General features: G+C 46.5%; 4 protein-coding genes, 2 long non-coding RNA genes and 1 other non-coding gene across 14 annotated transcripts in view; 6 read left to right on the forward strand and 1 right to left on the reverse strand.

Moving 5' to 3' along the window:
• Positions 1-5,069, forward strand: part of LOC131274702 (uncharacterized) — a 7,857-nt gene extending 2,788 nt beyond the window's left edge. Inside the window, exon 2 of the long non-coding RNA XR_009181991.1 lies at positions 4,497-5,069. This is a non-coding gene — a long non-coding RNA (uncharacterized lncRNA). The remainder of the gene's footprint in view (positions 1-4,496) is intronic.
• A 32,510-nt stretch (positions 5,070-37,579) lies between these two features.
• Positions 37,580-148,683, forward strand: ERGIC1 (endoplasmic reticulum-golgi intermediate compartment 1). The gene is made up of 10 exons (XM_058282315.2): positions 37,580-37,707; positions 93,511-93,572; positions 101,414-101,486; positions 111,121-111,215; positions 115,385-115,509; positions 123,669-123,773; positions 128,295-128,355; positions 133,336-133,436; positions 135,104-135,226; positions 146,765-148,683. The coding sequence occupies exons 1-10, from the start codon at positions 37,688-37,690 to the stop codon at positions 146,870-146,872; spliced, it is 873 nt and encodes a 290-aa protein (XP_058138298.1). The 5' UTR covers positions 37,580-37,687; the 3' UTR covers positions 146,873-148,683.
• LOC111765657 (U6 spliceosomal RNA) lies at positions 118,009-118,115 on the forward strand. Its single transcript, XR_002797950.1, has one exon. It is a non-coding gene; the product is annotated as a U6 spliceosomal RNA (small nuclear RNA).
• A 4,392-nt stretch (positions 148,684-153,075) lies between the features above and the next one.
• On the forward strand, positions 153,076-159,398 carry RPL26L1 (ribosomal protein L26 like 1). 2 transcript variants are annotated; one of them, XM_004464763.5, is made up of 4 exons: positions 153,076-153,556; positions 153,924-154,100; positions 157,863-158,003; positions 159,086-159,398. In XM_004464763.5, exons 1-4 carry the CDS (start codon positions 153,467-153,469, stop codon positions 159,212-159,214), a joined length of 537 nt encoding a protein of 178 aa, XP_004464820.1. In that variant the 5' UTR covers positions 153,076-153,466; the 3' UTR covers positions 159,215-159,398. The 2 variants fall into 2 exon arrangements, with proteins under 2 accessions (XP_004464820.1, XP_012383096.1); XM_012527642.2 differs by having other exon boundaries at positions 153,496-153,560.
• On the reverse strand, positions 155,276-169,586 carry LOC131274712 (uncharacterized). The gene is made up of 3 exons (XR_009181997.2): positions 169,450-169,586; positions 167,792-167,897; positions 155,276-156,489 (listed from the first exon to the last, which is right to left on the reverse strand). It is a non-coding gene; the product is annotated as an uncharacterized lncRNA (long non-coding RNA).
• Positions 168,812-205,037, forward strand: ATP6V0E1 (ATPase H+ transporting V0 subunit e1). The gene is made up of 4 exons (XM_071211056.1): positions 168,812-169,015; positions 174,938-174,985; positions 196,753-196,883; positions 204,530-205,037. Exons 1-3 carry the CDS (start codon positions 168,912-168,914, stop codon positions 196,844-196,846), a joined length of 246 nt encoding a protein of 81 aa, XP_071067157.1. The 5' UTR covers positions 168,812-168,911; the 3' UTR covers positions 196,847-196,883; positions 204,530-205,037.
• Positions 205,038-220,182: 15,145 nt separating this feature from the next.
• The window catches only part of CREBRF (CREB3 regulatory factor), a 66,841-nt gene continuing 914 nt past the window's right edge, over positions 220,183-286,109 (forward strand). Inside the window, exons 1-11 of one of the 7 annotated variants that reach the window (XM_058282323.2) lie at positions 221,737-222,381; positions 224,254-224,321; positions 247,614-247,692; positions 254,216-254,397; positions 256,077-256,202; positions 257,688-258,774; positions 264,086-264,280; positions 265,671-265,860; positions 266,946-267,019; positions 275,104-275,226; positions 281,404-286,109. The exon at positions 281,404-286,109 is cut by the window's right edge and continues 914 nt beyond it. In XM_058282323.2, the coding sequence (XP_058138306.1) occupies positions 254,389-254,397; positions 256,077-256,202; positions 257,688-258,774; positions 264,086-264,280; positions 265,671-265,860; positions 266,946-267,019; positions 275,104-275,226; positions 281,404-281,519 (1,920 nt within the window). In that variant the 5' untranslated portion in view covers positions 221,737-222,381; positions 224,254-224,321; positions 247,614-247,692; positions 254,216-254,388 and the 3' untranslated portion in view covers positions 281,520-286,109. Of the gene's footprint in view, positions 220,875-221,736; positions 222,382-224,253; positions 224,322-247,613; positions 247,693-254,194; positions 254,398-256,076; positions 256,203-257,687; positions 258,775-264,085; positions 264,281-265,670; positions 265,861-266,945; positions 267,020-275,103; positions 275,227-281,403 lie in introns of those variants that run through there. The other 6 variants (XM_058282318.2, XM_058282326.2, XM_058282322.2 and 3 more) reach the window with 6 other exon arrangements.

The following is a 286,109-nucleotide window of genomic DNA, read 5'->3' on the forward strand; positions in this document are numbered from 1 at the left end:
CCAGAATCGAAAACGAAGCGGGCAGGCCCCGGCGCGTGGGCACAGACGAGGGCAGGAGGACCCAACGGCCCCCTCGCCCTTCACCCTGACCTTGGGGCTGGGAAGGGGACAGGACAGAACCTCGTTCTCCTTGGAGCAAGGTGGAATCGAAAAGGAAGATCAGGCGCGAGGCTGGCGGCGGCCCCCCGCGGCGGGGCTTGTGCTCTTTGGGAACCTCGCACCCGGGCCCCGCCTCCGCTCGCTGATTCAGCCGGCGTGGCCTGGACGGCCACTGGGCAGGGCACGGTCATGCCAGCTGCTCTCCAGACCCCGCAAGGGAGGGACACAGTCCCCAGTGCACAGGAACCGACCCGACTCCGAAGCCCTGGGGTTTCTCGTTGTTGCTTTGTTCTGTTTGTGCTTTGTCTTCACCGGTGGGCACTGAACGCCCGTTTCACGTGGCACCACCCGGGGTATCCAGGAAAGCCTAGAAGGTCCAGAGGTTTTCTCAGGAAAGCAGCCTGGGTGTTTCAGGGGAGGAGCCTGGCCCAAGGAGAGGCAGAACTCGAGGGCCTGTCCCCTGGGGCCTCAGCATTCCAGAGGCCAGATGTGCGCCTGACGTCACTCCCCAAGCCAGGGCCCCGTTCCAGGCTGCGCTCCGCTGGCCCGTGGCTCCTGGTCCCCTGCATTCTCCACCTCCCTCTCCTCAGCATGAAAAAGATGGAGTGGTGCTGGCAGGCGGGCCTCGGCGGCTGGCGGAACATTCTGCCCCATACCTCAGCTCCTCTCACTCCCCAGTCATCTCTGGGGATGGCCAGTGACTCAGATTTCCCTTTTCAATGCAGAGCCAGGCTCCAGATCTTTCCATGACTGTCAGGACTGGCCATATGACATTGGGATTAAACACATGGGCTGTGGCTTCAGGCAGGCCCGAGTTCAAGTCCCCCTTCTGCTGCTTGTGGCTGTGTAATTTCAGGCAACTTGGTTACCCTCTCTGAGCCTTGGTTTCCGTAATTGGGATGGAGGCCATAGCTATCAACTCTTATGTCTTCTTTATTAAAAAGGTCTCTTTCTTTTTGCTGGCAACTCTGAAAAAAAAAAATGAATGGTTCCCTCCTGTTAGCATTCTCTTTTATATACTCACCTTGTATCTTATCATTTTTTTAAAAAGAGGAGGCTGAGATTAGATTTTTTTTAAATGGACTAGAAATTTTTACATAACATTTACCAGTGCTAGGGACCAGCTATTAGGTGCTATTATCAGTCCCATTTTATAAGTGAGGAAACTGAGGCCCAGAAAAGTAAGTTGCTTGCCCAAGGTGGCACAGCCAATATCTACACTAATCGTTTTGCTGAGAAGCATGAATAAGACGAAACACTCAAAGCACACAGTACGGTGCAGGGCAGTAGTGAGCTGGAATCGGTGTTCACTACTGCATTACTACGGCTCTTATTATTGCTTTGCGGTGGTTGTATCTCAGTCTTACTCTTATCTGTGAAAAGAAGCTAGGCGTGATTCCCTGCCCTTCCAGCAAAGTCCAAGAGTCCAGGAGCTCTAGAGTTAAAAAGGGCCAGTTGGCTCATCCCGGGCATGCGAGTCCCTTGGCCAGCAATCGAATGTTCTCCACCCGAGACCTCGAACAACGGACTCCATGACTCCAGGCCTCGGTTTCCCCATTTGTCAAGCTGGAGACCAGGAGAGGAAGTGCTAGGTGTAGACCGAGCGCTCTGCCGACGCTGGCAGGTGTCGGCAGGTCCTCCAGCCTGGGAGCCTGGCTCCAGGGCCCAGGGTTAACCACTGGGCTCCACCACTTTCCAGAATGTCACCCCCCCCGCCCCCCGCCAAAGGTGGAAGCTCGCCATTGTGGCCCCAAACCCCCAAATCAAAAAGCCAAGGAGACACTGGTAACAGAAGAGTCACCCGCGGCCAAGCGGCCCTCTGAGTTACAAGCAAAAAGCTAGGAGAGGGACTATCAGGAAGAGACAAGGGGAAAGAAGGCGCGGCTGGCAATAGTGATACCGAGGAAACAGCATCCAACCGAATAGACCTTTAACTCTGTCGGCCTCCGTGTGCCACCCCAGCTGGCTGCCTGTTTTTGTGATCTTTTCCCAGACCTTTTCCACCTCCTCTAATTCTTCCAGGGTCACTTCATGGTGCAAAGGCCTGTCCTCTTCCCTTTCCTTGAGTGACGAGCCCTCCCTTCTCCAGGCTGTCCTCAGCTGCTCGTGTTCATTGCTAGAAGGCCCTCGAGCTCCTGCCTGCCTGGGCCTCTTGCCTCCTCCTCCTGTTCCTGAGCCTCTTGCTTGCCTGCTCCCAAGGCACTAGGGGTTTTGTCTCCCAGAAGCAGTGGGAGGGAGGGTGGACATTCAAAGAACCTTTACCCGGTTTGTTGCTCAGGTGCCTGCAAGTATAGAGCTGGCCCGTCAGTACTCATTAAGCAAAGTGTTTTGTAAACTTAAATTAAGATTTGGTCAGGGAAATGGATGTGGCTGAAGTAACTGAGCTCCTGCCTACCACATGGGAGATTCAGGTTCAGTTCCTGGTGCCTCCTAAAGAAGATGAGCAAGACAGTGAGCTGACATGATGGACTGGCACAACGAGCTGATGCAGCAAAAAAAGAGACATACAGAGGAAAACATAGTGAGAGATACAACAAAGCAGGGAGCGGAGGTGGCTCAAGCTAATAGGCACCTCCCTCCCACATGAGAGGTCGCAGGTTCAGTTCCTGGTGCCTCCTAGGAAGAAGAGCAGCACACGACAAACAGACACAACAATTGCAAACAACGAGGCGATGGGGAGAAATAAATAAATTAAATTAATCTTAAAAAAAAAGATTTGGTCAGTGCTGCCCGAAAAAAGTGACAGAGCAGTCTTGCCTGACATCATTCATCCTGAGATAGAGAGAATTTTTGTTCTAACTTTCCTCTTGAAGATTTCTACCTAGGAAAGATGTCCCCTGGAATCCTCCAAGCCCATGCCTTCATTCAGCGTGCATTGATTGAGAGTGCTACCGAGTGCTCGCTGTTCTAAGAAATACAAAACGGTGTAAACACAAGGAAAAAGAAAAGGAAAAACTTAAAAAGCAAAAGAAAACAAAACAAAAATGAAAAAAGATTAAAAAACAAGAAAGAAAAAGAATAATTTTTTTTAATTAAAAAATTACCAAAGTGTGTAAAGCTTCAAGGAATTAACACTAGAGAAGGGATAGGAAGCCCAGCCATAAGTCACCATCTAGGGAACATCAGCTGTTTGTTCCCAGACACTGGGGTACAGTACAGGGAACAAAGTATGGCCTGGAGCTGACATTCTAGGCCGGTGAGAACCATCACGTCCCTCATCCCAAGAGGCAAGTGCGGTGCAGGGCAAATAGCCGGTTTTCAAGACAGTTGCTTTGGAGCTCTGTTGGGACTCATCACTTCCCTTGTATGGCCTTGAGCAAGAGGCTTAAGTGCCGTAAGCCTCAGTTTCATTATCCATACCATGGAAATAATAATTACTCTCTTCTTAGGTTTATTGTGAGAATTATAAGAAACAGTCCAAACGACTGTCCTGTTGCTTAGGATGATCATCGGGGTAATGATGACGCTAACAGAATAAATACCAGCTGAGTGGTGCCAGGTGGCCGCGGTGGAGGTGGGCACTTCTTCCTGGGGAGGGGGCGGGTGGACGAGGAGAGTTTTCTGGAGAAGGTGGTGGTTGGCGCTGAGCCTTAAAGGAAGGGTTGGATTTCTATACAAGGAAGTGGCAAGGAGTGAATCAGTTCAAAAGCAGAAAAATGAATGATTCAGAAGGTCATTAAAATGAAACAAATAAAGAAGCTAAACCCAATGACTGGATTCCTTAAAAATAGGCCATTGCACGGCCAAGCTGAGAAGCGTTACTCAGGCGGAGGAGGTGGTTACTGGGAAATTTCACCCTGTTCAGCATTATTGAGAAGTTACGGGTTCCTGGAGCCTCCGATGGGTGTTGCACAACCCGCTAGGGTCGTGGTTACCCAAACGCTAGCCCAGGCAGTGAAAGGGGACAGGGTAGACAGGGTTGACGTCTGAGAAAAGAAAGGGGCTCCCTGAGAAGCAGCGGCCTCGCGATGGGAGGCAGGAGGTTGGAGGAGTTTAGGGTGGAGCCACCGGCCAGCAAGCATCTGTCCCAGGGAAACATGACGTAGGACACCCCGAAGGCAGGGCTCTGGGCCCAAACTCAGGAGAAGACAGACCCACTCCTCCTCCACCGTGTCAGGCCATCCCTGCTGGCTTCTCGCCACGTCCTCACACCACAGGGCCCACTCCAGCCTGCTCTGGCACGGTGGACCCTCAAATCCCAGCTCTGCCACTGCCCAGCTGTGTAATCTTGGGCAAGTCGCTTCACCTCTCTGTGCCTTCTCTTTCCTCTATAAAAGGGGGATCATAATACCACAATATGTGGAGTAAACGAAGCACCGTGCCCGGAACATCTCAGGGGCCCGCCCCCTTCTTCCTCTCTCTCCCATCTTCTGACCTCATGCTCTCTTTCCCTACAGGTCCCGAGGATTTCTTCTGGGGGGCAACCATGGCCTGCCGCTCAGGTCATTGACTCATTGTCACTCAACTTAAATTAATAAATACCTAGCGTGTGAAGAGCAATGTTCTTGGCATGAAGACAACCTAAAGACGAAAGGGATGAGGGGCTTGCCAGAGCCCAAGGTGAAGTGCCAGGGGACTGAGAAGGGCACCCCAGCATTTGCAGCACCCCTCCGACGCGTGGGCACCGAGGCAGGCGTGCAGAATGAGACGGTGACGTGGGGGAAGGAGACACAAACCCAAGCGACAGCTCCGAGGGCCCGCGGGAGGCGGTGACCTACTGCCTCGACCAGGCTGGGGAAGTGTGCCAGCAAGTGGCAGAGGCGCTGGGTGCTGCAGGATGAGCAGTTGGCCGGGTGATAAAACCAGAAAGGGCATTCGAAATGGAGGAGCAGCTCATGCCGAGGCCCAGCCACGTCGAGACACAGTGTGTTCAGGACACAGGCAGGCAACTCTTCGGAATAACTGAAATACAGTTGTTTTCGTTTTTCAGCACGGGACCTGAGTACGTGCTCAATAAAAGTTGGCCATTAGTGCTGTCGGGTGGTCCGTGAACTTGACTCCCAGGGGTGGGGTGGTTTTTCTAAGACTCTCCATGGAAGCTCAGGGTCAGAGGGGGCAGAGAAGTGGGCTTTAGAGGACGAGAGGCCCTGGCACAGGCCAGGGCTCAGTTCCTGCTCGCCGGGGCCTGGGCAGTGTCCCTGCTCCTGGGGACGGCACTTTCTGTTCCCGTCCCCAAGCAGAACCTCCTGGTCGGCCGGGCCTGCTGACCAGGGCTCTGCTAACGGGAAGGCGGGCCACCCCGGGCCCCAAGTCATCCGCGCGCCCCGACGAGCCGGGCGCCCGGGGATTCCGGCCGCCCCGGGGCGCGTTTAGAGAAGTGCTCCACCGAGTCATCGGCCGAGTGTGGTCACTGCCTGTCAGGGCTGCGCGGGGCGGGCGGGGAAATGGGCAGATTGCGGCACCGGGCAGTGGGAACCAGGCGCTTGGGGCCGGGAGCTGTCTTCCTGGCGCCGTTACCAGCAGGTGCTTACGTAACCCGCCAGCGCAGGGAGAGTGCCGGGATCCTAAGTTTCCTCATGCATTCAGTAAGCATATATTGAGCGCCCACTGTGTGCCAGGCACTGCTTCTAGGCTTGGGGATGCGATGGGGACCAGCACAGGGTCCCTGTTTCTGGAGCTGACTTTCTGGGGGATCAATACACACTAGCGGTGTCCCCCTACATTTGTTGAGCGCCTACTGTATGCCGAGTCCCATACCAAGCACCGCGCCAGGACTGTCGTTTAAGTCCTCTCAATCCCTTGATGAGGCGAATCTTATGGGGAGCCCCACGTTGGAGCAGCTTGCCCTTCCCTCCACAGGAACCCCAATTCCCCACGTCTTCCCGCGGTCCTTCTCGTCTTCAGAATCCATTGCCTCACAAGAGGGGGGTCCTTTTCTGAGCCGTGGTGGGGCTCAAACAAGGACACCTCGCCCTGCTCCCCGCTCCCGGTGACCTCACGGGGCAGGAATGACGGGCCTGGCACCTCCACACTCTCTGATAACCCTCAGGCCGCCCCACCCGCCCCAACCACTCTCCCCAACTCTGACAGCTTTCAGATGCTTTCAGAGCCTTGTAATAAGGTCCTTTCCCAGCATTCTTTAATCATCATTACTCTGGACTCAGGCATTCGATTGCTCATCTGGGTCTCCATTCTTTCGCTATCGGGTCAAGGCAAGAGGAGCCTTTGGCCACATCGGGTTCACCCACTCAGCACCCGAATGTGAGCCCTGCCCCGTGCCGGGGGCTTGGGTTGGGCACCCGCAGGGGGGCAGAGGAGGAAGCGGCCTCTGTGAGGAGGGGTGGGGGACAGGGGCTGGTGGCACAGGAGGTTGGGGGAGCCCCGGGCTCAGGCGACCTGGCGAGGGCGAGAGGAGCACTGCCTGCAGGGGTCAGCACGTAGGGCTGGGCCCGGAGGGCTAGCAGGAGTCAGCCGGGGCAGGGGCCCTCTGGGCCGAGGGCCATGAGAGGGCACGTGGCCTTGGGGACCTGGACATTACTAGGGGTGCACATCCAGCGGCCACGGGGTGAAGGGGTCAGCGATGCCATTAGGGCGATCAAAAGGGCCAGCTCATGAAAGGGCTTCAGAGCTGGGTTAAAGAGTGGAGTCCTTCGACAAATGGTGGTCAGTAACAGTTCTGCGATAGGAACTGTTGTAGACACTGGAGCTATTGCTGAAAGAAGTAAAACCCCGCCCCTGCCCTCAGCGGGGCTGAGATGCTAGTGGAAGGAGCTGGAGCCGGCTTCCACCGGCTTGCGAGAGCAGAGGTAAGATTTCTCGGGAATTCTGCGCGCTGTTGCTGATGTCATGTTGGCAGCTTGAAATCTGCCTTGGGGGGTGTGTTGGCGTAGATTCATCCCAGAAATCTGCCGCCTCCCTACCCACACAAAGCCAGGTATTAAATATTTACCGGCATGCAGCAGGGGGAGACGGTCAATAATCAAGTAAGTAGTTAAAGGAAAATATGGGGGGGGGAGCACTATGACAGAGAGGGACTGGTGGTGGAGGGTGGTGGGTGGTCAGGGATGGCCTCTAGGAGGTGGTGACACCCGAGCTGAGACCTAAAGGATGAGAAGAGCCAGGGACAGTGTTCCAGGTAGAGCATACAGCAAGTGCCAAGCCCTGGGGCCAGGGAAGGAAGTATGGTGGAGCACTGTTGAGGAGGAGGGGGTGGCCCAAAGAGGCAGGCAGGCCTTGGTAGGGACCTGGTTTTTATTCTGAAGTGCATTAGAGCCACTGGAGGGTTTTCTGCGGGGATGACAATACCGAATTGACAATACTAATTTCTTCCTTTACCATGTTGTTTGGGGGATCCAATGAGATGATGTACACTCTCACTGTAAACTGCTCTAAATATTACGGAAGGCGAGAGAGTCTTGGGAAAGTAGTGATCAGGGAGAACAATTCAACACAGAACAAGGAAACATAGACCAAGGCAGATGGTTCAATGATTGAAGTGCTTCTCCCTCTGCAAAATGCAAAGACAAAACCACACCTACGGGAATCAGCTTCTATATTCAATTTGTTTCAACAACTATTTCGTGAGCGTCCCCAATGTTTCAGGACTTGTTCCAGGTTTCCAAATGACAGAGCAGACAAAATCCCTGCCCTCGTGAAGCTGGCATTCTAGTGGGGTTGGGGAGATAGATGATAAACAGCTGAAGAAGTTATAGGCATGGGGTGTCAGATGGTGATAAGTACTGCGGGGCACACAAAGCAGGGGAGGGAGCTGGAGAACACTTGGGGTGGAGAGAGGTGGCAATTTTAAAAGGATAGCCAGGGAAGAGCTAGAGGAGAGCATGACATTGGAGTGAAGACCCCAAGAATAGGAGGGAGTGGCCAAGCACAAGGAACAGGCTGTGAGGTGGGAGTGGACCTGGTGTAAGAACAGCAAAGAGGGGAGCGGCTGTAGCTCGGTTGGTTGAGCACCTGCTTCCCACACACCAGGTCCCGAAATCAGCCGCGGTGAGCGTGGTAGCATAGTTCCACCACGGAAATCAGCCCTCCCCATGCCCACCCACTCAAAGCCAGTTATTAAAAACATTTACCAGCACTTTGCAGAGGAAGACAGACAATAAACAAATAAGCCCCAGAAAGAAGGTCAAATTAGGACTCTGTTGTCTGCTGGACCTTCCTCAGCATCTTGCTCAACCCAGAGAGGAGCCAAGAGAAACTCTCTAGAGTGGTTTTCTCTGGGGGGGGCCTGGGGAGGCTTGGGCTTGCCATCTTCCTCCCTTCTAAGCAATGAATGTCTTCTAGTGACCCACATTTATTTTGTATTTTACAAACAATCATATATATTTATATGCCTGTTTGTATATATGTATACATAGGCGTGTATGTATATATATGTGTGTGTGTGTATATCCATCTAGATCTGTCCCTCACACTGCAAGATCCAGAGAAAGTGAGCAAAAGAAGGACCCCTGAACCAAGGCCAGGGCCCGACCCAGGCTTTGGGCAGCTGTGTGGGGGACCCCCAGCTCACACCTCCAAGCTCTGTCCGCTCCCCAGCACCCAAATGTCGCCTCGTGGTCATCCCTTGGACCTAGGCCTGTCCTCGAGAGGCTGGACTGGGTCAGAGGCCCGCCAGGCTCTGGAAGTGGACTCTGGGCCTGTGGGCAGCCAGGACTAAGTGGGGAGGGGGAGGAAGGAGGGCTAGTGCTGCACGACCCAGGGCTAGGATCGCCAGTCTTTCTCTTCCAGATTCTTCCGTATGGTTGGAATATGAACAACTGGCAGAGCTAGAACACTTTCAGTCGCTTCGTGTCCTACCCCAGCCCCTGCTTCCCCGTTACGCAGCCCCACTTGGGCCACTGTGGGATTGCACACAGTGGAGCATACGCAGGGAACAGAGGACTTGGGCCTCAGCCAGCGCCGAAGCGCATTTTGGATTTTGTTCCTTGAGCGGAGGGCCCTTGAGGACGTCAACTTCACACTCCTGCCCTCCATTTCCTTCTCTATAAAACAGGAACAATAGAAACCACTTTTCAGGGTTATTGGAATGACTGAACAGTCAGGCAAAGGAGTGGTATCATTTTTTCAATGGAATTATTCTTTTGTTTAATGCTAACAATGCTGGGAATACTCTGCCCGTCCCCTGGGGTGATTTCAGCACGCTTACTTCCTGGTTCTGAACACTTCCTCCACCCCCACCACCTTGCGTCATTACGTCATTCTCGTCATCCTCCTCCTCCGTCACCCTCAGCCCTTGCTTCACCACCACCCTCCCTGTCCTGCCTCGCCCAAGAGCCACATCACCCTTTCCTGCTCTCCCCTGCCTGGCTCAGCCTCCGCTCCAGGGCTCAGCCCCCATCCCCGGGCCTCGGTCTTGGGTGCCAAAGGCTAGTCCCCATGCTTTCTCTTTTACCTCCACTGCCCTTTTGACCTTGGCCAACTCTCTGACCCTTTCCAGACCCTCTTACTCACCGCCACTCCCAGCTAAGGAGTCCAGAGTCGACTGAGCTCAAACCACTGGGCTACATTCCCCTGGGCCATGCGCATGTTACACTGGCTGGAGCTAAAGAGAGGGAAGCTTTATCCTTAGGTGAGAGAACCAGGGTACAGGGGGAAATGAAGCTGGCCTGGGAGCCAGAGTCTTGGGTTCAAATCCTACACCTGTACTTTCTAGTTTTAGGGTTTTTGATGATCCATTTCACCTCCCTGACCTCAGTGTCCGCATCTATGAAATGAAAGAATGATTCCTACCCCGGAATTTAGTATCGCTGAGCACCAGTAACGTGCGAAAGACAAAGATAGGAGTTTAGTCGGGGATGGCAGTCAGGTGGAGGCTAGATCACGCAGGACTTTGAAACACAGGCTGAAGAGCTTCACTGCGCGGGCAGTGGGGAGCCACGGAGGCTCTATGCAGAGGCGTGGCCCCAGCAGGCAGTGGGGTTTAGATGCGGGGAGGTTTGCTCGGATGGCAAGGTGGGGAGAGGCAGGAGGCAGGGAGCCCCTATGAGACCTGGACTCAGGCAGGGGCCGGGGAACGGGGGCAGGGGACAGCCTCAAGGGTCGGCGGAGGTGACATCTGTGGTCCATCAAGCCCACGCTCCTCCGGGCGTCTCAAAGCCCGTGAGCGAAGCCTGCGTGTGTGTTCACACTGTGGTCCATTTTAACATCCTCAGGGAGTCTCTACTCCCCCCCCCCCCCCCCCCCCAGCTGGCCTTGGAGGGTCTGGGAACCCTCTCGGCCAAAAAACCCCCGTGGCTTTAACTCTGAGGGCCTGGTCAGGAACGGGAGTGGGAAGTGTAGTGTGTGAGGAGAGAAAGGAGACAGAAATCCTGATTTTTCTCTCCCAATTTTTCAAACACTGATTTCAGTTGGAACAATCAATATCTTGAAAAAACAGGAGAGGAAAGCGGACTTTGCCCAGTGATTAGGGTGTCCGCCTAGCACATGGGAGGTCCAAGGTTCAAACCCTGGGCCTCCTTGACCCGTGTTGAGCTGGCCCTTGCGCAGTGCTGATGCACACAATGAGTACCCTGCCATGCAGGGGTGTCCCCCATGTAGGGGAGCCCCACGCACACAAGGAGTGCACCCCGTCAGGACAGCTCCCCAGAGTGAAACAAAGTGCAGCCTGCCCAGGAATGGTGCCACACACACGGAGAGCTGACGCAACAAGATGACACAACAAAGAGAAACACAGATTCCTGTGCCGCTGATGAGGATGGAAACAGTCACAGAAGAACACACAGTGAATGGACACAGAGAGCAGACAAGGTGGGGGGAGGGGGGAAGGAAGAGAAATAAATAAAAGATAAATCTTTAAAAAAAAAAGGGTCAGAGAGTTGGCCAAGGTCAAAAGGGCAGTGGAGATAAAAGAGAAAGTATCCGGGACTAGCCTTTGGCACCCAAGGCTGAGGCCTGGGGATGGGGGTTGAGTGGAGTGGAGGCATCCCATAATAGCAGAATAACCAATCCTCTCTCCAAATATTCTGTAACCCCTAGAAAAGGATTATATTATGGATCGAAATGAAAAAAAAAAAAAGCACACTGTATACAGCGTGACTACAAGTACAGTTTTAGAAAACCTATGCATGGACACAAGATACCAAAAATAGGTTACAAAAGCAAATACAAAATATAGGGTATTTAGGATAAGTTATCATGGCCTTTTGAAGAAAATTACAAAATTTTATCGAATGACATTAAAGAAAACCTAAGTACATGAAGAAGCATAACATGTTCATGGATAGAAAGGCAGTTTTCCTCAGATTGCTCTTAAGATTCAACGGTATTCTAATCAAAAGCCCAGCACAGGATTTACATTTTACATGGAAGCACAAAGGGCCAAGAATGGCATGAAACTCCCAAAGCAGAATCCTGGGCAGGCAGTGGACCTGCGAGATAGCCATATTTGTCATAAAGCAGTCACAACTAAGACAATATGAAAATGGTACAGGCCCTGACAGAGAGATGAATCAAACAGAATAACTGGTCCTCCAAATGAATCCACAAGTGTTAGAAAACCTGATTTCTGACAGAGGATGCCCCAAAGACCAATGGAGAGAGGACCAATGATTTTATAAATAAAGCTGGGACAACTGGTTATTCAAATGGAAAAACATTACCATTAGCATAGAAAATCAATTCCATCTGGATCAGGCTTTAAATATGAAAGGAAAACCTTAAAACTCTTAGAAGAAAAGATAGAAGAATATCTCCTTGACTTCAGATAGAGACAGATATCTTAAGCAAGATACAGAAAGCACAATCGCAAAGAAAACAACTGATAAACTTGACTGTATTAAAATAATTTATATTCATCAAAAGATGTCATAAGAGGCAAAATGACAAGACATAAATTTGGAGAAGACATCTGCAATACATAATCAATAAATGATTAGCATCCAGAATAAAGTCTTATAAATCCATAAAACCAAGATAAACAATCAATAAAAAAAATGGGCAAAAGACTTAGGAAGATAGTTTACATAAAAGGAAACAAATATGACCAAGGGACATGACAAGATGATCCGTCATGTTATTATTCATGGAAATGCAAAATAAAACCACACTGAAATATCATTTCACAATCACCAAATTGGCAAAAGTCTGACAATAGTAAGTATCAGTTATGGTGTGAAACAATTAGAATGTTCAACTACTCTTGATGATAGTGTGCATTTTACACTGCTTTGGAAAATAATATACACGTACCTTATGGCCCAGCAATTCCATCCCATTCCTATTTATACAATCAGAAAAACTCTTCCATATGTGCACCTGTATATATATGCAAGGATGGTCATAGCTGTTTTGTTTATTTAAAATTCTAGAAACCACCCACCTGTCCATTAGCAAAACAGAGAAATAAATTAGAATACAATGCCTACATATAGAGTACTACTGTACAGCAATGAAAATGGATGGCCATATCAACATGGATAAATTTAACAAGCATAGTAAATGAAAAGGGCTAATTACAAAATAATATATTCCAGTTATATAAAGCTCAAAAACAGTATATTGTTTTGGGAAGGAATACTTATACAGTACAACTATAAAGAAAAGCAAAGGAGTGATCCATAAAAAATTCAAGATTGTGGTTACGTCTGGGTGGATTGTGAGGGAAAGGTGCATGACCCAGGATAGATGCATGGGAGCTTCTAAGGTAGTGGTGACAGTGTTTTTAAAAAAACTTTTAAGAGGTACTAGGGATTGTACCCAGGATCTAGAACATACAAAGCAGACACTCAACCACTGAGCTACACCCATTCCACCAAGGGTCAGTTTCTTAGCTGGGTGATACATCCATGGATATTCCTTCTATTATGATTCTTTATCTTATACATATGTGTCATATGCACCTTTTTGTATATATGACATTAAATAATAAAAAAATACTTATTGGGACATGTGATAAAATGAAATGTAGATTGTAAGCTGTATATCAATGCCAAATTTCTTGAACTTGATAACTGCCCTTAAGGTGGTTGCATAAGTGGATATCCTTGTACATGGCAGTACTATGTGTTCAAGGTTCATGATGTATACCACCTACTCTCAGAGGTTTAGAAAATAGTGATTGGATAGATACATAGATGATAGATAGATAGATAGATAGATAGATAGATAGATAGATAGATAGATAGATAGATGATAGAATGATACAGCATAGCAAATTCAGATTGGTGCGTTTGAGTATTGGGGGTATGTTGGAGTTCTCTGGCATTTGTATTATTTATGCAACCGCCTTATAAGTTTGAAATTATTTCAAAATAAAAAGTTTAATGAAGAAAAGAAAGAAAGGAAGAAAGAGAGAGAGAGAGAAAGAGAGAAAGAAGAGAGAGAGAAAGAGAGAGAGAAAGAGAGAGAGAAAAGAAAGAAAGAAAGAAAGAAAGAAAGAAAGAAAGAAAGAAAGAAAGAAAGAAAGAAAGAAAGAAAGAAAGAAAGAAAGAAAGAAAGAAGAAGGAAGGAAGGAAGGAAGGAAGGAAGGAAGGAAGGAAGGAAGGAAGGAAGGAAGGAAGGAAGGAAGGAAGGAAGGAAGGAAGAAAGAAAGAGAGGGAGCTTTTCCCTCCAATTTGTTCTGAGAAAAGGGAAGTGAAAGGAAATGGGTGAAAGCTTTGGGCTTCCCCTAATTCTGCTAATGGCAGAGGGTGAAATTGGAATTTTGAGGCAAAACGCTATTAAAGAGATAATGACTTAGAACCGTTATTTTGAGGAAGGGAACCATCCTCCAAAAAGTAAACTCCCCAGTGCCTCTTCTCAGGAAATCCTTGCCAGTTTCACGTGTGGGCAGAGGATTCTGATGCTCTTTTGAAACAAAGAGATGCAACCAGGGAGATGAAGCCCCAGGGTTCAGCCAGCCTGCCTTCATTTGCTTGGGCTTCCATAACAAATTACCACAGATGAGGTTGCTCGAAACAACAGAAATTTATCATGTCACAGGTGTGGAGTCTAGAAGACCAAAATCAAGGTATCGGCAGGGCCAAGCTTCTGCTGAAATCTGTAGGGAAGAATCGGTTCCAAGGTCTCTTCTAGCTTCTGGGAGTTTGCCAGCCAACCAAGCTTTTCTCTCCTTTGATCCTATATGTGCCCAAATGTCCTCTTCTTAGAAGGACACCGGGCATATTGGATTAGGGCCACTCTAACGCAGTTTGGCCCCATCTTAACAAATCATATCTTCAAAGATCCTATTTCCAGACAGGGTCATATTGATGAAACCAGAGGTTAGGACTTGAACCTATCTTTTGCGGGGACACAGTTTGATCTAGCACACAGCCAGTGGTGGGAATGCTTTCTTATGAAATCTCTGGCAGATAGTTCCTTTCACCAGCCTTAAAGACCAGAGGAAAGGAATGAAAAAGAGGAACAAAAGAGAGGTAAGCGAAATAGCTGAGCTGGGAGATGGTTTGAGAAAATGTGGCCCAACACAGCTGCCATGCTTCTGGATAGTACGAGTGCCACTGGGCACATTTCATTCAACAGTACTTGGGTTTCTCCTCCAAGTACGCAGATCTTGCACTCAGTCATTCAGCTCCTTGAGGCATTCATGTACTCCATAACATACGGAGATTGGAGCTAGAGATCAAAGACGGATTTAGCCGTATCTGTAAAATTTTCATTGTTTACAAGGAAAACGTATTTCTACATTACTTGCGTATTTAAATTTTATATTCAGATTGCCTAATAAAACTCTTGTGCCTCGTAAATTTCATCTCCCTTCCTTTCCTCCACAAGTAAGGTTTGGTGTCTTTCCAGTTCCATTTCCTAATTCACCCTAATTCCAACCCCTGTCTGAGGCCAGAGTTAATTCTGGCCTGCCATAGTCATTCAATACATATTTGTAGAAGACCTTTCCTAACAGGGTTGGTTCATTTCTCAGAAGTAGGTTAAAGGTCTTTCTTGGGGGACCCCTGACCCTAAGGCTTTGGTGCCCTGGAGATGGCCCGAGGGACTGAAATACGTCCTCAGAAGGGTTTCTAAGGGAATTACCCTCCTTCCAGCCTTCTGATGGATCCTCAGCTCCTTGGAAAGCACGACTTTCTCTTCCAGCTTCAGAGCTCCTGCCAGGGAAAGCAGAGCCACGCCTGTCTTTATCAACTTCCCAAAGAAATTCCCAGGTCACCCTGGCACATCAAAAAGCCACTAGATGTGGGGAGCAGGAGTATAGTGCCTACTTTACATGTACGAGGTCCTGGGTTCGATCCCTGGTACCTCTTAAAAATTTTTTTTATGTTATTTTAAATGCTCAGTAGAATGAAGGAAACCATCAGGAGTGGTTGCCCTTGGCATGGGTGGCAAGAGAGACTTCCCTTTCCAACAGCCCATTTCCCTGTTTGAATATCTTTTTTTAATTTTTATTTATTTATTTAGATTTATTTCTTTCCCCTTCCTCCCCCGCCAGCCTTCTGCTCTCTGTGTCCACCCACTGCATGATCCTTCGAGTCCGCCTGCATTCCCGTCAGCAGCACCCAGAATCTGTGTCTCTTTTTGTTGCGTCATCTTGCTGTGTCAGCTCTCCGTGTGTGCAGAGCCATTCCTGGGCAGCCTGTACCTTCTTTGCGCTGGGCTACTTACCCCACAGGGCGCACTCCCTGAGTGTGGGGCTCCCGTATGCGGGGGACACCCCTGCGTGGCAGGGCACTCCTTGCGCGCATCAGCACTGCACATGGGCCAGCTGCACACGGGTCAAGGAGGCCCGGGGTTTGAACCGCAGACCTCCCATGTGGTAGGCGGACGCCCTAACCACTGGGCCAAGTCCGCTTCCATAATACATTACTTTTTTCCCTCTTTTTTTATTTTAATATGTTACTTTGAAAATTAAAGAATCATATTCTTTTTTTTTCTTTAAGGAGGTACTGGGAATTGAACCTAGGACCTCATATATGTGAAGCAAGAGCTCAACCCAGATCAATATTTTTTTAATTAATTAAATAATTAGTTGATACAAACAAATAAATTTCACAAAAATGAATTCTCTTTTGTGGAGGCAGAGGGAAAAACATGTAACATGAGGCATTTTGGGGACATTGCAATCATTCTGCATGACATTGCAATGACAGATACAGGCTATTATACATTTTGTCAAAACTTATAAAATTGTGCCATGCAAAGTGTCAACCATAATGTAAACTATAGATCATGCTTAGCAAAGCTTTAATATTTGTTCAACAATTGTAACAAATGTACCACACTAAAGAAAGATGTTAAAGGGGGAAAGTGTGGGAGGGGAAGGGGTTGGCGTATATGGGAATCCCCTATATTTTCGATGTAATATTTATGTAATCTAAAGCTCCTTTAAAAATAAAGAGGGGAGGGAAGTGGATGTAGCGTAAGTGACTGGGCTCCCATCTACCACACAGGAGGTCCAGGGTTCGGTTCCCAGGGCCTCCTGGTGAAGGCACACTGGCCCACACAGAAAGTTGACCCACATGGCGAGCTGGCCGGCCAAGAGTGCTGGCCCTCATGGGGGGCTAGCTCATGTGGAAAACTGGCTCAGCAAGACGATGCAACAAAAAAAGATGCAGAGGAGAGACAATGAGACACAGCCGGGAACTGAGGTGGTGCAAGAGATGGAGCACCTCTTTCCCACTCTGAGAGGCCCCAGGATCCACCTAAAGAGAAGACAAGAAGACACAGAAGAACACACAGTAAATGGACACAGAAAGCAGACAGCGAGGGCAAAGCAATGGGGGGGGGGGGGGGGAATAAATAAATCTTTAAAAATAAATAAATAAAGAAGGGCAGAAAATGTAGCTCAAGTGATTGAGAGCCTGCTTCCCATGTACAAAATCCTGGGTTCAATCCCCGGTACCTCCTAAAAAATTTTTTTTTTAATTAAAATAAAGAAAGAAAAAAGCAAAAAAAAAAAAAAGAGAAAGAAACAATAAAGAAAAGATAAAAACTAATGCATTTTCTTTTGATAAAACTGATTTAGGCCAGATTAGAGTTTTTGATGAATATATGACTTTTGGAGAAGAGTGGAAAGATCAATGACCTTTTCTTTTTCAGTAATTTTTATGTGGTAACATACATACAACATAAAAATTTCCTGCTTTAACCACTTTCAAGTACACAATTCAGTGGCTTTAATCAGGTTCACAAGGCTGTGCTACCATCACCACCATCCATCACCAAAACTATTCCATCACCCCAAACAGAAACTCTGTGCTAATTAAACATTAACTCCCCATTTCCTACCCTCCCCCTGCCCCTGGTAACCTGTAATCTAATTTCTGACTCTGAATTTGCATATTCTAGTTACTTCGTATCAATGAGATCATACACTTTTGTCCTTTCGTGTTTGGCTTGTTTCACTAACATGATGTCTTCACCCATTCGCTGCATGCATCGGAGTCATGATCTTTTGATGAACCTATAGTTTGCACTGGAGTTGGTAGGTATATGTCTAAGAGACTTGAATCTCTGGGCTGTCCATGTGCCAGCTGGGTCCTGAGCCTCAGTGGAGTTGCAACATCTGCTCTCCAGTTCGTTGGACTCACCCAGGCCAGGTAACAAGGAGATGAGAGTGGACACCACCACACAAGGAACCAAGAGAGTCTACAACAGCAAGCAGGAGAGTCCCATCCATCAGCGGTAGGCGATCAAAGCCCCTTCTCAATTAGAGGTGGACTGGGCATCACCATCCCAGAATCCTCAGGATTGGGGAATAAAATATGGACTAGAGTAGACTTACTGGTATTCTACTATAGACTTATTGTGATTCTAGCAATGGAAGAAATTATATCATTGATGTGGAGACACTGGAGATGCTAAAGGCAGGGAGAGGAAAAAAGAGGTGTAACATGGGGGGCATTTTTTGGACTTGGAATGCGAGAGCAAAGACAGATACAGGCCATTATATATCCTGCCATAACCTACAGAATAGAGTGGGAGAGAGTGTAAACTACAATGTAAACTATAATCCATGCTGTGTGGCAGTGCTCCAAGATGGGTTCATCAAATGCCATGAATGTACCACACTAAAGAAAGAAGTTGTTCATGTGGGAAAAGTGGAAGGTGTGGGAAGTAGGGCATATGGGAATCCCCTACATATTTTTAATGTAACATTTTATGTTACATTAAAACAAATAAAAACAAATTAAAAAAACAAATTAAAAATATTTAAAACAAATGAAAAATATTTTTAAAAAAGAAGTACTACAAATGATGACTGGAGTTAGTCTTCTGGAAAGGAGGATACGACTGATGGCTGTGTGCATACCACCTAAACACTTCTTGAGGCTTGATTGAGAATTTCTTGGATTTAATTGACAAAGGCAGCCAAATTTAGGATCTGCTAAAAAATGTAGTTGTTTTGTAAAAAAGGGGAAAAAAATGTAAATGATATGAATTGGATTCACAGAACTAGGAGGGTCCTTGGTTATGTTTCATCCAATTCCTTCACTTTACCAAAAAGGCCATGAGACCCAAAAAGGGGACTTTGACTTGAAATCCAGCTAGAGCTAGATCCAAAGTAGGGGGGGATCCCCAGAAGAAACACTTGAGCCTCCCAGTTGCCTTGTGAGGTTGTCACCGTCTCCACTTTGCAGAGGAGGAAACTGAGGCTGGCGTGGGGAATGGTGACCCAGACAGGAATTGACCCCAAAACATTCTCTTGCACCCTGATCCCACCGCTAAACGTGCTGCTTTTTGTGTTACAAGGAGCCAGTTTTTCATTTGACCTTTCTCCGCTGGAGGCACCTTGGAAAATGTGGATCTGGCTGAGACAGCCGGAATGTATTGTTACTGGTTTAGTCATACAGGCATATCTCAGAGATATTGTGAGTTTGGTTCCAGACCACCACAATAAGGCAATATCACAAGAAAGTAAATGGCACAATTTTTTTTTGGTTTTCCAATGCATATAAAAGTTATGTTTACATTGTAATGTAGTCTATTAATGTACAATAGCACTATGTCTTTAAAAAATGCACATACCTTAATTAAAATAGGATACATTTTATGTGACCTAAAACTTCTTTAAAAATAGACTGAAAAAAATTAAAGAGGGAATGGATGTAGCCCAAGTGGTTGAGCACCTGCTTCCCATGTACAAAGTCCTGGGTTCGATCCCCAGTACCTCCTGAAAACAAACAAGCAAACAAATGAAAAAACCAATTCTCATTGGGGAGTGGATATAGCTCAGTGGTTGAGCACCTGCTTCCCATGTATGAGGTCCTGGGTTTGATCCCTGGTACCCCCTAAAAAAAAACCAGAAATTAAAAATATATGTGGTACAGAGACACAAAGTGATCACATTATGTTGGAAAAATGACACTGATAGAATGACGCAACGTGGGGTTACCACACACCTTCAGTTCATAAAAAACAGTATCTGCAAAGTCCAATAAAGTGAAGCACAATAAAATGATGTATGCCTGTACTTAATTATCATTTATGGAGTACTAAGCAACTGTGTGTGAAGGGAAAGAGTTTCTGTCCTGTTCACAGTTGTATCATCAACTTGTGAACGGATAAATGAATGACCTCAGTTTTAGTTTCCCAGCTGCTAGAACAAATACTATGCAATGCGTTGGCTTAAACAATGGTAATTTATTGGCTCATGGGTTTGAGTCTAGAAGTCCAAAATTGAGGCACTAGCAAGTCAATGATTTCTCTCCAAAGACTGGCGTTCTGGGGCTGGACACCTGCAATCCTCGGTCCTTGACTTTTCCATCACGAGGCAGTGCACATGGCAGCTTCTTCTTCCATCTCTCTCTCTTTTTTTTTAAGATTTTTAAAAAATTTATTGCCCCCCCTCCCCAGTTGTCTGTTCTCTGTGACCATTCACTGCATGTTCTTCTGTGACCGCTTCTATCCTTATCAGTGGCACTGGGAATCTGCATCTCTTTTTGTTGTGTCATCTTGCTGTGTCAGCTCTCCGTGTGGGCGGCGCCATTCCTGGGCAGGCTGCACTTTCTTTCGCGCTGGGCGGCTCTCCTTACGGTGCGCACTCCTTGCACGTGGGGCTCCCCTACGCAGGGGACACCCCTGTGTGGCAGGGCAATCCTTGCACGCATCAGCACTGCACATGGGCCAGCTCCACACGGGTCAAGGAGGCCTGGGGTTTGAACTGCGGACCTCCCATGTGGTAGACGGATGCCCTAACCACTGGGCCAAGTCCGCTTCCCTCTTCTGTCTCTTTTGGGTTCTGATGACTGCCAGTTTCTGGCCGTTCCCCGGGGCTTCTTTTTGTGTATGTTCAAATTCCTTTGCTTATAAGGACTTCAGTAAGATTGGAGAAAGGCCCATCCTTATTCATTTTTGTGTTTTTTTTTTAAGATTTATTTATTTATTTTATTTATTTCTCTCCCCCACCCAACCCCAGTTGTCTGCTCTCTGTGTCCATTCGCTGCATGTTCCTCTGTGACCCATTCTATCCTTATCAATGGCACCAGGAATCTGTTTCTTTTTGTTGCATCATCTTGCTGCGTCAGCTCTCTGTGGTGTTGCACCACTCCTGGGCAGGCTGCGTTTTTTTTTGCGCAGGGCGGTTCTCCTTGCAGGGGCGCACTCCTTGCACATGGGGCTCCCCTATAGAGGGGACACCCCTGTGTGGCACGGCACTCCTTGCGCGCATCAGCACTGTGCATGGGCCAGCTCCACACGGGTCAGGAGGCCCTGGGTCTGAACCCTGCACCTCCCATGTGGTAGGCGGACGCCCTATCAGTTGAGTCAGATCTGCTTCCCCCGTTCGGTCGGGGCACACCTTAACTAATCACCTTCAAAGTTCCTGTTTACAGATGGGCTCCCTCCCACAGGATCAGGGGTTGAGACCCAAACGTGCTTTTAGTGGGGGCATGATTCAGCCCCCAACGACCTCTGTGGCATATTAAATCATGTCCCCCACGAAGGGGGGACCTCCTGCCCGGTGGGTGTAAGCTAATTTGCAAATAGAATCTTTGAAGATTCTGTTAAGAGGAGGCCAAACTGGGTCAGGCCTTAATCTGGTATGACAGGAGTCCTTAGAAGCAAAGGCTATTTGGACACAGGAGACAGAACGCCATGTGACAGGGGCAGAGGTGGATTGCCAGCAAGCCACCACCAGAACCCCACAGGCTTGGGAGAAGACGCCGTCTCCAATACCTCGCTTTTAGACTTCTCGGCCCCAAACCGTGAGCTACCAAGTTCCTGTTGCTGAAGCCAAACACCCCGCTGTGTTTGTCATAGCAGCCCTGGAAAGCCAAGACGGTCCCGAATCCTTGCAGATTCCCATGAGAAGACATCTGTATCCCCATTTTACAAATGAGGAAGCTGAGGCCCAGGGAGGTAAGTGACCAACTTCAGTGACGTGGGAATTGTACCCACAGTCGCCCAGGTCCGGGGCCAGAGTCTCCCTTTTCTCTCAGAGAAAGCCCTTCTCTGTTTCCTCCTCAGAGTCACACTCGGTTTGACACGAAGCTGTCGCTGGCCCACCCGGAGGGGGCACGGCACAGTCATCGGCCAGCAGGTCAGAGACACCTGCCCCTGGACGTCAGCAGTGTCAACAGTGACACCCACGCGCCGTGACACACACTCACACTTGGGCCACACACGCTCTCAGGCCCAGCTGAGAAGTGGAATGGAGGTGTACCTGCCAGGGATGGGGCGACAGCCAAACCCCTTTCTGGAATGGAGGTGGAACCAGCCGTGCAGGGCCCCCGCCCGCCCCATGGACAAGGGAGTAAAGGGTTCAGGTGAACTCCAGGTCGGGAAAAGATGAAAAAGGCAGGTGGCGGTGAGTCACCTCAGCCTGCGTGAGCCGACTTCTAGATGCAGAAGCTGACACTCTCTGGGTGAGAGATCACAAACTTGTGAGCTTCAAAGCTCTTGAAATGCGTGCATGAAAAGCCCACATCCGGTCGGACCAGATGTCCACTATCTATTTGAACCAAATCTCCACTACCCGTGTGGACCAAATGCTACTACATTTGCATACCTTCTCCCCAGAGCTCCTCTCAGAGTAGGAGGGGGTGGGCAAACCGCCATTTTATTGAGCATATACCATGGGCCATATGCTAAGTCCTGGACCCCACATCAAGTCATTTGACATTTTGACATGGACATCACTAACTTCCTTTTACCAATGAGCAAACCAAGGCACAGAGTGGCTTAGTAACTTGCCAGGAATCTGGGGAAGCCAGATCAAAAGGCAGGGCCAGCAAAGTCCAGAGCCTGTGTTCTCACCATTACATACCATGGCCTCACAGAGCAGGCGCCCAGGGTACGGTTAAGGTGTCAAGGCGGAAAAGTGGGTCTCGAGCAAGAGCCCAGACTGAATTGTGTTCTTCAAGGCAAATTAGATGTTCCGGGGTTTATCTGGATTCAGAATCAGAGGGATTCACTTTACATAAAATGGGAACATCGAGTATACATGCACACTCACATGTACACACACACAATCCTTTCACAAATGCACACCTGTGGGGAGTTCAGAGGCTGGTGATGAGGCCACAGGGATGGGACACACAACCCCCTCCACATATGTGCTTATGTGTTCAACTAACACTACCTGAGCACCCTGCCAGGCATGGGCGGTGCAGAGGGAGCCACCGTGACTTCAGTCCTGAGGCAGGCAAGGTTTACAGGATTTCTAATTAGCCCTTAAAGCTCTAACATGGGGATAACGCTTTTTAAAAAAAATTTATTCCCCCCCCCCCGTCACCACCACCCCGCCCCAGTTGTCTGTGTCCATTCGCTGTGTTCTTCTGTGACTGCCTCTAACCTTATCAGCGGGATGGGAATCTGTGTTTCTTTTTGTTGCGTCATCCTGTGTCAGCTCTCTGTGTGTGCAGCGCCATTCCTGGGCAGGCTGCACTTTCTTTGGCGCTGGGTGGCTCTCCTTACGGGGTGCACTCCTTGCACGTGGGGCTCCCCTACGCGGGGGACACCCCTGCGTGGCAGGGCACTCCTTGTGCGCATCAGCACTGCGCATGGGCCAGCTCCACACGGGTCAAGGAGGCCCGGGGTTTGAACCGCGGACCTCCCATGTGGTAGACGGACGCCCTATCTGTTGGGCCAAGTCCGCCTCCCGGATAATGCTTTTTAACTATCAAAGCACCTCTGTCTATATTATGTCCCAGTGAGAGGAAGAGTCCAGCACAGGTGAGTGCGGGAGAAAACATGAAGGGTGTTTTCAGAACAGCACCTGGCACTTAGAAGGTGGCGGGGGTTGGAGTGAGCAGAAGGCATGTGAGGCCGTGTAAAAACTCGTCTGCCCATTCTTTGATGCTCCTCCCATAGGGAGGTGGAGCCTGGTCACTTGAACTAAAAACTGGGTGGACTTTGTGACTATTTAGACCCATGGAGCATGGTGAGGTGACGTGATGTGATTTCTAAGACTGGTCATAGAAGGCAATGCAGTTTCCACCGTGTTTTCCGGAACACCTGAAGCCTCCTGCCACTGCATCAGTAGTCTCACCACCCTGAGACTGGCCGGAGGCTGCAGTATCACGAGGAAACCCAGATTAGCTCATTAGCCCACGTGAGGAGGCTCGAGACTCCGTGTAGGGAGGGAGCTGCCTGGCCACCCCTACTTGTTCCTGCAACCACAGTTTCAGCTCTCACTACCATCTGATGGCAACCATATGAGAGACCATCAGTCACAACCACCCAGCTGAGCCCTTCCACATTCCTGACCCACGGAATTCTAAGAACCAATCAATGATTGTTCTGGGGAGATCTGTTGCTCAGTGTGATAGTTCCAGGCTTTTATGGACCCGTTAGAGCTAATCCATTCCTGAGGTTGTGAACATATTGTAGGTGGGAACCTTGGATTAGATTCAGTTAAGGGCCATTTGATTAGATCACTTTAGTCAGGCATGATCCAGGGTGAGTCTTAATCCTCTTACTGGAGTCCTTTATAAATGGGATGAATACAGTAAGAAAGACAGAGGGAAACCCCCAGAGGCTGAGAGAGAAAGTCCCAGAAACCAGAAGCTGAACTCAACAGAACACAGAAGGAGGGAGAAAGCCACAAAGCAAGAAGCTGTGGGCAACGGAGCCTGGAGGAGAAGACAGAGACTAGCAGCTGCTGCCAGGTGCCTTGCCATGTGACAGAGGAGTCCAGGCTCACCAGCAGCCAGGTGTCAGGGAGAAAAGCATCACCTGATGAAGTCTTGATTTCGACATTTTCACAGCCTCAGAATTAAGCTTGTAAGTTAATAAACCCCCATTGTAAAAGCCAACCCATTTCTGTTATATTGCAGTTTGGCAGCTTCTAGCCAACTGAAGCATTCAGTCACCAACAACTTGAACAGCCTACACATGCCCCTGAGGTCACACTCAGACACCCAATTCAATACAAAGCACATGTTTTGTTCGGGTTGCATGCACACTATTTGAATATTAGTTGTTAACTTTGAAAAATCCAGGAAGTTCACATAAAAATCCTGGTTTCTGGCTTTGGAAAGAAATGGAAGCTCAGGCAAACCAGGACCCATGTTCCCAAACGGCAGAGCGGGTCCCAGACCTCCAGGTTGTCACTGTCCTCCCCCTGCCCACCTCGATTTGATAATTTTTTTTTGTCTTTTCATTTTTTTATTTTTTAAAAGATACTTAGATTACACAAATGTTACAGAGACTCTATTTTTACACTTTAGTTTGAAGAAATTGCAGACTTTAGAACTTCTGCATATCCTTCACCCAGGTTCCTCAAATATTATTTTATCTTATTTGCAGACATTGTACCCTTTTACCCCTAAATATTTCAGTGTGTATTTTCTACGAACAGGGATCTTCTCTTCCATAGTCATAGTACACTTGCCCGGGTCAGGAAATATCACTGATACAATACTACCATCAAATCCATGCAGCCCATTCAACCTCCCAGAGGGTCCCTTAATCAAGACAATACATTTCTTCTCTTTCTCTCTCTTCCCTTTAGGGACCAGGATCCAATCAAGGATCATGCGTTGCATTTCCTTGGTCTCCTTTACTGTGGAAAACTTCCTCAGCCTTTTCAGGTCTTTCACGATCTTGACTCTTTTTTTCTTTTAGGAGGTACCAGGGATTGAACCCAGAACCTCGTATGTGTGAAGCAGGTGCACAACCACTGAGCCCCACGATCTTGACATACTTGAATGTCAGGCCAGTTCATAGAATACCCCTCAATTTCAGGTGATCCAATGTTTCCCTGGGGGCAGGAATACCATGGAAGCGAGCTGTGTCTTTGCCATGCATCATAGCGGAAGGCACGTGATGCTGATTGGTTCCGTTGTTGGTGATGTTAGATTTTTATCATTGGGTTGTGGTGGTGTCTGCCAGATCACTCCAGTATAAAGTCAACTAAGAAGTATTTTGTGGAGAGCAGGGCTTCACCTAGGAAGTGCAAACCCCCATGCAAATATTTTTGAGGGATTTCTGCTCATGTAGGCAATTTACGTCACTGCAAATCAGCATGGCAGCATTATTTTGGCAACCTAATACTATGAAATTCTGCAAAATAAATTCTGTATTTGCCAGTGGGAGCAGTCTACTTGCCAGGCCACCTTCCTGGGACAGGGACCAACCCCAGCCTGTCCCTCTCATGGATGCAAGTCCTCACTCCTTGGGATATCTGGTCAACCCCACGTGTGTAAGGGAAATGGGGTAGGGTCTGAAAGTACCCTGAGAAAGATAACTGGTGGGAAACGGACTTTGGCCCAGTGGTTAGGGCGTCCGTCTACCATATGGGAGGTCCGCGGTTCAAACCCCGGGCCTCCTTGACCCGTGTGGAGCTGGCCCATGCGCAGTGCTGATGCGCGCAAGGAGTGCCGTGCCACGCAAGGGTGTCCCCCGCGTGGGGGAGCCCCACACGCAAGGAGTGCGCCCGTGAGGAAAGCCGCCCAGCGTGAAAAGAAAGAGCAGCCTGCCCAGGATGGCGCCGCCCACACTTCCCGTGCCGCTGACGACAACAGAAGCGGAAAAAGAAACAAGACGCAGCAAATAGACACCAAGAACAGACAACCAGGGGAGGGGGGGAAATTAAATAAATAAACCTTTAAAAAAAAAAAAAAAAAGAAAAGAAAGATAACTGGTGATTAGGGTCCCTGTCTGGATGACGTGGATGATCTCAGCCAGTCCTGGGCAACAGAGGAGGGCTTAGGAAGTTTCACAGAAGGCATTGTAAAGGGCAAGAGCCCCTGAGATGCAGGCTGCTCAGGTGCCCCACTTGCCTGGGTTTAAGGGCGGAACAGATGGGGAAGTCCTTTGAGACTACATAAATTCCCTATTCTTTACCAGATTTTTACCTACTCATTTAAGCAACCATTGGTGTTCTTGCCTGAATCCCTGATTCACTGACCAGTGATGGTTGTCAAATAGTGATTTTCTAATCCCTCTCCATTTAGTAGTTGGCATCTTATTGTGAAGAAGAGCTGTCCCTTTTACCTCATTTATTTGATTGATTGTTTTGTTTATATCAGTATAGACTCATAGATTTTTATCTTATTCAGCATGTAAAAATCCATTATAATCATCAATTTTGATGTTTGAATTGTCCCATATTTGGCCAATGGAAGGCCTTTCAGGCTGGCACTTGTGAGCTTTTGATATGTCCTGACTTCATTCTTTGAGCATGTCTTTAATTTCCAACCCCAAAAGATGTTCCAGACTCATCTTGTACTTTCTCTAGCCCTAGAATCAACTATTTCCCCCAAAAAGCCTTGGTTCCATTAAATGAAGAATGATATTTAGAATTCAAGTTCTGGACACTAGCCGTGTCACTCCTTCCCCAATGACAGAGCTAGGAAAAAAGGTATGTGCATATTCATATATACACTTAAATTTCTATGTATATCTTTACATGCATATATGTGAAATCCATATGTTCACACCTTTCCTCCAATTCCAAAACTACAGGGATTATTTTAGCCTTCCCCTTTCCATATTTATACCTCTCTTCTCCAACAGTGAGAACCTAACTCCCATTTTCCTCTCTCTCTCATACATATATATTTGCCCAATCCCGGTATGAAACAATCTCCCATCAAGCAAGCCTCTGCCTTGTCCAGCCCTCCTACTCAAGCCTTGCTGACTTTTTTTTTGAGCAAAGACTTGAAGATGAGTGTGGAATTTCATCTGGAACCTGTGACTATATTAACTTACATGGTAAAAGAGACTTTCACAGATGTGGTAGGTTGGATTATGTATTCCATAGATGTGACTCCATTGTATCTAGGACCTTCTGAAGACATTCTTTTTAGTTAAGATGTGGGCAACTCCATCAGGATGGGTCTTTTTTAAAAAAAAAGGTTTATTTATTTTTTATTTATTTCTCTCCCCTCTCTCCCCCCCAGTTGTCTGCTCTCTGTGTCCATTCACTGTATGTTCTTCTGTGTCCACTTGCATTCTTGTCAGCGGCACCAGGAATCTGTGTCTCTTTTTGTTGCGTCATCTTGCTGCGTCAGCTCTCCGTGTGTGCGGAGCCACTCCTGGGCAGGCTGTGCTTTTTTCATGTGGGGTGGCCCTCCTTATGGGGTGCACTCCTTGCGCATGGGTTTCCCCTACACAGGAGGCACCCCTCCGTGGCACGACACTCCTTGCACACATCAGCACTGTGCGTGGGCCAGCTCACACATGGGTCAGGAGGCCCTGGGTTTGAAACCTGGACCTCCCATCTGGTAGGTGGATGCTTTATCAGTTGAACCAAATCCTCTTCCCAGGACAGGTCTTAATCACATTCCTGGAGGACTTCTGGAGAAGGCTGCAGAGAGAAAGGCCACTGTAAAGAGCCAGAAGCTGGGAGTCAACGGAACCCAGAAGGAAAGGAGAGGGTATCGCCATATTATGGAGAAGCCAAGGATCCCCAAGGATAGCCAGAGAGCCAGAAGATACCAACCACGGGAGAAAGCAAGCTTTCTAGCCTCTGAAACCGTGAGCCAATACATTTCTGTCATTAAATCAGCCCATTGTGTGATATTTATTTTAGCAGCCGGGAAACTAAGACAGCAAATGTGATTAACTTAAGGATCTTGAGGTGAGGGAGATTATCCTGTATTATCTGGATGGGCCCAATGTGATCACCAGGGTCCTGGTAAGAGAAAGGAGGGCGAGATCAGTGAAAGAGATGTGATGACTCTGTGCTGCTGGCTTTGAAGATGGAGGAAGAGACCACGAGCCAAGGAGTGCTGGTGGCCTCTGGAAGCGGGAAAAGAGGAGGACACAGATTTCCCCCAGAGCCGCCAGAAGGAATGCAGCCCTGCCGACACCTGATGTTAGCCCAGTGAGACTGATTTTGGGCGTCTAATATCCAGAACCGTAAGCTAATAAATTTGTGTCGTTTATGTGTATGTGGTATTTTGTTACGGAAGTAATGGGAAACTGCTAGTGAGGGAGCTGACCAATCAGGCATCTGGGGAGGGCAATATTTACAGAGGGCCAACAGTGCAAAGACTCCAGAGGGACACATTCCTGCTGTGTTCAGGGTAGAGCAAAAATCCACAGAGGCTGGGGCAGGGTCAGCAAGGGATGGAGATTAGCAGAGGAGGTCAGAAATGTAGCGGGGCAAACTCATAGACCATTGTAGGGACTCTGCCTTTTACTGAGCGAGACGGGAGCATTTGGAGTGTTCTGACCAGATAAGGGACACGGTCTGACTTAGGATTTCAAAGGTTTTTGCTGGCTGCTGTGTTGGAAAAAGGCTGAAAGACTGAAAGCAGGAAGCCAGTTGAGTAGCAATGCTTGATCCAGGTAAGAAATTATGGTGGTTTAGGTGAAGATAGAGTTGCATGAAGTGGTTAACAATACTCAGATTCTGGATTTATCTTGAAGGCCAGGGAGACTCATACCAGAGTTCAAGGTCTTCCAAAGCTGGTGACCCTGACAAATCTTCCTCCAGCTTGGGCTGTGACCCTGACGGGCTGCACCTTAGAATTGGGGTGAAATGAAATAAACTAGCTCTTGAACAGACTGAGCCTGGCTTCAAATCATTTGGGTGGCCTAGTGACTCCCAAGTTCTGAACTTGAATTAAGGTAATCCCAGAATGCTGTTTTACCCCAGGTCCCAGGCAAAAGCAATACAAAATCATCCTGGGTCTAAAATTATTTTTATAAATATTTATTTCAAACACAATTTTTCAGCACAAAGACAGCCAGACTCATGAGGAGACAAGGATAGCACGAGAGAACAAGCAGAAAGAAGAAATGGACGTCAGGGATTCCAGACATGGAGATTATTAGACACTGACTATAGTAAAACTGTGCTTCCTAAATTCAAGAAGATAAAAGCCATGCCTGAAAATTCTGTAAGGAAACTGGGAAGTATACAAAGTAACTTTATCAGCCATTGTCTTGGAAGGATACTGATGGCACAATCTAAGTGGATACAGAAAAGTTTAATAAAGGGACACTTTTAACAGTGTAGGCAGAAAGCAGGGTAAAAGGTCTACTCTGGAGCTAGGAACAGTGGAGTGCCATTACTGCTCCTATGCCTGAAAGGGCAAGGAGAGGGAGTAGAGACTGGATCTTGGAAAGGGGTGCAGGGGCTAATAAAGGGGCTCCCCAGTGCCTGAAACCAAGAGGAAGCTAGAGGATAAGGGGGCTATCAGTGCAGGTCAACCTCCCAGTGCTCAGAGAGGGGTGGAGGTGAGTGCAGAGTTGTTCTGGAGGGACAAAAGGAGGCATTCAACACCATGACATAGCATATCTGAAAAAGAACCAAACGTAAATTCCAGAACTGAAAAATACAATAATTAAAATTAATAATTCAGTGGATGGGTTTAATAGCAGATTAAACACAGCTAAGAAAGAATTAGTGAACTGAAACTAGGTCAGAAGATACTACCCAGAATGAACAGAGAGACTAAAAGCAAGGGGAAAGAAGAAAGAGAACAGGACAGAGGTTAATACTTGGAAATACAATAATTGGCAATTTTCTAGAACTTTGGAAAGACATCATTTCACACATTCAGTAAGATCAATGATTCAAACTTAAAGCCATGCAGAGAGACAGAGAGAAGTCAATGGTAATGGCAAGGTTTTGGGGCTAGGCAACTGGGAGGATACAGTTTCTGCCAACAGAGATGGAGAGAATGAGAGAAGGCAATTGCCACGTGGGCCCAGTAGGCCTCTGTGTTGGAGTCTTGACCTCTGGAGCTCTTCTGAGTAGGTTGAGAGGAGGTCCCTAACTACCCCCAGACCCTCCTCCCATTCCCACAGTCTTGGGTCCACTCCCTGTGTCTTGCTTGAAGATTACAACAGGGGCCTCCCACTGTCCTCACTGGCCACCAGAGTGATTCTTCTAAAAATTGCAAATTGTTGGTGGAGGATGTGCTTCCCCACTTCTCTGGTTTCCATAAGGATGGATTTCCTGTCAATATTCCTGGGCTCCACTCACTAGGGGAGATGAGTGAATTCTCTTTTTAAAAAACAGCTTTAGGGAAGTGGATTGGGCCCAATGGATAGGGGGCCTGCCTACCACATGGGAGGTCCAGGGTTCAAATCCAGAACTTCCTGACCATGTGATGAGCTGGCCCACGCACAGTGCCGGTGCACACAAGGAGTGCCGTGCCACGCAGGGGTGTCCCCCACGTAGGGGAGCAAGGACTGTGCCCCGTAAGGAGAGCCAGCCAGCGCAAAAAAAAGTGCAACCTGCCCAGGAATGGCGCCGCACACACGGAGAACTCATGCAGCAAGATGACACAACAAAAAGAGACCCAGGGGGCGGACTTGGCCCAGTGGTTAGGGCATTCATCTATCATATGGGAGGTCCGTGGTTCAAATCCCTGGCCTCCTTGACCCATGTGGAGCTGGCCCATGTGCAGTGCTGATGCGCACAAGGAGTGCCCTGCCATGCAGGGGTGTCCCCTGTGCAGGGGAGCCCCATGTGCAAGGAGTGTGCCCCATAAGGAGAGCCACCCAGCGCGAAAGAAAGTGCAGCCTGCCCAGGAATGGTGCTGCACACACGGAGAGCTGACACAGCAAGATGACACAACAAAAAGAAACACAGATTCCTGTGCTGCTGACAACAGAAGCAGACAAAGAAGAAGACGCAGCAAATAGACACAGAGAACAGACAACCGGGGTGGGGAGGGATGGGGAAATAAATAAATAAATAAATAAATCTTAAAAAAAAGAGAGAGAGAGACCCAGATTCCGGGTGCTGCTGACAGGAACGCAAGCAGACATAGAAGAACACACAGAGAATGGACACAGAGAGCAGACAACTGGTGGGGGAGGGTGCTGGGAAGTGTAGAGGAATAAAAAGAAAATAAATAAATCTTTAAAAAACAAAAACATCTTTATCGAGATATAATTCACATACCATATAATTCATCCATTTAAAGTGTGTAATTCAATGTTTTTTAGACTATTCACAGATACACACAATTACCACCCCAGTCAATTTTAAATAATGTTCATTACCTCAAAAAGAAACCCTATACCCTTTAACTGTCATTCTCTAAAATCTCTGTCATCGCCACCCCACCGGAGGCCTAGGCCACCCGGTCTACTCCCTGTCTCCCTAGTTTTCCCTGTTCTGGACTTGATGTGGATGGAATCATAGATTACATGGTCTTGTGTCACTGGTTTCTTTTGCTAGCTTAATGATTTCAAGGATCATCCATGTTGTATCAGTACTTAATTTTATGGTTGAATAATATTTCCTTGTACAGCTATTCCACATTTTGTTTTCCATTTTGATGGGTATTTGAGTTGTTTTTACTTTTTGGCTATTATGAATAAAGCTTCCTATGAACACTCACCTACAAGTTTTTTGTATGAACATGTTATCATTCCTCTTAGGTACATACCCAGGAATGGAATTGCTGGGTCACATGGCAACGTTGAACAACTGCCAGACTGTTTTCCAAGACAGCTGTACTCTTTTACATTCCCACCAGCAGAGTAGGAGAGTTCCGATTTTCCCACATCCTCACCAACACCTGTTATATCTGACTTTTTGATTCTTGGCCATCCTAATGGGTCTGGAGTGGTTTGTCACTGCGGTTTTAATGTACATTTCCTTGATGACTAATGTGCTTGCTCTGGCCATTTTTCCTTTTCCTTGGAGAAAAGTCTATTCAGATCCTTTCCCCATTTTTAAATTGGGTTATTTGCCTTTTTATTATTGAGTTGTTTGAGTTCTTTATATATTCTAGATATGAGTCCCTTATCCGGTATATGATTTGCAAATATTCTCTCCCACTTTGTGGGCTGTCTTTTCATGCACGCCGCCGTTGTGCTCCCCTCCCTTTGAATGGAGGCTGGACTTAGCAATTCATCTCTAATGAATAGAGTAAGGCGGAAGTGATTGTGTGTGCATTGGGAACTACTTCAATAAAGGGCGACTCCCTCTGGGGAAAGCCATGTTGTGAGCAGGTCTGCCGTGTGGTAGAAAGGTCTGCGTAGAGGGGAACGAGGCCTCCTGCCCACAGCCGTGTGAGTGACCTTGAAAGTAGATTCTCCAGCTTCAGGCAAGTCTTTGGAGACTGCAGCCCCAGCTGGGAGCTTGGCTGCCACCTCATAAGACGCTGAGCCAGAATCACCCAGCTAAGTGGTTCCTGGGTTCCTGACCCTCAGAAACATCAAGATGAGAAATGCAGCAGATGTAGCTCAAGTGGTTGAGCACCTGCTTCCCGCCAATGCAGTCCCAGGTTCAATACCCGGTACCGCCTAAAACAAACAAAAAGATAAATGATGATAATGTCTAATGTTTTAAAGTTCTGAGTTTTGGGTAACATGATGCATAGCAAAAGATAATTAACATACTCATCATGCATTTCTCCTCCTGAGTAATTCCTACTTGTTCTTCAGGTCTCAGCTCAGACTCTTCCTCCTCCAGGAAGCCTTCCCTGACTCCCTGCAGATGTTATCTGATGGCCTAGCCTTCCAACAGCCTCTCCATCTTCTTTGGGCAACACTGCCCTGGCTTTTCTTTAGGGAACCACTCTTCTCCCCTCTGAGTCTGTGTGGGTAGGATGTGGCTGACTCCACCCATGGCTCCAAGGGCTGGCGTTCAGCCTAGGCCCGGCAGATTAGAATGCGCCCCTCCCGAGGCCGCAGTTCAGGCCTGTGACCTCATCAGGCCCTCGGGGTCAGCCCAGAGGCTTGAGATGGAGGTACCTGGAAAGAGGCGCTTTCTACCTGGGCAGTTGCTAAATAGGAAAACAGCAGCCTGGGGCTACTGGCAACAATTTTCGTCATCCCAAGGGGGAAAGAAGCCAGAAGGAAGATGTTCCCAGCGACAAGAAGAGGCAGATTCCTGGTGTGATTGTTTAAGCATCTGGATGCAACTGTGCCTGAAACCAATCCACCTCTGGAATTTTTTTTTTTTTTTTTTTTTTTTTTTTTTGTGGAAGCCAGTTTGAGTTGATTTCTTTTATCTTCAACCAAAAAAATTCAGACCAATTCATCCCCATGGGTGGAATTAGGGCACCCCTCTCCTGGGCCCCCAGAACCTCCGCTGTTGCCTTTATTTGCTCTTGCTAACCACGTCAAGCTGCAGCAGCACAAGAAATTGGTGCTCCTCTCCCCGGCTTTGTATAACGGTGCCACATTTTTGCTTACCCCCTGCCCACTACTTCCTGAAAGCAGGGACATGTCGTGGTCATTTGTCCTTCAGAGTGCTTGTCATAAAGAGATGCTCAGTGAGTATTTGCAGAATGAATGTCTGTTGGGAGAGCAGGGGACTTTGTAGAGTCAGAAAGGAGAGTTGTTTGTTAGCCTTTATCACGCCCAAGTCCCCTGAGCTGACAGAGGATTATTGTTTTTCAATCTCTCTTCATCCAAACCTTGGCTGAATCAGCCACACCCATGGAACCCATTACAGAAAAACAAATCTGACCTCGCCATTCCCCAGCTTAAAACAACTTTCAGTGACGCGTTTGGCAAGAGGGGTTGGGAAGGAGTGAGTGTCTGGGTTCATGGAACATTCTCCATTATAGAACAATCATTTGTTTATTGATAGATTCATACAACGAGCATTTAATTAGCACCTGCTATGTGCCACAAACCATATATGTTCCCTCATCCTCACAGCATGCATTTAGGGTATTGTATTAGTTATCTGTTGCTGCATAACAAATGACCCTAAACTTAGTGGCTTAAAACAACCTACATTTAGGATCTCACGGGAATCTAGGTGCTGCTTACCCGGATGCCGCTGGCTCAAGGGCTCTCCTGAGGTTATGGTCAAGCTGTCACCCAGAGCTGGGGTTGTCTCAAGGCTCCACCAGGGCTGAAGGATGTTTCCAAGCTCATTCACACGGTTGTTGTCAGGTCTCAGAAGAGTCACTTGCAAGCTCATGTACTCATCCGGGCTTCTCCGCAGGCCTGCCTCACAGCATAGCAGCTGGCTTCTCCAGGGCACTCGATCCAAAGGACAGCGAGAGTGTCCAAGAGAGAAGACACAACCTTTTTATAACCTAACCTCACAAGTGATGCCTCATCACTCTTGCCCTATCCTGCTCATTAGAAGCGAGTCCAGAAGTCTAGCTACACTCAAAGGAGATGTATGAGGGTCTGAATACCAGGAGGCTGCCTGCCATATGTAAGAAATATTATCATCCATTCCCTATGCAGACAGACACTCTGCTAGTTAAGAAACTGGTTCCAGGTCACTCGGCTAGAAAAGTGTCTGACTCTGCAGTGGTTTTCTGTTTCCCCAGACCAGTGGGGGGGAGGTGGAGGAAGGCAGAGAGAAGATGCTGGGAGAAACAAAAATGGGGGTAGGGTCTGTATCAGTTACCTAGTTATTGAGTCTCTACCATGTTCAGGCTCTGGTTGGATGCCGGGACACAATGGGGAGCAAACAGACACCCACGCTCCCTCTCGGAGCTTCCGGTCCAGGCAGAGAGGCAGGCATTAGCCAACAAGTAATAATCTGATTGTCAGTTGTGGCCAAGCATTCCCACAGAAAATTTCCAGGTGCCGTGGAGGCCTACCTGGCCTATTTCACGTGTGCTATTTGAGCTGAGTCAAGTAGTTGTGGAGGCTGGGCAGGTGTATGTATTCGCATTAGGTTCAGATGTGACTGTCTGAAAATCCAAGAGCAGAAGCTTAGACAAGAGAGACGTTCACTTCTTTCTTGCATAGAAGCCTGGGTAGATTTTTGGGTGCCCTTGGTGATGGGGACCCAGGCTCCTTCTATCTTTTTGCTCTGCATTACCTCCACCTCATGTCCAGGACCGTGGCCTCCACATTCTGGGCAGCCAGATGGAGACAGGGGCACAGAGGGCTGAGGGCGTATGCTAACTATCCCTGAAGGCACTAGGAAACACTTGCTCTTATATCCCAGTGGCTAGAACTCAGGCACACGGCGGCATCTAGCAGCAAGGGAGGTTGGAAGAGGCAGCTTTCATTCCCGGCACCCATATCCCCAGCTAAAAACCAGGAACTCCATCCGTGCAAAATTCTCAACAACAGTCAACCCTATATTGCATTTACTCCGTGCCGGGCACTGTCCTCATTTCATTCTCACAACAAGCTTATGAGGCCCGTGCTATTATTATCCCCATTTAACAGATGAGGAAACTGGGATATGGAGATATGAGATAAGTTAGTAGGGGCCAGGCTGGGAGGTGAACTCACGCAGTTTGGCCTCAGAGTCTGGGCTCTTAACAATTATGCGGGAGGGGAGAATAGCAGGTACAAGTACAAAAGCTCCCCCAGCAAGTTTCTTTTCTTTTTTAAAGATTTTTTTGCTTTTTATTTATCCCTTCTCCCCTCATTGTTTGTGCTCACTGTCTGCTCTCTGTGTCCATTCCTTGTGCACTTGTCTTCTTTTTAGGAGGCACCAGGAACTGAACCCAACACCTCCCAAGTGAGAGGGAGGTGCCCAATGGCTTGGGCCACCTCCGCTCCCTGCTTGTTGTGTCTCTTATTGCGTTTCCTCGTTGTGTCTCTTTGTTGTGTAATCTTGTTGTATCAGCTCACTGTCTTGCTTATCTTCTTTAGGAGGCACTGGGAACTGAACCTGGGACCTCCCATGTGGTAGGCGGGTGCCCAACTGCTTAAGCCACATCTGCCTCCTCTAGCAAGTTTCTTGATAGCAGTGCCTTTTAAAGTGGAATGTGCCAGAGACTCTCTTGGAGATGGAGTTCATGCACACCTGATTCAGTAGGTCTGGGGGTGAGGATTTGCCCCGGTGATGCCCAAGCTGCTGCGCTGTGGACCACATTTTGAGAAGGACGGACCTATGGTCAATGCCCGATGTCAAGGCCCTTGCACTCCTCCTGCTGCCCCCAGGTTTCCAGTTCAGGCTGAGATTTCCTTCCCTCCCCCACAAGGGCGAGGCACAGTGAGTCCTGGCTAAACCCTTGCTGGATGAAATGAGAAGGGGAAGTGGGGTTCAGAGGGAAGAGGCGGTAACTGGCTCAGGCCGAGGTGCATGTTCCCACAGAAGGGTCTGGCTCACCCGCCCCACCCCTCGCCAGCCCCTTTGCTGGAGCTGTTCTTCTGCGGCCTTCCAAATCTTCCTTGAGGGACAGGTACTGTCCTTGGATTTCCAGATGAGGAGCCAGCCCCCTGGCTCTGCTATTTTGAGCACGAGCCCCGCCCTCTCCCTCTGGGAGTTTTCACGCTCTGGGTTGCCACACCTTGGGGGTACAGGAGCAGGGGCAGAACCCCAGGAAGGCCCAGAGAAGTTCAGAACAGGGTCTCTCCAGGCCTCGACCACCCTCCCAAGCCTGCGTCGTCTTCCAGATGCGCAGTTTCTGCGTCTCCCTAACAGGGTCTTGTTTTACCTCAGCCACCGTCTCTTCTAACCCTCTCAGGGGGCAGGAACGGAGCTGCCGAGTTAAGACTGCGTTTCAGAGCGGGAAACCAAGCCTGGGGAGGGGGCAATTGGCACAGTCCCCCCTGGGCCAGATTCCCGTGCAGACCCCAGTCTGCCTCTGAGACAACCTAGCGAGTCCAGGACCTGGCTCGCGGCAGGTGTTCAGCGAACACTTGTTTGGAATGAACCACAAGTGGGAGATGGAAGCAGACAGCTACCATGTCAACCGCAATAGCTTCGGGTGCCTGAGACGTCACTCAGTGCCAGGCACCATGCGCAGCCATTCTTCCAATTCACTGGATCCCCTGAGAGAAGCCCCTTGAGGTAGCTGTCGTCATCTTCTTTGGGCAGATGTGGAAGCCAGGCTCAGAGAAGCCAAGTGACCTTCCCAGAGAGGCACAGCAGGGAAGTGGTAAGCTCACTTGACAAATCTAGGACCACCTTACCTCTTCCCTTCCCAAGCCACTGGAGTAGGCCTTCCCCAAGAGCTAGACAGGCTCCTCCGCCAACACCTGGAGTGTTTAATCTTCACAATTCGTTGAAACTGTTTTAAGCGTGCAAAATAAAAGGGGTTCTGAAAAGACAGGGATTTGCCCGACGTCCCGCAGATAGAACGTAAAGGAAATCAAAGCGAGGGGCTGAATGAATGAACGAACGCTCGAGCCTGTCGGGAGCTCCCGTCCCCTCCGAGGGCCTCGATCCCCACCCCGCGCCCCCCAGCGCCCGCCCCTCCCCCTCCAGGCCCACGGGCCCCTTTAACCGGGGGCGGAAGGGGCGGCCGGGGGCGGCGGGCGGCGCCCAATGGGCTGCGCGAGGCGTCACTTCCCGGCGGCGGGAGGCGAGTGGCGAGTGGCGGCGGGGGGGGGGCCGGGGGCGGGGCGGCCGCAGGAGGCGGCGGCTCCCGGCTCGGACCCACGCGGCGCCGCGGCCCGCCTGGCCTGCAGCGCTCCCTCCCCCGGCGGCGGCGGCAGCGGCGGCACGATGCCCTTTGACTTCAGGAGGTGAGTGTGGCGACCCCCGCCAGGGGCGAGCCCCCTCGGCGGGCCTGGAGGGTGCCCGGGCACGCCGCGGACCCCTCCTGCCGTGCACGCCAAAGCGGCCCCCAGCCTTGTGCATGCCTGGGCGGGCGCTGGGGAGCGGGGGCCCGGGCAGCCCCCCTGCTGCACGCAAAGCCTGTCGGAGCCGCGGAAGCCCCCCTGCTGCAGCGGAAGACCAAGCCACCCACCTCCCGAGGCCACCCCACCTCCCCCCTTCGCCGAGCCCCCTTCCCCTGCTGGTCTGGACACTTTGCATACGTGCACCCCCTCCCCCCAACTGGGAAACAGATTTCCTTGCCCCCCTCAACTGGCCTGCGCTCATCTCCCTCCCCCCCTTCTTCTGAGCCCCCGCAGTGGGCCCCACCCAGCTGACAGGTGGGGCGGGGGCACCGGCAGGGACCTCCCGGGTGCTCACGGGTCCGGAGGGGGCTGCAGCCTCCTTCCGCCCGTGAACAGCTGGGGGGTTTTAGGTTTCCACAGCCTGAGGCTGCCGGGGCTGGGTGGAGGCGGAGGCCTGTTTGGGTGGAAGCCTGTTTCCTAGCCAGCGCTGGTCCTGTGCTCTGGGTCTGGGGGTGCTTCGGCAAGCCGGAGGAGGCCAGGAAGCTATGGGGAGGGCTGTGCAGAGGGGCAGGCCAGGTCTGGCCTTGACTTTCTGCAGCTGCCACAATGGGCCCTTTGTGGGGTCCCGGGCGCCTCGTGGCCCGCATCGTGCAGGGCCAGGCCTTCTGGAAGCCCATCCGGGAAAGGGGACTCCACCAGATTTTCCCGTGAGGTGCGGAGTCCCTGGGGGCTGCCCTGGCCTGGGACAACCACACTGTGGGTGTCCAGCCTGGAAAATCACAGGACTTCGGTGTGGGGAGGAGCTGGATTGGAATCCTGGCTCTATCTCCCTCCCGGAGCAGCTGGGCGTATTCTAGAAGTTAGGGGCGCAGCTCTGGGTTCCTGCGCAGGCGCCTAACCTGAGCAACCGTCTCAACCCTCTCAGTGTTTCGGTTTCACCATCTGCAAAATGGGGCTGCGCAAAAAGATCCCCACCAGTGAAGCTCTTAACACAAAGCTTGGCAGTTTGAGCTCACAAGTGGGGGGCAGGAATGAACAAGGGGCTTCTCCATGGAGTGTGTTCCTCGTCAATAAAATAGGGATTCTGCCGCCTGCTTAACAGGAGTGCTATCTCTCCGCTTGCCCTTACAGGTTTGAAGGAAGTGTCAGCCTAAGGCGGGAGAAGGGTCCAGTGGCAGTGACCCCTTGGCGTGTGGGCACACCGGGGGTGTAGGACTGGAGAGACCCCAGCCTGTCCTCAGCACCAGTGCCGTGGAGCAAGCATTTGCCAGCCCCTTCCAGGCAGCCCTGAGGCAGGTGCCAGCATCTCTGAGGCTGGTGCTTGCAGGCCAGGCCAGTTTTGAACGCGAGCCCCTTCCACGGAATTCAGGGCCAGTGCTGACACCAGTGGTTAACATCTAGTCCAGGAGACCTGCAGTGGCCTCGCTGACTCCTGGTTCCACGGGGCCTCCTCTTCCCCGAGATGAAGATAGACCCTTCCCCCCCATCCCCATGTTCTTTGTGATTTTGACCTTGATGGGGAAATCACTGTTTTTGGTCATTTTAATCCTTTTGTGCTGCACCTTTGCAACCCATCTTACAGAGGAGGAAGTTGAGGCTCCAGAGCGGAGGCTCCTGCCCCGGAGCACGGAGCTGGATGGGACGTGGGTTCAAGGTCAGGCACAGCTCCCAGCGTGGTGTCCTGTGGGTGGAAGGTTCGCGGTGCAGTGAGGAAAGCAGGCAGGGTCAGCTCTAGACTTTGGCCTTGCCGGTCCACTGTGTGCACCAACCCTGTGTGAGGCAGTGCTATGTAAAGGGACATGTCACAGCTGTCCCAGAGGCCGGCTGCGCTGGGGTTCCTGGGCATGCTTCAGTCTTGGAGTGCTCGTGGACCACCTCCCACCACCCCTCCCCTAACTTAGCAAGGTGTTTTACGCAGTTCCTTGAGGGCTTGGGCTCCTCACAGAATTCGGACAATGGCAAGTTCACGTCCTGTTGGTGCCTTGGAGGACGAACCATTTGTGCTCAGTAAAGTTACACCCTTGAAGCTCTGTTAACTACAAGGCTCCAGGATTCGGCTTCTAAGGAAGTTTCTACTGCTGCTGCCACACACCTTGCTTCTCAGGTCAGCAGGTGTTGACTGAGCCACATCCGCTTCATGCTCAGACCTCGGCCGGGTGACCCAGGGAACGTCGGCAGGTGATGTGGTGGCCCCTAGATCTCCATGCTGCAGGAAAGAAGAGAGGAGGCAGAGTTATAAACAGAGCCTCGGGTCGATAGGAGTGGGCCAGGGTGCTCCCGGGGCATCCCTGGGGCCCAGGAGTTGGGTGTTTGTGAGCCAGCGCCTGGAGCATCCACTGCTGAAAACGCTGTGGGGTGCAGACTCGACATCCATCCCCTCGCCACCTGGGAGACAGGGTTTTGATCTTCAAATCAAAAGGAAAGGGAAACTTCACCGAGAGGAAGCAGCTTGCCCAAATCTGTACAGCAGGCAAGCTGGTGGAGCTGAGATTCGAACTTGGGACCATTAGCTCCAAAACCTTAGTTCTGGGAGAAAAGGAAGGTCTAGGAGGATCCCCCAGCCCTATCCGGTCTCTTGGGATCTGCAGGGAGCCGGGAAGGGCCAGGGAGGAAACCAGGCTTCCTGCTTCAGTTACCCTACTGCCCGGTCCTATTGCTACTCCTTGTTTTTCTCTTACTGCTTGGAAGACTTGGGGCAGCTTACTTCTGTGTGTCCTTCCTGTCTGTGAAATGGGCATGATAACAGGAGTGTCTGAATTAGGGTTATTGAGAGGATTTGATGTTGATGGGACAGCATGCCTAAGGCACTTAGAGTCAGAGCTCGACAAATTGTGGCTCTTTTCATTGAAGCATCTATTACCTCCTAAACTGGCATATAATTCCTTAATTATTATGTGCTTAGCCTCTTTCTCCCTCCCATTAGACCATGAGCGCCCCGAGGGCAAGGATTTGTATCTGCTGGATGCACCGTTGTCTCTCCAGCCCTGGAACCACGGCTGGACCCAATTCCCCTTCAGAAGTGCCTCTGCACGTCTGTCAGGGAAGCCAGAGGCGTGGTGTGATTTGGCACACCAGGTCTTCCTTGTCTGATTTTCAGGTATTGGTGGAGAATCCCCCACCCGCCTTCTTCCTTGAATTTGCCCTCCCTGACTCGTCCTGGGGTGGAGAGAGGGCTGGGAGCAGAGGAAGCTTCCTGGGCCTGCGGTGATTCCTTGTGTTTGCTTTGCTCCTGTGAATTATTTCATTAATAGCCAGGCGCTGCCATTGTGGAACTGGCCCTGTGACCTAGATCCGTGGGTGTTGGCCCTGGCCTTCTCCAGTTCCGGCTGGCGTGGGGCCAAGATACCTGCCGCCACCCACCTGTGAGGATGCGGGAGCCCCAGGCCCGGGCAGGCGCAGGCGGTGGCTCCCCAGCCAGGGGGGCCCTGGAGCTGCGACCTCAAGGCTGAGACAGCTGACCCCCACTCCGGGGAGCCTCGGTGTTTTCATTCTTAAGAGGGGATGTTGACCTTTGTGCCTCACCTGGCAGGGTACCTGGAGGGGCAAGTGAGAGGGCCCTGCCAGGCTGGACCTGTTAACCTGCAGGGCCTGGTGCAGAAAGAACCCCTTGTCATAAAGTATTCAGAATTTCCGAGTGGGCCAGCTGCCTCTGCCACCGTGTCTCGGTTGGGTCTCCGTCGCCCCTCACTCTGGCCTTTCCGCTGGCTTCTCTCCCACCCCACCACCCTACTACCCTGGGAGAGCTTTCCAAAGTGGCCCTGTGTTTTTCATGCCCTGGCTTCAGCCCTCCGGTGGGTCCCAGTGCTCTGAGCTCCCCGCCACGGCCTGGCCCGACGGGACCCCTGCGTCCTCCCCACGCCAGGCTGAGCCCCAGCCCCAGCGGGGGGCTCTGGTGTATCTACTACTCCACACGTAGAAACTAACGAGAGTGCACGAAATTCCACCCTGCCTCTTTCCAGAAGGAACTCGAGAACCTGGCAAGAGTACATGCTTTACAGCAAGTTTTAAAAAATATAAATAGCCTTGAAAATCATGGCAAAAGGGAAAGAAAGATTAGACCAGAGGGAGAATTAGGTGAAAATCAAGCCAGTATTTCGTGTTTATTGAACACCTTCTAGTGCCAGCCCATGTAGGGCTGCCGTAAATCTGTGTCACCAGCTGGATGACTTAAAACATTAGAAATGGATCATCTAACAGTGCTGGGGGCTGGAAGTTCAAAATTAAGGTGTCAGCAGGGCCGTGCTCCTTTGAAACCCCTAGGGGAGAGCCTTCCTTGTCTCTTTCAGCTTCTGGTATTTTCTGGCAATCCTGTGTGTTCCTTGGCTTCCAGATACACCGTTTCAGTCTCTGCCCCGATTTCCTGTGGCCTCTTCCCCCCTCTCTCTGTGTCCACCTTTCACCAGTCACGTTGGATTGGGGCCCCTCTACTCCCACGTGGCCTCACCTTAACTAATCACATTTTCAAAGACCCTCTTTCCAAATGAGACCACATCCAGGGGAGGGGCGTAGGCCCGGGACGCGGTGCACCCCGTCACCACCTCCTGCACGCGTCACCTCATAGGATCGCCCAGCAGCCCCCCACATGCCCGCCCTGTTGTTACCCCTCTTTACAGATGAGAAAACTGAGGTGCAGCGAAGTTCAGGAACATGGCAGATGAGCAGAAGGAGCCGGGGTGTGAGCACTTGCCGAACCGAGCTGCGCTCGTATCTGCCAGACCATCTGTCAAGCTTTTTCCTCTCCCTTCCCCGAGTTCCGAGAGAACTAAAACCTCTCCTGGCTGGATCTGTTGGCTTTCTCAGCGCTAATCCTCTCCCAGCTGTGCTCATTAAGAAGCTTACGTCCTCAACCCTGTTTTACTAGGCTCACGGAGTCTGACACCTGCTTCCAAAATCGTCTTTAGCAGAAGACACTTTCCCCATGCCCCCAACTCTCAGCATCTCACCCTGGGCCTTCCCCCTTGGCCACTGGGGCTTCAGAGTACAGCGCATACGTGTACCTGCTTGTCTGGGAAATCTCCCAGGCTGGTTTAGATTCCTGACTGTGATGCCGTGTGGAGCTTGAGACAGGCCTGCAGCCCGCCGGGGTCTTGTTCAGTTCCAGCTCCCATCTGTTAAGCCTTTCCTGCTTTATTTTGGAGTTGCTGCTAGGGGGCTTTTCTTTCCTAAGCAGGCAGGCATGAGGAGGCATTTGGGGTGAGACCTTCCTGGACCTCTAAATCAGCCATCCTCGTGCTGGCTGTACGTTGGAATCACTCGAAGAGTTTTAAGAATTCCCCAAACCCTGGTCCCACCCCAGACCAGCTCATCAGGATCTGAGGGAGGGACCCAGACTTCAGTATTTTGTAAAACCGCTTTGTGATTCCCATGCACAGCCGGGGCTGTGACTTGGGAGAACCTCTAGTGAGCAGGGCTGGGCTCACCAGGAAAGCCAGATGGTGGACTCCAGCCTTGGAGCGGGAGGCTGGCGAGCAGAGTTCAGGTCACATCTGGCAGCCCTGTGTGCCCTCCAGAAAGCCCGTTCCCTACTTCGAGGCTCTGTCACCCCAGCAATAAAGTGACTGATGAGGGATGTTGCATTTCTGTTTATATTCTTCCTCTTCCAAGTGTGGTCCCAGAGCAGCACCTCCAGCGTCTCCTGGGAGCCCTTTTGGGAATGCAGAATCTTAGCCCCCACTCTGAAGTTTAAAAGATACCCCGCCCCCACGTCCCCTGCGATAAGAATGCACGTCAACGTTTTCAGAGCCCTGCTCCGTATGATGAAATTTGGTTCTGCCTGGTCCAGTCTGTGCTGCTCCCTCTTAGAGAGGCACAGTACTTCAGCTCACTAAAGGCGCTGAGAAGTCCTGCATGAGAGACACCAGAGTCATCTGGTTCAGCCCAGCTTTTGCCAGATAAGACACGCATTTGTTCATGGAGCAGCACCTGTTAACCATCTCTCTGAACGCAAACATGGCCCTCTCTAATTGATCTTTCAGGAAGTGGTCATTAGCCTAAGTATCTGTTATTAGCTTTAATGTTTAGGTCTGTTAACTTAATTACATTGGTTGAATATGTAGGAAAAGTACAGGATAGGAAAAAAAAAACACCCAACCTCCAACACCACTGCTACTTATTCCTTTTTTAAAACCCTTCACCGTGGCAGAGGCAGAAGGAGCCCGGGGCTCCCCGTGCTGACGAGAGCCAGGGGATACGTGGGGTGCTTCACTATCTCCCGCCCTCTGCGGTGGGCACGATCGTTCTGCTTTTACCTCCAGGGAGAGCTGCACTCAGATGCCGGGCCTCCCAGGGGTGCAGCAGGGGCCCTGGGGAGCTGCAGCGCACCTGCGACGTGGAACCCTCTCCTCCCAGCCCCCCACTGGCCTTCCTCCCGGAACCTGCCGGCGGCACAGCTGGACAGGAAGCGAGATCCGTTTGAAGCTGATTAAATGCTCTGTTTGCTCAAAAGGTTGGAACTCTATTCCAGATGAAAAGCCTGGCTGCTGTTCAGCTGAAATACAGTCACAGGTCCCCGAAACACTGGGTCCTGGGGTCCCGGAGGCCACCCCCCCCCCTTGGCATGAGCTCCTCTTTCTCCCAGTTTGGTCTGGGTCTTGGGCAATGACCTTGAGTCTCTTTGGAGGAGGAGAAGAATCCTAATCTGAATAGTGAGGCCTAACAGTCCCTGTGTGTTGACTGTTCCTGGGTTTACGAGTCATGCCTGCCCTGTGAGGTAGATGCTGTTATTATTTATTTATTTTCTTGATTGTTTAAATTAGCAAACAGTAAAATTGGCCTTTCTGGGTAGATTCATCCTAGAATGTGCATCTGTGTATCACGTCGCACAATGGGGTGCTGAATAGTTCTATCACCCCAAAAAGCCTCTCAAGCTCCCCCTTTATAGTCATACTTCTAGATCATTTCCCCCCCACATACCTAATACAATCTATTCAAAGTCACAATCGGTGGCTTTTAGTATAATCACAGCGTTGCGCACTTATCACCATATTAATTCATTTTTAAAATGAGATCAAGGCTCCAAGCTGGCAACTGACTTGTCCCGCGATCACAGCTAGAAGAGCAGACCTGGAACTTGAACTCGGGTCTGAGATTCCAGGAGCCCTGACCTTCACCCCGGTGCTGTCCTGCCTCGCTGGTGCTGCACTGCTGTTGATTTGGGTGATTCCTCACCAGGGTTTCTCCCTGCTTCTCCTTTCATACGAGGAACTACTGGCTTATAGAATTTAAACAGAATGTCCCTTGAGAACTCTAGGGTACCCTGGTGGTAAGTGACCTGTTGTGATATTTTCTTGGGTCAAAGAGCACCACACTCTTGGTGTGGAGAAGCTTCTCCAAACCTTCATGATAAAGTGGTGCATGGTGGCACATACTGGTGACCTTCCAGAATCCTCTTCCACAGTGCAGATCCTTCCAAGGACTGACCACAGGCTCCCCTGGAAGACACAGCCGGCTGCGCCGACACTGTGCTCAGCGGGCAGCGCTCACTGCATTCGAATCCCTTCTCCGCCGCTTACAAGCTGGGTGACCCTGGACAAGACTCTTGACCTCTATGAGCCTCAGTTTTTCTCATCTGCAAATTGGGCTGCAGTGCTTTTCTTGCAGGATTTTTATGAGGATAAAATGAAGCCACATGGAATGTGAAACATAGGCTTAGAAAATGGGAGTTTAATTTTCCTCTGGTGCTGGCCTGGCAGCCCCATGCCCAGAGCTCTTTGCAGTGCCCCGGTGGACGTCAGCAGACGGTCAGCCGGTGGGTGGACAGGGTCAAGCCAGGGCCCCTTGGGTGTGCAGGGCCAGAGACGTGCTCGCTGCCAACGCCTGGGAGATAAGGGCTGGGGGCCGGGCGCCCCTCTAAGTGGAAAAACAGCTGTGTGGGCCAAACCAGACTCCCCAGGGCCCGGCGGGTCCCTCGGGGTAATTTGGGCTACCCTGCTCCATCTGAAAGGGGCAGCCACAACACAGTCCCGCTGCTGTGGCCCTGCAGCTTCCCTACACTTTCAAGAGACGATGGAAATCTTATAATTTACATGGAACTGGCTGACATCTGATTCTATATTTTTTTTCACATCATGCTGGACCAAATCATACCCTCGGAGCTGATGGCCTGAGGCTGGACCCAGACCGGGATGACCGCACATGCTCGCTGGGTAGTCAGCACTTCGAGCAGAGTCCAGGGACTCTGGGAAGGAGGCCTGGTGGGCAGGGACTTGAGCCGGAGCCAGGGCAGTGGCGCGAGGGACCCCCAGGTCAGCCGGCTTTGGCAGAGGCAGCCTTGGGGCCGTCCCACGCTGAGCCCTCCCATGCAGGGCTCGTCCCACACTGAGCACTCCTGATGCACACTGAGTGTGCCCCCATCCCACCCTGGGTGTCCCTGTCCCACACTGAGCGTCCCCTCCTGTGCCGAACGTTCCCGTCCCCCGTGGAGTGTGCTTGTCCTGGGCTCCCCTGCTCCCTGTCCCACCGAGTTGCTGGCCCTCGCCCTGCCCGTGGACATGATGCCCCAGACCCATGAGCTGGGGCCCCTCTCCCCTGGATGGTTCAGGGCTGGTACTGCCAGCTTCTGCCCATGGACTTGGCTTTTCTGTTGGACAACCCCAGCGCTGGCAAAAGTCCCTTCTGAGTGACACGCCCTTTCTCTCGATCCTTTAAACCTTTCAGCCCCGGGGTATCTCGGTGACCCCACAGGCTGAGCGCTGCCAGCAACACTGTCCACAGTAGCCACCATGTATCCATCGCCAGGCCAGAGGCTTTGCTTGGGTTCCTTCAGTTAATCCTCAAATCAGGTCGAAGCCATTTATTTACTCCTGTTTGCCTGATGAGGGCACCGAGGCACAGAGAGGGGAAGGAACAGGGTCACAGCACGTAGCTGTGACGCGGCTAAGACTCAAGCACTTATCTGTGATGCCGCCACTGGCCTTCTTGACCACAGTTTCCTGCCTGGGAGGGGAGTATTATCTGCTTGATTTTCTTAGGGACACCCCATGGACACCCCCAGCGCCAGCTGCCGTCTGTTTCGTGGTGTTTATAATCTGTTGCCATGGGAGCCTGGGGTGGGGGGGCTCTGGGTCACTGGAGGGGAGGCCGTTTCCCATCACCATTCGTGTCTGTGAGCCAGAGATTGTCCCCGGGCCCCGTGGCTTCCTGTGGTGAGCAGGCGAGGGGGGGCGGACGGGCCCTTTCTCTGTGCAGGTCCGGAGCTGCTATCATCTGGAGCCCCATCGACAGGCCAGGGCGCGCTGGGGTGGCAGAGTCGTGTGCGTTGCCGGCCTACTGCGTGCCAGGCACTGTTTTAGAAGCTAAGAATATAGCACGGAACCGAATGGACAGCCCCATCCTCCCAACCCCCCAGGCGCTTACGTTTTAGCTGCGGTGTTTTGCGTCGCCATCATTTAAATTAAGTGGCCGCCTTATTTTGGAATCATGCCAGTTATAGAAAAGTGGAAAAGGCGGTACAGTGAATTCCTCTGTGCCTCGCGTCCGTTCCCGCCTTGTCCGCGCCTTTCCCTGCGGCGGCACGTCTGTAGCAGCTGAGAAGCTGGCATTGGTACGTTGCCGAGAACTAAACCGCGGACTTGGTTCGGCTCACACCCATTTCTCCATTAACGCCCTCTCTGTGGGTACCGCGTGTCTGCCGCCCAGGCCTCCCCAGTCCCCTCTGGCTGGGGACAGTTGCTTGGTCTTTCCTTGTTTTTCGTGACCTTGACGTTCTTGAGGACAGCTGGCCTGTAGCGCGTCCCCCAGCCTGGATTTTTCCAATGTCTTCTCATGAATAGACCAGTTAGGGGTTTGGGGCAAGAGGCCCTGTGTTGGCCAAAAGGGTGCTGATGCAAAATACCAGAAATTGGTTGGTTTTTATAAAGGGTGTTTATTTGGGGTAGAGGCTTACAGAAACCAGGCCAGAAAGCACAAGTTACTTCCCTCACCAAAGTCTGTAGCCACGTGTTGGAGCAAGATGGCTGCCGAGGACTGCCAGGGTTCAGGCTTCCTGGGCTCCTCTCTTCCCTGGGCTTGCTTTTGTCTGGGTTCAAGGTTCCTTCCTTCCTGGGGCTGGCTTCTCTTTCCACTGTGAGCTTATTTCCCTGGCCTCCGGCTTGAGGCTTCAGCATCAAATCCAACATCAAAACTGCAACATTAAGAAACCCTCAACTCTTGCCATGCCTTTTATCTGTGATCCCCACCACCAAGGGTGGGACTCAGTGCCCTACTGGCACCAGAGGTTCACCTGATTTCTTAACCAAGTAAACCTCTGAATCCAATATAATCTAATATGCCCAGAGGAAAGGATCAGTTTACAAATAATCCAATATTTCTTTTTGGAATTCATAGCTATATCAAACTGCTACTGGCCCCAACTGGGAGGTGCCTTCTGGGCACGTCCGGGTGGGTCCAGGATGCCCACCTGCCACTGCTGGGGACTCAGGCCTTCATCACGCGGTCGGGGGCACGGGCCAGGCTCCCTGGCTGCGCGGCGCCTCGTTTTGACCCGCAGCCTTTCTCGAGCCCCCCTCCGCGTGTGCACTGACACCCCTCCTGGCTCCGGCAGCCCCTGAGCCGTTTCCCCTGACATAGCACACTCCCTCTCCCTGTCTGTCTGTGCAGAACACACAGCAGCGGGCACCTTGTGTCATTTCTGGACTTCTTACTTTAGGAAGGGAGCAGGGAGTGGAGGCAACCCGAGCGTTCATCAGTGGATGAATGGAGGATAAAAAAACGTGGTCTGTTCAGACATTGGAGTAGTATGTAGCTGAATAAAAAGAGTGAAGTCCTGATACACGCGACAGCATGGGTGAGCTGTGGCCACAGCGTGTTGGGTGAAATGAGCCAGATGCAAAGGACAAATATTGTATGAACTCTCTGATAGGAAATGATTCGAATAAGCAAATTCATAGAGTCTGAAAATAGATGAGAGTTTCCTAGGGGCTGGGGGAACGGGGAGGAATGGGGAATTACTGCGCTATGGGTGCAGTTTCAGTGCTGACAGTAGCACAGCAGTGTGAATCTCATCAACACCACTGAGGTGTACACTTGAAAGTGGTTAACATGTAAGTTTTGTGTTTTGTGTATGTTACCGTAATGATTTTAAAAAGGAGGGTGGTGGTAGGATGGGGATAGAAGGGAGCTTGCAAGGACCGGTTGTCCTGCGCTATGCCAGGTCGATGTCAGAGTTATGGTCACAATCTCCTTTCACGTTCATTGTCAACCTACAAGATAGGAGGTTTGGGAAGGGCCCTGCACTCCACAGTGCCTGTGAGGACCTTTGAAAGAAGGGCTGATAGCGAGGCCTGCGGGGCCATTTCATGGCAGGGTTTTGCCCAGCACCAGAGAGTGCTGGGGGGTGGGGATGGGAGGCTTGCGCTGGCATGTTGCAGGCCCTTCACGGTGGACAAGGTGGCAGGCTTGCCCAGAGCTGCTTTCTGGGGATTCAGGAGGTGGCTCTTAGCACCGCATGAGATAGCCTCTCCTGCCCACCCTTCGCCGCCAGCCTCCAGTGCTGCCTCCTCCACGAAGCCCTCCTTGCTCTCCTTGGCCTGCTGATCCCCTCCCTTGCTCCACTGCAGCCCTCCCTGACGGTACCACCTCCTCTGTCTGCTGCCGTCCAGCTCTGGGTGTACCTTGAGCCGCACGGGCTCCCCTCCTGACTTCAGTGCCCCAGGGCGGGGCACTGTCACGCGTGCTGTTTTGCTGGCTCTTGCAGGCTACGGCCCCAGGGACTGGCACACAGAGGGCATGGGGAACCCCGGTGGTCGGCTCGGCAGCGGTGACATGGCAGCCTGGCAAAGCAAGTGCTTTGCGATCTGACAGCCGCGGGTTCAAGTCTCAGCTCCACTGCTTCCTAAATGCATGACCTTGTACAAGATACTGCACACCTGGGCCCCTCGGCCGCCTCATCCTCAGTCGCACCTGGTGCCCCAGGGCTGTCAGGAGGATGCAGGGAGCTCGTCTGTGTAGAGCCCTCAGGACGGTGCCTGGCCTGTGTTGGGTGCTGAGGACATATTCCCTGGAGGGACCTTTCTCCGCACCTGGGCGAGTCCTTCAGATCATTTAGCGCAATTACCAGCACAATTGCAATGACTGGTCTGTGCAGCACATCATTTAGTGACTGCATCCCAGGACTCTAAGCTCTTGAGGGCAGGGACCATCTCTCTGGGTCCTGGCACTGAGCCCAGGGCCTGCACACAGTGGGTGCTCAGGAAATGTTTACTGAATGAAGGAAAGGAGGCAGGGAGGGGCCAAGCTGGAGGCAGGACCCCAGCCTGTGGCTGTGGGATCCTTGCTTCCCCAGCCTCATACCTCCCACGAAACCCCCCCTGAACCCCAAGCAAGGCTCCCCCTGATGTGGCAAAAGGGTCCATCTCTGCTGGGACTGGGTGCTTCGCTGCCACACATACCTCTTTGTGTTTGGAAAATGGTTCGGGTTTTCTCGTAAGGGTGTAAACACATCCAAAAGGATTTTTCCTCCAGCAGTGGGAGCAGAAAAGTCCCGACTGTGCCCCCAGGAATTGGGCAGATGGACCTTCCTCAGGCCCCGCTTGCAGGAGAACAGCAGGAACTGCTCCCTACCGCCCACCCCTACCTCTGCTTGCTTGAAATGATACTTTAGTGGCCAGAACCTGAGTATGGGAGTTGGGAAGGAGAGGACATCTGGCATTCTGTCCTCACCCCAGTCTGAGGGTTAGGCCTGATTGTTCAATTTGAGGAAACTGAAGATCAAAGAGGTTGAGGGCCTGGCTTAGAGCCACACAGCTTAGATAACAGAGCCTAGACCTAAACTCAAGCCTTTCTGACCCCAAACTGATGCTTTCTGTTAGATTGCCTGACTCGAGAGATCCAAGTTGTCCATTTTTCAGTTGGGCAACTCTGTTCTTTCTGGCAGGTTTCCCCTAACCACCTGGCACCCTGGGCCACCGCAGAGAGTGATTTGGTTTCCCTGGCTGGGATAGGCCGTGGACTCTGCATTTTGCACAGGAGTCCTGAGTGATTCTTAGGATCAGGCAAGTAGATCAATCATTATGAATTCAAATGTAACTCTGGAACTGGGTACCACAAATCTTAATTGATGTGATACTTGATATTAATTACCAGTGATCATCATGAAAGCATCTGACAGGACTTAGGAGTTTAGCAAGCCCTTCGAAGACATCTGTGGTCTAGGGTTGATCATTTTCTCTGCAGATGAGGAAACTGAGGCTCACAGTGGATGAGTGACAGGTCTGGGGCCACACAGCTGTCCAGGAGTTGCTGGAACACAGGTTGTGTGAATGTGAATCCCATACATTTTCTTTAAAGATTTATTTTTCATTTATTGCTCTCCCCTTCCCCTCCCCTGCCGCCCCAGTTGTCTGCTCTCTGTGTCCATTCGCTGTGTGTTCTTCTGTGACCACTTCTATCCTTATCAGTGGCACCAGGTATCTGTGTTTCTTTTTGTTGTGTCATCTTGCTGCGTCAGCTCTCCGTGTGTGCGGCACCATTCCTGAGCTGGCTGCACTTTCTTTTGCGCTGGGCGGCTCTCCTTATGGGGCGCGCTCCTTGCGCATGGGGCTCCCCTACATGGGGGACACCCCTGCGTGGCACAGCACTCCTTGCGCGCATCAGTGCTGCACGTGGGCCAGCTTCACATGGGTCAAGGAGGCCTGGGATTTGAACCGCAGACCTCCCATGTGGTAAGCGGATGCCCTAACCACTGGGCCACGTCCACTTCCCCATACATTTTCATTCACTGCAGGAGTCATTGGTGTCTTGGTGACTGTGTTGTCCTAAGATCCTTCCCAAGGACATGGCTTTGTGTTTTGATGTCTCTGTATCCTGATGCAAAGCCTCTGACCCAGCCTCTGTGCCCAGATGTTTCTGGAAGGAAAGGGAGGGACGAAGCTGCAGGTGCTAGACATTTGCAGGGGGGATGGGAGAGTGTACAGGAGAAGTGAATATTTTTTGTGCATCTCTTGGGTGTCAAGAGCTGTACTATGGGGAAACGGACTTTGGCTCAGTGGTTAGGGCGTCCGTCTACCACATGGGAGGTCCGCGGTTCAAACCCCGGGCCTCCTTGACATAAATAAAAATCTTTAATAAAAAAAAAAAAAAGAGCCGTACTATGTGCTATAAATATGTATCCACTTCTTCAGTTCTCACGACAAACCCACGAAAGGGGCTTTCATTTCCCCCATTTTACAGATGAGAAAACTGAGGTGGAATGATTTGTCCTAGTATTGGCCTGCATTCAGGTACTGGGCTGGTTAGAATCCCTAAATGTGGGAGTTGGGAGGGGCCTCGAGCTCAGCCAGGTCAGCACTTTCATTTTGGAGCTGGAGGAGCGCAGGCGTCGGGGCGGAAGTTCCTCCAGGCAGCCAGCACGCTCGAAGGCAGGAGCTGGTGCTGGCTTTCGGCCCTGCCCCACTTTCCCCACCTCGGCTGCAGTTGGCTGAGCTGGGAAACTGGGTCACCCTCGGAGCCAGGGGATTTGTCAGAGCTGAGTTCACCCTTGAGTCAAAGGAGGCTGGAGAGGTTCACCCACCTGCCTCCTCCCTGCCCCGCCTGCCCCACCCGGGGCCAGGCCCCTTGCGGCAGGGCCAGCACGTCACCCCACTGGGACGTCTGCCTGCCCCACACTCACCGGAGCGTGACGAGTCAGCACGTACTCAGCCGGGCACTTGGCTTGTCCTGGAGCTGCCGTTCCACACACACCTGGGACAGCTGGGTGGGAGGCGCCGGGGACTGTGGTGAGGACACTGAACTTTGGAGCCTGACGGAACTCAGTCTCTATCTTCCTCCCACTTGCTGTGTGTCCTTAGGCAACTCACTTCACCTCTCTAGGTCTGTTTTGCATCCATCAGCGAGGATGGATTGTTTTGAGGCATCAAGGAGAGAGCTTCCTGGCACATAGCAGGTCCTAATTTAATGGCAATTCAATGCCCGAACCCCACTGTTCTCTTTCCCCCATTTAGGAAACTCCTTGGCAGGTTTGATCTTCTAAAGCAGAGATTGCAAACTGGTAGCACTGGGGGCTGAATTCTGTCAACAAGTATCAGTATTTGGCCCTCACGTTTATAGAACTAATTCTCGAGTTAAATGTCAGCATTTCCCAATTAGGGGATTTCACATAAAAATGGAGAAAGGGGCTCCCTGCCCCACTGGCCGCACAGCAGCGTCCGGCTGTTGCTGAGGGCCCCCCCCCCCCCGCCGGTGGATGGCACCTGCTCTCCAGCTCCCTCTGCCTCACACCCGGCCGGCTCCCTTCCTTGATGAGACCTGCCCCCTAGTTCCTAAGGGGCCCCCCTAGGGGGTCAGGGGAGTCTGAAGGAAAACAGGCTAAGGCAGACAGTGGCCAGGGCAGAATCCCTGGGACCTAGAGGGCCAGGGCCAAAAAAGGTGGTGGGCGTCGTCAGTTCAGGGGCACCAGGCACCCTGGGGTCTCTCTGGAAAGTGAGGACACCTTGATGGAACCTGATTGATTCAGCCCAATAGAGAGGCGGTAGTTAAGGACCCAGGTTCTGGAGACAGGCTCCCTGGGGTCACGTGTTCCCCTTACCAGCTGTGACCTTGGGTAAGTTCCTAAACTTCTCTGTGTCCCCCTTTCCTCATTTGCAAAGTGAGAATGGTGGGTTGTTAAGACATATGCCCATGGCTAATGGGATTCCTTCTGCAAATAGGAGACTTGCCTAAGTTTTTTAAAGATCGGCCTGAGCCTGGAAAGCCCAAGCAGAGACTAGCAGCTGTACGTCTACGCCTGCCAGTAAGCAGACCAGCTGGAAGGAAGTTGACAGAGAATCAGGCACATTGTCATCGTTTGCTGGGATGGCGGTGAGGGGCGAGCAGCCTTGCTTTTTTTTTTTTTTTGCATGCAGAAATACCCACAGCAGTGAATGGTGCCAATCTGGAGACAGTGTCTGAGTGTCCCAGGGAGGCATGGTCTGCACAATGGGTCAAAGTGCAGATTCCTGTAGCCCCACCAGAGATCGGGATGTCGGGAATTAGGGCCTGCACCTCAGTATTTTACAGCCCGTCTGGGGAGTTGGTATCAGGAGAGTGGACTGCGCAGCGGGAACTCGAGCCTCAACACCCAGCCTGGCTGCTTTCCCTGCCGGAGCGAGCCGCGCCCCTCGCTGGGCTCCTTCCTGTGTGCTCAGCTGGTACCCACCCTGGGGGGCTGTTGTGGAAAGCCTGAGCCGTTCATGGAACGTGCTTCGGATAGTGCAGTACATGGCACATGCGCGGGGTTCGGTGGGTACTGATTTGCTGCTGTTATTCCTCAGGAGATTCGTTAGGAAAGCAATTTAAGGGGGAGAAAAAGACATCCATCTGTGTAACCGGCATTTGCATATCTTCCGGTCACCTTCGAGGTGAGACTCTCACAGGATGCTGGGAGCCGGGTCCCTCTACCCCCGTTGGAGAGATGAGCCCGCTGAGGCATCGGGCCGTGACCGCAGTGGGGCGGGGACTGCCGTGGGCTCCTGAAGCGGGTCCCTTCAGAGCGCTGCCCAGGCCCCGTTCCCAGGGGCAGCCGCATGGGTGCGAGGGCACCGCTCGCCCACCACCAGGCCCAGGAGAGCCCCCCGTTCCCAGGGGCCGCCCCCCACCAGGCCCAGGAGAGCCCCCTGTTCCCAGGGGCCGCCCCCCACCAGGCCCAGGAGTGCCCCCCGGTTCCCAGGGGCTGCCCCCCACCAGGCCCAGGAGAGCCCCCCGTTCCCAGGGGCCCCTCGGTTCCCAGGGGCCGCCCCCCACCAGGCCCAGGAGTGCCCCCCCGTTCCCAGGGGCCGCCCCCCACCAGGCCCAGGAGTGCCCCCCGGTTCCCAGGGGCTGCCCACCACAAGGTCCAGGAGTGCCTCCCGGTTCCCAGGGGCGGCCGCATGGGTGCGAGGGCACCCCTGCCCCCCACCAGGTCCAGGAGAGCCCCCCAGTTCCCAGGGGCTGCCCACCACCAGGTCCAAGAGAGCCCCCCGGTTCCCAGGGGCTGCCCCCCACCAGGCCCAGGAGAGCCCCCCGGTTCCCAGGGGCCACCCCCCACCAGGCCCAGGAGAGCCCCCCGGTTCCCAGGGGCCGCCCCCCACCAGGTCCAGGAGTGCCCCCCGGTTCCCAGGGGCCGCCCCCCACCAGGCCCAGGAGAGCACCCCGGTTCCCAGGGGCGGCCGCGTGGGTGCGAGGGCACCGCCCGCCCCCCCCCAGGCCCGGGAGAGCCCCCCGTTCCCAGGGGCGGTCGCATGGGTGCGAGGGCACCACCTGCCCACCACCAGGCCCAGGAGTGCCCCTGGCCTGGCTTCGTGCGGGGAGTGGGGGTGGGAGCGGGGCACCCCCTGCTCCCACACCTGGTCTGGGCGGGCACGCCCCCCCTCTGAGGGCGGCCAGGCCTGAACCTCCCCTCCAGGCCCCTCTGCTGAGACGGGCTCCGTCTTGGCCAGCGCTTTGCGTGTGCATTGGTGCATTCGTTCACGTGAGTTATCTATTGAGCACCTACGGTGTGCACCGCCCGCTGTGCTGGTCCTGGCCATGGGAGGTGGTCCTCACCCTTCCCTCGCACTGGGAGGATGAACCATCAGGTGAGCAGGAGTTTTCTGATCGAGGGAAGGATGGGGAGTTTCTGAGCACACCCTGTCCTGGACTCCAGGAGGGCCCCTCGTCAGTCTCACGCTGAGACCTCGGGTGAGCAGAACTGGCCAGGCAGTGGGGCGCGGGGCCCGGGCCCACGCAGAGGCAGAGGCTGGAGCAGGCCCGGGGCGGCGGGGAGCGCGCCCTGTAGCCTCAGCACGGCGAGGAGGGGGCTGCGCTGGGGCAGCGGGGCTCCGTGTCTGACGTGAGCAGCTCCCGTGGGCAGTGAGGCCGAGGCGGGCCTGCGTCCTGGGCCAGGCCAGCCTCTGCCCTGCCGGCTCCTGTGGCATCCAGTCTTTTGGCCAAGAGACCTCTCCCATATCGACTTTATGTTTGAAAAGGTTAACCTACAGTCAGTCAGATGCCACTTATTAAATTGTAAGTCATGGCCCACTAAATTAAAAAAAAAATGCATCCGTGATTGAGTTTGTGGCTTGTCAGCAGGAACTTGACGGTACTTGAGGCCAGAGAAAAGATGTGTGCCTCGCGAGTGACCTGTGGGCAATGCCCTGCCTGCGAGAGGTTGGGTGAGCTCAGCTGGAGAGGCTGGTTCACGGCTGCAGCGCGAGGCCCAGGGGGACAGATTTGCTCCTTACCTGCGAGAAGCCCTGTAGGAACGACGGGGTTTGTACAAGCAGGCTGGAGAGGAGCTGAGGCCGAGCATACCATATTGCTTGATTGGAAAAGAAGCAAACGATAGCATGAGCACATCGGGGACGTGGGGGGTGGGTGGGGTGCTTCCTAGAGGAGGAGCATTGAGAGATGAGAGGGAGCGGGACCGGTGGAAGGGCAGGGGTGGCATTGCACCCATGGGCCTCTGCAGCCTGCCGAGGGGTTGGGAGGGAGGCGGGGACGGTGGTGAGGAGGACACAACAGGCAGGGGAAGTGGACCGCCTGGAGGAACCTGGCTGGAGCTGCCATCCTACGGGCTTCAGCAGGGGTGGTGCTTAGGAGAAAGGAAGGGATCAAGGGAATGTGAAAAGTTCCTGGGCCTCAGAGGAAGGGGAAAGTGGTTTCCCAGTTTCCCGAAGATGATGGAAGGGTGCTTTTCCCTCTGGCATGACCCCTGTATCGTACTCTCCTAGAGACAGAGTTCTAGCGCCGCATCCCCACTCCTGCACTTGTGATCCGCCTCAGGGTGGTGGGAACATAATTACTCTATGTACGTAAAATGCCTAAGCCTGTCGGTGGCTCGTGGACAGCACTGGGGGAGTTGTTGCTGTTGCCATTAATGAAGGTTTGGGGACCCTGGCAACCTCATAGTAGGAGAGTCCCCACTTGGGGAATTTTAAAAGTTTTTGAAAAAAAAAATAGTGTTGGGGGTCCCAGGGCCACCGGTGGACCTTAGAAACCTGTTGAAATATGTGGAAGTTCCTGAAAAGAATACAGCCACGAGAATTCCCGTGATGTTTTCTGCATCTTGAATTAGGACTAATGGGGGCTTCTTTGAGCGCCAGCTTCCTGGTCTGTACACTAGCCCCCGTCCTAGGGCTGTCGTGAGGATTAATTGGGCTGGGGCACGGACTCGGCTGTGGAAGGGTCTCGGTCGGCATCCCTGGAACAGTCCATTTCCTCCCCCTTGACTGTCCTTACTCGCTGTGAGTGCCAGCACCGCTGCCCTGGCTGTTCCTTGGAGATGCTTCTACGTTTGTTTCTTGCTGGGGTCCCTGGGGTAGGGGACTTTCCTCCCGAGTCCTAACGTCATGAAATCCATTGCCTTGTGCGCACTGGGTCAGAGTCACAGCCCTGGCCCCACCCTCCCGAGCTGTGGCAGGTCCTTCCATCCCCCTGGGACTCAGTTTCCCCATCTGTAACATTGGGCTCATAATAATGCCTCCCCTAAAGAGGGCAGAACGAGAGGGTGTATACGAATGGCTTAAGAAGCGTCCAGCCCATGGCCGCTAGGTCACAGCCCACCCCCTCCTGGGCTCCCGTGCACCCCAGGATCTAAGGCTGCCCCCTTGCGTACAGCGCACGTCCTCCCTGGGTTCTTGTCTCCCAGCTTCCCTTAGAGCTCCCAGGGCACGAGTAGAAAAAGCTGGGGCTCCCGTCTGCTCTCGGCTTTACCTCCCTTTTCACTCTTCACACCCTGAGGCTTCCTGCTCGCCCATTCACTGCTCCATGCAATCCTGCACTCACTCATTCCTTCTTTTACTGCCCTGACCGTGCAGGGTCCTGGGGCTCTGGGGGTGACCGGGAGGAAGACAGCCCCTGCCCCCAGGGGTCTTCAGTTCTGCAACTCGATTGCACACCCAATGACATTCATAATTTTCTGGGAGAGGAAAGCCAGGGTCTCTGAGCCCTGAGTCTTGGAGAGGCCCAAGGAGACCCCGCTGAAGTGGCATTTAAGGGTCCGGAGGATGCTTAGGGCTTGTGGGGTGGCTGAAGGGGGCGGAAGCCCAGGGGAGGGAGCATCGTGGGCCAAGACCCCGAGGGGGAGGTACCGTGCCCTGCTGGGGGGAAGTGAAAGAGGAACTGGATGCGGAGGGCACCTGGCGGGCCGTGGGGGCCCCGGGACCGGATGAGGGATTTGCCCTTTATCCCCAGGAGCCTTCGCCCTTGAAGGGCTTGACGCAGATGTTCGTGAAAAGCTCACCCTAGACCGACAGGGACGAGGAGTTTGCCGCAGGGGTCCGAGCAGGGGCGGCGGTGGTGCGCGGGCCAGGTCCTGCTCTTTGAATTAGGCCCTAAAGGAGGGACTCACAGTTTGCCCTTGGGACCAGAATCCTGCAGTGATGCAGAGGAAAGTCCCAGCCTCGGGATGGCGGGCCCTGGGCGCGTGGAGCGTGGCGCAGGGGCGGTTGCCGAGTGGCTTGCTCCCCCGTGGCCTTGGAGGAAGCAGGAGGAAGGTTGTTCATTGAGGCCCTACTGCGTGCCAGAGACAGGTCCAAGTTCGCAGTCCCAGTTACCCTTCCCGGCACCCTGCAGGCGTGGGTGGCCTGTACACTGTCATCCAAAGAAAGGAACGGGGGTCAGGAGGTTGCCGGGGACTTGCCCAGGGATCCTGGACTCACGCCTGCCAGGTGCTTTGAGCCAACGTCCGCGCTCCCTGCCCTGCAGGTAACACGAGAATAAGCAGGCCTGCGTTTTCTGGGGCCCTTGGACCCCGGGGAAGGGAGGGAGGCAGTAGCACCAGGTGAGAAAGTTCTGTGGGAAGCCAGGCGGCCTGTGGGTGGGGCACGCTCTGTGATGACCCGGTTTCTGGGGCTCACGCGCCTTTCTTTCTCAAAAGTACGCCACGTAGACCAGGCTCACCTTCCCCGGGAGGGCTCTGCTCCCCCAGATGCCCCCCTCTGTGCCCACTCCTGCCCTCATTCACCCTGCCGGTCTTTGGGTCGAGGCCGGGCCGTTCCCTGGAAATACCATGCCCCTTTCCATGTGCATTTTTTCTCCATGATTTTTCCTGTTTTGATGAGACAGCGGCTCTTGGCTCCGCCGGCTCTCAAGAGGGGTTCAAGGTCCTGGTCCGGGCCTGCCGGTCATTGAGAACTTTGCTTCCAGCCCAGCTCCACACCCAGCTCGCATTCCGCTCAGTGTGATGCAGCCCTCCCACCCCCACCCCAACTCCCTGTGGTTCCCACCAGCCGCCTCCTTATCGCCCTTCCCAGCTGGCAGGAAAAGGCTGCATTCCGGGCCCAAGTCACCCTCTGCCTCCCAGCCCCCCAGCTGCTTTCTTCCAGACCGAGGGGTGGGACCAGGCATTGAGACCCTGCCTGTTCCCTGGCGGGCTCTAGGGGAAGGACAGGACGCGGCGCCTACTCAGTTCATTGGCCCATTCATTCGTTTCTTCACTCACTCATTGATTCATTTGGCAAATGTATTGTGCTCCCACTTTGGGCCCAGCCTTTTTCTAGGCACTGGGCATTTACTCTGTAAACAAGATAGGTAAAAACAGTGGAGGGTAAAATAATATCGTGGGAAGCAGATATGGCTCAACAGATCGAGCTTCTGCCTACCATACAGGAGGTCCAGGGTTCGATACCCAGGGCCTCTTGGCCCCTGTGGCCACCTGGCCCATGCACAGTGCTGCCATGCGCCAGGAGTGTCACTCCACACAAGGGTGCCCCCCATGCAAGGAGTGGCCCCCTCGCAAGGAGTGCAGCCCTTGCACAGGGGAGTAGACCGCCCAGGAGTGGTGCCGCCCACACGGAGAGCTGACGCAGCAAGATGATGCAACGAAAAAGAGACAGTGTGAGACGCAGCGAACTAGGGAGCTGAGGTGGCACAAGAGAATGATCGCTTCTCTCCCACTCTGGAAGGTCCCAGGATGGGTTCCCAGAGCCACCTAATAGAATACAACAGACACAGAAGGACACACAGCAAATGGACACAGAGCAGACAATGGAGGGAAGGGGAAAAAATAAGAAAAAATATATACATATAGTGGAGGGAACAGGGTCAGCCGCCTGCCCCGTGTGGTTGGCTTTGTTCGTGCCACTCTGCGGTTAAACTGAGGCTCAGACGCTGCTGTAGGCTGTCCGGGGCTGCTGGTTACCTGTCTGCTCCCTCAGTGGGAATCACTTTCATAGTCCCCCTTCTTCAGGGTGCCTGCAGCCCCTGCACCTGCCCCCCTCACTGGGTGCGGCGTGGGCTACCCCAGCCCTGGCCCTCCCCGCCGGCAGGTGCCTTTGGGCACAGCTCTCCACCTCCCAGCTGGCGGCCAGTGAGCGGTAGCTCTGAGATTTGGAAGGCAGGTTCCTCTAACTCCCAACTGGAGTCCGATCTTCGGAGTTCTTGGGAGATTTGGAGGCTGAGTTATCCCTATAGCTTTTTTCTCCCCCCTGCTGTATTTCTTGCTTTTAAGCGGTGCCAACCCTGCAGGCCCCTTCCGAATTACCGGCTTTGCCAGATTGCTTTTGTTTGAAGTATTTGTCCTGAGTAATTACAAGCTTTTAATCTTACCTTTGACGCACATCTAACCATCCCACTCCTACCTGTTGGTTCTTTACTTATTCATTCTTTTAACAAACAACATTTACTCAGTGCCAGGCTCCGTGCCAGGGAGAGGGCAGGGACAGAGCCAGCCCCCACCTTTGGAGAGCTCCCAAGCAGGAGGCCGTGGGCTGGCTACTCTGGAGAGCAGAGGAGAGCAGGGAGAGGCGTGGCGACCCACACTGACCCTTGAAGGACCTTGATAATGATAATGACAGTTGCTGACACCTGGCATTGTTCTGCATGCTTACCCCTATTTACTCATGTAATGCTGACAACCACCCTGGGAGATGGGTATTGTTATTAGGAGCATTTTGCATATCGGGAGGCTGAGGCACAGAGGAGATGGCTCACTTGCCCGGGTCACCTGGCTGGATTTGAACCCGGGCCCTCATCCTGGCTCCCGAGAGCCTGCTTTTCGTCTCTGCACTGCCCTGCGTGAACGTGCGCTTGCCAGATAGAGAAATGGGAATGGCGGGTGCAAATCTCAGGCGCCTTGAAAGAAACGGAGGCGGAGCCCACTCTGAGGCTTGTGTGGCCAGGCTAGCGGGCCCCGGAGAGGACGCGGATCCTGGGAGCTGGGCTGGGAGAAGCACGGGTGTCAGGTTCTTCTGGCGCGGTACCCAGGGTGGGGCTTCTCCCTGGTTTTGTTGTGGGAGGAAGTTCAGGGCATTAGCCACGCCTGTGTTTCTTTTAAGCACAAAAACATTCCAAAGCCAGTTCCAGGGTGTCTGGGCCTGGGCCAGTGTGGCCTGGAGAACGGGGACGCCCACCAAGAGACCAGCCAGGACGGGCGTGGGGTGAGCTGACCTCAGCCTGAGACCCGGCTCTGCCGCTGGCCGCCGGGGTCACTCGGGGTGAAACGCTGCCTGCCCTCCCGGGCACTTGGTGTTCGGCTCCAGATCGCTCCGTGGAGAACAATCTGGAGCCCTTGCCCTGGCTGGCAGGGCCCCGTGTGCCCTGACCTCCGCCCACCTCACTGGCCTCGTCCGTGCCGTCTCCTGGCGCTCTGGCTGCAACAGCCTTGCTGCTCCCTGGACAGGTGGGTTCCCCTCCCACCACAGAGCCTCTGCTCAGCACTGCTGTCCTCTGCCTGGCATGCTTTCCCAGGCTCGGCACGGTGGCACCTTCTCTTCCTTCAGGTCTCTGCATGGAGGGGCCTGCCCTGTCCATCCAGCCTGAAGTATGCCCCCCCATCACCTGCTCTCAAGCCACCTGGGGTGGTTCTCCTTCCTACCTCTTAGCCCACTGCAGAACTGTCCCGTCCTCTTTTTGTTGGTTTATGAGGACACGAGTTCCTCAAAGGTGTGGGCCTTGCCTTGTCCTATTCACCCCCATTTCCCCATGTTCGTCGGCAGTGCCTGGCACCTGTGTATACTAAATATTTATTGGCTAAATAAACGGGCCTCAGTTTCCTTATCTGCAAATTGGGAAACATCATACTGAGCTCCTGAAGTTGTTATAGCAATTAAATGAGGCACCTAGTAGGCTGAGATGCCTAGTACTGTGATTGCCACGCAGTAGGTCCTCAGGAACTGATCAGGAGAGCCCGTGTCCAGGCCTGGATGTCCAGAACCAGGGCAGAACTGGTCTGGTTCTGGCTCGCGGTGCGCTGTGTATAGTCTTGAACATTGCTAGACCACCCTGGTGCCTGCCACCTCTAACACTCAGGGTGGGGTAGGACAAGGTGAGGGAAGAAGAGAAGAAAAAAAGAAATGGAAATAAAAAGTCCTTGGAGGCAATGGACTGTTTTTTGTTTTTCAGTGACTATGTAGAAGGAGGTGATTTATCTTGAGGCCAGCTTTGCCTACTGGAAAGTTTGTGAATTCCTGCCAAGGACTTTTTCCCCCCCTAAGGCATGTGTGCCTGCACACGCACACACACACACACACACACATGCACAAGGTATTCCAGTAAGTGTAGAAAGACTGGTGGAAATAAAAAATCACCACTAGAGCACCACAGTAATAATTGCTGCAGTTGAAATCCACCAATGGGTGACAAAATTAGTGGGAGAAAGTTTAAGCAGAAACAGGGTATTTGGATCATCTCAGAATATCACCCCCAAAATATTTAGTAATCACAAAGGGGAAAATAGTAACTCTACAGTGGATTCTCCTGGCAGACAGCCTTTTACCCAGGTGATCAAAGCTAACATCAGTGGGAATAAGACATCTCAACATCATAACTTTAGTCGAGTCACGAGAAAACATCAGACAAATCCAAATGGAGGAACTTTCTACAAAATAACCTGATCAATTCCACCTGAAAGTGTCAAGGTGATGAAAGACAAGGAAACACTGAGGAACTGTCACAGAGCAGGCAGGCCTACGGAGACCATGGCTCTGGAATGCAACGTGGGATCCTGGATTGGATCCGGGAAGAGAAAAAAAGGACATTAGTGGAAAAACTAACGAAGTGCAAGTAAATTCTGTTGTTTAGTTTTATGGCATCGTACCAAGGTTAATTTCTTAGTGTTGAATGGTTCTCTGGTTATGTAAGATTTTAACAGGCAGGGAAGCCGGGGGAAGGGTGTATGGGAACTTTCTGTACTATTTGTGCAACTCGTCTGTAAGGCTGAAATGATCTCAAAATGAAAAGTTTAACAGGATGGCGTAAGATAAAGGGGAAAGATTTAAAAAGTACAGTAGAGAAAAAAATGTATGTGTTTATGGACTGGCCCCTTCCATGGTGGGAGTTTCAGCACACAAGAGCAGGTCTCTTCTGGCTGTAAAATCCTGAGTCCATGAAGAGTTCCCCAGAGCAGCTCTGCTGGCTCGCCCTGACTTTCCTTTAAGGGGGCCTGGTTCTCGCCCCCTGAGCTCTGTCTTCCCCTGCTCAGAGGGAGCCTGTCTTTTCCTAAGTCTGATTTATGTCAGGCTATGAACAACCACAATAGGATTCCCCAGCCCCAGGCGCGGGGAGTGCTTTGCGGCGTTTGCCATATTTCAACCCCTCTTGGGCCTCTTGCAGAATTTCTGCCACATTTGAATCAACCTGGGTCATTATAGACTTTATGTTTTATTTAAATGAACTCATTTTTACATAGCTGAGCTTCAGAAGGCAACTTTATCTCACCCCTAGAAATGGAAAACCGTCAGCTGTCATGAATCCAAGGTTTCTGTAAAATTCAAAGCAGTGAGAAGAAAGTTCTAGCTCAGGGCTATTGCTGGTAGAGGGTTCTGGGCCCAAGACCTGCTCTTCTCTTTATTAAGACGTGAGATTATGGGGAGCAGATGTGGCTCAAGCAGTTGGGCGCCTGTTTCCCACGCAGGAGGTCCTGGGTTTGGTCCCCTAGTGCGTCCTAAAAATCAAAAACCAACAACAAGCAACCAAATAACAAAACCAACCCAGGGGAGCCGATGTGGCTCAGTGGTTGAATGCCAGCTTCCCACCACATACAAGGTCCTAGGTTCAATCCCCGGCCCCGGTACCTCAAAAAAATAAAAGAAGTGAGATTAGGCATTAAAGATCTACTGGTCCCAAATACAACTTTCTTCTAGATTAATCAAGAGATTGAAGGTAGGCCGAAGGGGAATAACTTCCTCGCCAGGTGATTCGTGCTGTTTGCTGTCCTGTCTGGATTCCACCCTAAATGGGCTTTGGCGCAACCACTGCCCAGCCTCTCCCAAAGCTGCCTGCCTCCTGAGGGTGGGAGACCAAGGACCTTTGGACATAACTGGCCATTGGTACATGCTGGATGCCCCTGGGTCCTCCTGGGCCTGGCCGCCTCTTCCTTCCAGCCCCAGGCATTCAAATCTGACCTTTTTTGTAGGTCCAGGTCTCAAGATGCTTTCTCCAAAGCCGCTGTCCCTGGTCTTTCCTCACCTACAAATGTTGGCCCTTCAAAGAAAAATCAAGGGGAGCAGGTGTAGCTCAGTGGTTGAGTGCATGCTTCATATGGATGAGGTCCTGGGTTCAATCCCCAGTACTGCCTAAAAAAAAAAAAGTCAAGTTTATGACTTTCTTGGAGGAGTGAGAATTATTCCCATGGTATGTTTCTATTGCTGCTGTACTCTGAAGGAGCTTTGTCTTATTAAGCTGATACCCACTGTGTCACAGGGCTGTGTGGGGTTCCACAGAATAAGGTTTCAATTAAAAAAAAAATAAGCTCTACCTTCTATTTTCTATCACTTTGACCCATCCCCTCTAAGAAATGCATTTTATATTGCAACCAGGCGTAAAATGTATAAAACCTCAGTGCAGGGGAGCAGACGTGGCTCAAGCGGTTGAGCACGCACTTTCCACATGGGAGGTCCCGGGTCCGGTTCCTGGTGCCTCCTGAAAAAAAAAAACCAAGCTGAACAAGTGAAAAAAGCAACTCAGGGACGCTGATGTGGCTCAGTGGTTGAGTGCCACCTGCCCACTTACAAAGTCCCAGGCTCAATCCCTGGTCCCAGTACCCCCCCCCCCAAAAAAAAAAGCAAACCCTCAATGTGACAATGCTCCCCTATTACAGGCAATGCAAAAAGGTATTTTCTATTCTGTTCTCTTCTATTTTCTAATCTATCCCTATTCTGTTCTAGTATTTTTTAAAATGCTGGTTGTAACTCACTCAACGGATTTCTTGGCCCACTGAGTCAGAACCTGCAGTTTGTCAGCCACTGCTCCAGCGGGTTAATGTATGAGCCATATTAACAGGTCCTATTTTTCTGAGCACCTGCTATGTGCCAGGCTATGCACCAAACACAGTCTTGTTTGGTCTGACCACATTTTGCTGATCAGGCCGCTGGCCCTCGTAGAGGGGCGTCACCTTCTCCAGCTCACAGAACAAGCAAGGGCCTAGCTAGGGCTCCAGCTTGCTCCTCCCTGCCTGAATCCCGCCTCTGTTCTGCCACGGAACTTGCCTCCTGGGTGTCTGGCACAGCGTCCTGCTCGAGGCTATGTCCAGAGGGGGTGATCAGTAGCTACGTGGATGAAGGAGTCAAGCATCACGTTGGCATAGAAAGAAATTCCAAGTTAGTCTCATTAACATTCCTGTATAGCGCAAGGAGTTCCCAAATCCAACTGATGATTTGATTTCCTTTCTTTTTAAAATTTTTAGTAATTTTAAAATTAAGGTGGCGCTCAGAAGAAAGCGTTCTCATCGTCATCGGACACTTGCAGAAACTGACCGGCCCGATCACGAGACAATCCTCCCAGCACGCCCGGAGGCTCCCTCGTGCCCCCTCCCGGTCAGTGCCCCCACCAAGAGGTGACTCTCCTGCTTCTCACCGTGGCTTAGTTTTGCCTGGTCTCGAGCACCACGTAAAGGGAATGCTACAATACGCATGTGTCTGGCTCCTTTCATCCAGTGTATAACAATATCAGGGATTCATCTGTGTTGTTGTGTGTATTAGTAATTTGTTCTTTTTTTTTTTATTGCTGGAGTGTCTTTTTTATGCTTTTTATCTTATTTTGTATTTCACAGACTTTTTAACCTATAAAATAGTGCAGAGAATAATATGCACCCGCCCCCCATCTGGAGAAGCAAACCTTAAGCCCCCATATTCCTCTTTTGCTTTCATCTTTGACCGCACCCCCACCCCAGTGTAAAATACTCTCCCAAATGTAGTGTTCGTCATTTTCATGCATGTTGGCAAATTTTTACTACCTTCGTATGAATCGTTCACTTAGGTGTGTGTGTGTGTTCCACTTTTTTTGTTTCAGGGGGTACCAGGGATTGAACCCGGGACCTTGAATGTGGGAAGCAGGTGCCCAGCCACTGAGCCCCACCCGCTCCACACACACACTTTTGTTGTTTGTTTCCATGTTGCTGGGCCCGTTTTTTTTAATTCTCTAGATCTTTCTGGAGTTCAGAGCCTCAGCTCTCTGCTCTCGAGATCAAAGGAGTAGGAGCAAGTCCAGAAGGAAATGCTAGTCATGGAGAAGCAGGAAGAGGACAGAGTGGGGCCAGAGGCCCAGGCGTGATGTGGCTTTGTGGGGGGGGGGGGGGAGTGCCCGCCGCCTCGTGAGAGCAACTGTGACCGGTGGGTCCCCAGGGCCCCTGGAGCTGCCCTGGTGTCTGTCCCTTCTTGGGCCCGGGGGCATATACCATGGCCCCTCTTTCCGACCTGACTTCCTGGGTCTCCTGGTGCCACCTCTTTGCTGAGTCAGCCCTAGGAGGGATTTGCGAGGAGAACAGGGTTCTTTTGTAATCACATGATACTGGCTAAAGCTGTGAGTGCTTACTCAAGAGAGCCAGGCAGGTTGGGAAACTGAGGCACAGGGTGCTGAAGAAAGTTCCCCAAGGACACATCTAGCAAGTGGCAGGACTGGGATTTGAACCCAGAGAGCCCCGTGTCAGCCGGGTCCCCTACACTCTCCAGCCTCTCTTGACTAGAGGAACAGAAGGCCCACGAGCCTTCCCTTCCTGGCCTGGTCTCACTGTACAAGGATGCGGCAATAAGGGAGGTTTCCCAGCCTCTGCTTCCAGGCCGGCAGGGGCTGCATCTGTTTGGCTCACGTCGTACCTCTGGGGTCTAGGCCAGCACCTAGGACAGAGCAGGTGCTGACAGGCCCTGCAGCATTCATGCCAAAAGAGCTGCCGCTGCTGGGCTGTGAGAACCAGTTGGCGCCATGCTAAGCGGTGGGGCTCGCAGAGCCGAGGGTTCAAGTCCCAGCTCCAGTGCTTCCTGGCTGGGCCACCCATGGTGACATGCGTTGTCCTTCTCAGGAATGCATGGATCGTGACAGCCCCCTGTCCCAGGGTCACAGTACTGCCCAGTCGGGGTGACACATCACAAACCACTCTGGGTACAGGTGGGGTGGGGGGCCTTCCAACCTGGCCCTGTGGGGTGGGCACGCCAAGGACGCTTCCGGGGCGAGCACAGGAGTCCAGTTGTTCAGGCCCAGCAGTTCCACAGGACTGGCCGGTGGCACACGTGAGCTGTTTGGTCATTCTGCTCCTTGCAGGCTGCAGGGATGCCCCTGACCGGCCTGGGCCACCTCACTCTGCTATCGTCTGACATCAGGGAGACCGCCCGTCAGGACCTGGGCAGCTGCAGCAGCGTGCCCACCCGTCCCTGGTTTCTGGCCAGACGTCCACTGGGTCCTGGCCGGGCAGACAGCACTTGGCTGTCCCCACACTCCTGCTTTGAAGACGCCCCTCTTGCCCCCGGGCCTAACCAACAGAGGGGCTTCTCGCCCCCCGGGTCCCCCGGCAGGGCTTTTGGGCCCGTCCTCAAATACCGCCAGGCCCTACTCTTTTCCTTCCCTGCATTCTGCACTAGTCGGGAGAGCTAGCAGAGTGCCTCCTTGTGCCAGGACACTTTCTGCTTTCCAGTCAGCGCTCTCGTTTGTTTCTCGGAACTCCCCCAGGCAGGACCCAGCCCCCCTCCCCTCCACTTTGAGAGGAGTAAACTGAGGCTCAGAGAGGTCTAGACCTTGCTTCGGCAGAGTCAGGATTTGAACCCAGCCTGTGTGAGCCCAAAGCCCGCATGGTCTCTGCTCCCCCCACCCCAGGGCTGCTCTACAGAGGAGGGAAGCTTAAGTGAGCACGTGGACAGGAAGAGCAACGGGGCTAGTGACGATGGCACTCGCAGCGTTTGTCATGTATCTGCGCTGTGCTGGGAACCATGATCAAGCTTTACTTACGATTCCACATCCAGTTCTCATGTCCGTCAAGTAGCAGTATTTTTTATTCCCATTTTACAGATGGGAGAAAATAAATGTGTGTTTTTTTTTAAGATTTGTTTTTTATTTATTTCTCCTCCCTTCCCCCCTCCACCCCCCTGTTGTCTGCTCTCTGTGTCCATTCACTGTGTATTGTGTGTCCACTTGCATTCTTGTCAGGTGGCACCGGAAATCTGTGTCTCTCTTTGTTGCGTCATCTTGCTGTGTCAGCTCTCCGTGTGTGCGGCTCCACTCCTGGGCAGGCTGCACTTTCTTTCACGCTGGGCGGCTCTCCTTACGGGGCGCACTCCTTGCGCATGGGGCTCCCCTATGCGGGGGACACCCCTGCGTGGCACGGCACTCCCTGCACACATTAGCACTGCGCATGGGCCAGCTCCACACGGGTCAGGAGGCCCTGGATATTGATCCCTGGACCTCCTATATGGTAGGTGGACGCTCCATCAGTTGAGCCACATTGTTTCCAAGAAATTGTTTTAATCAAAAACAAACAAGAAAACACAAGAGATTCAGAAAGGTTAAGAGACTCGTGCACATCATGCAGCTTGTGGGAGAGACAGTAGAACCCGATGCTCTAGGAACCCACACCTTGAGGATTGCAAAGCCAGGTACACTAGCCACTTCTTGGTCTGAGCTCTTTGCACAGCTGCCTGGCGGTGATGTGGGAGGGGTGGGCTGTGGCTTCGCAGAGTGCAGGGCCTTCCCTGGCCCGACTGGCTGCAGGGCTTATCTTCTCCAGTTGTTCTTCCAGGCCTGCCGGCAGGTGTGGTTTAAAATCCAGTCCAGGAGCGGGCACCGTGCGGGAAGCTGCAGAGAGACGGCGGTCTCAGTGCAGGCAACCTGGGAGGCCGAGCAGGTGGCAGGCGTGCTGGGGTCTCTGACCCCCCACACTCTCTGGGAGGAGGAGGAGGGTCAGGGTGAGGAAGGTGATAACTGCATTCTTTGGTCCCCACTTGCTGGGACAGCCTGCGCTCAGGGGAGGCCGGCCTAGCCCCTGCCAGGGCATTGCAAAATGCAGGCTCAGTTGAATCAGTGTCCTTTGGAAAAGTACATTTTGCCCAGGAGCCAAATAAAACGGAAGACTCTGCAGCCAGGACACTGAAGTCGAGAGCCTTGACTCACACCAAGTGGGAGGGGTGGGGGCCGTGCTGGGAGGCCGGCCTTGGCCCCCGGTGGGCTCAGGCTCCTTCCAGTGCCAGGTCCCCGGCCCACTGAAGCCCTCTGCTGGGACAGTCAGTGTGCAGCGGGCAGCATCCTCCGATGGCCGGCTCAAGGCCTCGTCAGGGCTCAGGTGCCCCTCGCCGTGTAGAAGAGGCTCTGTCCCCAGCAAACCATGGATAAAGTGAATCACCATAAAACCGAATTTTCTTGCGTACTTTGTTTGGAGATGGCTTCTTTCTAAGATGAGTCTTTGGTTGATGACAGCTCCAAAAGCTTAAAGATTTAAGGGCTTCTGGGTTTTGTGGGAAGGAACCCAGGTGGGATTCTGGTTCTCACTTGTGACATTAGGCAATTTGGTAAAAGTTTTCTAAACCTTGGTTTTTCCAACTTTAAAGTGCGGTTGGACTATACCAGCTTTGACCAATACACAGAACGCACACTGCTAGTGTCCCCATTCCTGTGTCCATGGCAGGCATTGCTAATCCATCTCCGCACTCATGCTCAGAGTCCAGTCTCAGCCTTACCCTCTGGGTAGGTACTTCCCACCAAGCAGAGTTGATCCCTGAGATGAAGCTCTTGGCTGCACAGAGGCTTCATGATCTCAAAGGTTCCCTCTAGCTCTACAACTCTGAGGTCTCTTTGCCTTCTCCTCACTTCGTTTCTGGTGCACATTCCAATACAGATATTCTTTATAGTCAAGATTTAAGGCCAAGTTTACAAATTGATAGCTCACCCCTCCCAAGCCAAATTTGACCTATAGAAGTGTCTTCTTTGATTTGCATATTAGTTTTTTTTAAGATTGATTTTATTTATTTATACCCTTCCCCCAGTTGTTTGCACTTGCTGTCTGCTCTCTGTGTTCATTTGCTGTGTGCTCTCTGTGTTTGCTCATCTTCTCTTTAGGGAGCACCAGAAATTGAACCTGGGACCTCCTATGTGGGAGAGAGGTCCTTAATCGCTTGAGCCACCTCCGTTCCCTGCTTTGTTGTGTCTCTCATTGTCTTTCCCCTTTGTGTCTTCTTGTTGCGTCAGCTCACCGTGCTTGCTCATTGCACCAACTTGCTGTCTTGCTTGTCTTTTCCAGAAGGCACGGGGAGCCGAACCTGGTACCTCCCGTGTGGCAGGCGGGAGCTCAATCACTTGAGCCATATCTGCTTTGCATATTAGTTTTAATTTTCTTAACATCACTAGCTGCCCTCATTTCTAGCCACCCTGGGGTCCCTTGTTCCAGCCATGGGCCAGGCCAGGGGGCTTTCTACTCTCTTTAGATGGGTTGTGGACCATCCCCCACACACTCTGTTGCAAGCCCCACCCAGCCCACTCCTATCATTTGCAGTTTACCTGCGTAGGCTCAGTGGGCATTTTCCTACTTTGGACAAGTGTGCTTCTCCCAGAGACACATCATGTCTGGCTGGCTTTCATCTGGTGGCTTGAGCAGCTGCATGATCGATCGATGCCTGGGTCTGCTAATTCATTAGGGACCCTTGATGTTTCCTGGGATCTCTTTCAGAGGGAAGGGTGTTTTCTGACTATGAATAATCCCTTCCTGGTATATTGGTTTTGTATTTTAATTTTCCCATGTGGGTTTTCCTTAAAGCCAGGGCTCAGATATGCAGTCAATTGTTAAAGAAGGCTTGGATCAAGGCAGGTGTTGGAAATATGGGGGGGGGGGCAATGCTCTCCCTCTCTCAATCGTTTGTCTCTGCCTGTGTCCCCTTAGGTGTCACCTGAGTGTCACTGCTGGTGAGGGTTAAGAAGCCAAGTGGCTCCCCAAGGGGACCCCCCTGCACATCTCGGGTGAGCTCTTGGCCCAGGAAAGACCCACAGTCTTCCGTGACTCAGTGGGCCTCTTGTTAAAGATAGTGCTCCATACTTGGGATTGTAGTGCCCACAGGCCCAAGAGGTATAAGACCAGTCCCTGCCCTTGAGAAATTCACAGCTTCGGGGGAAGGGTGCCATAGTATCAGCGAGACTGGGTAGGCTGTGCTGCTCATTCATGAATCCCATGCACACATGTTTAATGACAGTACATCATTTTTGGGTGACAATAGTGAGAAGTACAGGGGGTCCTCAGCCATCCTGATTGGACATGGCTTCTCAGAGAATGGGATGTATGAGCTGAGTTTTAAAGAATTACCTGGGACCTCTGACCTCACTTCCTACCCAGGCGAATTGGCTTCCTTGCTGTTCCAGAGACCTGCCTCAGGGCCTTTACACTTGCAGTGCCTTCCTTTTTTTAAAAAAAATTTATTTATTTAACTCCCCCCCCCCCCCATTGTCTGTTCTCTGTGTCTATTTGCTGCGTCTTGTTTCTTTGTCCGCTTCTGTGGTCGTCAGCGGCACGGGAAGTGTGGGCGGCGCCATTCCTGGGCAGGCTGCACTTTCTTTCGCGCTGGGTGGCTCTCCTTACAGGGCACACTCCTTGTGCGTGGGGCTCCCCTACGCGGGGGACACCCCTGCATGGCACGGCACTCCTTGCGCACATCAGCATGCAGTGCCTTCTGATGCTTATCAATTTGTTATCATTTGCTCCTTCCACAAAGTGTATAAAGTAGGTGAAGGCAGGGAATTTTGTGTTTTGACCTCGGCTGTACTGCCAGCACCTAGACCAGTATCTGGTCCGTAGTAGGCATTCAGTAATGATGGAATAAATGAGGGAGCCTGTGAAGAGGAGAGAGGTAGGGTAACCCAGGTAGAGGGCACAGCGTCGGCCAAGCACAGAGCTGGGACTGAATGGCTTTTTTGGAACAAAGGGTGTTGGTGGGGCAGTGGAGTGGGGAGGAGGGACGGATAATGCCCACTCAGGGATGGGCTGGCCTAAGAGAGACCCTACCCTTTGTTTTCACTTATGAAAGAAATACCTGCTTCTTATAGAAAGATTGAAAATACCGAGACCTGCCCAAATGGACACAATTGGCCGAGCTCTTATCCAGACCGTGGAGGAGAATGTTCTGATGCCCTTCCTTATGCCCTTTTGCCTGGAATTGTCTGAAAAAAAAATCTCACTTTTAAACTGTGAGCCAGAACTTGCTTTCTGAAATGCACAGCTGCTCATTCGGGTCCCTGGGCCGGGCCCCCCAGTTCCGTGCTGCCACTTTGTCTGCAGGCAGATGGGCCGGGAATCCCAGCTTTGCTCAGGGGACCTGAGCCTGGCAGGAGCCGGCCCTGTGCCTGGGACCCCCTCTGCCCACGTTCCTGCTTGTCTTTTCAGGCTCAGTGTCTCAGCCCCAGAGTTACTACCTCCACGGTCTTTTCTGAGCCTCAGTTTCCTTTTCTGTTAAAATGGGGATGAACCTAGTTCTTGTATATCTGGGTGGTTTTGAGAATTAAAATAAGACAGCACGACCTATTTTAAGAGGCTGCTCATGGGCAGTACTCAGTAAATAGGATGCTTCTTCCCCTCCCCGGAACTCCAAGCCTACCTCCAGCTTTTTCTCGGTTATACTTTCCTTGCCCTGTGAACCTCTTCAGATCTTTTGGTTTGTTTGTTTTAATTTTCAAATTTTATTTATTTCTCTCCCCTTCTCCCCCATTGTCTGCTCTCTGTTCACTCGCTGTGTGTTCCTCTGCGTCCACTTGCATTAGCTGGTGGCCCTGGGGAACTTCTTTGTTGTGTCATCTTGCTGCGTCAGCTCTCCGTGTGTGCGGCACCACTCCTGGGCAGGCTGCGCTGCTTTTGTGTGGAGTGGCTCTCCTTGCGGGGCGCATACCTTGCACGTGGAGCACTCCTGCGTGGGGATGCCCCTGCATGGCACAGCACTCCTTGTGCGTGACAGCACTGCGCGTGGGCCAGCTCACCACATGGGTCAGGAGGCCCTGGGTTTGAACCCTGGGCCCTCCGTATGGCAGGTGGATGCTCTATCAGTTGAGCACGTCTGGTTCCCCTCTTCAGATCTTAATCGTGTCCTATGTTTCTACCCCTAGGCCCAGCCAGAGAGCCATCTTTTTTTTTTTTTTTTTAAGATTTTATCCACCCCTCGTTTGTTTGTGCTTGCTGTCTGCTCTGTGTGTCCACTTGCTGTGTGTTCTTTCCATGTCTACTTATCTTTTCTTCTCATCTTTCTCTTTGGGAGGCACTGGGAATCTATCCCAGACCTCCAGTGTGGGAGAGGGGCATTCAGTTGCTTGAGCCACCTCAGCTCCCTGCTCTGCTGTGTCTCTCACTGTCTCTCTTCTGTGTCTCCCTTTGTCGCGTCATCTTGCTGTGCCAGCTCCCCACAGTACAGGCCAGCTCTCTATGGCACAGGCCAGCTTGCCTTCACCAGGAGGCCCCGGAAATCGAACCCGGGACCTCCCATATGGTAGACAGGCGCCCAATCACTTGAGCCACATCTGCTTCCTCAGAGCTCCATCTTGACTCTCAAGATGGCTGAGAGCGTTGTCTAAAAGGGGGTCTCGTGCCACAGAGTAAACGCCAAAACCCATGGGCAGACGTGGGTGGAGGTCAAGGGACATGGGGGCTCCCCCCAAAGGGTTTGGCCTGGCTCTCTTTCCCCCAGATTCTCTCCTCCTAAACTTAAAAACACCGACAGCGACAGAATGATTCCTTATAAATCTCTGTTAAATAAAGGCCGTGCCCTGGCTGGGAGCCCCGGGGATGAGAATCCAATCCCCGGAATAGCTTCTGCCGCTCAGCATTTAAATGCTGTCTGTATTTTTATCCGGTGATGGGTCACTTTTGAAAAAACCCACTAATGTTCTGCCCCTCTAAGAATACATTTCCATTTATAGCCCAGGGGATGTTGCTGTGTCCTGGTGCGGGGCCGGCGGCTGCGTCCTGTTTCCAGTGATTTGGAAACCCGTCGGGGGCTGTGCTTCCCCCGCCCACCCCAGCCCCCAGTGGCCTTGAGAAGAGAGCTGCTCAGGAAGCCTGGCTCCTGGCCTCGGGCTCAGGCCAGGCCTCTCCTCTTCCTCTGACCATGAGCTCATCGTCTGGCTCTTGCGGGGTGGGGGAGGGCAAAGGGGGGCTCGGGGGCCTCTGTAGCTGTGCCCTGCCAGGGCCTTAGGGGTTGCACAACGCCACGTTCCAAAGTTCCCTGGGACCCCCTGTCCTTCACCCAGGGGGCTGGCTCTGCAAGGAGGCACAGGGTGGGGGCAGTAGTGAGCGCAGCCAAGGCCTCCGAGGCCAGCGGGGAGCTTTGGGGAGGCCACAGAGGGTCAGTGTGCGGCCTCCAGGGTCAGGCTGACCGAGGTTCCAATCCTGTCTCTGCCTTTTGCTGGCTGTGTAAGTTTAGGAAAATGGCTGAGCCTCTCTGAGTCAACATTTCTGCATCTGCTGAAGGTACCTCACAGATGGTGGGGAAGATTCCAGCAGGCCCGAGTATATCAAGTGTCTAAGTCATGCTTGGCTCATAGGGTAGGGCCCCAGGAAATGCAGTCCCCTTTTCCATCCCTGTGTTGACCCGTGGTAATCAGGTAGGTGCAGGAAGGAAGTCTTGAGGAATAAATGGGAAGTTAGAAATAAACAGGCAGCTTATACCTTAGTGATTCTCAGACCTCAGCGTGGATCCTCGTCCCCTGGACTTCATTTTTTGGCAGTGCAGATGCCTACCTTCCAGACCCCTTCCTGACTGATCCATTCAGCAGCGTGCGCCTGGATCTGGCAGCGTTACCAGCTTCTCAGTGGATTCTGAAGCAGAGCTCCAGGGACCACACTTTGAGAAACACTGCCTCCTTTAGTCATTCATCAGCTATTTATCATGGGCAAGCAGATGTGGCTCAAGTGATTGGGCTTCCGCCTACCACACGGGAGGTCCCAGGTTTGGGTCCCGGTGCCTCCTGGAGAAGATGAGCAAGACAGCGAGTTGGAGCAACGGGCTGGCGCAACAGGCTAGTGAGGTGAGCTGATGCAACAAGATGACGCAACAAGGAGACACAAAGAGGAAGCACAAAGAGGAAACACTATTAGAGACACAACAAAGCAGGGAGCAGAGGTGGCTCAAGAGATTGAGCACCTCTCTCCCACATGGGAGTTCCCAGGTTCGGTTCCCAGTGCCTCCTAAAGAGAAGATGAGCAGACACAGAGAACAGACAGCAAATGGACACAGAGCAGACAGTGAGCGTAAACAACAAGGGGGAGGGAATAAATTAATAAAATAGAAATCTTTAAAGTATGTATATATGTCTCTGTGTGTGTGTATGAATGTATGTATGTATTTATTTATCATGAACCTACTGTGTGCCAGGCACTTTTATAGGGGCTGGGCATGTAGTGATACCCAAAGGCAGGCTTGTATTCTGATGGTGGAGTCAGGCAGTGAGCAAACATCACAACAGCAGGAGCTGATGTTAAGGCTGATGAAGAAGTAGCAGGCTAAGGGGCTAGAGAGTGATGTCTTTTTAGTTTGCAGTCAAGAAGACTTCTCTGAGGAGGTGACATTTGAATATAAATCTAAATGAAGTGAGAGAACAAGCCATCCAGATATCTGAGAGAAGAACTTTCCAGATAGAGGGAACAGGAGGGGAACAGGCTTGGTTGTTCAAGCAACAGATTACATTAGGACTTAGAGCTCCAAAACGGATCCCCCATTCCTGCTGGGCACGGGCTTCGATCTCCTGCCAGGTGCTGGGGCTAGGCTGGCGGGGAAGCCTGGGGGAGCTGAGTTGTTCCATTGCTGAGGGCTTGAGGTTTCCATCTCACTGTCCTTTGAACAGGGTAAGAGTGTTCTGCAAAGCAAAGGCCATTTGTTATTGATTTCTGCTTCCTGTCACTAGAGAGCTTAATGCTAGTATTTGTCATTTTTGTGAGAGTCCTAAATTCTCTAACAGTTTGATAAAAGGCATCATCTGGCCCAGTGGTGGCCTTTGTCTTTATGCCATAGACCACCCCAAACACTCTGAGAATTCCTTGGGGGGTCATCTTCTTGGTCAACTGATTTTCCTTTCTCATTCATCACATGGTCCCAGCAGCCAGCACAATGCATCCCTCTACTTCTCGGGCATCTGGAAACCCCAGGAAGACACACGTGGTGATTTGGAAAGAATAGGGGGTTCTTGTCTCAGCTTTACCACCAGACTACTGGTGATCTTTCTGTGTTTGTTTGCCTGTCTGCAAATACATGGGTTTGGTTTCCACGATCCCTGAGGTTCCTCCCACCTCCATTGCTTTGTGATTTGAAGGCAGGTTTTGTGTGAAAAGCATGGTTCTGAGCATGTCAAGTTTGAGGGACAGGTGAGACACCCCCGGGAATGAAGTAGCACCTTGGGTGTTGCCATGTAAACTCTGTACTTGGCACAGTAAATTCTTTGCTCGTTGTTGTCGTCGTTGTTTTGGCACAGTAAATTCATGCAGAGATGAGTTGGCTGCGGAAGGCGGGTTTGAGTGCTTGTAAGGAACAGTTAGAGAGGGTGCTAGAGCACAAGGATACTGTGGTGCTCTGGGCAGCTGAGAGAAGAGAGAAGGACGAGACCGCCAACAGATTCAGCGCAGAGGCAGGACTGAGGGGAGCCAACGGCCCCTGGCCCCTGGTGACTCTGGGGTGATCTTACCCAGAGCAGGAAGAGGGTGGAGAGGAGGGAGAGGCAATAGCAGAGGCCAGCACACTGCGGGATAGGGATCAAATGGAAGGTGACAGGTAAGGCTGTTGAAGGGATTCTTTGAGAATTTTGGCAGGGAAGGGAGACAGTAAGATGGGGCAGGACACTTAGGCTGAGGTCCAAGAGAAGGCATCTGCAGTAGAGGCTGCTGTCCTGGCGATAGGACGTTCTCCCACTTGTTCAAGATCAATCCCGCTCACTGGTGTTAGAGATGAGCCTGGATTCAGGGGCTGGGGTGCCAGGAAAGTGCAGGGCGATGAGTGGCTCTTGGGTTCAGGTGGGGACAGAGGTGGGTAAAGTTCAGGACCAGCTCAGAGGACAAACTTCTTAAGCATGGACAAAACCTCTATGTATTTTGTTCACTGCACCAGCTCTGTGAGGCGGATGGTAGCGTCTCCAACTTACGGAAGAGGATACTGAAGTTCAAAAGGGGAATTTGAGTTCCCCAGCTGATGAGTAGCACGAAGTCGAGACCTTCCCATCTGTCTGCCACCAGTAGCCCTAAAAGTGGCTTAAACTAATAAGCGGGTTTTTGTTTTGTCTTTGTTTTTTAATCTCTGCCATTAGCTAAGCTTTTCCTCGTGGACCCAATGCATCTGTCCCAGCTCCAGACATTATATCTGCATTCAAGAGAAGAAGGTAGGAGGAGGGATAGTGTTAGTGCTGGTGATACCTGATCCTTTGATCATAAAAACGAAAGCTTCGCCCCTCCAGCAGACATCTGCTTGAACATCATTGGTCAGAACAGTCACGTGATCACCCCAAGCTGCAAGGAAGGCTGGGAACGTGAGTAGTCAGGTTGAGCATGTTTCTTAAGACTCTTTTCATTTGTAACAGCTTCCCTTCCTTCTTTCCTCTTCAGTCCTTTATTTATTGAAGAAACTAGGTCATTTGTCCTGTAGAATTCCCTACAATTTGGATTTGGCTTATTGAATAATGAAACCTGTTCTTCTGTTCCTGGTATTCTCTGCAATGGGTAGTAAGATCTGGAGCCTCGAGTAGATTCAAGGTCGATCCTTTTGGCAAGACTCCTTCACAGATGGTTCTGTGTCCTTGCTCATTGCCTCGTATGAAGAGGCACATAATAGCTGGTTGTCCTCTCTCTGAGGTGCTAAGAGTGGCCATTGGGTTCAGGTGGCAGCGCCCAGGCTCGAGCATGACAAAGTTTCCCACCAGGGATGCACACTGATGGTTTTTCTAGTTCTGTCACTCCTTCAGCATGTATTCTTTGAGATTTCTCTATAAAAAAGAACTTTTGCCCTCATCAACTATTTGCTTACCTAGAAATACATTTTGTACAAGAAGAGGCAGAATAAGTGCTTTTCCTTTATTTTCCAGTTTCCAGATAATGAATGAATGGCTTAGCAACTCAGAAGGTGACCAACGAGATTTTCTGTTGTGTTTTTTTTTTCAGTAGCATTACAAACCATCAGATTATTTAATACCTGATGTGTTTCAATCCTTGGCTGTCATTAAAAGTTTTTTTATTTAAACCCCTTTGAGGTATAGCTGACATACAATAAACCTCACATACTTAAAATGTACAGTTTGAGAAATTTCGATGTATATGTACACTCATAAAACTAGGATCAGTCAAGATAGTGAATCTATCCTTTCCTCCAAAATTTCCTTGTGGGCCACCTCCTCTCCCCAGGCAGCAAATGATCTGTTTTCCCTCCCTCTATATTAGTTTGCATTTTCTAGAGCTTTATTTAAATCGACTCATACAGTACGGACTGTAAGTTTGTCTGGTTTCTTTCATTCAGCATAATTATTTTGAGAATCATCCGTGTTGTTGTGTATGTCAGTAGTTCATTGCTTTTTATTGCTTTCGAGTATTCCACTTTGTGCCTGTTAATGGTCATTTGTGTTGTTTCCCGTTTGTGGCTGTTACAAATAAAGTTTCTATGAATATTCATATCCATGTCCTTGTGTGAGCACATGCTTTTCACTTCCCCTAGGGTTTTCATTTCATTTCATTACCTAGGAGTGGAATACCTGGATCATATGCCAGGTGTATGTTTAACTTTTTAAGAACCTGCCAAACTCTTTTCCAAAATGGTTATAGCACTTTTCACGCTCATCAGCAATGCATGAGTTCCCGTTGCTCCATATTCATAACAGTGCCAGCCAGGATCAGTCCACATCATTTTGCCATTTTAATAGCTGTATCGTAGTATCTCATTGTGACTTTTTTAAAGGATGTTTCTGCAGTAATCCTTTTTGTTTTATTTTATTTACTTTATTTTATTTCTTAGAAGGTACTAGGGATTGAACTCGGGACCTCATGTGTGAGAAGCAGGCACTCAACCACTGAGCTACATCCATTCCCCTCATTGTGACTTTGATTTGCATTGCTCTAATGCCTTTGACGTTAGCATCTTCTCTTGTGGTTATTTGCCTTCAGTGAAATGTCTGTTTAGATCTTTTGCCCATTTTTAGGGGGTTATTTGTTTTCTTATTGTTGGGTTTTGAGAGCTCTTTATACTGAATATGTCTGTTATTAGACATGTAATTTGCATGTGTTTCTCCTAGTCTGTGGCTTATCTTTTCTGTCTTTTAACAGTGCCTTTCAAAGAGCAGAAGCTTTAAGTTTTGATTAAGCCTAATTTATTCACTTTTTTTCTTTTATGGGATTGTGCTTTTGGTATCCTATCTAAAAAAAATATTTGTTTAACCCAAAGTCAGAAAGATTTTCTTTTATGTTTTTTTCTAGAAGGTTTACAGCATGTCTTGAAGTCAGGTCTAACTTTCTCTTTTATTTTCAAAGTGGTTTTGCCTGTTTAAATAACCTTCACATTTCTGTATGAATTTTAGAATCAGCTTGTTTTCCACAAAACCACCTGCTGTGATTTTTTTCTTTCTTACTTTCTTTTATTATTTTCTTCTCTTTTTCTGCTGTGATTTTGATTGGAATTGGGCTGAATCTATAGATCAGTTTGGGGAGAATTGCCATCTTCACAACATTGCAATAACACTCAATAATACCCATGAACCTCTTTCATTTTGTTCAGCAGTGTTTTATAGTTTCAAATACATGGGTCTTGCATTTCTTTTGTCAAACATATCCCTACCTAGTTCATATTTTTATGCATTTTCTAAGAATAATAGAAGTAACTGTTTGTATACGGTTTTGGTTTCACCTTCCATTGTTTCTTATTGAAGATGTTAGCAGTGATGTAAATACATTTCTATTTCTATGCCACCCCCTACAAACATACACATAAAATTCAACAGAATGCAGTGTTCTGTACTTTGCTTTCTTTTCTTTGTATCCAGGAGATCCTCCCTGTCCTCATTCCCCTTTCTAACTGCATCATCCTCTATTTTGTGGATGTTCTGAATTAATTCAACCAGTCCCCATTTGGATGCTGTCCAGTCTTTTGCTATTACAGCTGGCGCTGCGGTGAAAAGCCTTGCGCGTACGTCGTTTTATATTTTCACCTGGAATTTGCTGAGTGCCATCATTGAGCCGGGCCCTGTAGGACCCACAGGATATTTAGGGACAGACCAGACCCCTCCCAGCCCATCGGGAGCAGAAGACCCATGCAGGCAGCTGGGGCCTGTGCCAGGAATAAGTCCACGGAGCCCGAGGAATGGCGGGCAGCCTCAGGACGGGCGTGGGGGTTAGGAGCCTTCATCAGGGCTTCGGGAAGCCCAGCAGCCCTTATTCTTTCTTCTTCCTCTTTGGCTAGACTTGGTCTCGGGTGTCTGTGGGGAGAAGTGGGGGCAGGCCAGGACTTTGGGTCAGAGTGGGTTTTTGGGGACTGGAGAGGGCCATGTGGACACCCCTGGCTGAGAAGTGGAGCGGCAGAGCCCTGCTGTACGTAAAGACACCTCCACCTGCGCCCGGGATGTGGGGAGAGGTCCGCCGGCGATGGACTGGGGAGAGAAAACAGTGTGTGTTCTGGCGGCTTCAGCAGAACATGGCCGTGTGAGCAGGCAGACCTCACCTGAACCTCCTCTGGATCCAGGACCGCCCCCCTCCCAGCTCCCAGCCTGTCCCCTGTTCCAGGCAGAGTGGTTAGAGGCCAAGTCCTGACTGGAGTTCAGAGACGGCACGAGTTCAAGCCCTGGTTCTGCATCTTGGACAAGTCACATGGAAGAACAGGAGTATCTACCGCACAGGGCTGTAAGAGCGACATGAAATAATGAGTACGGTGTCCTGGTCTGGGGCCCCGTGCACAGGAAGTCTACACAAATGCGGGGAGCTAGGGCAATTTGTATGATCGCCGTTTATTATTATTATTATTATGTTTCCTCCCTCCATGTGCCTCCATTTGGGCTGGAGACAGGAAGGGACTTTTTTCCTTCCTTTTGACAGTCAACTGCTGTGAGCTCCTGTTAGGAGTTTGAAGGTCAAGGACAGGATTCTAGGGCTCCTGCGAACTGGTGCTGAGCAGAGTTCTGTCTCTGTCCGTGCTCAGCTCTGGTCTGCTCATTTATCTCTGTGTGCCCACACACGCACACATATACACACGCGTGTGCACACACGTGCACTAGCACAATGACTGGTTCTCAGCAAGGTGGAGGGAATGAGTAAGTGAACAAACAAGTAAGCTTTTTACCTAAATCCCCGGCACCCTGCGCCAAGGCTTCCAACAGGCTGGTGGGGCTAGTTTGGCCAGGCCAAAGCTCCAACCAAAAGCCTCAATGGCTATTTTTGGGACGAATGACCCACCACTTCCAATGACTTGCGCCTAAATGGCGTCTAATTTCATTAAGCCTTGGAAACAGTGACATCACAAGCAGCCGCCTGGTAGCCGCCCACATATGGAGAACCGCAGGGTGATCTGAGATTCATCTGCAGAGGCAGGGGCGCAGCAAGGTCCCAAGCAGCAGAAGTTAAAATAGCAGAGCTGAGACATTTTGCTATGAAAAGAAATTACAGATGAACTCCATTAGTCAGATATTTCCAGTGGCATTTTCCTTGCTCGGGAGCAGGGGAAGACTTATGCATGTTTATTTTGGGTTGGGTTATACCACCGTTCCTCGCGTCCTAGGCTAGAAGTGGCCTTAACGTGAGAATTTCTGTTAAGTGAGTCCCATATTCTCCTTGCCCTCTAGTCCCAATGCTGACCTGTGTTCTTGTGGAACTTGTTTTATACCAACGTGTTACGAAGGTAGAGGCATGAGTTCAACACCCTTTTTTTTCCTTTTCTTTTCAATTAGGCCAATAAAAAGAATTTATTTGGGAAAGGGAGGGAAAGAACAGAGCTTGCTGAGAAATGGGAGAAATGGAAATGCCCACCAAGATTTGATACGGGCTCCTGGAGGCAGAGAGAGAGAGCTCTGCCTTGTGTGGTCACCTTTTAAACTGCTAATTATTCCTCCCCCTTGCTAATGCTAAGGGGAGGGGCCCCACTGTTACTGGGGACTCCACCAATGGTGGGGGCCAATGATGAGGCCTTCAACACCTTTTCATTAAATTAGTGACCCTCGTCCTTACCGCGCTGTTACAGTAAGTTTCAAAGTCAATTCAAGTGGCCTTAACCTTTTCCCCGTGGGCCCCTTTGCTAAGCGTTCTCCCGCGAGCGCTGCCTTCTCAGGCAAAGGGGGAGGGAAGGACTCCCTAACTCCAGATTCCAGGGCTCGGTGGGGGCGTCGAGGCGGGGGCCATGGCTTCACACATCCAGTGCAGAGCCGCCGGCGGCCTGGGAAGTGACAAGGGTCAAGGGGGAAACGAGCTTCCCGTGTGAAGTTTTGCCGGGTGTTACAGGGTTTCTCAGCTCTGACACTGTGGCATTTTGGGCCGATCATTCTTGGTTGTCGTTGGGCTGTCCTGTGTGTTGTAGGGTGTTCAGCCGCATGCCTGGTCTCTCCCCACTCGATGCCAGTAGCCCCCGCGCCCCCACCCAGCTGTCACCACCAGAAATGCCTTCAGAGCTTGTCAAATGGCCCTTGGGGCCAAAATCAGCCCCGGATGAGAACCCCTGATGTACAGTTTTTCAAAAGCATGCGAGACACCAAGAAGTCCGCAGCTTTTTATTGCCCTGTTTTTGTCTCTCAGTACTCTGAGTTTAGTTATACCTTGAACCCGGCAAGTCACTCTTGGGGTTTCCTTGTTCGGCCTCTGGATCCCATCCTAGCAGGCACTCAGCCTCCCGCCCGTCCAGCTCCCGTCCCTGCCCTTACTCCTCTGGTGTCTGGCATACCTGTCAGTCTTTCTTAAATCCAGGTTATTGTTCTCCTGCTTTAATTTAAACCAGTTTTCCCTTTTTAAAAGTGAAAGTGTCTAAACATCCACAAAAGTAGAACAGTCCAGGGAACTCTCACGTGCCCCATCATCAGCCTCGCCACCTTCCAGTTCATCTGTAATCTCACTTTTAGGGGCAGCCAGTGGCCCTTTACCTTGGGCAGCCTCATTTGTTGGCTCATTCGTTCAACTAAACTCCCCCCAAGGGCCTGGGCTGGGCAGGGCTGGGCAGCAGGAAAGGCCCGACAGAAAGGGCCCAGTCCCTGCCCTTGAGAAACTCACAGCCAAGTGCGAGGGCAGGAAAAGGAGTATTTTTTAAATTTGACAACCGTAAAGAATCCAGCCTTTAGCTTTCTCTGTTGGTGGCTAAGCAATTCCAGTAAGTTAACCTTTCTCCATTAGAAGTATTTCCCACCCAAACAGGCCCAGTTTGTCCCCATGCTTTGGGGAAAAGTAGCAAGAACATCACTTAGGCTTGGAGTCACATCCCTGCTGTGGCACTTAATAGGGACCTGAGCTGAGCCAAGTCACCAGCCTCTCTGTGACTCATCTGTAAAATGGGATAACAATCCCTAATTTGTAGGCTGGCCAAGAGAATGGACGAGAACATGCGAGCCAAGGACCTAGTGTGATCCTGGCACACGGAAGGGTCTCAGTGAGCATCCCTGTCACCTCCCCCCCCCCACTTTTCCTTATCCTTTCCTCCCTAGTCTCTTGACTGCAGGGTGACCACAAGCCTGTCGCATCACGGCAGCAAGGGGCTGACTAATGCGAGTCAGAGACGGCGGCTCACTTCCTGATCTGTCACATGCCTGGGTTCTCATCAGTCTCCTGGTGGTCCATTTTCTCAGTGACAAAATTTCAATGCTGACTCACATGGCTTGTGGTCAGCTCTGGACCCAGGGTCTCTTCTATCTCTATTTGCCCTTCGTCATCTGGGTTTGTGCTGGGGGGATAGGGTCATTACTGTTTGGGTGGCTCTTTCCCAAGGAAACAAAAGCGTTGTTGGACCGACCGGCAGCTTCATGAGGACAGGGGCCGTAACTACCTTGACCATCTCAGTTTCCCCACCATCTACAATACACCTTGACAGTGTGTGTTCAGTAAACCCCTGTTGAATGAATTAATGAATTTTGAACTGGTCCCTGTTTTCCAGAAGATTCCTGCCTGCCCTGGGGTAGCATCTTTGGAAAAGCAGATGACCAAAACCTTGAGCCCTTAATTCACATTCCCAGTAAGTGAGTTCTAAACTGATTCCCGTGGATTGTGGGGCAGTGGAAGGCCCACAGCCTGGGACCTGTTCAGTTCTGCCATTCACTGGGCTGTGAATGACCTCTGTCTGAACTTCAGTTTCCTCCATGGAAAATGGATGTCAGTAACGGTTAGGATTATTGTGAGAACTCAATGTAAAGATACATGTGAATGTGCTCAGCAGGGGCTGGAAGTGATCTTGGTTTAGCGTCGTTCACTCTTTTCAGAGCATCTGCCTCATTGATTGCCTTCTGTAGTTTGGCGCACGTCTCACCTCCCTTCCTTAGACCTTAGTTCAATCAGCGCCCCACCCTCAAAAAAGGCATGCTCTCTCTGACACGCGACACATTTGGCTATAGTTTGTTAAACTGGCACCTCAAATTCAGATGCCTCCCCCAGGACCACGCATGTATGTAAAAAATGGGTTGAGTGGGGTTTTTCAGTGAAATCTCCCCCCTTAAATTTTTTTCTTTTAATTTCCATTAAATTACAAAAATTTTAAAGTTTTCATTTTGAAATAACCTCAGACTTGCAAAAAGAGTTGCAAAAACAAGACAGTTTCCTTATGTCTTTTACCTGAGCTTTCCCAAATGTCAACATTTGACACAACCATAATGTAACTCTCACAGCAGGAAACAAACAGTGACCCAATATTATTAACCAATCCACAGACTTATTCAGATTTCACCAGTTGTCTCATCTAAGTCCTTTTCTGGTCCAGGGCCCAATCCAGGATCCCACATTGATTTCATTGTCATTGTCTTTAATGTCCTCCAATATGTGACAGTTACTGGTCCTTCCTTACCTTTGATGAGGTTAACACTTTTGAAGAGTGCTTTTTTATTTTGCATTATTTGATCAGCTTTATTTACATAATCACATACCATGCAATTCACCCCATTTAAAATGCACAATTTTTTGGTATAGTCAGAGTTGTGTAACCATCACAGCAATCAATTTTAGAACATTTTTATTCCCCCCAAAAGAAACCCTTTATGCATTAGCATTCACTTCCCAATTCCCCTTACTTCCAGACCCTACAACCACTAATTTACTTTCTGTCTCTAAGGATTGCCTGCTCTGGACATTGCATATAAATGGAATCATACAATATGTGGCCCTTGGTGTCTGATTTCTGTCATTTAGCATGATGTTTTCAAGGGTCATTCATGTCATAGCATGTATGAGTATGTCCTTTTTACTACCAAATAATATTCTGTTGTATGAATATACTATATTTTGTTTATCCACTCATCTGTTGATGGACACTTGGGTTGTTCCCATCTTTCGGCCATTGTGAGTAACACTGCTATGAACATTTGTGTACAAATATCTGTTTGAATCCCTGTTTTCAATTCTTGCGGGTATATAATTGCTGCGTCATATGATGATTTTCACTTTCCTGATGGCCAGTGATTTTGTGCATCTTCTCATGTGCATATTGACTATTTGCATATCTTATTTAAAGAAATGTATAGTCAAGTCCTCTGCCCATTTTTATTGTGTTGTCTTTTTTTATGATTGTACTGTAAGAACTATTCATGTATTCTATAGAATACGTTCTATGTTCTAGATACAAGTCCCTTATCAGATATGATTTGCAAAATTTTTCTTCCATTCTGTGGGTTTCATTCATTTTTAAAAATTTGAAAACTTTGCATTTTGAAACAACCTCAGACCCACAGGACAGCCATGAAAACAATAGAAATCCCATGCAGTGAACTCCAACACCCCCCTCATACACACATCCAAATACCCAGACCCACCAACCCCAATACCCTGTCACCACTGCCGTTATCATTCCAGTCATCCGTCATCCATCCATCCATCCACCTACCTATCAGTCTAGCTAGATGTCTGTCATCCCTCCATCCATTCACCCTCTGAACATCTGAGAGCAGGCTGCACTCATTGTACTCTCGAACACATAATTCCTTCGTGTACACTTCCCACGATCAAGGGCACCCATTCATGCATTCACTCCAAGCATAGCCTTCAAGCTCAAGAGATTCAACATTGATATAAAGCTTAAATGCTATATTCCAATTTTTTCTTAGGATGCTAATAATGTCCTTTGGAGTCTTTTTTCTCCATTCTTAGATCTCATCCAGAGATCTACATTTGTCCTTATCTCTTTAGTTTCTCTTTTTTTTTTTGATTGTGAAAACATATACACAGCATAAATCTTTCCACCCTAACTTTTCCCAACCATGCCGTACCATTCAGTGGGATTAATCACATTCAGAATGTTGCAATGCCCTCCCCACCATGGGTTACTAGAACTTGCCCTTCAACCCCAAAGAACCCCAACACTCAGTTTGCATTAACTCCCCATTGCCTTGCTCCCCAGCCCTGGTAACCTGTACTCTACTTTCTGTCTCTATAAATTTGCAGATTCTCTTGTATATATTTTTTTGTGGTTACCATAGGGCTTAACTTTAACATCCTACATCTATAACAATCTTGTTTGCTTTGATACCAGCATAACAATTTCAAAAGGATACATAAATTATGCTCATTTACCCCTCTGTCCCCCCACCTTTATCTAGTTCTTGTCACATTATGATTCCAAAACTATTTATCATTACATTTTATGCATTTGCCTTTTAGAGCTTATAAGAAGTAGAAAGTAGAATGACAAGTTAAAAATACAATAGTACTGGTATTTATGTTCACCCAGGTCATTTTCTTTACCTGAGATCTTTGTTTCTTCTTGTGGCTTCAGTCATTTGTCTCTGTGTCCTTTCCTTCCAACCCTCAGAGCTCCCTTTGACATTTCTTGTAGGGCTGGTCTAGTGATGATGAGCTCCCTCAGCTTTTGTTTTTCTGGGACTGTCTTAATCTTGCCCTCAGTTTTGAAAGTTCTCTCTTTATCTTTGACTTTTGACAGTTTGATTATACCATGACATGGTTTAGCTCTATTTGGTTTTATTCTCTTTGGAGTTCGTCGAGCACCTTGGATGTGTATATTCATGTCTTGCGTTAAATTTGGGACGTTTTCAGTCATTATTTGTGTGTGTATTCTCTCTGCCCCTTTCTCTCTTTTTTCCTCCTTCTGGAGAAGGCCTATATTGGCACACTTGATGGTGTCCCACAGATTCCCCAGGCTCGGTTCACTTTTCTTCATGCTTCCCTCTTTCTGCTCCTCAGACTGGATGAGTTCCATTGTCTTATCTGCAGGGTAACTGATTCTTTGCTCTGTCAGCTCCAAAATGTGGTTGAGCCTCTCCAGGAAATGCTGAACTTCTGTGACTGTGGTCTCCAGCTCTGTCTATTCCTGTCCATAATTCCAGCTCTGTTGATATTTTCTTTGTGTACATGTCATTTCCCTGATTTACTTTTGTTCTTTGTCCCTGTTTTCCTTTAGCTTTGAGAATATTTAGGACCATTTTTTAGAAGTCTTTTTCTGTAATGCCCCAGGTGAGATCCTCCTCACATGGCTTTTAATACTTTAATCTCCTTCTTGGCCTTTGCATGGAAACTTTGATATCTTGATGGGTTATTTCAGGAATTTAGATTCTGTGGCAGTTATTTCTTAAGTTTGTATCCAGCTTGTGTTATGACAAGGCTTTCCTGGAATGCCAGGACCTAACCAAAGGGAAAAAAAAAGTCTTTGCAGATCGGCTTGAGTGAGTGTATGAGTGTGTGAGTGTCACTGTGCTTTCCTGCAGGGCTTATCCCTACAATGAGTTTGGAGAATCGCTCCAGGCTGGAGCATAGGGCCTCCCTGATCTTTTCTGCCATGCCTTTTGTCTTGGGCATAGATGTGTAGCCCTAGGAATTCCCCAGCTTGCAGGGATACGAATGTCCCTTCTTCTGTAGGAAACAGTTTCTTCAGAGTCCTGGACACATCCCTGCATGTCCTGCAGCCAGCGCTCCCTTGCCCCAGGCAGCCAACTGATTGCTCTCCCACCGCCCTCTGTGGGAGGACTTGTCGCACTGCCTTCTACACCTCAGGGCAGTTCTGTAACAGCAAATCCCTCAGGCCCTCACCAGACAGAGAGGCAGGCATCGATGCTCCCAGCCTGAGTGGATCCACCCTGGGAGCACACCCCAGCCCCGCAGAGCTGGGAGGGGAGGGGAGAGGCCAGCCAGTTACCAGGAGAGCTACTGCTAAGTGGCCTGTCTCTTGATTTGTTGCTGGCCCTGTAACTGCATTCCTTAACTGTTTTCTGGAGCGCTGAAGCGTCTCACTCCCCAATCTTAGTCGGGGTGGGCCTCATGGGTGTGTTTCAGAGTTATTTTGTAGATTGACCCTTAGTTTGGATTTGTCTAATATTTTCTCGCAGTTAAATTTAAGTTGTGTGTTTTTGGGGATATCACCACAGAAGTGACTGCCCTCCTCAGTGCCTCACGTCAGGAGGCACATGCTGTGTCTCATCACTGGCGAAGGTCGCTTTCGTTTCTTGGTTCAGTGGTGTCTGCCAGCGTTCTCCACTGCAGAGTTATTTTCCCCTTTATCGTTAAGAGGTATTCTGTGGGGAGTGCTTGGAGGGTGTGTAAGTATCCTGCTCCTCATCAAACTTTCAGTTTATTCATTTATTTCTGTCTGTACGGACTCGTGGCTTCCTCCTTTATCATCGGGTTAGAATCTATTACTATCATTATTTCGATGCTCACATAGTTTCTTCTTTGGCCAGAGGGAGGCCCTTTAAGCTGACTTTTTAAGAGATGTCCTCATTCTTTGAACACTTTCTTGCTTTTTGACCCAAAAAGAGAGGCTGCTCACCCTGCCTTGGCCTGGGGACTGAGCCATTTCTCCAAGGAGCGCTCATTCTCTTTAGTAGATGAAACTGTGAAGAAGCCAAGAGTTGGGTGCTAGAGCACTCGTCACTGTTGGGCTCTCTCTGTGGAAGGAGCTAGGAAATATGCATGCACATGATTTGTATTCATATATGTGTATATTTCCTTATTGTGTATATTGAAAACTGTGAGCTCAGGCCGATCCCTCCAATTCCATTCTTTACACCACAGGGTTTTTTTTCCCTCTCCCTAGTTTTACCTCCTTTCCTCGATACTGAGGCCCCTGGCTCCCATTGTCCTCAGTACGCTCGAGTATTTGATCAGCCCACCTGTGTGTGACAATCTCCCCTCTGCCCCCGCTCACCCCTCGGCCCTGGCCCGTCTTCTCACCCTGGGTAGCCTTTGACTTCCCACAAAACTCCCAGCTTTTACACAAGGGTCCCATATTTCTGAAGCTGTGTGCCCCGTGTTGTAGTTCGCCAGGGCTGCTGGAAGGAAGCACCGCGGGCTGGCCGGCAGCAGCCACGGGCGTCTCTTGCCTCGCGGCTCGGGCGGCTAGAGGCCCCGCAGCACGGCGTCGGCTGGTCCGCGCTTGCTCGCCGCCGTCCGTAACTCAGTCCCTCTCTCTGTCTCCTCCCGACTCTGCTTCCAGATCTCTGCTTGTGAGGACCCCAGGCATATCAGATGAAGGTCCGCCCCGATTCAGGGTGGCTCCCCTGAACAGATCGGGTCTTGGAGGATTCCATTTCTAAATGAGTTCACGTCCGCAGGACCAGCCTTTAGGACTTGTGCACATCTTTTTGGGGGGGCATAGCACACATCTTCTGCCTGTGGGTTCCACTGTATAACCCCTTATTTTGCACTTGGGGAAACTGAGGCCTGGCAGGGGACAGGGATCTTCTCCAGGTACAGGGCCACAGCACGGCCGAGCCTGGGCGAGCCCTCACCTGCTCTTCCCCGCCCCTCACTGCCCACCTTTGCTAGTTTTTCTCGTCTCCTTAGCCTAGGAGACCCCACGAGTCCTCCACCCCGGCCCAAATGGGCTAAGACTCAAAGCTGACCGTGGCCCTGCTCAGCTCAGGAGGCCACACACCGGTAACCCCCGGGCCGCGCCTCATCTGCAGGCGCATCCCATCTGCCCTGTAGAGCGTGGGCCCAGCATTTGAGAATTGAGCACTTTCGGGTAAAATGCCAGATTTGTGACTTCTTTTGAAAATTGAGACGATCTGGTCACCCAGGCCCCCACTTCCCTCCGCCCAGTAGTAATGCAGGGAGGCTCAGGGGCAGTAGCCCCCTTTTTTTGTTTTCTTCTCACACTCCCAAATATGCAGCCCTCCGACTGCCTCCCGTGGCGGAACCCGCCTGGGATCCTTTGGTACGTGGCCTGGGAATCAGTTCAGGCTGTGATCCTGGCCTTCGAGGCCCTCCCCACCCCTTCAACCTCCGCTCCTTCCATCCCCCCCTCCCCATCCCACGTGCCTACTCTGGGCCTTTGCGTCTGCTGCCCCTCCACTCGGAGTGCCTTTCCTTCACCCACCTGTCCTCCTGTCCTGTTAGGCATCACCTCCTCCAGGAAGGCTCCCCGACTTACCCCAGGCCAAGTTAACTGCTGCTTTCTGGGTTCCTGCAGCGCCTCTGGCTAGCTCCACGATGGACTGCTATATAATGTTCTCCTTCCTATTTCTTTGTCTCTGCTACTAAAATTACAGGCTCCTTGGGGCCAGGGTCTTTTTCGTTTTTTATTTTATTTTATTTTTTATTTAACATTCTATTTGGACAAACGTATAGGACAGTTGCAAAAATAATACAAAACCCATACAGAGAACGCCAACTTATCCCCCACCCAGATACCTGATTTTAACACGTTGCCACATTTATCTACCTATTTTCTAGGCATTTGAGAATAGGTTGTACGTACATCCTTGAACACATAGTACATCCATGCACATTCAGGGGCTGGATTTTACCTCTGGGCCCCTAGTGCTGTACAGAGGGCCTGGCACATAGTAAAGTGCTCCGTCAATGTTAGTGAGAGAAGCATTAAACCACATAATGGTGAATGGTTGTATAGCATTTCCCGGGCACCAGGCCTGGTTCTTAGGGCTTTGTGTGTTCAGTTATTTGACCCTCACAACTACTAGCTAGGGGAGACCTTTTTTTGGCGATAATCATCTTTATTTGTTTTCTATCTTTTTTTTTTTAAAGATACGTAAATCACACAAAATGTTCCATTAAAAAATATAAGAGGTTCCCATATACCCCACTCAACCACCCCCCATTCCTCCCACATCAGCTTCTTTCATTAGTGTGGTGCATTCATTGCATTTGATGAGTACATTTTGGAGCACTGCCACACAGCATGGATTATAGTTCACATTGTAGTTTACACTCTCCCGCAGTCCATTCAGTGGGTTGTGGCAGGATATATGATGTCCAGCATCTGTCCCGGCAATATCACTCCAAGTCCCGAAAATGCCCCACATCACACTTCTTCCCTCTCCCTGCCCTCAGCAACTCCTGTGGCCGCTGTCTCCACATCAGTGATTCAGTTGCTTCCATTGCTAGAGTCACAGTAGTTCTACAGTAGAATACCAGTGAGTCCACTCTAGTCCATGTATTATTCCTCTGCCCTGTGGACTCTGGGATGGTGATGTCCTCTCCTCCTCTGTATCTCGAGGGGCTTAGATTCCACATGGCTGATGGATGAGACTCCTGCTTGCAGCTGTGGATTCCCTCGGTTCCCTGGTGTGGTGGTTGACCGTCCTCACCTCCCTGTTAGCTGACCTCTCTACACGTACCTCTTCTGTCACTTGCTAAACCTGTGGTTGGTGCTGGGGTTGGTGTATGCTCAGGAGACTAGACTCTCTGGACTGGCCATGTGCCAGCTGGGCCCTGAGCCTCTGCAGAGCTGCAACGCCTACTCTCCAGTTTGTTGGACTTACCCAGGTCAGCTGACAGGGAGACTTACTCTTGCTGCCCACAAAGGAACTGAGGCACAGAGAGGTTAAGGGACATGCCTGAGATCAGGTTTGAACCCAGTCTGCCTCGACTGCCCATGCTCGTAACCTCTAATCAGGCTCTCAAGGTTAAAGGATCCGGCATCTTCAGAAGAAGGGAGGTGAGCAGGTGTGGAGAGGTGAGGCGGGTAGACCCCAACCCCACCCAGTCACACCCCTAACCCCGCTTTCTGGTCCACCCTTAGAGCCTGCACGGGTGAGCGGTGGCTGAGTAGACAGCAATCAGAGAGAAAGTGGTGTCTTAGCTGGGCCGTCCACAGGACTCTTTCGTCCCCTAAGGCCTCAGAAAACAGCTCATTTCATGTGAGGTTAGAGTGAGCGCCTCAGAGCCAAATATCAGATGTTGCACAAGATTCCAACTCATTGCATGGGCCTTAGCAGGCCTCATTATTTCCCCATCTCCAAAGAGGAACCGCGGGGCAGGGTGCAGCCCCGAGGGTGGGAGCAGCGGGTCCCTGCAGTAGTTCTCCCATCGAGCCTGGGAACACGGGCTGACTTGGTGCTCTCTTCCTCAAACCCTGCTGGGAAGAACCGGCTGCTCAGGTTCCAGCCAAGGGAAGGAAGCCGGCGTGTGCGACGACGCTCTCGTGCGTGCTCTCTGTGTCAGACTCTCCATGCAGAGAATTGTATAGGGGGGTGTATGGTTGGTGGCTATGGAATACATCTAAATCTAATCAATCAAAAATAGAATAAAAATAAGTTCCCTGATCCCAGCTGCGAATTAAGGAAATGAGAAGAAAAAATTATTTCCCTTGTTACTCCCCACAGAAGTCTTACAGGGTGTAAAAGGAGTAGACCCATTCAAAAACGAGACTCAGAGAGGCGAAGGCGTTTGCCTCAGATCACACAGCCAGGAAGAGGATAAGCACAGAGTTGAAGCCGGGGCAATCCAAGTCCCGAGCCTTAACTCTAACCTATATTTAATCCTGAATTCTTCCACCGAGTCTTCTGCCCCACCCCGCGGCCTCCCTGTGCTTTGGGGGATCCGTATGGAAGAGAGGCGTGGGCTCTGCTCCTGGAGAGAAAAACGGCACGCGAAGGGAGCCGCTCCCATGCCTTAGAGACACCAGCGTTGAGAAAATCCCCGAGAAGCAGGCAGCAGGGGCCAGCCACCAGGAAGGTGGGGGGGGGGAGACCAGGAGGAGGGGGGGAGGCGCGGGGACGGGAAAGGGAGGGGGGGTGACGCCAGGCAGGAATGCGGCGCCGTTATATAACTCCAGGAGGGCTGTGCGTCTGCCTGTTCCCTTTCGCGTCAGGGTCACCCACGAGGCCTGCGGTCATTTCATTCCACGGATACTTACCAGGTGCCGGCACGTGGCGGGCGCCGGCAAGGGGCTGGGTCCAGGGCTGGGGGCACGCCCTAACCAGGCCCCTGCCCTGGCGGAGGTTGTGTGCTGATGGGGAGAGACCCGTCAAGCAGCAGAAACAGAGGCGAGGCCCCAAGGCCGTGTCAGGTGGCAGTAAGTGTTAGGCAGGAGGTGCCAGGTGGTGCGACCGAAGGGCAGCGCGGGGGGCCGGGTGTGCCGCCAAGGGGCGCCCCGCAAGGCCTCTGGGAGGAGGCGGCTTGCAGGGGTGGGAGGCGCTGGCTCGGGGGGCAGCGTGGTGGCCGAGCCGCGGTGTGCCGCCCCGCCACCTTGAGACCCGCTCCTCGTGCCCGTCTCACCCCCGTTCTCTCTTCTCCTGCAGGTTTGACATCTACAGGAAGGTGCCCAAGGACCTGACGCAGCCCACGTACACCGGGGCCATCAGTGAGTAGCCACCTTCGCCCAGCCCCTTGCCCGCCCTCCCTGCCGCAGGGCCTCCCTGCGAGGAAAAGAGGGACGACCCGAGTGAGGGAAGACGCGATGGGCAGGTGTCCTGGGCATCTCGCCACGCCCTTCGTGGATTTTTCCATCTGACTCTTTCCTCCCTGTAACCCTGCAAATGTATGTGCCTTGTCTGTTTCTAGAAGGATACACGGGAAATCTTCAACAGGGACAGGAGACCGGGGCTCGGGAGAGGGAGACTGACTTTTCTCGTCATACCTTTGGAGCTCTTTGAGTTTCTGACCTGAGCATGTGTTTATCCATGACAGCAATAAAAATCTCACCTGGATTTTGTTTTCTAAATACCATGCTCCAAAAAGGAGCCAGAGCTCCTTGGAGAAATGACTGATTTGAGGGCTGGGGCAATGAAAGTACAAGATGACCTGGAACACCTTGTGCCAGAAAGCAAAGAAGTGGCCTAAAAATAATCATAAAGGATGAGGGCATTTCAGCAGGGCACAGGGGCCAACCTGCAATAGTTCCGATGGCCGAAGCTGGAACAGTTCTGAATAGCAAAATAAATAATGACGTTATTGGTTTGGAACCCAAAGAACTAAGAAAAAAGTCCACGACTCCGTACTGATATAAATAATTGGGGGGAGAAGGGACAAATCTTCCCTACGGAAGAATTCCAAATAAATGATACGAGTCAGTTCCCAACCCCCCCCCCCGCCAGCAGGTGGCACGTGATTCCCCTTCTCCTCCAGTATGGGCTGGTCTTAGGGACCCACTTTCAAAGAGAGGATGGAAAGAGAAGAGAGTAATGTGGCTGTGGGGGAACCTGGAGATAGCCCCTTAGCTGAGTGGGGACGCTCACTACCATAACCCAGGCGTAAATCAGGTGGGCGTCACCTACCCCTAACGGGATGCCAGGAGGGGAACCTCACCTCGTTACTGGTGGGGTATCTGCCCCAAACCCGTAACCCAGCCGAATCATGACGAAACATCAGACCAACCCACAGTCGGGACATGCTACAGAATACCTGCCAGTGTTCTTCCAGAGTGGCCAGGGCTTACGCAACGACGTGGACAAGCCCCGAAGACATCATGTGGAGTGAAATAAGCCAGACACCAAGGGACAAATGTTCATGATCTCACTGTTATGAAATAATTAGAATAAGCAAACTCACTGAGTCAGAAACTGGCATATAGGTTACCAGGGGCCGGGGCAGGGGTAGGGAATGAGGCGCTCAAGCTTAAGTCGTACCGAGTTTCTGTTTGGTAATGGAAAAGTTTTCGTCATGGATGGTGGTAAGGGTAGCACAACACCCTGTGAATGTCATTAACAGCTCTGAATTTTATATTTGAATATGGTTGAAGAGGGGAATTTTAGGTTGTATATATCTTACTAGAATGAAATTTTTTAAAAAAATGACAAGGTCTTGAAAAGATGAGAAAATGGTTTCAGAGAGAAGTGACTTGTCCCGAGTTTCTCGGGTCACAAGAGGCGGAGCCAGGGCTCGTACTCGGGCGACCCTCACCACCCCCTCGTCCCTGTTCTGTCCACCACTTGGGATGGGAGAAGGACCCTCCTCTGTGACTGTCCCAGCCCTGCTGCCTGAGCAGGGCCCTGAGACTTGGCAGTCACACTGGAGGCCAGGCCATTCTCAGGTAGGCAGGTGACCTCAGGGATCCGCCCACCCCCAGGCCTGCTCCCCCCTCGAAGGGAAAGATGTTGAGGCTGAGGCTGTGACTTGAGCCAGGGGCAGGGGGCTCCACGGGGCAAGAAGCATTCACACAGGCTCTTGGGTGGAGCAGACCTGAGTTCTTTCTCCCCCTTAGCAGCTGTGTGACCTTGGGCAAGTCACATCACCTCTCTGAACCTCCGCTTCCTGATCCAGGGATCAAGTGAGGCCATTCCTGTCGAGTGTGGGGGCACATCCTCAGTCCATGGACGTTCCCTTGAGGAAAGGAGATTAAGGGGAGCATGGAGATGAATAGGGCCAATTTGATTAACTAGCTGATGAACCCCGTTTTACTAAGTAAGCCAAATGAGGCTTCATGCCCCATTCCTGCCACCAATTAACAGCTCAAACCTCTTTCTCTTCTCAGTCTCGCCGTCTCTCCCTTGGCAGTGTTGTTTAACTCTCAGGTGTGTTTCCTTCTAGACTCTTGTAACAAATATTCAAACTTTGATAGGCCTATATCAATGTTTTAAATACAAAAGGGAGATGAACCGTGCACCCCTTTGTGGGCTCCACTTTCCGGTTCGTCTGTCCCAGACTGGCAAAGGCCACACCACACGCTCCGTCACAGCTCTGTCATATTCCAGTTTCTGGCTGAGTCGTGGCTGAAGATTTTATTCTAGTAACATATACACAGCCTAAAATCTCCCCCTTTTAGCCACGTTCAAATAACCAGCCCCCGAGGGTGGACAGCGCCCGTTCTGGTTCTTTGGCCATTACCGCCTCCCTTGTGTGTGTGCTTTTGGGTCCTTGTCCCGCTATTTCTGTGAGGTCGATCTCCTAGGAGAGGAATGCCAGGTCAGAGGCTGTGTGCTTTTTAAAATGGCACAGGAACTGCCAAATGGCCCTCTGGGGACACTGTCCACTTTGCAGTCCCAACCACAGCGCCGAGATGGCGTACTTCCTTCTACCAGAGGAAAGGCGTGGGGTGAAGGAAGCCAGCCCTTAGCTACCATTTAGTGAACAAATATTTATGAGCCAGGTACTGGGACCGGGCTCCGAGCCGAGCGCTGGGAGCACATTGATGAATGGGCTTCGGTCTTTGTCCTTGAGGAGCCGCGCGGGTCAGGCAGACACACAAACACGCCGTTTCATTGCGTCATGATAAGTGCTATTAATAACTGAAGGAAAGGGCGAGGGCGTTGGAGACTCACAGATAGGGGTTTGAAGGTTGGCTTCTCCCCTTAAGCGGCTCTGTGACCTTAGACAAACTCCTTGACCTCTCTGAGCCTCAGGTCCTGAGTCCAGTCCTCCTTGTGCTTGCTGCTCTAGGTTTCCTACCAGCAGGCCTTCTCCCACCCCCAGTCTGGAGAGAGTTAGGACTTCCGGGCATGTTTCTAAGCCTGGGGCAAGGAATGCAGCTGGAAGACCTGGGCTGATCTGCCGTGTGGGACCTGAGTCAGTTTCAGAAGACGTCAGGGTCCGGAGAACCTTAGCATCTCGCCCGAACGTGGACTGAAAACCTTCATCGGGAAGTGAACTTGGCCCAGTGCTTAGGGCGTCCGTCTACCACATGGGAGGTCCGCGGTTCAAACCCCAGGCCTCCTTGACCCGTGTGGAGCTGGCCCATGCGCAGTGCTGATGCACGCAAGGAGTGCCGTGCCACGCAGGGGTGTCTCCCGTGTAGGGGAGCCCCACGCGCAAGGAGTGCACCCAGAAAGGAGAGCCGCCCAGCGCGAAGGAAAGTGCAGCCTGCCCAGGAATGGTGCCGCCCACATGGAGAGCTGACACAACAAGATGACGCAGCAAAAAGAAACACAGATTCCCATGCCGCTGATGACAACAGAAGCGGACAAAGAAGATGCAGCAAATATAGACACAGAGAACCGGGGTGGGGGCGGGGTAGGGGAGAGAAATAAAAATAAATTAATTAATTAAAAAAAAAGAAAGAAAACCTTCACCGAGCCTGCAGTGTCAGGAGGCCGATCTGCGGGAATCCTTTCCCACCTGCCTTCACGGCGTTCATTCATTCATTCGATCCACAGCTGTTTATTTTCTGCCGTACCTGAGCTGAGCCCTGTGCTGGACCCTGAAGGCGCGGCTCATGCTGAGGCATCGCCTCTGCCCTCCTAGGCTGGGGCTGAGGGTGCAGGAAGCAGACACAGTGGCGAGTGACGGGAGCTGTTGGACACTTGGGTTTGGGCAGAGCTTGGTCCACGCCTGGCACAGAGCGCACCGGTCTCAGGAGAGGCTTCCTGTCCCCATCCTTCCGTCTTCAGCCTGGATGGCGTTCGGGCTTTGGGGCGTGTCTGTAAGCACAGGCATGGGGTGCAGGTGGAGACCTGGTCTGCGTCCGCGGTCACCTGCAAAGTGCCTCCGTATTTTTGTCTTTTCAATTTTTTATTTAGGAGGCACCAGGTATTGAACCCAGGACCTCATACATGGGAAGCAGCGCTCAGCCGAGTTAGGCCAACTCCCTAATGCCTCCTTATTTTGTATCTGCTCATTGTTACGGTCCCCAGGGGAGTGTTGGGTGTGGGGCTGGTGAGAATGATTCTGCATTTTGGGGCTTATATGATCCTGTTTAGAAAAGGTGCACGATTCCAGGTGAGGGATGGCCTTCCCTGCTCGGTGGGATGCCAGGGGTCTGGTAACTGCAGTTTGTAGGTGAAAAGAGAGGGGAAGGACGTGAGCCAGGAAGCTTGGATTCATGACTCATGTTCTCCAGTGGATTTGTTCAGCAGCTGGAATTAAGGACCATGTCATTAAAAACAAACAAAAAACCCCAGTATCGTGGCCACTGCATAGGAACTCAGGTGGAGCACACTCAGACTAAGATTGCAGAGTGAGAAAAGCATAGTTGAAAAAGATGTGTACCACCCGAGATACCACCTGACACCCACTAGCATGACTTTAATTTAAAAGAAAAAAAAGGAAAGTAAGTGCCGGTGAGGATGCAGAGGAATTGGAACCCTCGTGTATTGCTGGTGGGAATGTAAAATGGTACAGCGGCTGTGGAGAACAGGTTGGCAGCTCTTCAGCAAGTCAAACATGGATTCACCAGGCGACCCCACCATCCCACCGCTGCATGGGTACCCAGGAGAACTGGCACGATCTGTCCACCTGGCAGCTTGTCCGTGAATCTTCACAACAGCCTTATCGACAAGGGTTGAAAGGTGCAAGCCACCGCGAGTTTATTGAAAAAAGAACTGTCCAGAACAGAGGCAATCCAGAGACAGAAAGCAGATTAGAGGTTACGAGAGCCGAGTGGGGAGTGATTGTTTAATGGGTGTGGTGTGATTTTACGAGGTGGTGAAGACGTTTTACAACTAGGGAGCGCTGGTAGTTGCGGTGAAGATGTTTTACAACTAGAGAGCGCTGGTAGTTGAACAACACTGTGAGTACACGAAGTGCCCGTAGATTGTAGGTCTTAAAGTATATATGTGAATTTCACTTCAAGTTTTTAAAAACCGTTTTCTCGATGATGATCGACCAGCCCCATCTCTCAAGGAAGGAGTGTCTGCACTTGCAAGCAACACAATTCCGCTCCTCTGCCCCGTGCTGTCTCCAGCCCCTCTCAGCCCGAAGCAGTCAGAGTGGACAGCGTCCCCAGCCCCACAGGACTGAGGAACGAACGAAAATGAGGGAGGAGAGTCACTCCCGACCAGAGGACATGCATTGTTATTGCAGTTGTTGTTTTGTGTTAACTGGGCGACGTGTGACATTGATAAAAAATAAATCAATTTTAAAAACTGTTTTTTAGCAGGGCGTGCGCGGTGTTGCATCCGTGTAAGGTTACGGCATTCACACCTGTGAGCGTCTCTGCCCGTGGCGTCGGGGCAGGGGCCTGGGTCAGGAGCGGGGCAGAGGCCTGCACAGTGGCCCTTCTGGCACGGCTTGATTTCTGTTTTTTGTTTTTGTTTCTGTTTGTTTTTAGGAGGTACCAGGGATTGACCCCAGGACCTCGTACATGGGAAGCAGGTGCTCAGCCACCCCTTCCTTTGCTTTTTAGAATCGTAAGCCTGTCTTTCCTATTCCCAAAATAAGGAAGTAAATGAAACCCATCAGCGCTGCCCCTTACAGCCTTTGCCGTGCCTAGAGGCGTCTGTGCTTGTGGAGAGGTGCCGAGGGCTCGGGGGGTGCCGACCCTCCACCGGGAGTCTGAGCCGTGCGGGCTCCTCTGCTTGGGCACGGGCTGTGGACACACGGGCTCCCGTCCCGCCCTCCTCCACCCAGCGCGGCTGGCCCCGGGGCAGCCTCTTCCTCATGCCCCCGTCGGGGCTGATGGGCATGGAAGGCGACAGGGTGTCCCCTAACGAGCCCATGACGGAGCGCCTGGTAGACGCCCAGCAGACCCTTAGCCTCTCCTTCCTTCACTCAAAATGCAAGTTTGGTTGTTTGCTGCAAGATGGATGGACAGGCGAACAGATAGATAACAGATTGATGCTAGATGTGTAGATATATGTTAGCTAGACTGATAGACTGAGAGACACACGGACAAACAGATAAATAAATAAATTGGCTTCAGCATCCACAGTTACAGGTACAGGCTGTTGCGAATGTCTAGTCACCGAATGGGACTGGGAACTCTTTTTTTTTTCTTTGCTAGAAACTCAGGTCAATCACTTCGTCAAATCACCATCCCCCAAACCACCAAACTCTCCAACAACCCCTGAGGAAAGTCCTAATAATATGCTAATGCATGAATGATTATTATCTACCAGACATTACTTTAAGCCCAATACCTGTGTTATTTAAATCATCACAGCGAACCTATGAGGCAGGTAATTGTTGCCATTTTACAGATAAAGGCAGTGAGGCACAGAGAGGGTAGGTAACTTACCCAGGTCACACAGCAGGTGAGTGGTGGCGCCCCAGTATGGCCCCAGAGCCTGTGCCCTTGGCCGCTGCATGCCTCTGTGATGGACCCCCAGGAGGCATGTCCAGTCCTCATTTTGTACATTGGGGGCTACCTCCTTGCCTTACAAGGGTACAGATTAGTGCCTCCGTGTGTCCAGCCCTGGGCCAGGTCCTGGAACTATGGCATTTTAGCCTTTCAGTCTTATCAGACTAGTGGGAACCACAGATAACCAATAGAATGTGGGAACAGGCAGCAGTGACCAGCTCCACTTCGGGGAGAGGCAGCTTTCCACCAGAAGGGACACTCGAGTTGGACCTCAGTCTGGAGGAAGAGTAGGAGTTCACCAAGCAGAGAGGATGGCCAGGGCGGCCTTCCAGGCAGGAAACCACAGAAGCAAAGGAACAGAAACGAGGCGTGCTTGGGAAGAAGGATGTGCCGGGGGTCGGGAATTAGGGCAGAATGTCGAGAGATGGACTGAGAGCCGAGTCCGGGGCCGCCCTCGGGGCTGCTTGTTGCGTTCTGCCCGAGGAGTTGGGACTTGGTTCTGTGGCAGGGGGAGCAGGGATCTTGGGCCAGAGGTCACGCACTCAGGTGTCTTCAGGGGCCCGTGGGTGAGATTGGCAGGAGGGACGCGGACCGACTTCGCTCTTCTCACGTTTTCTGTATTTCAAGCATGCAGGCCCATTTTGCACTTCCTCGAAACTCATTTTACCATTGAGACATGAGCATAGTGTGATGGTACCAAGAAGGAGACGATCAACAGCCACGGACACTCTTCCTCAGCCTCGGAATTAGGGAGGCAGGAGGGAGTGGTGAGGCCTGTGGCAAACTGATGAGCCCGAGCCCCACGAGGTTTCAGAGAGGCCCCCAAGTCGGGGCTCTCGTGTGAAAACTCCAGACGGTTTAAAGTTGACTTCACGTTTTAAAAAAATTTATCACTCAAGCCAGATGGAACCCATTTGTGGGTCACCGATTTGTGACTTTTTAGTTTTCACTGAGGCTCTGCTTTCAAGAGCTCTCGGGGAAGAAAGCTGGGCTGGCCCTGGGACCCAAGGAAGTCGTGGGGAGCAGGAGGTCAGGGAGTAGCAAAGGCGGCCTGCCTTTTGGGGGGCAGGGGTGCTTCCTATTGAGACCAAGAGCAGGAAGGGGCTTTGGAGGACCCCTGCGCCCAGCGACCTGGTGGCTTCTTCCTTCTCCCTCGAAGCAGCTTTTCTCCAAGGTGGGAAAGAGGGGAGGCAGGGGACTGCCGTCGGCTCCCCTCCCCCTGACTGTGCGTGTCTCTCTCTTCTTCCTTCCAGTCTCCATCTGCTGCTGCCTCTTCATCCTCTTCCTCTTCCTCTCGGAACTCACCGGATTCATAACGACAGAAGTGTAAGTCAGGCCCCCCGATGGGACTTACAGGGACTTTGTGGGACTCCCGACGAGAGGGGAGGGGAGAGACACCTCCGAACCCTCCAACTTCTGTTTCCAAGCCTGCAACATCAGTTGCTCTTCTGTTTCTTAAAGGGGCTTCTCCCTGCCATGTATCTCATTCATTTTATCTTTTATGTTTTTAAAAGATATATAGATTACACAAAATGTTATACAAAGAAATAGAAGGGATTCCTGTCTGCCCCATCTTAAAAGGGCTTTAACAGCAGAGCAAAAGTGAATGTCGCTTGGCGAACGCTGAAAAGAAAATCGGGGTTCAGTTCTTGGTGGGAGCCAGAGGAGCCTCCTAGATTCCCAGATGAACAGAAAGAATTTGCTCAACTTTGCCATTCCTTTGTTTGGCCAGTGGGCTTTTTTTTCTCTCTCTTCTGAATCACCGCCAGGGTCATTTGATGTTCAAGCTAGGAGAGTTCAGAGAAACGGGTTCGGGGGGCTCCGGCCGGGGGCGAGGCGGCTGACGTCAGAGCCGGGCCCCTCGCTCGGCGGCGCACGCTCCGCAGGCCCACGCTCGGTTCGGCAGCCCTGCGGGCTTCCTGGCAGCGCCTGACGCAGACCGATCCCTTCCCTGGTTCCTAGAATTATTTGTTGTCCGGATAGCATAGTAAATGTTCACGGGATGTGTAGAACGGGGCATGCCTTTGGAATGATTCAGTCCGGCCCTGTCTGCCACCCCTGCAGAGAGGGCCTCAGAGCTACGAGCTTCCAGCCCGTGGCCCCGGCTTGAGGCCTCAGAGCCTCTTCATTTCTCTGTTTACGACTCCGAAAGTCGTCGTGGGGATGGGCCCTGGCCGCTCCTCCGTTCAGTGCTGGAATCTTCTTTTGCACTCATGGAATTTCTTAGTTTCCTTTGCCTCCCTCTCAGCCACAAGACAATGGGAAGTGGAAAACATAGCTCCTTAACCCAAAGTGCCCCTTGCTGCTCTACGAGCATTACCTTTTAATCCTCAAACAGCCCAGGGAGGCAGCTGCCCCCTCTCTGCAGATGGGGAAACTGAGGCTCAGGCGAGGGGACTCACCCACAGTCACCCAGTGAGGAGGTAGTGCCCAGCCCACCCCCCTCCTGAGCCACATTTCTGGATGCAGCATCCAACCCCCTGCAGGTGTGGCCTTCCCTCTGTCCCTCTGATCCTACTTTTAAAAAAGAAACAGAACTGATGGCACCAGATCCCAGGTGGCCGCATAGAGTGGTGGGGAGACTCCTAGACAAGGCATCAGAAGACTCAGAGTTAAGTCTCTGCTTAACTCCTGCTTTGCTGTGTGACCCTGGACAAGTTGCCAAACCTCTCTGGGTCTCAGTATTGCTGGCCAAGTGAGGGAGGGTAGACCAGAGTCAGTGGTTCCTTCCAGCTCGCTAGGGTGTCTTTATTTCTTCCCAAGACACAACCTTCCTGACTGCACAGAGATCAAAGAAGGGGCTTTGTGTTCCCACTTAGCCCTAATAAGGGTTAACCTTGTCAGAATCAGGCGTCTTCCCTGCTGGGTACATTTGAGCAACTGACGTCTCAGGGATCACCCCATCGTGGATTACAGCTGGAAACGGAGAGAGGGAGAGCAGCAAGGGGTGGAGGCCTGCTGGCATCACGAAGCACCCGCACTGTGCCAGGCACACCCCTGCTCCTCCAGTCTACACCCCATCCCTGCGCAGGCCTGTCACATCTGAGCCATGTGTGATAGCCTGAACCCTGACCGCTTCCCAGGCTTGACGTGGGAGATGTTACATGGTCTAGTCAGGGGCACTGGCGAGTGCAAAGGCCCTGGGGCAGGAATCGACTGGTGTGTGTGAGGAACGAGAGCAGGCTCCTGTGCTGGAGCACAGTGAGCATGTGGGAGAGAAGAGAAGTGGAGCAGGGGAACCACGGCGGGCAGGCCTTGTACACTGCCGGGTGGTGAGCAGCTCCGGTGTGAGATCCCAGGAGGCGGGCGCCAGGTCTTCCTTACTATCTCAGAGTTGCTGAAAATGCTGGTGGGGACACAGCCGGCCAACAAAGCTGGACTCCATCAATTAGGGGTAAGTGCTTTGAAGAAAAACACAAAGCAGGGTAGGAGATTAGGAATAAAGGGGCTGAAGGCAAGTGATATTTAGAGAGGATTAAACAAGGTTATTTACCTGAACAGCACTTAACCAAGTGCCTGATAGATTTCAGTATGAGTGCACCAGTTGATTCATCTCTTCCTGCCTTTAGTCATTTGATATTTATTCCCCATCTAACTCTAAAAAGGTTTCAAGGCCACCCAGCCCTTGGAATTGAGGTGTTCCCTGAAAGTTCTTTCCCTCTCTCTTTCCCCTGCCTTGGAGCTAAGAACGGGCCTCTCTTGCCTCCTGGTCCCGCTGTGAGGGGCAGCTTGTTAAGCTCGGGCAGTAGTGCGGTCGAGAGCTGAGGTCCTGGGCCGCAGGAGAGGTAAGCTTTGACGTCAGCGCTTGAGGCTTGAGCAGGTGGGGCCCAACCTGCCGGGTGCCCGAGAGTGCCGGCCACGGGCCCTTCAAGCAAGCCTGGACAGCTCGTCCCGTTTACCAAGGGCAGGGCTGACTTCTTTCCGAAGAACACCATGTCTTTCTCCGGGATGTACTCTTCTGTGCTCCTGGCCATGTCCTGGACACCCTGATCCTGCAAAGTCCCTGGAGAGCAGGGAATGGGGAGGCGGGGATAAAAACCGCAGAGGGAGCAGATGTGGCTCAAGCCATGGCGTGCCCGCCTCCTGCATGGGAGGTCCGGTGCCTCCTAAACACAGAAACAGACTGCAAGCGAATGAATGAAACGGTGTGGCTCAGTGGTTGAGCGCCAGCTTCCCACATTCAAGGTCCCGGGTTCCATCCCTGGTCCCCGGTACCTGAAAAAAAAAGAAGCCATAGAGGTGCGTTTGTCTGGTGTCTGTCTGGCCTTGTGCTAAGCCCGTCTCACTCCTCTTCAGTGTGAGTTGCTGGAGAGAGGGAGGATGGTGAGGAGAAGGAGAAACCTGTGTGGAGCCCCCTGCAGCCCGAGGCTCCAGCTGTAAAGAAGGCTGTAACCCCTGCTGCCTCACTACCTGCTTGCCATGGCGCGGGGACTGCTGCAAGGGAGCCTGCAGGGATGAGGCTCCCGAGAGCCCCGAGGGCTTCCCAGGAAAATCCAGAGGAGAAAGGATGGCCCCTTTGGGGTCTTCCCTTTCCAGAAGCTTCTCTGGCCCCCCGGGAAGCACTGCAGCTTTGTGCAGAGCCCGAGGTCACAGTCTCTCCCATTTTCTGGGCGGCCGGCCCTCCTTGGCGGTTTTGTGACCACAGCGGGTCAGCCCCCCCAGGAGATTGTAATCCAAGGAAATGAGGTCACCGCTGGTTGAATCAACATCATTTCGACCCCAGCCTGTGGTTATCAGTGACATAAGACGCTTATTCTGTCCTGGTCCCCGTAGGGGAGGGTGGCATGTTTGTTTGGGCGGTTGGGTTGCAACCGGGCTTTGGACAGGCCGGTAATTATGCCTGGGGAAAGGGCCCCACAGGGCGCGCTGGACGCCCTGTTTCCCAGGGAGGCAGCCCCCTCCTCGGAAAACGTGGCCGCAGAACGTTCCAGCCTTTGAGTGCCCAGGCTCTGGATCCTCTTAATTATTATTAAGCTGAGTAGGATTTATGATGGTCAAAGGTAGTCCCTGGAACTCCCCACCAGTAACTTATAGTAATATACGGCTTACACGTTCCAGTTATGATTTACACGTGACCGCGTGCCAGCCGCCAAGGTTTGTGCTTTATCGTGACCATCTCGTCGAATCGTCACAGTAGTACCCGGGGGTCGATACTACTGTTAGCCCCACTTGACAGGTAGGGAAACTGAGGCACCGGAAGGCTAAAGCCACCTGAGTTTGGTAAGTGATGGAGCCAGCGTCAAACCCAGATCTGTCTGATGCTGAAGCCCAGACTCAGCCCCTCCTGTCCTGCCCAGAGCGTTTTGGCGGTCAAGGTGCACGGGAGCCACTGCCCACCCAGTGAGAACTTGAGAGTTCCCACTTTGAAGTGAGAAAACCATGTCCCTACCCCTGAAAGGGAAACCTTTGCTCCTGGAGTAGGTCCAGAGCAGGGAGGCCAGGGGCTTTGCGCAGAGAAGGAGCTGGAAATCCCGCCCAAGCCGGGGACTTCCCCCTCCCCGAGCCCTGGAGTGTGGTCCAGGCTGGGTGGAGCCACGGATGCGATGGCGGGAGTGGGGACGCGGCCATCAGCAGTGGGGGGGCCTTGGGGGCGTCCGAGCCTGGAGGGACAGGGTCAGGCTTATGCTCTAGGACCGTCACATCTCGTCAACCCGGATGCGGGGTGCAGCAACGAGGGCAATGTCTGCGGAAGTGGGGGGTGGGAGCAGGGCCGAGTGGCTATGAAGGGATTTCGTTGGGCACCCACCTGGTAGGAAATAGATGCGCTTACCTTGACCTGGCATCATCAGGATTGAAAATTCAAGGTCACCCCCCCTACAGCTTGTGAGCACCAGTCCTCTTCCCAGCCCTGGCTGTGGGCCTCGCTGCCGTGTAAGTTTCCACTGAGTCAAATCATTAAGCATGGAGGTCAGCGACTTTGGGCAGGAATCTGAACTATTCAAGTGCTCTTCTAAAAGCAAATAAAATTGTTTTCCGTGGATGTCATCGGCCTCACGCCTGGGCCTAGAATGTCAAGGCCCTCCGTTGCATTCCACGTCCGCTCCCCCCGCCCCTACCTCACCAGCGCCTTTCCTCCTCTCTCCCTACATGATCACCGCCCGCGGACCCCCACGCGCGACGCGCCCAGCGTCCCTGGCTGGAATGTGCCCCCCGCCCCGCCCCCCCGGGGCTCTCGCCTCCTGCTTCCTGGAAGACCTCAGGGTGCGCTCAGCGGTGCACTGCAGCCCGCTCAGGTTGGCTCCCTCCTCTGTACCAGTGTGGGGCGGTCACCCCGCCCTGCCAGCCCAGGGAGCTCTCGTCCCGGTGCGGGGGTCGGAAGCCGAGGCCCCCTGGAGTGCTGGAGGGAGGCATTGCAGGGCACAGGGGGAGTGGACCCGAGGGCCCCGTTCCCTGCTGGCACCTGGGCCGTGGGCGTGTGGGTGGGGGTACCTCGGAAGATGACCGAAAGGGGCAGTGAGCCCTGCATCCCATGTCGAGGGGGTGACATTTGCCCCTCAGGTTTTAATTGACTTCTGTCCCGTCCAGACAGTTCAATGCAATGGGAAGAATGTGGGCTTTGGGTGCAGGCGGGTGTGGGTTCAGATTCTGCCTCTGCCCCATCCCGGCCCAGCCCTTTCTCTTCCTCCGAGCCCAGCATCGTCCTGTGTGGAAAGAGAACGGCATCCCCCGTTAAACCTCCACCTGCTCTGAGTGTTCAATGAGATCATGCCACTGTCCATGCGCTCAGAACTGGGGTGTCTTCTTTGACTAGGAATTAGCAAGGCCAGCAGTTTGGGGGGCCTCTGAATATTCCAGGGGCTATGGAGTAACACATTTAACCCTCGTCCTGGAGCTGTGAGGTGGCTACGGCTACAGCCTTGTCTGTTACCCACCGAGTAAACACCGAGAGGAACTACAGGGGTGGTGGATGTTGACTGAGCGCTGCCTAAGGACCGTGCAGAGTGTTTCTCGTACTCATTCGATCTTCTCAGCAACCCCTGACATAGATGCTTCAATTGTCCCCATTTTACATCTGGGGAAGCTGAGGGTTACAGAGGCAAAGCTCCTTCCCCGAGGTCAACAAGCCAGTAGGTGGTGGAGGCAGGATTCGAACCCTGGCAGCTGGGGCTTTGCCCTGATGCCCTGTTTGTTTTCTTTACCAAGAAGGGCCCATGTGAAGCCCTGGAGAGAAAGGTAAGGCACAGCCCTGCCTCGGCAGCCCGCAGCTTTACCCACCAGTCCTCAAAGAGTTCCATGGAGCTGCTGGACTCCTTATCCCTTCTTTTTCCTTCCTCCTTTGCTTCTACTTTTTCTCTTTTTCAGGGACGTGTATCTATAATTACTTAGAGCAAAGTGCCCAGGTCTTAAGGGTAAGGCTTGGTGAAGGCCTTACCTTACGTTTACCTGTACCCACGGAACCATCCTCCACGTCAAGACGTCATGCATTTCCACGACCCCGGAAGGCTCCCCCGTGCCCCCTCCCAGGCAGGACCACCCACCCCCTGCTCTTCTGACATCGGTCACCGTGGATTGGTCTTGCCAATTTTCAGACTTCATAGAAAGCTTTCCCAGTTCTGCAGCAGAGCTTCTAAGTGGCAGAGGCAGGAGGGGAACATAGAGCAAGAGCCCCCCACACAGCAGTTAGTCTGCAGAAATGATTTTGCTCCCAGGTGGGCTGACTGCTGGCAGCCCGGCCACCAATCCACCCAGGCCCAGCCACCAGAGCCGGTTAGCCTTGGCGCGCCCTGCGGGGGGCGGCTGCGGGCCTGCGGGGCGCTGCTGGGGCGGGGCAGGAAGCCAGCAGCTGGAACATTTGCCTTGGACAGGACGGCGGCTGTGTTGACCTCATCGGGCGGCTCAGGTGATGGAGCCGTGTTTATCCCGCAGCCCAGGGGCCCTCCAGGAAGGCTCCCGGGAGCAGCCAGTTCTGCCCTTACATAACCAGAGCAGCCCAGGCCCCTGCAGGCCGGGGCACTTTCCCAGCCTCCCAGCACCTCCCGGCCCCTTTGGGGCTTCACGGGCGGGGAGAGGCCTCCTGGGGCCTAGAGGGTGAGCTCACCTTGGCACCACACCTGGGGCTCACCTGGCCCTCTGCCGAGGTCACCTCCAGAGGCTTGCCAGGGAGTGACATCATCCCATAATCCCCCTGAGCCGCCTGGCCAGGTGTCGCGGGTGGGAACGTGGAGAAGCTTGGAGGAAGCGTCTCAGCTGGGAGGAGAAGCTGGGGGCCCGCCCGCAGTGACGTTTCCTTAGTCACCCAGCAGCTCCGTTACTCAGGCACCCTCTGGAGTGTCGAATTCAGGCTGGGGTAGGAATTGGGTGCTGAAGGCTGTGCATTTGGCTGAGGAGAAATCGCTCCCCCTCGAGTGTAAAGCCCCGAGGGCTGTCTGCGCGCCTCCCGCCAGCTCGTCTGTTCTCCCTGCTCCCTGATCCAGGCCCCTGTCTCCCCTTCTCACCCGCTGGAGCCTCAGAGGGTCAGGACCCACCTCTTTTCCTCTCTTGACCCTGGATGCTGGGGAGGAAAGGGAGAGGAGCAGCAAGGGGCAATGGCAAGCCTGGGGTTCAAGCAGAAGCAGATGGGCTTGGGATTCCAGCTCTGCTGTGTGACCTTGGAGATGGAATTCAACCTCTCTGAACTTTGGCTTCCTTATTTTAAAATGGGGATCAGGACATTTACAGGAGTGTGTACAGCAGGCCTCCCAGTGAGGCCTTCTCTACATATTAATGGACAGGGCGTGTATCAATCTGAAGACTTAAGTCGGGTCCGTCATTGTCAACTCAGAATATCTTCCTGAGCCCCATAATGAAACAACCCCTCTGGTGTCTTTCTTGTACCAGCTGCACACTAGCTGCTAGGGGCGCAAAGATAGGGTCTTAGTAAAAATGAAATTCCTTTGCCCTGGTGGGACTCGTTCTTTCCCAAAGATAAGAGGCCATTTGCAAGGCTATCTTAGAGTCCACTTGGTTAGGGGCAGAAGTCCTTTATTTTACAACCTATGGGCAGGCCCCAGGGGCCTAAGAAATGTTTAAAATAACCACCGCCTGGAGCTCTGAGGCCCTGCCCCCTTCAGGCCTTTGGATCAGGCTCCCTCTCCCTGAGGGTGGCCTGGAACCCGGAAGTGGACCTCAGACACGGCCACCCAGTGCCTGCTCAGGGGCTCAGGGATGCCTGCGGACACCTCAAGCCCAGCACCTTTCCCTTTCCACCTATTCGCTCAATAGATGGTTCTAGAAAGAAGTGGGACTATCTTCCTGCAGACCGCCCTCCCCCCACCCTCAAGTCCTGCCTGTTCTACACACGTCCCAGCCTCCCGTCCGTCCCACCGCCCCACCACAGCCAGGCCAGGCTGCCTGTCTTCTCCGAGCCAGCCTCCCGCCGGGCCTCCCTGCAGCCCGGGGGCCCCTCCTGCCATCCCCTTCATGGCAGCCGGGAGGGGGCCCGTCCAAATGCAAGCCTGTCCTCAGCATTGGCTCGCAAGGCCTCGCCTGGTCCTGCCCCTTCTCATCACGCCCCGTGTGCCCCTTCGCCCTGCACCACAGCCACGCTGACCTTCATGCACTTCCCCAGTCCACCTGCGCCCTGCCCTCCTCCGGGCCTTTGCACGTGCTGCCGGAGGGTTCCCCCACCTCACCCCTCTTTGCCAGCCTGATGCCTGCTCAGCCTTCAGAGCTCAGCTCTCAGAGAAGTTCTCCCCTCTCCCCCTTTCCCCAAAGGTCCTCCGCCCGCCGTTAGTTCCTTTCGGGGCACCCTGCAGCTCTCCGCCAAATTGTTCATTGTAATTGGCGGTAACACATTTATGGAAGAGGTGAGTGATGTCCGCCGGGTTCCTGAGTCTGTGAGTCCCAGGAAGCCTGACAGGGATTGCATCTGGCTGGCTCCTCACTGTCTCCAGGCCTGGCAGATAACGGGCTCAAAAGGTATTTGCTGAGTGCATGTGTTCATTCATTCATTGTGAACCGGGCCCGACATTGTCCTGCTCCGTCCTCTGTTCCTGACAGCAAGGTGATGTGACTGCCTGTGGCGTCACCTGCCCCCAGACTATGGTTATTATGGTAGCGAGAAGAGTAGCTCCCCAAGATGTCCACGTCCCTGTCCCCAGAACCTTTGACTATGTTACCTTACAAGGCAAAGGGGACTCTACAGGTGTGATGAAAATCGAGCACACTGAGATGGGGAAATTATCTGGATTATCCGGATGGGCCTGATACAGCCTCGTGAGAGAGAGGCAGGAGGTCAGAGCGGAGAGGAGCTGCCACACTGCCGACCTTAAAGATGGAAGAAGGGGTCCCGGGCCAAGGAATGCAGGCGGCCTCTGGAAGCGGGGGAGGCAAGAAAACAGAGTCTGGGACCCCGAGAGACCCCATGAAGGGCAGTGCCCTGCAGGCCCATTTTAGACTTCCGACCTCTGGCATTAGAAGACCATAAAGTTTTGTTTTCAGCCATCACCCGTGCGGCAGTTGGTTACAGTGGCACGAGGGAACAAATGCAGGCATGCCCTCATGTCTCAGACCCGCCGTGCTCCCCCAGGACTCTGAGAGCTGGGGTAATAAGGATGACCGCACACAGCATCTCAGGCGAGGAAGGAGCTGACATTCGGAGGGTCAGGTCTGATACCTGGCAAGTCCCACATTCCTCCTTTGAGGGTTCGAATCACCCCATTAGCAGCAGGTGGTGTTAGCCCATGGAACAGATGGGGCTCCCAGGGGCAAAGGTACCTGCCCAAGTTCACATAGTTAGCGTCAGGGGAGGCTTTGAACTTGAATTCTTTCTGGCCCTTCCTCCCTCCCAGTGACCCCCATTGAAGGGCACGGTCGAGAAGGTGCCCTGCTCCCCGTCGTGTGACCGTGCACGGGCTTTGCCCAGACGGGGGTCTGGATTGCCTGAGCCGCGGTCACCGAGCAGAGCGGCCCCTGGCCATGCCCTGCAGCCGGGACCATGCCCCCGACTCAGCAGGAGCCCCTGTGCTTGTCTCTCCCTCAGCGTAAACGAGCTCTACGTCGATGACCCGGACAAGGACAGCGGGGGCAAAATCGACGTCACCCTCAACATCAGCTTACCCAATTTGCACTGCGAACGTGAGTATCCCAGCAGCCCCCTCCCCAGCCCGACACCTCCTTCCGACGGCTCTGCCGTGTGCAGAAACGAGCCGGGTCCCGGAGGAGGTGAGGGAGCAGGGCAAGCCAAGGGCCGCGCAGCAGGTGATTCTCTCCCAACCTGTTCAGGAGTGATAGAAGGAATTAGGCATGCCCTTGGAGGCTTTCTGGAATAATAATTTAAAAGAAAACAAAACAAGAAACTGCTAAGGGGGTAACCTCTGGAGAGTGCCGTGTTGGTGCAGGGAGCATGGGGGTACCCAAGGTCATGATCCCGAGGAGCAGAGGCTGCAGGTGAGGTGTGGAGAGGCCTCGGGAGGAAGTGAAGGGGGAGCAGGAGCCCGGAGGGAAGAGGTGAAGATGTGTGTCGGGCTGGAGTCTCAGCTCAGTGTGACCCGGCAGGGCGCTCTGGAGGGTGAATGACACTTAGCGTTTGTCCCACCCGACAGCAAAGGGGCTTAGGGCGTTTGTCCGCGTCTTTGGCTGATGGCTGTAGGAGGTGGGGTGGTGAGTGGGCCCACGTAACCCCCTGAGCAGCTAAAAACAGGAGACTTGAGGCAGCCAGGAGCAGGCACCTGGGGAAGGTGCACCCCAGCCAGCACCCGCAGAGGCTGCGTGGGGCCCAGCCCCCGTACAAGGCGTCCAGGCGGGGCTCCCCCAGTGTGTTCCAAGGGAGGGTCAGGACACCTCCTCCTTCACATCACACTGCTCTGTTCAGGAGAAGGGGTTACCACGTGCGGAAAGCAAAACTCCTCCGAGGTCTGGTTTGGAGTCAGATTCTGTCGCCTGTGCTCGCTCCTACTGTGACCTCGGCTGAGGTGGCCTCTCCGAGCCTGTTTTCTCGTCTCGAGTGACATCTCATGGCGGAGGTTGTTGGGAGGGTCTGATGAGAGGTTTCCTGGACTGGGTGGCGGGTGGCCCGGGTGTCCTCACCCAGACCCGTGTCCCAGCCCTCCCGCCGCCCCGGCGAGGCACAGAGCCTGGCGCAGGCCCTCGCCCCTCCCTGCGTTTGCGCCTGCTCCCTTCCCCTTCAAAGGCTCGGCTGGGTGAGCCTCCGGCCAGCGATAAGGGAGCAGTTCAGCCCTGCTGTTGCCTCTGAGCCCTGCGTGGGAATGACATCATGGTTTTGAATCCCGGGGAAATAGGTCGCTTTTGTTTCTATTTCTTCTTTTTCTTGTAGAAAAACAATTCATCGGGCAGCTTCTCATTCAGGAGTTGGTCCTGATTCTGGAATAAGGAAATTCATAGTCAGGACGGAGGACTGGGGACAGCGGGGCAGGGGAGGGAAGGGCTGTGGGCCCAAGCTGTGTCCCGGATCTGCACGCAGGCCCCAGGTTGCTGGCTGCGCTGGCCCCTTGGCCCTGCTCCCCACCCGGCCCTGCTGGCTCTGTGGGGCCACCACCATCTGGACCGGGGGGTCCTGCTCGAGCCCAGCACTTGGGCATTTCTTTAAAAGGACTTTAAAAAATTGATTGTAGAAAGAAAGAAAAAAAAAATGCCTGCTTGTGACTGTGCTTTTGTAAAACCCAGAAAAGCAGAGCGAGAAGAAAATGCCCAGGATCCAGCACCCAGAGTCAGGATCGCATGCCATTTTGACGTAATTCTCTCCTGCTGGACTTTCTGTCTCTGCATTTTTAAGCATGGCTGAGATCATGCTGGCACGGGTATGCGCATATCCTGCTTTTTAAATGAATATTTTTTTTCTTTAACAAATAAAGCAGTAAGCACAGTCATGTTGAAAGCTCTTCTTGGAACTTTGGAAAGCCTTCCTCTGCTATAAATTATTAAAGATATTCATTCAAAAAGCCTAATATTTTTTTATTACACAGTATGACAGGGATACTTTTGTTTTTTATTTTAAAAGGAAACATATTCAAAATGCAGAAATAGATACAGAAAGAAGCAACAGCCCTCCTGTCCCCCAGTGTGCCATCTTCCCCAGAGGAAGTCTCTGTTAGCAGTTGGCGTCCTCTCCCCCACCTGTACATGTGTGCCTGAGTGTCTGTGTGTGTGTGTGTCTGCAAACATGTTGTTTCAGGTTTTCTTTCTTTTTATATAATTGGAACCCCACTCTATGAGACCCTGCTGGGGTTTCATGTCTTTGCAGCTAATATCTTGGAACTGTTCCTCCATGCCTCATGATATTAGTAATCTGGTAACCATAGCTGCCATTTATTCAGCATTTTTTGCCGGCTGAGCCCTGTCCTGAATCCTTTGGCCGTGCTAACAGATTAAGGTGAGAGCTGGTCTAGCAGCTGAATGTGGGCTCTGGAGCAAAAGTCGCCAGGTTCCAAGCCAGGCTCCACTGTTCGTTAGCTGTGGGGTCTCAGGCAAGTTACTTAGCCTCTCCATGCCTCAGTTTCCCCATATGTAGGATGGGACTGCTAGTATTATCTTGCCCACAGAGATATGTAGGTAAAAGGCACTTAGGAGAGTATCTTGCACATAGTGAGTGTTGCTTTAATTTTTAAATGTAATATTAAAAATATATGTATTTTTAAAATACATATATTAACCGCTGATAGAGGAGGAGACTGAGGCACGAAGAGGTCAGGTGACTTGCTCAAGGTCCCGGGGCTGTGAGGAGCAGAGCCATCCCCAGCAGACACAGTCGGCAGCAGCTCCACGGGCCCCCCCGGCCCTGCCCTGCTCCCAGCCGTGCTCACGCTCATTCTTCGTGCCCACTGCCTGGCACTCCGGCGAGGGGCCGCTCCGTTGACCAGGCCCCTGTTGGCAGACAGCTGGATTGCTTCCCCTTGTCATGATTCAAGTGAGGTTGCCCCGAGCAGCCCTTGTGCAAAACTCTGGACACACGTGTGGGTGGAGGACGGGCTCCCGGAGATGGCGCTGCGGAGTCAGACGGGGACCTGTGACGTGACTTTAAACTTAGCGTGACAGCGCCAGTGTTCACCACGTACCGCACACCCGTGGGCATCATTTTCAGCGTTGCCTCCCGCGCACGGGCTCTACTCTAGCCCCGCCGAGGAGCACACAGATTGTTCCACTTCTTCCCTTCCAAGGTTGCCTCGTTTTGAAATTCCTTCCAGCTGCGCTTTCTCTGTCTTGCACCCTCCTTTCCAGTGCTCCTGCTGGGAAATTTCCTGCATTTCCCATTGTTTCTGGGAATTCCTATCACCCCCTTTGCCCCTTGCAACCCCTCAGGGAGTGCAGTTAGCTTTGGCCTGCCCGTTTTACAGATTGGGAAGTTGAGTCTCAGCGGTGAAGAGTCACATTGGAGGCAGAGCCAGGAACTCCGGGCCTCAGGTCTCCCTTTTCGTGTGTTCTGGGAACCTAGAAAAGCACCCAACCTCCTGGACACCAGGGCCTGCCTCTTCTCTTGGTGCATCCCCGGGCTTTGTGGGAATAGGCCGTGGGTGAAGGAAGGTGTGATTGAACGAATGAATAAGGAATGAGTGAGTAAGTGAATGAATGCTCGTTTTCACCCAGTGAACCCAGCAGACTTGGTCTGAGATACCATTTATTAAGCTAACGCTTATTAAGCACTTTCCACCTACCGTGTACGGAGGAGTCGTCGCCTAAGCAGCTTTTACATGTAGTAGCTATGTGAGCCTCGTAACAACCCTCCGAGGAGGGCTCGACTGTTACCACTCTCATTTTACAGAGAAAGAAACAGAGGCACGGAGAGGTTATGTGACCCAGCCAAGGTCACACAGCTGGTCAAAGACAGAGCCAGGATTTGGCCCACCCGTGGCAGACCCCATGGCCCATCTGCGCTCTTGACTCTGCGCTCTGCGGCCTCCCTGCCGCTCGCATTTAGACTGAGCTGTCACCCTGCCTCCCAAGCGGCTGGTTTCCACCACCTCTCTTTCCCCTCTCTTCCTGTCCAGCTGTCGGCAGTGGCAGGGGCGCCGCGGTGTACCCATGACAATGGGAAAGTTGCGGGGATGCTCCTTCAGTCCAGCGGTCGCTTTCTCCCGGGCCTGCTGATTTTCTGTCTGGGGCTTTGGGCTCCCAGGCGGTGAGCTCCTCTGGGGCCGGGGCCGCAGCACCTTCCTGTCTGCACTCTAGGGGCTTAGCCCGGCGACCAGCGCCCAAGGAACAGATGAAGGAAGGGGTCCTGGAGAGGAGGGGAGGGCGGAGCCCACCTCCCGTTCCCCTGGGTGCTGACTCTCCTCCCCTTGCCCCCACAGTGGTCGGGCTTGACATCCAGGATGAGATGGGCAGGCACGAGGTGGGCCACATCGACAACTCTATGAAGGTGCCGCTGAGCAGCGGGGCAGGCTGCCGCTTCGAAGGGCAGTTCAGCATCAACAAGGTACCGAGACGCCGCCCGCCTCCCCCTCTGTCCCCTCCCTGGGCCCTTTGTCCCCTTCCCCTGGAAACTAGATGATGCAGCCACACCCCACTGGGCCTCACCCCTGACAAAGCCCCGCAACCCCCACAAGCTGAGGGTCAGGATCCAGCCACCTGGCCGTTCTTTTTTTTTTTTTTTTAGATTTATTTATTTATTTCTCCCCCCGCCCTCGTTTGCACTCGCTGTCTACTGTCTGTGTCTGTTTATTGTGTACTCTCTGTGAATGTTCTTTTTTCAGGAGCACCAGGTACCAAACCTGGGACCTCCCAGGTGGGAGGGATGTGCCCCATCGCTTGAGCCTCATCTGCTCCCTGCTTGTTGTGTCTCCTATTGTGTTTCCTCATTGTGTCATCTCGTTGTGTCAGCTCACCACATCAGCATGTCACATCGGCTCGCTGTCTTGCTTGTCTTCTTTAGGAGGCACCGGGAACCAGACCCGGGACCTCCTGTGTTGTAGGCGGGTGCCCAACTGTGTTGTAGGCGGGAGCCACATCCACTTCCCCTGGCAGTTCTTATCAAGAATCTGAATTGGGTTTCCAGGGTCCCAGGGATTTTGAACCCCTAATGGCCAAGGTGCGCCCCACAGTCACTTGAACTGCCTTAGCTTCAGTTTTATGGCTTTCGGTTTGTGTGAGGATTGAATGAGCTACTACACCTGCATTCATTCAAAATCGTCTTACTAAGCCCCTTCTTTGACTCAGGCTTGTTCTTGGTTCTGGAGCTCCTGTGTTGGGTAGATGGGCACAGCTCCCACTGTTGGGGCTTACATTCTAGAGGAGGGAGATGAACCACAAAAATCTTCCATCTGGTGGCAGGTGCTGTGACGAGGACTAAAGCAGGGAGGCAATGAGAGCGGGGTGCATTTGACAGTACCTTGTTGCCGCCAAAGGACTGCTCAAATATCTCTGCTGTTTTGCCACAAGAACCAACTGTCAGAGGTCCATCTTCCCTTCAGGCCCTCAGACAAGGCTGGGCGGGCAGTATATCTGGGAGGGCTAGCGGATCCTGGTGGGAGCCATCAAAAGATGCTCAGCAAAAAAGGGAGCGGGGGCAGAGGTAGCCTGGTGGCTGAGCACCTGCTTCCCATGTATGAGGTCCTGGGTTCAGTCGCTGGCACCTCCTTAACAAAAAGGTGCTCGGCACATGCCAGCTCTGCTCTAAGCTTTTCTTTTTTTTTTTGATCGTCTCAGCAACCCAATGAGGTTGGCACCATTTTACAGATGAGGAAACCGAGACCCAGAGAAATGAAGCGTATTGCCCAGGGTCACAGCCGTCCCCAGGTCCCACAGACCCCTTCCCAGTCCCAGCCAGACTGAGCTACTGGCTGCTCCTGGCTTCTGTTTCCCCACCCTCTAGCGCTGACTCAGACGCCCCGTCCCCTGATCCCTACATGTGATTTGGAGGTTGCATTCTCACTGTCCACATCCAGCCCAAGGGCAAATTACATTTGTCCTGTACGTTCTCAAAGATCAGGAGTGCAGAATTCCAGCTTTTCTTGAAAAATCAGAAGCTCCAGTCACACGCGCCTCTATTCCCATTAGTGACAGTTCTCTGGAGCGGAAGAGCATGTGCTCCTTCCCACAGTCCCCACTGGAGGCTGGACTCAGCCGGGACACTGAGGTGGCTGGGCCCCTCTCTCTCTCCTGGTAGCCTCAAAGCCACCTCCCTCTCCTTGTGGCCTCTCCGTGGATCTTTCTAGCAGGGGAGCTGGCTGACGGCTCAGGCTCCAGAAGTGCAGGCGTGGGAGCGGCCGAGCCTTCCTAAGGCTGAGGCTAGAACTGAAGGATGTCACCTCTTCTGCGTTCTCTGGGTTAAAGTGAACCACATGCCAGCCCAGGCTCACGGGGGGACTGCCTGAGGGCGCGGGAGGCCGCCCTTCACTGTGGACTTTCTTTGGATGTCGGTGACCGTGCAGGGCCTTTGCTGGGCCCCGTGATTTGGATTTTATGGCGGTTATGATGGCAAGCTGTTTGCAGGTTTAAGCGGGGAACAGCGTAATCAGATTTACGCTCCAGCACACAGCTCAACACCCAAACACGTAAATGCCCCCGTTGACTAAAGCGGCCGTGAAGAGAATGAATGGGGTGTTGTGATAGAGAATAAAGGAGAGGCCCACTAAGTCGGGGTCATCAGGGAAGGCCTGTCGGAGGGAGACAGATGGAGGGACACACACATCGTGATCGTGGAGGACCTCCCGGGCAAGGTGCCATCACCTGGTTAAATACGCGTGCCCGCCCTACACGGCGAGTGTTTATTCGGCTCTCGGTGCCCAGCACCAAGCCTGGGGTGATGACCAGTAGGCGAGCCAGCTGCCCGCTCCCCTCAGATCTTCCCAGTAGGAAGATCTTGCACTTTGGAAATCCTGGCTACACCTCCCACTGGTTGGGTCACTCTGGGCAATTTAGCGTCTCTGAGCCTCAGTTTCCTCATCTGTAAAGCTGGGATATCAATACTGACCTCGTGCTCGCTTCGGCAGCACATATACTAAAATTGGAACAATACAGAGAAGATTAGCATGGCCCCTGTGCAAGGATGACACCCAAATTCGTGAAGCGTTCCATATTTTTCGGACAATTACGGGACATTGTAGACCCCCCCAAGGGCCCACTGGATGGAACGTGGGAGAGTGTGGGCTATGATGTGGACCATTGACTACGGGGTGCAGTGATGCTCAGAGATGTACTTACCATGTGCAATGGATGTGTCACGATGATGGGAGAGAGTGTTGCTGTGGGGGGAGCGGGGGGTGGGGGCGGTGGGGTTGAATGGGACCTCGTATTTTTTTAATGTAATTTTTAAAAATAAATAAATAATTAAAAAAAAAATACTGACCTCACAGGTTGTGGGACAGGAGCAAATTACAAGAAGTAAAGCAGTGGGCACAGTAGGGACGGGGCAAGCCCAAGTGCCCCTTCCTTGGCCTTCTTTATTTCCCTGCAGCGGGCGTTCCGTGAACTCAGCAGCTGGGTGCAAGTGAGCTTGTAAGATGCACAGGGATGATGGCTAAGAAACGAGTCTCCTCTGCCAGGGGAGGGTCGGGGATTCCACGAATCAGGCCAGCCCTCGCTCTGGCTCCCTTAGGGTGCTTACCTCGGCCCTTTGATGTGTGTGTACTCATTTAACCCCCACGACATCCCCAGGGAACTGAGGCACAGGAGGTGAGGAGACCTGCTCAACTTTTTCTTTACTGTTAACCACAGTTAAAAAATAAATTAAAAAATTAATGAAAGAAAGATAGAGAAAACTGCTCGAGGAATTGTGGGAACATCAGCCCCCTTCAGACCCTTCCCATCTAACTGAAAATTCCAAAATGGGGGGGGGGGTCCTCACGTGTATTCCCACAGTATCGTCCAGGTAGCTTGTGGCCTCCCCCTGCTTTTTTTCTCTTCCTAACTGCAGTGGACACTTATAGCCAATCCCTGTTTCTTTTTCCCTTAACAGTAATAAATATTCAAAGTGCTCCAAAAAAAATTTAGCTAATTAATTAAAGAAACCCACCAGGAATTGAGCTTGGGGACTTAGCACGGGGCCACTGCTGTTCTCCCTGCGTCAGCCTCGCTGCTCCTGCTTCTAGCAGACATCTCAGTTCTGTGCGGTGGGACCTGTGCGTGTGTCTGTGTCCTCCCTGTCAGGGCTCCCCGCTGCCCCCAACTCTGGGAGGGAGCAGAGCTCTCCCCCTCTCCCTCGTTAAGGGTTCAGGTCTTCCCGGAGCTCCCGGCCCAGGAGCGGGCAGATCAGGAAGCCCGCGGTGACAGCAGGCTGGGATGACTCAAGTCAGCGGCAGGGCCCCTGCATCATGGAGACAGGCCCCCCGGCCTCCTTATCTGTCCATCAGGAAGCCGGCTAGCAGCCAGACGCCAGCGTGCGCACGCCTCCCCCTGCCCCGGCAGCCCCCGGCAGCCCCCGGCAGCCTGGACAGACCACGTGCAGACCTTGCTTCCCCCCCCAGCCCCCGGCAGGAGGGCAGGATGGGGCTGGGGGCCGGGCGCCTGGCTCCGGCTATATGTTTTTAAGCTCCATCAGAGACGCTGACGTAGTTCCTCAGTCACAGGCTCCGAACACGTCGTCTTTTCTTTCTTTGGCCCAGCGTGTGCTCGCATGACTCAGCCACCTGTGATGGATTCTGGGGCAGCGGGGAGCGGGCTCCTGACTCACAGGGACATTGGCGGGCGCCTGGCTTCTTGACTCATTTAATTCTGGGGGCCCGAGGCCCAGGCCCCAAACCCGCCTCGGACCCCTGCCCGTGGCCTCATCCACGGGAGGACCTATTTTGCTGCATAGAAAAGCCTGGAAAACACACACCAGACAGCTGACAGTTTCTTGCTTCCAGGGGTGGTATGAACAGGGCAACTGAAGCAGGTAAAATTGTTGCAATGGAAATATTTCCAGGTGGTGTTTATATAGGTAAAAATGAATGAATATTTTTTTTTAATACAATGACCCTTTCCCCGTCTCCCTGCCTTTCAATGTGCTATTCCCTCTTTCTGACATGCCCTTGGCTATTGGCTCTGATGACAAACTTGCGCTCATCCTTCAAACCCAACCCACTCACAGCAGCCAACTAGTCTGCATACCTCATCCCCTTTCATCCTCCCGCTAATCCTTTGTGGTTATTATCCCCGTTTTACTGATGGGGAAACTGAGGCAAAGAGTGGCTACTGACTTGCCTTGGGCTCCGCAGCTAGAAAGCAATGGGGCTGGACTTGAGCCTGCCGTGGCACTCAGAGCCCCTGGCCTGCAATGGGTTACGAGGCCTCCTGGAGCGACGTGTCCCTCGGGAGGGATGTTGCTGAGTCATGCTTGCTTCGCTCCAGACCCGGTCGGCTCTGCTCTCCTCCATACTCCCTGCGTCCTAGCCCCACACACACTCGACCGTGAGCTCGCTCAGTCCGAAGCTCAGGCCCGGGTGAAGACAAGGATACTCCCGCCAGAGGTCCCCAACCTTGTGTTCGGAACAGATGCACTTGGGAAGTAAGCAGACTTTGATTGACTGCTGCGTGCCAGGCCCTGGGGCTTATGCCTGCCTCTAAGGCGGCTCGTTGAGCTGGGGTGAGGTAAAGCCTGAGTTTTCCTGTGCGGTATCTGGGGCCTTTGATAAATGAACTCACCTCCCTCTGTGCCTCTTTGTTTCCTGCCACCACCGCCCCGCAGATCCTGCCTTTATTCAGAGCGTCAATAAAACCGAACTCTTCTGGCGTCTTAAATGTACCCGCAAACTGGGCCATCTCCGGGCTTCACGCTTGCTCCTGCTGTTTCCTCAGCCCAGAAGGCCTGTCTTTCTCTTCCTGTCCAGGGCACGCTCACCTCCTGGGAAGCCTTCCACGAGCCTGTGCCACCCCCGGCTGAGTCGGGGCCTCTTTGTGCCCCCCGCCCCCAGTCCAAGTCCCCTGGGGTCCAGTGCGGCTCGTCCGGCCTCTCGTTGCCTGTTCGGCCTGTTTGCATCACAGCAGCCTGGGGCCTCGTCCAGGGCAGGCTCGTCCAGGTCCCCTCCCCACAGCAGCCTCTCCTGAAGGACTGGTCCTGTGCAGCCACTGGCCCAGGGCTGCTGGGTCCTTGGCATTGGTGGGGACAGGGGGCGCATCATGTAGTCTGGAGTTGACAGACTTGAATTCAAATTGTAGCTCTGCCGCTTACTTGACATGTGACCGCAGCTTGTTTCTTGACTGTGCCTGTTTCCTCTTCTGTAAAATGGGAATTATCAAGCACTTAACTCAAAAAAGCTGTTTTAAGGGTGAAATGGCATTTATTCACTTATCTGATAATATTTATTGAGCACCTGCTGTGTACCAGAGGTCAGGGAATACAGCAGGAAACAAGGTGGACAAAAACCCCTATTAGCATGGAGCTTACATCCTAGCTAGTGGCAGGAGGCAAACGAGAGCAAGATAAGTGTAAGATGGTGGGTGAGGTGCAGTGCTCTGGGGGAAAATAAGGCAGGGGAGGGAGGGTGGGGTGTGGCGAGGGTGCTCCTTCAGACGCACTGGTCCGGGAGGGCCTGGCGGAGGGGACTCTTGGGCAGAGGCCTGCGGGAGGTGAGGGAGGACCATGGGAAACAGGTTCCAGAAAGGGAGAGCAGCAGGTGCAAAGGCCCCAAGGCAGGGCCACGCTGGGCACGGCTCCAGGAAGAGCAGAGGAGACGAGGGCAGAGCGAGAGCAGTGCTTGGCCAGAGCACACGCAGCCTCGTGGTTACCGTGAGGATTTGGGCTTCTCCTCTAAGAGAAACAGCAGCCTCAAAGGGTTTCTCAGCAAAGGAGTGACAAGATCAAACATAGGGTTTAAGGGCTCCCTCTGCCTTTGTGATGGGAATTTAGAACTGTGCAGCCACTGTGGAAACCGGCTTGGCAGTTCCTCAAAAAGAATTAGCCTATGACCTGGCAATCCCACTGCTAGGTTTATACCCAAAAGAATTGAGAGCAAGTACTCGAACAGACACTTGCACACAAATGTTCATAGTGGCATCATTCACAATAGCCAAGAGGTAAAAACAACCCAAATATTCATCGATGAATGAACAGATAAAAAGGGATATATACATACAATGGAATAGTATTCAGCCATGAAAAGGAATGAAATTCCAATACAGGCAATGATAAGGATGAACCTGGAAAACATTATGCTGGGAAGCGGACTTGGCGCAGTGGTTAGGACATCCGCCTACCACATGGGAGGTCCGTGGTTCAAACCCCGAGCCTCCTTGACCCATGTGGAGCTGGCCCATGCGCAGTGCTGATGTGCGCAAGGAGTGTCCTGCCACACAGGGGTGTCCCCACATAGGGGAGCCCCACGCGCAAGGAGTGCTCCCCGTAAGGAGAGCCGCCCAGCGCGAAAGAAAGTGCAGCCTGCCCAGGAATGGCGCGGCACACATGGAGAGCTGACACAGCAAGATGACGCAACAAAAAGAGACACAGACTCCCGTGCCGCTGATATGGATAGAAGCAGTCACAGAAGAACATGCAGTGAATGGACAGAGAGAGCAGACAATGGGGGGGGAGGAGGGGGGAGATAAATAAATCTTTAAAAAAAAAAATTATGCTAAGTGAATGAAGTCAGTCACACAAAGACCACATATTGTATAATTCCAACTATAAGGTATGTCCAGAATAGGAAATCCATAGAGGCAAAGTAGGTGAGTGGTTGCCGAGGATAGGGAGCGGGGAAAAATCGGAAGTAGCTGCTGCAGGTACACAGTTTCCATGGTGGTGGTGGGAATATTCTGGAATTAGATAGTGGTGATGGCTGTACACTCGAGTGAATATTACTGAAAACCACTAAGTGGACACTTGAAGAGGGGACGTTTTATGTCTAGTGACGTTTATCTTTTAAAATACTACTAAAGAAAGGGTTGCTCTGGTGGTGGTGGGGAATGGCCAGAGGTTGGAGGGAAGGCCGGACGCTGGGAGCCCAGCGAGAAGACGGCCGTGTTGTCCAGGCAGGCGCGGGCCTTGGGCCAGGGGGCAGTGGAGGCTCAAGGAAGGGCTGGATGCTGGGCACCTCCAGAAGGTGGAGCTGACGGGACTTCCTGGTGGACGGATGTGGGGTGTCAGAGAAAGGGGTGTCCAGGATGAGGGGCTTTTGCTGAGGGCAGGCTCTTGGCCCGTGACTGCCAGCAGCGTGACCCATTCTGTAGATCTTCATTCAGCACCTCTTACGGGTGAGGCTGAGGGCAGAAGGGAGCTGGCCGCAGCCCTGCCTTCAGGAACCCCACCGCGTGGGGCAATGGGTGATGCTGTGGTTTGGGGCTCCAGGAAGCCCCCGTCAGTCAGCGGGAACAATAGTTGTCTCACCATTGAGCCAACAGCCCAGCACCTGTAAGGCCACGGTGAGCAGCTGCTGCTTCAAGTCCTGGCTTTGGGTCGGTCTCCAAGCCAGGTGCTTTACCTGCATTCTCTCTGTAGATTGCTCCAGCATCCCTCTCAGGTAGCTACACATGAGGAACCAGAGGCTCAGAGAGGCGCAGTAACTCCCCCAAAGTCACACAGCTAAGAAATAGCCAAGCAGGGAACCAAACCCACATCTGACTCCAGTGCCCACCCGTGCCCGGATCCCACAGTGGGAAGCCTCTGTGCCCCGCCCTCTGGGGCAGTCAGCCACTCTCCTGAAACTTGCATTTCTCCCTCAGGTTCCGGGCAACTTCCACGTGTCCACGCACAGTGCCACAGCCCAGCCACAGAACCCCGACATGACACACGTCATCCACAAGCTCTCCTTCGGGGACACGCTGCAGGTGAGCCGAGGGCGGGGGGTGGGCAAACAGGGCTGCGTCCCCGGCGCCCGCTGTCCTCTCTGGGCACAGAGGAGTGTTCTGGGAGGACCCCCCCTTTGAGGCTCTGCCCCGTGCAGCTCCTCTCTATCACTTCTAGGGCAGCGGCTGCAGTTCCCTCCCCGGGGCTGGGGGACTCGCTTTTATCGGGCAGTGCTGAGTGCCAGCGCTCTCTCTGCGTTGGTGTGTCAGTGCCCACTGCAGGCTGGAGGTACCCTGTTGGACAGACTGGGGCTGGGCCCAGAGAAGCCACTTGTCCAGGGTCCCCCCGCAGGCGTGGCTGGACTGCAGGTCTAACTCCGAAATCCAGCCTGCTCTACTCCCTCATCCGTTAAACGGGGGCAATGCGGTAAATGAAAGAACTCTGAGAGTCCGTGCGTGATCACGATCGAGGGGACACCCTCGGACCGCTGCGGGTGGGTCCCCTCTGGCAGTTTGTGCCTGTGGCCTCAGCCCCAGTGGGACTCTTCGCCTGCTTTAAACCTGCAGTCCAGGAACCAAACACTTACCTCCCCTTCTCGAGCTGCCGGCAGGGGCCGGACCTCCTTGCTCTTCTCCATTCCCCCCAGCAGCCCTAGAGGTAAATTCTGTGACAGGCTGTTTTACAGAGGGGACGTGGGGGCTCAGAAAGGGGAAGTAATTGCTCCAGGCTCCAGTTCCTTGAGGAGATAGATTCCCCGTTGCCTGGTTGTGGGTGCTTGGGGTGTGCCCTCCAGGCATGCGCACACCTTTCTCACACACACGTGTGCACACATAGGTGTGACCCGATGACGCGCACACGCAGACACTTCAAGGCACGCATGCACACCCTCACTCACGCCTGAGCACAGTCCACACGTGGGCACACGCAGAGCCTCGCACACAGTGCCGCACACCCGGGCAGACGGCTTTGGCACAGTCCTTCCCCACGCCAGCTCGGTCATCCTTACACACACCACCCCGAGACGCACAGACACTTGCTCGAACATCTGAGATACAGACCACACGTTCCACTCACCCCCATTCACACGCGCGTGCCACATACATGCATCTGTTTGCAGTCGTAATCCCTGGTATGGATTGAGTGCTTTCTGTGTGCCCACAACTGTAACCTGACAAGGACTGTAACCTGACGAGGACCGTGTGTTCTTCAAAATGGGTTATTGTCCCATTCTGCAGATGAGGAAAGCGAGGCACAGAGAGGCGCCGTTTGTGGCACAGCTAGTGTGCTGCACAGCCTGGGTTTGAATCCAGACAGCCTGGCTTCTGCGCCCGCTCTCCGGTCTCCTCTCCCTCACTCACGTACCAGAGGGCACGCTGTCCCTCAAGTACGTGCGTGTGCTCCCGCTCTCCACAGATACGTGCACACAGTCTCTGCTTGGGCTCTCTTCGCCTTGAGCGCCAGCACCCAGCCTGAAAAGCGTGGCCGTCGCCTGCCCACTGCCTCGGGAGGCCCCAGGGCCTTTCCCCTTGGACACAGGGTTTGGGACAGAGGAGACCTGGCCTCCCTCGGGGCCTGGCTTCATTTCCTGGGGCTGCCGTAACAAAGCACCACAAACCGGATGGCTTAAGACTGGGGAAATGTATGCTCTCGTGGCCACGCAGCCTGTCAGGGGCAGACTGTTCCATGCCTGGCTTCCGGCGTCCGGTGGCTGCTGGCAGTTCTCGGGGTCCCTTCGCTTGTAGCTGCATCCCCCTCTCAGCCATTGTCATCACATGGCCTTGTCCCGGGTGTTTCTGTGTCGTCCCCTAGCCTTCTTGTGAGGCCACTAGTCGTATTGGATTTAGGTCCACCTTAATCTATACGGCCTCATTTCTTCTTTTTTTTTTTAAGGAAGTACCAGGGATTGAACCTGGGACCTTGTACATGCAAAACAGGTGCTCAACCACTAAGCTACACCAGCTCTGCAATGTACAGACTCATCTTACCGTCTTACACCTGCAAAGACCCTATTTTCAAATAAGGGCACATTCGGAGGTCCCCGGGGGTTAGGTCTTCAGCACATCTTTTGGGGAACCCATAACAGCACCCTTGGTCGAGACTTCCTGTCCACACGCTTGGCGAAGCACACCCCAGCCACCCTGAACTTGGGCTCGCTCGCTCCCTGCAGGCCGGTTCACACAGGTCCAGCACCCACCAGCTGCCCTCTCTCCATCCAAAGGACTGTTGGCGTGCAGGTTAGGAGCGTGGGTTCTGGGTTCAAATCCTGGCCCCACCGCCTAGTTGAGTGGCCTTGGGAAATTTTTGGTCCTCTCTGGGCCTCGGTTATGTCATCTAGGAAACGGGTGATAATCATTCCTGCCTCATAGGGAAGTTGTGAAGATGGCATGAGTTAGTGCGTGTAAAGCTCTTAGGACAGTGGCACAGAGGAAGAGTCAGGGAAGGGATTGCCCTTGTCATCTGTGTGCTCGCCCCGGGACGGGCCCTGTAGGATACGGCCTGCTGCTGGCCTGCAGGGGCCTCACGGTCACGTGGGGTGGTCCCCGCCAGTGGGGTCAGGGGCTGATCAAACATGCAGGCAACGGGGCAAGTTGTCTTGCCTCTCTGTCTCTGTTCCCGCCAGCTCTCCAAATCCTTGCAACGACCCTGGAAGGTAGGCACTTGGGGAAACTGAGGCACAGAGTGCTGGCGTCACGTGCCCAAGGCCATGCAGCTCCTGAGCGACGCTGCTCGAATTTGAAGCCAGGCTTCTCACCACGCCACACTCTTGCCCAGGGACCTTTCGACACCTTCTGCCTGTGGGGCACTTTCTCACGTAGAGAGCAGGGGTGCAGAGAAGGCCTAGTTTAATCCTCACACAAATGCATGCAAGGATGCTGGACCAGGTTTATTTTTTCCCACAAGGAAACTGGGTCAGGGAGTTTCAGTAACTTGCCCAAGGTCACACAGTGGGAAGCGGGTATAGCTCAGTGGTTGAGCGCCTGCTTCCCATGTACGAGGTCCCAAGTTCATTCCCCAGTACTTACTTAAAAAAAAAAGGAAAAAGAAATCCTGTTGTGTCTGGCCCCGGGTCTTCTTTTACTGTGCTTATTCAGTCACATGTACATCAGGCCCTTTTGAAATTTATGCTTTGCCCGGCCCTGGGGTTATGGCGATGAAGAAACAGCACAGGGTCCTCCTGGCCTTTAAACCAAGAGCTCAAATGCAAATAACCTGTATAGAACGGGGTGCTAACGGCAGCAGAAGCCCAGGATTCTGTGCAAGGATGTTGGGGCAGTGGGCGGGTGGGAGGGATCCCCCAGACTGGGCAATGATATCTAAACGAAGCCTTGAAGGATGAGAAAGATTCGTCCAGGCACGGGGTGGGAGGTGGGTCCTGGCCAGGGGCACCTTACCAGCACCCTCTCCTGGTGGGCTCACCCAGCAAGCTGGTCGTTTTCAAATGAAAGGCCCTCGAGGCTGCTTTAATTTTTATTTCATTTTTATTCTTTTCTTATTTCTGCCCCCTCCCCCCGCCTCTGTTGTCTGCTCTCTGTCCATTTGCCGTGTGTTCTACTGTGTCTGTTGTCTTCTCATTAGGTGGCTATGGGAACCCATCCTGGGACCTTCCGGAGTGGGAGAGAGGCGGTCATTCTTTGGCTCCACCTCAGCTCCCTAGTTCGCTGTGTCTCATACTGTCCTTCCTCTGTGTCTTTTGTTGCGTCACCTTGCTGCGTCAGCTCTCCGTGTGGGCGGCACCCTCCTGGGAGGTCTGCTCTCCTGCGCAGGGGCTGCACTCCTTGCGCGGGGGGCACCCTTGTGTGGGGTGACACTTCTTGCATGTGGCAGCACTCCACGTGGGCCGGCTCGCCACATGGGCCAGGAGGCCCTGGGATTGAACCCTGGGCCTCCTATATGGTAGGCGGAAGCTCTATCCATTGAGCCATACCTGCTTCCCATCGAGGTTGCTTTTAGAAAAATGGCTCAGCGAGCGTCCTTGACCGCAGAGGGATGTTCTGTTACAGCGAGGTGCCCGAGGCTCCAAGGGGGACCTCGTGGGGACCGACTGAAGTGGGGGTGGGGAGAGCTGGGTTTTATGGGGCCTGGGAGACCCCTGTTGGATGTAGGAAGGTGGAGAGGGGCAGGCAGCATCAAGTTTGCATCTTAGAAAGAGCACCCGGGAGGCGAGTCCTGAGGCAGGGAAGTGAGGGAGGGGCTGCAGTCCCGGGCCAGGGGCAACCTGGGCTCAGACTGAGGCAGGGTGGAGGGAGAATGGGAGGGGCCGGGGAGAGCGAGAAGGAGGAGGCCTACGCTTAGTCAGGACACGTCGTTACAGGCTTTAAACAAGATATGGGAAGTCACCAGGACAGTGGCACGCAGTAGGTGCTCAGGCTGGGTGGAAGCTCGGTGCCTACTGTGCGCCAGGCCTGTGCCGGATCTCGTTCCCCTGAGCAAGACCTTGCTCGATCCCCGCTGCACCCCTGGGGAAGGTCCCAGGCCTCCCAGACCAGGCTGTACCATGGCCAGGGCTGGGCCTGGAGGTGGTGGCTTCCTGGTGACAGTCCCCTCGCTGTGCTTCTCCCCAGGTCCAGAATGTCCACGGAGCTTTCAACGCCCTCGGGGGAGCAGACAGACTCAACTCCAACCGTACGTATCCAGACGGGGAGCACCCCGGGTTTCCAGGAGAGCCCGCGGGAGGGGGGAAGGCCGAGCGCAGGGACGTTTATGGGGCCCCGCTGTCAGCCAGGGCAGCCCACTGCCTGCGCCCACAGCCAGGAGGAAGGCGGACGCGTCCCTCGCACAGCGACGGGAGGAGAGGGACTTGTCCCCGGGGCACGGGTGTGAAAGCCTTGGGCACGTCCTGCGTGCTCTGAGAGTGCCAGCTCTTACCTGGGTTCGTGTTACCGTCTCCGCGTGGTGGTTCTGTTGAGATGGTCACTTGCCATCCCGCAGGCGGTCAGGGCACACCTGGTTTCCTTCGGGCTCCGGGTGCCATGAGAACAGGCCCCTGCCTCCCACTCCCCTCCCGCCATTCCCTCCCACCGGTGGCTTCTCCCATAGTCACTTCCCTCCTCAGCTTCCTGGAACCTTGGCCCAGATGAAAGAAAATGCCTCATCTCCACACACGGGCCAGGTGTGCATATCAACACACACGCAGCTGTGCACACGTGGCGTGTTGGACATGTGCACAGACCCTGCCTGGGAGGCCTCTCTGCTTGAGCTGACCCAATGCCTGCCTCCTCCTATAATTTTCTTGTTTAAGATATATTATTTTTTTTTTTATTTATTTAATTTCTCCCCTGCCTCGTAGTTTGTGCTCACTGTCTGCTCTCTGTGTCTCTTTGTTGTGGGCTCGTCTTTTTAGGAGGCACCAGGAATCGAACCCAGGACCTCCCATGTGGGAGGGAGACACCCAGTTGCTTGAGCCACCTCTCCCCCCCCACATAATTTCTTACAATAGTAGTCTTGGGAACTTGGTGGCTTCCCATGTTTGAGGTCCTGAGTTCATCTACCTCCGAAAAATAAAGCATAAAAAAATAATAGACTTGCTCTCCAACAGGTAGAAATCTAAGCAAAAGAGAACACTCCTCCATGATCTGTCCCCCCAACAAATCACCCTTCTCATTTCTTAGGGTCCCTTTGAATGCTTGCCCATAAGCAAACATCCTTTTTGCAAAGCATGGTTAGCAGTTTGCATTCCTCATTTTTGTACTTGACATTATTTCATAACCACCATTTTTATTCTTTCCCGTCGTAATGGAGGGAAGTTGTCCATCTAGCAGCTCTGCCTTGCTTTATTAAGGCATTTTCTTTTCATTAAAAATGCCTGTTATTTCTAGCTTCTCACTTTGACAGCACTCTCTCTGATACTGATGAATTCGATTTTTAATACCCCATTGCTTTCCAGCTGGGACCTGTGCCCATTTATGCTACCACCAGCAATGGATGAATATAAAACAGCTTATTTTTTTTGTTTGTTTTTAAAGATTTATTTTATTTATTTCTCTCCCTTCCCGCCCCCCCCCCACCATGTCTGCTCTGTGTCCATTCGCTGTGTGTTCTTCTGTGTCCACTTGAATTATCCTGCAGCACCGGGAATCTGTGTCTCTTTTTATTGCATCATCTTGCTGCATCAGCTCTTTGTGTGTGCAGCGCCACTCCTGGGAGGGCTGCGCTTTTTTCACACAGGGCAGCTCTCCTTTGCGGGGTGAACTCCTCAAGCATGGGGCACCCGTATGCAGTGACACCCCTGTGTGGCAGGGCACTCCTTGTGCACGGCAGCAGCACTGCACGTGGGCCAGCTCACCACACGGGTCAGGAGGCCCTGGGGATCGAACCCTGGCCCCTCCAGATGGTAGATGGACGCTCTATCAGCTAAGCCACGTCCGCTTCCCAGGACTGCCTTATTGATGAACCTGTCTTTTTTATTTTTCAAACAAATCGATTTTATTGATACATATTAATAAAGCATAAATTGATCCAAAGCAATCAATGGTATTGCATATAATCACACAGTTGTGCATTCATCACCTTAATCGTTATTAGAGCATTTTCATTATTCTAATATGAATAAACCAAAAAACAGGCAAACAAACAAAACCCCATCTTTGTGATCTATATATCTTTTTTAAAAAAAGACAATAAAGAAAAAAAAATTGAAAAATTTTTTTAAAAAGATGTCTATCCTACCCAAAATAATCTACAGATTTAATGCAATCCCAGTAAAAATCAACACAGCATTTTTTACTGAAAAAAAAAACAAAACAAAACAAAACAAAAAAACCCATCTTGTTTTCATGCAAATGCCTGGGTTACAGGAGAGGAAGATGTGTCTTGGAATGGGTGTGGAGTCATTTTCCCTCTGTCTCCTAAGGGTCGTGTGTGGTCCCAAGGCTTGCATTTAGCACGGACCCTTGGCTGTGCCTGCTTTTAGAAGAGGATCCGGCTAGGAAGGCCTGAGCATGAGGGCAGCGCGAGGGTGTGGGCAGAAGACCTTGCCTGATCTGGGGCAGGTGGGAAAAAGCCATGCCAGGCCAGCTCGGGAGGGAACAGTGGAGGGGCCGGGCCATAAAAGGCCAGGGGTAGAGCTGGGCCTGCTCTGGCCTTGGCATGTTTTTTAGCTATGATGGTGGCATCGTGGCTTTGCTTTTTGGATTTTTTTTTTTTAGTCCTTATCTTTTAGGGGGGGGAATACACCAAATATTTATGGATGAATCGACGTGACATCTGGGGTTCGCGTCAAAATCAGATGTGGTGGAGGAACAGGGAGGGCCAAGGCAAGACTGGCCGTGCGTTGCTCACTGCTGACGCTGTGGGATGGGTACCTGGGGGTTCACGATATGAGTCATTATTTTTTCATATGTTTGAAATTTTCCACCATAAAATGTTTAAAGGGAGGGGAGCATGTGGGCCCTCCTGCCTCAGGCTGGAGCCAGGAGCCTCTGTCTAAGAGAGGAATCCAGGTGGGTGCAAATGGGTGCAGAGTTTCTGGTGGGCTCTAGATGTTGTATCAAAGGCCCTAAAAATGGACATTCCCTTCAAGGCATCTCTTCTGCTAGGAGTTACGTGTAAGAAAATAATTAGGAGCGGGTGCAAAGATTTAGGAGAGCAGTGTTCACCCGGCCAGTGTTTAGGCTGGTAAAAATGAGAAGCCCTGCCAGTGTGCAGCCACAGGGCCTTGGCTGGGTCCGCCGTGCGTGTCCACGCCAGGGGACACGTGCCACCGCTGCCCAGATGGGTCGGACCCTCTCCGGCCTTCAGGCAGCTGGCGTTTATTGAGCATCTCCTATGTGCCAGGCACTATGCTAGGTTCTGGAGGTGTCGAGGTGAGTGAAACAGACTGTCACTGTGGAGCGTATGCTCTGTGTCTTTGACCTGAAAAGACATTGTGATGTGCAGTTCTTAGAAAAAACTAGGTGGATCTGTTTTAGTAAAAAATGCATGTATATGTGTAGGAGCGGGTATAGCTCAGAGGTTGAGTGCCTGCTTCTCATGTACAAAGTCCTGAATTCATTCTCTGATACCTCCTATAAATGTATATATATATATGAACATGTACAAAATCTGGCACTTTATGCCTGAGAACACTAACCGCAGTTTCCTATGAATGCTAGTTTTATAGGTGATTTTTTTCTTTGTGATCATGTTTTGTACGTATTTTAACAAAACTGTTACAGTGGTGATTTCGTAAGGCAGCCACTCTCATTTCTTCACATTTGGAGCCTGGGGCACTGGGCCTCTGGGGTACTAGGTCTCAAATGGGGTTTTTGGGCTCCTCGTTTAAAATGCAGATTCTCAGTCACACCCAGACCTGCTGAGAAGGACCCCTGGGGCTGTGGTCCCTGAGTCTGTCTTTTAAATGCTGGGTGATTTGGTCCCCTGACACTGCAGGGTGGAGCAGAAGGGTGGGGGAGGCAGGGGGTCTCAGGGCCCTACCTCTGAGGCTGCAGGGCTTCTCCCCGGTCTTCCGAGGAGTCAGTTTATAAAGCACTGTCCTTGCCTCCCCGAGAGGCAGCCGTGGCAGGAAGCGGCATTCAAGGCCTCAGAGCTTGCTGTGAGGCTGAGGCATCCTCAGGCCTAAATTTCTGTATTGCTTTTAGCTCTCTGGTCTACGACCCAAGATCCTAGGAGGCAGTGAGGGGAGAGGGGAGTCCTTGCACTTCCTTAGCATCTCAGAAGGCCGAGAGAATTCCTACCCTCCCTGGGTGCTATCTGGCAGCTCGGGGCCAGCATTCTACCAGCCTCCTGCTTGACTCTGCTTACCTCATGCTTATCAGAAGCTGACTCATCCGTTCTTCCATTCATGCCTCTGTCCACTCATCCCTCTTGTCGCCCATTCATTCCATAAGCATTTGCCACCACCCGTCCTGTGCCAGGCTCTGTGCAGGGCTCTGGGGACGCAGAGATGAGTAAGGTACAGTCCCTGCCTCAGCGGCCTCCTCCATCCGGGCCAGACGCGGGCTGGGGGGCGGGGGGGCTAAGAGAGTTACAGTGGAATGTGGCAGGCTGTGGAGGAGGGAGAATTTACCGTCCATGAATTGGAAATGGGGAAAGAAATGAATCGATTCTTCCTTGATGCAGTGGTTGTGGTGGGTGGACTCCCTTTAAAACTTAAATCCAATTTGTTTTAAAAGTAAAAGAAGTCAAACCATACCCCCAGAAGGTGCACAGTGAAAAGGGATCTTTCTCAAATCCTGCCATCCTTCCCAGAGGCTGAAACTAATAGGTTTCCTTGCAAAAAAAATTTCTTATATATATTCACACCTATTTATAGCCTTCCCCTGCCTCCAGTACATGGAAACGTGCTATACATATACCGATTTCTGTGACTCGGTCCATTTCACTCAATAATGTCTCCTGGGACTTGTCCTCTCTCCCTGATGGACATTTGGGCTGTTGCAGGATATGAACACCATGAGCCGTGCAGGAGTGGTGACGTTGACAGGTGCACTCTTCAGTCCCTGGTATCCAAGGGGAGGAAGTGAAGAGGGATGCTTTGGTGGTGGAAGCAGAGGGTGTGCGCCCCCAGCCCCGGGCCTTGCCAAGCGGGTTGCGGATTGAAATGACGTAGAGAGAGCCGCGGCGCAGGGCCGTCCGCGCCTTCATCTCGCTGTGTCCTCTCCGCAGCGCTCGCCTCCCACGACTACATCCTGAAGATCGTGCCCACGGTTTACGAGGACAAGAGCGGCAAGCGGCGCTACTCTTACCAGTACACGGTGGCCAACAAGGTGCGTGAGCGGCCGCGCCGCGTGCAGCCGCGCCCTCTGCTGGCGGAGAGTGGAGGTGACGCGTGCCGGGCGCGATGCTGCCCGGCCACTTCTTGGGCCACTGCTCCCGCTGGGTAAAGGTGGAAGGCCGGGTCAAAAAAGGGACCACTGAGTTCTGATCCACCCTGTTGGGGATGTTCCCATGTAATACTGCTAGGGGGTCCTGTTTCTTTCATTCGTTGTCTCTCTTTGGGCATCTCACTGTAGCTCTTAAGTGCTGACAGCATCGATCAGGTGGAAGGACCCAAATGCAGTGTGAGCAGAAAGAGCCAGCTTCCGATCCCAGCTCAATTCTCAGTAGCTGTGTGCCCCTCCACGTGCCTCAGTTTACTCCTTTGTAAAATGGGGGTAGTACCACCTCATAAGATGGTTGAGAAAAGCAAATGACCCAATGTTTTCATAACAGGCTACAAAGAAGGCTTTAGGTCAGTGGTTCCTCCTGCCGCTATTTTTCATTATTTTTCTCTATCCCTTAGTTCTGGGCTGTGACCCAGACCTTCACCTGCCCTATCAGATCTCCCTGAAGAAAATTTATCTTCCTTTGCCCAAGACTCCTTCCCTCAAGGCTTCTACAAGAGCCTGGCAACCAGAACGGCTTGCTCAGCTTCTGCTGTGGCTTTGGCCCAAACTGCCCTAGAAGTGACACTGCGTGCATCAGTCCACAGAGAGCAACAGGGAGGTGGGACCTCTGAGCATTTGGGGCTGAGGCTACCTCAGTGGTTCTTTGGTCTCTGGTTGTTTTGGACATCCAGAGGCTTTCAGCACCCTACAGTGTCCAAACTGGGGAGATTGCACAGGTCATCATCCCAGATCCCTAAGTGTCTAGGTGGGAAAACAAGGTCCTGGGGGAGGGAGGGACTGGCTCAAGGGCACGCTCAGCGACCTTTCAGAGCCTCTGGTGTGCCTTCCCAGGAGGGCTTGGGGGAGGGCTGTGGCCTCTGGCTGCCCAGTTCTGTGCTTGTGCCTGGTTTGAAGAGGCTCGCTCCTCACGGCGGCCTTTACACTCCATGCACCCCCCCAGGACCCCTGCTTATCTGTCATATGCACCTCAGAATGGTCGTTCTGCGGGACCCTCCCAGTCATCCTTATCGCGGCTGTGACCCCCTCTGGGGAAGGACCGGGGCTCATCCACTTCAGGATCCCCAACAGCCAGCCCTGAGCCCCCCCAGGGGGTGGGGGGAGGCAGAGGAAGCTCTCAGCCACCAGTTGCTGATTGAATGGATAGATTCTTGTATGGCTCTGAAATTGAAGGATATAAAAAGGAGAGGGAGCTAGGTCTTTACCCAGGCTGGGCCCACATCACACTTTTTTTCCTTTCACGTCTCTGCTGCCAGTCACATTCTGACTCTGCAGCCGCTTCCAGTGCTCACCGTCACTTTCCAAAAGGGTCAAAAAACGGACCCACGGTATTGCCTGTCCAGAGGCGGGACCGCAGAACTTAGAGCCTCCGGGGAAGGGGTTGGGAAACGAGGATGGCAGAGTTTGGCTCCGTCAGGGAAGAGGGAGGAAAGCCAGTTGATACCGTCTGGAATCCCCAGCCCATTCACCATGGATGCAGGTTTTGCTTCTGATCCTCACTCTTTCTCCCTCCTCCCGCCTCCTCCTCCCTCTCTCTCCTTCCATCCCAGGAGTACGTCGCCTACAGCCACACGGGCCGCATCATCCCCGCCATCTGGTTCCGCTACGACCTCAGCCCCATCACGGTCAAGTACACAGAGCGGCGGCAGCCCCTGTACAGGTTCATCACCACGGTGAGTGGGCGGGGCCGGGCGCCGCGCGGCCGCTGGGGTCGCCCTTTCCCCGGGCGCCCCCCACTGGAACAGGATGGAGCCTGCAGGGGCCGGGGCTCAGGCAAAGCACAGGGGCCTTGACCCCAAGCGTGTTTAGAAATGTTATCAGACTCGCCTCAATATCGATGCCTTTTCATCCAGAAAACATTTTCCAGAGTGAATTCCTTAAGCACATCTTTCCATGGCCTAATTAGATGGGTATGTGTTTCTCTGGGTGTTTTGGGGTTTTTTTAAACAAATTATTTTTAGCAGGGTGTATCCCTTTCTGTGTAGATTTTACAGTCAAGATTTCACTTATTTTCTTTCCCCATACTTGATTTACAGTCACAGCTGCTGATAGTGTTGGGGGGGGGGTTCTCTCCTTCCTACCTGCCTGCAGCTCTCTTTCTTTTCTTTTTTCCTTTTTCTTTTCTTTTCCCTTCCTTAATACCCTATTCTTTATTTTTTTGCCACTGTCTTTACGAAGTCCAGTTTTTCTCTGGGGCCATCTCAGCTGATGTCCATTTTCTTTTGTGCTGGTGATTTCTATCAAGTCTATTGTCATTCCTTGGGGTCAGAACATCTGGGTCAGGGTATCCTGCTTCAGCCAGTAGGTCCAGGAGATGTCCACCAAGGCAGCGTCAGCTGAGCGGGGAGCCGTGGGGTGACTTTCCCTACAGATGAATGAATATAGTGTGTAAAGGCCCTCATGCTTATATACCTCTTCATGCTGTTAGTAACGATTCAAGATCAGGGGTATGGACCTGCACATCCATTTCTGGCTTGTGTCTGTGTCTGTATTAGTTAGAATCTGTTAGGGAAGGGACAGAACCCACCTTGAGCTGACTTCAGGGGTAGGCAGGCTTCAGGCATGGCTGGATCCAGGCATGAAGTTGTCAGGAATAGGTCTCTCTCCGTCTTTGCATCTGTTTTCCTCCGCACTGGCTTCATTCTCAAACAGAAATGTTGAAAGCACCTCTTTCTCGGTCATCCCAGCCTAAATCCCAAGTGTGCTCTCACGGGCCCCCCCTGGTGGCCTGGGGGAGGGAGTGCTCCAGGAGGCCAGGCTGAGCACCCTCTGGACCAGCCCCTCAAGGAGGAAGATGGTGCAGAGTGGGGTTTCTCGAGGGAAAAACCAGGAGCCAGTTACCAGAAGAGGGAGGAGCGGGTGCCGGCAGGTAAAAAGGTTAGATGTCTGTGACACGGCCTCTGTTTTCTAATCTTGATCTATGAAAAAGGAATAATAACCCCAACCCTTCCTACCTCACAGGGCCTTGTGGGATTCAAAGGAGATGGTGGAAGGGGAAGCTGTGTACAGATACATAAAGCCACGTGTCCCAAGCCTGGTGCTTTTCTAGGGGGCTCAGCACAGCCTTTTGCTCTTCTGTTTGACTACACGAAAATTTGACTATTCAACAAAGGGTACCTAAAATAATGTTAAAACAATCGACACAGGTAAAGAACAGATATTTTTCCACACATTCAGGCAAGGAGTAAGCTTCCGAATTTATGTATAAAGAATTCCTACAAATCAAAAAAAGGAGTTGAGGAAAACGGGGAAATGCTAAGCACTGACCACTTGCAGAGGGGGAGAGCGCAGCGGCAGTGAAAAGATGCTCACGTTCATGAAAAGTTGGGGAATGAGATTCAAAGCAGCAAGACACCAATTCAGTGCTATGAGGCTGGCAGAAAGTAAGCCTTACAACGTAAAGAGTGGGAGGATGCGATGCAGCTGGGACTCGCCTCTAATACTGGTGCACGGGTAAATTGGTATAGCCAGTTTGGAGGGAGAGGCACAAACCTTCTGACCCAAAAATCAGGGAATTTTTGAGCGAGTGGTTTTATCCACGATCCCACAAGGGTAGCACCCCAAGAGGGTATCAGTTCTGATTCTTCTCTAGTGCTCCTCTGATCGCATACCCAGGATAAGACAGAAACTCTGATACAGGTCAGTGCCTCTGTGCCTCCATGAAAGGGTGGTCTGCCCTTCAGACACCCTGGCATCGTGGCATTGACCTGCACCCACATCACACTGGAGGCACGAGAAGGATCTTGCATGCCCCATTCCCATTTGCTCCTGTACAGTAGGCAGCCGAGGCTCTGGGTATGGAAATCACTTGCCAGGTAGCTGAGAAATGAAGCAAGTCCATGTGTTCATTTAATAAATTTGCTAGAATCTGCCATGTGCTGGGCACCAGGGGCAGCTGAATAAGACACGATCCCTGCTCTCAAGGAGTTTGCATCCAGAGGCGGGGGCAAGGCTGGGTAGGCAGAGAATGGCAGTCCTGTACCACGGGTGCACGGCAGTGACAAAGAGGAGAGCAAGTCCCCGCTGTTCCGAAAGTCCCGAGAAGGAAACCCTGAGCTGGGTCTTGAAGGATGAGTAGAGGTTTTCTAGACTGATGAGTGAAGGAAGGAGACTCCAAAGGAAATAGCCTGTTGTAGAGGTGCCCCGCATAGCATGTTTGGTCAAGGCCACGCAGCCTCTTTCCAGGGGTGACTGACTCCCGATTAGGGGGAGGTGAGCCTTTCACCTGCTGAGAACTGCAGCTTCCCATAAGTCATGGGGGAAGAGCCTGTCCTTCGCCCCCCAGCGGCCGAACACCTTCATGACTTCTTTTCCTCCTCGTCCTCCTGGCCACCAGCCTCTCCACCGTGTCTGCCCAGCCTACCCCCCCAGAGCGTGGCCGTGGAACCCGGAGGTTGGGGGCCAGGCGGCAGGAACTCTTCCTGGCATTGCTGGCCCCATGCCGCCATCTTGGTAGCCATGGCAACCGAGGGGTCCGCCCCAAAGGAGCCAGCGGGCCTGGCAGATGGCGTCATAGTGGGGGCCCCATCACAGGACGGCAGATGTGGGGTGACGCTGTCCCTCAGACACACACACACAAATACACGGCACAAATACCCCGGGAGCCCTCCAGGGGCGGAGTGGGGATGAGTGGACGTGCAGGCACCTGCTGTGTCATCTCCTTCTTTGTTTTAAAAATTAAACACTTGTGTGCAAAGCTCCTGTCCTCCCTCCCAAGTGGGGGGCCTCTGCAAATAGCTCCTCAGAGGGGCTGCTGGAGAGGGGGCTTAGGCCAGGGTGTCGTCATGGGCCAACTGCGGGGCTGTGGGTGGGCTGGAATGAAGAGTGGGTGTAGCTGGAGGAAGTGGCCGGGTGGGGCCTCCCAGCTGTGCCTCGAAGTGCCCAGTGCCTAGCTTTACTTTGGGTTGCCCCTCTGGGGTCTTATTTGCCTGGAAAGGGCTCATTTATCCTCAGCCTACAGGAAATCTTCTCCTGGGCTTCAGGGTTTCTCTGGGAACCTGGGACATCTTGCTCAGATCTTTCCTATGTGCTCTACCAGAAAATTCCATCTCCAAGAGAATAAACAGGCCGTATTTAACACCAGGCAAGTAATCCCCTTCGAAGTGCTGCCCTCCCACACGTGCCCATTTGTCCCCTGCCTCTTGGTAAAGCTCCTTTTTTGAGATTGCCTTCAAGTGGACTGTGGTGACAGATGGGATGACTTTGCAAGTGTCAAATCTCTTTCCTTTTGTGATTTATTTCACTGGGGGAAATAGCCAGAAGTCACAAAGTGCCAAATTGGGCCAGGGTGGCTGTGACCATTTTAGTCACTGAAAATGACGGGATGGCAATGACAGGGTCCCATCGTACTCTACTCAAAACCTGTCGTTCTTGAAGCGTTGTGCAGGTCACGTTAACTCACGTGGCATTCAGGGCCCTGGGTCAGGATTCAGCCCACACACTTTCCTTTGCAGTGAGATAATCCACCCAATTTTACGTTGCACTTCACAGTTGCTGGTATATGAGCTCCTGGATCTGATCCATCTCTGAGTCCTGTGCAACCAGCATAGGGCCGTGAAAAGACATAGGTACCTAGAAATCCACAAGGGACAGCTGCTCGAGTAGTGTCATAATGTCATAAAGCTACCTTCACTGAGTGCCTACTATGTGCCAGGTAATTTGTTGTTTTGTTGTTGTTGCTGTTGTTTTTATTTCTTTTCGATTTTTCTTTTGTGCCAGGTAATTTTGCACTTATCTCCTTTAACCCTCCCAGCAACCTAATAAGGTAGATAAAATCATTCCTGTTTTATATACGAATTAGTTGAGATTCAAAGAGATGAAAAAACCCAGCCAAGACCACACAGCCTGTAAACAGCAAAGTTGGGACTTGACCTCTGGCTGGGGTGCCTCCATCCCCAAAAGCAAAGGCTCTCAAGAATGTTCCAACAACAGAGCCCCAAGGATCATTTGCTATATAGATTTTCATCCTGGGAAGAGGGTAGAAATAGTATAGCCGGAAATAAGCATGCATTATAAAATCACAACCAAACACGTACCATTTAAAACAAAAACAAACCTGCCCATCGAAGGCTGGTTGGCTGAAGGTTTGCAAGTTTTCCTGCCAGTATCTGATTACCTTTCCCTCATCTCTTTAGGGATCCACAAACATTTGCCACAGACAAAAGTTAACAAATGCCAGGGTTCAGGGAGGTGGTGGTTAAGAAAAATTGGCAAGAAAGCTAACTTAAAACTGAAATGGTTTTACCTACTAAGCATACGTGACTTGGGAAAAGATCAGCATTGTTCAGCTGCAGTGGCTGAACAGGATTTTCAGAGCGTGCTGTGGGTGGGCTCGATTCTCTCCTCTTTGCCCCCACTCAGTCGTCCCTCTGCGTGTCTCTCTCCGTCTGAACCATGTGCCCCAGGAAGGCAAGATGGGTATTAGTTGTCTCTGGTCTCCAGAGCCTCAGAATAGGTGTATAATAAATAGATGTGGAACTATGAACAATTTCTGTTATACGAGGAAGAGAAACGAACTCAAATCAGGGGTGCAGTTATTCAGATCTGGAAATGTGGGGGGAAAAAACAAACTCCCTCCAGATCCTTCCAGGCTGTTTGCAGATTGTGGTCCAGGGGCAGATTTTTCCAATTGGGCCTGATCAGAGATATGTTGGTTGGAATAAAAACTCCTGGTATTTGCTTTTCTAGGGCAACTTCTGGGAATAATACTTCCAGGATTATTTTTAGAGCTGTACAGCTTCTTCCTCCCTAACTTTCTTCAGGATAGTGAAGATGTAAAACTAAGCAGAATAAAGGAGACAGGATGTGAAGAAGCCATCCACACCTGAAGACAGGAACCACGGGGCATCCTCAGGGCTGGAGTGAGGCAGGGTGGCCTTTGGAGCCTACCCCCCCAAAAAAAACCTCGGCTCTAGTCCCTCGCCCACTCCATAGCCACGTGACCTTAAACGAGCTGTTCCTTCTCTAAGCCTCTGTTTCCCCATCTGTGAAAGGGGAGTCACCATGTGCTCCTCCCCTAGCAGTCAGAAGGATCGACAAGGCGCAAGAATGTGCCGTGTCGGGCCCACTATGTCGTAAGTGTTTCGCCAAGGTGGATTTTCCCCCCCCAGAATGGAGGTGGGTATTTTGTTGCTACAGCCACTGTAAAAGTGGCAGGGAGTAGGGGCTTACAGTTTTGTTTTTTGCATAAAATAAAATTTTAAAAATTAAATTCTGAATGAATAAAAAATACAAACGATACTTTTGAAAAAATAATAATCAGGAAGAATTCTTAATGACAGGGAGAGGACTCCACTTCCTCCCCAGCCTCAGGGCCCGGACGCTGCTGGGTGTGTGCCTGGGCATGACAGCGCTGGATGGAGACCACCAAACCGCCCCTCAGGCCCAGTCGCAGTCCTCCCCAGCCTGCCGTGGTGCTCTCATCCCCGGCTCCAGGCTCCAGCCCGGCTGCCCGGGCCATCCGGGGGGCCTCCTGCCCGTTATTTATTTCCTCATACTGTGCCTTTTCCATGAGCTTTTAAAGCAGTGCTGGCTGGGGAGGAATTAACAGTTTCCTGGGCACTTACGGCACAGCGGGCAGTCCCCTCAGCCCTCACAGGGGGGCCTCATTTTACAGATGAGAGAAACTGAGGCTCAGGGGCCGACTGGCTTCCCTGGCCAGGGTCACGGGAATGGCGGGGGTGGGGGCTTGAATCGGGAAGGTGTCACGTGCTGGTGAAAAAGCAGTTGGGTCACAGATCCAGCTCCCCACCTGCGTGACTGAAACACATCCTTTCCTAATTAAATACTGGCAGAAGTAATTAAAATGTAAAGGGAATTACATAGACACACACCTTTTTAAAAAATAAATAAATGAACAAGCCAATTGCAGTCACGGTACAAGGCTGGGAAGCTGTGAGACCTCGGGGAGGAAGTGGCTGTCTCAGAACAAAGAGGCATTATTGATAACTTCTGATGAAAGCAAATTAATGTGCTTCTCTCAGACCCGCCGGGGCCGGCCTATCGATTTCTCCTTGTTTTTCTCTCCGGAGCTGGGACGCGCGCCAGCCGCGGTGGCCCTCCCTGGCTCAGAGGCCCAGCCCCCCGCCCTCCACACACAGGTCGTCCCCTGCTCTGGGGCCTGGTCAGGAGACCCAGAAGCCTGGCCGTGCCAAGGGACCGAGAAAAACAGGCACTTGAGGGTGCGTGAGTAATGTGGACACTCCTCTAATCTCACAGCAGCCGTGAGGGGTGGGGATTCTTCTTCCCGTTTTTTAAAATCAGGAAACCGAGGCAGGGTGGCCAGAGTACACAGAAAGGCAGGCCCAAAGGCAAGTTCCGCCCGACCCTAAAGCCAGCTCCCCCTCCTGCACCGGACCTGCCAGGTCCAGGGTCCCGCCAGCCTGAGTCGCCTCCCCCTCCCCTCCCTCCTCCTCAGCCAGCCTTCTCAGCTCCTGGCCCACACCCTTGGGAGTCGCCTTTGCAACCTGCCTTGGGCATAGACTTCCACTCCATTCACTCACTCCCGCACCTGCTCCTTGCTCTTTTGCTCCTTTTCTTATTCACCCAACATCTATGGAGCACCTGGTGTGTATCCTGCCATCTCTACCTTGGACAGTCAGGGAAAAAAGAGAATTTAAGAATTTAAGTGTGGATGTAGGGCCCTGGGGACATACCAGGAGCTCCCCAACTGACCGAAAAATGGAAGTAACCTGTGGCCCGAAGTGCTTTGCCCCAGAAGGATGTTCTTCCTTACGAATGCCCTTCCTCGGCCTCAGTTACCCCATCTGTAGAACGGCTTGCCACATGACTTCCGAGGGAGTGCCTGGGCTTTGTGCAGATGTGAAGAATCTGCCTGCCTGCCGGTTTGATGTTGCCTGGGACACCCTTGCTATCGAGAGTCTACATTCTTCCCTGAATTGTCTTGTCCTCTGCTTAATGTGACAAGTAGAAATTTCAAATTGTGACCAAAAGGCCTGATCTGGGGAATAAGTGGTATTTTACTCATTATTCTGTCTTGGGTGGGTCTCAGGTTACAGAGGAACCTTCAGGTCAAAAGAAGTGAGACTAGGTAGGCATCATTTCCTGAGCATCTCTTAAGTGCTAGGTGCTCCCGGGGCGTTTTCCGCAGTACTGCAGTCCAGCAAGTTAGTTTTACAGATGGAAGAAACTGAGACCAGGAAAGGTAATAGAGCTCTCTCAAGGCCACGGGCTTGGTCCCTGACAGCCACAGCTCAGACTTGGGCCTTCTTGCAGCCTCCAAACGCCCAGCTCTCTCCACTGCCAGAGCAGGGGTGGCTCCAGGGGACATCCCCCCGGTCCTCCCCTCGCCCCCACCCTGTGCTTAGTCCACCTCTGCCATGCCCAGTGAGGAGGGACCTGCAGCCCTTCCTTGCCCTCCCATCCCCTAGAGGCTTAGTCCGCCTACCTCTTCGGTGCAGAGTATCAGGCTGTAGGGATTAAGTGTCCCACGCGTGACCTGTTTTGTTTTTATTTGTCTTTGTATTCATCTTGCGCCCCGCCCCCATGGTTCAGTGAGAACCCCCCTTTCTGCCAGCCCTTTCTTAGTCCATTCTTGAGATCTACCTGGTGCATCACTGTGGCTCTATTTCCCCGTGTTTCAGATGTGGGAACTGTGGCCTTCTTAAGATGAGGGGGCCCATGACTTACTGCTTCCCTGGGTGAGTCTTGTGTGGGAAACTCTGGGGCTGGTGGTATCAGGGTCCTGTCAGGGAGCGGATGTAGCTCAAGTGGTTGAGCGCCTGCTTCCCACGTACGAGGGCCCGGGTTCCATCCCTGCTACCTCCTAAAAACAAACAAAAATCACAAACGAGAAAAACGAACTCTCATTGGGGAGCGGATATGGCTTGGTGATCGAACACCTGCTTCCCATGTACAAGGTCCTGGGTTCAATCTCCGGTACCTCCTAAAATATATGTATATGTATGTATGTCAGGCTCCAGGGAGCTCCACAGCCTGAGAGGACCCATAACTCTCTCCACACGACCTTGCTTTACCACACATCCGTCACCACCTTAGGATGTGAATGTCGAGCATAGATTTCTCTCCGTTTCCAGGGTTGTGCGAGAATTTCCACTCACCACCCCTCTTCAGTTGTCCAACATCCAGCCCCTTCAACAGATTCTGGATAATGGTCGCTGCTTTGGGTGGCATGGGAAGATACACATACTTTGGGCCAGATGTTAGCAGTTTCCATGCCCTCGGGGCCTCAGTTTCCCCACAGCCTATGTGTTTTCCTCTGTACCTCAATGCATTTGTTGTCTCCGTCCTGCTCCAGGCCAGCCCAATGAAAGGAGGCTTCAAACCGGGTGCCAGGTGTATGTGAGTCATAGGCAGTTGGGTTCCAAATTGCGTGTAGATGGATACAGATGTGTGTGTGTGACTTTTATTTTTTGCTCCACTGCACTTAAGTCACATTTCCCTAGCCTGTGATGCAAGCCCTAAAAGCATTTTGTGGTATAAAATCTCCCATCATCTGATCCACTTCTACCGAAATAAACCTCGCTCCCCTGCCGTCACCTTCCTTGAAAAGTGCCCCTGCGTCATGCTCTCAGGCTGGCAGGGAGAGGCCTTGCCCACTTAAAACACTTCACAGTAATCCCCCCAGCGCCCTCCATCCTCTTTAGTCCCTGGGGGGCTGCTCCAGTTTCTTGGGCAGTTATTACTGGAATGCCAGCTGCTCCACTTAAAACCCCTTCGGACAGACCTGCTCTGTCTGTCTTAGGCCTCGCAGGCCTCCGCTTAGCTCATCTCATGGAAATAATCATTTTAAAAATAAACGCCGGCTCGATGTCCATTTCCTTCTCGCCCTCGCCGTGTCTCCTGGCCTCCCACCATTTGGCACCAATGCGTCCATTAAGGCTGCATCTCCCAGAGTCCGCGGTTGTTGCCTGTCTGTCTCCACTCTCTCCCCCCCCACCCCAGTCCCCCCGGGACAGGCCTCCTGCCTCCAGGGCTGCTCAGTCTCCAGGGCCCTCTGTCCAGCTGTGTACTTCTAGGTCCTGTGGTCAGTCAGTAAGTGTCCCTGAAACGTGGTATGGGGGAAAGAGGCAGACGGACTTGGTGGTGGGCCTTGGTTCTGCCCCACATTTGCTTTGGGCCCCCATCCTGGGCTGTGCCGCTCCTGCGGGTCCTGGACATACAGGGTGGGTGGGTGGGTTTTTAGGAATGGCATAAAGTGGGTGCCATATGTTCACAGTTTCCTTGCAAGCCTTTTACGAACGTCCCTTGTTTTCCTTTGTCCATTCTTCGATTCTTTTATGTCACCAGAAGGCAATTCCTGGGCCAGGAAATGTTGAGCCCGGCATAAAATTAGCTTGCCAAGTCCCAAATGGAGTTCTTGAAAACTTCAAAGCATAGTTAGTGATTCAATTAAGCAGGTGTTTCATGCCTGAGAAGCAGTGGTAGGGTGTTGTGTTAAGAGCATAGATTCCGAAGTGTTGTACCCCAGCTTGGCCTCTTGCTGTAACTTTGGAGAAAAGCTGTGATTCCGTGTCTCTGTGTCTCAGTTTCCTTGGTTGCAGAATAGATCGACTAGTACCTACCTCCCAGGGCTGTCCTGAGGATTCAGTGAACGAGTATGCAATAAAGCACTTCAAATCCTGCCTGGCCTAAAGAAGGTGCTATATAAGAGTCATGGCAGAAAGCTAAGAAGTACTGGCGTGTAGGGATATTATCATTCCTCCTAATGCAGTGGTTCTCAACAGAGAGAAATTTTTTTCAAGATTTATTGATGGATTTCCCCCCCTCCAACATTGTTTGCGGTAGCTATCTGTTCTTGGTGTCCGTTTGCTGTGTGCTCTCTGTGTCTGCTCGTCTTCTCTTTAGGAGGCACTGGGAACTGAACCTGGGACCTCCCATGTGGGAGAGAGGTGCTCAGTCACCTGAGCCACCTCAGCTCCCTGGTTTGTTGTGTCTCTCATTATCTTTCCTCTTTGTGTCTCTTTTGTTGTGTCAGCTTGCTCTGCCTGCCCGTTGTGCTAGCTCGCCTTCTCCAGGAGACACTGGAACCCGAACCCAGGACCTCCCATGTAGTGGGCAGAAGCCCAAGAGCTTGAGCCACATCCACTTCCCAACAGAGGGCAATTTTGACCTCCAGGGGACAATTGGCAATGTCTGAAGACAATTTTGGGTGTCCCATGGAGAAGGAGGGTACTACTGGCTTCTAGCAGGTAGAGGCCAGGGATGAGGCTAACCATCCTATTAATACAATGCACAGGACAGTCCCCGCAACAAAGAATTGTCCGGCCACAAATGTCAATGGTGCCGGGAGAATTCTTTTCCTGAGATAAACACCCGCGTAGCACCATGGGCCTTTTTCTCCTTCCTAGTGCTTTCCCTGGTTGTAATTTTGCATTTATTGGCATGATTATCTGGTGACTCTTTGTCTGCCCAACCCGACTTTTGAGTTGCATGGGGTTGGCCTGTGTTGTGTGTGTGTGTGTGTGTGTGTGTGAGATCACCATGAAGACTCTGGACCTAGCTCCTGGTACTGTGTTCTGAGATTGCTCCTGCCTTCCCTCTTCCCCTCGCTCACACTGGTGGATTTCCCTTCGGCTTTCTCTTGGCCCTTCCTGAACAACCCTTCTCTGCTCCTATCCCACTGATGTAATCCAAGCTTCAGGGTGAGAGAAGGGTTGTTTCTAGCTCCAGCCCGCCTAGACCAATGCTGTCTGTAAAGCCCACCCCAGACCTCAGGCTCAGGCAGCCCTGGGCCTGGACCTGTCAGACCCGGGTTCAAGTCCCGGGCTCTCCACTTCCCGACTGTAAGACCTTGGACCCAGAGCCCCACCCACCTTTCAGGGCCCCCCTTCCTTCATCTGAAAATGGGGCTGTAAATATCTGATAAATTTAGAATCATGGCTACATCTGTGGGCTCCAGGGTCATGACCTCCCTGAGTTCAAGTCACAGAGCTGCTACTTACTGTGTGACCTCAGGCAAGTTGCCTCACTAAGCCTCAGTTTCCTCACCTGAGAAATGGGTCTAATGATCCCCTTCCTCATTCAGAGGGTTCCTTGGGGAATTAAATGAGCAGATATTGATGCTGACGACTTGTATTATTATTATATTCATCTAACAAGTATTTTTTCCTTTTTTTTTTTTTTTTTTTCAGCCCTGAGTAGGTTCCAGACCCACAATGGGTCTTGTGATTTGGGAGAGGTGTGACCCGGTGCCCCTCCGGCACTGACCTCTGACCCCTCCCCTCTTTCAGATCTGTGCCATCATCGGTGGAACGTTCACTGTCGCAGGCATCCTCGACTCGTGCATCTTCACAGCCTCGGAGGCCTGGAAGAAGATCCAGCTGGGCAAGATGCACTGATCTCCGCCCGGCCCTGTGATCGGGGACCCCAGGGCGGCCGCCTGCCCTGACTCCAGTGTCCTGTCTCCTCCTGCCCTCTGTCTGGCCCGGGATCTGGCTGCGTCCCAAGGTTGGGGGGTCGGGGGTAGTTCAAGGATTCAAGGTTTTGCAGCTACCTCTTTTCCCCATGTTTGATTTTTAGACAAATTCCACTGCCAAGGTTGTGGTACCCTTTTCCCTGGGGAGCCCTAAGACCGGAATCAGGCAAGGGGGGCCCAGGGTTGTTGGGGACCACTCCTGGGGGGACTGCAGTCCCTTCCCTCTTGGGCGAGCAGCTCAGAATCTGCGCCGACCAGCGCCCAACCAGGCTTTGACAATCTTGCAGCCCCCACCGTTTGGACACACGGATCATTTGGTTTCTCCCCTGGGCAGGCTCTTGGCTTTGGACAGGCCGCCCGTAGGTACCTCCCACCTGGAGCCTTCAACGAAGGATGGTACTTCCCAGGTAACCCCCTGATATTTGGCACTGTAGATAGAATCCTCACTTCCGCACCATCCCTTCCTGCCCAACCCAGAGCCCAGGCCTCAAGTCCCTCGCCCCCAGCCGCTTCCTTTTCTTCCAAGAAGCGGTGTCCAGTCGTGCAGCAGCAGTGGGGGAGACTCCACTCTGCCCACCAGTCACTAGGTGGAACACAAAGTTCCCTTCCTCTCTTCTCCTTGTTCCTCTGAAGCCCCCACCAATGTGCCTCAGCTCGTGTGCTGTGCGGCAACAGCATCTCTTACTGGAGGGGCTGGTTCCCCCTGCCAAGCCCCCCCACCCCTCTCTTGTAATCGGCAGTGGCAGCGGGTGGGGGTTGGCCTGTGACTGGAGGTTTTCTTTGAGACCTGATCACAATGTGTGCTTTTCCATCCAGACAGGAAGCCTCTTTCTCTCAAACCCTACAGTAATCGCATCTCAGCCTCTCCCAGACAGCCACCGATGGTCCCAAGGCCTTAGTGGGGGAGAGCAAAGCAGACCAGCCGTTCTCCCATCTTTGATCCCCAGGGGTCCCCAGGGGCGCAAAGCACCCTGACTTCTCAGCAGCTCAGTTGTGGCCCCTTGCCACTGAGTGTCTGCCATCAGCTGGCTCTACTAATGTTTCCAGGTCCTGGGGCCACTCCCACTTGCTTGTGAGGGGGGCTCCCTACCCTGCTGCCCCCCTCCTGCATTTCTTCCCTTTTCCTCCTGAAAGGAGAGGGCAGTGGTCCAGGCATTAATTCCACCCAGAGAATGTTAGCTATGCCCTCAGGTCCCAGGGAGAGAGCCACCCACCCGGTTTCCATTTATATCAAGATTGTTTGCATACTTTTGTAGTTAAGGGGAGTGCCCAGTGGAAGGATTTTTAAAATTATCTCTATGGATAGCTCAAGTCTCTGCCATTTGTAATTTTTGGCCCTGGATTCCAATTAGAAAAGCTTCTCCTTTTGCATATGAGTTGATTGATGTTGTGAGTGTAAACTGCAGTTGGTGATTTCTGGTATCTGTGCCACTTGGATGGATTTTTTTACATTCTGTTCCCCAGTTCCAGGAAGGAGTCCCTTTTGTGTGTCTGTGAGCCTGTCAAGGGTAGGGCAGGGTGGGCTGGGAGAGGGGAAATGAGTGGCATGCACATGTGTTAAAATTCCCCCTTTGTGCATTAAAAAAAAAACAACTCTGAGGACATAGGAAATGTCAGTTTCCCATGAGACACTCTGACCTGTTATTCTTATAAACAGAATCTCAAGTTTAAAAATGCCTTAGTTCTTTCCCCACTCATTGGGTCCAAATAGATTAAAAGGTTGATTTTCAGAAATATTGCCATGTGTTTCTTTCTAATTTGATTTGTGGCTAAGTAGTTTGAAGGCTGGAGTCACAGTCAAAATGGAATTTAATTCCAGAGGTAAGAAGTTGGGAAATATTGAGAAGTAAGGATGATCAGAGAGTCAAGATCCCTTGGCGTAAGCCCTTCCTTTATTGAATCTCTACGGAATGTTCTGGTTCTGCCACTTTCTGGCTGTGCATCCTCTACCCAGATCCCTAAACTCTCAGTGCCTCAGTTTCCTCAGCTGAAAACGGGGTAGTAATAAAACTACCTCACAGGGCTGTTGTGGAAATTAAACACTATGATAGGTGTAAGTTATATTGGATCAGCCTGAGATATTGTATGTAGTATAGTTGTTTATTTCTTATACATGGTAGATTTTCAAAAACGGTAGTCATTACTTATAGATATGCCCAAATAGAATGTCATTCCCTTGAAGACAGGGCTAACATTCTTCCACAGCTTTGAGCCACAAGCACGATCTATCACAAGTGTTTCATGAATTCTTGATTTTAAAGGACCTGGTGTTCCTTTTTGAACCTTAAGCTCAGCAAAGGGAGGTGATCATCATCAGCTATGAGAAATGGACTTGCATGGATATTTCTCATCCTGCTGCCCATTCCTTCAAGGCTTCATCAGGACAGCACCCACTTGGGAAACACATCAGGAGAGAATGTGGGAGGGAATCAGTCTGCAAGAAACTTTGAATGGACCCTCCCCATTCTCCTCTTTAGCATCCTGTTCCATGCTGATGCTACCTGACACCCAAAGGCAAGAGTGGTATGCCTACCCACAGTCGAGTCTGTGTGTTCCCAAACCTGTTTATGCCAGTTGTGCTTTACATTGTAATGGTGTAATGACTGAAACCAATGAAATACAACTGAAAAGTGAAAGAATCTATGACAACTAAGTCAATTGTTTTTGAAGACCTAATAAAGGTGAGCTGCCATTCCCTCCTCCAAATGCCACCGAATTAGATGTGAATGAGACGTGGGGGGGATAATCCTTGAGGATTCTGTGTGCATACTGGAAGTGCCTAAATTCTCACTCCATTTGAAAGAAACCAAAATCTGGGACTCTTAGGTCGGTTTATGGAAGGAAAATGAAGCAGAACTCCATTCGAGGTTTCTCAGTGAAGAAGCCGTGGCTCAGGTCAAAAGATTGTCGGATGTGTTTTCAATGGACATAAAACAGTTACAGCATATATATGTCATTTTTATGATTTTTCCTTTACACCAGCTTTTTAAAATTATCTAACCAAGGGCGGGTTAGTGTGGTTTTGTGCAAGATGACTTCCGAGCCAGGAATTACTGGGTCATAGAGGGGTGGAGAATGGGTTGGCAGCTGTGATTCTTTGGGCAGCAATGGCTCCTCCTGAGGAGATGCTGTGGAAGGGATGAAGTTGTGGAGGTGCCACAGCCAGTGGCTGCCTGGGATGACCGGATATCACAGAATGAGCGACACGGGGAAAGTGGGTGTGACAGTGGGGCTCATAAATGGTAGCTATGATTAGTTTGTCTTAGTATATGTCACAAATTAGTTTTTGATTCTTACCAGGAACACAGACCTACTTGTTCTCACTGTGGCAGACCACTGGTAGTCCTAAGCCTTAGTTAGAAAACTGGTTCGTTTTGTTTGTTTTTTTTAGATAAATTGTGGGTTTACAGAAAAATCATGCATAAAATACAGAGTTCCCATATACTACCCTATGAACACGTTGCATTGGTGGGGTACATTTGTTACAATGGATGAATGCACATTTTAAAAATAATTGTGCTATTATCTATATTATATTCCATGGTTTAACTTTAGGGTTCCCTGAGAAAACAATACCAAAGGTTCATGAGCTGCTCCAGCAGAGAGATGCTATGGTCCAGGAATGTGAGAGTGGGAACATGTTATGGAGAAGAACACTCACCGAAGACACTTTTCCCTCCCTAGCAGTTGTCTCCTGCCAGTGTCGTAGTGATGAAGTCATGCACTTCATTCTAAACAAAGTCAATTATTTTTATTTTAACTTTTGTAGTGATAGCTACCAGTGGTTGTGCATTCTCCACATGCCAGGCAGAGTGAAAGCTCTTCAAGCCTAATATCTCTTAATCCTCACAAGAATCCTACGAGGTGGGTGTTATCTCCTTTTTAGGAAGGAGGAAACAGACTCAGAGGGACTCGGTAACTTGCCCAAGGTCACACAGCCAGGAGGGGATAGTTGGAATTCAAACCTAGATCTGCCTGACTCTAGGATCATGAAGGCTTGTATGGGAAGTGACTTCCTAACTTTCTTTTTCCCTCTGACCTCCATAGAGCCTGGGGACACATGCGTCAGGTGGCCTTTCAGTTGCTACTGCTTCAGCAACTTTAACTTGCTCACTTCCCTGCTTCCACAAACAGCCCCCACTGTGGCCTTCTTGCCTGAGTCTGAAGACCAGAGAGAGCTCCAACCCTATCTGGAGAGGGTCTGGAATGAATCCTAAATTAGGACCAGGGGGAGGGGGCCAAGACAGCCTGGCTGTTGATCAGGAGTATCAGTAAATACCAGTGTCTAATAATTTCACCCCCACGTGCCCGGGAACACGAACAAGCTGGGAAGAGCACGGGACTTGAGTCTGGAGATTGGCCACAGAGATGAACAGCCCTCTCTCTGATTTTCAGGGTTCTCATCCCTTAACTGAGTAACACGAAATTTTCTCTCCAGCATTTAGCACATAGGAGGTAGGCGCTCAATAAATATGGAAAGAATGAATGAGTGGGAAGCGGACTTGGCCCAGTGGATAGGGCGTCCGCCTACCACATGGGAGGTCCGCGGTTCAAACCCCTGGCCTCCTTGACCCGTGTGGAGCTGGCCCATGTGCAGTGCTGATGCGCGCAAGGAGTGCCGTGCCACGCAGGGGTGTCCCCCGCGTAGGGGAACCCCACGCACAAGGAGTGCACCCCGTAAGGAGAGCCGCCCAGCGCGAAAGAAAGTGCAGCCTGCCCAAGAATGGCACTGCACACATGGAGAGATGACGCAGCAAGATGACGCAACAAAAAGAAACACAAATTCCCTGGGCCCCTGATAAGGATAGAAGAGGTCACAGAAGAACACACAGCAAATGGACACAGAGAGCAGACAGCTGGGGGGCGGGGAGAGAAATAAATAAAAAATAAATCTTTTTGAAAAAATGAATGAGCGCATGAATGAATGGGAGGGCTAGAGATAATGAATATAAAGTACCTCGTACAGAGTAAGAGTTTTAGAATCATGTTATGCATCCAGGCCCTTGGTTCCCTAAGTTTAAGACTGAGCTTTCCATCCCTTCTCCGCCGTTACAGTGCCCCGTGAAAGGCCTCCCGCGTGGCGGGTGTCCCCCACACCGAGGAGGAGGGACAGGACACCCTTCAGTACCTGGGCTCCCGCAAGGGAGGCAGAGCTAGGGCATGAGTGGGGTGGGGCCGGGGGCAACTTAGTGGGAGGGACGTGAAGAGGCGTCGTGGGCGGGGCCAGGGTGGGTGTGGCCAAGGGGCGGGGCGGCGGCCACCCTATGGCTAGCGCTCCTGTGCCACTGAGCTCTAGGGACTCTAGCCCTTCCTTTCCCAAGACTCGTAGATTGGGAAAAAAAAAAAAATGCGGTAGCACAACCCGTGTTCTAGCCTGTGTGGCGCCTTGCACGTGTTTACATCAAACGCATAAAGCATACAGTTGGCGTCATCAGGAGTTAATGGCAAAGTCTGAAGGTGAGGACTCAATGTGAGGTCAGGCCTTAGGGCTCGCTGGGAACAAAGCCCACCCTTAGGCCTCTGCTTTGGTCGCTCGGAGCACTACGTGCCAGAGCACGTATCCTCTAAACGGATTACCTCATTTCCTCATAACGACACTATGAGGCAGGTACTGAGATCATCCTTATTTTATAGATGAAGGAACCGAGACTCAGAAACGTGGAGTGGGTCTTCCGAGGTCTAACCGTATGAAGAGGCACTTGGACCCATGCCCGACTCTACAACCCAAGGGCCTCCGAGCAGGACTAATCACACCTGGGGGAAGTTTTGCAAAATTAGGTGGTTGGTTCACAACCATCCTCTAACATTGGTGCTTCTCAAAATTGTTTGCGGGGATGTAGGGTGGGAGAGGAAGTGCTTGCTTAAAATTCAGATTCTCTGGCCCCCATGTACCACTGTCTGGTTCTGTAGGACGGTGTTAGGGCTCGGAAATCTGCATTTTGAACAGACTTCTTGGTTATTTTGAAGAAATCGGTCAGCAGATGACACTTGGAGCAACAAGATGTTTAAAGCACCCCAACACTGCCTAGATGACCTCTGCGGAAGGCAACAGGGATAAAGAAAGAATCTGGGATAGGATAGAGACTACTGACGGTGTACCTATTAAAATAGTATCAAAAAAATAAAAATAAAAGAACATCAATAGGGAGCGGATGTGGCTCAGGCACATGTGGGAAGCAGGGAAGCGCTTTTAAAAAACAACAACAACGAGCAGACAAACGAGAAAAACCAACTCAGGGGATCCAATGTGGCTCCGAGGTTGAACGCTGGCTTCCTGTATATGAGATCCTAGGTTCAATCTCTGACCCGATACCTCAAAAAAAAAAAAAAAAAAAAAAAAAAGAGAGAGAGAGAGCATCAATAAGCCTCTGTTAAAACGTCCGCTCCTTCTCCCAGCAGCAATGCTTTGGGGTTGCGGTTGCGAACTTGGGATCGCACTCTTCCAGCACAGCGAATCTTGTTACTGTGGTCCCACCCCGAGCCGCAGGGGGCGCCATCCTGCTTCGCTCCGGCGGAAATGGGGCGATGGTATTTTTTTGCGCTTGTGCGACACGGCAGGTTCACTTCCGGTCCTGCGCGCGCACGCTCTGCTCTCGCCCGGCACTTGGTAGGTGAGTGGAGGTGGTGTTTTCTCGGACTCGGAAGATCTCTGCCCTGTAAACCCCTTCCCTTGCGTGCAGCCTACCACGTCCATCACTACAGATCCCGCTCTGTGACCCCCAGCCCGAGCATCCTTCCTTCCGTCAGCCTCAGTGCCCCCCAGTGCAGCCCTCCCTACCCGCCGCCCACTCCTGCTTCATCTCGTGTAACACCCGTACCGCTCACATCCTCATCCTCCCTCGGGCGCCGTCTTCCGAGGCCACTTCCCTCCGTGGAGCCCTTGCTCGGGGGGACGGAGAGGGCTGTCTCGGATGGATAACAGGCCTTTATACTCCTCTGAGCGCCCCTTTGTTCCCTCTCGCCCCTCTTTGCAGTCGGTCACCATGAAGTTCAACCCCTTTGTGACCTCGGACCGCAGCAAGAACCGCAAACGCCACTTCAATGCCCCTTCGCACGTACGAAGGAAGATCATGTCGTCCCCACTCTCCAAGGAGCTGCGGCAGAAATACAACGTTCGCTCCATGCCCATCCGCAAGGACGACGAGGTCCAGGTACGTCTCACCCGGCCTCTTGTTGCCCAGCTGCCTGGCGCTTGGGCGCCGCCTTTGCCTGAGCGTGCCGCGGTGCTCGGTCGTGGGCAAGTTGCCTATACAGTCGGGAGTTCAATTTTCTCGTGCCTTCTAAGTAACAAAAAATGTGACCTTGAAGATCTCTTAGATTGGAGGTGGGACCTAGGGCCACCAGAGAGTGCTGAACCCGACCTAAGAGCATTCAAATTCAATTCTTTAATTAAAAAGAATAGTATGCCAGCCCAGCAAAAATTTGCCATTTGATATGGCCCCATGGCAGTTAGTTTGCTGGGTTTTGCTCGGGGTCGCTCCTTAAACCAGACTTTTCAAGGGAAAGTGCTAAAATGAGAATGGTGTTTTACTAGAGTTTAGTAGAATTGATGGACAGGGATTTGTGGAGACAAGTGTTGGTACTGGATTTGACAGGGAAAATATAGAAGCAGCAACAAGTCAAGGTGTGAAATTATGAAAGAGTCAGGCCTTTGTGGGAAAGTGTAAGTTCTGTGTTCTTTGTGATTGAAGTTTAGGATGTGTGGGAGGTAAGGAAGAGTTGGGGTGAGTTAAGTAGGCAGGGGGCCCTTTTCATAAGGAATATTTATTGAGCCCTTCTGAATCTCATTTCCTTTTTTTTCTTAGTAGGTGCCTGTTCAACTTTACAGTCAGTTGAAGCTATCAGTCAGGTACTCACTGAACTCCTGGTTCTGTACCTACTGGCTTTCCTACAGTTCCACTCATCTTGTCCTTCTCTCATATTACAATAAATGAAATATTCTTATTTTCATCTAAAGCTAACCCATCTCTTTATAGTTTCTATTACCACTTCCTTCATACTTGTTTCTTCTCATTAGCATTTTAAACACAATTCTGTTTCCCCTCTCCATAAAATGAAAGTTTTTCTCTTAACATACCCTTTCAGCATCCATCCCATTTCTCATCCTCTTCACAGCCAAAACCCTTGGTAATGTTTTTCCTCACCTTCACCTTCTCACCTCTGGGGCACTCAAACTGTTTTACTGCAAGTGGTTTCCATCCCATCACTCCCTTTAAAGCTCTTTAGCCACGGTCTCCTGTGACCACCAGGTTGTCAGATCTGTCATATCCTTATACTTCCTGTACTAGACCATGCACAGCACTTGACATACTTCTCTTGGCTACTCTTTTTTTTTTTTTTTTCTTTAAAGATTTATTTATTTATTCCCCCCCTTGTGGCTTGTTCTTTTTTTTTTTTTTTTTTTGCTTTCTCCTCTTTGTGTCCATTCACTGCGCATTTTTTCTGTGTCTGCTTGTCTCCCTTTTGTTGGATCATCTTGCTGCACCAGCTCTCCACGGCACACGGTCCAGCTTTTGCCTTCACAAGGAGGCCCTGGGATGCGAACCCAAAGCCTCACATATGGTAGATAGGAGCCCAACTGATTGAGCCACAGCCACTTCCCTCTGTTGGCTACTCTTAACACCACATTCATGTGGTTTCCCATTCTCTTTGGCCACTTCAATTTCCATTGCAAGCTCTTCTATAACTTAGCTTTTCTCAGATACCTTCTTTTCATTCCACCTCCCTAGGTAAGATCAGACTTTAAATTGCTATCTCTGTAAATGACTGCCATGTCTCTGTTACTAGCCCAGGTGACCTTCCAGCTGTGTATGGAATTCTCCACTGGAATGTCCTGCAGATGCCTCAAATTCAGCCTGTTCCAAACTAAACTATTTTCTCTTAAATTCTGTTTCTTCCGCTATGTTCTGTATCTCTAAGGCATATTCACATATCCAGCTGCCAAAGCCAGACTCAAAATACTGCCCTTACATGTTCTGCCTCACCCTTCCTATCCAGTCCATTTAGTCTTACCTTATTTCCTTCCTCACCAGCTTTAGCCTTTGTCTACTTTTCATTATCCCTCCTATTCCTTTGGACTTGTTTTACTAACATCTTTCTTGACAATAGTTAGCAGTAGTTTTTTCACTGACATCTTCCAACTGTGACCTGAGAGTCTCTGGTCATATAAACTGGATGGATTTTGAATGAGGCATATCTGGCCTCTTTTCAACCTAAAAAATTGCCTTGGCAAGTTAGTTGAATAATCTAGGTGGACATTTTTCCCTTTAATACATTGAGACTCTCTCGTTTTTTACTGTGGTATTTCTTTCATGTTTACTAGTCAACATCATTTGTATGGTGCCGATATTTAGAAGGCTCTTGCCTTTGGTGAAATTATAATCTAGTTCTTCTCTCACCAATATAGTTGCAGCTTGAGAAGATTTTGTTGCATGGAAATACATTATAAAGATTATAATAAAAAGAGTGGATGTGACTCAAGTGGTTAAGCATCCGCCTCCTACATGGGAGGTCCTGGGTTCAATCCCCAGTCCCTGGTACCTAAAAAAAAAAAAAAAAAAAAAGTTAAAATAATTATCATCTCCAATCCTGCTAGACAGAGACAACCATTTCTAACATTTGGAAATATTTCCATCCTATTGTTTTCTAAGCCATATTTAACAAATTTCATGTTATATTCTATATATAGCTTTATATCCTCCCTCTTTCTATAAAACTCATATCTTGAGCATTTTCCTAGATCATAAAATATCTTTCAAAAACAAGGATTTTAAATGGTTGCATGGCAGACTCTTTCTGTATAATTTCTTTAAATATTCTTTTTTTTTCTGACTTCTTTTATTTTCTATTTTGATCTCAAGAGTGATTATATTTCTTTACTCTTGAGACTAGTTCTATGGTGGCCATTCTAGTTGGAGGAATTTTTTTTTGTTCTTCCAATGAGAAAGGAAAAAATTCAGGTGAATTTTCATCTGACTTAGAATAACACAAAGCAGATTTATACCAAAAAAAAAAAAAAGCTAACTTTTGATTGCCATTTTTAGTCTGTGTTCCTGTTAATTAGCTTCCTCATTATGATGGTCATGCATTAGAAATGGGGGAGGGGGAATGCTATAATATCTATGTCCTTTCTCAGCCTGAAGCAGTCAGAGTAGACATTGTCTAAATGCCTTAAGGCTGAGGATGAGGAAAGCAGATGTAGCTCAAGAGATCGGGCTTACTACCATATGGGAGGACCCAGGTTCGATCCCTGGGGCCTCCTAGTGAAAAAGAAGAGAAAGCATCCCTGTGTGGCAAGCTGGTGCGCGTGTGCTGGGCCAAGTGCCCATGTGGCTAGTTGAGTACCCACGTGGCGAACCAAGTGCCCGCGTGGTGAGCTGAATCCTGTGTGAGTGCCCACATGGCAAGACAAGTGCCCATACGGTGAGGCGAGGGCCTACGTGGCAAGCCAGTGACCGCGCAGCAAGCCAGTGCCTGCACCTGTGCAAGTGAGTCACGCAGCAAGATGATGATGCAACAAAAAAGAGAAATGAAGGGGAAGGGGAGAGCCAAGGTGACGTGCAGCAAAAACCAGGAACTGAGGTGGTGCAGCTGAAAGGGAACCTCTCTCCACATCAGAGGTCCCCAGGATTGAATCCAGGTGTATCCTAGAGGAGGAAAAATAAGACAAAAGAGAAATAGATACAGAAGATCACACAGTGAATGGACACAGACAGCAAAAACAGTGGGGGAAGGGGAGAAGGAGATGGGGGAACTAAATCTTTTTTTTTAAAAAAAAGGCTGAGGATGAACAAAAATGGGGGGGTATATTGATATTGTCATTGTTAATTAAGTAACTTGTGTAACACTGATTTTTTTTTTATTGAAAGAAGAAAGAAATGGAGGGACTGATTCACTTTTTTATTCTCTCTCAGGTGGTTCGAGGACACTACAAAGGTCAGCAGATTGGCAAGGTAGTCCAGGTGTACAGAAAGAAATACGTCATCTACATTGAGAGGGTGCAGCGTGAGAAGGCTAATGGCACCACTGTCCATGTGGGCATTCACCCAAGCAAGGTATGACTCCAGCACTGAGTAACGGGAGCAGCAGTGCCATGCTGCAATCTGAAAGACACAACTGTTAAGGTGCTGGTGCCATCTACAGAGGAATCATGATGGCCATGGATTCTTTTCTTGTCCTTTTTGTCATCTTTGGTGTTGTCTCTGTCTTCTGGCTGGCAGTAAAAAGGCCTCACTTCCTGCCTAGAAAATGTCCAGAGGGAGAAGAGAGTACACCTATTTTTGTGTCCCTCACCTCCACCTAGTGGAATATGCTGTCCCTCCTTTGTACTCCCATTTTATCCACTATCTGATAAGATCTTTCCTGGGAAGCAGATTTGGCTCAAGCAACTGGGCTTCTGCCTACCACAGGGGAGGTCCTGGGTTCGGTTCCTGGTGCCTCCTGGAGAAGGTGAGCTGACCCAACAAGATGACACAACAAAAGAGAAACAAAGAGGAAAGACAATCAGAGACACAACAAACCAGGGAGCTGAGGTGGCTCAGGTGATCGCGTGCCTCTCTTCCACGTGGGAGGTCCCAGGTGCCTCCTTCAGAGCAGACACAGAGAGCAAACAGTGACCCCAAACAATGTAGGGGAGTGGGGGGAGGGTGTAAATAAATAAAATAAATATTCTTTAAAAATCTTTCTCTCCTTCCAAAGTTTCAGATCCTTACGGGCAGAATGGTTGGGATAGTATGGCCTCTGTATTGCCTAATAGCTAGTAGGAACCTAGACTTTTTTTTTTTTAAGGAGGAACCAGGGATTGAACCCCAGACCTTGTATATGGGAAGCAGGCACTCAACCACTGAGCTACAACCAGTTTCCCTAGACATTTTTTTAAAGTAATGCATTTTGCTTAGCCAAGGGATGGTGAGCAGACCATACATATTGGTAGTATAATTTATCCAAACCCAAATGATATTTCATATCCCTAAACTTAATCTAAATACTCTGAGAATCTTAGTAGTTAGGAAGTGAGAGGTTTGGGTAAGAAGAAAGAACTCAAAGTGCTGTTAAAGGAAAAGTGTGTGGAATGGTGTGGTTATAAACCTTCCCACTTACAAAGGTGAAGATGTGTTTATTTTCTCAATCCTAACAGGTGGTTATCACCAGGCTAAAACTGGACAAAGATCGGAAAAAAATTCTTGAACGCAAAGCCAAATCTCGACAAGTTGGAAAGGAAAAAGGCAAATATAAGGAAGAACTTATTGAAAAAATGCAGGAATGAATACATCCTGTTGTTCAACCAGTTTAACTGTATATTTTAGCCCAGTGTTGTGTTCCTTTGGACTTTTTCAAGATGTCTGTGGAATGTTTCATTTCCATCTTGTTTTGTTATTGATGTGTGGCTGTGTAAATCTACTTTTGCAATTTTCATTAATAATTTTATGAGTAAAAATTGAAAGTTTCAAGTTGTATTTGTATCATTTTATAGGTAATATCCATCTGATTATCAGTTCCGCTTTCTGGTCTTTCATATTATGTTGAGCAGCCAAAGGTGGGATCATTTCGGCCCTGCTCCTGCCCGGACCCTAATGCTGACAGGGTTGAAAGAACAGGGCTGTGGTCCCCAATGTAGGGGTTTGTCACTCAGAAGCAGTACAGGTGAAGTGGCACACTCAAGGGCTCAAGCCTCACTGAGTGTCTGGTGCTGCTCTACACTCGTGTGTCTCGGGCCCGACAGACTGCCTCCTTGTATTTCCCTGGCTTCATTGCCTCATACTCCGCCTAAGTGTCTTTGTTCGCCAGGGCAGCTATCATAAATACCATGCAATGGGTTGGAATTTGTTGCTTTGTGTTTCAGAGGTTAGAAGTCCAAAATAAAGGCACTGATGAAGCCATGCTTCCTCCCCAAAGTCTAGTATCCTGGTGCTGGTGTGCTGAAATCACTGGGGCTCCTTGACTTGCATCTCTGCCTCCCATTACATCTCTCATGTCTGTTCCAGTGTCTGGCCTTTTCCTGCGACTTTCTCTGATAGCATCCAAATTTCCTTTCTTTATAAGGCCTCCAGTCATATGCATTAAGACCCAATTCAGTTTGGTTCAATTTGGCCATACCTTAACTAATGATAATATCTTCAAAAGATCCCATTTACAAATGGGTTCACATCCACAGGAACGGGGCTTAAGATGTGAACATGGTTTTTTGAAGGGACGTGATTCAGTCTCTAACACAAGCCTAATCGACTGGAGCTCCCTGACCAGTCTGCTCTTAAGGTTTTGACTTTGTAAGCATCACTTCCATGTGACCGGCATTGCCTGTCGTCCCTTGTGGGACTAACAAAACTCAAGGGTAGTGTATGTGACTCAAGCAATTGGGCTCCCGTCTACCATATAGGAGGTCCAGGGTTCAATGCCCAGGGCCTCCTGGTGAAGGCGAGCTGGCGCACATGGAGTGCCGCGCGGAGTACTGCCCGGCGCAGGAGTGCTGGCCCACGCAGAGAGCTGGCACAGCAAGATGACACAAGACATAGAGGAAAGACAATAAGAGACGCAGCAGATCAGGGAGTTGTGGTGGCACAAGAGAATGGCCACCTCTCTCCCACTCCAGAAGGTCCCAGGATTGGTTCCCAGAGCTGCCTGATGAGAATACAAGCAGAAACGGAAGAACACACAGCAAAAGTAATAAATCTTTAAAAAACCCAAAAACTCAGCCTGTGGACCGGATCTGTCTCACAGATTGTTTAAATCAGTTTTCAACTTTTAAAACTTGGGAGGATGGGAAGTGGTTGTGGCTCAACTGATAGAGTGTCTGCCTACCATATAGGAGGTCCAGGGTTTGGTATCCAGAGCCTCCTGATCCATGTGATGAGCTGGCCCACGTGCAGAGCTGCCATGCACAAGGAGTGCTGTGCCATGCAGGGGTGTCCCCCCTGTAGGGGTGCCCCATGTGCAAGGAGTGCTCCCTGCAAGGAGAGCCGCCCCACGCGAAAAAAAAAGCAAGACAGCCCGCCCAGGAGTGGCACCGCACACACACAGCTGATGCAGCAAGATGATGCAACAACAACAACAAAACTGGGAAGCAGACATGGCTCAACAGACAGAGTGTCACCTACCATAGGAGGGTCCCGTGTTTGATCCCCAGGGCCTCCTGACCTGTGTGATGAGCTGGCCCACAGGCAGTTCTGTCGCATGCAAGGAGTGCCATGTCATGCAGGGGCAACCCCGTGTAGGGGAGCCCCACGCACAAGGAGTGCGACCCTGAAGGAGACCTGCCCTGTGTGAAAAAAGCGCAGCCCGCCCAGGAGTGGCACCACACACGGAGAGGGGATGCAGCATGCAGCAAGATGACACAACAAAGAGATGCAGATTCCCAGTGCCACCTGAAAATGCAAGCAGATGCAGAAGAACACACAGCAAATGGACACAGAGAGTAGACAATGGGGGGTGAGGGGGGAGGGAAGAAATAAAAATAAGTCTTTAAAAAAATAAAAAATAAAATAAATAAACTAAAACTTGGGAGGTGCCACAGAGATATCAGGTCTTGTGCTTCACCTGGCTGCACAAGGCCCTGTGCCTGCCTGGCATCAATCATGGGAAGCTAAGGGGTTAGCTGTCCCCTCTCCAGCTTACTCCATTCATTTATGCTACATTCCTGGCGCTTGTGGGCATCTGAGTTTTAGACTCCAGGTCTGACTTTTTACTCATTCTTCAAGATTTATCTGCAGAGCCGCATCTAAAATCCTTCCTTGCCTCAAAAAATAATCTATTGATGAAAATGCAAACTGAACCTTTATTGGCTCTCCAGTCAAGTAATATAGGGCTTATCTGACCCAACAAAGTTTATTAATTATTGATGATTGAATCAGGGGTGTTCCTCATTTTGACTGCTAAATGACTAGACTAATTGTCCAAATCCAAGGGAATAAGAGATAGCCCTGGGATTTAAACACAGGCCTAACCACAGCCGAGGTCAGTCACTTTCCGCCGTTTGGTGTTCGCTCACTCTTGTCGGCCCTTTATAGGAGTCTGATGAGGGACTGCATGCTTTTGTGCAATAGAGAACTTAAGGTTTGCAGCTGTAGTCTGCTTAGTGAGAAAAATACTGTGACCAGCACTAGAGCTCAAATCCCAGCCCTGCCCCGAGGAAGCTGTGAGCCTTTGGGCAAATTACTCATCTCTGAGCTTCCATTTCTCAGTAATAAAATAAAAGACTTGTCCTGCCTGCCTATCTCATGGAAAATATGCAAATAAAATGCCAAGACCAGATTGGGACTGTTGCTCTTTCTGAGTCCACTGTGAAAGCTGTGTGCTGCTATCGCGGTTGTTACTCAGTTCCCTGGTATTTTCAATTCTGACATTCACCCTCCCCTCAAAGAGTTTTTGATTTGTTGCACAAGAAATCGGTGGGATCATGAAACGAAATATAAGGTATGTTCTCTGACGAAATGGCATGATTTAAGCATAGGCTGAGTGACACTGCCCTTGCGCTGGAGCCTAACAACTCTGGATCCAAATCCTGCCCCACCCCTTAATAGGTTTGGTCTTTGGGAAGTCATTTTCCTGAGCCTTCATTTCCCTCTCTCTGCATGGAGCTAACAGTGCCTATCCTCAAGACTGTAAAGATTAAGGTACAGAAGCCGATGTGTCTCAAGCGGTTGAATGCCTGCTTCCCACATGGCAGGTCCCAGGTTTGGTTCCAGGTGCCTTCTAATTAAAAAAAAAAAAAAAAATTAAGGTAGCAGTCCTCCAGACTTGACTGATCTTAGGACCAACTTGTTGCTTGCTAATATTAGTCCCCACCCTTTTACCTGGAGATTCTGTGATGCAGTAGGACTGAAGAGAGTGCCGTGCATTTGTACTTTTCATATGGGCCTTGAGTGATGGTTAGGATAAGTTTGGGAAACGAGATTAAACATGTATACAAAGCATATATAGCACATAAAATAGAGCAAGTGCCAAACACACTGCAGCTATCTTATTTACCAGTAGACCTATATGTCTATGTATAGTGAGTAGGTCCGTCAGTAAGTTCCATAGTTTGCTTTTTCTGATTCCTTTTTTATCTTTATTCCTAAGCCAACACATGTTTTAGGACTCCAAAAGTTGCCTAAAAGACAGATGTCACTTTAGGTTAAACTTATATCTCCTTCTGGCATTTTCTGATCCTGGCCTGGGCGCTAGGCTCCAGCCATTACTCTCATTAGTAAGCTTAAATTACGGTATCTCCTAGGAGTCAGACTTGGCTTGTTTATAGCAGCGACTTGCTCTAAAATAAGCGATGAATGGGAGCTTTAAGAGTTGTGATCCCCCCCACAGGCATCCAAATCATATCACACCGCTAAAGCAGAGCCAAAAGAGTAATTGTGTGGTGTACAGGGGCAGGAACTCAGCGTCACATGTGAGCTCTAATCCCAACTCTGTCACTTCCTAAACTGTGTGACCTTGGGCAAACTGCTCAACCTCTCTGGGCCTTGGTTATGTCATAAAATGGAAATAAAAATATCTACCTCATAGAGTTGTCAGACTTATTACTTGAAATTTTGCATTTAAAACACAGTTTTCAGCCAATTTTAGCCACTGTCCTTTAGAGTAGCAGAGTGAAAAGTTTTCTCAAGGGAGTTTAGACAAATGGTGGTCCTTGAATGAAGGGGAGAGCTTAAGGGCAGTGCAGATGTGTTTGGGCCACTGCAGAATAGGAGATGAGTGGACCTGCCTATCAAGTCTCAGGCCCAGGGGAATTAGCTTGTTTCTTGGCGTGACTGGAGTAAGCAGTTTCCTTCTGACCTTTTCATCACATTTGCAGGTGTCCATTCACTTGACTGAGTCCCCTTGTGCTATTCTGGGGAGATTCTAAACTTTTAAACTTCAGATAACTGTTTCTGAATGTCTATTTTCATATTGCACTCAGGTATAACACGTTCAACTACAGAACTCTTGATGTGAGCTGGGTGGGTATGTAATAGAATCTTCCAGGAACCAGACAGAGCTTTACTAACCAAAAACCCATCGGACTCTGCTAATGCCACCAGCTCTAAGCAGTTCCCATTTGGTGCTAGCTCGGGAATTTGTTCCTTGTTCTTTTAAATTCAGGTTTTCAAAAAATTTAATAATAATTATACTTGACACAAAATAAAAAGGTAGGAAAGGTATATAGTAAAAAAGTCAGTTTTCCTGCTCAGGCATTCAGTTCTCCCCAGAGACAGCTACTGTTCCTTCCCAGTTTCTTTTTTTTTTTTTTTTTCTTTCCCTAGTTTCTTTTGTATCCTTCCAGAAATAGTCTATGCATTTATGATTGGGTGTTTATTATTTTAAAACTTTGATCCATGAAGAAGTCCTCATGAGTTTTAAATTTGGTCACCCAAATTTAAACAGGTATATAAGGTTGATTTATTGCCTGAACACCATAATTACAATGTAAACATACATAAATATTAAATAAAATATTCTTTGTCCATCAGAAATGATGAAATCAACTGCATCCTAGCCAATCCCTTAGTAGGAGTGCCACTAGTTCTGGAACAGAGGTTTCCAAAGTTCTCACTTTATGTAGCTGATGTCTCTATCTTGTAAAGCTGTGTATACTTTAGATTACTTTGGTATGCTGATTTACTATTTGAAACAGGAGAGTCAGCATGGCTTAGTGGGAAGAATAGGAGCTATGAAGATCTACATTCAGATTCCAAGCTCTGTCACTTAAAACAGCTAGGCTTTGGACAAGTTACAAATTTGAGCTTCTCTTTCTTCAGATTTAATAATATCTATATTAGGTGCAGCATTAAACAAGACAGGTTATTCAAAGCACCTAGTGCAATGTCTAGCACACAGCAGTTACTCAAGAAATGGTAGCCACTTAGCGGTGGCCGCCCCCAGGGAAAGTGCCATGCATACGTGCTGAACAAATGAGAGGAGAATCATGCTAGCGTTTTCGGCTTCACTAACTTCCAGGCTTCTAGACCAGGTGTGGAAAGGAGCTTTATGACTCCATGACTTTGTGACTCTGCATAACTGCTTTTATTTACAGGGCTGGGCCTAGGAAAGAGACACTCCTCAGCTGTTGCACTATAGTGTTTCTGTCAGCTCTTTTTTAATTTTTTGCTTTATTTTATTGTTTTCCATTTGGGATTGCCTCTGAAGCTTTTCCTTTAGTAGCAGTTCTCAATTTTTTTTTTTTTTTTTTGTCTCAAGACCCACTTACACTCTTAAAAATATCGAGGGCCCAAAGAGCTTACACTTCTTATGTGGGTTACATCTACTGGTGTTTGCCATATAAGAAATTGAAACAAGCTGTCAACATTAATTTAAAAGTCATTTAAAAACAATGATGGATAAACCTGTTACATGCTGTGTTAGATTGAATTGCTTACCCCAGTTTGGACATGTTCTTGGTCTTAGTCTGAATTCTGGAGGGTGTGGACCATTGTAAACCAGATCTCTTCAAGATGCTGTTTCATTTAAGGTATGGCCCAAATGAATCAGGGTGGGCTTTAATCCAGATTTTGGAATTCTTTATAAGTAGTGTGAAAGTCAGACTGAGAAAGAGAAAGGCATGGGGAGCAGCCGGAAATTGGACGTCAACAGAACACGGGAGAGAAAGAAGATGCTGCCATATGCATTGCCATGTGACAGAAAAGCCAAAGAATCAAGGATGGCCAGCAGCCAGCCCCAGAACAACAAAATCTTCAGAGAGAAAGCATTGCCTTTCTCCATTTTGACCTCTCCATTTTGGACTTCTCCTAACCTCAAAACCATGGGCCAATAACTTCTCATCCTTTAAGTCAACACACTGAATGGTATTTGTTTAAGCAGCTGGACAACTGAAACACATGATAACATAAATACCATCGTTTTTTATGGAACGTTACTATATTTTTCAAAGCAAACAAAAAAATGTAATGGGAGGAAGAGTGACATTGTTTCATTGGGCAAAATTCTTTAATGTCTGCCTTAATAGAAGACCAGTGGATTCTCACAATACCTCGGCATTCAGTCTGTTTGACAAGTTGTTTTGGGTGAAGCATATGAAGAAAATTCAGCCTCATAGAGATTCGTAGTAAGAAAAGAAATTCCAAGAAGATCTGCAGAAAGAGTGTCGGGTCCTCCCCAGAAATCCTTGGACTACACTGCTCCAGAGTCTGATTTGTTTCCTGCAGTAGACTGTAAGTGCCTCTACGGCAGAGAATATTTCTTCTTTAGGTGGGTTACCCTTTGAATCCTAGTTCTTGGCCTTACCCAGAGTTTTCATTTGGGACATGGAATAAAATGTTTTTGACAGAATGACTGATAGAGGGAGCTATTGGCCAAAACTAGCTTGCAAGTATAATACTGATATTGAGAACTTTCCTCAATTCACAGAGGATAAAACTGATTTACACAGAACTGGTGTCTGATGAGCCACATTCCCACAGTCTCCGACATCTGTTTCCCAAAGTAGCTGCCTAGAAGGTGGGGCAAAGGTTAGGCCCTCTACCTAAAGGGATCAAATTCAGAGAAAATATTTGCACTTATTCAAGAAATGGAAAGTAGGAGTGAATTTCTTTCTCTAACTTAGTTCTGGCTGGTCTCACCCTTTCTTAAAAATTCGATTGAGTTGTACAAATATTTATCGCGTACATTCTATGGAGAAAGTACTCCTGAAAAGCAAAGATGAGTACAACAGTGTTTATCCTCAACGAGTTTGCCCCCTAGTAGAAGATTGGTTGAGATACAATTACACGGGAAGAGGATTTGACTCAATGGATAGAGCATCCGCCTACCACATGGGAGGTCCAGGGTTCAAACCCAGGGCCTCCTGACCCGTGTGGTGAGCTGGCTCACACGCAGTGCTGATGCACGCAAGGAGTGCCCTGTCATGTGGGGTGTCCCCCACTTAGGGGAGCCCCACGTGCAAGGAGTGCGCCTCATAAGGAGAGCCGCTCAGCACGAAAAAAGTGCAGCCTGCCCAGACGTGGTGCTACACACACGAATTGACACAGCAAGATAACACAACAAAAAGAGACACAGGTTCCTGGTGCCGCAGACAAGAATACAAGCAGACACAGAATAACACACAGCGAATGGACACAGAGAGCAGACAACTGGGGAGGTGGGGGAGGAATAAAAAAGAAATAAATACATCTTTAAAAAAAAAGATACAATTACAGGGAAGAGAATGTGGCTCAAGCAGTTGAGCACCGACCTCCACATCAGAGGTCCCTGGTTTAGTTCCCTGTGCCTCCTAAAAAAAAATCAGACAACAAGCAGATGAGCAAAACAAAACAACAATAATGAGCAAACAGCCCAGGGAAGGGACATACAAGACCACAGTGGATAAACAAAATGAAATGTGTCTTGAAGGAGGCAATACTTGGACTGGAATTTAAGAATAATAAAGGGAAACGGACTTGGCGCAATGGATAGAGCGTCCGCCTACCACATGGAAGGTCCACGGTTCAAACCCAGGACCTCCTTGACCCGTATGGAGCTGGCCCAGGTGCAGTGCTGATGCGTGCAAGGAGTGCTGTGCCATGCAGGGGTGTCCCCCGCGTAGGTGTGCTCCATGCACAAGCAGTGCGCCCTGTAAGGAGAGCCACCCAGTGTGAAAGAGAGTCCAGCCTGCCCAGGAGTGGTGCTGCAAACACAGAGAGCTGATGCAGCAAGATGACACAGCAAAAAGAGACACAGATTCCCTGGCTGCTGACAAGAGTAGAAGCAGGCACAGAAGAACACACAGTAAATGGACACAGAATAGACAACTGGGGCGGGGGGAGGGGAGAGAAATAAATAAAAATAAATCTTTTTTTCAAAAAAAAGAATAATCGAAATTCTGCTGGAGTTTCGTTTGTTTGTTTGTTTGGCTCCCATGAGCACAAAGGAGACCACTTACTTTCCTCCGTGGTTGGTCAAGTAAAGCCTTAGACTCATGAAGACCTGGGACAGGTGTTAGAGATTATTGGTGCAACTTCTCGTTGTATCCAGGAATCCATTCTACTCTACGAAAAAAGACACCCGGAGGTATTATGAGGTAGTGAAGTAGAGCTCTTGCAGGGAAACTGTGGCCCATGGCAAAGCACATTGGATGTAGTTTGTAGATTCACTTTTCTTCCAGCTTCTGCCTATGAGCTTATGAGTTCTCAACCTCTCTGAGAATTTATTTCCTTCTCCTTTCCAAGGTTGTTGTAGCCTATAATGAACCTATGTAAAAACCTTCAGCAGGCATTAGAAACTCCATCTTTTTCTTACTCATCTACTTAATACCTACTCCTCTTTCAGGAGTCAGTTCACGACTGGCTGCCGCTGGCAGTGTGTCCTCATTCTCTGCCTTCACACTTGCCCGTTTCCAAGTCCATCTCCTCACCCAACTATGAACTCCCTGAGCCGCCGCCCGTTCAGTTCTGAACTCCCAAACTTGGCACAGTGCGCAGGATACCAGCGCAGGGGTTCTGAGGCCCGACCTTGAAAACCAGAACACGGGACGCTGAATCCTCTCTGCCACTTACTGGCTAGATGACTTTGGGCAAAATCCTTAACCTCCTCCCTGGGCTTCACTCCCTTCAACTGCAAAGCAGCGGATGAGAGGCATAATCACCTCCCTCATAGGCTGCAGCGAGGAAGCGTTCAGGAGCTCGTGCACCCAGGGAGATTCAGAGCAGTAACTCAATAGTACGAAGTGCTCGCTCTACGTCTGTTGCATAAAAGAGGCAGACAAAGCGGTAAATAACTACAGCTCTCTTCTAAAAGGGGTACGTTCTTATCCGAAAACTTTGCAGAGCGCCTTGGCCCTCTGGGGTGACGAGGCCCCCCAACGAAGCGGCAGCCACCACACCAGCCAGAGGAGGGCGGGATTACGCCTCAGGCAGCCCCGAGGGGCGGAGTCTCCAGGCCGGGTCACGTGGGGCGCGGGGGGCGGGCCTTTGCGCGCGTGGGTCACGCGGTGCGGTGTTGACACTTCCGGGTGGGACCGAAGTGAGGCGGCGAGGCAGGGGCTGGCAGCGTCGGCCGCAACTATGTCGTATAACGGCCTTACGGTGCCCCTCATCGTGATGAGCGTGTTCTGGGGCTTCGTCGGCCTCCTTGTGCCCTGGTTCATCCCGAAGGGTCCTAACCGGGGGTGAGTGCGCGAGGCCTGCCTCGGGAGGGACGCGCGGCGGGGAGGGTCGGGCCTGGGCGGGGGAGGGGGCGACCTCCGAACCCTTCGAAAACCTTTCCCGGGTGACTCACACTCCAGAGTCAGACCCCGACCCTCATGGAGCCACCTGTCTTCCTTATCGCCGTCCCTTCGGCGTTCCCCTTGCCTGCAAGTGAGGAGCGTGACCTCGGGGGTCCCTTCTCGCAAACGAGTTTTGGGGGGATTTTTTTCTCATCACTGTCCAGTGTGGAGAGGGTGCGGCCGGAAATGGGTTCACACTGACTCAGAAAGAAGTTGGGGTTCGTCCTCAGTTGTCTTTCGCCCCTCTTTGGCCCTGCCCTCCACCCACAGGAGGCCTGGGTTGCCTTAACTTTAAAGAAAGGGGTCAAATAAATAAAATTGCCATGTCTGCTCACATGTGGTCGCGGTTGCATGTAGGACAAGCTTGTTGAACAGCGTTGAGCCCAAGCCTTGCTTCTCGTAGGCGCGGGAAGGTAGTTGGGGCCGGATCTGAAGCGAGATTAATTACCCAAGAGGAGGAGGGATTGTTTAGAAACCCCTGCGTCATACCTTTTGGAGGACGCTGCCGTCCTCTCTCGTAACAAGTTCCTAGAATGACGGTTAAGAAAAATTTTCTTTTTTAGACATTTTTGTTAAAGAGTTTAATTTTCTTTGTAAGTAAACTTTTTACTGTGGTATATAATAGAGGCTCGTCTTCAAAGGAGCCTTAGGACATCCTCTTTCTGGTTCCTCTTTTTCTCTTTAGTCATTTGTCCTGGACTCAAGATCATGTGGGGTCAAACTTATACTCAAGTCACAGTTTGTCAGAAACACCATCTCTAGCGTTATTTGAAGTGCCTAGTTTCATAGTTCTTTGCAATCATAGTAGACACTCAAATATCTGTTGAGTGGATAATTCTTATTGCTTTTAAAGAAAGGAAAATGTTATTACTTAATATTTTGCTCTCTGGAATAAACTTGCTGTCTATTTGTTACTTCTGTCTAGCTTCAAAATAAATCACACATGCATGTCTTTTAAAAAAGGAAGAATGGTAGATGAATTTTCTATCATTTAGAAGAATCATGTTTGCCCTCTGTCCCCCAACCTGAGTTATATGGGGTCATCTCTCTGGCTTATAATAATTGATATAGAATAGAGCGTCAGAATTCCGGGGTTATTAAAACAATTTGTATTCACCAAATTTAATTTTTAGACTTGTTTCTCCTACTGGAGTGGGAGAACAACAGAGCACTTCTTGTCTTCACCTTCATCTCTCATAGCTCAAATGTCTGCCTTTTTCCAGTCTTCATACTTAGAAAAGCAATTATTAATGTGCTGGTAGCATTGACCACTCCTTTCTTTAAGAACCTTCTCCTACTCTTCCCCAGTGTTGGAGCTCACCATGCCTAGCCTTGGGTCTTGATGTCACTGCTGTTATCCATGGTAATGAAACCCTTCCTGTAGTACATGTGCTGCTCAGTTTCCAGCCCCTGTGCCACGATGCAGATATCTGACCTGCTAGTGATGTATTATTCAGGTTCAGTTTACAGCCTCCACCTCAGTCCTTGTATTTCCTGCTTCTGGCAGGAATGAGCAGGTCTTAGATGAGCAGGTCTCCTCCAAGGAGTTACTGTACTGCACTTTGAGAAGTACTGCTCCTTTCTGGATAGTCCCTGTGACCTTGGATAATTTAGTTAACTTTTCCATGGTCTCATTTCCTCAGTGTAAAATGGGAATATTTGTACTGAATTAGTAAGAGTTCCCCTTTACTTGAGATGCCTTCCTGGAAAGATTGCAAATCAGTTTTGTTGTTTCTTGTTTGTTTGTTTAACTACCTGAAGGAATTTAACTGCTTATAGAACTATGGTAAAATTTTTATTAGAGTAGAGCACCTCTGATTTGAGGGATTAAACATTTTCCTTAAGGAGATAAGTATTTGAACTGTACCTTCAAAGACTGGAGTTGGAGTGGTAGGTGTGCTGGTCAGAGGAACAGTGTGAGCAAAGGCAGGAAGGGAGAAAGGCAAGAGAGGGCTTTGATGTTAACTTCTTTCCTGCAAACTGGGTGAGTAGGTGGTAAGGAGGAGGTTATCAGGACCTGTAAGGCAGGGAGAAGAAAGGGGGTGGGGCAGAGCTCTTCTACTGAACCTGTATTGTCTAAAGCAATTCCACACTCTGTCTCCTTTTCTGCCGCTGTAAAGGGAGGGATAGTAGTCTGTGCTTGCAGTCAGCTTTCCTGACCATTCCTGTTTTTCGTGATTTCCCTCCTTTCTCTTTAGGAATTCACAGATTCTCTAAAAGCTTCAAGATTTATCACAGTGTCTCCTTTACCAGTAGATTGGAGGTGAGGTGGGGGTGGGTGGACAATAGAGAGCAGGGATTAGTGTTCCAGGAGTTAAGTCAACTTCAGTTTTGTTGTTTCTGTTGTTTTTGTTTGTTTGTTTGTTTTAGCATTTTTAACTATACAGGAAGGTAGAAAGAATAGTACAATGAGTGCCATATATCTCCACCTAGATTGAATGATTAACACTTTCCTATTTGCCTAATCTCTGAGTGAGGGTGAGTTTGTGTGAGCATTTATATACACACTCACACAGGATAATTTTTTTTTCTTTTGCCAAACCATTTGAAAGTAAGTTGCAGGCACCATGACACTTTGCCTTAAATACTTAAAAGATAAAAAAAAAAAGGAAAAAGAAAAAAAAAATACTTCAGCAGGCACCTGGTAAGAACAGGGCTATTAGGAGCTGATATTTTTTTTAAAAGATTTTTATTTATTTATTTTTATTTATTTAATTCCCCTCCCCTCCCCTGGTTGTCTGTTCTTGGTGTCTATTTGCTGCGTCTTGTTTCTTTGTCCGCTTCTGTTGTCGTCAGCGGCACGGGAAGTGTGGGTGGCGCCATTCCTCGGCAGACTGCTCCCTCCTTCGCGCTGGGCGGCTCTCCTTATGGGTGCACTCCTTGCGCGTGGGGCTCCCCTATGCGGGGGACACCCCTGCGTGGCAGGGCACTCCTTGCGCGCATCAGCGCTGCGCATGGCCAGCTCCACACAGGTCAGGGAGGCCCGGGGCTTGAACCGCGGACCTCCCATGTGGTAGACGGAGGCCCTAACCACTGGGCCAAAGTCCGTTTCCCAAGGAGCTGATATTTTAATGAGGGAGCTTTTGCTATGACTCCATGAAGCAAGTAATACGAAGGAGCCTTGGGCAGCCTGAGACAGAAGAGAGACGGAAGGGGGTCCAGGCTGGAGTGGGAGATGGGGGCAATGAGCAAACACTTGGAATTGAGAATGATAAACGTGACGTGTTTTGGGAGACAGTGAGGGAACCTGCCCTCAGAAATGGAGGGTTGCTGTTAGAAGTAGAGGAGGCTAGCTGGCTGGACTTGATCAGAAGACTGAGGAGCTGGCCTTGATTCTATAGCTAATAGGTATTACAACTTTTTTTTATTGTGCAGCTGTCAAAATTTTTTAGCACAAGCCCCCAACATATTTATTTATATATTATAAACTTAATGGGTAGATTATATATTTTGAAGGCGGAGCCTCTCAGAATTTGATCGTTTCCCACTCCCTGCACTGCGCTCAGCTGGGCTCACTTGGGTTATTGCAGTCCCACCTTCCCTAGCTTTCCTGCTTTTCCTTTGCTTCTCTTCCCCCAGTCTATTTCAGCCCAGCCCAGAAAGCCTGTTAGAATTCAGACCATTTTGCCTGTCCTCTTCAGATCACTCCAAACGGCTGCCCTTTTTCCTAAAAGTCAAAGCCCAGGTCCTGTCAGTGGCTCCATGATACGTCTTTGACCGCACCTTGTCTTGGGCTGCTCTACTCTGCATTGGCCACACTGGCCCTTTCCTCTTCTTTGAACATCAGGTGTTCCCTTTGTCAGGAACACTCCCTTATCTCCTGGTCTTCCCTCACAGGTCGCTTCCTTAAGCAAGGCCTTTCCTGCCTGTCCTCTTTAAAACTGCAGCTCCACCCTCCGATTCCTGGTATGCCCTATCCTCCTTTCCTGCTTTCTTTCTCTGTAGTAGCCCTTGTCGACTGCCCGGCCTACTGATTAATATGTGTGCATATACATGTGTGAGAATAGGTACGTATTTGCATAGACAGATTCTATATATACATTTTTTTGTTTATCTTGTTTGTTGTCCGTCTCTTCTATAGTCATTCATGTAAACTTCCCAAGGGCAGGGGTTTTCAATTTTGTTTACTGCTCTTTCCCTAGAGCCTGGCCCATACTAGACACTCAAGGAAAATCTGTTGAATGAATGAATGTGCCAGTATATTAACCACAGAAAATACACACACACACACACACACACACACACACACACACACACAGAGCTTCTAAAGGATGAATTAAAAATAAATATTTGCTTCCACGTTTAGGAGATGGCCCTGCTCACTCTGTGGGGGATGTAGACCTCTCTTTGGAAACTACTCCTATGGATGATGGGGAGCCACTGAAAGGTCTTAAGCTGGACAGTTATGCAGTGAAAGGAATGTTTTAGCAAAATTAATCTGTAGTGATTGTGGATAGATCTAAAGAGAAGCAAGAAGGTCTTGAACCTGTCAGCACTTAGCCAGGTGAGCCTGATGCATTTTGGTGCTAACAGTGGGACGCTGGAAAGGAAAACATCCACAAAAGAAAGAGAGGCTTGGGAAACGGACTTTGGCCCAGTGGTTAGGGCGTCCGTCTACCACATGGGAGGTCCGCGGTTCAAACCCCGGGCCTCCTTGACCAGTGTGGAGCTGGCCATGCGCAGCGCTGATGCGCGCAAGGAGTGCCGTGCCACCCAAGGGTGTCCCCCGCGTGGGGGAGCCCCACGTGCAAGGAGTGCGCCCGTGAGGAAAGCCGCCCAGCGTGAAAAGAAAGAGCAGCCTGCCCAGGAATGGCACCGCCCACACTTCCCGTGCCGCTGACGACAACAGAAGCGGACAAAGAAACAAGACGCAGCAAATAGACACCAAGAACAGACAAACAGGGGAGGAGGGGGAATTAAATAAATAAATAAATCTTTAAAAAAAAAAAAAAAAAAAAAGAAAGAGAGGCTTCAGAGGACAAATCCAGAGCATTTGGTTACTGAATGTGAGGGTGAGGGGAGGAATGAACAAAAAGATGACAGATTTGGAGTGGTTGTGACTCGAGTGGTTGAGCGCCTGCCTCTCACGGGAAGTCCTGGGGTTCGGTTCCCCTGTGCCTCCTGGAAAAAAACAACAACAAGCAAACAAATGAAAAAAAAAAACCAACTCAGGGAAGCTGATGTGGCTTGGGGTTGAGCATCAGCTTCCCACATACAAGGTCCTGGGTTCAATCTCTGGCCCCAGTACCTCAAAAAATATATAAAAGACAGGTTTGAGGGTGGGTTGGATGGCTGGAAATGGCAGAGCCTCATCCGGAGAGGAAATTTAGGAGAACATGATGTATGGGATGAGAATACCGAAATTCTGTTTTAGAGATTGAAATTGAGCTGATTAGAGATCCAACTTTAACTTTTTTTAAACAGGAATGGAGATGGTAAGAGGTCAAGACCAGAGAGACATATTTTTAGAAATACACTGTTACTGCATTGCAGAAAATACTGCCAGAGTGGTTACTTGGATGTCAAAACTAATTGTCACAGTGTCCTTTTCCGTTTAAATTCGGATAGGTTTGGATTGGACATCTGGGCTGTGACAGCGATACCCATCACTTTAAATATGAATGTTTTATTACTTACTTAAACTTCTACCAAGAGCACCCCAGGGCACATTGCAGTCTGCCGGGTGTTGGAACAGATTCAGATCCATTTTCTTGGTGCACAATCCATGTCAGTTTGAAAGCTTGGGAAGGGGGACTTAAACCATTCTCCAGTATCTCAACAGTTGTTAGTTATCTAATAATGTCTGCTTTTTTTTTTTTTTAGAGTTATTATCACCATGTTGGTGACCTGTTCAGTTTGCTGCTATCTCTTGTAAGTATATTGTCTCTCTCTCCCTGTCCCGCTTTTTTTTTTTTTTGTAATCTCTTATAAGTAATTTTTTTTTAACTTCCTAAACTAATAAACTGTTATTCTTGGTAGTAAAAATGTGTGTAATTGGAAATTAAATCAGTAGCGCATGAGTGTTGTGAACTTTGCCCTTTTGTTTCATTTGACCATGTCTCTCATGTAATATCTAGAAATAATATCCTAAAACTGAAAATATTACACTTTTCCTGTGTTCAGTATATTTACATAAGAACTATACAGATGCTCTGTCATCTTGCAGCTTGTATAAGTGCAATTTATTTGGCACAAATTTAATACTTATAATTAGCTGGAGATTATAATTGTACTACTTCATATTTTTCTACTCATTTTACTTAAATATCACACTGTAATGCCAATAAAGCCATTCTTTATTATGACTTTTATTTATTCTGATTAGCAGAAGGCAAGCTAGAATTATAATCAGTAGCATATAGACAGTTTTTTTAGCAGCTTGTCTATAAATTCTATCAATGTATGGTAGTAATTAGCATTTTAAAAAATAGATTATATAGTTTATATAAACTGTTGACTCAAAACTATTTTAGGATATGTAAGGTAATTCCTTTCTTCAACATAATTCTGTTTATCCTCATGAGTGCCAGAAATGGCAGAACTGCAGTTGAACTATTTTAAAGACTTTCCCAGCTTTTATTTATCTTCTCCTCTTCTTTGAAAAAGTCGAGCTCCAGGGAGAAAACTGAGTGTGACTCAATCCATGGAGAGAGTAATCAGTTCAAAATATTCAAAGAATCTTGAGATTTCCTTTTTTTTTTTTTTAATTGAGATAAAGTTCACATAAGATAAATTCATCCTATTAGGGATTTATTTTTAACTGATGCAGTGATTCTTTTTTCTTAAAGAGAAAGTATTTTCTTAAAGAGAAAGTATTGTTATTAGCCAAACCATTGTTTAGAACCACATAAGGTAGGCAGCTGCAATCAACTCTGAGATGGTACTTGCTGTGACTCTGAATCTGTGAAAGTCCTGTATCCTGGGCTTCTGCACTAAGGCTTTTCTTTTTTTTAAAGATTTATTTTTTATTTCTCTCCCCTTCCCACTCCTCCCCTCAGTTGTCTGCTCTCTGTGTCCATTCGCTGTGTGTTCTTCTGTGTTTGCTTGTATTCTTGTCAGTGGCACCGGGAATCTGTGTCTCTTTTTGTTGCATCATTTTGCTGCATCAGCTCTCCATGTGTGCGGCACCACTCCTGGGCAGGCTGCAGGCTTTTTTTTTTTTCGTTGGGGTGGTGGCTCTCCTTGCAGGCCACACTGCTTGTGCGTGGGGCTCCCCTACGCCGGGACACCCCTGCGTGGCATGGCACTCCTTGCGTGCATCAGCACTGTGCGTGGGCCAGCTCATCACATGGGACATGGGTCAGGAGGCCCTGGGTTTGAACCCTGGACCCCCTATATGGTAGGCAAATGGTCTATTCGATGAGCCAAATCCACTTCCCAGCACTAAGGCTTTTCAAAGAAGTTTGTGGAAATGAGCCAAATTCCAATTCTTGGCACAGATCAAAATCTGCCACTGATAAAGAGTGATTACCATGAGTTTTAACTACCTTGTCAATCGTTCATTCACTTAAGTGCAACTCTAGGTTTTTAAAGCTGGATCATAATATAGTACAAAAGTTTTGCAAAATTATGATAATGTTATTTTGCTTCCTCAAAACTAGGACTCATGATGAGATTTTCTATAATTTGCGTTTTTTTTTTCTTTTTTCTTTCTTTTCTGGTTATGGAGGTAGATAATGCTTTTTCAGGTGGGTAGCTCAGTCTCTAGAATGAAAGTTTGACAAGTAGTATATGGAGGGAATTCTTTTTTTTTTTTTTTTTTAAACTCTGAAGCACATTTTTTTTTTTATTGACTTTGTAACATGGAGGGAATTCTTAAACTAGTTGCATTCAGTTCTGAAGACTAAACAAGAGGAAATACACATATCATTGAGAATTCATAATTTTAGTGAGACTGATTGAACTCTGGCCTTTCCTACTGAAACTCTTGGGGAAATAGGAACAAGGGAACTCTTATCAATCCCAGAGCCAAGGAGTGGTCCTGTGATTGAAGAGGCCTTTTGTTACATTGCTTTGAAGATCTCTGCAGGGTGAGTGTTAAGTTTGCTGGTGGTATATTAAAATGAGACAATTATTGCACAGAGAAATGATTTGAGTTGAAACCAAGATGTTACAAATATGTTTTGTGGCATTTTGGTTTAATCCATTATCTTTGAAATTTAGTTAATATCCATGCTCTTCTCTTTAAAACAATAACAGAAAACCTTTCCATGCAGTCTCATTGCCTTTTATTTTCATTTTAAAGTATAAAATGAAAACTTGGACTTGGTTGGAAATTATTACATTTTGGATCTTACTGACTCATTTGAGAACTATCCATGAACCCATACCTCCTGCTGTCTAGACTTTAGATCATTTTTTCCTCTGTCCCAAAGTGCTGTGAATGCTCCATTAACAGTCCTGTTGTTGTTTATTAATAAAGGTAGTACACAGTTATCCAACATTAAGTGCTTCTGGAGGCCATTTTATGGGGAAAATGAACTGATGGGTATTGACTTTATGAAATTATTTTTTCTTTTGTTTCTTTGAAACCTGAGTATCCCATTTAGCAAGACATCTGCTTGAAAAAACTTGGCTGCAATTCAGACCCCAAATATTTTACATACTTTATTCTACAAAGGGATGGGGTTATATAATAAAATTAATTTGAAATTCAAAGACTTCACTTTTTGGCACCAGTCAGTATGTTTTCATGAAAATGCCTCTTTTGAAGTAAGGCACACCCAAAGAGACTTTGTTTCCTAAACAAAGTCATGTTTTTAAATGTATTCATGGACTTTTCAATTGCCTTCTGCTTGTGGCAATTTTTTTCTTTTTCCAGTCCATTCTAGTTTAAGGTTTGATTCTGTGGAGAATAACTGGCTTGAACTTTGAATAAATCAGGATTTTTGCCAGTAGAAGCCAGTTTCTCTTAATAGATCAACACAGGAAAATCTAAAGGTAGTCTGGTTCTCTCCTTTAAAGTACAAGGTCATTTCTGTCCCTTAAGCATACAATCCTTTTGGTTAGTATTCCATACTCTCTCTCTTGGTCTTAGGTTAATAATTATTTTTTAAGGAGGTACCAGGGAATGAACCCAGGACCTTGTACATGCAAAACAGGTGCTCAACCACTGACTGAGCTACATTTGCTCTGCCTTAGATGAATTTCTTTTTAAGATTTTTAAATTTTATTTTATTTTTAATTTATGTCATCGTCCCCCCTCCCCCCTGATGGTTCTCTCATCTGTCTTCTCATTGTTTGCTTGCCTTCTCCAGAAGGCACTGGGAACTTAACCTGGGACCTCCCACATGGGAGGCAAGTGCCCAAGGGCCTGAGCCACATCGGCTCTCCGTGGGCTGCGGCATCTGCTGGCTTGAAACATCTGCTCGTTTAGGTGTCTGCTTGTCGTGGTGGGTCTGGCAACTAGCTCATTGCGGTGAGTACAGCATTTAGCTTATTGTGGCAGGATGCAGTGTCTAGCTCACTGAGGTGGGTGCAGGCATCTGCTCATCTTCTTTAGGAAGTACCGGAACCTGAACCTGGGACCGCCCATGTGTAAGCAGGTACCCAAATGGTTGAGCCACATCTTCTTCTCCTTAGGTTAATTTTTTTCTTTTTCTTTTCTTTTCTTTTTTTTTTTTTCTGTTTTAGGTTAATTTTTTTTATCACCCCCTCCTTGTGGCTTTTTTTTTTTTTTTTTTGGTGTGCTGTCTGCTCCCTGTGTCCATTCGCTGTACATTCTTCTGTCTGTATTTATTTATTTCCCCTCCCCCCTTGCAGCTTGCTTGCTTTCTGCTCTCTGTATCCATTCTCTGCGTGCTCTTCCGTGTTTTTGCTTGTCTCCCTTTTTTGTTGTGTCACCTTGCTGAGTTGGCTGTCTGCGGTGCCTGTGGGCCGGGCAGTGCTCCACAGTGCTTGTGGGCAAGCCCTGGCTTCATAAGGAGGCCCCTGGATGTGAACCTAGATGGGAGCCCAGCTGATCGAGCCACAGCCGCTTCCCTGTTTTAGGTTATTTATTTATTTAGTTAGTTAGTTTAAAGGATTTGTTTATTTATTTATCCCACCCTTCCCCCACCCTGCTGTTTTTGCTGTCTGTGTCCATTTGCTGTGTGATCTTCTGTATCTATTTCTCTTTTTATCTTCTCATTTCATTTTTTCTCCTCAAGGATTTACTGGGATTCAATCCTGGGGACCTCTGATGTGGAGAGAGGTTCCCTTTTAGCTGTGCCACCGCACATTCTGGTTTCTGCTGTGCTTCACCTTGACTCTCCCCTTTGTTTCTCTTTTGTTGTGTCATCATCTTGTTGTGTGACTCACTTGCGCGGGCACTGGCTCTCCACGCGGGCACTCACATGGGCACTGGCTTGCTGCGTGGGCACGCTTTCTCTTCTTTTTCACCAGGAGTCCCCAGGAATTGAACCCAGGTCCTCCCATATGGTAGGCGGAAGCCCTATCACTTGAGCCACATCTGCTTCCCTTAGGTTAATTTTTAATGTCAGTTATGTTGTAGTTTACCCAGACTCACAAAACTCACATCTTGAGAGTAAATTAGGAGTGTGGAGTTCTATTATGAAGATGCCTTTGCTTATTAGAAAATATGCTATATCTTTAGCACTTGACTGATTGTAAATCTTATCAGTGGAGTCATGTAGAAGAATAAATATTGACTAGGAGTCAAGAGACATAGGAGGAATAATACTTGACCTGATTATTCTGTGGGATGATTTTTATGAGTTTTTAACTAACATAGTGTATGTGAAAGCTTATAACAAAGGACAATAAAAGTATAAAGTAATGTTACCGTTATTTAAAAAAAAAATAAGTTATTTTAATTTGAAGAAATGTATTTACTTGTGAGCCCAGTTTGCTTACAAGGCTGTGTAGTAGGTCTTTTTCCAACCTTATTAGAATTCATTCATTGAACATATCTATTTAGAGCCTACTCTGCACCAGTCACGGATCTTGGCACAACAAAACAAAGTCCCCTGCCCTCTTTAGTGAGGGAAGACAGTGAACAAATAAGAGCCTGAGAGGCCCCCAGTCACTTCCCTCACAGGTCCCCTGAACCATTCCCAAACAGACTCCCCCATCCATTCATTCTTACAAGCCCCTATTCTGTTACTCCCAAAGAGAGTAACTCACCTCTGCAGTCCCTGAACGCTGCCCATCACACACGCCCCGCACAGCCGCCTCACTTGTCCAGGAATTTGCAGATACACACCCTCTGCCCTGCTGGCTTTTGTTTGGATCCTTCTGTGAGCCAGTTTGGGTCTAGGACATCATCACCTCCTAGGGACCCAGGTGCCTCACCTTGGGCTCCAGCCAGGCAGCCATGAGCTCGTTGGCTTCTGGGATACTCTTTACTGTAGCTTTTTTGTTTTTCAATTTAGACCTTTTTAAAGCTATGTATTTTTTTCTACATAAGTAAAGAGAATAGTATAATGAACCTCCATTTTGCCTGACACTCACCTTCAAAAATTACCCATTCTTGGCCAATCCTGTTTTAGCACCACACACTTCCTTCCCCCTTGCACCCCAGATTGTGAAGCAAATCTGTTCATCTGTAAATATTTCAGTATGTATCTCTAAAAAGATAATCATTCTTTTTAAAAGTATAACCGCAATATCATTCTCATACACAAAAAGTCTTAATTCCTGAATCTCATCAACTATCCTATCAGGCTTAAGTTTTCCTAATTTCATAATTTATTTCAAAGTTTGTTTGACTCAAGATCCAAATTAGTTGCAATTGGTTGGGGTCTTTTTAGTCTCTATAAGTTTCTTCTCCATATGTTTCTTTCTCTTTTTTTTTTCCTTGCAAATTTTTATAGGAAAAAAACTGGGTTGGGAGCAGATGTGGTTTGAGCAGTTGAGCACCTGCCTTCCACATGGGCAGTCCCAGATTCGGTTCTCTATGTCTTCTGAATAAACAAAAACAAACAACAAGCAAAACAAACAAAAAAACCAACTCAGGAAAGTGGATATGGCTCAGTTGTTGACCACCAGCTTCCCACATACTAGGTCCTAGGTTTAGTCCCCAGCCCCCAGTACCCCAAAACAAACAAACAAACAAAAAACCTGGGTTGTTTGCCCCCTCCTTTTCCAGTCTGGGCTTTGTTGATTTGTTGATGGTGTCCTCCTTTAAAACATGGTCCTCTTTTTCGATATTTCCTATAATTAGGTAATCATACCTAGAGGTAGACCAGATTCATGTTCAATTTTTTTGGCAAGTCTTTTCATAAATGATATTGAGTATTTCCATCAGGGATATATAATTTCTGACTTTTCTTTGTATTGTTCTTCATTTATTAGCTGGAGTACTTCTGTAAATATTTACTTCATTAGCTATTTGATTATCCACATAACTGAAAAACAGTTCATAAAGGAAATATAGGATAGGTGCTTGGTTTTCCCTTTATTCACAAGTTTTCAAAACAATGAATTAGTTCCCTAGCATCCTCCAGTGGGAACCAATGATTTTTGTTTTGTTTTAGTATCATTATGGTATCATGTAGTTAAACATATTTGATATACTTTAATGCAGTGTAATTAATATCCTAGTTAATATTCAAACTGTCGCATCTTTGCCAGTGGGAGCCTAGTCTAGTTGGCTCCTGAGTCAGTCCCTTTGACACAACTAGCCTGTGGTTGGTTTGGTCTTCTATTAGTTTGTTGTTAGCATTTGTCTTTACTTCTGGCTTTGATGCTCCTTCAGGATTGGAAATATATTTTATATAGGTGGAATGTTTGTTTCTGTGTAGATGGTAATTATTTTATTGTTTCTGCTATCTGATTTGGTGATGTCTGCTAATAAAAAGAAATTGATAATGGAAAGCAGTAGGTAACTCACTTTTGTTTCTCAAATATTAAGCTCTCCTGCCCTTAGTCCTTTCTGCTTCTGCATGGATAGCCAGAGAAAGCCATGTGTTGTTATTGCTAATCTGCTTATTCCTATTTTCTTTGTTGGGGTTTTTCTCAATTTATATTTCTTATTTATAGTTGTTTATTTACAATTTGCTATACTTCTTCATCTGGAATTAACCCACCAGCCATTTTATAGAACACCTACTTCATGCCATTTAGGGGCTATATGTTGGAGAACCAGATCTCTGCCCTCCTGGACCTAACAGTCTAGTGAGGGGAGTCATATGTTCAACTGATAAACAAGAACAGCAGAGTTCCTCTCGATTTGTAATAGGCAAGTGAGAAAATGCTTTAAGGGGCTGAACAAAGTAATGTGACAGAAAATAATGGGGGTGGTGGGAATGAGGAAGAGAGTTCTTCAGAGTCGTCATAGGAAACCTGTCTGAGAAGGACTCAGCCATGGGAAGAACTGGGCGCAGGCATTAAAGGCAAGGTTCTGTGCAGATACAAAGGTGCTGAGAGGTAAAGAGCTTGGAATGTCTGGGAAGGTGGTGCAAAGGAGTTTAAGAGGGAGGTGTAGAGAGTGGTGGGAGTTTGAGATTTAGGTAAGGCCCAGGTCATGTGGGATTTTATGGACCACAGTAAGAAGTTTAAATTTTATATGTTAAGTGAATAGAAAATCTTAAATATTTTTAATAAAGGAATGATTTGGTGGGATTTGTATATTTTAAAAGATCACCTTGGGGAAGCATATGTAGCTTAAATGATAAGGCCTCTGCTTATCATATGGGAGGACCCGGGTTTGATCCCTGGAGCCTCCTGTTGAAAAAGAAGAGGAAGCGTTCCCACGCAGCAAGCCGAGTGCCCGTGTGGGTGCCCGTGTGGTGAGCCAGTGCCCACACAAGTGAGTCACACAGCAAGATGATGACTCAACAGAAAGATGAAGGGGAGAGTCAGGGTGAAGCACAGCAGAGGCCAGGAACTGAGGTGGTTCTCCACATCAGAGGTCCCCAGGATTGAATCCCAGTGAATCATAGAGAAGAAAGATGAGAAGAGAAGACAAAAAGAGAATAGATACAGAAGATCACACAGCACATGGATACAGACAGCAAGAACAGCAGGGCTGGGGAGGGGTAAGGGAAGAAAAAAATAGTTTAAAAACAAGTTTATTAAAAAAATCACTCTGGGGAAAACGGACTTTGGCCCAGTGGTTAGGGCGTCCGTCTACCACATGGGAGGTCCGAGGTTCAAGCCCCGGGCCTCCTTGACCCGTGTGGAGCTGGCCCATGCGCAGTGCTGATGCGCGCAAGGAGTGCCCTGCTACACAGGGGTGTCCCCCGCGTAGGGGAGCCCCACGCGCAAGGAGTGCACCCGTAAGGAGAGCCGCCCAGCGCGAAGGAGGGAGCAGCCTGCCCAGGAATGGCGCCGCCCACACTTCCCGTGCCGCTGACAACAACGGAAGCGGACAAAGAAACAAGACGCAGCAAAAAGACACAGAAAACAGACAACCAGGGGAGGGGAGGGGAATTAAATAAAAAAAAAAAAAAATCACTCTGGCTGCTCTGTGGAGAATAGCCTGGAGGGAACAGTAGAAGCAAGGATACCAGTTAAGAGGTTGTTACATTCATTTAGGTGAGAAATGTTTATGATTCAGTCTGAGGTAATGGTAGTGAGGTTGAAGAGAGGTGCGCAGATTTGAGCGGTAATTTGGAGGTCTTACTGATGGATTGGATGTGGAAGAGATTAATGATGGCCCCCAGGTTTCTGGGTTGGGCCGTTACCTACGGCGGTGATGACTCGGGACTCAGCTGGGTATATGGGAAGATTGAGATGCCTGTGAGTCTTCCAAGAGAAGGTATCAAAAGGAAAATTGGATATGAGGAGAGATACTTGAGAATGTCAAGATAAACGAGAATGTCTATATTACTAAGGGAATGGCTCTCTATTGGAGCTGCTACTGGCATCTAGAGAGTAGAGACCTGGGATCCTGCTAAACATCCCATACTGCACAGAACAGTCCCCCACAACGAGATTTATGCAGCCCCAAATACCAGTAGTGCAGAGGTTGAGAAACCCTGACCTAAGGGAAGAGGTGAGAGAGAGAAGAAAGCATAGGGGCAAACCAGAACTCCAACATACAGATATCGTATAGATGAGAAAGAGTCAGAAAAGGGACACAGATGAAGAGTAACCAGAGATGTGAAAGAGGAGAGACAGTGTTTTAGTAGCCTAACTGGGAGAATGTTTCCGGAAGAAAACATGGTCACCTGTGGAGTGCCGCCCAGTTGTCAAGTAGAATGAGGATAGAAAGGGATACATTGGACATGTCAGCCTGAAGATCACTGTTGGGTTTGACACTAGTAGTCTCCATGGAGTGATAAAGTAATGGAAACAGAAATATAGATAACTCTCTGGGAAGCAGACTTGGCCCAGTGGTGAGGGTGTCCGTCTACCACATGGGAGGTCCGCGGTTCAAACCCCGGGCCTCCTTGACCCGTGTGGAGCTGGCCCATGCGCAGTGCTCATGCGTGCAAGGAGTGCCGTGCCACGCAGGGGTGTCCCCCGCTTAGGGGAGACCCACGTGCAAGGAGTGCGCCCCGTAAGGAGAGCCGTCCAGTGCAAAAGAAAGTGCAGCCTGCCCAGGAATGGCGCCGCCCACACGGAGAGCTGACACAAGATGACGCAACAAAAAGAAACACAGACTCCCGGTGCCGCTGATAAGGATAGAATCAGTGACAGAAGAACACACAGCGAGTGGACACAGAGAGCAGACAACTGGGGTGGGGGGGGAGAGAAATAAATTTTAAAAATACATATATAGATAACTCTGAAAAAGTCTTTCTGAAGGGAAAATAAGGAAATGGAGTAGTAGCTTATGGGGCAGAAACCAAGAACATGTTGCTATGGGAATGGGAATACAGGAGAGAGGGATATATTAGGAAAGTCTCAAAGGACAGGGGAACGGGGAATCTATGAGACACGAAGAGTTGGGCCATTGGTAGGCATTGGGGCACTTCATTGTAACATGGAAAAAGAAGATAGGTGCACATACAAGTTGCATGTAGATTTGGTCCTAGGAAGGAGTGACCATCTGTAGCCTCTGTTTCCTCAGGAAAGTAAGAGGCAAGGTTATCAGCTGAAAAAGGTGGGGGAGTGAGTAGCAGGGTTCTTAGAGAAAGAGTAAGACACTTGAGGACTAAGAAGAAGCTTTGAAGTAGATACAACCCCAGGTATTGGTTCTTCTGAGGGATAAAGAGACCCACGGGTTCTATGGTCATGGCAGATGGGGTTCACTGCCATGGCAGATGGCCCTTCTTTGGAGCTGGTGTTTCTACGTGATGGAATTGGACTCGGAGGGGATCTCTTCCCACAAGACTTGCATGCTACTTTATTGGAATTGTAGTTGGTGCTGGGTTTAAGATATATTTAGGGGATTTGAATCTCTGGACTGATAATATGACACCCAGGCCCAGAGCCTCAACAGACTTCAGCTCCTACACTTTGATTTATTGGACTTACCCCACTCAGCTAACATGGAGTTGAAGAAGGTCAACCACCACACCATGGAGCCTAGAGTGTCTACAACTGAAAGCAGGAGGAGTGCATCCAGTATCCATGTGGAATCTAAGCCCCCACTTGACATAGATGTGCAATGGACACAACCAATCCAATGTCCACAGAGAAAATGTGGAATGGGTGTGGGAAGGGTAGCCATAGTGGCTGCTGGGTTTGGGGAATGGGAGGAAGAGATGAGATGTGGAGGCATTTTCGGGACGTGGAGTTGTCCTGGGTGGTGCTTCACGGACAATTACAGGACATTGTAGACCCCCCCAGGGCCCACTGGATGGAACGGGGGAGAGTGTGGGCTATGATGTGGACCATTGACTACGGGGTGCAGTGATGTTCAGAGATGTACTTACTGGGTGCAATGGATGTGTCACGATGATGGGAGAGAGTGTTGCTGTGGGGGGAGTGGGGGGTGGGGGCGGTGGGGTTGATTGGGACCTCGTATTTTTTTAATGTAATTCATAAAAATAAATAATTTTAATTAAAAAAAAGAAGCAGCTTTGGAATAGTTGGGAGAGTGGAAGAATAAGCATGCTTATTAAAGAAACATTCATAGTGTCAGGCAGTATCAAATGCCCTTTGGAGATTAGTGATTGTGAATATATGTCAGCATTCTCAACCGTGGCTACACATGAGAACCCCCTGGGGAGTTTTGAAAAGATGCTGATGCTAGGCTGCACCGAGATAATGAATCATAAGTTCTAGAGGTGGGATGTGCAGGCTCCAGTAGTGGAAGGGTTTGAAAGAAAGGAAAATGTGGGAAGTTGAATCAGATGGTGAGATAAACAGAGCTGTCTGGGAATGGGTCATAATAGATGGTCATGGAGGTTTGGAATTCTGGAAGTAGTTGAGGTGAACAAAAATATGAGACATGTTGAATTTACTTTGTGTAGTCTGTTATTAGGTGAGAATTTAGATGTAGAGACTTTATACAGTAGCTTAGTGATAAAGAGGGTTTTAGCATTAGGCATGGCTACTTCTCAAGGCCAAAGAAAGCAGAATGGTAGGCAACACGCTTTTTTTTTCTTGTTGTCTTGTTTGTTTTCTGAATACAGACAACCAGTTGTTTCTGCACCAATTGTTGAAAAGACTTCTTTCTCCATTAAATTGCTTTGACTTCTTTGTTGAAAAGTATTTGACCATGTATGTGTGTCTATTTCTGGTTTATCTCTTCTGTTCATTGATCTCTTTGTCTAACTGTAAGGGAGTACTATTCTGTCTTGAATTTGGTAGGTTTTTATTGAAATCAGGAAATGTGAGTCCTCCATCTTTGTTCTTCAAGATCATTCGGCTATTCTAAAATAGCCATATAGACTTTATAATCAATTTGGCAGTTTCTTCAAAAAAGCCTGTTAAAGTTTTAATCAAGAAGTATATTTATGTAGTTTTTTGATGCTGATTTAATGAAATAGTTTTCTTAATTTCATTTCCCGTTTGTTTGAATGAATTGAATGTATTGGCAAAAAATTATTCATAATGATGATCCCTTATCCGTTTCAAGTCTGTGGGGTCTGTTGTGACGTTACTTCTTTACACCTTATTTGGTAATAACGTGTTCTTTTCCTTTTGTCTTGCTCAATCTTATTAGGGGCTTATCAATTTTATTCATCTTTTAAAAGAACCAAATGTAACATGGAACTGTGTAGTATAGTAAAACCACATGCGGAATATGAATATGGGAAAAATTGCATATATAGCTTTTTCTTTTAAGCTGAACAAATGTATGTTAATATTACAAAATGTTAATATCATTATGTTAAGTGAAAGAAACCAGACACAAAGTTCTACATATTGTATGATTCCATTTATACAAAATATAAATATAAATCACTTTATTAAAGGTGAAATTAGATCAGTGGCTATGTAGGGCTGGGGAAGGAATGCTAAGGGGTGTGGAGGTTTTCTTTTTAGCGTAATTAAAATGTCCCAAAATAGTTTATGGTGGTGAATGCACCATATTGTGATTATATTAATAGCCATTGATTATGTACTTTGGATAGATCATATGGTTTGTGACTATATCTCAATAAAAATTGCTTAGTAAATAAATAATAGTGCAAGAACAGCCAGTAATAGCAGCTATGTACTGCAGGGGAAACAAAGATGGAGAGGTAAAGAATTTTCTTGTTTGTCTGTTTTTTGTTTATTATTACTGTTATTGAAATGATGAAAATGCTCTAATAGTGATTGAAGTAATGAATGCACAGCTGTGTGTTTATACCAGATACCATTGATTGTACACTTTGAATGAATTGTATTCTTGATTTAATATGTATCAATAAATTTGATTTGTTTAAAAATCAAGTCCTTGCTTTTTTTTTTTTGAGGCACTGGGACCTCATATGAGGGAGGCCAGTGTACAAATCCTCTCCCAAGTTCTTGCCTTTTTTAAAAAAATAATATACTCTATTTTTTTTTAAAAGATAACTTAGATTACACAAATGTTACATTAAAAAAAAATGGGGGATTCCCATATGCCCTGCTCCGTAGCCCTCCCACATTTTTCCACATTAACAACATCCTTCATTAGTGTGGTGCATTTGTTACAATTGATGAACACATTTAGGAGCATTGCCATTAAGCATGGATTATAGTTTACATTGTCGTTTATACTCTCTCCCACACATTTTTGTAAGTTATTACAAGATATCTATGGCCTGTAATCTGTCATTGCAGTGTCATTCAGGATAATTCCTAAGTCCCAAAAATGCCCCCAAATTACACCTATTTTCCCTCTCCCTCCCCTCAGAACCTCCAGTGGCCACTACCTTCACATCAGTGATAAAAGTTCTTCCATTGTTAGAATCACAATATTTAGTAGAATAACAGTAAGTCCATCGTTCCTTCCGTAATCCTGAGGATTCTGCCCACTCCGCCTCTAATGGAGAGGGGGTTTAGATCCCATGGGGCAGATGGATGAGACTATCTTGTTTGCAGTTGCAGACTCTTTTGTTCCTTGGGATGGTCCAACATCAGGGTCATCTGGGAATCAGTTTCTGTTTATTCTTTTTTTTTCTTGACATTGATCACATTTCTTGTTTCTTTGCAAATCTATTTTTTATTGAATACTAGATATTGTAGATGGTCAAGATTCTCATTCCACTTTGTTCCTCTGAAAAGTGTTCAGTTTAGTTCTTGGAAACATTTAAATTATTTGCTGATCACCTTAAACTAGTGGAGGCTTGGTTTTACATTTTGTGGGGCAGATCTATTTCAGTTTTCACCTTAGATTGGGGTAAATTCTTAGTTAAGGTGTGGTCCCTCTGGGCTTTCAGTGGGAAGTCTGAGGAGTTTATTACCAAGCTCCTCTACTTCAAACCCCTAAATTATCTTTGCCCTATGGTAGGCAGTAGCTGAAATCTCTGCTTAGTCTTGTCAACCTTCCAGGTGGCGGTTTCACCAGTTCTTAGAGTTTCCCTGGTGCATGTACAGTTCAGGGGTCAGCCAAAGTACTAAGGAGAATTTATACACAGATTTTGGGGTTCCCCACTGTGGCACCCTCCTTTCTGAGATTTCCTTCTTAATTTCCAGATGTCTTGGCAGCTCTGATCAGCCTTTGACATCTCAAGTCCTTAAGATTACAGCTTTTCTGCTTGAATTCCAGCTTTCCTGACCCACAAGTGAACTGAGCTGTGTCTAAAGGGGAAAAGCCATATAAGGGTACCCTTGTGAGTTCCTACTTTCAAGGGTCAACTTCTTTGCAGTTTCTGAACACTCTCTAAAGCTATCAAATATCTGTATTTTGATATTTTGTTCAGCATTTATAGTTGCTCCCTGTAGAGTGAGTATGATATAAGCTACTCTTCTATTATCAGAACCAGAACATCATCCACTGACTTCATTTTTGGATTTTATGTTTTTCATTTTGATGTAAATTCTTTTTTTTTCTTGTACAGTTTTGGTCAGTCTTTATTTATTGTTGTCCCCTGCCTGTATTTTACTTCTTAGAACATAGTTAATTAAATTTATAGTCAATTTCTGATCATTACATTATTTGAGGTTCTCACAGGTCTGAGTTTGTTCTTTGTTCTTTTGGCCCCCTCTCACTCATGGTGCCTTGTTTCCTTATGTGTTATATTTTACTGTGATATATTCATTTTCCCTATAATCTTATGTGTATGACTTCTTTGGGACCTGGTATGAAGATGGGGCTCCTTTAGAAAGGATTTACATTGCTTCTGCCAGGTCTGAAGGCCATTATCAGTCTGGGGCTAATTAAATTCTTGATATGTGGATTTTTTTAGGTCATCCAGGTAATGTGGATGCAAACCTTCATGAAGGCCAATTCTCAATGGTAGTGTTTTTCTCCTTCCTTCTTAGTGCCTGGGTTTATTTTTCTAGCATTCTCCTTGAGGGGGTTCTATCTGATTTATCCTTACCTTGAGATATAGCCAGAATGCGTACCAGCTTTTTGGGTATGTATGTGAAACTTTTGTTAGGCTCTACTCTGGATGTGTTCTGAGCTTTGTTTCCTGTTTCCCAGGTCCTTTAAAGTCTAAAAACCAAAGCTCAAGTTCATCTGGTTTAGTGTATGCCCTTGTCTTAGTTTGACAAAGGCTGCCAGTGTAAAAGTACCAGTAATGTGTTGGCTTTTATAAAAGGGATTTATCTGGAGTAAAAGCTTCCAGATCTAAGGCTGTGAAAATGTTCCAATCAAAACACCATCAAAGATGTTTTCTCACCAAAGGTAGGCTGCTGGCAGGTCCTGAAGTCCTGCCATAAGGTGAGGCAAGATGGTAAGTCTGCTGGTCTTTTCTACTTTCTCCTTGAGCTGAGCTGTGAGCACTCAGGCATCACTCCCCGGGCTTAGTCTTCTTGAGCCTTTTGGGACTTCTCTGTCTTTCTGCAGCTGTGGGCAAATCTGGAGTCCTCTCTCTCACAGGGCAGGGTAAAGAAGGTGGCAGCTCCCTTTTTCTGTCTCTCTCTCTGTGTTCTTAGTTTATGTAAGACCCAGCAAGAGAGTGGAGACCCAACCTGGGTCATGCCTCCCTGATGTAGCTCATGAATTCATTTAAGATGTTTTTATTTTATCCAGGATATTTGGCTATTTATAGTAGAAGGGAAATCTAGGTACTTGGCCCTACATTATTACCTGCTATATGGAAACATTAATTTTCTTGTCTGATTTTATAGTTCTTTTCCTTTATAATTTGGTAAATAAAAGAATTGTTATAGACTTGGAGCTGGAAGCCATGGTAAAGAAAGTGGGTCTTGTAATATGGAGAGAAGAAACGAAAGATGCCAACTTAAGGACTGGCAAAATAAATAAATCATGCTACTGAGGTGGTGAAAGGATCATAGTAGAGATCGGGTTGGCATTAATGAAAAACAAGTTTGTGCCTTCTCATCTGAGGCTTGGGTCTGTATTAGTCAGCCAGATGGGTGCTGATGCAAAATACCAGAAATTGATTGGTTTTTATAAAGGGTATTTATTTGGAGTAGGAGCTTACAGATACCAGGCCATAAAGCATAAATTACTTCCCTCACCAAAGTCACATGTTGGAGCAAGATGGCTGCTGAGGGTTCAAGCTTCTTGGATTCCTCTGGGCTCAGCTCCTGTTTTCTCCACAAGGTCAGCTGTAGACTATGAGGTTCTCTAGGCTTTGCCTCTCTCCACAAGGTCAGCTGGAGACTTATTGGGCAAACGGCTCTGTCTCTTTCCCTGGGTCTCCTGCTTAAGACTTCAGCATCAAACACCAACATCCAAACTCTAACATTAAGAACCCTCCACCCTGTCTTTTGCCATGCCTTTTATCTCTGAGTCCCCAACCACCAAGGGGCAGGGGCTCAACGTCCTAATGGCGTGACCCAGTCAAAGCCCTAATCATAACTCAAACACGCCAGGTACAGACCAGATTATAAACATAATCCATTATCTATTTTTTGAATTGATATCAAACTGCTACAGGGTCCTCTTCCAAGCTAACATGGCTGTGGCAGAATTCAGTTTTTGTGGTTGTAGGACTGAGATCCCTCTTTCCTTGCTCGCTGCCAGCCAGGGGTGGCTCTCAGCAATTAGAGGCCACCTGCTTTTGCCATGTGGCCCCTTCATCGTCAAAGCCAGCAACAGAGATTCTCCTTCATGTCGAATCCTCTCATCCTGAAGCAGCCTTGGTCCAGTAAGGAGATAGAAACTATACAGTAGGTTAAACGGGAAGTTTAATCTAAAGAATTATTATTAGCTATGATAGAGGACTAACTGTTAGTATAAGAAAACCCAATATGGTATTCTTGGGCTGAGGGAGAGTATCTCAAGTGACAAACCTGAAGGAGTTCAGACCTTGTTGGTAAAAGTGTGGTTCAGTCCACCAGATAGCAGAGAAGTTCACTGGTTTGGGCAGGCCCAAGTTGGGTCTGGAGTACAGGCAGGGGAGCAGGTGATCAGAGGCAGAGGCATGTACTTGGGAGTCTTGGGGCCGTTGTGAGCAGGAGGCCTTGAGAACGTGCAGGGGCTCTAGTTTCCATGTTGAGAGGCTGTAAGTAGGTTATCTCCAGGCCAAGGTTGCAAGATCTCAAAGGGAGTAGGTTCTGAACCCATGGCTGGGCAGGCTGCACTTGATGTTCTCACACCCGCTCCACCCATCTCCTGCCACGCTTGCCCTCCTCTCTGTGCCCTGAACTGAGAAAGCAGAACATCATGTTTACTTTAAGGAGAACTAGTTCAAGGAATTATCTTTATCGCAGAGCATATATTGAAGGTGCATTCCAAGCTGAGAGGCAAGAAATTCATAACTGACATGGGTGATTCAAATGCCGTTTTCAGAGAGAGTCAGTCCCTTTTAAGAGTGCACCGGAATAGGTCAGATCCAGTCAGGATAACCTCCCTTTCTTATATTCAGCTGTCTTTATAACATAATCTAATCACGGGAGTTTCCAGCCTGTCATACTTACATCCTCGGGTTTATGCAGGGCATGTACACCGGGGGTGGGAATCTTGGGGGGACATCTTAGTATTCTGCCTACCACAGTGGGGGGGCAGGGAGCAGGAAGGAGGTAGAGAGGAGAATGACTCAGTGCCACATGAGAAACTCCTTTTTTTTTTTTTTTTTAAGATTTATTTCTCCCTCCTTCCCCCCCGCAAGTGTGTTCTATGTCCGCTGGCTGACAGGGATGCATCGCTGACAGCGGCACTGTCAGCGGCACTAGGAATCTGTGTCTCTTCTGTTGTTGCATCATCTTGCTGCATCAGGTCTCTATGTGTGTGCGGTGCCACTCCTGCACTTTCTTTTGTGCTGGGCAGCTTTCCCCACGGGGGGTGCACTCTCCGCGCGTGGGGCTCCCCTACGCAGGGGCGTGGCAGGGCACTTCCTGCGTACATCAGCACTGCGCATGGGCCAGCTCCACACGGGTCGAGGCGGCCCGGGGTTTGAACGGCGGACTTCCCATGTGATAGGCAAACACTCTAACCGTTGAGCCAAGTCTGCTTCCCAGAAACTCCTTTGTAAAGTAAATAGGTTGTGTTTCATCCTGTAGTTTGAATACATTTTTAGCTGTCTCATAGAGATAGAGAAGGAATAACTAGTCACTGCGTTAATATTTGGTACAGCTGAAATTAAAATCCAAATCCCATATTTTCTAGTAGTGTCTTTTTTTTCTCTCTCCCCTCTTCTCCCCATTGTCTGCTCTCTGTGTCCACTCGCTGCGTGTTCCTCTGTGACCGCTTCTGTCCTTATCAGTGACACCAGGAATCTGTGTTTCTTTTTGTTGTGTCATCTTGTTGTGTCAGCTCTCCGTGTGTGCAGTGCCATTCATGGGTAGGCTACACTTTTTTTTTTCTTTTGCACTGGGCGGCAAGAAACATGGATTTGATATCGGGTCCCTTCGAGCTCTGCAATTCTTGAACTGCCCATGTTGTTTGAATAACTTCAGACATTTAGTTATTAGGCTAGAGTTCAGGTTGTAGAGACTTGGGGAACAGTTTGGACAAATAGGAAGGGTACATTTAGTTCCCTTTTCTTGTACTCATGAAGTAATAGATTCATTGGAATAAGATACTTCCTCCACCCACTTCCATCAATTCAGAGTGGATTTTTTTTCTCTTTTCAGTTTTCCACTGTGTTTATCAGCTTTAAAGGGAAATTTTAAGGGCAGGCATAGAACTCAACTAGTTAGAGAGGAAAATTCCTCCATGAAATTTCAAACGAACTTGCCTGGACTGTTTCCTAAGGAATTTTTTTGAACCACGGTTTCTTGGATTTTTTTTTTAAGTGAAGTGTTTTGCTTGATTTGAAACATTAATAATAGCATGTAAAATTAAACTCAGAAAAGTCTCTGCATACTGACTTGAGCAAGCAAAGTGGACTGACTTCTTGCTTCTGCACGTTTACTCTTTAGTTCAAGCACTGAAAGCTTGTGAAGGACTTAATAATCTATAGAAGGAATCTTGTTTATTTTCTTAACTCTGAAACATTTTAGATTTAGCTAAATGAAAGCCTTCTGAAATGTTCTCACTTAAAATATTTCAGAAGGTAATTTTTTGTAGTGGGAATATTAGAGCTAGATCTCCCAGGTGATTGTAATGTGCAGCTAGGGTTGGGAACTATGGCTATACAACAACGTATTGAGTGCTGGGAGATGGTGTTCTAGTTCTATAATACACATTTTTGGTGAAGAAAGGAGACTTGGGACTAGCTTAGGTTCTAGCATACTTTTTATTTAGTATTTCTAAATATAGTATTTATTTTTATTTAGTATTTCTAAGCATTGGCCAGCATCTCAGTCTCTTAAGAGAAAATGTGGGTGACTGTTTTGCAGTCAGCTTTTATTACCTGCTGGAGTTGGGGAAATCCTGGGTTTGTGTGGAATTTTCCATGACTTAGCTCTGCACCATTAGTCTTCACTGCGGTCACGTAGCTTTTCAGTGTATCTGCCTGTGCTGTTCTCTTTCCTTTTTATAGAGTCAAGTAGAAGTAAAATCTCGAATACAAGTTTTGGTATTTTATATGTATTTAATGCCTTAGTTCTAAGAACAAATCAGAAAATCTCATCTGAATTAACGTTTTGTTGATAAAATGAGTTAGCTTCAGGTATCTATTTTGGCCTGATTTCCTCAGGTTCATGTTTCCTGTCACAAAACCATTGGGGGCTGGGGGTAGAGTTAGGTACCTTGTTTTTGTAGGCGCAAGTTTCTGATGTGGTGCTGGCTCATGCTTGCTGATCCTCCCATAATCTGTTCATTGGTAATCAGAATCATCTTTTTAATCCTTTGATTGTAAGAGTTGTTTTAAAAATAACAGCAAACAGAAGGAAAGAAATTCAACCAGATAACTGCCTGATTAGGTCTGGGTAGTTCCTCTCTTATAGGGGGGGAATTTAAAGTTCTAAAATTTTAGACTATGCTAGTTTTCTGTTTTCTTATCATTGGAAAGCAATTCTCTGTATCCCATGCAGAGAGTATAGCTGTGTCAGATTATTTTACTAAAATTTTTTCTCCCAGATCATACATGGATGTTTGACTGTTAAACCCCTCCACTCCCCGTGGTGGGGGGTGGGGGAGTGGGGGGCCAGGGAGGGAAGAGGGAGAGAGAAATATTCTCATCAATCCATATATTTTGAAGAGAACCTAAAAGCAGTCTGTATTTTGTTTCATTCAGGTCTCTGCCAAAAGGTTAGCTCCTTGGAGAGGCCTGCCTTGACCACCCCATCAAAGTAATCGTTCTCCCACCCTTACTACTATTCTCTAACCCTTCACCCTGCTTTATTTTTCTTCATAGTACTTTTCATTATCTGCTATTTCATCTTTTTGTCCCTAGAGCCTGGAACCTAGTAGGTGCTCATTAAATATTTGTTTAATAGGTAAAACTTGGATTGGTTTGAATGGCCAGACATTTACATACTATATTTCTTTTCGTTCTTTTCCTTTAGTTCATTTTTAGCTCAGTGAGTCTCAAGCTTCAGTAGGCATATGAATGACCGTATCTGGTATAAGAGTCTCTATTCAGAACTTGGTGAGCAACATAAGAAAATGTTAAAGATAATTTTGACTGTGTGCTACTTTTTTTTTTGTGTGTGTGTGTGTGCTACTTTTACCCCTAGCCCTGGGGTAGTAGGATGTGACACCCTTGCACTTCCTCCATCATTAGTCCATAACACAGAGAAATAGCTTGTTACATAGATTCTGAAGTCAGCAGGGAAAGTTAAATGCTCATTTGGTTCATCTCCACTGGGCCGCAGAAGATGTGTTACATATTTTAGTAGTGATGGTGATTAGAGAAGGGGAACTCAAGTTTTATAATGTATTGGAAGATGATAAGCTAAGACTTAACCTTGGCTATACCAGTAAAGCCAGGTGTGCCATATAGGTTGTGGGCCTTAGCATTTAGAGAAGGATGTAATAATACTTATTTTTCCTATCTTGGGAGTCATGAAGATGATAAATTGAAATGAGCTAAAAAATACTTTGAGGTAAAAACATAATGTGAATTCAAGATGTCTTGGATACTTGAAAAGGGGATTAAGATAATGAGGGAAAAGACAGCTGGGAGGAAGCATCACTGCTCTGTCGATATGTTTCAAAATGAAGGTGGGGTGTGTGCTGTGAAATGTGTTGTTATAAGATATGCTCCCATTAGGAACATTAAGTGCACTGAAGGTTTGGTCTGAACAGAATAGATGTGACTTTTAAGTTTTACTGAAGTGCTTTTTCATCCTGATTTAAAATGGTCATGTTCCAACATGATTACATAGGTTTTTGTTTGTTTTTTGAGTTTTAGTCCTTCTTTTGACTTTTGGTAACACATTGCATTATGTATCATCTTAGACTTTGGAAAGCAGTTTCACACATACATATTATTTGACTTTTTAAATTTGATTCCCCAGTTTACACACCAACCACCACTGGGGAAATACTAGAAATAAATGGTCAGGAAAATACCTGTCCTAAAGCATAGAATATGTCACTCAGTGGTAACCTTTAAATTGTTACCTAATGCTTGGAATGTCCCTAGAAGCAGGTCAAAACACAAGTTTATCCCACTGGGTTTGTTATAATATTTAATTTTCTAATTAAGTTCTTATTAGGTCCACATAACACAGGAGGGCAAAGATACCAATTCAGTAGTTTGGGGAGATAATATATAGCATATAATAGATAGAACACTGAATTTAATTAAAAACTGGGGTTAAATGTTGTCTCTATTTGCTATATGATCTTAGGGGAATTCTGTAAACTCTTGTTCACCACCATTTTTTTTTTATCATTGTTTCTCCCTCCATCATTCTTTTAGTTGGCTGATTGCAATTCTGGCCCAACTCAACCCTCTGTTTGGACCACAGTTGAAAAATGAAACCATCTGGTATCTCAAGCATCATTGGCCTTGAGGAAGAAGACGTGGTCTGCAGTGCTCAAGTCATTGAGGTGATGATGATCTTGACCTTTCGCATCAGTGTTGGCAATCAGCTAGAGTTTGCTTTGACTTTTTCTCAGAATTGTGCAGACTTTCTGATATGTGGTAAGGGGCAGGCTGCTGAAAGCAAACATGATCTGAAGAGCAGAAATACATCAGGAACTTGGGCCACTCACCTTATCAGAGAATGACCCATGAGATTCTTTTAAACATTGCTCTTACTCTGCCATTTAAAATTTGATTTACACAGTTGTTTGTATGCAGTCAAACACAGATCCAAAAAGCCACTATTTATATTTGACTTTGGGAGACCCAACAAATTTAAGATATGGCTGGCAGATTTGAAATTAAGAGTTTCTGAGTGCTTTGGATAGAGAGAGACAGGTGCTTTTTGAAAATTGGTCTTAAAATTGTAGCTTTCATTTGGTTCTGAGAGTCAGAGAGGTAAGTGGTATAGTGGAAAGATTTAGCCACTGGATGAGTCAGGAAACCTGTCTTTGAATTTGTTCCTCTAGCTCTATTATTTTGTTAAATGGAATTTAGCATTAAATGCTTGACTAGATTTAGGTTCTACATTTTTGACAATGGTACTTCTCAGGTGGAGCTGTGAGTTTTGTAATGCCTCACATCAGGAAGCATGGGATATCTGACCTATTTTTAGTGATGCTAAAACTATTGGTGGGTTCAGCCTGACCCTTCCTGTTATAAAGTTCCCTGTCAAAATGATCATAGCCTGAATTAATCATTACAGTAGAAGTTGCAAAATAGTGATTTCTTTTTTTTTTTAATTGCACGTGGGCCAGCTCACCACACAGGCCAGGAGGCCCTGGGTTTGAACCCTGGATCTCCTATGTGGTAGGTGGATACTCTATCAGTTGAGCCAAATCTGCTTCCTAAAATAGTGATTTTCTAGTTCCATGATTACTTCCACATATGATTAGCTGAAATACTTCTAAAAAGATGCACTTTCCCTCATCAGTTAGGCCTATTTAGTAACCTTGAAATATAGCTCATACATGAAAAGCAGGACACATATTTAATTCTTTCCTTTTAATTTTCAGAGTCATATTGATGCCCTAGTTACTTCCAGGGTATCCAGTGAACTTTTCTTTTTAATTTTAATCAATTGCATTTATTATTATTTTTTATATTTGATTGTTCTATCTTTAATCTATGGGAGTATGTTCAGACTGGCTCCTGTGTCCTTTTGACGAACCCCATTAATTTTAGTTTTTCTTTCTGGCAACATCAAGATACCCAGGCTCCTTTGTGTGTTTCCTGTCCCACTCTTGTAATCAGCTCTTCCTTGGCTTGCCTTCTAAATTTCTTGCCAAATGGAACCCTGGTCCAAGTCAGACCCTGTTTCCTGTCAGTGGGGATGGGATTTAAAAACCAAGATCTGGTTTCTAGGTGTGTCTATTGCTGCTGGGTGTCATTGCTTCTAAGCCTTTTCAGTGGATAGAGCTAGTAATTACGTGTTTTCAAAAAGAAAAAAGAAAAACAACTTGAGTTCATATTAGTAGTTCTAATTCAGATTTAATACAATCTGTTGTTGGTTTTTGTTTTTTTTTTAAGGCAGTATGGCGGATCAAGGACTTTGTATATGGGAAATAGGTGCTCAGATACTGAGCTACATCCACTCCCCAGTACTACAGGGTTTTTACTTCACTTCTTTGGTTTTATACTTGAATCTCTTTCACAAATGCTGTAAATCTTGGTTCCTAACTGTAATTTATTATTTACTCTGCATTTATTTTATCAATTAGCCTACAACATATATAATAGTTAAAAAATAACATCGACATCACTAACTGTACATTTATTGAATGCAGTATAAGATTCTTTGCAGTTTTATTTGTCTCCAGAGCAAATTGAAAAATGCTGTTTTCGAAAGTCACTTGAACTAATTATTTCCTCTGGGAGTTATGTCACCACTTTGATATTCAGTCATCTTGTTTCAGTTTGTGCTCTAATTTATAATAGTCTTTTCTTTTTTATTTGTTATTTTTGAATACATAAAACTTATTGCAAAGTCAAAAGTATAAACAAGATATATTCAGAAAAATCTATTCTTTCAGTGTTTCTTTTTACATATATTAGCAAATAACATATATCCTCCCTCCATACACAAGCACACAGGTGTTACAGAAAAGATAACACAGTATATATACTATTCTGTACTTGACTTTTTCACTGAACAATATACCCTAGAGGTTCTTCATGTCAGCTTAAAGAGAGAGATCTTCCTCATTTCTTTTTACAGCCTTTGATTTCCTTTTCGATTGTTTCCAGTCTCTTGCTAATAGACACAGTGCTGTCTGTACATAAAGACATTTTGTATTTTTGCCAGTGTTGTTTGGGGTAGATTACTTGGAAATGGAATTTCTGGGTTAAAGGCATATGCAACTTTTCCAGATACTGCTACATTCCCTTCCACAGAGATTATACCATTTTTGTATCCCCCCATCAGTGTATGAAAGGGCTCATTCCCTCACAGCATGGTATTTTGCTAGCCTGATAGTTAAGTATCAGCTCTCCCACCCCCACCCTTAGAGTTATGTCTTTGCCTAAATACATTTTGATTTCCCTTTTGAATAGGCTTTTATCTAACTCATAAGACATGCATTTTTTTTCTTTAATCTTTTTCAACAAGTTCAATTTTTTACTCTTTCAACTCTAGTGAATGTTAAGTAAGGATGTTTTGGGGGTTGTTTTTTTTTAAAGATTTTATTTATTTATTTCTCCCCACCCCCACATTGTTTGCACTTGCTGTTTCTGTCTTCCTTGTTTCTTTAGGAGGCCCTGGGAACCAAACCTGGGACCTCTGATGAGGGAGGGAGGCACACAATCACCTGAGCCACTTCCACCCCCTGCCTTGTTATGTACTACATGTTTTTTTTTTCTTCCCCATGTCTCTTGTTCCATCATCTTGTTGCACCAGCTCACCACACCTGCCCATTGCACCAGCTTGCTGTCTTCTTTAGGAGGCACCAGGAACCTCTGTTCCCTGCTTTGTTGTGTCTCTCATTATGGTTTTTCTTCCTGTGTCTCTTGTTGCATCAGCTTGCTACACCTGTGCATTGCACCAACTTGCCGTCTTCTTTAAGAGGCACTGGGAACCGAACCATGGCCCTTCCATGTGGCAGGTGGGAGCTCAGTGGCCTGAGCCATATCTGCTTCCCAAGTAAGGATGTTGATTGGAGTTTAAAGCTGAGAATTTCAGTCCTCAGAGTTAGATCTAGTTCCAACATTACCTTCACTTAACTTCAGTGGGATGAAAAAGGGGTGCAGAAGCCAGATTTGCGCCTATTTTCACCTAGTTAAAGAAGAAGCCCTTTTGAATACTTACAGGGTAGTTTGAAAATCCAAAACCCCAGCAAGTTTTTAATTTTGCACATGATTTCTTTAAGGGCCAGATTTGGAAAGTAAAGGTGTAAGTCAGACATGGTACTCAGCAGAGAAAAATGAGGAACAATCATGAAAGCTTTAGAATAGTTTTATATAGCTGAAAGTGAATTGCTCTGAACAGCATTCTGTTTCCTAGCTGATCTTTGATTACTTTAATCAGTTTAATTGTGATTAATTGTAATTGAAGAACTAACTACAGGTATAGATGATAGGCTGAATATAGCACATTATAGTTATTGGCTGGTAACCTTGCCTAGTAGTCTAAGAACACTGTTCACTACTTTAAGTGTGACTTAAGATGGATATGGAACTGTTACATCGAGCTGTTTTTGTCTATATCTCATTTTCTTACAGTTTTTGGGGCTGTGATGATAGAATGGGATCCCCTTGGAGTGGATTTGGCTGCAGGCCCAGTGTCCTGTAAGATAGTTGGTTTACCACACCACTGTACTATGATAGATGAGCTTATTTGGTTTACAGCAGTCCTAAAGAGCATAAATTTGATTTTATTATCAGATCTGGGACAGGAGAGGAATACAGGGTGTTGGTATTACAGGGCATTGGTATTAGGCCTCCCTGTGGGAGTTCCTTTTTAAGGCATTCCAAAAATATTTAGTGCCCATAATGAACCTCTTACTGAATGGGGATTTCAGAGAAGGCCGTGGCTTAGAAGGGGTTTGCATTCTGTTGAGAGGGCGTAATTAAGCCATACTTGAGAAAAGCTAAACAGTGCAAGGCATGTTTTGGTTAAAAAGTCTATCTTTACCTCTGACATCTCTTCACACAGCTCTTGCTGGTTGTTCTGCTACTTGAAACTCTGTCACATCTCCATTTCAGTTCCTCTTACCAGTTTTTCCTGTCAGTTAGGGTCAGAACTTATCTGGTCACTTCTTTGCCCTCTTCCTCAAACCTAGTTGACACTTCTAAATCTCTGTGTCTGCCTTTCCTTTCCGGAATAGAAATCCTGGGCATTCCTTGATTTATAGCAGCATAACTTCAATTTCAAATTCAATTTCTGCCTCTGGGTTCACATGGCCATTTCCTCTGTCTTTCTGTGTCCTCTCCACTCATACTGGATTACGGACCTACCATATTCCAGTATGACCTCATCTGAATTTAACTGATTCTGTCTTCAACCATCCTAAATCTAAACAACATCATATTTTGAGATTACAGATTAGAACACAATTCAACCCATAACAAGTACCCTAATTTCTGACTCGGATTTTTGCAGCTCTGAATTGTTACAGTGGCTCCTGGGCTAGTCTGCTGCCTCTAGTGTCATCATATCTACAAAACACCATCCTGTTTATCTTCCTGATTTAGCACTTCCTGAAACATCACCACTCTCCCAGGAAACCTTCAGTAGTTTTGTATGGGCTATAGCAAGTTTTCTTAACTTGCAGTCCCCAGTTTCAGTGGTCACGTGCCCCTTGAAATGCTACATAAAATTTTTTTAAGCACACAGCTTTTTCCAGGGTCACCAAAGTTCCCATGAGCCACAAAAGATAACGAGCCAATCTATAGGCTATGTCCAACTTTTTCACGTTGTGGTTAAGGTCAAGGCTTTGCCGTTCTACCCTCAAACCACCATTGGCAGCTTGCCTTCTCACTGTTTTTCTCCATGGCTGTTGGTTCCACATCTACTGTTTTCATGTTCTTGACCTAATTAATTTACTTGGTGTTTCCTGCCTCTCATTGCCCTACCATCTTCATTAATTTAGTAAGCAGATTAGTAAACACATATTCTATGAATATTTCTTGGTTTAGGTCACTCATTCTCTCTTAATTCTTTCTGATGTTTTCTCTTTCAGTGTCCAGCTTGCACTTCTTTTCCTGGCCACTTTGTTTCAAAGTGATTTCTTCCATCCCTAAATGTATTTTTAGATTTAGCTCTTCAGTTTTTGCCATTCATTTGGTGCATTGCCTGAATTGTTAACTTCATATACCTTTTGTTTGCTTAACTACATCTTGTGGTTTATTCCTTACTATAAATCCCTTATACGTAGAAGTAAAGAAGGAATTCTTTTGTGAATTTAACTGAAATGGGGAAAAAAAGGATACAAATGAAACCTAATTAACATATCATTTGATTAAGAAATATATTCACTCAGCCTTTCCTGAACAGGTTTCCTGATTCTGGTCTTAATATTTTTATGTTTTCTTCACTGTCAGTTGTATTTCAGCAATAGCCTTAGTGAGTCCCTTATTTGGCAAAATGAAAACATGCTTCCTTAGGTTGAGTTACCACCCCCTAAACAGCGATTTTATATCAGAGACAATTAGAATATATGCTTCCTTAATTTGCTTCAAAATCAAACCACAAGACTCTGTCATTTAGCATAATGCCTGTTCATATTTTAAATTAGTGTCATTGACTTTGAGTGAAAATTATCCTGTGGTATGTGGTTTTTCAAAAGTAAAGATCTATTTTTCCCTTTATGGTTGTTCGTTTGTCAAAAAAAAGGCCTAAAAGACGAAGAAGTCTCATCAGTATGCTGTTAATAGAAAATTAACACACATATCATCTGTATTTATTACTTTGGTATTTTCAAGTAAAAGTCATAATCTGCTGTGTATCAGAGGTTTATGCAGAAGGGCTTTCCTGTCAGCCCAAGGAGGGAAACAAGATGACAATTAGATTACAATAAAAGGTTTTATGAGATTTTCAGACCACAAGAAGCTAGTAGCTCTGGTAATTGACCCTCCTTCGCCTTCTGTGGCTGTTTTCCTAGTACATTGTAAAAATCATCTTCCAATTACATTTTGAAGTGAATTTATTTTGTTTTGCAGTGTCCTGCCTTAGTGGCTCTTTAGCAGTCCCTTAGAGGGAGGTTGGACTGCCCCAGTTTGCACCAGTAAACTCATGGCCATCCATTACTGGGGACTCTGAGACCACAGGTCTGGAAATCCTTTAGCTCTACCACGATGGTAGAAACTGTGTATTCTGGTCATGCCCACTGATTTGGAGAACCTAAAGAGCCCAAAAGATCCCTCATGCTGTCTGACCTTCAGTCCTGCCACAAACTTGGTCTCATCTGAATTTAACTAGCCTCCCCCTACCTAGTACTCACCCTTTAACTAACCTTCTTCACAAATCGTGTGACATAATCAGCTTTCTTCTTATCAGCCAGCCAGCTCAAACCTTGGGTAGAAATTGACTTTCAAAAGAAGTATTCATTTTAATTCTTCTTTCTTCTTTTTTTTTTTTTCAAAAGGAATATTTACGTGGCTTTATATTCTTAAGTAAAACAATATTTAGAAGTTCATAAAATAAATTTTATATAAAGGCATTTATCAAGTAAATTCCCCCCCTCACATCCCTCCTCCATCCCCTTTTACCCAGAGGCGACCACTGTTAGCAATTTTATGTATGGAGATAGCAATTTTAAATGTTTGCTAGCTTTGCAACAGTGGTGTTGCAGCTTGAACCTTTTAGAAAAAATAAATTTTCATTTGTCGCTTATACTTGTGGGGCCTGGCTCTAGAGTAAAACTTTCCATACCCTGTTATATGGCAATCTTACTTCCTTGCCATAAGAAGGAAGGAAGAATACAGATTTCTTGAAACCAAAGTAAACTCATTAGATTCCAGTACATCCATTTCAGTCACCTCCACTCTTCGTGATTTCTACAACATAAGCAATTAATTGTGATACTCAGTTTGGTAATATCCTTGGTTGTTGGTCCTCTTGTCACAACCCTGCAAAACCTATGCAAACTTGCGTGTTTATTGAACCCTACTTCAAGTACTGATTGAACATCTACATATATTAACTTATTGGCCTGATTAACTTTTTCTTTTTTTTAAGGAGGCACCAGGGATTAAAGCCAGGCCTTTTACATGGGAAGCAGACAGTCACACAACTGAGCTACACCTCTTCCCCTGATTAACTTTTTTTTTATTTTAATTTTTTTAATTTTTAAAGAAGCTTTAGATTACATAAATGGTACATAGAAAATAAAAGGGATTCCTGTATGCCCTACTCCCTCCCCTTTCCCACACTTTCCCACATTAACAACAATCTTCATTGGTATGATACATATGTTACAATGATGAACTCATATTGAAGCACTGCTTCTAACCATGGACTACAGTTTACATTACAGTTTACACTCTGTTCTGCACAATTTTGTAGGTTATGACAAAATATACAGTGGCCTGTATCTGATTAACATTCTTGATGTTAACTTTTCCCCTCCTGACGAAAGTGTTAAGGTCTGATTACTAGAATGGCTTTGTTTTGCAGGTCATGAAGAGAATTCCTCTAGATGCAAAATCACCTCCAACCCCAGACCACCTTCCTTGATTTGCCCATTTGGGCAGCAGCTGCCTTAAACGTCCATGCCACGTTTGGGTATCTTATTCTAAAATACAGTATTTTTTCCTGTCACCTTTTTTTACACTTTGATGAATGATGTGCCTACTTAACCTAAACTGTGCTGACTCTACAAATTGTGTATGTGGTCTTCTGAGATGAAAGGTGCTATTCTTCTGAGAAGTATGGTACTCTCTTCTTGGAATTTGTGGATTTGAGGACAGCTCCTGCCTTTTCACACCATGAGAATCAATGAAATGTTTAAGACCAGCCCAGAAACTGCTGCAAGACAACCAAGACTCCAGTGGGGTGGCCAATAACGACAGCATGTTCGGAGGGAAGATCTGTCCCCACATGATAGAATTAAACCAAACTGTATTTTCAGGATGAATTTCTTATTTCTGCCATCTCTTGGAATAAATTATTTTTCTGCTTTCTATGGAAATCTGCTTTTGGTGTTTATAAAGTTCATTTTTATAAGCATTTCTACCTCTAGATTATACCTTTAAAAATTTTTTTTAGTCTAAGCACATTGGATGTACAAACATGGCCAAGTAGTTTGAAATGCCTGAAGAGACTGGTGAGTACTTTTCTTAATCATTCTGTAAACATTTTTGAGTGCCTTCTATATCTTAGGCACTGGTGGAAGCAAAGATGTGTAAAAATTGAGATTCTGCAAGTTCAAGAGCTGATAATGCTGAAGAGGTAAGGTGAGGTTTATTTAGAACTGTAACACAAGGTTGTGTAGTGGTGAGCTGGTAGAGGATCCTTCAAGCCACGGGGCCCAGGCAGTGGATAGCGCTAGGGTGGAACCAGTAGTTCATTACTACCATCATGGACTAAAGGAATCTAGAGTGATTAAAAAGCCCAAGAGAGAAATTCAGGAATTTGTGTTTTGGTAACAGGCATCTCAATAATTCACTAATTTGGGGACCTAATTGTTTTTAAGAAATTAAAACGGATCTGAATTTTCACCAGCTCATGGCCTTTTGACAGCCAGCCAAGAATGAATTTCCTGTTTTGCTATTTGTACTTTTCTCTCCCTCCCAAACTGACTGAACTCATTGCTTTGCTATTCTTAAGACCAAAGAGGGTTTCAAGTTGAACTGACTCCCCTGCTTGCATTTCTTTCTTTCCATTCTTTACTTTCGTTTTGAACTTAAAGCTTTTCTGAATTAGGCAAATCCATACTGTAAATTTCCAACAAAAGTGTCTCTTTAGCTAATACCATGGAATTCCCTGGAACACTGAAGATTTGAGGTTGAGGGGGCCAAAGTGATATAAGCAAACCCCATCATTTTATAGATAAGGAACCTGAGCCCAAAGATGGAAAATTACTTGCTCTCTTTGATACAGCTGGTCAGAGGCAGAGTGGAGAGTAAGAGCCACGTTTCCTAATTTCCATGCTAGAGCACTTGCCTCTCAGGGTTGCCTTGGCTAGGAGCCAACTCTGGGTGTCTAGTGAGAGGGATGTATTCTACCCTTGCAGATGACTATGCTGTCTCCCATCAGAGCAACTTATATGACAATATTTGTCAAGAAAGAAAACCCTTGGAACAAATACTAGTGGTTATTATTGCGGGTGCATGAAAGGATGCCACAACCTTTGAGCCCTGACCACGGGGGGAAGTGTTGACTCCAAAGAAGCTGTATACCCAGATTCTTCAGGTCAGGCCCTGCCCTGGATTGCGGTGAAGAATCTGCTTTCCAGAAACCACGGTTAGGCAGTGTTTTGTTTTGTTTTTTTTTTAAGATTTTTTTTTAAATTCCCCTCCCTCCAGTTGTCTGCTCTCTGTGTCCATTCGCTGTGTTCTTCTGTGACCACTTCTATCCTTATCAGCGGCACCAGGAATCTGTGTTTCTTTTTGTTGTGTCATCTTGTTGTATCAGCTCTCCGTGTGTGTGGCGCCATTCCTGGGCAGGCTGCACTTTCTTTCGTGCTGGGCGGCTCTCCTTGCGGGGCGCACTCCTTGCGCGTGGGGCTCCCCTACGTGGGGGACACCCCTGCATGGCACAGCACTCCTTGCGCACATCAGCACTGCGCATGGGCCAGCTCCAGACGGGTCAAGGAGGCCCTGGGTTTGAACCGCGGACCTCCCATGTGGTAGGCGGACGCCCTATCCATTGGGCCAAGTCCGTTTCCCTAGGCAGTGTTTTTAAAACCAAACGTCATGATGCTGTTAATGTAGTGGCTCTTCCCTTGAGTGTTACTTTTGCTGATCTTGAGTTCAGCATGCAGCATGAGCTAATAATGAGTCCATATCAGTTCAGCTGTGGCATGTCTTGTAGCAATGATGGAAGGCAGCTATGGGAGGCATTTGTCATCGATCATGGCTTGGCATATTTCTAAGTTGATGGCATAGCTGAAGCCAGATGTCATAACCCTGGTAGATCCAAGTCCCTGAGTTCTGCCTTATCCTGTCACATGGTACTGATCCTTTTTTTTTTGAGGTACCAGGGGCCCAGGATTGAACGTGGGACCTCATAAATGGGAAGCTGGAACTTAGCTACCGAGCCACATCAGCTTCTCTGAGTTGGTTTTATCATTTGTTTTGCTTGTTGTTTGTTTTTGCTTTTTCAGGAGGCACTGGGAATCAAACCCAGAACCTCCCATATGAGAGGCAGGTGCTCAACTGTTTGAGCTACATCTGCTCCCTGATCTATTTTTATACTTCTTGTTTGCCCTAAATCAAAATAAACATTGGGAAGTAAAGTAGATTACCTTGCTTTTTGGTTTGCACTTGGGCTTGCTTGCCATTTGGCAGGAGTTGATTCCTGAAGAAATGAGTAAGGAAGATTAGCTTGGTGACTGCAGTAGTAACAGTGGGAAACAGCAGAGGATGTGAGCACTGAAGAACTTGGTATTGTAGCCTGGAAGTTTTGATTGTACTCGCATAAAGCTCGCCCTACTCATGAAGCCTGCTAGGGAAGTAAAAGATCTTAATAAGGTAGCAGCTCAGGCCTGAACTTAGAGAATTCTCTCTCAACCCAACTGTAACTTACTACCTGTGAAGAAGAAAGGAACTCATTTCCTAACCAAATTGGAGATGAAAGATGTACTATAAGGAGTGCCTGCCAGCTCCTAAAGGCCCGGTACCAGATTATGCCATCAGCCAGCTATATTGCCATTTGTTGAAATGAAGAAATGAGTTAATAAACAGAGATTTTGGGTGAAAAGTTTGATGAGTTCTCTTTGCCAGGCAAGTCCCTTAACTCCTGAGTCTGTTACCTCGTTTATGAAGTTCTTGAGAAGATTAAATATAATAAATATGTAAACCCAGTTAGATGGTCTCTTTTTACTTTATCCTTAATAATTGAACTATCTTGTTCCATTATGACTCTGCATTTGGGGTGGATGTTTATGAACCATATCTTCCTTCTATAATTCCCTTCGTCCAGCGCTTGCCTGGGCCCCCATGGAAGGAACTCCGTCCAGCCCTTTAAAAGGGTAATTAAATTGTCCCTCTCATCCACACCTTTTCCTGGTGAACACGGGGTGGCCTCCTGGGAAGAGCATTAGACTAGAAGAAATCCTAGGTTTGCAATCTTACTCAGTTACTTTATAGCTATATAACTGAGGACAAATTATTTAGTTTCTTAGCTTCAGTTTTCTCATCTATAATAAAATATTCATTCATCTATAATGAAGTTTTTATTATCAAATGAGATGGTGGAGGTGAAGATGATTTGTAAATTATAATAATACCGACAGGATATTTTCAAATAAATGACTAAATTCTCAAGGGCCCACTTTTCTGTAAAGATTGGCCCTGGAAGGGCCACCAAGTTGTGTCCCCGGCCCCTCCTCCCCCCATATGGCTTCCCTTTTGATTAGTCATTTGTATTTAGGAGATTACAGAAAAATAAATTAAAGATACACACCAGGCCTGAGGCCTATACTTTGAGCTGGGAGATGGATCTGTTAAAAGAGAAAAAATACAAGCCCAAATGCTAGACCCTGCTCTTCTTGCATCTCGGGGTTCTACCAACTCTCAGACTAGAACTGGAGGGTTTCTGGCAGGCTTTTCAGAACTAGACCGGAGATTGATTGGTTTCTTTTAGCATTGTATCATTCCTTACTGTTGCTTTAGAAATAGCTAGCACCTTTTTACCCAATTTTCTGGCAGGTTTTTTCACCATGGTCGTGAGTGTGTACTAATCAAGTGGAAATGTTTTGTGCTGAGACAAAGTGAGACATTATTTTAAATTGTTGGATGTCATTTCCAGAAATGTAAATAGTACGTTGCTCCTTTATTAATAAAATTTAAATCATACTTATAATCACACTTCTGTGCACTTAGAATGATTTCATCGCCCTGTCCTATGCTACAAAAGCTCTCTTTTGTTCAGGACAACAAATGTATTTAATTTTTAAAACAGAGATGGAGACTGAAATAAAAGTTATGTATTACTTCTCCCCCTGCCATTTTATTTCAACTTTCTCTCAAGAATTGAGTGGAAGAAAATTAATACTAGAAAATCTGTAATTTTCAAAGGAAAAAACACACAATGTAGAATACCATTGTAAAGGATATTTATCAGAGCACAATTAATTGGAAATGACTGAAATGCCCAATATAAGATGCTAACATGTTCCTTCATTCAGATGTAGCATGTTATGGTGTAATGGTTTTCTTTCAAAATATATGCCTAGAAGAGATTGAAAAGACAATAAACCGTTAGTATTGCTTACTCCTGGAAGATAATTATAAATTATTTTAATTTTTTTCCCTTTCATTGTAAAAAGTTGAAATAATAGGAGGTTATGTTAATAACAAAAGATAATAACCAGACTATTAGGTGAAAAGATGCAGTATTTTAAGCTTATAAACATACCAATAAGTATAAATATGTACATAGAAAAATATTTGTTAGGAAATAGATCAAAATGTTGATAGTAATTATCTTTTAGTGGAATTATAGGTAATTTTTATTTTATTTTATATCTTCAAAATTTCCCACAAGATTATTACTTTCACAATCAGAAAAAAAAAATTGGTATTTTGGGGGAGTCATTGTCAGAATAGTGTTAGTATTTCCTCTAAACATTACATAACACACATTCTTTTATTTATTTTTTACTTAATTCAGGGGCAGAGGAAATGAAGTCAGCCAGATTTATTAAAATACTGAGGCCATTCTGAATCAATGAAAATTGGCAAGTTCACACAGAAATCCTGATTTATTGTTTCCTTTGTGCAAGACCAAATACAGGGAAGCAGGTGTGGCTCAACAGATAGAGCATCCGCCTACCATATAGGAGGTCCAAGGGTTTGATACCCAGGGCCTCCTGGCTCATGTGGTGAGCTGGCCCACATACAGTGCTGCTGCATGCAATGAATGGGGCCCACACTGGAATGCTCCTGCGTAAGGGTGCCCCCCATGCAAGGAGTGGCCCCTGCGCAAGGAGAGCCACCCCGCATGAAACTGCAGCCCACCAAGGAGTGGTGCTGCACACACGGAGAACTGACGCAGCAGATGATGCAACCAAAAAGAGAGACAGATCCCCAGTGCTGCCTGATAAGAATACAAGCGGACACAGAAGAACACACAGCGAATGGACATAGAGAGCAGACAAGGAGGGGGGAGGGAGGGGAGAGAGAAGAGAGGGGAGGGGGAAATAAAAAAGACCAAATACAGATAAATTCATAAAACTAGTATCCTTTTGTATAGGTGCTCACAGTGCAGCTATGGTGAAATTAAAAAAACAACAGCATTGATTTTGATTTTGCTCACACAGAAAAGTGGAAGCCTGGGGTACTAATGTTCTGGGGCCCTACATGTGTTAATAAAAAGCTCCACTGTTCTTCCACTCCCAACTGCTTGAAGCAAGTCTTTGATGTAGGCTATGTCACTTCTTCAGTTTAAATCCCAGTCTTGTAAAATATTTTGACCCTTTTTTCCCCCTACTCCCACTTGCCCCCAGGTCAACTCCATAACCAAGGAGTATTCTAGTAGCTGAGATGTTCAGCAACAAATACCGCCACCCCCGTGAATGCAATCAGGATTCTATTTAAATTGCTCTCAGTATTTTGATAGGGTTTCCATAGTTTGTTTATGCTGTCTGAAGTGTATGTCTGTGGTTTGCCACCTCAAAACAGAACAAGCAGAGCAGATGTTTAATAAAAGTAAATGCCGTATTTGAGGAAGCGTGAGTTAAGAAGCTGTGTGTGACTTTTTCCAAGCCACAAAAGCTTTTCAGCATTCAGTGTGTATTTTCAGCAACTAGTTGTCCGTGGTGATGTTAGTTACTTGAGACTGGTAAGCAAGAGAGATTCAGCCCCTGACTGCAGGAAGACAAACAGCAATGATAAATAAAAGTGTGATTTCTGCTTTACCAGTGCTGCTCAAATGGTGATATGAAAATTCCTTGGGGATAGTGTTAAGCAGAAAAAGCAAACTGATTAAATTGGGGTGGCGATAATGAATCTGCCTTTCTTACAATCTCCCACGGCTGCCTGGGGCTGCTGATCGGTGGACAACGCAGTAGCAAAATGCTGGGTCTTAGGAAGTACAGGTTGCTAGGTAAGAGCCCTAGAAACACTAAATTAACGGTAGGGGGAAAGCTTCTTGAAGGAAATTACCTTTAAGTGTAAATCCCAAGAAAGAGTTACTCTTACTCTTCCTTGGTATTATAGGTGGACCGTGATAAAGCCGTTGCAGTTGTCCAGGGTGAAATAAATGTCCTTCCTTATCATAATGGGAATGAAGTAAGAGAAGTGGATACAGTGGGGTGATATCTATTAGCTCATACTGATGAACTGTGATGATTACTTGGGGGGTAGAGTGTGTGTGTAAGGGGCAGGGAGGAGTTAAGGATCACACCCAGGTTCTCAGGTGGGTGGGTGGTGAAGCCCTTCACTGAGATGAGGCACAGAGAATAGCAGGTTTGGGGATACAGTGATGAGTTCTGTTTTGGACAGAGTTTGCAGGTGCCTGAGGTATCCACTTAGAGATACTCATTGGAAAGTTATATGGCTCTGGGGGTTAGGAATGAGGACCAGACTGGAGATGGAGATGCTGGACAGCAGCCTAGAAATGCTAACTGAAGCCGTGGGTGTGAGAAGCGGGCCAGGAAGAGTATGTAGAGGGAGAAGAGAATTGGGTCTAGACCATAGACCTGAGGAGCAACCACACTTAAGGGCCAGCAGAGAAAGAGGAGAAATCTGTGAATGAGATCCATGGTAAAAGGCCATGGCTTGGAAAGCTTTCAGCACCACCCTCACTTCCATCTTTCCCAGTATTATTACATTTGGTACCCTGTTTTACAGTTGGAGAACCAGATCAACAAAGGTAATGGAACTTGCCCAGTGGCAAAACTCCCTCTCATTCCAAAAGTTTTGATGTCCCTTTATTGGGCATGGTTACAGGGCCTCAACCCTCTCTTCTTCACTCCACTGCCGAAGCCCCTTCCCATTTCTGAAGCCCTGGGACCCTTTTCTATTTTTATTTTTCAAATTCACTAATTCATTTATTCAAACTATATTTGCAATAGAAAATATTGGTATTATAATATAGAACAGCATGAATAATCTAGGTAAAATATATTTTGAAATTTTTATACTTAATTTTTACTGTTTAATGATTATTATCATTTGTTGACATGTTTATTGCAAATGTTGCTTTCTGACAAACCTTATGATAAAATTAGAGATTTGTGGAACTTTTTAATGTTATTTTAAATTGAGACAGATCTTTCTCCAACTAAATTGTCCTGCTTTTAATTATTTTTTTTCCAGTTTATCTATTTTTTTCTTTTGTTGTTTATGCTTTCATTGTAAAATCTAAGATCCCTTACCTAATACAAGGTCCTGAAGATGGTCCCCTATGATTTCTTCTAAGAGTTATAGTTTTAGCTCTTTTTTTTTTTCAGTTTTTTTAAATTATTTATTTATTTTTAAAAATTACATTAAAAAAATATGAGGTCCCATTCACCCCCACCGCCCCTACCCCCCACAGCAACACTCTCTCCCATCATCGTGACACATCCATTGCACCTGGTAAGTACATCTCTGAGCATCACTGCACCCCATAGTCAATGGTCCACATCATAGCCCACACTCTCCCACGTTCCATCCAGTGGGCCCTGGGGGGATCTACAATGTCCCGTAATTGTCCGTGAAGCACCACCCAGGACATCTTGTCCCGAAAATGCCTCCACATCTCATCTCTTCCTCCCATTCCCCAAAGCCAGCAGCCACCACGGCTACGCTTCCCACACCCATTCCACATTTTCTCTGTGGACATTGGATTGGTTGTGTCCATTGCACATCTATGTCAAGTGGGGGCTTAGATTCCACATGGATACTGGATGCACTCCTCCTGCTTTCAGTTGTAGACACTCTAGGCTCCATGGTGTGGTGGTTGACCTTCTTCAACTCCATGTTAGCTGAGTGGGGTAAGTCCAATAAATCAAAGTGTAGGAGCTGAAGTCTGTTGAGGCTCTGGGCCTGGGTGTCATATTATCAGTCCAGAGATTCAAATCCCCTAAATATATCTAAAACCCCAGCACCAACTACAATTCCATTAAAGTAGCATGCAAGTCTTGTGAAAAGAGATCCCCTCTGAGTCCAATTCCATCACGCAGAAACACCAGCTCCAAAGAAGGGCCATCTGCCATGGCAGTGAACCCCATCTGCCATGACCATAGAACCCGTGGGTCTCTTTATTCCTCAAAAGAACCAATACCTGGGGTTGTATCTACTTTATCTGTCTCTCAGACTCTGCTCAGTTGTGCATAAGGGGATTCCTTCTGACAACCTCCAGACTCTTTTTTAGAGACTCATAGCCTTATATTCTCATTTCTCCTTTCCATTTCCCCCTTACATTAGGTCAAACAGCATTTTGAAGTCATGTTATTATATGTAGATAGGGATATTCTGCTGATCCGTGTTGAACCTTTAATTCAAGGTCCTTTTCTAGTTGCATCTTCAGCTGGTATGTGGTAGTGATCCCTCGGTGCCAGGGAGGCTCATCCCCGGGTGTCATGTCCCACGCTGGGGGGAATGCACTGCATCTACTTGCTGAGTTTGGCTGTGAGAGTGGCCACATTTGAGTAACATGAAGGCTGTCAGGAGGAAACTCCCAGGCACAGTGCTACTCTAGGCCTTATTCTTATTGCAGGTGTAGTTTTAGCTCTTATATTTAGGCTCTTGATCCATTTTGAGTTCATTTTTGTATATAATGTGACACAAATCCACTTTTACTCTTTTGCATGTGAATATACAGTTTTCCCAGATCATTTGTTGAAGAGACTCTTCTTTCTCCCTTGAGTGGACTTGTCATCCTTGCCAGAAATTACTTGGTCATAGATATGTGGGTTGTTGTTTTTTTCCTGCACACTCAGTTCTGTTTCATTGCTCTATATGTCTGTCCTGCTTTTACTCATTGAGTGCTTGGTTCTGCAGTGTGCTAAATTTTTCTTTGTTTCAACCTGACTTCTTAAACCTATTTGTGGACTCTGATTTTATTTTATGTGTTTGTGGAGGAACTTTTTACAGCTGTAGTTTTTTGTTTTTGTTTTGCTGTTTACCCTGTCATCAGTTGTATGGCTTATAATAGCAAATACTTATATAGCCTGTACATGCAAGACATTGTTCTAAATGCCTCAACACAGATTAACTGTTTTAACCTTCATAACAACTCTATTAGGTGAATACTGTTGTTATCATTTCCATTTTACAGATGGATACATTTACCTTGCAGAAGGCTACAGGCTATTAAGTAGAGGAAATGGGATTTAAATCACCTAGTGGCCTGATCTTAGAGTCCACGACTGTCACTGAGTCTCCATGACACATTTTTTTATTTTTTAGGTTAAATATCCTCACACGAGCCACTTGTGTTCTTGCAGTCTTAACTTCTTTGCCACATCGCTCCAAGCAAGAATTACACATTTTTCAACCACCCTGGAACACCCCACACCCCTGTGGGGGGTGGGGTCAGACCCTGGAGGCCTTTCCCACCTCTGCCTTCCCCAAGGTGTGGGACCTCTGCGTTCACACAGCAACCTTTGCTTATTCCTGTCATGATCATTGTTATAATTCATGTCTTAGAGGTTGAAAAGGCTTTGCTGGGCAAAGCCTGGTCACGTGTATGATCCATACAATCTTGCACAACGTAGGTGCTCAGTAAATGTCTTCATTGACAGTCTGCTTGGAAAAAAAAGAGTCCATGAGAATTATCTGAAAGAGACCAGCTTCCAAGCATGCATTTTGTGAACCCCAACCTGTAGATATTGAGTTTGCTTAAAGCAGGGTTATAGCTGTTTGATCTAAAGCTCTAAATGACCTGCAGGGCCAGCTTCATGGACGTGGGATCTGACGTTGAACAGGGGCCCCACTTAGAAGGGCTCCACACTTAGTTTAATACTCGCTGTCTTGAAGTTATTAATTTTTGAACAAGGATCCCTACATTTTCATTTTGCACTTGGCTCTGCAAATTATACAGCCAGTCTGCATACCTGAGATGTCCCTCTGACCTCAGTGGGTCATAATTTAGGGTCCACAAGTATCTGCACACCTCCTGAAATCACCTGCAAAATTAGGTGTGTCTATACTTGTATGTTTTTCTGGGGAGCAAGTCTGCAGCTTTCATCAGACCCCCAGAGAAGTATGGAACCATTGTTATTAGTAATAACAATGGCTAACCTAGTGCTAATTGTGTATCTTGCTGTAAGGACCTCACTTTGTTGTCTTGTGCTTCCCCAGATTTGAATTGGGTTGGAGCGGAGCAAAGAGCACCTTTCCCTAGCTCCTCTCTTCCCAACCAGAGAGAAGAGAACAAAACCACTGACCTCCCTGCTTCCATGACATTTACAGAAGCCTAAACCTGTTATTACCTCCTTTGTTAGGAGGAGGAGAGAATTGTGCCTTACTTTGACTCAATCCCTACGTCAATTCCCACCACTGCTCCCAGTTTTCCCAAGCATCCTCCTTTGCCAAGCTGGCAAGAGGTGGTTGGATAAGGAGCCAAAAAGCCTCCTTTTGTCAGGTTGACTGGCTGTGGGGACACCACCACTTCTGCAGCCCTTATCCCTCTGGCTTTACCCTGAGTGATACGGTGCATCGCCCAGGTGGACAGGGAGCAGGCGTCCTCAAGTTCTATGTGGAAAGGCAGGTGGCCCTGTAGGAGTCTAGGTGAGCACTGAGCTCTGGGAGTTCAGTAAAGAGCAGGGGTCCTAGGCCTTCCTCATGCAGGATTAGAATGGCATTGAGATCTAGTCAAGGGTTTTATGTCCCACTGTAACTGGAGTGCAAGTACATTTGTGAATGTTGCACCTATTTATTTGTTTGTTTGTTTTTAGGGGTATTGGGGATTGAACCCAGGACCTCCTACATGGGAAGCAGGCACTTAGACCACTGAGCTATATCTGCTCCCTTGCACCCATTTGTTTTTCACATTACTCACTCTTGCAGTCTGGGTCTTGTGAAAACGCAAACATAAAACTGGTAGCCATGGTGCCTGGCTTTGCTGTGGCTCTGAGGGAAATTTGTTGGGGGGTGGGAAATATATCCCCACTTCTCTGAACTCTTTATTATTACTTACTTCTTTCCTTTGGTAAACTCTCTGAATTGTTTACTTCCTGTGTTTGGAAAGCTTTACACCAGATTGGGTCCTTTGGCGTGTGCCTTGTTTGTAGTTCAACAAACTATTATCAGGGCTACCAGTCTTGGTTCCTGCTTCTAATCATCCTGTCCCTCCACTTTGTGTTTTTATCGTACTACTTCTGGCCTCACCAACAGAATGTCTTATTGTACCTGTCCTTTGGGACTCTTTCCTACAACAAATGCTAGATTGTTCTCGCTCCCTGGCTTCCTGGTTTGCTATCAGTTGTAGGTACAGATACTAACTGAATGTTCAGCTTAGTGCTGACAAAAAAAAAAAAAAATTCACAGAACTATTACACTATTAGTTGTCCTAGAAGTTTTCAGTTTCAGTGAGACAAAACAATTTTGAGAGGAATGCTGCCTTGAAAGATAACTGAATCATAAAACAGTCTGAGCTGCTTGCTACTTTCTCTTTGCCATGCTATTTTCCCCTTCTCTGCTGCTGTCTCTTTGTTAAGAAGCTTCCAGTCACGTTCCTCCTTAGAAGCTGGGGGTAGGAGGAGGAAACAGATACTATTGAGCACCTATTTTGCATCAGGCCCTGCATTTAATCCTCAAAACCAACCTGTGGGGTAAGTTACACAGAAATTAAAGAACAGACCAAAGTAAGCTAACAAGAAAGTGGCACTGGAACATATATGTATCTAACTCGAAACCTCATGCCCTTAACAACACTAGGGTTTCCCCTCTATAAACCTTGTAAGCAATAGTTATTAGTATCGGTTTTCCATGTCTGATTCCTTTGCTAGATTCTGAACTCCTCCAGGGCAAAGACTATGACTTCCTTGAATACCTTAGGCTCTTGACAAATGTCAGTTCGTCTCTCCTTCACCCTTTTGTCCCCTTCACGGGGCTGAAAATGAGGTCTAATGGAATATTTTGCATTCTCCATAACATCAAGGATATATTAACGTTTATGCCATTTGATTTAATGGAGAAAATAATAACACACATGATAGAATAATGTAAAGCAGTAAGTACCACTGAGCAATAAGTGCTCAGCTGGGTGGTAGAAGAAAGGAGATTAATAAGGGCAGAAATAGACATGATATATACACTCCATAAAAGAGGGGCAGGGATTTTTGAGTGAGCCAGAGAGGATGACTAGAATTTGGATGTTAATCTGTTTATTCAGACCACAAGCAGTTACTAAGACCTCACCCATGGCAGGCCTGGTGCTGGGGTGGGAATGGGGGTGGAGTGGGGTGGGGAAGTAAGAAGGTGAAGATAGGTAAGGAAGTACGGTAAATAAGTAAATGAAAGACTAAGGAAAGGCATGTGGGGCTGAATTTGGTGCTTTCTGAGAGAAGTAAGCAACTGAGGTTTGGAGCTTTCACACAAAGAACACTGCATCCTATTGAGAGGTCAAGGCAATGGGAAGAATGGACCTTTCTTCCTCTCCCAAGGAATATTTTTTAGGAGGGATGAATGAGGTATGGATGCCAATTGCCAGCCGTCAATTAGTATCCCTTTTTAGATTCACCCTCAGCAACACTTCAGTCGTCTCAGGAGGAGAATAGGTTCTGAAAAGTGTCAAAAGGACACAGCAGTTCCTGGAGATCTTCCAGCTTTGAGTTAATTAATTTCACTTCTGAAACTGTGAAATCTTAATATATCACAGGTCCAGAGAGGTCCGGAAAGAAAACAGACTCCAAAGGAGAGCACTCACTTCAAAGACTGTATGAGAGCAGCAGGCAGGGCTCAATCTGTGCTCTAATGAAGAAGTACACTTAGTGTCAGCTTCAGGTCTGAGAGAAAGTTAGGACCTTTGGCAGCTGTTTTTCATTCTTTCAGGACTCAGGGACTCAATGTTAAAACCAGAGGAATTGTAGAGAACAACCAGTTCAAGACCGGATTTCTCATGGCATAGAAACTGGAGTCTGGAACTCATAGTGGTGGAGCTCAAATAGGGTCCAAGAACAGTGCCCAAAATACATCAAGGTTTAAAATGAGTGAAATGAGATACAAAGAATATCTCTGGAAGGATACACCGAGCAGGGGTAACTGTGATTGCCTCTGAGAAGGGAAATTGGGTGGCCAGGGAAGGGGGTGGGAGGTGGGGGGGAGACATATTTTACTGAATACCCTTTTATACTTTTTGAACTTTGTCCCAGGTATATATGTACCCAATAAAAAAAATAATTTATTTTTAAAAACACAAGGGACTCCCAACTATCTATTGCTGGGTCCCCTCCCCCCCACACACACACTTTCTTGTGTTTGTATAAAATTTGTTTTTCTGAGTCAGACGATCTCAGTATGTAAATTATTCCTCAGAAGGAAGGTTGAACACTTTGGAAGTGGCATTGCCAGGCCAGCTGGTTATTACTTTGTAGCTGGAACAAGAAGAGCTCCTGAACCTCCAGCCAGCGCTATTCCAGAGTCCCATCTTCCTGCCAACTTTGTGGCAGAAACTGGCAAGATAAAGCCCCGAGAAACACAAATCAATTAAGAGTCAGTGATTTCATTCACTTCAGAGCAGGATGTAATTGTTAACCAAGCTTGATGGAAAGGTTTCCTGTAACCAAAACCGTCCTCTCCAGAACAACAGGAGGTGCAAAGGCAGAAATCCAGTGTAATGCAGCAGTGGGTGCCTTCGATGGGCAGAGCCTTGTATTAGGTCAAGAGACAAGAATGCCTATTGTCTGGAAGGCAGCGTTAAGGGTGGAAAAGCTAACCATCTGCTGGAACTTTTCCAAATATAGTTTTAGGAGAGAGGACAGTCTGATTATTTCATGGAGATTTAAAGTATGACTCTCTTATAAATGAGTGGGTGGGTGGTGGTGGAACCTGGTTCAACATTCCCAAGCTAGTTTTTCCATTGGGGTTTTAATTTTAAACTCCACTTGATGTGGAAAATTAGATAAGGTGTGTGAGACCATAAAAAGAAAACAACTAAAATCCTGCCACTTCCTGTACAGTCAGGAAAACACTCATTCCTTCAGTTGGTATTGAGACCCTACTGTGTACTGGGCATTGTGGGGGCTACAGAGGGGAGGTTTACTCTTACTTTCTTCTTGTCAGGTAATTGCATGCACCTATCAATATTGTACACCAAAGTGTTAGTGGCTGTTAGATTGCTAAAGTCTAGAAATATTCTTACTTGCTATTTAATCTACAGTTGATCTCCCAAATGATGCCTTTGAAACAATCTAATAATAGCTATCACTCATTAAGAGCTTACTCTATGATCGTTACAGGAATTATTTCACTTAACTCAATCCCATGAGGTACTTTTATTTTATAGAGATGGAAATTGAGTGTCAGAGAGGCTAAATAATTTGTGGTGGTTCACACAGCGGTGGAAAAAGGATTCAAGTCCAGATAGTTAATCATTCAACCAGTACTTAGTCATGGCCTATGTGCCAAGCACTGTACCAGGCAGGGAGGGTAGAGGTGAACAACACTGCCAGGCTCTGCCCTCTTGAAGCTTGTGGTCATCAGAATTCTTTGATTCCAAGAGCCATGGTTTTGACATTGACATTAACTACTCCCCTAGATCTGTGCAAAGGCGAGCAACCGTTTTCAAAGGCAGTTACTCCTGTGGGAAAACCGGCATCCTCAAAGAACCTGGCCAAGCATCTTTCTCACAACCCTCTCTCCCTATGCTTACTAAAATCAATTTTTTGTTGTTGTTGTTCTATGCCCAGAAGATAGTTTGTACCCTTAAGGAATTTAAGGAGCAGCCTAGAAACACAGGCTATGAAAACGGGCCTGGGTTCTCGTCCCAGCTGGGGCATTTACCGGCTTGAGTGAGCACAGTAATTTAACCCCTCTGAATCATTTCCCCATTGAAAAAAAAGAATATTAATGTTATTGTTTATGCTTGAGATGAGAAACCCACCCCACAGAACACGTTTAATAAAGGGTAGCTCTTGTTATTAATAGTATCAGGAAGACACAAGAAAAGCTCGGGGCCATGTGTTAGCAAAGTTTTTGTGTCCAGGTGCTACAAGTAGCATACTGTGTGAACAGTTGTGTTCAGGTGTTCTCTCTCGAAGGCGCACACAGACTGATTCACCCGTGTCTGAGCCATGCGTGCTTCAATCAATGAACGAACGAACGACTAAAGGCAAGACCAATCTCGCAGTGAATTAAGAGGTTCACATGGGGAGAACTTTGGAAAAACAGCAGCACGTCGATACAACCCCCCAGTTAAGGTTCTTTGTTGCCTTAACGCCTTTTAAAATTTCAGTGAACTTAAATTGTAAAATGCTTTTGGATACTTATGTAGTTTTGAAAGCAGATAAAACGCTGGATGTGAAGGCCTTTGTAAACCAGTTACCTTCCACAAACACGAGAGAGGGGATGGGAAGCGGCCCACGCCCACGCCCACGCTCCAGAGGCAGGCGCCTGATCGCCGCTCCGCCCCCTCTTCCTGGTTTTTCCCGGCTACCCACCCCTCCAGTGTCATGTGACAGGGGTGCTGTACCCGGCCGAACCCCTTATTGGACAGACTGAAGAACGCCTCGCGATTGGCCCGAGACCGGCGGGCCCCCGCCTACCTCCTCCTCCTCGCCGCGGCCCACGTGAGGGGGGCGAGTCACGCGATTTCCGGGAACCCGTCAGGAAGGACATAAACAAAACAAACCCGAGGCAGCATGGAGAGGGGCCGTGGCCCCTGCAGCGGAACCGGACCCAGCTCCTGAGCGGCCCCCACACCTACAGTGAGTGCTGCTGCCCAGCGCCCGAGCCCGCGGGGCCTTGGCTGGGGGGCGAGCCTGGAGGGGGGCGGAGGAGGGACCCTGGCCTAAGAGGCAGCAGCAGCGCCCGGGCCCTGAGCCGGGCAGGCGCGGGGCGGGGGCCGGGACCAGGGCCCAGGCTGCCGGCGCGCGGGCCGCTGGCCGCCGCCTGCGGGTCACGGGGGCGCCCGCTCCCCTCCCCCCACCTCTGGCCCGGGACGGTTATATAAAAGCGCGGGGCGACTGAGAGGGGACCCGGGCGGGCGGCGGGCTGGGCCGGAGATGGGCAGCGCCGGGCGTACGCCCTGCCAGGCCCCTCGGCCCTTCACGGCTACCTCCGAGCCGGGGGCCGCAGCTGCCGGCAACCGGCCTGTCAGAGAAGCGAGCGGGTGGGAGGGGCCCGGGAGGGGAGGGGAGGCTGGCCGAGGAGGAGGAGAGGGGCGTGTGAGGAAGGGCCGGGGCCGCAGAGGTTGAAGCCGAGCTGGCAGGAGCCGAGCAGGCGCGGGCTGGGGCTGAGGGGGGCCCAGGCAGGGATTTTCGGGGGCAGCTGCCTCTCCTTCTCTTCCCCGCCCCAGAGGCGACGGGCGAGAGGGGCCTCCCTCCCGGGATTTGTTTATATGTCTTCTCAAAGCAGCTTGAAGCGGCTCGGAGGCGGTGCCCTCGGTGCTGTGTGGCAGGTAGTACCGTCCAATGGGGTAGGCGGACGGAAGCTGCCGGACCAATAGGCGCGTAGGAGGCGGTGCCGCGAACCTCCAGTGCTTAGGCTGTGCGGGAGGTGGGCAGGGCGGGGCGGCCATGTTAGATGGGAGGGGACCAGTGGTGGTGGGTCACTGAGAGGGGTGGAGACAGGGCAAAGGGCAAGGGAGCCGGGCCGGGGGCGTTTCAGGTGTCAGAAGGCGTCCGATCGGACCAGGAAGTAGCTCAGGGGAGCCTGACCCCGACCCACGGTTCTCCTCACACAAGCAGAGGAGGCAGGGAAGTACCGAGGGCAGTCAAGTCTCCCCTGGGGGTGGTTCCTGGGACTAGATGGAGCTCAGTCTTTGGATTCTCCCTTTCTCGGCCCTACGCTTCCTTCTCTCACAAATCTGACCGCTAGACCCTGTAATTGCCCTTCTTTAACGCAAGAAAGCAAATCTTTCTGCTGTTTCTGAGCGGTCTTGAGCCTTAAGAAGGTACTTCGATAACTAACGGGCCGAATTCTTCACCAGGCCTCAGATAGAGGCAGGCATTGAGAAAGAAGTTCGGCTTTTCTGGATTTTGCAAAGAGAAAACCCAGACTAGAACAACCGAGAAAGTTGAGGCCTCGGCAGTTTCTATTTTCTCAACAGGATACCTTCTAAAAATCAGGCCCTGGTTCTTGTCCTAGTCTTAGTAATTTGCTGCTCTTCACATAGGTAGTTCACAAAAATCAACTTAATGAGAAAACCAAGGCTTGAGAAAATTACTTAGGTTTGAAAGTCCTGTAGGACTTTGTCTTGCGAATATTCTTCAGGTGAGAAATAGGATCAAGGTCTGACTTCTTTTTAAAAAGCAGAAAAGACTTCTGTGTAAATCTTGTGATCTGTGGTAGACTGGCTATCACTTGATTGTACTTTTAAATATTTTTTCAATTTTCTTCTAATCCAAAATAGCTAGGAGAAACACCCAAGATGAAGGGAAACAATGGTATGAGTAATTAGAAAACCACTTATTTTACTTTAATTGTAGAATGTGATTATTTTGGTGGTGTTGACCTTGTTAAATGCTCACTTTAGGCATATGTTAACATCAGTTTACAACCTGTGGCTATGGCTGGTGTTGCCAAAGGTACCAGGCTGTTGATGCCTTTTGGGTTAAGCTCTTAGGATAGAACATGCCTTTGATATATCATGGAAGGGCTGTGCAAGAGTTGTCTGTTATTTATTTTAAGAATTCGCATTATCTCTTATTCTGTTAACTGGAGTAAAATAATACTTGGTAAATAAATGATTTATTGATTTTTGTATTTGTTTTACACGATTGATTCAAGGCTCTGTTAAGAAAGATAAGTAAAAATATAATACCCGATTAAATCATTTGATAGACTTTGCAGTTAAGTTTAACTTTTATAGCAAATAAAAATATTAGCTTATTTTTTTTTTTACCTGGTTCTTATTTTATCAGTTGGTGTTGTGTTGCTTTCTAAACACCAGCCCTTTACAATGGCATAATTCGTTATTAAAGAGATGGGTAGTGAAACTTAAAACAAATTCTCTTGATATCTAGAATACTTTTTCAAGGCAGTTTTCATTTTCGCATTGGTTGATAAAGTCAGCTAGCATTGCTTATTTAATGTAATATTCTCTTATTCCTAGAATGGCAAATAGACCCAACAGAAGTTATTCGGGTGTAGTTCTTTTATATGACTAGTATAGCAACTTTAGGATTTTTAAATTAGTAAACATAGAAGAGGTCAAATACATCCGGAAGAAGGGATTTTGGATGTGCCACTTACCACCCCAGTGTCTATTATGGCAGATGAAAACAATGTCCTACCTGCTTCACTGGCTGGTTCACTGGTTGGTTCTAGCATGCCAATATAAGGGGTAAAGGAATATCTACTATGTTTCATGTGCCTGGTTGTGATTATCTGAATACAGGTGACAATGAAAGTATAGTGGGTTTGTATGTTGCTTCTATAATGTAGCACAGTTTTTAAAAGATTATGATAACTTGATTCATTATTTGATTTTAAAGCATAGTTTTTAGTCAGGATTGTTTATTATATGATTTCGAATAAATTAGCAGAGGTTTACTTCCATGTGGATTTGTACATAGATGTTTTTGAGGAGAATTTATTGATGCTTTCACCATATCTAGTAGCTCATTCCAGGGTAGTTTTAGGCTGGATGTAAATTTAGTTGCCAGACAGTTGCTTCTGAATTATTTTAAGATCGGTCTGCAGACTTTTTCTGTAAAGAGCCAAATAGTAGATATTTAGGCTTTGTGGGCCATATAGTTTCTAGTATACCTACCTAAGGCTGCAGCTGTGGCATGGATACTGCCATAGATGAAATGTTTGGGGCTGAATTCCAATAAAACTTGATTTACAAGAAAGGGCTGGGGCTATATAGCTTGTGTGTTGAACCCTTGTTCTAAGACATCAAAATTCCAAATACTGGGTTTTAAGCACTTAACTGTTAATATGTTGAAGAACATATAAATATTCACTTTAGTCCAGGTAACATTTGAGCACCTGCAGAATATATAATCTGCCTTGAAAAATGTTTAGTGTAAGAGCACATGGCAACATTGTATTCTATATTTTACATCATTTGCATATAGATGTTTTCCTGAAAAGCTGTTTAAAGCAGATGTTGGTATGTTAAGTTCTATTTCTTTTCAGATATGCCTTCTGATGGGAAAAAACTTTGGCTCCAAGATATGATACCCAAGAACCTGAATACATTCAGGGTATGGTCTTACTGTGGTTTGAAAGTACATTTAGCTTATCATTCCTCACCAAACTATGGATCAACTGTTTCAAGAAAAGTTAGTCAAGTTAACAGTCAATTCATTTAGCTCTTATATTCAAGTATATCGCATAGTTAATTTAGCACTCACATTGTGATACTTCCTGGGATGTTTGTAGAGTTCACTCAGCAGAATAGGGTAGTTTTTCAAACATGACCCAAATGATAACATGTTTTCCACCTCCTTTCCTTGAAAATTGTCAAGTGGTGCTAAGTACCCAGTGAAGCACAGGTGCCATACCTAAAAATATCAGACAAGAAAATACTTAGTTTTTTCATGCACAGTGTTTTAGTTTACCATCTGCTTAAACAAATACCATACAATGGTTTGGCTTAACAATGGGAATTTTTAGGCTCACAGTTTCAGGACTAGAAGGCTTGTTTCCTCCTGGATTTATATTTTCTGACTGGCCAGTAATCTTTGGGATTACTTGTTTTTTCAGTCAGGTGGCACCACATACGGCAGCGTCTTCTCCTTTATCTTCCAGGTTCTGTTGACTTTCAGCTTCTTGCTGCTTCCGTGTCATCTCTTTCTGCATCCAGTGTTCTTTATAAGGACTTCAGCTATATTAGGTCAGGCCCACCGTCATTTGGTTTGGGCACACCTTACACTAATAACATCTTCAAAGCTCCTGTTTACAAATGTAGGACCAGGGATGGGGACCTGAGCATGCTTTTTTTTTTTATCTCTTACTGAGGTACTGGAGTGGGGAATTGAACCCGGGACCTTGTATGTGGGAAGCCAGCTGGCATTCAACCACTGAGTTACGTCAACTACGCAAGTTGGTTTTTTGGTTTGTTTGCTTGTTTGTTTTTGTTTTTAGGAGGCACCGGGGACTGAACCCGGGACCTCCCATGTGGGAAGCAGGCACTCAACAGCTTGAGCCACATCCACTCCTTTTGTGGGGGACGTAATTCAGTTCCCAAACAGGTAGCTTTTTGCTTTGTTTTTATGTAATATTTCACCAATTTGGTCAACTTGAACAGAATTTCAAGTGGAAAGCATGAAGGTTTGGAAAGGAAAATATATTGACCTCTTTGAACAGAAAAGTATCATGTGACCTATAATCGTGTTTCTAGTTCTAGCTAGCCTATGTCTTGCTGGGTGGCCATGGGTAATCTCAGTTTGTTAATTTGTATTGATAGGGATTGGTGATATTTTTCATCTCACAGAAGGATATTGGGATGTTATCAGTTTGAGAACTGTGTTCAAGCTCTTGTACCTTTGAATATGCTATTCCTTTGGACTGCTTGGAATCACCTCTCAAATCCGGACTTTATTTTCTTTTAGTTTCACTGCACTCTCAGTTTATATTAGCACTTGTTTCACACTATAGTATTTGTCTTCCCATTAACTGTAAGCTCACTGAGGTCAGTGTCTACCTCTTATTTTTATATCCCCAGTGCCTAACATTGTGCCTCACACCTTTTAATGTTTGTAACTGCTTAAATAAATGAACTGCTAAAGACTTCACTTATCTGGAAGGTAATAAAGTCTACTGTTAATAGAGATGCTGTACTTTTCTTAGTTGGACGGTAAATTTCATCAGGGAGGAAGTAATCACCATCTGCTCAGATGGAAAGCCTTCATTCTAAAATTTACCCCTTCTTTTAAGAAAGTTTGTAGAAAAGCTATTTTAATGATGTCGAAAAATCCCTTGGATTCTTTGGTCAGTTTGTTTTCAGATAAACTCCATGAGACTTGCTGGACACTCCTTTCTGCGGAAAGTTGTGCTCTGCTCTTTGGATTTGTCATTAGTTCTTTTTCACTTGGCCTCTGGGTATTTGACAAATATGAAAAGGGTTGTTCCAGTAATCCTTTCTTATTTCTTAGACATTTATCTACATTGCAGGGTCCCTTTTGGGGGAAGCACTATAAAATCATTTTTGCTAATAAGTCTGATTAACCTCTGTCAGGTCAGCTGAACTTCGGAGAGGGTATGGTGCAAATGGACTGTAGTGATTCCTTGTGACCACAGGACCATTCCATTGCCTCCAAGCCTTCATGCCTTTTTGCCAGTTTATGACCTTTCTTCCAAAATCTAAATCAGAACTCTCCTTCCTAACAGGTTTCTAATCCACTGGTCTCCCCCTATTAATTCAGGCAACTCTGATCATCCCATCATTTTGCCCTTTCAGTACCAAAACTGCTTTTACACTTTGGTTACAAATTATGCTTTTACTTCTATATTGTTGGATATGATTGACTTTGATAGTTTTCTATAAAAGCTTTATGAGTCTACAGATTTCTTGTCCTCCAGCATTATTCAGTTTCCTGTACATTTCCTTCAGCATAATGTTTTATTTTATTTATTTTTTAAAGACTTATTTATTTCTCTCCCTTTCCCCCTCAGTTGTCTGCTTTCTCTGGCCATTCATTGTGTGTTCTTTTGTGTCCCCTCTATTCTTGTCAGCGGCCTGGGAATCTGTGTCTCTCTTTGTTGCATCATCTTGCTGCATCGCTGTCTGTGTGTGTGGCGCCATTCCTGGGCAGGCTGGACTTTCTTTCACGCTGGGTGGCTCTCCTTACGGGGCACACTCCTTGCGCGTGGGACTCCCCTACGTGGGGGACACCCCTGCGTGGCAGGGCACTCCTTGCCTGCATCAGCACTGCGCATGGGCCATCTCCATACGGGTCAAGTAGACCCGGGGTTTGAACCGCGGACCTCCCATGTAGGCGGACGCTCTATCTGTTGAGCCAAATCCGCTTCCTTTGCTACATCTTAATAAAGCATACAATCCATCCAAAGTGTACAACCAGTGGTATTTGGAATAGCCACATAGTTGGCCATTCTGCAGTCATTTTTATTATTTCAATAATTATAATAAACCAAAAACAGACAAACAAACACCTCATCACTTCTCAATCTCTCTATGCTTCCCTTGCCATATATAGTTCCTATTCTGTTGCCCTCTCTCTAGTTTACTATTTATATTTTGCATAGGTGGAGTAAAGCAATATGTAGTACCTTGTGTTTTAGTTTCTTTCATTTAGTACAGTTTCTCTTTTTTTTAACCCTTAGTGGAAGAATATTGAAATGTTACTATATGTACTTCTGTCCATAGTTTGCTTTGGTTGTATTTTTGCCTGATATTAACATCTTGTAACACTAGCGTACATTGGTTCAGTCTTATATATGCCATATTACCCATACTTATATTTCACATGTGGTTTCACTATGCTTACAATTCTATGTTACATTTTTTAGCTTTCTTTCTGGGTAGTATACATGATCTTAGACTTTCCTTTTCAACCACTGTCATACCCATGTAATAGCTCTGCTAGTTACAAACATTATAATGTGCTTTCACCACTTCTATTAATGGCCAAAGATTTATGAACAACCTTTTTACCAGTTCTGCACAGATTAACCCTCAGCTTTCCATTCTCTAACCTCCTTCTATTGTCTGGTGACCTATATTCTAGTTATTAACTCCATGAGTTAATATAATGTATTTAGTTCATAATAACACAATCATATAGTACTTTCTTTTTGTGCCTGGTGTGCTTCACTCAACATCATGTCCTTTAGGTTCATCCATGTTGTCATATGCTTCACGACTTCATTTCTTTTTTTAAATGTACTGGATACATATAATTTTTGAAATATTTATTTATTTTATTTTTCTCCTGTTCCCCTCCTCACCCCCATTGTCTGTTCTCTGTGTCTATTTGCTGTGTGTTCTTCTTTGTCCACTTCTCTTGCTGTCAGCAGCACGGGAATCTGTGTTTCTTTTTGTTGCGTCATCTTGTTGTGTCAGCTCTCTGTGTGGGTGGCGCCATTCCTGGGGCTGCACTTCCTTTCACGCTGGGTGGCTCTCCTTAGGGGGCACACTCCTTGCGTGTGGGACCCCCCTATGCAGGGGACACCCCTGCATGGCATGGCACTCCTTGCGTGCATCAGCACTGCTCATGGGCCAGCTCCACATGGGTCAAGGAGGCCCGCGGTTTGAACCACGGACCTCCCATGTGGTAGACAGACACCCTAACCACTGGGCCAAGTCCGCTTCCCAGATATATAATTTTTTTGAATCATACAATATGTTAACACAATATAATTGGTTTATGGTAATGCATTCATACACTATTTGTCCTTTTGTGTCTGGTTTGCTTTGCTCAACATAATGTCCTCCAGGTTCATCTGTGTTGTCAAATGCTTTTTTAAAAATATATATATACATTTCTGAACATTTATTTATCCCCGCCCTTGTCTGCTCTCTGTGTCCATTCACTGTGTGTTCTTCTGTGCTTGCTTGTCTTCTCTTTAGGCAGCACTGGAAACAATCCCTGGGACCTTCCGGAGTAGGAGAGAGGTGCTCAATCTCTTGTGCCACTTCAGCTCCCTGGTCTGCTGCATCTCTTATTGTCTCTCCTCTGTTTCTTTTTGTTGCATCATCTTGCCGCACCAGCTGTCTGTGCAGGTCTGCACTCCGTGTGGGCCAACTCTCCACTCGGACCAGCTTGCTGCACGGGCCAGTATGCCTTCACCAGGAGGCCCTGGGAATTGAACCCTGTACCTCCGATGTGGTAGACGGGAATCCAGTCGCTTGAGCCATGTCTGCTTCCCAGTGTTGTCCTGTGCTTTACAGCTTCATTTTTTCTTATAGTTGCATAATATATATCATGTATACATCACAGTTTATCCATTCTTCTGTTGATGGACATCCGAGTTGTTTCCATCTTTTTGGCAATTGTGAATAATGCTGCTTTGAATATCGGTATGTTTATGTCTGTTCATGTCACTGCTCTCAATTCTTCTGGGTATATACCTAGTAGTGGTATTGCCAGGTCACATGGTAAACCTGTTTTCAACTTCCTTAGGAAGTGCCAAACAGTCCTCCATATTGATTGTACCACTCTACATACCCACTAACAGTAAATAAGCGTTTATTTCTCTCCACATCCTCTCCAACACTTATAGTTTTGTGTCTTTTTAATAGTGGCCATTCTGATAAGTGTGAAATGATTTCTCATTGTAGCTTTGATTTGCGTTTCCCTAATTGCTAGTGATGTTGAACATTTTTTCATGTGCTTTTTCACTGTTTGCATTTCTTCTTTGAACAGATATCTATTCAAGTCTTTTGTCCATTTTCCGATTGGGTCATTTGTCTTTTTTATTGTTGAGTTGTAGCATCTCTCTATTTCAAGTATATTAACCTTCATTGACTGTGTTTTCCATATATCCATTTTCTTTTAGCAATGTTTTCTAATTTTCTGAATATAGGCCCTGCAAATCTTTGGTTAAATTGATTCCAGGGTATTTGAGTCTTTGTTACTATTGTATATAGAATTTTTTTCCTGATTTCCTCCTCAGATTGTTCAGTACTAGTATACAAAAACATTGCTGAGTTTTGCATGTTGATCTCATATCTTGCCACTTTGCTGAACTTGTTTACTAGTTCAAGTAGCTTTGTCATTGATATTTTGGAATTTTCTAAATATAGGCTCATGTCATCTGCAAAAGAGTTTTACTTCATCTTTACTTATTTGGATGCCTTATATATATATTTTTTCTTGTCTAATTGCTCTAGCTAGAACTAGCACAATGTTGAATAACAGTGGTGACAATGGACATCCTTGTCTTGTTCCTCATCTTAGAGGAAAAGCTTTTTACCTCTTTCTGTTGAGCTTGATGTTGGCTGTGGGTTTTTTATATATGCCCTTTATCATATTGAGGAATTTTCCTTCAATTCCTATTTTTCAAGTCAAGAAAGGTTCCTGGTTATTGTTGAATGCCCTTTCTGCATGGATTGCGATGATCATGTGGTTTTTCCCCTTCAAATTTTGGAGTATTATGTTAATTGATTTTCTTGTGTTGAACCATCCTTGCATATCAGGAATTAATCCTACTTGGTCGTGGTGTATAGTTCTTTTGATGTGCTGTTGGAGTCTATTTGCAAGTATTTTGTTGAGAATTTTTTCATGTATGTTCATTAAAGAGATTGTAATTTTCTTTTCTTGTAGTATTTTTATCTAGCTTTGGTATTAGGGTGATGTTGGCTTCATAATATGTGTAATTTTCTTTCTTCAATTTTTTGGAAGAGTTTAAACAGGATTGATGTTAATGCTGCTTGAAATGCTTGGAGAATTCACCTGTAAAGCCATCTGGTCCTGTACTTTTCTTCTTTGGGAGATTTTTGATGACTGATTCTGTCTTAAATGTGGTTGGTTTGTTGAGTTCTTTTATTTCTTGTAGAGTCCATGTAGGTTGTTTTGTGTTTCTAGGAATTTTCCCATTTCATCTAGGTTGTCTAATTTGCTTGCATACAGTTTCTCATAATAACCTCTTAGGATCCTTTTTCTTTCAATGGGGTCAGTCTTAACTTCCCCCCTTTCATTTCTGATTGTATTTATTTGTGTCTTCTCTCTTTTTAAAATTTTCTTAGTCTAACTAAAGATTTGTCAGTTTCATTGATTTTCCAAAGAACCAACTTATGGTTTTGTTGATTTTCTTCATTTTCTGTTTTGTTCTTCTCAATTTTATTTATATTTGCTTTAATCTTTATTCTTTCTTTTTGCTTACTTTGGGATTATTTTGTGTTTTTTTTTTTCTATTTCTTCAGGTGTTAAGATAGGTCTCTGATTTTAGTCCTTTCTTCTTTTTAAAAATATAGGCATTTAGGGCTATAATTTCCTTCTCAGCACTGCCTTTGCTGTATCCCATAAATTTTGATTAGTTGTGTTTTTATTTTCATTTGTCTCAAGCTATTTACTAAATTTCACTTACAATTTTTTCTTTGACTGTTTAGGAGTATGTTGTTTAGTCTCCACACATTTGCACATTTTCCTCTTTTCCCATCTATTATTGATTTCCAGCTTCATTCCATTATCTGAGGAAGTACATTCAGGCACCTTGTTGTGTCTGCTCATTGTGTGCTCATCTTCTTTAGGAGGCACTGGGAACCAAACACAGGACCTCCCATGTGGGAGGTGGGTCCCCAACGGCTTGAACCACATCTGCTTCCCTGATTTCAGTCTTTTTATATTTATTGAGACCTGCTCTGTGATTGAACATATGGTCTATCCTGGAGAAAGATTCCATGAGCACTTGAGAAGAATGTATAACCCTTTAATTTGGGATGCAATGTTCTGTGTATGCTGTTAGGTCCAGCTTATTTATCATATTGTTCAAGTTTTCCTTGTTGGTCTTCTGTCTAGTTTTTCTGTCTAGTTTTTCTATCTAATGATGTGCATGGTGTCTTGACATCTCCAACTATTATCATAGAGATGTTCATTTCTCTCTTCAGTTTTGCCAGAGTTTGCCTCATGTTTTTTGGGGTATCCTGGTTAGGTACATAGATATTTATGACTATTAATCCTTAGTGGATGCCCCTTTTGTTACTATATAATGGCTTTCTGTATCTCTTATAACTTTTTTGCATTGAAAGTCTGTTTTGTCTGATATTAGTGTATCTACCTCTGTTCTTTTTTTGGTTATTCTTTGCATAGAGTATCTTTTTCCAGCCTTTCACTTTCAGCCGATTTGTATACCTGGGTCTAAGGTGAGTCTCTTTTAGGCAGTATATGGATGGCTCATGGTTTTTTTATCCATTCAGTCAGCCTATATTTTTTTGATTGGGGAATGTGATGGTTAAGCTAATGTTTAAATCCATTCACATTCATTGATATTACTGTGAATGCACTATTTACTTCTACCATTTTGTTCTTTAATTTTCATATATCATATCTTATTTTCATCTTTCTACTATTTTGCTTATGCTTCCTAATAGTCTTCCCTTGTACACTTTACTCCAAGCCTCTCTCTCCTGTCTTTTTCTTTGGGGCTGTAAGATGCCCTTTAATTCTTCCTGCAAAGGCAAGTTGTTTTTTGTTTTGTTTTGTTTTGTTTTTTACAAACTCTCTTAGTTTCTGTTTATTTGTGAATATTTTAAACTTCCCTTCATATTTGAAGGATAGGTTTGCTGGATAAAGAATTCTTGGCTGGCAGTATTTCTCTTTCAGTATCTTAATTATATCATACGACTGTCTTCTTGCCTACTTAGTTTCTGATGAGAAATCCACACTAAGTTTTATTGGGCATCCTTTATATGTGATGGTTTGCTTCTCTCTTGCTGCTTTGAAAGTTTTCTTTCTATCTTTGGTGTTTGACATTCTCAGTAGTATGTGTATTGGAGTAGGTCTATTGGGATTTATTGTGATTGGGGTACACTGCACTCCTTTGGACATGTAAATTCATTTCTTTCATGAGAGTTGGGAAATTTTCAGCCACTCTTTCCTCAAATATTCTTTATGAGGGAACAGGTGTTCAGTGATTGAACACTTGCTTCACATGTACAAGGTCCCAGGTTCATTCCTTGTGCCTCCTAAAAAAAAAAGCATTCTTTATGCCTCTTTTCCCTTCTCCTCTCCTTCTGGAATTCCCATGATGTGTATTTTGTTGCGCTTTGTGTTTTTGTTCATCTCCCTGAGTCCCCGTTCAGTTTTTTCCCTTCTTTTTTCTTTCTTTTCTTTTCTCTCTCCTATTTCAGCTGTTCTGTCTTCTGCATCTCTTAATATTTCTTCTGTCATTTTGAGTCTGCTGTTTTATGACTCTCATGTGTTTTTGAGCTCACCTTTTTGTCTTTCATTCTCATAAGTGCTGTTGTTTTTCTATTCTCTTCTTTGTGCTCACCCTGTGTCATCTTGATGTCCTTTATCTCTTGCTGTATTGTCTTTGAACTCATTGATTTGATTTAGGAGATTTGTGTAATTCTTATTTATTAGTTGTCTCAAATTCTTTGTCTTATCTGGGGCTTTGATATGTTCTTTTGCTTGGGCCATATCTTCCATTTTCTTAGTATGGCTTATAATTTTTTGCTAATGCCTAAGTATCTGATTTCGATGGTGTTTTAGTGTGCCAAAGGTGTGCCAATGCAAAATACCATAAATGTGTTGGCTTTATAAAGGGGATTTATTTGGGATAAAAGCATATAGTTCCAATGCCATGAAAACTCCAACTCAAGGCACCATTAGAGATGCTTTCTCACCAAAGTTATCTACTATTGCTCCTGGCATGTTGCCATATGGTGAAGCAAGATGGCCACAGATCTCTGTTATGGTCTCAGTCTTCCTCTCCAGGCTCGCCCTTTCCTGTTGAGCCTGCCCTGTGGGCCCAGCCTCTTGGGGACTTCATGCTTAGGCAATCCTTTCTCTCACATTGCAGAATCAAATGTGCTGGCTCCCTTTTTCCTCTTGTTGAGTAAGTCTCTTCCCTGTGTTTCCATTTATATCAAACTCAGCAAGGGGGTGGAGGCTCAACCTGAATCACGCCTACTGATGGAGCCCAATCAGAAGCCCTAAAGCAATCTTATCAAGTAATCTAATTAAATTTTATTCTTAAGTGAATTTACTGCAATCAAAAGGTATCATACAGAGGAGTAGATTAGTTTACAAACATAATATTTATCTTTTTGGGATTCATCAAATAATCTCAAACTGCCATAGTGAGTTTACTCTAAGGCTCAAGTTCTCTCTTTTGCTAAATTTAGGAATTTAGTGATGGGGGACTGTGTGTCACTGCTATTCTTTGATTCTTGGTTCAACCTATTCTAGATGTTTAGGATTGTCCCTGTTTAGTTGCACAAATCTGGCCCATGGACCTAGTAATGGGTTGCAGACCCACTTCTGAGGGCCTTGGGGAGTGAGCTGTAAAGGCCTGAAAAAGTCTATTTAAAAGTAAACTATTTACTTTTAATTTTCTCACATGCTTTTATTTTTCTTGCATGCACTTCCTTGGTCCGCCAGCAAGTGGTGATCTTCAGAAGCCCTCACAGGTCAAACCCTGGTAGGAATGTGTTCACTGTAACAACAACCACAACAGAGCATCCTGCCTCAGGCCTCACAAATACGATTTTCTCAGAGGCTGCTCAACTTTTGTTGGCAGCCCCTTCCCTTTTTCCAGATAGGAAATAATTCCACTTCCCTCTGCGTCCTCAACAGCCAGTCCTGGTTAGTAGGGAGGGTGTTTGTGAGAGTTGAATCTCCTTCATCCCCTGCTAACTCCCAGGGCAAACAGTGGGCAGCCCCACTCGGCCTGGTAGGGTTTGTGGGACACAGCAGACCAAATTTGCTGGCCAAAAGCTGAATCAGTCTTAGGCTGCATCCCTCTCTCTCCCCTTTCCTGGGGAGGTAGACCCATGTGGCCCTCTCTGTCCATGACCACCAGCTAGAGGCTGGAGAATTCAAAGCTGTCTGCCCTGAGGGTGAGGGTGATGGGTGCCAGCAGCTGCAGCTGCAGCTCTTACTCGCAGTTTTCCCATTGAGATTCTTCTCCTTTCTCCTTTCTCTTCTGGGTGGTGTCCAGCCTTCCCCTTGTGTCTAAACCCTAAATATATTTTTTTTCCAGGCCAATTCTGCCTCCCTCTAGCTATTTTTCTGGAAGAGAAATCAATCCTGTGTCTCTCTTATACGCCATTTTCCTGGAAGTAGCTACTCCTTTTATTTTATGAAGGAAGTTTCCTCTTTGCTACACAAAATTCTTGGTGGAATTGCCTTCTCTATTACAGGCTTGCCTTTCTCTAAGAAATTTAAAGCATTACAAAAATCTTTAAAATGCTAGGTCATTGTGATAGTATGGGGAGGAATTAGGGGTAAGGTGGATGTATACTTGCTCAAAATAGTACTTCAGGAATCAATTCACTGTAGAATGCCTTCAAACAACAAAGCTTCTAGCATCCTCTAGAATGAGGTACATATGTACAGTTTTTTTCATTTGTATTTTTTATTAGAGACGTTGTGAGCTTACAACACAGTCATGCACAATATGCAGAGCTCTCTCACATCTCCCATCCACCAGCACCGTGCATTGTTGTGGAACATCTGCCACAGACCATGAAAGAACATCATCAGACTATTACCACTAAGTATGGCCCAAAGCGTACACCTGGTATATTCTTTCCATACACACCCCCCCCATCAACACTATGCATTAGTACTGCACATTTGCCATAGTTCATGAGAGAACACGCTCATATTTGTACTGTTAACTGTAGTCCATTTTCTACCACATGGTTCACAGTCCCGTGCTTGTATAGTCTATCTAAAGTTGTACAGGTTTTTTTTCCTCTCCCCTTCTCCCTCCCCCCTCAGTTGTCTGTTCTCTGTGTCTGTTTGCTGCGTCTTGTTTCTTTGTCCGCTTCTGTTGTTGTCAGCGGCACAGGAATCTGTGTCTCTTTTCGTTGTGTCATCTTGTTGTGTCAGCTCTCCGTGTGTGCGGCACCATTCCTGGGCAGGCTGCACTTTCTTTTGCACTGGGCGGCTCTCCTTATGGGGCGCACTCCTTGCACATGGGGCTCCCCTACGCGGGGGACACCCCTCATGGCACCGCACTCCTTACGCACATCAGCACTGCATGTGGGCCAGCTGCACATGGGTCAAGGAGTCCCGGGGTTTGAACCGTGGACCTCTTGTGTGGTAGACGGGTGCCCTAACCACTGGGCCAAGTCCACTTCCCAGTTGTACAGTTTTTAAAATTGCTTTATAGTTGAGAATTTTTGTCCTTACTATTGAATCCTCTACTGCAGTTACTCATAGACTGGTGGAGGACAAAGACATTGTATTGTAGTTCAGTGTTATGATAGCATTTCAGAACAAAATATTTTTAAGTATGGAAGAGGCACAGCTCACTGTGGCTGGGAAAGTTGGAGAAGATTCACAGGAAAGGTAGCATTTGAATTGGGTTTTGAAGAATACTGAAGGATGTATTCTGGTCCAAGTTAAGGAGGTATAAAGACCCGTGTGGAGCTGGCCATGCGCAGTGCTGATGCGCGCAAGGAGTGCCGTGCCACGCAAGGGTGTCCCCCGCGTAGGGGAGCCCCACGCGCAAGGAGTGCACCCATAAGGAGAGCCGCCCAGCGTGAAAAGAAAGAGCAGCCTGCCCAGGAATGGCGCCGCCCACACTTCCCGTGCCGCTGACGACAACAGAAGCGGACAAAGAAACAAGACGCAGCAAACAGACACCAAGAACAGACAACCAGGGGAGGGCGGGGGAATTAAATAAATAAATAAATCTTTAAAAAAAAAACAAAAAAAACCTGTGCAAGATATGTGGGGTGGGACTGAATATGAGAAGGCTTTGAACTAAGGCAGAGGCAATAAGGAGGGAAGAGGAGGAGACTCATCTGTGATAATATTGGTTGTAGGAAGCACACTTTTTGCTCTTACCTTGTCTTCTTAGTTCTCTTGGGTAGGCTGGCTCTGAGCTGTCAGATCTCAGGGCTTTTTTTTTTTGGTAGCTCTGAATTTGGTTATTTGGCCTGTTTCCCCTTAGTTTTTCTTTTTTCTTTTAGTGCCTCGCCCCACCTCCTTTCTTCCAATCTGTCTGTACCAAGGGCTGTACTTTTGATTCTGACCAAATATGTGCCTTTCTTTTATTTCATCTCCCTACTTCAGTCTCTCTCTTTCTGTTCCCTTTGGGTTTCTCTTTGACCCTTACCTTTCTTTTTTTTTTTAAACTTTTTATTTTGAAATAATTTCAAATTTACCAGACAGTTGCAAAAAATAGCACAAACCCTATACAGAGAACTCCCAACATATTGCCACCTTGCCACATACCCAGATGTACCAATTTTAACATTTAGCTGTCTTTTCTGTATCATATGTATTACCTATCTAATTATCTATTTTCTAAACATTATAGAGTAGGTTGCACACATCATACTCTTTGAACACAATATTTCCATATGCATTTCCTCTGAACAAAGACATTCAATAATTATCTTAAGAGCAGTTACCAAGTTTAAGTAATTCACCATTGATATAATGCTTACTTTCTCTATTCCAATTTTTTCTTAAATCTCAATAAAATCCTTTTATGCCTTTTCTTCTCCATTCTTAGATCCCATTCTGTATCATGCAGGGCATTTAATTGTCATCTCCCTTTTTTTAATTGTGGAAACATACATAACATAAATCTTCCCATCCCAACCGCTCCCAAGAATATCATTCAGTGGATTTAACCACATTCACAGTGTTGTAGTACCCTTACCACCATCCATTACTGTTAGGTTGGTGCAAAAGGAATTGTGGTTTCAGACCGTGAATTTTAAATAATAATAACTAGGCTCAAACACATCCTTATTAATCAAAATAGGAATGATTGCAATCAACTCAGTTTTGCCAATGAGAAATAAATTTGTTTATTCCTGTAGTGCAAAAATCCGCGCTTTGGGATTCGATGAACTCTCGGAAAGTATTTTCTGCATCCTACTGGTTGTGGAAGCATTTTCCCGGCAAAAAGTTGTCGAGATGTTTGAAGAAGTGGTAGTCAGTTGGCGAGAGGTCAGGTGACTATGGCGGATGATGCAAAACTCCAGTAACCCAATGCTACCCTTTCTGTTTAACATTGCCGGCTGTAGGAGTTGCGGTTTTGGGTGCATCTCATTGATTTGCTGAGCGTACTTCTCAGATGTAATACTTCTGCTGGAATTCAGAAAGCTGTAGTGGATCACACTGGCAGCAGACCACCAAACAGGGACCATGACCTTTTTTGGGTGCAAGTTTGGCTTTGGGAAGTGCTTTGGAGCTTCTTCTCGATCCAGCAGATGAGCTGGTTGTCGCCAATTGTCCTATAAAATACACTTTTCATCACACATCACAATCCTATAGAGAAATGGGTCTTTTTGTTGCATAGAATTAGAGAAAACGACACTTCAAAACGACAATTTTTTAAAATTTTTGGTCAGCTTATGAGGTGCACCCACTTATCAAGCTTTATTACCTTTCCAGTTTGCTTCAAATGCCGAACTACCGTAGAAAGGTTGATAGTGATTTCTTTGGCAACTTCTTGTGTAGTTGTAAGAAGATCAGCTTCGATGATTGCTCTTAATTGGTTATTATCAACTTCTCATGGCTGGCCACAATGCTCCTCATCTTCAAGGTTCTCGTCTCCTTTGCAAAACTTCTTGAACCACCACTGTACTGTACATTCGTTAGCAGTTCCTAGCCAAATGCGTTGTTGATATTGGAAATTCTTCCCGCTACTTTGAGACCTGTTCTGAACTCAACTAAGAAAATTGCTCAGATTTGCTTTTTGTCTAACATCATTTCCATGGTCCAAAATAAATATAAAATAAACAGCAAGTAATAAGTCATTAGCAAAAAGACATAAAGTGAGAAATGTACATTAAAATGATGTATAACATAACCACATTTAAGAATGTATTCCAGTATCAATCAGCAAATTTCTTTTTTTTTTAAAGATTTATTTATTTAATCCCCCCCCCCCCCCCCTGTTGTCTGTTCTCTGTGTCTATTTGCTGCGTCTTGTTTCTTTTGTCTGCTTCTGTTGTCAGCAGCACGGGAAGTGTGGGCGGCGCCATTCCTGGACAGGCTGCACTTTCTTTCACGCTGGGCGGCTCTCCTTACGGGCACACTTCTTGCGCGTGGCTCCCCTATGCGGGGGCCACCCCTGCGTGACAGGGCACTCCTTGCATGCATCAGCACTGCGCGTGGGCCAGCTCCACATTGGTCAAGGAGGTCCGGGGCTTGAACCGCGGACCTCCCATGTGGTAGACGGACGCCCTAACCACTGGGCCAAGTCCGTTTCCCTCAATCGGCAAATTTCAACAATGGAAAACCGCAATTACTTTTGCACCAACCTAATAGAACTTTTCCTTCACCCCCAAGAGAAATTCTACACTCATTTTTTAAAAAAGATTTATTTTTATTTATTCTGCCCCCCCCCCCCGTTGTCTGTGTCCATTCACTGTGTGTTCTTCTGTGACCACTTCTATCCTTATTCCTTACCAGGAATCTGTGTTTCTTTTTGTTGCATCTTCTTGCTGCATCAGCTCTCCGTGTGTGCGTGTGCGGCGCCATTCTTGGGCAGGCTGTGCTTTCTTTCAAGCTGGGTGGCTCTCCTTACAGGACGCGTTCCTTGTGCGTGGCACGGCACTCCTTGTGCGCATCAGCACTGCACATGGGCCAGCTCCACACGGGTCAAGGAGGCCCAGGCTTAGAACCGCGGACCTCCCACGTGGTAGGCGGACGCCCTAACCACTGGGCCAAGTCCACTTCCCTCTACACTCATTTTTGAATTAACTTCCTATTGTCTCTGCCTTTCACCCTTAGTACCCTGTACTTTATTTTCTGTCTCAATGAGTTTGCATATTCTCTGATATTTTCTTTGGGGTTACCATGGGCCTTAAACTTAACTTCCTAAATCTGTGCCCATCTTGTCTGCTTTGATACCAACTTAACAGCTTCAATAGCATACATAAACTGTTCCTATACCTCTCCATCTCCCCACCTTTATGTAGTTCTTGTCACAGATTACATACTTACACATTATGAGTACAAAACCATTGATTTATTATTAAATTTTATGCATTTTTTAGATTCTGTGGGAGGTGAAAAATGGAGTTACAAATAAAAAATACAAGAGTACTGGTATTTATATTAACCTATGTCATTGTCTTTACTTGCAATCTTTATTTCTTCACGTGACTTCAGTCAGTTGTCTAGTGTCCTTTCAAACCTGCAGATCTCCCTTTAGCATTTCTCATAGGGTCAGTCTACTGGTGATGAATCCCTCAGCTTTTGCTTATCTGGGAATCTCTTAATTCCTCATTTTTGAAAGACTGTTTTGCCAGATACAGGATTCTTGGTTTTCAGTTTTTTGCTTCCAGAACTTTATTTTTTTAAAGATTTATCCCCCTGCCCCTGCCCCATTGTTTGCGCTCGATGTCTGCTTTCTGTGTCTGTTGTGTACTCATCTTCTTTTTAGGAGGTACCAGGAACCTAACCCAGGACTTCCCATGTGGGAGGAAGGTGCCCAATCACTTGAGCTATCTCCACTCCCTGCTTGTTGGTTCTTTCATTGTGTTTTCCTCCTTGTGTCATCTTGTTGTGTCAGCTCACTGCACCAGCCTGTCACATCAGCTTGCTGTCTTGCTTGTCTTCTTTAGGAGGCATCAGGAACTGAACCCAGGACTCTCCCATGTGGTAGGCGGGTGCCCAACTTCCTGAGCCACATCTGCTTCCCAACTTCCAGCACTTCAGCTAGTCTTCCCACAGCCTTCTTGCCTCTGTGGTTTCTCATGAGAATTTGGCACTTAATCTTATGGCTCCCTTGTATGTGATAGGTTGCTTCTCTCTTGTGACTTTCAGAATTCTGTTTTTGTCATTCGACAATTTGATTATACCTTGGTACCATGTGAGTCTCTTTGAGTTTATCTTCTTTGGAGTTCACTGAGCATCTTGGATGTGTAAATTCATGTCTTTCATTAAATGTAGTTTTCAGCCATTCTGTCTTTGAATATTCTCTGTGGCCCTTTTTCTCTTTCTTGTCCTTCTGCTCCTACAGTGTGTATATTGGTATGCTTGATGGTGTCCTATAGGCTCCTCAAGCTCTGTTCACTTTTCTTCAGTCTTTGTTCTTTCTGTTCCACAAACTAGATGATTTCAATTGTTTTAACTTAAGGTTCACTGATTATTTCCTCAGCCAGCTCCAATCTGCTATTGAATCCCTTTAGGGAATTTTTGATTTCTGTTGTTGCTGTGGACTTCAGCTTTGGTTCCTTTTCATAGTTTCTGGGTCTGTATTGCTCTTCTTTTTGTGTTCATCTGTTTTTCCTGATTTCCTTTGTCCATGTTTTCCTTTAGCTCTTTGAGCATATTTAGGACCATTTTTAAAAAGTCTTTGGACTCTCTTAGGTCAGATCCTTATTACTGATCGTTCCTAATACTTTAATCTTCTCTTTTGCCTGGGCCTGTTTCTTTGTATGTTTTGTAATCCTCTGTTGAAACTTGGACATTTTGATGTTTTAGTCAATTGTTGGAATTTTAGACTCTGAGACGTCTGTTCCTTAATGTCCTGCTAATGTTATGCCAGAGCTTTCCTTGAATGACAGAAGCTAAAAACCAAAAAAGGTAGGAAGTAAAACACATTTCTCAGTCTTTACAGATTTACCTGTGTGATTGCTTTACTTCAGGGCTTATCCATATATTCAGTTTGGAGAATAGCTCCAGACCAAAGTGAAGAAGCCTCTCTGATCCTGCCTGCACAGCTTTTTGTCTTGGGCAGGTGCCTCTGGCCCTAGGAATTCCCCCAGGGTTTACACAGATTAGAATGTCCCCTCTGCCCTACAGTTTTCTCAAGGTCCTGGCACTGCACTGTATGTCATACAGCCATCAGTCCCTTGCCCCAGGCAGCATGGCTTGACTCCTCTACCACAGGGTTCTAGAGGAGTGCTCATTGAGCCACCTGTTACATGCAGGGCCAGTTCTAGGACAGCGAGTCCCTCAGGCCACCACCAGACGGATTGGGCCAGACATGCATGCACTCAGCATGTGCACAAGGGTTACTCTGCGCTCTCCAGAGTTGGGACTAGGAATCCAAACTCTAAGTAGGAACTGGCTTTATGTAAAGCTGGTGAGAGGGTGTGGGAAAGGCCAGCCTTGGTGCCATGAGATCCTACTGCTTTTTTCTTTTTAATGAATGAATTTTATTGATACATATAAAGCATACAGTTCATCCAGATTGTGCAATCAGTGGTATTGGTATAATCACAAAGTTGTGCATTCATCACTTTGATTATTATTAGAGCATTTTCATTATTTCAGTAATGGTAATAAAAAAACAAGCAAGAAAATTCACCACTTTTCAATCTCTGTTTCCCCTGCTGTATATAGCTGTTATTTCTCACTCTTTTTTGCACAATTATTTATTAATCAGTTTTATTGTGATATATTCACAATATACCATACAATCTCCTGCTGCTTTTTAGCGGCCTTTTTCTTGATTCCGTGCTTGCCTTGATACTCCCATCCTTTAACAGTCTCTGGAGCTTTTAGAAAGATGTTTCTGCCAGTTCTTGGTTGTTGTTCAAAGTTTCTGTACGGGGCAGAGCCCTGAAGCATTTCACTCTGCCATCTTGGTTGGGGTGGTTTCACCTTCCCTTTTCTTTTGCTTTATTAGGAAACTTTTTTTGACCCCATCTGATTATTTTGCTTATGGAACAGCAATATCTGTGAGTTGATTCCCTCTTTGGAAATCTTATAAGATCAGCTAGTCTTTTATATCTGTCCAAGTGCTAATTTATCCATCTTTATGAATTTCTTTTTATGAAGCATTCTTCTTTGTATTCAAAGATGCCTCTTCTTGTGGGCTACAGCGCAGGATATGTCTACATATCTGCTTTGTTTTCTACTTCTTGAGCACTTTAAAATCGTTCTGTAACAAGATCCAATTCAAGTCTCACCTTTTTCCTGAAGTTTTCCCAAACTTTTCCAGGTAGAGTTAGTAGTACTTTTCTTTGTAGTTTTACAATATTTTCTAAACATCTCTTTTTAAAAATCAGTTTCATTGAGATATAATTTAGATGAAATAAAATTTATCCAATTTAAATGTACAGTTTGAGTTTTGACAATATATGCAGTCATCTAGCCACCACCATAATCAAGTTATAAAACGTTTTCATCACCACAAGATGTTCTCTAGGGCCCCTTTGCAGTTGGTCCAGTGCAGTCTATTGTACCTGGCCCCCTGATTTGCGTTTTTTTTTTTTTAAGATTTATTTATTTAAATCTCCCCCTCCCCTGGTTGTCTGTTCTCTGTGTCTATTTGCTGTGTCTTGTTTCTTTGTCCGCTTCTGTTGTCGTCAGCGGCACGGAAAGTGTGGGCGGCGCCATTCCTGGGCAGGCTGCACTTTCTTTTGCGCTGGGCGGCTCTCCTTACGGGTGAGCTCCTTGCTCGTGGGGCTCTCCTACACGGGGGACACCCCTGCGTGGCACGGCACTCCTTGCGCGCATCAGCACTGCACATGGGCCAGCTCCACACGGGTCAAGGAGGCCTGGGGTTTGAACCATGGACCTCCCATGTGGTAGACGGACGCCCTAACCGCTGGGCCAAGTCCGTTTCCCTGATTTGCTTTTTAACACTATAGTTGTGCCTTTTCTGAAATTTCATATTAATGGAATCATAGAGTAAGCAGTTTTAAGCAGTAATTCGAATCTGACTTCTTTGACTTAACAATGCTTTTGAGATTTATGTATATTGATTCAAGTCTCAGTATGGCTTTCTGGTGTATGGCTATACCAAATTTTATCCACTTACCAGTTGATGGGCATTTGAGTTGTTTCCAGATTTTAGACCATTGTGAGTAAAATTGCTGTGTACCTTCATGTGCAGTCTTTTGAAATATATCTTTTAACATTACCTTTTATTTGGAGGTCAAGTTGCAGAGTAGTTGTGTTAGTCAGCCAAAGGGGTGCTGATGCAAAGTACCAGAAATCTGTTGGCTTTTATAAAGGGCATTTATTTGGAGTAAAAGCTTAAATTTACAAGGCCCTGAAGAGTCCAACTCAAGACTCTTTCTCACCAGAGTCTGTTGCCACATATTGAAGGAAGACAGTGGACAATCTCTGCCTGGTTTCTCCTTCCTTTTTTGTCTTAAGGCTCCGTGGGCCCAGCTTCTTCCTATTCTCAGCTGTAGGCTGACATAGGGCTCATGTCTTTCTGGGCTCAGCTCTTCTCTTCAGCTGTGAACTATCAGGAGAATAACTCCTCTCTCCCTGGGCTTTAGCTCTTTGAACCTTCTCTCCTTTGGCATCTATGGAGCTCTCTCTCTTCCTGTGTGTCTTCTGTGTCTTCTTGACAACTCCAGAGGGATGTAAACAACATGGAGTGCTGATGCAGGGTAGGGATGGGGTGGCAGTGGGTTCTGGTTTCTCTTTGTACTTCTCTGATAGGTGCTGATTCTATTCAATGTTTTCTCAGTTATCTCAGTTGGGATAGTCTGCCTCTCTTGTTTGAATTATTCTAAGCCCTTTTACAATAAATATATAAGCTGTATGTGTATGTCTGTGCATTTATTAGGATCTGTGAAAGCTTTATATGTAGAGATTAATATATAAGTCCATTCCCTCAAGTTGCCCTGAATGTATGGCGAAGCCAATATAATTAAGTGTAAAAACATGATAAATTGTATGTAACTGTTTGGACAGTAAGAGCAATAATCTCTCTCAAGTGGCCCTTCCTCTAGTGAGTTATTTGTCCAGTTTTTTATTATACATAGAGATGACTAGGTTGCAGCTTTATGAATTACTCAGTGAATCCAAAGATTCTTTTGCTGCTTAAGCCAGCATAACTGAAATTCACCCTCATAAAGCTAGTTGGGGGCAAGGGTGTTAAATGATCTGTCTTGCCTGAGTAGCCCTTACTTACACTGGTTCAAGGCAGCTGGGTTTTTGTGATAATTATGGAATTTTAGACAATCTAGGATCTGAGTTGAGTTTTGGGTTTATGTACTCAAATCAGCAACATCCCAGGAGCATCATATACCAAGGAAAATCTGAGACTAAAAAGAACCACCATTTCCTGAGTTGTATGCTTTGTGCTAGGGCTGGATGCTTTACATATTATCGTGAATCACCATACCCCAGCAAAGTAAGAGGGAAAATTCTTACACTTCCACGTAGAAGAAAGCAAGTGAGAATCTGAAATGAAATATATTCTAAATATTCACTTATAAAACAGCCTTTTGCCTGGAATCTAGAGGTTGCTTCTCATAGAGCAAGCCTATTGGAAGTATTAGAACCTAATTCCATGTTGAAGAGATGACTATGCAAAACTGTATTCAAAACCTTTTTGTAAGCCTATACCTATAACCTCTGTACCAGCTGGGTTATACCTATAACCTCTGTACCAGCCATTTCACACAGTGAGAAGGAACTGGAAAGGAATTGGAAATTTGCTTCTAATATATGTTCATGCCACTTTTGAAGAAGCGTCGTACCTGAAAATGGAGGGAGGAGACAGTAAATTTTGCAGGAGGGCTCAGAGCCCTGATTGCAGGAGCATCAAGAGTTGTTAGGGTGTGTCTTGTATGCTCAAGTGTTTTCTCTTCTGCACTAATATCTGTTTTTTTGCTGCTGCCTCTAATTGTGAAGGGGTTTCTGTTCCTTTTTTACATTTGTTAGATTTCTGCAGAATAGCTCTGAAAACTAAGTCACACCTTATAGTTCAAAATAAAACCTGTCAGTCTAGTGTCTGGATTTTCAGTTTGCTTAAATAATTTTTAATCTATTCTTTTCTCCACCCTGTACTCCCTAAACAAGAAGTATCTCAGGTTTTTAAAATCAACCAAAATTTGAACAGCACTTTTCCTGGAAAAAAAAATTCAGAAGTACAATTTTTAATATTTTTACTATGATACTACAGTGGTTCAAACTCAAAACAGGGAGTGGGTGTGGCTTAGTGGTTGAGCACTGGCTTCCCACATGTGAAGTCCTAGGTTCAGTCCCTGGCCCCGAAACCTCAAAAAAAAAAAAAAAAAGATAATTTGAATGCATATAAAAGATGCTCAATAAATACATATATAAATAGAGAGAGATAGATAGATAATAGAAGAACCTGTGATCTTAGGAGATTTCCTGTTCATTGTGAGCCAATTCTTGTCTGGATGCCTGTCCTGGGCAAGGCATGACTTTTGACACGTAGTGAAATGAACATAGATATGATGGTTGTTCTCAAAGATTTTACAATCTGGTGGTAGAGGCAAGGGGTTGGGGAGAAGATGAGGGAAGAATGTTGTGAGCAAAGGCATAAAGACCAGAGTCTCATTGTAGGGTATCCTTAGTGGAGGTAAGTGGGATTGCACATATACCAAATATTTGGGGAAATGTTTTTAAGATCAATGCAGTACTTCTGTTATATTTCTAAAAGAATAATGGAAGATGGGGTTGGAAAGAGTTTCACTGGGTGTGAGTATTTCAGACATTCAGATGTTTGGGAGTTGGGAGGTGTTTAGGAGCATAGTGCTAACATGATGTGCTTTAGGGCGAATAATCAAAGAGTGGGACAAAAGCACTGAAACGGGAGAGGAGAGGCTGGAGATAGGAAGATCCGTAAGGTAAATATTAAAATGGTAAATATAAGATGATGAGGACCAGGTAAGGGTGGGAAAGCGCTAAGGGCAGTCAGATGGATGCATTTGCATTTGGGACAAGGTAAGTGGCTAGTACATGCTTGTTAAAGACGATTGGCGTGATTTAACAAAGGGAGTGAGGAGGAAGAATAGAGTCAAGGCTGAGATCAGGGTTCCCTGCCTGAATGTCTGTTATTGACAGAACAGGAAAGTTTGGTTGGGGAGATAGCCTGCTTGGTCTGAGGTGATAGGAAATGAATGTGAAAAAATCTTGCTCTCTAAATGTTAGGGCTCATACACTCATGTATTTAGCCTGATGATATAAATTTGGGAGTCCACTAGAGATGTTCTCTGAGGCATGATGAGGCAAGATTGTCTCTGAGGTGATAGGTTTGCACTGAGGCATCCATTGAATGACCACATTGGACAAATCTCTTATACCTGATGAACTTTTTTTTTTTTTTTTTTTTTGAGGTGTTGGGGCCAGGGATTGAACCTGGGACCTCGTATGTGGGAGGCTGGCACTCAACCACTGAGTTATACCAGCTCCCTGAACTTTTAAAATTAATGTAAAAAGGGTTGGACAGAGGGTGAGGGGTGACAGTTATGCTAACTAATAGTAACCCTCACCGCACCTAGTTATTTTACCAAAATGCTTGCTCTCGTTACTTCACCAAGTTATTTTCAAATGATGGGGTACGGCAGGTGCTTTGTAATCTCTGAATAGCTGCACAAATATAAAGTATGATTATTTTGTCTCCAGTGGTAACCAAAGGTGGTTGGGGTTAGAAATGCATTCTATGGTTTAGTTTAAAACTGTTCCATTCTCTTACTCTTGTGCTCTGAACAACTTAATTGACAAGTACAAAAGCTGCAGAAAGCCCCGACACCAAGAAGTTGGTAGTTTTCAGGAATAGAAAGTTGCCCTTCCCTTTCAATTCAGTTTCATCCAAAGACCTGCTATAATGGTCTTTCTTATTGGGTCCCAAAGAGCTTTAACTAAGCTCCCATCAGTTGTCTATATAGCCCCAAAATTAGAGTTGCACAGAAGCCTTTGGAAAGAAATGATAAAGAATTCCAAGAGGACTGTGTCTTCAAGACTGCATCCAAGTGGAGATCACTTTTGAGATCTAATATCTTCTCTTAACACCTCAGGATTCTTCATAAAAATCTTATTTAATTTTTTGTAACAAACCTAATTCAACCCCCACATTTTTTTTCTTATATATTTTTTTAGGGGGGTGGGATTGAACCCTGGGACCTCATAGGTGGGAAGCCACCACTCAACCACTGAGCTACATCAGCTCCACTGTGTTGGTTTTTTCATTCGTTTGCTTATGTTTGTTTTGTTTTGTTTTGTTTTTAGGAGGCACCGGGAACCACATTCAGGATCTCCCATGTGGGAAGCAGGCACTCAACCGCTTGAGCCACATCCACTCCCCCATGTAATATATCTTTTTTATTAGAAAAGTTGTGATTATGCATTATGTGCAGAATTCTCATAGATCACCCCTCCACCAACACCTTACGTTGTTGTGGAACATTTGTTTACAGATTTTGAAAGAACATTATCAGACTATTACCACTAACTGTGTTCCTTAGCTTATATTTGGTAAATTTTTCCATACACCCCTTATTTTTAACACCATGTATTAATATTGTACATTTGTTGTAGGTCATGAGAGAACACTCATTTGTACTGCTAACCACAGTCCCTCTTCACCACATGGTTCACTGTGTTTATACATTCCCAAGCCTTGTACAATCTATACTAAGTGTACGCTCAGTGGCTCGCACTTAGATCACAGAGTTTTGCAGTCATCGCCTCAGTATTTTTTTTAAATGTTTTTCCTTAGTCCTAAAAATCCCATATACTCTATTATTGACCCTTAGTGTCAATATAGTACCTTCTTTGACAGTGATGCAAGCATATTACAATAACTCTGTTAACAATAGTCCATAAGCTGCATTAATTGTATTTTTACCATGCATCACCAAATTATTTTATTTTATTTATTTTATTTTTTTAATTTCTCTCCCCTTCCCCCTGTTGTCTGCTGTGTCCATTTGCTATGTGTTCTGTGTCTGCTTGCATTTTTGTCAGCAGCACTAGGAATCTGTGTCTCTTTTCGTTGCGTCATCTTGCTGCATCAGCTCTCCATGTGTGCGGCACCACTCCTGGGCAGGCTGCGCTTTTTTCGTGTGGGGCGGCTCTCCTTGCAGGGGCACACTCCTTGCATGTGGGGCTCCCCTATGCAGAGGACACCCCTGCGTGAAATGGCACTCCTTGCACGCATCAGCACTGCGCATGGGACAGTTTACCACACTGGTTAGGAGGCCCTGGGTTTGAACCCCGGGCCTCCCATATGGTAGGCGGATGCTCTCTCAGTTGATCCAAATCCGCTTCCCATCATCATCAAATGTTTACCACCTTGTAATAGTGATGTACATTTATTGTAGTTCATAGAAGAACAAACATTCTTGTATTTTTATTATTAACCACAATCCTCATCCACCTCTGGATTCATTATGTTATTCAGTTCCTGGACTATTCTCTAGCTTTCTTACTTTTTTTTTTTTTTAATTTATTTCTTTCCCCTTCCCCCCCCACCCCTAGTTGTCTGCTCTCTGTGTCCATTCTCTCTGTGTTCTTCTGTGACTGCTTCTATCCTTATCAGCGGCACCTTTTTGTTGCGTCATCTTGTTGTGTCAGCTCCCTGTGTGTGTGGCGCCATTCCTGGGCAGGCTGCACTTTCTTTCGCACGGGGCAGCTCTCCTTACGGGGCGCATTCCTTGCGCGTGGGGCTCCCCTACATGGGGGACACCCCTGCGTGGCATGGCACTCCTTGCGCGCATCAGCGCTGAGCATGGGCCAGCTCCACACGGGTCAGGGAGGCCTGGGGTTTGAACCGTAGACCTCCAATGTGGTAGGCAGACGCCCTAACCACTGGGCCAAGTCTGCTTCCCTAGCTTTTTTTCAATTGACATTTACATCTCTATACTACCCCTTTCAGTCACTAACCCCCATATTTTTAAAACAGAGGATAAAAGGATGCTGATGGATTGATCAAGGATAAAGAGTTCATAAAGTGGTGTCATGGGAATATCACATCTGCTTATAAATACTGCTTTTTCTCTTTTCTTCCTCTCCCTCTTCACCTGTCTTCTATCACTTAAAGACTAGCAGCAGCAGGATTTAGAATGTAAATAATTAGGATCTTTTGCTAATAATTGCTAACATAACCATAGAATAGTTTGACATTTACTTGCCTGTTTTCTAAATTTTGGACTCTAGAGAACTGCTTATTGGAGAGTGAAAAACAGTGATTCACATGCAGTTTATTATATTTATATAACATAATCAAGGGAAGAACTTGATCCTCATCTATTCCACCACCCCCATTCCCCAAGAGTCCCTTGCATAGGCAGCCTCTGCTTCCTTGGTGGGTTGGAGGTTTGGGGATCTGTAATTTCTGCTCTACCACGAAAGAAGTAATAGCTTGACTTAAGAATCTGAAGGACTGTTTTGCTCAACCTTTGCAAAGTGGAGTAGAGTAGTTTTCAAAAGGAAAAGATTTGTTGAATTGGACATACCAAGTATAGAAGACTGACTGGGTGGGATGTGTGGCAGGTGAGTTTTCGTTTGCTCAGGAGCTTGGGCAAACCCATAAGCTATCATTCTGGCCAAACAAGGGAGTTCCTTGAGATATACATGTTATATAAACTTTTAAATTACCAGATCAGTAGTTCTTTCTTTTCTTTCTTTCCCCTCCCTCCCTTCTTTACTGGAGATTAAGTCTTGGGAGAGAAGATTTATTTATATTAGGGGTCAGGACAGTTCCCATCCCTTAGACGTGTGGATCTGATACTATTTTATAGGCAAGAGAGAGAAGACTAATAAGTCTACCCACATGAAAGAAATGAGGAGCAAGAACTAGTAAAGATGAGGAAGCATTAAAATAAATCACCCTGAAAAATGGATTATATCATAGTATAAATGTACGGGCATTTCTTACCTAAAAAAATTTTTTAACATCTATGCTGCTGGAATAGTCGTAAGCTTAACCATTGTGAGGAACCAGTTCCCTCAAGTTACTGAAAGGGGCATAATAATAAAATTGATTTACCCTCTCATATTAGCAGGGGCCTAAACCAGTGACATATAAAAGGGGAACGGCAACACCACCATATATCTTATTACTAAGATATTTTCATTTTATAAAGAAGTTTATAATTTTCTTAACATTAACTTTTTTTTCCTTTTTTTAATATGTGGCCTCTCAGGGATTTGCTGAAACTAGAAGAGGCACTGTTGAGGAGCTCTTTGATGTATGTGAGCTACCTGGTGCATTATGATTATTTGGTGGTTTGAGCTGCCTCAGGGATGAGCTTTTGTAAGAGGTCTTTTTTTATCTTTGAGCCTTATTTTACTTTGAGCCTTGCCTAGCATACATAGTCAGTTTTAATATATGTTTAAATGGAGAACAACACCAACAGCAACAAAAACTAGGGTAGGGTCTGATGGAAAGAGCTGTATAAAAGAGATTGAAGCTATGGTTATCTTCAAGTGGTACAACTGCTGCTCATAAACCATTCATCTGCCCCTCCTGACTGCATTAAGGACCTAGTTATCTGTTAACAGGAGTATCTTCCTGTGCTTAGGAGCTATTGTTGAATATATTTGAATGAGCTCAAGTATAGAAAACTATTGGTAAATATTTCTGATGGGCTCCATTCTTGAAAAACCCACAAAACTTTATTGGGAACTGGTGAGCCAGTGCTATGTATCAAAGTAATATCTAGAGGATTTAATTAAGCTTTCTCCATAGTTTGTTTCAAGGATGCATTAGTCATGAGATAGGATCAAGGGCAGGAGGTGGAGGAAGATTTTTATGATCAAATAAGTTTTGGAAATGGCATATGCTATATTCACCTATTGGTTTATTTATAATGGACATTAGCACTTTTTAAGTTTCCAAGAAGCCCTGCAGTAATGGAAGTTTAACAGTTTGGTTTAGGTAGTGTTTTCCAAACTTCACACCCCTTTTGTTGAGTAGTCATGTATAACATTCCTTGAAAGAAATATTTCTCAGGTCACCACACTTTAGGAAATTAGACCATTGCTTTTGATGTACTTTAATATCAGAGCTTTCAGTCAAATATGGATACTCTTGAATGCAAAGAAATGTGAAAGCAAATCTACCTTCCTCCTCAGTGTTATTTGACCAGTTAAACATTAATGCTTATGTATATAGTTCCCTGGTATAGGATACAATTTTGGAGCAGTGTATCATTATGGAAGATGCTATGTAATGGTAATTCCTTTAGAAGCCTTTATTCTCCGCTCCCCCCACCCCCCCAATTTTGGGTGGGGAATTTTGTTCTTCATGGTTGTTTCATAGTAAATGTTTGGAGTAGTACTAAACATTTTTGGAAAATGGGTGCAAAACATTGGGAATGAGGATAGTTTGTTGTTAACTTGGATCATTGGTTTTATAGAGAGGGGAATTTATCACTGTAAAGTGTTTATCACTGTTTGGGCTAGCATTGGCTCCCCTGTCCCATCCTTTTTGCTCCAAATTGAGAGACTAGAAGAAACAACCAAGGATTATCAATACCAGGTGAACAAACTGAACTCTTACATGGCAGATACCACCTCTTTAAGAATTGGTGCCTTTAAAACTGAATTCAGGTCTTGCAGCCAACAGCTGTCACAGATGTTGAGCTTCTGAGCTGGGCCAGCGTGGAGCTAAGAAAGTGTTGGCAAAACATACCTATCGATGATAATCACCTTTCCAATTTTATTTTATTCCTACATCCCAATTTAATATCTCATTTCATTTTTACAACTGTTACATAATTAAGGGAGAATTGTTATTCCTCAGATCTGGGAGCAAAAGCATCAATTAAGTAACTTGCTCTAATTCATAAGACTGTCTAGTTTTTAATCATGGGATCAAAACTAGAACCCAGGTCTCCTATCTCCTAAACAAGTGTGCTTTTTTGCTGGCCTCATTAACTGAAGTTTGTTTTGATACCAAGTGTTTAAATAATATTTTAAATATTTATATTTTTATGAAAGTTTTATGGTTTAGAAGCTTTAGCAGCAAGGAGAGTGTTGTTGTTTTTTTCACCCTAGAGATGAGGAAAATGAGGTCTAGAAAGATTTGACTTACATACAGTTTTATAGCTTGCAAGTGATAGCTTTAACTATAATTTAGCCCTTTTTTGTCCAGTGTTTCCCTTCTAAACTAAGCTATTGGTAGATGTTGTCTTTAGTCAATGCCAATAAGTATGTGTTGAATAGAACTCAATCTCTTCCTGAGTCTTTAATCCAGTTGCCTGTAAGAGTAAGTTTTCAGGTTTTAGAGGGTATCAAACTCTTCTCCCAGATCCAAATGATGGACTAGGTCCACTTTATTGAATGCTTGACTTGAACCAGATGACTTTGGGGGCCTAAGAAACAATGACTGACCTTATCTCTTATAGGAATCAGTGGGAAGATTTAGGACCGAGACTACACAAAGGCAATTGAACCAAGGCTTGAGGCCACGAAAGGAGAAACTGGGATGGAACTGGCCTTTGGCAGGAGCAGGGATCAATCCCGTTAGAGTGCAGTACTGGATTGAGACATATAGTTAATTCAATTTGTAGGCCCAGGCTGGGCACTTGATAGTGTTCCCCAGGCTAGACTAGTGAGCTGGTAATGACAGCCAAACAGAGGAGAGCACCCAGCAGTCACCCCAGAAATGCAAATTGAGGTCAAATTATTAGCCTAATTAAGCAAAACAGTCATCCAGTTCCTTGCTGACTCTCTCTTATTTGCTCAGCCAGGGGTCTTTGAAATTGAAATAATGTACAACTCTAACCCTCCAGCCCAGAGACTGGGTTAACTGCAGATGGTAGCTCATTGCTCTTTAAATCAGACTAAGAAATGATACTGAATCTAGACTGAATGAAAGCAAGGAGTTCAGTGTAGGGCAGTGGTTCTCAAACTTTTTTGAGGCTCAGAACCACTTGTGAAGGGCTTATTAAAATCCAGATTTCTGGGCCCCACCTCCACAGTGTCTGTTTCAGTAGGTCTGATTTGACTCAGAATGTTACAGCTCTAAGAAATGTCCAGATTGCTGCTGCTGCTGCTGCTGCTGCTGCTGCTGCTTGTCCTGAGATCCCACTTGAGAACCACTGATTTAGGAAGTGTGGGTATAGCTGTTTAGTTCCTCCTACTTAAAGTCTACACAGAGGGAGGGACAGGAAACTAACATGTAAATCTCTTCTAAGTCAAGACACTGTGCCAGGTGATTTGCAGTCATTATTTGATTTAACTATTGAATTTATGCTGCAAAGTAGTCCTTATTCCTATTCTTTCCCTCAACGTACAGGTGTTAAAAAAGTACTGGGGTAATTCTTCTTTCCAGGACAACTTTTTCTTATAACTCAAAGGATAATGTTCACATACACCATTAAGAATGTGGGTTTCTTTAATGCAGAAGATATGTTAAATTCCATAGCCGTCATGTATTCATTATTCTTCTAAATTTTATGAGAGAGAGAAAATATAAATTAATTTAGCAGTAATGATTATACATACAATAGATAGAATTAAATGTTGAGACATTGTTCTCATACAGACAGTGAAGTGAATGAGAGCTTTACTTTAAGTATAGTCTTTCAGATCATAGGTAAAATGAAGCCTGTGTTGGTTTTGTCAGGGTGTCTTTTTAAAATGTTGCCATTTGGTTACTGACCAACTCTGTTTTAGAAACAAACAAGGGAACAAACTGGTGAGTTTCAGAATAGTAGGTACTGAGACTGACCAAATTCTTGATATTGCAACCACAGGATTTACTAAAGTGTCCTTCTTTAATGTCGTTTTCAAAAGGTTTTGAAAGGTCAGTTTGCTTTTAATGGAGCTCAGTGAAGTTACTTTGTGTTGTTGTTTGACAGATTTGTATGTAATTATTAAAGGAAAAGAAACCAAACCAGAGCTCCATGCAATTGAATTGAAGGCATTCTGTGGAAATCTGCCATTTATTGTGAAAATCATCTTTGATCTTGAATTAAAAGTAAAGCTGGAAAGGAATTTACAAACAAGGAAAAAAAGAAGTTTGGAATCGGATTTACAGGATCTGGGCTTGGAAATGCCTCAGGTAAATCATACAGAGTAGGTGCAAAGTGTTATATATTCCGTCTGTTGGAGATCAGTACCCTTGGTTCTGTAAGTTCTTTGAATCTTTTTTTTTTTTTCCCTTCAATTTTTATTTTTTTGAGGTGCTGGAGGCCACGGGGATTGAACCTGGGATCTCATATATGAGAAGCCAGTGCTCAACCACTGAGTCACTTCAGCTTTCCTGAGTTGCTTTTTTCATTTGTTTTGCTTGTTGTTTGTTTTTTGTTTTTTTTTCCAGGAGGCAATGGGAGCTGAACCTGGGACCTCCTATATGGGAGGTGGACGCTCAACTGCTTCAGCCACATCTGCTCCCAGTTCTTTGAGTCTTAACACCATCTATTAGTCCCCACTCTACTTATCCAAACTCCTCTTTTTCCCTCCAGTGGTTTTCTCTTACCTCTCCCTTCTTTGTTTTCAATGCTGGGGAGAGACCTAAATTAATGAGAGGTCAGGGACTCTTAGGTGGCTTTATATGAAGGCTTGCAGAGCTCTCTCTTGGGCACAGGAAATCAACAAGCTGCTTGGACTGGCTGGTGATATAGGGAGACAGGCAGCAGAAACAAAGGGGATTTGCTACCTGATAATAAAAAGACCGGGGGCCTACCTCTGTGTCACATGGATTGCATATACCCTTTTAAAGGTCTTTCCTCTTGCAGGTTGTCTTTGCTATTCACTGCATACTGGAATTAAGGGCTATGAAACAGTTATCTACTCAAGCTCAATTTCTCTGGGAAGAAAGATTCTGTAGCTTGGAAGGGTTGGGTAAAATAGAAGATAAATGCATGGAAAAGTATAAACAAATATAGACAACAGAAAGGCAAAGAGAGAATTTGTATTCTTCCTTATCCTCTTCCTTCATTCAAGTTACATTTCAAAGTGAGGCCTTTCTGTTGTTTGAGCCATTTTAAGAGTGTGACCCCTGACTTGATTCGTATAGAAGTTGAAATGGAAAAAGGGGGCAGAGAGAAGACAAGAAGGAGCATTAATTCTGGGTGCTGATTTTCCTGATCTTATTATAGAATGGATTCTATCCTTTGTAGGACTCAGGGTTAAGACTACGGAACTCATGTCCAAGTTACTGGTCTCACCCAAGAGCTTTTGGGTATTGACTGATCCTGTCTCCATCATTTTCTGGAGGCATTTATTTGCCTAGAGAGGCCCCAGTTTGTCTTCCAGCTTGTTTTGGGAAGTAAGACATGGAGCTCACTTGAGGGGTACAGAGCGAGACAGGTGTGCTTCCACTGAAGATCCCAGGACATGGCAGGGAATTCTCTATCTTAGGGAGTTAGGACAGAGAGTTTTAATCGGGAAGAACTGAAGAACTGTTAAATAGCTAAATAAAAGTGGTTATTAGATACTGCATGCTGATTCTGGTGTCCAAATAAGCTCTAGTTTCAAGAAGTTTGATGCTATTAACTATTGCTGTTCTGTGTTTGTTTTTTAATGTATCTTAGTTATTTTCCTAATGTAAGTCCACAGTTTAATACTAGTTAAAAACTCTTAAATGTACTAAACAGGATAAAAAAAATACAGAATTGTTCTCTGAAAATAAGAGTTACTTGGTATGTGTGTGTGGGGAGATTGGGGGAAGTTCGTGTACAATAAAATTGCTCTTGAAGTAGTCTTTACCTTTCTAAAATTAAAACCACTCTGTTGTAGCCTAGTGTAAGCGGAATGGATCCGCCTTTTGGGGATGCCTTTCGAAGCCACTCCTTTTCAGAACAGACTCTGATGAGCACAGATCTCTTAGCAAACAGTTCAGATCCGGATTTCATGTATGAACTGGTAAGTAACATTTTCTTAGATTCTGCTTTAATTGATTTGGGGTAGAAGTTATATGGGAAGGTTTTTTATTTATTAAGTACCTGAAAAGGAAAAGGAATGTGATTAAATCAAGTTTGATTCTTGTGATTATAATTCTAGTACTTTTAGAAGAATATATGAACCCATTGAAAACAGAAACAGAAAAGGTTATCCAAATACCTTTAGGTCCAGTTTGTGATGAGGAGAAGTGAAAATCTGTTTGATTTATATGCCTAACTGCCAAAGGGCTTTCGGCTGGAAAATTAAGGAATGATAACACAAGCAAGAGTAGGGAGTATGACATTCTTTAATAGTCAAGGGTATGACATAGAGAATGTCAGACAAAAATAGCAATTCCAAGCAATATCTGAATGTACTTATCACTTACTCTTGAGGTAAATAGACACTTAAAATTCCTAAGGAAAACATTTTTAAAAATGATTTTAAATACAATTAAAGCAACACAATATATAAAAACAGGAAAATTGGGGTACACATCTGCAAATTTATTAAAAATCATGGAATTGTATGCTTAGTGTAAAGTATGCTTCCGTAAAGCAGTTAAAACACACAAAGACACACATATACAGAAAAGAAAAGGAAAAAAAAAAAACCCCAGACAAAACAAAACAACAACAAACTGGAAAACTAAAAAGTCCTCATTTTCTTTCTGAGCCTTCACCCTCCAGACCGTCTCCCAAAAGGGTAACCATTGTTAACAGAATTTTTCCTGTGCATATATAAACATGTGAATATGCTTTTTAATCAGAGGATACATATTTATAAATAAAATGTTCTGTAAACTTTTTAAAATTTAACGATATATGGTAAGAAGCTTTCCATGTTAGTATATTAGAGCTCTTTTGCCTTCTTTTTAATGGCCGCACAGTCCTACTGGCATTTTAAAATCACATCTCTAAACTACATGAGGGATATTTGACTCTCCATGCCCAAGAGTGGTTATAAGGTCTTGCAAAAGATCTTATCCTTTTGTGAGCTGAGTTCCAGTCTTTTTAGATTACCCTTTGTCTCTATATTTAAATTCCCACTTAAGAAGACATATTCTTCTTGTTTGCTTTGTAATTGTGTTCTAAGGAGCTCCCAAGATCCTTCTAAGTCAAAGATCAGGAAATACAAACTTTTTCTAGGAAGAGTGTAGTAAAAGCTCAAGAACCCTTGATATTTGAACCAAACCTGAGAGTTGAAGAATGACTTTCAAAAGTTTAGTATCAGGAGTTTCTCAAAGGATATATTTTTCCCTCCTTTTTTTTTCTTTCCCAAGAAAATGATGATATTATATGGAATGATAAGATGTCATGTAAGTTTTGCCTTTATCTTAATTAAAACATACCAGAGATCAAGTACTGATTTATCAGTTTGATATATGGCAGTGAGGATGGAAGTGAATATTTCCTTCCTAAAATATGGTGTTTGTGTGTGTGTATGTTCTTTTTTAACCTTTCTCAGGATAGAGAAATGAACTATCAACAGAATCCTAGAGACAACTTTCTTTCTTTGGAGGACTGCAAAGACATTGAAAATCTGGAGTCTTTCACAGATGTCCTGGATAATGAGGGTGCTTTAACCTCAAACTGGGAACAGTGGGATACATACTGTGAAGACCTAACAAAGTACACCAAACTTACCAGCTGTGACATCTGGGGAACAAAAGAAGTGGATTACTTGGGTCTTGATGACTTCTCTAGCCCTTATCAAGATGAAGAGGTTATAAGTAAAACTCCAACTTTGGCCCAGCTTAATAGTGAGGACTCTCAGTCTGTTTCGGATTCCCTTTATTACCCTGATTCACTTTTCAGTATCAAACAAAATCCCTTGCCCTCTTCATTCCCTGGTAAAAAGATCACAAGCAGAGCAGCTGCCCCTGTGTGTTCTTCTAAGACTCTTCAGGCTGAGGTCCCTTTGTCAGACTGTGTCCAAAAAGCAAGTAAACCTACTTCAAGCACACAAATCATGGTGAAGACCAACTTGTATCATAATGAAAAGGTGAACTTTCATGTTGAATGTAAAGACTATGTAAAAAAGGCAAAGGTAAAGATCAACCCAGTGCAGCAGAATCGGCCGTTGTTGAGCCAGGTTCACGCAGATTCAGCAAAGGAGAACACCTGCTACTGTGGTGCAGTAGCAAAGAGACAAGAGAAAAAAGGGATGGAGCCTCTTCAGGGTCATGCCACTCCTGCTTTGCCTTTTAAAGAAACCCAGGAACTGTTACTCAGTCCCCTGCCCCCGGAGGGTCCTGGGTCAATTGCAGCAGGAGAGAGTAGCAGCCTTTCTGCCAGCACATCGGTCTCAGATTCATCCCAGAAAAAAGAAGAGCACAACTATTCTCTTTTTGTTTCTGACAACTTGGGTGAACAGCCAACCAAATGCAGCCCAGAGGAGGATGAGGAGGATGAGGAGGATGTTGATGATGAGGACCACGATGAAGGGTTTGGCAGCGAGCATGAACTGTCTGAAAACGAGGAGGAGGAGGAGGAGGAAGAGGACTATGAAGATGACAAGGATGACGATATCAGTGACACTTTCTCTGAACCAGGTATTGTAGTGCTTGGCACCTTGTCAAGCTGACCTTTCTATTAATATTTTGAAATTGAAAGCCTTGCTTTGGGTGATTTCTTTGTCTTAGTTTGGGGAGTAAATGACATATCTTGACTTGAATATTGAATTACTTTTTTCTATTCAAACAGCCCTAAAACAGTCACTTTTGTTTATATAGTGGCCTGTATGCTGATTCCTTGAGGACTTATTCTTAATTTATCTTATATTAACTATCTTATTTGTCATTCTCTTGACCAGCTGTGCAAAAATGCCAAGAAATTATTGGTTTAAAAAATATTCCTATTTATGCACTTGTTCTTCTATTAGAGTTGAGAGAAGCTAAGAGTACCTAGAATGGTGAAATAAGTGGTGATGGTTTATATTACTTATGCCTTCAACCAACAAAGCCTACTTTATGAATAATATAAAGGAGAACTTTTCTTTGTTTCTCCTGGATCTTTCTTTGTACAGTATTTTCCCATTCAAGAAAAATGCATGCTATAATTTAATGAGCCTGAAGGAGACTCTGCTTTATTTATATATAATGCATATAAATAAAAGGGAGAAAGAAAATGAAACCTGAAACCTGATTCACTTCAGTGTCTACATGCTTGGACTATTCCTACTGTAGGCTCATGCAGTTTATGAAAAGCGTATTGCTAAGTGGCACAGTTTAAAAATGCACAAAGAAGTGAAGGTCTAAAAATTTAAGCAGAAGTAATTTTCTTAAAAAAAGAATGTTGGCATTAGTAATTCTTCATTTTAAAAAATCTAAGAATTGCTAAAAGGAAACCTTATAGATTGTCAAAAAAAGAGCCCTTTTGTTATAATAAGGATCACCAGAATTTCAAACATTGTAAACATTGATATTTAATTTCCAGAAAGATTTGTAAGGCACAGAAGATATACTGGAACCAGTGAAGAACTATTATTGCTGAAATACTTTTTCTTTTTCATGAAATCTTTCTGTTAAATAAATGCTTAGACTTACATATCTGACACAACTAAGTTGTTTGATGTGAGTGGGGTTTCACATGAGCAAAGGGGATTTAACTTTAGTGTGGAAGAAAAGGATTTGTCTTTTTTGTTTACTTTTAGAATTCTGTATTGTTGAGATAGACAATTGTTTAATCCACTTAACAGCAGGAAAATTTTCTCTTATCAAGTTAATAAAATCTGCTTTGAGATATTTTCAAGGAAAGTTGTCATTGTAGCTAGTGTTGTTATATAGCTTCCTCCCACTGGAAGACCATAAGGCTGTCCCTAAGTGATGTTTAAAGTCTGACAAATCAGCCCTATTGGTTAGAGTCCCATGTTTAGGATTAGGATAGGAGGGTAGGGGAAGGGGGAGATAAAAGGAGGTAGGTAATAACTAGGGACATGGAAAATATGGGGAAGGAGATGCCTTTAACAACAGCTGATGCTAAAAAGGAATATGTAAATCACAGGGAGTCAGTAACTCTTCATCACCAAGATGAATGAAGACTATACTATCTATCCCACTTCTGGTTTTATTTTTGCTTTTCTTTGACTTTCAACTCCGCATTATTTTCATTCTTGATCTTTTGAATTGGTTTCACCTAGATAAAGTTTTTGAGAGGTAAGTCCATGAAGAGTGTTCCTATGGTAAGTTTACCCCCCATTTCTATTTTCTTAGCTCTGTGACCCTCATTAGGGAAAGGAAGCCAGTGTTGGGGTTGGCGTTGTCCTGTCATGCCACGTTCTCTTGCCTTTTCTCTCCCAGAACTCTCTTTCGTGAGGTTGTTCATTGGGCTTAAGCAACCAGGCAGTGGTATAAGAGATATGCATTAGCTATCACCTGGCACGGTCAAGATCTCCTTTTGGCAAATGTTAATGAATGGAATACTTTCACCACAAAATCAACACAGTGGTATTATTTGAGCTTTATTCACACTGCTAATGAAAATTTCTCTTCCTCTTCAAAGAAAGAGCTAAACAAATAAGTTTAGGAATGCAAAAGTAACTTACCAGTTAGAGGCAGAAAGAAATTCTTTGAAGCAGAAAAGTGGGAATAGTTATATTTTCTTCAGTGTGCTAGTTTTAGGGTGGGTTGATTGGTTTATTTTGTAGTGGACAGTGTACAAAGGGCCTTTTGTGGTGACTAGCTCCCTTGATGCTGTTTTTTGGCAGGTGGCTACAACAGTGCCTGAGTCTACAAAGTTCCAGGAAAGGTGTAAAATGGAGTTTCAGTCCCTGTTTTGGGCTGGATCCCAGGTTTTAATAGAGCCCATTCTGTGGACAGGATGTAGCAGTTTAGAGTCATGGAATTACGTGATTCTAGGGCTAAGAATTGGGCCCCAGAGTGAGAGTTTTAATTTGTAATCCCGAATAAACACTTCAGTGTTGGCATTCTTCGTTCTTCAACTTTAACAGCTTAATGACAGTAGTCTGCACTAACCAAAGATGTTTGCTTGAGATTAGATGTTAGGTGGTGGATGTGACCTTTTAAACTTATTTTTGATAATCATGTCAAGAAAGAATGAGTTAGATTAGTGTGGTGACCCATCAGATGAAAAAGGTCTCCTTGGGAAATGTTTCATTAAACAGAGTTAATCACTGATATGTTAAAAAAACAAAACAAAACATATTTTTTGAGTGTCTACTTTTGAGTTAGGTGCAGTATGCATATTAGGTATTGGCTGTACAGAGATGAACAAAACAGATATGATCCTTGTCCTCATGGAATTTAGAGTTTAGTGGGTTCTCTTATTGTAATGATTTCCCAGAGTCTTTCAGTACGGTTATGTGCACAGTGACTTGGCAGTAGAGGGGTGCAGGATGAGTTTCTTAAAACTTTTGACCGCAGAACTCACCTCAGGGGCAAGGCAGGGAAGGCATATCTTATGGCAGTAGTGTTCTCCAGAACACACTTTGAGAAATATTTAATTACTTTAAATGCCCAAGCAGTGATCTGGGAATATAATTTATCTGCATTGTTTTTATTCATATTAGTCTTTGTATGGAAAGGAGAGTGTCTAGTTGACGAATCTCCATAGTGGTGTGTTTGTGTTTGTCTATTAAGGCGAATTTATGGTGTATGCCATTAGAAAAGGTTAATATATTAGGTCAGTGAAAACTGATGGCCCTTACATCATTACCTCTTTGATAAAAGGATGAATGTATATAACAAAACATAACTGGTTTGGGTGGGGCAGAAGAAATCTATGTATTTGAACTTAACATGAACTATGTGTGAAAAAAATCGATTTAGACCATCTAACTTGATAGGCATAAAGAAAGTGGGAAAACCCACTTGGAGTTTGGGTCACAAGACTCCCTGAATCAGTCTAGCTCTGCCGAATCACCTCAACCCTACATGAGCATATTTCTTTGTGTAAAGTGGAGTTAATCTCTTCCTCACCAGGTTTTTAGAGGTCTCGAATAAAATATTTGTCAGTGAAATATGCAGGTGCATTAAGTGAGGAGGGAAGCAGTGTTTTGCCAGAAATCAGTCCACTCGAGGAGAGAGGCAAGGTTAGTAGCTAGCTAAAGGAGCATATCCATTAAATGTCCTAGTGGGTGGGTTGTCTGAGGAGTTTTTCCCTTATGGTTTGGGCTGGGGTAGACTTAAATGTGGAATACCATTTCTTAACATTGGTTAGGAGGGTGGGAGTGTTTTGGTTGGTGCATCTGTCTGTGTTGAGGTAGTCCCAGCCAAGCTAGCGTAATCTCTAGGCCAGTAGTTTTTCCATGGCCCAGTGAAGCAAAGGCCTTGCACCTTTTCCCAAGCTGGGCTGATAAGTGAAAAAGACAAAATCCTTAATTGAAGTAAAATATAAGTACAAATAAATAGGTCATTGCCATTGTTTTATGTATTTAACACGGTTTTTTAAGTCAGACTTACAGAGATAATTGTGTGCTCAACCTGACTTGCATATCATTTCTTAAGAACTTAAGGTTCATGCCATACTCTGTTTGCCATGTTATTTTAAAGTACCATACATGAGCTAATATAATGTTGTTAATACCAGTGATGCTACAAGAGCTTGTCTAACTTTGGCCCAGAAATCTTTCTGCTCTCCTGAATGATTTCCTTTTTTTAAAAGCCATGTCTATTAAGATAAAATTTTGCAGTTAAATTCACTCTTGATAAAGTATACGTGTCTATAAGCTTTGACAAACACGTACAGTCATGTGACCACCACCACAATCAAGATTCAGAATAGTTTCATCACCCCCCAAAATTTCCTCGTACTCTTTTGTAGTCATCCCCTCTTTCCACCCCGAGCTCCTGACAACCACTAATCTATTTTCTGTCCTTACAGTTTTACCTTTTCCAGAATGTCATATAAATGGAATCATACCCCCAATTGATTGTTAAATTTGAAGAAAAATTGGTAAAATGCTAACCTTTTTCAAAGCCGAAAGATGTCATCACTATCTTCATGTCAGTTCCAGACGAGTCAGATTTTTAGGAGGGAAAGTGGTCATGTTGCTTGACCAGTGCCACTCATTCATTTTTCTGGGCCACTTTAGGTTTGGGATTGTGTACATCCTGTGCCTGGCTCATCACCACACCCCCAAGGACCTGGCACTAATTATGCGGGTCACATCTGAGGTGGTCATTTTAGATTTATAGGTTATTCTGGCCATGGTGGGTCTGAATTAAGTATTTTCTGAAACTTGCCCCTAATAAGGAAAATACCTTTGAAAAGTGAAGTAAATGCAATTGCTCCCAGTAAAATATTAGCTAGAATAGGCAGGTAAGTTTTTATTTGATAGCCTGTGTGAGAACTGTCATCTTTTGTACTTTTCCAAAAGGGATAGGGTGGGAGGTAGGAAGATCACCACTGCCTCATGAAACTATGCCTGGTAGGACACCATCATAGAAATGCACACAGCTCTCTGTCTGGGAATGTTTTATAGTATCATAAGGAAGTTATATAAAAATCATGGTCTGGTGTCTTAAGTACCATTTTCTAGTGGTACTTTTGGACATTCCTATAGCTGTATTCCATTGTTCTCTCATTCCTGAATGGAACTAGGAGATAAAAAAATTGTTATATACTAACTCATAAAAACCAAAGAGAAACCTAAGGATGATATGTAAACTCAAAGAGGATAAACAGTGTAATTATCTGTTTATTAATCTCCGAATGTTTTATGAGTTAGAGATTTCCATATTGAAAACTATTTCATAGATGTGGTTTCTTAACCTTGACAGGGCAATGATGTTTTCAGATGAAAGAAAATATATCAAGTTACAAATAGAAGGATCTTTTTGTTTCTTCCTAATTGGCTGTTGAGATTATGGAAGTTTAAAAATTAGGGAACTTTTTTTTTTTAAGGCTATGAAAATGATTCTGTGGAAGACTTAAAGGAGATGACATCAATATCCTCTCGGAAGAGAGGTAAAAGAAGGTACTTCTGGGAGTATAGTGAACAACTTACACCATCCCAGCAAGAGAGGATGCTGAGGCCATCTGAATGGAATCGAGATACCTTGCCAAGTAACATGTATCAGAAAAATGGTTTACATCATGGTAAGAGGGATTTACTGTCAAATATTTTGTGTCACTCATTTTAGAGGATGATTTTAAATAGAGATACTAAACCTTAATGCTTACTTAGTGTACCTAGGTATTCAATTCTTTCTAGCAAACTAGAGAGAGAAAGTAACAGTAGAGCTCCTGCATTTGCCCTGACTGATCGTCATTTATGAAAAGCCATTACCAGTGTCCAAAGCCATCACATTCGCAGGAGGAAGGAATATGTAAAAATTATGTCATTTCTGTTCCCTTCTTATTCCACTTACCCTATCCAGGACATGATCATGAGACTGCTGGTTCCTGACCTTTCATAGTTCCTATAGCCAGAAGGGTTGGAGAGAAAGAGAATGGACTCCATTCTCATCCAGTCCCTAGACCTAAATGAAAATGGAGAGATTGAAATCAAGGCGGTGGTAGGGAGAAAAGGGGGCTGGAAAGAAATGAAAGGAGGAATAGTTGTGGAGAATTTCTTCTGCACAAATACTATTGTTACATTCATCCAAAGTATTTACTTAAAAGGGGGGTAGGAGGACACTTGTAAGTTTGGTGTGCAGGAAACATTTAGTAATGACTCATGCTACAGAGTTAATTTGCTAAGCATTTTTGAGGAAGGAATTGCATCTGAAGAATATCTGTGCCTCATTTTCCCTTTCCAGTTCTGTGCTTTTTTTGTCTCTCTACAATTAAAGATCTGACTTTTACCTTCAGGTTGATTTTTTACTGGAAATGAAAAGACAGGTGCAATAAAGAATTCCAGGGAACGTGTGATGAGTATACCAAGGAAAGTTGTTTGATATACTGGAGGAGTTCAGAGGACAGAGCCATGCCTTTGCCTGAGTGACAGGGCAGGACTCCTTAAGTTTTTTGTACTGTTATTTATCAAAGCAACTGCAGAAGAGCTTTCAAACAAAGTGATCCTTACTTGTTCTTAAATGTTTGAGTCCAACACAAAAATGTATATATCAGACAATTTTTCATTCATAGCATCAAAACATCTTGGTTGGGAAAAATCTCCAAACTGTCTTCTGACCATATACTTTACCTTAGCACTGATTTTTGTATGCAGTTTAACTTGCACTCCAGTCCTGGGAATAAGTTGCTTAGACTGCCACACAAATAATTAAGAATCTGTCACACCGGGGCTAGAAACCTCAGGGTAGAGGAGGACTTGGGAAAGGCCAGAATTGTGCCTTATTGCCCCCATTTCTTACAGCCACAAGGTAGAAAGGAAAGGAGGCCGCCCTTCTGGGGTGGATTGGTAATACACTGCGCCTTCTGAAAAAGAAAAGTGGAGTAGGGAGGGAGTGGTTAAAGTATGTTTGTGGAAATAGATCTCTTGTTAAGTAAAATGATCTCATTTAAACTCCTTTTAAACTTCCTATAGGAAAATATGCAGTAAAGAAATCACGGAGAACTGATGTAGAAGACCTCACTCCAAATCCTAAAAAACTACTTCAGATAGGCAATGAACTACGGAAACTGAATAAGGTGATTAGTGATCTCACTCCAGTCAGTGAGCTTCCCTTAACAGCCCGGCCAAGGTCAAGGAAGGAAAAAAATAAATTGGCATCCAGGTAAATGGTAATAATGTTCACTCATGGCAATAAAGTCCAGGAGATGAGGTTAGACTTGAAGTGAGCTTTTTATACAAGAGATGGCTTTAAACCATTTATTGAGAAACATATACATTTATAAATACTAGAATGAGAGTATTATAATTTTTCTTTATTTTTGCTTGTTTTTTTAGTAAGTCATTTATTTTGGTATAATTTACATACAATAAAATCCATCCCTTTTAGTGTACACTTCCATTAAGTTTTGACAAATATATCTAATCATGAACCCCCATCACAAATCAAGATATTGAAATTTTTCATCTCCTTAAAATGTCCCTGTATCTCTTTCAAGTAAACCCTTCTCCTCCACTTCTATCCCCTCATAGCCACTAATCTGGCTTTTTGTCTCCATAGTTTTCTCTTTTCCAGAATAGCTTATTGCATGCTACTGTAGCCTTTGGAACCTGGCTTCTTTCACTTAATGTAATGCATCAGAGAACCATCCATGTTGTTGCATGTGGGTTTGTTCCGTTTCGTTGTTGGGTAGTATTCTTTTGGAGGAATGTACTAGAGTTTACCAGTTAAGGGACATTTGGATTGCTACAGTTTGGGGCATTTATGAATACAGCCACCGTAAACATTCACTTATAGGTTTTTATGTGAACATAAGTTTTCATTTCTCTTGACTAAATACCCAGGAGTGTATGTTTAACTTGATAAAAAAACTGGCAAACTATTTTCCAAAGTGTCTGAACACACCATATTACATTCCCACCAACAATATATGATGGTTCCAGTTGTTTCACACCTACTGCAACACTTGTTATTAATCAGTTTTTGTTTGTTTTGCTTTTTTAGCCATTCTAATAGATATGTACTGGTCATTGCTTTACTTTTGAATGTGTACTAAATTAAAAAAAAGATCAACTTGGATAAATGATTGTATTATGTGTTTTTTGGTAACAGGGTTCCTTGATCTAAACATCAGTAGGCAGCAATAGTGATTTTGGTTACTATTAGAAAAGTCTGATAACAGCTAGAGTCTTTTCTGAATGTTAACTTAAAAAAAAAAAAGTTGAACTAATTGTTCCTTCCTTTCACAGGGCTTGTCGATTAAAGAAAAAAGCCCAGTATGAAGCTAATAAAGTGAAATTATGGGGCCTCAACACAGAATATGGTAAACCTATACTTTTAAGAATTTGATTAACCTCCTGTTGTTTTGCTGACCACACTCATTTTCTTTGGTTTTGTTACCTGCTTTTCCTGCATTCTGCCCCAGTTTTCCTCCAGCCTCTTTTTCGTTCATCCGTTCAGTAAGCCAAATGTTCTCTTATCCATTCAACATCCAAGCCAAATGTCATCTCTACCCTAAATAGATTGGTCCACTTGTGACCACAGTAACTTCTTACTTGTATTTTATAATTGTGTTGCTGGTTTAGCCAATTTTATTGACTGATTTCTTAAAAATCCCTTTGAGTAATATTTTTAGCCTTTGAGTGCATACTTTAGAACTGTGCTTCCAAATTTGATGGTTCATTAAAACCATCTGGGGAGCTTGTTAAAATACAGATTCCTAGGTTTCTCCTCATATCCTCTGAATTGGAATCTGTGGAAGTTGGGATCCAGGAGTCTATATTTTAAACACACTTTCCAAATTATTCTTATGCAGCTGTCCAACACATATTTGGGAACCACTGGTTTAGATCAGTGCTTTCCAATCTCTCACATTATGGCACATGAAGAAAATTATCTCTGGAATATAACAGGTGCGCATGTTGGGAGACCGCAGGGGCGGGGTGGAGGGGGGGAGGGGATCATTATCTCACACACCTGGGACCCTTTTAATACATACTAGGTGGCTGGGAAGCTCTGTGTTTCAACTTCTGAAATAAAAACCACCCTATCTCTCCCCCTTTCTCTGTTACTCTTCCTAAAGTTTGGTCTATAAAAGTTAGTTCTTTTGTCTCTAAAATAGTCCCCTTTGGTGTATAGCTCTCAGGCAAGTTGTGTTTTATGTGAACAGTAGAACAACGTTCAGTGGTCAATTGTTAGTTGTTTCTGGAGGTTTTCTGAAGTTCAACATGGTGCCTGGTACATAACATAGGTACTCAATAAACTTTGTCCAGCCCCTTATCTTGATTATCTATTTCCATTCATGGGGGCAGGAAGAGGATTTCCAACTGGGAAGTTTACAACTTGTCATATGAACTGATGGCTTCATTAATGGCCACTCAGGGCCCTAATCAAGATAAACTAATTAATTAAAACAATAGTTACTTTGTTGGAATGAAAATATATCCATTTTCTTGTTATTCTTTCTTACTGTTGAAGCATTTTGACCTTAACTCTGCAAGTATATATATAATAATTGCAATGTCAGGGGCATTCATGTTTTATTTTAGAACACAGCTGACCCACACTGCAGGGAGATGCAGAAGGCCACTGGGAGCATACTGGGTCTATGTTTCTTCAGAACACATGCAGGCATCTGTATGTTTGTTTTCAGTTAAAGTATTGATCCATAATTACATACATCTATGTGGTTGTATGTGGCTGTATGTTTTTGCATTTATGTACATACATATACACATACACATACCTTGTGTCTGTTTCCATGATGTAAAAATATTCTGGGGTGGGGAAAAATTGGGGAGTTGGTAAGGACCAGGTATACATATATGTCTGAATGCATTGTCATAGCTCAAATTGAGTTTTGTGGCTGCCTTAAACTTTTCTTGTTTCCAAAGCTAACTTACAGTTTCTGATATTTTTATGTAGGAAGAGGCCTGTCTTTAAAAGGCAGCATTTTCTTCTCAGTTGTTCAGTTGGGGAAAGAGGATCTCCTCATCCAGTTATATCTCTCCCAATTCTGTCTAACTAGTTTCTCTTCTCTAGTCTCTGAAAAGAGCAGTCTCATTGGTTAGGTTCCTATTGGTTAGGAAGCCATCTCAGAACCAATGAAATGCTCTTGCATAGTTTGCCAAATGTTATGAAAATTCTCCCCAGGGTTGCTGGTACATTCCTCAGGGGAATGGTGTCTTTGTTTCTACCTAGGTATCTGAGAGTCATCTGTTACTGCATTGTGGAACACTTATTATCCATTAACTTATCTGTTAACCCAGTGTCTCTAGAATTTGTGATTCACAAACATTTGATAAAAGATTTTTGGACTGGGGAACATAGGGTTGCCAACTTTATATTTTGCCCAGTGATGATATTAAAATGAACATCATGTGCCATTACTGTAATTTCATACAAGGTAGGATATTTGAACATTAAAAATTGCAAAGGGCATAATCTCACAATGGAATAAACTTAATTGTATGAAAAATTTACTTTCTCATCCTTAGCCTTTTTAATTAGTTGTGAGCTAGCACTGTTCCATTGACAGGTGTTAAAGACTAATAGTACTACTCATCACATACCATTCCACTACTCCAAACTTCTTTCTTCTACTGATTCCATCTATCATAACTCACAAGAGACTGTCCTGTGAATCAAAAGTAGATTTTAAAACTCAGAATGAGAAATGGAACTGATTCAGGTAGGCTGAATCTTCTCCCTGATTGACGTAAGCAAGCTATATGGGAAAATTAAAATTGGAAGATTCTTGAGGTGATTTTATGAATTTAATGTTTGGCCTCAATTTCTGAGAGCTAAAGGCCTCCATTTCCTAAATTAGGAAGCGTGATAGTATGAGAGCCCTTTCTCCACACTCTTCCGCCCATCCCAAGTAATACTGAGATGAATACTGTCAAGATTTGAGAAGAGCTATTCTCCTCTGTTTGGTTTAGTTTCGATTTGTGTGTATGTGTGTATGTGCATGTTTTCTTTTTAAATGTGACCTTACTTACTTTTAATGGGTTGAGGGTGGGGGAATCTCATTGTTTTCCATAAGTCCAACTAGCATGTAAATGTCCTTGTCTGTATTTGAGTAAACTGTTCTCTCTGTTATTAATGGAGAAGAAGCATACATTTCTTATTTCATGTGATTTAGAGAGTCAACTGTACTTTCCTTGTTTAATGACACATTTTGTACATAATGGCCCTACATGTAGTTTTAAACTGTTTTTCCCCCATTCCCCCTCCTGTTATTTCTCACTTCCCTCTCTAACCTCAATCTAGATTGGCTTCTTCTCTGTATGATTAGATGAGGAATAACAAGTCACTGGTTTCAAAGCAGTCACTGAGGAGGCAGAGATTTATTTCAGACCGTAGGAATCCAGTGTGTTGAAATTGGAAATGCGTGTTGCCCTGGAGTTTATTGAGGTATAACTGAAGTACAATAATTCTACATATTTAAAGTATATAATTTGGTCAGTTTGGACGTTTGTATACACATGTGAAACCAATTAAGATAAGGAAATTTCCCTCACCCCCAAAAGTTTCCTCATGCCCCTTTGAAAACCATTCCTCCCTCTACCCCCATCTAGATAGCCACAAAGAATTTTCTGTCACTTTGGATTAGGTTGTATTTTATAGAATTTTATGTAAATGGATCATTCAATATAGCTGCATGGCTACTTTGACTCACTATAATTAAGACTCATTCATGGTAGTTACCTGTATCAATAGTTAGATCCTTTTATGGCAGAATAGTCCATTGTATTCATGTACTACAGTGTGTTTATTCACTCATCTGTTGATAAATATTTCTAGTTTGGGGCTGTAACAAAGCTGCTATTAATATTCATGTACAAGTCTTTGGGTGAACATATATTTTCATTTCTCTTGGAGGGGAATGGCTGGATCATGGGATAAATGTTTATTGAGCTTTATAAAAACTCCCAAACTGTTTTCCAAAGTGGCAGTACCATTTTACATTCTCAAAACATTAAGTTAAGAAGTATTCAGTTGTTCCACATCCTTGTCAGCACTTGGAAGGGTCAGGCTTCATAGTTTTAGTCAAGCCAATAGGTGTGTGGTGGTATTTCATTATGGTCTCAATATGCATTTCTCTGATTAATGACATTGAGCACCTTTCCTGGGCCTATTTGTTATTCATATATTTTCTCTGTGAAGTATCTGTTCAAGTATTTTGCCATTTCTTTTAAAAAAATCAGTTTTACTTCCTATTGAGTTGTAAGAATTCTTTAGTTTTTTTAGATACAAGTTTTTTGTCTGAGATATGTATTATAAATGTTTATCTCAGTCTTCGGCTTATTTGCCATTTTTTCTCATTGGCATTTTCCAAAGAGCAAAAGAGTTTTTAAATTTTGATGAAGTTCAGTTTGTCATTTTTCCTTTTTATGTTTCATGATGTTTAGGTTCTAATAAATTGTTGCCAACTCTAATGTTACAAATATTTTCTTGTATGTTTTCTCCTAGAAGTTTTATAGTTTTAGGTTTTACATTTAGGTTTATGATCCATTTCAGGTTAATTTTTATGTACGGTATGAGGTAAGAGATGACATTATCTTTTTCCTTCTAGTGATTTAAAGTTTCTATCATGCTTTCAGTGTAGACGGCTTAAAATTTCATGTTGGATTTATCGCTAGGCATTTTATATTTTTTGGTACGCTGCTGTAAATGTAATTGTTTTTGAAATTTTGTTTTCTGGTTGTTTGCTGTGAGTTTATAAAAATGGATTTTGGTATATTACCCTCGAATCCTGTGACCTTTCTAAATTTGCTTATTTGTTCTGGTAGTAGTTTTATAGATTTCCTGGGGTTTTCTATTGAAACAGTCATCATCTACAGATAGGGATAATATTACGTCTTCATCTCAGGGGGTACTAATTCAGTCTTCCACCTTTAAATGTGATATTGGCTGTAGATTTTGTTTTGTAGATGCTTTTTATCATTTTGAGGAAGATCTCTTCTATTCCTAGTTTGCTGAAAGTTTTTTTATCATGAATGAGTATTGAATATTATCAGTGCTCTCTTCTTTTTTATATCTGTTGAAATAATTGTGATGTATTTCTCCTTTAGTCCATTAATTTATCACATACCTGTTATTATGGTAAGTTACATTAATTGGTTTTTGAATGTTAAACCAACCTTGCATTTCTCAGATAAACTCTACTTGTTGATGATATGTATTCTTTTATACCGGAGTCCATTGCTATTATTTTGTTGGATTCTATTCGAGTATTTTAAGTTGGATTCTTTTTTTTTTTAAGACTTATGTTTATTTATTCTCCCCACCCCCCACCCCCTCATTGTTTGCTCTCCCTATCTGCTCATATTCTTTTTAGGAGGCACTGGGAGCCAAACCCAGGGCCTCCCGTGTGGGAGGGAGGCAACTAATTGCTTGAGTCACTTCTCCCTAAGTTGGATTCTGATGCTTATGTTTTGTTAAAGATTTTTTATGTCTGTATTTAAGAGGGATATTGGTCTGTGATTTTCTTTTTCTTTTTTTTTTTGTAATGTCTTTATCAACTTTTGGTATTAAGAGCTATACTGGCTTCAAATAATGAATTCCTCTTTTTTTTATAAAAGCTTGACAAGATTTTCTTCCTTCCCTGAGTATTTCATAGACTTGGCCATTGAAATTCATCTGGGTTTTCTTTGGGGGTGATTTTTAATGAATTCAGTTCCTTAACTAGAGATAGAGTATTCAGATTTTCTGTTTCTTCTTGTGTCTATTTTAAGATGCATTTTCAAGAAGTTCGTCCATTTCATTCAATTGTTGAATTTGTTGGCATAACAGCATAGTATTTTATTATTATCCTTTTAATGGTTGTAGATTTTGAAGTCATAGTCCCTTTTTCATTTCAGATATAGGTGATTGGTGTTCTCTCTTGTTTTTCAGGATCATTAAATGGGGATTTGTTAATTTTGTTGATCTTTTCAAAGAAGCAGCTTTTAGCTTTGTTAAATTTCTCTGTTGTATGTTTGTTTTTTGTTTCATTGCTTTCTGCTCTTTTTTTAAAAAATTTCCCTTCTATTTATTTTGGGTTAACTTTGCTCTTTTTGTTTTTTTTTTAATCTTCTCAAGGTGAGGAAATTTGTTTTGTTTTTTTTCTTTATTAGAGAAGTTGTGGGTTTACAGAACACTCATGCATTAATATTATTCCCATATACTACCCTAGTTTTAGCAGCTTGCATTGGTGTGGAACATTTGTTACAATTCATGAAAGCACATTTTTATAATTGTACTATTAATGTAGTCCATGGTTTAACTTTAAGATTCACTGTGTAATGCAGTTCCATGGCTTTCTAAAAAAAATTTTTATTCTGTTACCATGTATATAACCCAGCATTTTCTCTTTTAATCACATTCAGATGTATATTTCAGTGCTATTAATTATGTTCACAATGTTGTGCTACACCATCACCACCATCCATTACCAAAACATTTCCATTGTTCCAAATAGGAACCCTGTACATTTTGAGTCTTAACTTTCCATTCCCTTTCCCTACCCTGTCCCCTGTAAACCCTATATTCTAGATTCTGATTCTGTGAGTTTGCTTAGTCTAATTATTTCATGTCAGTGAAGTTATAAAATACTTGTCCTTCTGTCCCTGGCTTATTTTTTACTCAGCATCATGTCTTCAAGATTCATCCATGTTGTCACATGTATTGGAACTTCATTCTTTTTTACTGCTGAATAATATTCCATTGTATATATATACTACATTTTGTTTATCCACTCATCTGTTGATTGACACTTGAATTGCTTCCATCTTTTGGCAATTGTGAATAATGCCACTATAAACAGAGTGCAAATATCTGTTTGATTCCCTGTTTTTACTTCTTTTGGGTTTATAACTAGTGGTGGGATTGCCAGATCACATAGTATATTCTATACTTAACTTTCCAAGGAACTTCCAAACTGTCACCCACAGCAGCAATGGTATTTTTTTTTTCTAATTAAGTTTGTTTCTTTTATTTTATTTTATTTTATTTTATTTTTTTATTGACTTTGTAATAATATTACATTAAAAATATATATGTGAGGTCCCATTCAACCCCACCCCCCCACCCCACCTCTCCCCCCCCCCCAGCAACACTCGTTCCCATCATCATGACACATCCATTGCATTTGGTAAGTACATCTTTGGGCACCTCTGCACCTCATAGACAATGGTTCACATCATGGCCCATACTCTCCTCCATTCCATCCAGTGGGCCCTGTGAGGATTTACAATGTCCGGTGATTACCTCTGAAGCACCATCCAGGGCAGCTCCATGTCCCTAAGACGCCTCCACCTCTCATCTCTTCCTGCCTTTCCCCATACCCATCGTCCACCATGTCCACTTTTCCCAATCCAATGCCACCTCTTCTATGTGGACATTGGATTGGTTGTGTCCATTGCACCTCTATGTCAAGAGGAGGCTCAGATTCCACATGGATGCTGGATGCAATCCTCCCATTTTCAGTTGTAATCACTCTAGGCTCCATGGTGTGGTGGTTGTCCTTCTTCAACTCCATCTTAGCTGAGTGTGGTAAGTCCAATAGATCAGATTGTAGGTGCTGGAGTCTGTTGAGGCTCAGGACCTGGCTATCACATTGTCAGTCCAGAGATTCAAATCCCCTAAATATATCTTAATCCCCAACATTAACTGCACCTCCAGCACATTAGCATGAAAGTCTTATGAAGGGAGATCCCATCTGAGTCCAGATTCATCACACATAAACACCATTTCCAAAGAGGGGCCATCTGCCCTGGTAGTTAACCCCATCGGCCATGACCATAACTCCCATGGGTCTCTTTAGCCCTCAGAGGAACCAATATCTGGGGGTTGTATCTGCTTTATCTGTCTCTCTGACTCTGCTCAGTTGTGCATGAGGGCAGCAATGGTATTTTACATTGCCACCAGCAATATGTATTTCTCCACATCCTCTTCAACACTTGTAATATTCTTTTTTTTTTATAGCAGCCATTCTAATGGGTATGAAATGGGGAAATTTGTTTTTAAAGCTAAAGACATTGTTTTGTTTATGTAATAAACATTTACTAAACTCTTAAAATTTGATGTACTTTTATATATATTCATGTATGAACTGTATACTTCAATAAATTTTTTTAATGAAAAAAAAAATTCGATGTTCCAGGTACTATTATAACCCTTAAAGCTATGAAGACAAGTAAGACAATGTGCTTACAGGATAGTAGATATTAATGCATGCCTGCAATGTGTCATCAAAGTGGCACATCATTTGAAAGTAGTCACTTTGGATAAGAAAGCTTGTAACCATAACTGCTTAATACTTTCTTATATATTCTCCATTTTTTAATTGAAAAGCTTTTGTTGCCTAAGACAGAATTCTGTTATGTTAGTGACACATTCCAAGTATTTTGTTCTGTTTTGCAGATAATTTATTGTTCGTAATTAACTCCATCAAGCAAGAAATTGTAAACCGAGTACAGAATCCAAGAGAGGAGAGAGGACCCAACATGGGGCAGAAGCTTGAAATCCTCATTAAAGATACTCTTGGTAAGAAGAATATTGGATAAATTAATCACAAATAATATATAGTTTAGGATATATGATCCTACCCCAGGGAAAGTAAAAGTTATTTTAGTTTAAGGAAAAATTCATGTGCTTTCATTGCAGTTACTGTCCTTTGAGTATAGTTTTTCTTTTGAAATTTTGTGTTCATAAACATGTACTGATAGTTACCACAGTTTGTTATTTAGTTTTCATCCTTAAACTGTCTAGCTTTTAACACTTAGGAAAGACACACTTTTAGCAACTTTAACCTTCCATGGGGAAAAAAGATCTCTGAGCTGTCAAGCCTGCTGTTTACAGTTTAGTGGAGGTTCTCTCTTATTGATTTATAACTCACTATTATATTTTATAGAAATCCAGTAAACTTGATTATCTGGTTTCTCTTTCCTGAATAGATTACATAAAATGGGAAGGATCAGAGAGGCAGGAGTCCTGAAGCCAGGCATAGCAATAGCTGACAGGGAAGGTGGAGACCTATAGACCCGTGATCTCCAGAGCTTACCTGCTATGGGAAGAAATCACCTTACAAATGAGTAGCATCTCAAAGGCATTAGGGCATAGTACAATCCATGAAAACCCTGACACGTCATTACGTTGGTTCAGCTACATTATATATTCTTTGTTTAACAGTATTTATTCTAGAATTCTCTTTTTAAAAATTGGTTCTAACATAGGCCTTGTGTAGAACAGTAATCTTCAGTTACCTGAGGATTTTTTTTCTATTCACTTTCCCCCATAATCCCAATTGAGTATTGACTAGGTCACTTAGAAGAATCAGATCCTACTTTTTCAATCATTAACTAGCTATTTACACTTGGATTTTAGAGTAACAAAAACTTTAACTTACACCGCCTTGTTTTGTATTTTCTTTTTTATTGTAAATATCTTGGATTATTTTTACATTTCTGTTAAGACAGTTTTTCTGACCTCTATTTCCTATAAATTCATTCACTCCATAAAATTTTCCTGGTGTCTACAGTGTGCCAGGTATTGGGAATACAGGAATGAATAACAGACTGGGCCCCCTACCCTTACGAAGTTTGTAGTATAAAAAGGGAAGACAAAGAGTAAACAGAAAAACAAAAACAACAAATTGTAACAAGTGCTATGAAGAAATGAAGATGCCTAGATTGTGTGGGATGGGGAAGAAAAGTTTGTTTCTGTTTAAACAGTAATACTTTTCAGAGTTATCAAAATGATTATTTTCTTTAATTGAATATGAATACACATTGAGTGCTTTTGTGCACAGAGCACATTTCTCATGGTCTGTGAAATTACATACAGGTTTCTTTTGACAGTGTTGTGTGTACACTGAATGTAAGATACACCAGTGTTTTTGGAGGGCAATTTGGAATCATTAAAATTAACAGTGCACATAGATTTTGACTCAACAATTTCATGAAATTTAACTATTGGTCTTTATGTTTGAAGACTAAAGGAGAAGATATGAAAGAAAGATTAAGGATTCCTTAGGTATAAAATACAGAAGGGATAAACAACTAACATTAATTGAGTACTTAATATGTATATTTACCTGTATGCCAAGGTATTTTGGGTCTCTTCTACAATTCTTTGAAAGAGGTATTTTTATTATTTTCTGGTTTTATAAATGAGGAATTGGAAGCACAGCAACATACTAAGCAACTTGCTGTAAGTCACACAGTCAGTTAAGTGGCAGAACTAACAGAGCTAAGTTCTCCTAGTTCCAGTGCTTGCACTATACCGAAGTATCTCCACTTAACCCCTACCATCTGGCATTCATATCTATATAACTTATGAACTGTATACGTCACAAGTGGCCCACTAATGCCTGATCCAGTAGACTTACCTGAGAACTTATTTTTCTTAACATTTCATGTAGCATTTGATACTTTGACCATTTCTTTTCCTTCTTGAAACATTTTCTTTAAGATACTTTAGGTTCGTCATGCCCCATTTCCCTTTTTTTAACCAAAAAAACTAGTGGTTTCTAGCAATACCAACTGGCATGTCCAGAAATTACTATTATTATTATTATTTTTAATAAAGGGTTGCTCAGCATAGTGGTTAAATTAGGTTCTAAATTCATCCTGGTTCTGTCACTTATCGTATGAGGAACTTAGGAATGTGACTTTACTCCCCACACCCTCATTTTACTTATCTATAAATTGTGAATAATTGTGACTAAAAGGAGAAGAATGCATATTGACACAGCACACTACTGAACAAATAAATTCTCAAGTCTCAGTAAATATTAACTGTTGCTGTTATAATATTTACATCTTAAATATTGTGATTTTTTTCTTTGTTTTATTTCTATAGAGTTCCTGAACTATATCAATATTTTAGCAAATTGAAGTTTTTAAATGACAATTAAAATTATTTCCGTGCCTAATTTGTATACCCTCAACATAGCTTAATCTGAGAAATATTTTTAATATAACTTGCTAAGAAAATAGATATATTTTCCTATTTGAATATTCCAAGCAGAATGACATTTCAGTGATTATTGCTTATCGATAGTTTATAATAAATTCTTTATGCTAAGCTTGGGAAAGTGGTTTATAAATAATAGTGGGGTAAGTTAGAGTAATAAAAAGAATGAAATATTCAGTTATTATGTCAACTGCAGAATTACTTTGTTCAAAAATCAAGTTGTATATTCATATAAAATAAGTGCAAAATAAATTAAACAAAACTAAGAACAGTATATTTGCACAAAAATTAAATTAACACAATAAAAGTTTAAATGTTTATGTTGAACAAAACTATATTGGAAAACAATCTGAGGTAAAGATTAGATCTTAAATGTCACTATTTCCCTAAATAGCTACTTACTTCTTACTTCTATATAGATTAATTCAGTACTCAAACATTAAATAAACAGGGAGTAGTGGTGACCAGTTTGATTTTTCCTTCAAATGGATTGATGATATTTTAATGTTCTACGTATTTCTTCAAATCATGTCTTAGAATGCATTTTCTTTAGATGCATTTTCTTTGAATGTATTTTCTTTAAATGCGTTTTCAGTCTTCTCTTTGGTGGAGTGGAAGGATTTAATATTAAAAGAAGAAAATTGTTTTTGCCTTTTCCTGGTTTCTTTAACTTAGCAAGGTTTTTTTTTAAATTATTGTAATTTTTTGTAATTTTTTTACTAGAGAAGTTGTAGATTTATAAAAAAAAGTCATATAAAAAATACAGCATTCTCTTATATCCCCTTATTGTTGATACTTCGCATTAGTGTGGTACCTTTGTTAGAATTGATGAAGGAATATTAAAATATTACTAATTATATATAATTTGCATTAGGTGTAATTTTTTCCTATTTAATATAAAGAGGTCTTATATGTTTATAAGTTTATGTATGTGCTTTACACCTGAAAGCCAGTTTTACCAGATATCAAATCTTTGATTCACTTTTTTTCCTTGAGTGTTTTAAATGTTTCTCCATTTTCTTCAGACATAAAGTGTTGCTCTTAAAGAGGTAATAATTGCCTGATTTTTTTCTTTATATGTCATTTACTATTTTTGTCTAGGTGTGCCAAAGGGATTTTTTTTTCTTTTTCTTTAAAATCCAGTAATTTTAGTATACTCTGTCTTGGAGTTAGTCATTTTAGGTCAATGAACTCATGTATGTACCTTGCTCTTACAATATGTAGTTTCAAATCTTTTTATTTTAGGAATATTTCTTAAAGTACAAATTTTAGTATTTGACCTGTCCCTTGCTTTGGTTGTCTTCTTCCGGGACTCTTATTCTCTGTGGACTGGATCTTCTTTGCCTATCTTCTGTATTTATTGCTTTTTCTCATATCTTTTTATCTCTTCATTTCTTTTTTATTTTAAAATTCTTTCTCATCTTCATCTTTTCTTTCTCTTCAAGCATTATCTGTTGTGTTTGCTGCTCTTGTGTTCCTTTTTGTTTTGTCTTAATTTCATGAATCATTTTTTCTTTTATTTCTGTTTTTTTCCTGGAGTCTGTCACCTTATTTCTGAGTTTTTCTATTTCTGATTTATGTTGTTCTTTTATGTATTATATCATTTTCTTAATGGCTTTTAGCTCATTCTGAAAAAGGTTATGGTTTTCATCTCTTTTGTCATCTCTTTCAAGCATGCTTTCATTGTTTATAGGAATGTTCTCTTTTTCCTTTTTCGTAGAACTGTGGGATTTTGACTGGTACTTTTCTGTTGCTCGTAAAAGAAGGTTTGATTCAGGACAGCTTTTCTAACCTCACTGAATCTGCTCTGTCTTCAGTTTATGTTTTTTAAAAATATGGTAGCTGAGATTTCTTGCTGTTTCCCTCCCCCCATTTTATCTCTACCTTCTTCTTCATATCTGATGTCTCCATCTTACTCAATTTTGATTCCAAATCCAGAAATTTCTTATCAGTGCCAGCCCTTGTCCTGCTAACCCTTGACTAGCCCTGGCTGGTCAGTTTTCTGATTCACAGGGGCTAGACTCCTCCAACCTTTCACATCTTGCTGTGTGTCCCTTGTACTCACCTGTACTCACTGTCAGAATGGACTAAATCTCTCCTAGCTTCAGCTCCAGTTCTTAAGTTGGCCTGTTGTGCTTTCTAGTGCATTACCTGTTCGCTATTATAGACTTCTTTTGTTCTCAGGTCCACTGCTTCCTTCTGGCTCCTCTCACACAAATGCCAATATCATCATGCTGATGCTATGCAGTTTTTATGGCTCTTGGTAGTTTGTTCCTACCCTGTTGGATTTGGAGGTTTGTGGGGAAACCTTGTCACTTGTAAATGTTTTTCCATGGTCTTAGGGTTTTGCTATTTAGTTGTTCTCTTTTCATATGGGGATTTGAGGAGCTTAAAAATCTATGCTGCCACACTGCATTTCCCCAGAAATCCCTCCTGGACCACTTTAAGTATGTTGGGATTTCTTTTTCCTAAAGGTTTGGTTAGAATACTCTGAAATTCTGGCCCTGTGTAGGTTTTGTTTGTTTGATTTTGGTGATTAACTCTTTGAAAACTCGCTCTGTTTCTTCTATGGTAATTTTGTCAGATTTTATATTATCTTACATAACCACAACAACAGTATCACGCCCAAGTACTTCAACAGTGATTGATTATCTAATATGGAGTTCATATTTAAATTTTCAGACGTCTCAATAATGTCCTTTCATAGCCTTTTTGTTGGTTTTTGATCCAATGAAGGATCACGCATTGCTTTTCATTATGTCTCCTTTGTTTCCTTTAAGTTTTATCAGTCTCCCAGCCTTTGTTTTCCTTTCATGAAGTCCAGGTAGTTGATCGTGTAGAACGTCCCAACATCAAAATTTGTTTTCTTGTGATTAGATGCAGTTATTAATAAATACGTTTTTGGCAGGATTGTCATAGGTAGTCTATCCTTCCCATTTCATCACCTCAGGAAGCACATAAAAATCAGTTTGCCCCATTATTGGTCATGCTAAGTTTGATCACATGGTTAGGTGGTGTCAGTACTCTATATTGTTACTATCTTTAACTTCCTCCTATGAGTAATGACTGAAAAAATGACAGAAGTATTTCTACTTCCACTCCCTTTTAACCTTTTATTATTTTTCTTAATGCCTTTCAAATATACTGCTGTTATTTATCAATTTTAAATCTCTTTTGCCCTCAGCTATAGAAGATAAGAAAATCAGCATACTTCAGCTCCCTCTCAACTTTTCTTTTTCTGCCTTTTCAACTTTTCTTATTCATTTTCTTTTCTTGAAAATGAAGAAAAGGGAACATAAACTTTAACCAGTAATTATTACAATGACTAAAATCCTTCAGAGAAATATTATCAATTGATTGGGTGGGCTGGGCACATGTGAGGTTGGAGCAGTTGGGAGAAACTGGCTGAGAGAGCCAGGGAAAAACATGTTCAGCAGGTTTAGGGAATAATGCCTGTCAGCAGGCATTGGGTTTGGGTTTGGACTATTATTTGGACTGTTATTTCTTGTCATCTGCCCCACTTAAAATTACTGAATGACTTTAAAATAGTCATTCTTAAGATTGTAGGCTCCAATGTGGTAGGCAGAATTATTTTTGAACCTTCATTAGCAAGCAGCCCAGCACTTATTTGGGACCAGAATCAAGCTTCAAGGGTCATACCTGATTCTCAGATGTTTCCTATTACTTACCTTCCATTCAAGCCCTCCATTATTGTGTCCAAGTGTTCCCTTTTTCTCTTCTCTTCAGGTCTCCCAGTTGCTGGGCAAACGTCTGAATTTGTTAACCAAGTGTTAGAGAAGACTGCAGAAGGAAATCCCACTGGAGGCCTTGTAGGACTAAGGATACCAACATCAAAAGTGTAATCAGCCTCATTGGACCAACTGGTCAGAAACGTCTGTGTTTGTCAGGTCCTTCATTGTAAATTTTCATTCTGTTTTGCATGTCAGTTTAGCATTATGTAAACATTTACAATTAGGTTACATTGTTTTAAGAACTAAGTAGCATAAGTGAAGCATGATCCAAAATACTTGATTTTTGCATTTTCAGAGCATAAACCATGGTTAAAACTGCTATTGGCATCAGAATTGAAACTCCCATCTGTTTAAGTAAATGTTTTAAGTACAGATTGCAAAAATCTGTTGAAGTAAAACCTTTTAGAGGGGTGAAGATATTAGTAAATGCCAAATATTGTGGAAGGTTTATGCTCTGAACCACACACAAAAAAATTGAGGAAGCATTTTTTTTTAAAACAGTTTAGGTTGTTTTTAGAATTATTGCTTTATGTTCTAATTTTCCACCATTAATCTCACTTGTATATGGCACACCCATGCCTGTGTGCCATGTTAGATGTTCATTTCAGCTCAATATATATATTAATATATATATATATATCTCATCACTGTCTGTGCAAGTAAGAAAAAAAAAGCATATTCTTTGTGCCTTGTATTTTGGGGAAACTACAAAACTGGTTATATTTTGTATGATGAAAAACCCTAATGAGGAAAAACAAGATATATAGATGGAAAAAATGGGGTTTAAATGGTTTTTTGTTCCAACTCTTTTTCAGATTTTTTGAATGTATATAGGACTATGTTGAAATGTAGATATATGCCACAGAGTCTGTGTATTGTATAAAAAAACACAACAAAAACAAAAACAAAAAAAAAAAGATGGCTCTAGAAAACTCAATTTCGGTACTTGACCGGAAGATGACAAATACTTGCACATTATTGCGATTGTTTTATTTTTTGTACCAAAGACAAATGCAACTGATATGGCAAACTGCCAGTCTAAGTAAAGTTTTGCACAGCTTACATGATACTGTATGAATGTATGAAAAAAAGGAAAAATAAAAAAAAGAAAAAATTAAAAGGTCAGGGTTAGGGATCTTACTGAACTGTGAATTTTATTTCTGTTTGGGTCCAATTATCTACAGAAGGAGCATCCATACATACAAATATTATTTTGCTGTTCCTCTAGTTCGCTTCCATAGTAGATAAGTTGGTGGCCATTTAGGTGTCTGTAAATCTTTTTATTTCTGCACTTATTGTAGGAAATTTTAATATATTTCATTTTAGTAAGCTATTAGTAAAATAATTTTTGACTTTGAAAATTAAAAAGTTTATTTAGCTTATTGTAGTATACTTCCACCAAACCAAAATACAGATTATTTTTATTGTATTATGTATATATATGTAAAGAAAGAAAAAAGCTAAAAATATATCTAATTCTTTAGTTGCCACTTTTCCAATTGATGTATTATTGTGCATGTAATATTTTCAAAGATCAACACAAGCTTAAAACAAAACAAAAAAATTTATAGATTTTTATATTTTTGTACAGGTATTTTCAAACTAGCTTCTTCAAACTTACATGTGACTTCTATAGTTTCTAGAATTGAGAAATATTAGCACATTTAGTTTTTAGGTGCTCTTTTTTGCTCACATAAGACAGCTTCATTAACTGTGTTAAAGCTTTACCTCTTGATGAGAAATTTCTTGTGTCAAGGTAGCATTATAAACCTTCCTCCTTCCTCTTTCCATCCTGTTTTTACCCTCAAATCTTGTTTTTTGAACTCTGAAAACTGGTGGCTTAAAAGCTACACTTAAAATAACCACCACCACCCTATCTAGCAAGAAGAAAATAAAAACCCAAAATTTCAGACCTAGTTGTTGGGAAAGTATCTATTTCTCCAATTTGCCCTTAGAGAATTTTTTCTTTAATTATGCTTTGTCTATATAGTGTGTTCCTTTACTTTCTGTCTCCCCTATTTTAAGCTGTAGCATATGAATCTATAGTTTATGAACGTTTGATACTAAAACACACAGCAACAACTGAACAATGTGGCTTACATGCTTCTTTGACATCATGAAAAAGAAACTCCAAGAAGGATTGTCTTAACACCTTAGCTGAACTGTGATGCACAATATTTTCCTAATGCTTGGTGGAAATGTACCTATTAGTGCATTTACACTAAACAGATGATAAGCTCATCTATAATGGTTTAATAGAATGTAAAGTTCATTGTTTAAAGTTTTTCCTTTTTTAGGTGGGAGAAGGCAGAGCACAGGTTTGTAACTTGGAAGTATATGAAGTCTTGACAAGAGAGTATATTTGTTAAATTGAAATGTGTTCCAAAATATGGCAGTTTTGCAATCAGGTGAAAATCACTTCATGATAGAGATTCAGCTGATGAGGTTTATAAAATTGCCCCTTTCTAGCTGCTCTGTTTGGAATTCTGGTTTTTGATACTTTTTTCCTGTCTGCAAAACAGAGATGATTTTTTGGTCTTGCATTTCAAAAAAAACAAAACAAAACAAAAACAAAAGAAACCAAGACTTTGAATCTGTTTAGTAGATTCCATATCCTTGCATTTCAGTGTTTTATATGTACTACTTAAGTTAAATAGTTAAAAGCTTTTAAATAGTTGAGCTTTTTAATGTTGACACTTTATTTTGTATCTATTTATATATGTATGTATATCTTAGAAAAGCACTTTGTTAAAAAAAATTGCATTTTATATGATTCCTGCCATTTGCTGCTAAATCTGGGCTGGTCAGAATGCTGCAGCGATACTTGATCTAAATAAAAACCTGGCAGTAAAATGTAGAGTAAAAGTTAAATCCTTTTGCTGTTTTAACTTTATCATAAAGATGACATAGGCAAGCTGTGCAGCTTTACATTTTAACCAGGGGACTCTGTGGCATTTAAAACCGTCTAGAAATGGTTGTACTTCAATGCCAGTAATAATCTGCTTCCTCTATTGTCATTAAAATATATATGTTTAGTGTATCACAGAAACCAATCTTATAAGGGTAACATAAAAACCCCAACAATTGTACATGTTCTGTTTTTGAAAATTGTGGCATGTATTTTTGGGTGAAGATCATTAGAGAAGAGCTCTCTAAAGGTTTTCTGTGTTCATACATGGTATACAGATAGTGCATAATGAAGTCCAGAATCTTACTTTAAGTGAAGGCATTGTGAATTCACCTCAGATAAACCCATTGTTCCAAAAGCAATTATAAACTTTGACTCTAGTACGACTATGATTTAAAAGCAAACAAAAAACTTTCTTCCTAGTTTCAGATACACTGGATTCTTTATATAGAGTTTGTCTCCACATGAAAGCATGCTGTCCAATCTTGTTAAGATCTTGTCTGAGTTTTGAATTGGGTGCCACACTTTTTCAGTCAATACGATTGCTTATTCTACTGTACCATGTATGATTCTTGTCCTTTCCTATATCCTTCATGACAGATTATGATGTGGCTTTATATTGTGCCTTACTTGTACATTTAAAACTAATTGTCTTCATTCCCTTCCACTTCTTAAATCTTTAACTTTGACCTTTTTGGTAAGAGAATCAGAGTTATTACAAAAGCATCATGAAGGATTTCAGATGGATATGGTTTCAAATTCCCCTTTCTTTACAGTTATTTTATATTTATATGAAAGACCAATTTTGAATGGTCTTTCCAATATGAGGGGGAATGATTAGCAGTAATTTCACTACATCCCTTTTTTCTGACTTTCATGAATTTGTCATACCTCTTCTTTCCAATGCTTGACTTTATTTGCTTCTTAGCAATAGTCTGCATTTAAAGAAAGGTGTGTTCAGTTCATTGGCTTGAAATTGACTATTTCATTTTTCCAGAATTTTTTAGAAGAGTACCCGTTTTGTTTGTTTTATAAAACAGATGACAAGTCTCTTTAAAAGAAACAGAAGTACAGTACTTTTGAAATACAATGCTGTTAGTTTGGATTTCTTTTTTTATATATAATATTCATACAATTATCTGATGTTTGCCTTCATTAATAAAGCTGTTAGTTTATTCACCAAAATGTCAAGAATGGATGTGCTTTTCTTTATTCCATACATTTAAAGATATTTTAGCTGCTAAGATTTAGTTAACTTTCTAAGAAATGACTTGAAGTTGCCTTCAGCAGGAATTAACAAAAACTTATGTTTCCTTTCTTCTTCTGGTCTTCCTGAAATTCTGTTTAAGTATTTTCTAGTTAATTATGTAACAGAATGCTAGCATCTCTCCAAATCTTGAAACTTGAATTTTGAGAATGTGTTGAATTATGCTTTCAGTGTTAAAGTAAAAGGTTTCGATTATCCTTCTAGTGAAGTCTATTGTGGAATACCATTTCCCATGGAACTGAGGCCATTTCCACAACTTTGCACAGAACTGCAGTCTTGTTCTTCCCTTGGATCATGACAATTAAGTCTCACACAGTGCCGTAATACTTGTGGATTCTTTTGTAATCTTTGTAAACTTAATAAGGGCATTATGAGAAGATGACTCCATGTTTTTTTAATATTTCAAACACATTGGGATGTAAAAGTGAATGTCAACTGTAGGACTGGTTGTTTCGTTTTAAGGAATAAGCACGTTGGGGAAAAAGATGATGAAAATATACTACTGAAAGGCAAGTGGGGATTATGT

This window comes from Dasypus novemcinctus, chromosome 2 (assembly GCF_030445035.2).
Source record: "Dasypus novemcinctus isolate mDasNov1 chromosome 2, mDasNov1.1.hap2, whole genome shotgun sequence".
Classification (NCBI taxonomy): Eukaryota; Metazoa; Chordata; class Mammalia; order Cingulata; family Dasypodidae; genus Dasypus; species Dasypus novemcinctus.

Excerpts from the sequence above, each read along its gene's own strand:
- RPL26L1 (XM_004464763.5), top strand. The coding sequence starts at position 153,467 with ATGGGGCGATGGTATTTTTTTGCGCTTGTGCGACACGGCAGGTTCACT. Across the intron at positions 153,557-153,923 it reads CTGCTCTCGCCCGGCACTTG|TCGGTCACCATGAAGTTCAA; the intron begins GTAGGTGAGTGG and ends CCCTCTTTGCAG. Across the intron at positions 154,101-157,862 it reads GCAAGGACGACGAGGTCCAG|GTGGTTCGAGGACACTACAA; the intron begins GTACGTCTCACC and ends ATTCTCTCTCAG.
- ATP6V0E1 (XM_071211056.1), top strand. The coding sequence starts at position 168,912 with ATGTCGTATAACGGCCTTACGGTGCCCCTCATCGTGATGAGCGTGTTC. Across the intron at positions 169,016-174,937 it reads CCGAAGGGTCCTAACCGGGG|AGTTATTATCACCATGTTGG; the intron begins GTGAGTGCGCGA and ends TTTTTTTTTTAG. Across the intron at positions 174,986-196,752 it reads TCAGTTTGCTGCTATCTCTT|TTGGCTGATTGCAATTCTGG; the intron begins GTAAGTATATTG and ends TCATTCTTTTAG.
- ERGIC1 (XM_058282315.2), top strand. The coding sequence starts at position 37,688 with ATGCCCTTTGACTTCAGGAG. Across the intron at positions 128,356-133,335 it reads AGACAGACTCAACTCCAACC|CGCTCGCCTCCCACGACTAC; the intron begins GTACGTATCCAG and ends TCCTCTCCGCAG. Across the intron at positions 133,437-135,103 it reads AGTACACGGTGGCCAACAAG|GAGTACGTCGCCTACAGCCA; the intron begins GTGCGTGAGCGG and ends CTTCCATCCCAG.